Here is a 218811-nt window from a genome sequence, read left to right as displayed (position 1 = left end):
GTTGTCTTCCATCTTTTGCAGACTGCTGACTGGTATTGGATACAGTAATGATGTTTGTTAGGGAGTGCTGGCTGACATCCCCTGGGCAGCCATCTTGGTTACCCCCCAGATTTCCTACAGACAGAAATAATAAAGTTACTGGGAAGAATTGTAAGACCTAGACTGAAGAAGACAAAGAGCCGAGTAATGAGTGTAATATAGTCATTCACTGTGAATTGTTTGGAATTGACGAGGGAGTAAACGTGTAAAACTGTGAAGCAAAACGAAAGGACGACGCCATCTCTAATCTCCTCTGGTAAAGTGAAAGCTGAAAGCTCATTGGTTTCTATGAGCAAAAGGAATCTCCACTGAGCAGCCTGGTTGGTGGAGCAGCTGCCGACAGCAACCAATCACTGTTAGACTTTCATTTTCTCATTGCAGCATCTGTGATTGGTTGCCAAGGCCACCATTTTTGTTGTGGTCTGGTATATATTATACATATTTATGATATCATCCAATCAAAATTGTACAATCAAGCAATTTAATCGCTGTATAGAAAAATGTTGTTAATTAACCCCTCCTTTACCGAGTTTCTCTGCATCTCACAGATGTATTCTGTACACCGCTGCCGCACTCACAGATGACATTTCCTATTTTGCTCTGTGTTCAGTCATATACTTGTATTATTGTATCTGTAAAGGAGGGGATATTACTAATAACACACAGCACCGGAGTGTGTATGTGTGTACGGGGTATTAGAGGGACGCACCGAGCGTGATCAATAAGGGCCGGACTATCAGGCAGTGTCCTGGGGGTAGGACGATATTCACACTTTGTAAAGTTAAAACCTGCAGATTTTCTGCACAAAAATTAGATTTTTACTTGCTATCCTGCGCATGCACTAGAAGACACGGGCAGATGTGTGCATTTTAGTGGTTTGACATGATGTAAGGTGTCCATTATATTTGTTACGGTTGCCGAGGGGCGGCGAGGCTCCGGGGGTGGACCCACTGGACAACATGGATATGGCGGCACAGCAATGGAGGCTCAGGCGTGTCGGCACCAGGGTAGTGGCTCTGATATAGTGGCAGAGCGGTGATGGCTCTGGCGAGGCGACACAAGGGTAGTGGCTCTGATGTGGCGGCACAGCGATGATGGCTCAGGTGTGTCGGCACAAGGGTGGAGGCTCTGATGTGGCGGCACAGTGATGATGGCTCAGGTATGTCGGCACAAGGGTGGAGGCTCTGATGTGGCGGCACAGCGGTGATGGCTTGGGCGTGTCGGCACAAGGGTAGAGGCTCTGATGTGGCGGCACAGTGATGATGACTCAGGTGTGTCGGCACAAGGGTGGAGACTCTGATGTGGCGGCACAGCGGTGATGGCTCGGGCGTGTCGGCACAAGGGTAGAGGCTCTGATGTGGCGTCACAGCGATGATGGCTCAGGTGTGTCGGCACAAGGGTGGAGACTCTGAAGTGGCGGCACAGCGGTGATGGCTCAGGTGTGTTGGCACAAGGGTGGAGGCTCTGATGTGGCGGCACAACGGTGATGGCTCTGGTGTGTTGGCAGAAGGGTAGAGGCTCTGATGTGGCAGCACAGAGGTGATGGCTCAGACGTGTCGCAACAAGGGTAGAGGTTCTGATGTGGCGGCACAGAGGTGATGGCTCAGGCGTGTCGACATAAGAGGAGATGCTCTGATGTGGCGGCACAGTGGTTATGGCTCACGCGTGTTCAGCACAAGGGTAGAGGCTCTGATGTGGCGGCACAGCGATGATGGCTCAGGTGTGTCGGCACAAGGGTAGAGGCTCTGATGTGGCGGCACAGCGGTGATAGCTCTGGCGTGTCGACATAAGGGTAGATGCTCTGATGTGACGGCACAGCGGTTATGGCTCACGCGTGTTCGGCACAAGGGTAGAGGCTCTGATGTGGCGGCACAGTGATGATGGCTCAGGTGTGTCGGCACAAGGGTGGAGGCTCTGATGTGGCGGCACAGCGATGATGGCTCAGGCGTGTCGGCACAAGGGTAGAGGCTCTGATGTGGTGGCACAGCGGTGATGGCTCTGGTGTGCTGGCAGAAGGGTAGTGGCTCTGATGTGGCGGCACAGCGGTGATCGCTCAAGTGTGTCGGCTCAAGAGTAGAGGCTCTGATATGGCGGCACAGCGGTGATGGCTCAGGTGTGTCGGCACAAGGGTAGAGGCTCTGAAGTAGTGGCACAGCGATGACGGCTCTGGCGTATCAGTACAAGGGTAGAGGCTCTGATGTGGCGGCACAGCGGTGATGGCTCAGGCGTGTCGGCACCAGGGTAGTGGTTCTGATGTGGCGGCACAGCAGTGACGGCTCTGGCATATCAGCACAAGGGTAGAGGCTCTGATGTGGCGGCACAGCGGTGACAGCTCTGGCATATCAGCACAAGTGTAGAGGCTCTGATGTGGCGGCACAGCGGTGACGGCTCTGGCATATCAGCACAAGGGTAGAGGCTCTGATATGGCGGCACAGAGGTGATGGCTCAGGCGTGTCGACATAAGGGTAGATGCTCTGATGTGGCGGCACAGTGGTTATGGCTCACGCGTGTTCGGCACAAGGGTAGTGGCTCTGATGTGGCGGCACAGTGATGATGGCTCAGGTGTGTCGGCACAAGGGTGGAGGCTCTAATGTGCAGCACAGCGGTTATGGCTCAGGCGTGTCGGCACAAGGGTAGAGGCTCTGATGTGGCGGCACAGCGGTGATGGCTCAGGCATATCGGCATAAGAGTAGAGGCCCTGATGTGGCGGCACAGCAGTGATGGCTCAGGCGTGTCGGCACAAGGGTAGAGGCTCTGATGTGGCGGCACAGCGGTGATGGCTCAGGCGTGTCGGCACAAGGGTAGAGGTTCTGATGCGGTGGCACAGCGGTGACGGCTCTAGTGTGTCGGCACAAGAGTAGAGGCTCTGATGTGGCGGCACAGCGGTGATGGCTTAGGTGTGTCGGCACAAGGGTAGAGGCTCTGATGTGGCGGCACAGCGGTGATGGCTCAGACATGTCGGCACAAGAGTAGAGGCCCTGATGTGGCGGCATAGTGATGATGGCTCAGGTATGTCGGCACAAGGGTAGAGGCTCTGATGTGGCGGCACAGCAGTGATGGCTCAGGCGTGTCGGCACAAGGGTAGAGGCTCTGATGTGGCGGCACAGCGGTGATGGCTCAGGTGTGTCGGCACATGGGTAGAGGCTCTGATGTGGTGGCACAGTGGTGATGGCTCAGGCATGTCGGCACAAGAGTAGAGGCCCTGATGTGGCGGCACAGTGATGACGGCTCAGGTATGTCGACACAAGGGTAGAGGCTCTGATGTGGCGGCACAGCAGTGATGGCTCAGGCGTGTCGGCACAGAGGTGGTAGAGAGCAGGCTCTAGGACGAGAACGAGGTTAGATGCATGAGACTGGTTCAAGGACTTGACACAGTAACGTACAGGGACCCGAGAACTAGCAATGCACTATAGACATCGTTGCTCAGGCGCCTCCTGTTAGGGGAGGAAGACTTAAATACCTTAAGGGTAACAGGTGACCTCTGAAATTGCTTCCGGGTAATGGGATGCCAGCCTTATAAGAAAGGGGGCATGGCCGCACGCGCAGCCTAAGGGGATACACTGAAGGCCTGCAAGTGGCCAGGAAGTAGGGAGAGGCTGCGGCAGACGCCGGGGCAGGAGAAGGGAGCGTGGAAGCGCTGGGCAGAACACGACAGCGGCGACGCCGGCGAGGCCTGGAAGCGGGAGTGTGCCAGGATGCCATGTTGAGACCGGGCACAGAGCACATGGGGCCAGGAGACAGGTGAGGAGAAGGGCACCCCCTCTGGCGATTTGGAGTGTGTGAGTGACCTGGGCAGGATCCACAGAGTGAAGGGCCGGTTTCACCGCTTGCGCCACACAGTGTAGTGCCGGTTTCACCGCTTGCGCCACACAGTGTAGTGCCAACTTCAGCGCATGCGCCACACAGTGTAGTGCCAGTTACAGCGCATGCGCAGTGCACTAATGACACTTTAGCCTAATTCAAAATAAAGCATGAGATTTCAGAGGCTTGAGAAGACGTTCCTGATCTGTTATTTTATCACATAATTCCACGCACCCACCATTGTCTTTCGGTCCTGGTGCAAGCGTAGTGAAGCAAGTGCAAAACAATCTGGGAGCTTCAGACACTTCTCCATTTCCAGGGCATGCTCAGTACACTGATGCAGCCTGGGCAAGTGCACCCTGCTTCTATGCGCATGCACCAGAACTACAAGACAATGGAAAATGTGTGGTTTTAGAAGCTTGAGATGATGTACCCCGTCCATTTATTCTTACATAATCCAACATAGATGCTGTTACCGTCTATTTCCAGCGCACGCACATTGGTGCAGGCCCTACTGGCTTTGGTTGCAATCTAGTACATGCGCAGAGGACCGGTGACACCTGGTCACATTTGCTGCTCCACTGCACATGCACCACAATTACAAATCAATGCAGGGAATTTCAAAAACTTGAGAGGACAAGGCCTATACTATAGCCCCACGCATGCGCCATTGTCTTTTGGATGTAATACATGTACAACAAACTTGGATCTTCTTTGGACACTTCTCAGTGCACTCTGCTTCTCTGTGCATGCATTGCTACCTGCCTGAAATGCAACAGCCTTCAGCGTATGTGTAATGGTGCGCATGCGCTGCAACTACAGGTCAGTGGCAAGTCCATGGGATTTTAAAGGTTTGCAAAGCTGTATCCTTTTGTAACATTGTAATATAATGGCACTGTAGCCTGTGTACGAGCTTGGATCCTTCTCAGACACTGTTTCCATCGCATGATCAGTGCACTGATGTAGTTTTAGAGCGCTCTAACACATCCGGCTTTTCGCCGGTTTGACGGATGCGGCGCACGCCAGTACAGTATGATACAGTACAGTGGCAGCGCCGCAACTTCCGGGTCACATGCTCCGATCACATGACTGTAGCTAGTTGTGCGACCATTGTACTGTATACACTGTATGGGAGCGCGCCGGATCCAACAAAGTGAAGAAAAGCCGGATGTGTGAAAGTGGCCTAAGCAAGAGCACTCTGCTTCACTACACATGAACCAGAACTAGAAGGCATTGGCAATTGTGCAACTTCTCAAAGCTGGAGATGATGTAACCTGTCCATTATATTGTAACATAGTCAGTATAGCCACCATTGCCTTCTAATTCCGGCACATGCGCAGTGCAGTAGGACCTGCAGGTCTGTGTTGTAAGCTAACAGTTTTCAGCGCATGCGCAGAACTCTGATGATACCTCTTTCAATACACATGACCCAAAAGTACAAAACAATGTATGATATTTTAGAGGCTTTAGATGACAAACGCAGACAGTTACATTATAGTATTATCCCGGTCATGCGCCATTGTCTTTGGGTTTTGTAGCATGCGCAGTTAAGCAGGTGTAAAACAAGCTGGGATCCTCTTCAAGTTTCCAGTTTTTGCTGATGGAAACTTCATTTTGTTACCTAGTGCACTGATGTAGCCTGGGTAACTGCATTTTGCTAATTTGCGCATACGCCACAACTAGAAGACAATGGCACATGGATGGGATTTCAAAGGCTTGAAAAATGTGTTCTGTTTGTGACAATGTAATATAATCTTGTATATACGCCATTGTCTTTTGGTTCTGGCACAAGCTCTTATGTGCACTGATGGAGCCTGAACAAGTGTATTTGGCTTCATTGCGCATGCGCCAAAACTAGAACACAATGAAGGTGTGATGCTAGAATCTTCAGATGATGTTCCATCTATTAAACTGTTACATAACCCTACATGTGCATCATTGCTTAATTCCAGTGCTCATAAGCATGACTGTTGTGAATAAGTTTTCCAGTTTGGGGCTCCCTCTTGTGGTCAGTGCTGGCGGTGCAGTTGATTTGTGGAATGAAATCCACACACCTGTGGAGGACTGGCAATCAGGGTCAGATTGGGACCATATAACTGAGTAGTTTTCTCTTGTTACTTGCTGGTGCTCAATGGTCTTCTGTGTGTTAAGGACATTCTGTAACCAGCTCTCCTCACAGCCAGAGCTCCTCTCAGATTAGTGTTTTTAGATCCCAGTAACATCTGAGTGCTGATACAGTGGGGGAGAGGTTGTGTGACCTCAGGATTTTTCCATATCAGTAGTGCTGCGGTTTTTATGGCTGCAGACAGTGCTCCTTCCTATCCTTTCCTATAAAGATAGTTTGGGCCTCATCTTTGCTGAATCTGTCTTTTCTAGCTTTGTATTGTGTTTTTCTATATCACTGTATCCTTTACATGTGGGGGGCTATCTATCTTTGGGGACTGCTCCGAGGCAGATTAGCTTTCTTATGTCTCTATCTGTGAGAATATTTAGTTCTCCGCCTGTGTCGAGATGACTAGGTCATCGTAGGCTCATCCCACGGCTACTTCTAGTTGTGTGTCAGGATTAGGTCTGCAGTCCGTTAAGGTTCCAGCCACTCTGTTACCATTTGGGATTCCGGATTTTTTGATCCTCCTCAGTCCCTGAATCATAACACATGACCTACTTACTTACGTTGCAACCTGACACGTTTTGGCGCATGCACAGTATACTTGTCTCACAGAGTTTTGCACAAACATCGCCAACTGTCATGGCGGCATCGGGCTCTGTTCACATTGCAGATTCTGACACCCCACCCGATGGTTTCTCTGGTGCCTGAGATCAACACAGGCAGACTCAGGCGCCGATCTGCTGTGTGCTGATTCATAAGCAGGCTAGCACGAGTTAATCTCTGCAAGTCTGCTTGTTCGGCTCCTGTGATCACATGTCGTGGGGATGCCAATCACATCTGCTCCCCTCCCATTTATGTTGGATGATGTCTTTTACCCATGCCAGCTATAGGTTATCCTGTGTTGGTTTGTGAGTTTTGGTGTCCCAGACATTTTGGTGAAAATGTTGCATTTAATTGGTGTGGTTGTGAAGTTCATCCCTGTTGTCTTATTGTTTCTTTCCTGTTCTTGTTTTCCTCTCAATATCTTATACCTCTGTGTGTGTTGAATAATAAAGTTTTAGCTTTCCCTTGTCTATTTCTGTGGTTTTCAAAACACGTCTGTCCAGTCCCTCCCTGGAGAGAGGGGGAATGAGATCAGGACTGGTCAGGAGCAGGGTCAGGAAGGAGACTCAGGCCTCTCCACCATAAAGAGTATCCCTGAGATTAGGGATAGCATAGGGTGACCTAGCTTGAGGGTCAGCTTAGGAGACCTGGTTCCCCCACTATCCCATAATAATCGTGACAATACTGGTGAAACCAGGGTGAGTATATACCTGCGTCACTACGCATGCGCTGGAGATAGACGACAGCAACACATGCAAAGGATATCAAAGGCATGAGAAGACATACCCTGTCTGTATTAATGTAATCCTGCGCATGCGCCATTGTGTTTTGCTTCAAACTCAGGAAAGCAAGGTATATGTGATACACGATACATGGCTGCTGTGAAGTGAAGGGCACGTAATGGCACCGGTACCCCCCTTGCCATATGATCGCCTCTCTAAAATTTCGGTCTTAGTCAGGGAATAATTTATTTTTCGTACTTCACAGTACAAATCTCTATGTGTGGCTGGTGAGAAGGAAGGAAACCTCACAGGAATCCACTGTATACACTAAGGAAGCCGCCTCTTTATTTTTCTTCGCTTATGGCCGGCGGAGGTGACATTCTGATACCGGACGTGTCACGGGAAGGTCAGACCGCGCAGAATGTGCCCAAACAGCAAAAATAAATGAAATCACTGCATGTTATACGACCGCTATACTGCTACCACAGCGGCCGTCATCAGCCCGGTCCAGAGGCCACGTGGATGTTATCAACGCACAACTCTGCAAACTTGGCATTCTAGTCTGAAAAACCCATGATCAGTGATGGCAGCCATGGGAAAATGGTGCAGAGTATATAAAAATAGAAATAATAGATTGTTTTTATCAGTTAAATAAATGAAAATCACATCCATGTGCGTTAAAACTAGTGTAAGTATCGGAAATTTAAAAGTGGGTGAGGAACAGACAAACTCTGCTGCCAAGGTGAGGCTGTGGAAGACAGTTTCATGTCAAAGGTGATACGGCCATGGCAAAACGGAGCCCAGCAGCAAGACACAGGTAGTTATACTGCATCAGCAGGTGATTCCCAGCAAAGAGTTCAAAGCAGACTTCAGTGTTTCAAGACGCGCTGTATAAGCTCTTTTGAAGAAGCAACAAGAAATGGGCAACATTGAGAACCGTAGACGCAGTGGTCAGACAAGGATGCTTACTGCAGAAGGCCTGGGGTCCGTTCTCAAAGATGTTTGGAACAAGATCCTGCCGAGCTCCTCCATAACCTGTGTATAAGTTGCGAGAAGTGATGGATGAGACGGGTGGTCACTGAATACTGAGGAGACGGGCGGTCACCGAATACTGAGAACGGAGGAGACGGGCGGTCACTGAATACTGAGGATGGAGGAGACGGGCGGTCACTGAATACTGAGGATGGAGGAGACGGGCGGTCACCGAATACTGAGGACGGAGGAGTTGGGCGGTCACTGGATACGGAGGACGGAGGAGACGGGTGGTCACTGAATACTGAGGACGGAGGAGTTGGGCGGTCACTGGATACGGAGGACGGAGGAGACGGGTGGTCACTGGATACTGAGGACGAAGGAGACGGGCGGTCACTGAATACTGAGGACGGAGGAGACGGGTGGTCACTGAATACTGAGGACGGAGGAGACAAGCGATCATTGAATACTGAGGACGGAGGAGACGGGCGGTCACTGAATACTGAGGACGGAGGAGACGGGCGGTCACTGAATACTGAGGACGGAGGAGACGGGCAGTCACTGAATACTGAGGACGTAGGAGACGGGTGGTCACTGAATACTGAGGACGGAAGAGATGGGCGGTCACTGAATACTGAGGACGGAGGAGACGAGCGATCACTGAATACTGAGGACGGAGGAGACAAGCGATCATTGAATACTGAGGACGGAGGAGACGGGCGGTCACTGAATACTGAGGACGGAGGAGACGGGCGGTCACTGAATACTGAGGACAGAGGAGACGGGCTGTCACTGAATACTGAGGACGGAGGAGACGGGCTGTCACTGAATACTGAGGACGGAGGAGACGGGCGGTCACTGAATACTGAGGACGGAGGAGACGGGCGGTCACTGAATACTGAGGACGGAGGAGACGGGCGGTCACTGAATACTGAGAACGGAGGAGACGGGCGGTCACTGGATACTGAGGACGGAGGAGACGGGCGGTCACTGAATACTGAGGACGGAGGAGACGGGCGGTCACTGAATACTGAGAACGGAGGAGACGGGCGGTCACTGAAGACTGAGGACGGAGGAGACGGGCGGTCACTGAATACTGAGAACGGAGGAGACGGGCGGTCACTGAAGACTGAGAATGGAGGAGACGGGCGGTCACTGAATACTGAGAATGGAGGAGACGGGCGGTCACTGGATACTGAGGACGGAGGAGACGGGCGGTCACTCCTCGGACCCTTTTGTGGATATTTCGCACCCCTCCCCCGTCCTCTGCTGAGTGTGATTCTTCACTTCTACCGTGTTTCCCCGAAAGTAAGGCCCTGTCTTACATTAATTTTACCCCCAAAAGTCCCACCCTGCCTTACTTTCGGGGGAGGCCTTACATTGGAAAAAAAAATGACAATTTTTTACAATTTTTGTACAGTACGGCATCCCCTGCAGCCTCCCCATTGTTTCACAGTCCGGCATCCACCCCATCCTCCCCCCTGCAGCCTCCCCATACAGTGGTTCTGCCCCCCACTCTGCCACCACACACACTGACACATACGGTACCGGTACAGCCCCACACGGCACCCACACACATCGTACCGGTACCGTACACACACACACACACACTGACACATACAGCCCCATACGGCACCCATACACATACCGTACACATACCGTACACACGCACACACACACACAGAGAGTTTTGGAACTTACCGTTACTTTCCTTCTGTTTCGATCTCCTCTGCGGTGCCGGGCTGACGATTCGGATGCCGGGGACGCTGGACCAATCGGAGCGAGCCTGCAGGTGGTGACGTCGCGGCTGATTCGGCCAATCAGCTGCGAGCCGGCTGACTGGCCAATCACAGCTCGAGCTGATGGCCAGCAGGGAGCCTGTGACGAACAGGCTGATCGGCCAATCAGCATCGAGCAGGAAGGGCGTTGACCCGGGACGCGCCGCAGGCCGGCGAGATTGCGGGGGCCATTCACCGGAGGCGGACCATGGGTGGCACCCATAGGCGGCCTTACATTCCCCGGGCCCCCCGCTACCCTGCCTTACAATCGGGGGGTGCCCTACATTGGCGGACCCCCCCGAAACCCCCTTCCTGCCTTACTTTCGGGGGGTCCTACTTTCGGGGAAACACGGTAACAAATTGGATTTTCAGATTCAGAACATTTTGTTTTTCTTCTATTTATTATCAAAGCTACAAAAAAAAAAATCCATATAAATTAACCCTTCCCTCTCCTCAGGGGTCTCATTATCCGCTCTGCGTGGGGCCGTCCTGCCAGTCCCAGATGTGTAAGGAGCCGTCATTAGCGGCAGACAGCAGCGTCCTCTCTTTCCACGGATGCCAGGAGTGGACGGTGACCCTGGGGACGCTGCCGTCCTCACACTCCCCCATCGCGGAGTGACCCCGGTGGGTGAACAGCGCATCGACCTCCTTCACGGCGGCGTCCCATTGTCTTGTATCGTAGATCTGGACCGTACCATCAAAGCCTGCATGGGGGGGGGGGGGGGAATAAAGAGTTAATGTAATGGACAGATCCCTACAGTGAGAGCAGGGTATATAGCTGGGGGGGGTCGCGCCTCTTACGCCGCTAATACCGGACATTATACCTGAGATGGAGATGCAATCTTCCAGTCGCGGAGCCCAGCAGACACACGTCAGATCCTCGGGGGCGGGGCCATCGGATGATTTGGCTTTGCCACATTTCAGCGGAGCCCCCATATCCCGAGCATCTGTGATGGCGATGTGGCCCTCAGAGGACAGGCTGGCAATCTTGGCACTGGGGTCTTGGTGGTCGGGCTGCACAGCGGAGACCCATCGTCCAGCCCCGGGCACATTCGGGGCCACGGGTCCCTCGCTGGCGATCCCTGGTTGCCGGATGTCGGCGATTATCTGCCGGCCGCTCAGACAGCACAGGTGGAAAGTGCTGGGATCCAGGAAGGACAGTGACCCGATCGCCTCGCTGCAAGAGACAGCTGGGGGGAGGGAAGAAGCTGGTATTAAAATGGATCTGTCGCTCTAGTCACAACCAAAGCTGCTTGTCTCCTAACACTCTGCGATGCTGATCAGTGTGGGTGATACCCCTTTGATCCGCTTCACCTATTTCCCACAATGCAACACATCAAAAAATGTGACGGCAGGAAGCAGCTCTGCAGTCCGAGAGCTAACAGAAAGGCAGCAGAATCCTGATTGTAGCTCTGCAGCCTGAGAGCTAACAGAAAGGCAGCAGAATCCTGATTGTAGCTCTGCAGCCCGAGAGCTAACACAAAGACAGCAGAATCCTGACTGCAGCTCAAGCCCGAGAGCTAACACAAAGACAGCAGAATCCTGACTGCAGCTCAAGCCCGAGAGCTAACAGAAAGGTAGCAGAATCCTGAGTGCAGCTCTGCAGCCTGAGAGCTAACAAAAAGGCAGCAGAATCCTGATTGTAGCTCTGCAGTCCGAGAGCTAACACAAAGACAGCAGAATCCTGATTGTAGCTCTGCAGCCCGAGAGCTAACACAAAGACAGCAGAATCCTGATTGTAGCTCTGCAGTCCGAGAGCTAACAGAAAGGTAGCAGAATCCTGATTGTAGCTCTGCAGTCCGAGAGCTAACAGAAAGGCAGCAGAATCCTGATTGTAGCTCTGCAGCCTGAGAGCTAACAAAAAGGCAGCAGAATCCTGAGTGCAGCTCTGCAGCCCGAGAGCTAACACAAAGACAGCAGAATCCTGAGTGCAGCTCAAGCCCGAGAGCTAACAGAAAGGTAGCAGAATCCTGAGTGCAGCTCTGCAGCCTGAGAGCTAACAAAAAGGCAGCAGAATCCTGATTGTAGCTCTGCAGCCTGAGAGCTAACAAAAAGGCAGCAGAATCCTGAGTGCAGCTCTGCAGCCTGAGAGCTAACAAAAAGGCAGCAGAATCCTGAGTGCAGCTCTGCAGCCCGAGAGCTAACACAAAGACAGCAGAATCCTGAGTGCAGCTCAAGCCCGAGAGCTAACAGAAAGGTAGCAGAATCCTGAGTGCAGCTCTGCAGCCTGAGAGCTAACAAAAAGGCAGCAGAATCCTGAGTGCAGCTCTGGAAGTGATTAGGAAATCTTGATCCCTTTTGAATCAATACCATACTCTAGTCACAACTAAAGCTGCGTTTGCCTTTCTGCCATCCCAACAGTTCCCCACAGTGGTCAAGAATGAATTGGAAACAAGCAGCATTATGAATGCAGCTCTGGAGGTGTCAGTTCTCATATGGTTGGCAATCTTAGAATAGTCAGTTCGATGTAAGCCCATGACGGGCACCTTCAGGAGCGGCAGCTTTGCTTTTCTATACTGCATTTACGTACAAAGCTGGAACCCATTTTTAGTTTTCTCTGACAACCTTTATAGGGCAGATGATCAGTGCTGCCCCCGGCTGTGTCCGCTGCGTGGGGAAGGAGCAGAGATCATGCCTGGCACTAAATTACCCACAATACAGCACAGTAGGGGGCAGCATCCAGCAGCCATCCTCTGTCATCCGCCATCCCTCCAACTGTCATCCCTCCTCCGTCATGTGTCATCCCTCCTCCGTCATCCCTCCTCCGTCATCCCTCCTCCGTCATGCGTCATCCCTCCTCCGTCATCCCTCCTCCGTCATGCGTCATCCCTCCTCCGTCATCCCTCCTCCGTCATGCGTCATCCCTCCTCCGTCACACGTCATCCCTCCTCCGTCATCCCTCCTCCGTCACGCGTCATCCCTCCTCCGTCATCCCTCCTCCGTCATGCGTCATCCCTCCTCCGTCATCCCTCCTCCGTCATGCGTCATCCCTCCTCCGTCACACGTCATCCCTCCTCCGTCACGCGTCATCCCTCCTCCGTCACGCGTCATCCCTCCTCCGTCACGCGTCATCCCTCCTCCGTCACGCGTCATCCCTCCTCCGTCATCCCTCCTCCGTCACGCGTCATCCCTCCTCCGTCATCCCTCCTCCGTCACGCGTCATCCCTCCTCCGTCATCCCTCCTCCGTCACGCGTCATCCCTCCTCCGTCATCCCTCCTCCGTCACGCGTCATCCCTCCTCCGTCACGCGTCATCCCTCCTCCGTCATCCCTCCTCCGTCACGCGTCATCCCTCCTCCGTCACGCGTCATCCCTCCTCCGTCACGCGTCATCCCTCCTCCGTCACGCGTCATCCCTCCTCCGTCATCCCTCCTCCGTCACGCGTCATCCCTCCTCCGTCACGCGTCATCCCTCCTCCGTCACGCGTCATCCCTCCTCCGTCATCCCTCCTCCGTCATGCGTCATCCCTCCTCCGTCATCCCTCCTCCGTCATCCGTCATCCCTCCTCCGTCATGCGTCATCCCTCCTCCGTCATCCCTCCTCCGTCATGCGTCATCCCTCCTCCGTCATCCCTCCTCCGTCACGCGTCATCCCTCCTCCGTCATCCCTCCTCCGTCACGCGTCATCCCTCCTCCGTCATCCCTCCTCCGTCACGCGTCATCCCTCCTCCGTCATCCCTCCTCCGTCACGCGTCATCCCTCCTCCGTCATCCCTCCTCCGTCACGCGTCATCCCTCCTCCGTCATCCCTCCTCCGTCACGCGTCATCCCTCCTCCGTCACGCGTCATCCCTCCTCCGTCACGCGTCATCCCTCCTCCGTCATCCCTCCTCCGTCACGCGTCATCCCTCCTCCGTCACGCGTCATCCCTCCTCCGTCACGCGTCATCCCTCCACCGTCATCCCTCCTCCGTCACGCGACATCCCTCCTCCGTCATCCCTCCTCCGTCATCCCTCCTCCGTCATCCCTCCTCCGTCACGCGTCATCCCTCCACCGTCATCCCTCCTCCGTCACGCGACATCCCTCCTCCGTCACGCGACATCCCTCCTCCGTCACGCGACATCCCTCCTCCGTCACGCGACATCCCTCCTCCGTCATCCCTCCTCCGTCATGCGTCATCCCTCCTCCGTCACGCGCCATCCCTCCTCCGTCACGCGCCATCCCTCCTCCGTCACGCGCCATCCCTCCTCCGTCACGCGCCATCCCTCCTCCGTCACGCGCCATCCCTCCTCCGTCACGCGCCATCCCTCCTCCGTCACGCGTCATCCCTCCTCCGTCATGCGTCATCCCTCCTCCGTCATGCGTCATCCCTCCTCCGTCCTCCCTCCTCCGTCATGCGTCCTCCCTCCTCCGTCATGCGTCCTCCCTCCTCCGTCATGCGTCCTCCCTCCTCCGTCATGCGTCCTCCCTCCTCCGTCATGCGTCCTCCCTCCTCCGTCATGCGTCCTCCCTCCTCCGTCATGCGTCCTCCCTCCTCCGTCATGCGTCCTCCCTCCTCCGTCATGCGTCCTCCCTCCTCCGTCATGCGTCATCCCTCCTCCGTCCCTCCCCCTATGTACACGGCTACGTCCTACCACTCACCCAGTGTGTAGAGGCGCGCGGCTGTCTCTATCTCCGTGATGTGAACGCCATTGACCCGAGACCCGTGCAGCACGCAGGGTGGTCCGGCACCCGACACGGCAAGCTTAGTCCATGTTTCTTTACTGGGATCGGAAAGAATGGAAATCGTCGGCTGAATGACATCTGTAAGGCAAATAACAGCACGTAAGAGCGGAAAACAGCAGCTACCAGAGAATAGTAGCTGTTCACAATGTTATATTAAAAGGGAATGTAGCTCATAAAAAGGGAAACATCACAAATGAGAAGATAAGAAAATACAGAAAGAGGAATATTACCTTTATCCTCCGCTCCTATCTGCCAGATCTGGACACGAGACGGAGAAGGACCAGAGGAGGCGAGAAGACTGAAAGACACACCCGAAGAGGTCACCGGCACAGCCCAACACAGATACGTATGGACATATATGTGCGGCATACAGAAAAACAACTGCTATAATACTGCCCCTATGTACAAGAATATAACTACTATAATACTGCCCCCTATATACAAGAATATAACTACTATAATACTGCCCCTATGTACAAGAATATAACTACTATAATACTGCTCCTATGTACAAGAATATAACTACTATAATACTGCTCCTATGTACAAGAATATAACTACTATAATACTGCTCCTATGTACAAGAATATAACTACTATAATACTGCTCCTATGTACAAGAATATAACTACTATAATACTGCCCCCTATGTACAAGAATATAACTACTATAATACTGCCCCCTATATACAAGAATATAACTACTATAATACTGCCCCTATGTACAAGAATATAACTACTATAATACTGCCCCTATGTACAAGAATATAACTACTATAATACTGCTCCTATGTACAAGAATATAACTACTATAATACTGCCCCCTATATACAAGAATATAACTACTATAATACTGCTCCTATGTACAAGAATATAACTACTATAATACTGCCCCCTATGTACAAGAATATAACTACTATAATACTGCCCCCTATAAACAAGAATATAACTACTATAATACTGCCCCCTATATACAAGAATATAACTACTATAATACTGCCCCTATGTACAAGAATATAACTACTATAATACTGCCCCCTATGTACAAGAATATAACTACTATAATACTGCCCCCTATGTACAAGAATATAACTACTATAATACTGCCCCCTATATACAAGAATATAACTACTATAATACTGCCCCTATGTACAAGAATATAACTAATATAATACTGCCCCTATGTACAAGAATATAACTACTATAATACTGCCCCCTATATACAAGAATATAACTACTATAATACTGCCCCTATGTACAAGAATATAACTACTATAATACTGCCCCTATGTACAAGAATATAACTACTATAATACTGCTCCCTATGTACAAGAATATAACTACTATAATACTGCCCCTATGTACAAGAATATAACTACTATAATACTGCTCCCTATGTACAAGAATATAACTACTATAATACTGCCCCTATGTACAAGAATATAACTACTATAATACTGCCCCTATGTACAAGAATATAACTACTATAATACTGCCCCTATGTACAAGAATATAACTACTATATACTGCCCCTATGTACAAGAATATAACTACTATAATACTGCCCCTATGTACAAGAATATAACTACTATAATACTGCCCCCTATGTACAAGAATATAACTACTATAATACTGCCCCTATGTACAAGAATATAACTACTATATACTGCCCCTTATGTACAAGAATATCACTACTATAATACTGCTCCTATATACAAGAATATAACTACTATAATACTGCCCCTATGTACAAGAATATAACTACTATAATACTGCTCCTATATACAAGAATATAACTACTATAATACTGCCCCTATGTACAAGAATATAACTACTATAATACTGCCCCTATGTACAAGAATATAACCACTATAATACTGCCCCTATGTACAAGAATATAACTACTATAATACTGCCCCTATGTACAAGAATATAACTACTATATACTGCCCCTTATGTACAAGAATATAACTACTATAATACTGCCCCTATGTACAAGAATATAACTACTATATACTGCCCCCTATATACAAGAATATAACTACTATAATACTGCCCCTATGTACAAGAATATAACTACTATAATACTGCCCCCTATGTACAAGAATATAACTACTATAATACTGCCCCCTATGTACAAGAATATAACTACTATAATACTGCCCCTATGTACAAGAATATAACTACTATAATACTGCTCCTATATACAAGAATATAACTACTATAATAGTGCCCCTATGTACAAGAATATAACTACTATAATGCTGCCCCTATGTACAAGAATATAACTACTATAATACTGCCCCTATGTACAAGAATATAACTACTATAATACTGCCCCCTATGTACAAGAATATAACTACTATAATACTGCCCCCTATGTACAAGAATATAACTACTATAATACTGCTCCCTATATACAAGAATATATCTACTATAATACTGCCCCTATATACAAGAATATAACTACTATAATACTGCCCCCTATGTACAAGAATATAACTACTATAATACTGCCCCTATGTACAAGAATATAACTACTATAATACTGCCCCCTATGTACAAGAATATAACTACTATAATACTGCCCCCTATGTACAAGAATATAACTACTATAATACTGCCCCCTATGTACAAGAATATAACTACTATAATACTGCCCCTATGTACAAGAATATAACTACTATATACTGCCCCTTATGTACAAGAATATAACTACTATATACTGCCCCCTATATACAAGAATATAACTACTATAATACTGCTCCTATATACAAGAATATAACTACTATAATACTGCCCCTATGTACAAGAATATAACTACTATAATACTGCCCCTATGTACAAGAATATAACTACTATAATACTGCCCCCTATGTACAAGAATATAACTACTATAATACTGCCTCCTATGTACAAGAATATAACTACTATAATACTGCCCTCTATGTACAAGAATATAACTACTATAATACTGCCCCCTATGTACAAGAATATAACTACTATAATACTGCCCTCTATGTACAAGAATATAACTACTATAATACTGTCCTCTATGTACAAGAATATAACTACTATAATACTGCCCTCTATGTACAAGAATATAACTACTATAATACTGTCCTCTATGTACAAGAATATAACTACTATAATACTGCCCTCTATGTACAAGAATATAACTACTATAATACTGCCCTCTATGTACAAGAATATAACTACTATAATACTGCCCCTATGTACAAGAATATAACTACTATAATACTGCCCCCTATATACAAGAATATAACTACTATAATACTGGCCCCTATATACAAGAATATAACTACTATAATACTGCTCCTATATACAAGAATATAACTGCTATAATAGTGCCCCTATGTACAAGAATATAACTACTATAATACTGCCCTCTATGTACAAGAATATAACTACTATAATACTGCCCTCTATGTACAAGAATATAACTACTATAATACTGCCCCTATGTACAAGAATATAACTACTATAATACTGCCCCCTATATACAAGAATATAACTACTATAATACTGGCCCCTATATACAAGAATATAACTACTATAATACTGCTCCTATATACAAGAATATAACTGCTATAATAGTGCCCCTATATACAAGAATATAACTACTATAATACTGCTCCTATATACAAGAATATAACTACTATAATAGTGCCCCTATATACAAGAATATAACTACTATAATACTGCTCCTATATACAAGAATATAACTACTATAATACTGCCCCTATGTACAAGAATATAACTACTATAATACTGCCCCCTATATACAAGAATATAACTACTATAATACTGCTCCTATATACAAGAATATAACTGCTATAATACTGCCCCTATGTACAAGAATATAACTGCTATAATACTGCTTCTATTAGTACATATTGGAGTCATTTAGTCATTGATAGCTACTATTTATTTCCTCTGATTTTCCGCTCGAGGTGTTATTACTCTGCAGTGAGCAGAGATCCAGGACTGCACATAACAGGAAGGGAAATCACTGCTGGTTCCTGTGCAGATTCTCAGATACTGGGAGAGTCCAGGCCACACCCGCACAGTGAACAATAGAGGAGCACCTGACAGTGATGATACCTGCGGAGTGCAGGAGACTCAGGAAAGGCAAAACTGCAGGAAGCAATCTACACGAGACATGACAGGAGAGCAATAAGTACGAATAGTGAGTGCAGCTCTGGAGTATAATACAGGATCAGTAATGTATGTACACAGTGACTGCACCAGCAGAATAGAGAGTGCAGCTCTGGAGTATAATACAGGAGGTAACCCAGGATCAGTAATGTAATGTATGTACACAGTGACTGCACCAGCAGAATAGTGAGTGCAGCTCTGGGGTATAATACAGGAGGTAACTCAGGATCAGTAATGTAATGTATGTACACAGTGACTGCACCAGCAGAATAGTGAGTGCAGCTCTGGAGTATAATACAGGAGGTAACTCAGGATCAGTAATGTAATGTATGTACACAGTGACCAGCAGAATAGTGAGTGCAGCTCTGGGGTATAATACAGGAGGTAACTCAGGATCAGTAATGTAATGTATGTACACAGTGACTGCACCAGCAGAATAGTGAGTGCAGCTCTGGAGTATAATACAGGAGGTAACTCAGGATCAGTAATGTAATGTATGTACACAGTGACCAGCAGAATAGTGAGTGCAGCTCTGGAGTATAATACAGGAGGTAACTCAGGATCAGTAATGTATGTACACAGTGACTGCACCAGCAGAATAGTGAGTGCAGCTCTGGAGTATAATATAGGAGGTAACTCAGGATCAGTAATGTAATGTATGTACACAGTGACTGCACCAGCAGAATAGTGAGTGCAGCTCTGGAGTATAATACAGGAGGTAACTCAGCATCAGTAATGTATGTACACAGTGACTGCACCAGCAGAATAGAGAGTGCAGCTCTGGAGTATAATACAGGAGGTAACTCAGGATCAGTAATGTATGTACACAGTGACTGCACCAGCAGAATAGTGAGTGCAGCTCTGGAGTATAATACAGGCTGTAACTCCGGATCAGTAATGTAATGTATGTATACAGTGACTGCACCAGCAGAATAGTGAGTGCAGCTCTGGAGTATAATACAGGAGGTAACTCAGGATCAGTAATGTAATGTATGTACACAGGGACTGCACCAGCAGAATAGTGAGTGCAGCTCTGGAGTATAATACAGGAGGTAACTCAGGATCAGTAATGTAATGTATGTACACAGTGACTGCACCAGCAGAATAGTGAGTGCAGCTCTGGAGTATAATACAGGAGGTAACTCAGGATCAGTAATGTAATGTATGTACACAGTGACTGCACCAGCAGAATAGTGAGTGCAGCTCTGGAGTATAATACAGGAGGTAACATAGGATCAGTAATGTAGTGTATGTACACAGTGACTGCACCAGCAGAATAGTGAGTGCAGCTCTGGAGTATAATACAGGAGGTAACTCAGGATCAGTAATGTAATGTATGTACACAGGGACTGCACCAGCAGAATAGTGAGTGCAGCTCTGGAGTATAATACAGGAGGTAACTCAGGATCAGTAATGTAATGTATGTACACAGTGACTGCACCAGCAGAATAGTGAGTGCAGCTCTGGAGTATAATACAGGAGGTAACTCAGGATCAGTAATGTAATGTATGTACACAGTGACTGCACCAGCAGAATATTGAGTGCAGCTCTGGAGTATAATACAGGAGGTAACTCAGGATCAGTAATGTAATGTATGTACACAGTGACTGCACCAGCAGAATAGTGAGTGCAGCTCTGGAGTATAATACAGGAGGTAACTCAGGATCAGTAATGTAATGTATGTACACAGTGACTGCACCAGCAGAATAGTGAGTGCAGCTCTGGAGTATAATACAGGAGGTAACTCAGGATCAGTAATGTAATGTATGTACACAGGGACTGCACCAGCAGAATAGTGAGTGCAGCTCTGAAGTATAATACAGGAGGTAACTCAGGATCAGTAATGTAATGTATGTACACAGTGACTGCACCAGCAGAATAGTGAGTGCAGCTCTGGAGTATAATACAGGAGGTAACTCAGGATCAGTAATGTATGTACACAGTGACTGCACCAGCAGAATAGTGAGTGCAGCTCTGGAGTATAATACAGGAGGTAACTCAGGATCAGTAATGTAATGTGGCCTATCTGGGGCGTCTCGTACCTTGTTCCCGGGAAGCGTTTCAGGCTGTAGACCGGATGCTGGGAGAATCCTCCGTACTCCACCTTCAGATCCCTCTCTGGACACAGGCCCTGTGCGGGGAGAGGAAGGGGCAAGCGAATTCCTGAGCAATGTTTACATACCCCGCCCGGGAGACAGCAGAGAACAATAGCGGAGGGGAAGTTTAGCAGGGCAGAGCCGCGAGCTCTGAATGTGACAGGCAGGAGGCTTTCCCAGGATCCTGAATGGTAAATTATCAATATGGGGAGGGGGGGGAGGGGAGGCAGCCTCTCGGACATCACCAACAGGAGCCCCTAACAGCCCCCAGGGACGGGTCCATCAAGGCACTGACACATTCACTCTGCCCTAATGCTTGGAGTATTTGCCATGCAGGAGTCTGGGAGAGCTGGGTGATGTGCCATGCAGGAGTCTGGGAGAGCTGGGTGATGTGCCATGCAGGAGCCTGGGAGAGCTGGGTGATGTGCCATGCAGGAGTCTGGGAGAGCTGGGTGATGTGCCATGCAGGAGCCTGGGAGAGCTGGGTGATGTGCCATGCAGGAGTCTGGGAGAGCTGGGTGATGTGCCATGCAGGAGTCTGGGAGAGCTGGGTGATGTGCCATGCAGGAGCCTGGGAGAGCTGGGTGATGTGCCATGCAGGAGCCTGGGAGAGCTGGGTGATGGGCCATGCAGGAGCCTGGGAGAGCTGGGTGATGGGCCACGCAGGAGCCTGGGAGAGCTGGGTGATGGGCCACGCAGGAGTCTGGGAGAGCTGGGTGATGGGCCACGCAGGAGTCTGGGAGAGCTGAGTGATGTGCCACGCAGGAGCCTGGGAGAGCTGGGTGATGTGCCACGCAGGAGCCTGGGAGAGCTGGGTGATGTGCCATGCAGGAGTCTGGGAGAGCTGAGTGATGTGCCATGCAGGAGTCTGGGAGAGCCGGGTGATGTGCCATGCAGGAGTCTGGGAAAGCTGGGTGATGTGCCATGCAGGATTCTGGGAGAGCTGGATGATGTGCCATGCAGGATTCTGGGAAAGCTGGGTGATGTGCCATGCAGGAGTCTGGGAAAGCTGGGTGATGTGCCATGCAGGATTCTGGGAGAGCTGGGTGACGGGCCATGCAGGATTCTGGGAGAGCTGGGTGATGTGCCATGCTGGATTCTGGGAGAGCTGGGTGACGGGCCATGCAGGATTCTGGGAGAGCTGGGTGACGGGCCATGCAGGAGTCTGGGAGAGCCGGGTGCAATCCCATGTGCTGCTGTAGGGAGGGTCAATGCTAGTGTCAGTACATGAGAATGTGTAGGAGACTGATACCGCCACCTGGTGGTGAAAAGTCAGACTGCAGGCTGAAGTTTAGGAACAAAGTTAACCCTTTTGCACTGCAGCCATTTTTTTTTTTTATCTCCAGAGCCTTATAATAAAAAAAAAATATATATAAAAAATAAAAATTAACCCCCTGTGGTCACCTGGTTCTGCTGCTCGTGGAGCTTCTGCGGGAAGAGCAGCTGCAGGATCTCGTGTCTCCGGCCCCCGGTGAACCCCGCGATGCAGAAACCTGCAGGACACGACCGTCAATAACGCACAGAGGACCCCGGGTACGAGCGGCTTAAAGGGGAACTCCGGCCTCCACCAAACCCTGCACTGACCGCCGCTGATGAGACACCACAAGTCCCAGCACACCCTGAAGATCAGTACCAGGATGATGGGAGCTGTGGTTTCCCAGCAGGTGGCGCGTCACAGGTCACATATGTGTAAGTCACCCCCATAATTACCGCCCAAACATCAGACAAGCCCCCCCAAGAAAGACCGCAACAGCGGAGAACGCACTCTTATCACCCGACCAATCCAAGACTCGCGTCGCCTCCTGCAGCTCAAAGTCATGAAGATCCTTATATCTGAGAAGAAAGAGGAAGAACAATCACTGAGATCCCCCACAACATGACCAACAGATCCCCCATAACAGAGCGTCACCCACAGATCCCGCCATAACAGAGCGTCACCCGCAGATCCCCCACAACATGACCAACAGATCCCCCATAAGAGTCACCCACAGATCCCCCATAACAGAGCGTCACCCACAGATCCCCCATAACATGATCCACAGATCCCCCATAACAGAGAGTCACCCACAGATCCCCCATAACAGAGCATCACCCGCAGATCCCCCATAACAGAGCGTCACCCGCAGATCCCCCATAACAGAGCGTCATCCACAGATCCCCCATAACAGAGCGTCACCCACAGATCCCCCATAACATGATCCACAGATCCCACATAACAGAGCGTCCTCCACAGATCCCCCATAACAGAGCGTCCTCCACAGATCCCCCATAACAGAGCGTCACCCACAGATCCCCCATAACAGAGCGTCACCCACAGATCCCCCATAACAGAGCGTCACCCACAGATCCCCCATAACAGAGCGTCACCCACAGATCCCCCATAACAGAGCATCATCCACAGATCCCCCATAACAGAGCGTCACCCGCAGATCCCCCCATAACAGAGCGTCACCCACAGATCCCCCATAACAGAGCGTCACCCACAGATCCCCCATAACAGAGCGTCACCCACAGATCCCCCATAACAGAGAGTCACCCACAGATCCATCATAACAGAGAGTCACCCACAGATCCCCCATAACAGAGAGTCACCCACAGATCCCCCATAACAGAGAGTCAGCCACAGATCCCCCATAACATGATCCACAGATCCCCCATAACAGAGCGTCCTCCACAGATCCCCCATAACAGAGCGTCATCCACAGATCCCCCATAACAGAGCGTCACCCACAGATCCCCCATAACATGATCCACAGATCCCCCATAACAGAGAGTCACCCACAGATCCCCCATAACAGAGCATCACCCGCAGATCCCCCATAACAGAGCGTCACCCGCAGATCCCCCATAACAGAGCGTCATCCACAGATCCCCCCCATAACAGAGCGTCATCCACAGATCCCCCCCATAACAGAGCGTCACCCACAGATCCCCCATAACAGAGCGTCACCCACAGATCCCCCCATAACAGAGCGTCATCCACAGATCCCCCCATAACAGAGCGTCATCCACAGATCCCCCATAACAGAGAGTCACCCACAGATCCCCCCATAACAGAGCGTCATCCACAGATCCCCCCATAACAGAGCGTCATCCACAGATCCCCCCATAACAGAGCGTCACCCACAGATCCCCCCATAACACAGCGTCATCCACAGATCCCCCCATAACAGAGCGTCATCCACAGATCCCCCCATAACAGAGCGTCATCCACAGATCCCCCCATAACAGAGCGTCATCCCCAGATCCCCCCATAACAGAGCGTCACCCACAGATCCCGATAACACTGGGTCCCTCACAGATCCCCATAACACTGGATCACCAGCAGATCCCCTGCACTCACAGTTTTATAGATTCCACTATCCAGTCCTCAGGATCCATTGGTGAATGGTTGAGGTTAAATTCTCCAACTTCTTCTGGTCAGACGGTCACGTGACACGTTGAAGACACGTGACAGTATAGCGTCTTTATACACCATGCTGAACATTACAGCTCTCTGCCCAAAACAAACATGGCCACTACGCTCCCGCCTCCTTACTGCTCATAGCCAGGAAGCCTTATTGTTTACTGGCGGCTCATCTGTAATGGTAACAGAATTAACTGTTTTTCCGTCTTTTAATAGATACCATGTTTATTCATTTGAATATCAGTTATTACTAATCTGTGATGTTATTTTCAGTTGGAAATGTGCCCGAGTCAAACATGGCCGCTCGGCCGCTTTGTTCTCTTTTTGCGCATGCGCGGCCTGCTAATGCTGAAAAGGCAGTTTATTTTCGGTGCGTCACTGCAGTTAGCAGCGTACTGCACATGCGCACAGAGCATCGTCTTTGATCTCTTGAAATGTGAGGTGGTGGCGGGGCTGGGTTATCACTGGTGGTTTATATTGGGGTGCTGTAGAACTACAAGTCTCAGAGGTGCAGAATTTGAGTTTTTTGGTGTTAGATCAATATCAGGGCAATGATGGTTCATAAGTGAAGAGTGGGCACTAGGACGATTTCCATTGATGTCGCCATTTTTATTTTTGCTGCTCTCCCTCTTCAGGAGCCATAATATTTATATTTTCTCCTTCTAATACTTTTTTTTTTCTCTATTGATTTTGGTTAAATAATTTAATGTTGTCATAGACGGAATTTGTTTTCAGTAATGTTAAATTTTTTTTTTTTTTTTTACCAGTTTGTATTCGATTCTTATTGGTAGGTGGTAAATTTCAAAAATGACATTTGTGTTTTTTATTATTATTATTATTATTATTATTATTATTATTATTATTATTAATAATAAAAAAGACAAATGTCGTTTTTGAAACGTAGCACCTACCAATAAGAATTGAATACAAACTGGTAAAAAAAAATAATTTTTATATATATATATATATATATATATATATATATATATATATATATATATATATATAATAAAAAATTATTTTTTTTTTACCAGTTTTGTATTCAATTCTTATTGGTAGGTGCTACATGAATAAAGACTGGTAAAAATGAAAAAGGTCAGAATTTTAGTTTTTTTTTTTCTGGTTTCTAGCAATTAAAATGCAATAGAAACTGATAAAAATCATTTGGTAGTGCTGCAAAAATATTCCATCTGTGAATGACACCTAACTCATAAATTAATCAGTGTTAAAAAAAATTATAGATTTTTTTTTTTATTTTTTTCAGCAATGCCAAATTGAAAAAAAAAAAAAAGAACATTCGGCATTGTGGGGAAATTTTTTTTATTTATATAAAAAAAAATATTTTTTTTTTGCCCCCCACAATGCCGAATGTTTATTATTTTTTTTTTTTTTTCAATTTGGCATTGCTGAAAAAAATAAAAAAAAAAATCTATAATTTTTTTTAACACTGATTAATTTATGAGTTAGGTGTCATTCACAGATGGAATATTTTTGCAGCACTACCAAATGATTTTTATCAGTTTCTATTGCATTTTAATTGCTAGGAACCAAAAAAAACCCCTAAAATTCTGACCTTTTTCATTTTTCTTTACCAGTTTTTATTCATGTAGCACCTACCAATAAGAATTGAATACAAACTGGTAAAAAAAAAAATTATATATATATATATATATATATATATATATATATATATATATATATATATATATATATATATATAAATTTTTTTTTTTACCAGTTTGTATTCAATTCTTATTGGTAGGTGCTAAGTTTCAAAAACGACATTTGTCTTTTTTAATAATAATAATAATAATAATAATAATAATAAAAAATACATGTCATTTTTGAAATGTACCACCTACCAATAAGAATTGAATAAATTGGTAAAATAAAAATTATAAACACTGATTAATTTATGGCTTAAATGTCATTCCCAGATGGATTTTATATTTTTGCAGCACTACCAATTGATTTTTTTTTTTTAATCAGTGTTTATTGCACTGTTATTGCTAGGTGCCACAAAAGCTAAAATTCTGACTTTTTCATCTTTCTCGTAGCTTATGGGTTAAATAATGTCATGTATTCACAGATGGAATTTATATGTCTGCAGCAATGCGGAGTATCCTTACTTATTGTTTAGTTGAGGAAGGGGTAGGAGGATTCAATATTATTTTTTTATTTTTGAGCCCTGACCCTGCGTCCACTTTATCTTCCTCTATGTATTACATTACTTTTACTACATTACATTTCCACCTTCTTCCTAAGAATCCATGATACTTGTGCTGCGCTCTGGTGGTATCCATAATTTTTTTTCCTGGACCCACAGAAGTGTATTGTGTTTTTTTTTTTTTTTTTTTTTTTTTTTTTTATTTGCTCCACCAATCAATACTGGCTATCTCTGCGATTTTCCGTTGATCGTGCGATCTGTGAAAAACCAGACATTAACAGCCCCGTAGATTCACAGGCTCGAGCGCGCTCTATGAAAAACCTGGCTGACACTTGCACGTCTGGACAAGGCCTAATGCTGGGCTTCACCGGGGCCCCAAGATGGCGGCCATGGGGTCTTCTGTAAAAGATACTTTAATGAAGGCTTGGAGCAATCACCACAACATGCCACGTAGATGATGGCAGTTACAGCCACTGCCGGGATAAGGCCACGTTCACATGAAGCCTCCCTGATGCGGCTTTTGTGATTTACTAAAAATGCGGTAAAAAAAATCTGTTCACTGCATTTTCAATGCGAAAAGGGACCCCCCCCCCCAAAAAAAAACCCAAAACAAAACGCAACCCCATACACCCATGACACATTTTTGGTGCACTATCTGCCTCCTCCATACAAGAGCTGTACACATGGCTCCTATAGAATCCATAGGGCTGCGTTATATGATGGGTAATACACCAGAGGGCGCTGATGAGCTGCAGCCTCACAGGTGGCTCCGGCCTCCTCGGGGTCGTTATGTGGCTCCATTCAGCTCAGCTGGATCCTATCCTAATTCTGGGGCGGCACAGCAGCTGGCGCCGCCTCTCTGCACTCTGTTTTATAAGGGTAAGAGTTTGCATCCATCCTGGTGATGGACATCGCTTTTCTAGCTCGATTTCAAGGCCACTTTATTTTTCACGCTTTGAGGCAGAGGTCACACGGCTAGTAATCACTCGTTACAACAGATTCTGCAGAGATCCACTGGCAAAAAAATTGTGGCAAGATATATATATATATTAGCGCTATAAATTCCACAGCGCTTTACATACATTGGCAACACTGTCCCCATTGGGGCTCACAAGCTAGAGTCCCTATCTGTATGTCTTTGTAGTCTGGGAGGAAACCGGAGACCCCAGAGGAAACCCACGCAAACAAGGAGAGAACATACAATCTCCTTGCAGATCGTGTCCATGGTGGGATTTGAACCCAGGACCCCAGCGCCGCGAGACTGCAGTGCTGACCACTGAGCCGCCGCGAGACTGCAGTGCTGACCACTGAGCCGCCGCGAGACTGCAGTGCTGACCACTGAGCCGCCGCGAGACTGCAGTGCTGACCACTGAGCCGCCGCGAGACTGCAGTGCTGACCACTGAGCCGCCGCGAGACTGCAGTGCTGACCACTGAGCCGCCGCGAGACTGCAGTGCTGACCACTGAGCCGCCGCGAGACTGCAGTGCTGACCACTGAGCCGCCGCGAGACTGCAGTGCTGACCACTGAGCCACCGCGAGACTGCAGTGCTGACCACTGAGCCGCCGCGAGACTGCAGTGCTGACCACTGAGCCGCCGCGAGACTGCAGTGCTGACCACTGAGCCACCGTGCCGCCCATATATATAATTTTTTTTTTTTTTTTTTTTTTTTTTTTTTTTTTAGTTCTTTTGTGCATTTTGAAAACAATTGACTTCTGCAAAATCTTTCTTTTAACATTGGAGTCTATGGACTAAAGGATCCAGCACTTGATCGCTGCTTCGTCATCCGGGTTTTATCTTTCACTTGTAAAGAATCCGTTTTTTGCTCACTGGAAGGTAAATAACAATCCGGTAGCGGAGCTGTTTGCCATAGACTTCCATACAAAAAAACGGATCCTGCAAAAATATATTTTTTTTTTTTCTTTCAAGACAGATAAAAAGGTTTTTTTTTTGCCAATGCATAGCTTAAGGTCGTGTGCACATATTGCAGATTCATCGTGATTTTGTTGTACTATTTCAGTGTAGATTTATCACAAAATCTGAAGCGAATCCTGATACTAGAAAAGTGAATGAGAATCCTGAAGACTTTTTTTTTTTTTTCTTTAGTGCATGTTTTTTTTTTTTCCTTTTTTGGGCTAAAAAAAACGCAGGAAAAAAACAGGAGCTGCTGCAGTGTTTTTTTTTTTTGTTTTTTTTTTCTTCTGCAAAATCTGCAAGGAAATAAGTAATGTGTGCACAGCGCTTCTGAATTCTCTCACTTTGCTGGGACAGGGATGGACGTGTTGATTTGGGCAATAAACTGCAAGAAAATTATGAGAAAAAAACCTCACTGTGCGCACATCGCCTTTTAATGTTTTATTTTTGCAAATTTGTGATGAAGCATCAGTGTTTCCAGAATTGCAGCGTCTTGGCAGCCACGCTGCTCTCAGGTGACAGGTCTTGTGGCTTTTTATTAATTAAATTCATTTTATTATATTTTTTTTTTTTTTCATGTAATGTAGCCATATGAGGACTTGTGTTTTTTTTTTTTTTTTTTGTTTGTTTGTTTTTTTAATAGATGAGTTGTAGTTCTGTCAATGTGCAGAAAGTTTGCATTTTATACCACTGCTCTGATTAGTTTTTTTTTTTCTGTTTTTCTACGGTGCAGATCTGACTAAGGCTGCTTTCACACATCCGTTTTTTTTTTTTTTTTTTTTTTGCAGTGCGGCTCAAAAACCTATGTAACGGATGCGGCGAAAAAAACTGATCCGTTGCATAAGTTTTTCCATGCGGCCCGTCCGTTTTTTTTGCCGGATCCGGCTTGATACTGAGCATGCGCAGTTGAAAAAACAGCATCCGGCGTCCATAGGCTTGCATTGGAAATCGCTTTGCATCGCACCGGATCCGGCGCGATGCGTTTTTTTTCGCCGCACAAAAAAACATGCCAGGCAACGTTCCATCCGGCCGCCGCATGGGCTAAATATGCCGCATTCGGCAAAAAACAGAAGCAATGCAAGGCCATGCGGCACAATACGGCGCTAGTGCCAGTCTATGCGGAAAAAACACAACCGGCGGCAAAAAAAGTTGCGTTTTTTCTGCAAAGCGCCATATTGTGCCGCTCAGCAAAAACCAGATGTGTGAAAGCAGCCTAAGGAATAGGGTTATCCACAGGCAATACATGTGCTGCTTTGGAAACTTTTTTTTTATTTTTTTTTATTTTTTATATGCTATTCTTAATGATTCTTTTGGAAGTAATATTTTATGGCAATATTTATAGCTGAAGTAGTTATGAACTTGGTAATATCAGTCAATTGCAACCTTTTCTGTTTTAATTTTTTTTTTTGTCATATTTTTTAACTTTTAGTTTTTTTTTTCCTTAAAGCACCACTCCAGTGTTTTTTTTTTTTTGTTTTTTTTTGTTTTTTGTTAGTAAGCACCACTGGAGTGGCACCTTAAGGGCGCTTTTCCACCTGCGAGTTCCTGACTGCACTCGCACCAGTGTTAATCAATGAGGCAGTTTCATCATAGCATGCTGTGACTTGCACCGAGTCTCGGCTCACGTGTGTGTAAAATCGCACTGCACTGGCATGTTATGTGCGGTGCATGCAGAGACAGACAGCGGAGGAGATGGGGAGAAAGTGATCCCTCCATCTTCTCCGCTCCTGTGATAAGATCGCAGGATCACATCACACTCGCATGACCCTCGGCTGACGCCGCAGCACAGGCTCATTAGCAGATCACTTCCCATGCTGTCGCCTCACGAGCTCTGCGCAAGTGGAAAAGCGCCTTAAGGCCGGTGTCACACTTGCGAGTGTAAAATCGGAGCGATTCTCATGCTGGAAAGTAGCACGAGCTCTGTCAGTGTGGATCCGTGTGCAATGCAACACAAATGCGATTCTGTGATTTTTCTCATGATTGTAGTCCATGTGATCCGTTTTTATTCTCAGCAGCTATGTCATCTGCCATACAGCTCTGCTACATGGCCGCTGACAGCAGACACAGACAGCCATGTAGCAGAGCTGAATGGCCGCTGACAGCAGCCACAGACAGCCATGTAGCAGAGCTGAATGGCCGCTGACAGCAGCCACAGACAGAGCCATGTAGCAGAGCTGAATGGCCGCTGACCGAGCCATGTAGCAGAGCTGAATGGCCGCTGACCGAGCCATGTAGCAGAGCTGAATGGCCGCTGACCGAGCCATGTAGCAGAGCTGAATGGCCGCTGACAGCAGCCACAGACAGAGCCATGTAGCAGAGCTGAATGGCCGCTGACAGCAGCCACAGACAGAGCCATGTAGCAGAGCTGAATAGCCGCTGACAGCAGCCACAGACAGAGCCATGTAGCAGAGCTGAATGGCCGCTGACAGCAGCCACAGACAGAGCCATGTAGCAGAGCTGAATGGCCGCTGACCGAGCCATGTAGCAGAGCTGAATGGCCGCTGACCGAGCCATGTAGCAGAGCTGAATGGCCGCTGACCGAGCCATGTAGCAGAGCTGAATGGCCGCTGACCGAGCCATGTAGCAGAGCTGAATGGCCGCTGACCGAGCCATGTAGCAGAGCTGAATGGCCGCTGACCGAGCCATGTAGCAGAGCTGAATGGCCGCTGACCGAGCCATGTAGCAGAGCTGAATGGCCGCTGACCGAGCCATGTAGCAGAGCTGAATGGCCGCTGACCGAGCCATGTAGCAGAGCTGAATGGCCGCTGACCGAGCCATGTAGCAGAGCTGAATGGCCGCTGACCGAGCCATGTAGCAGAGCTGAATGGCCGCTGACCGAGCCATGTAGCAGAGCTGAATGGCCGCTGACCGAGCCATGTAGCAGAGCTGAATGGCCGCTGACCGAGCCATGTAGCAGAGCTGAATGGCCGCTGACCGAGCCATGTAGCAGAGCTGAATGGCCGCTGACCGAGCCATGTAGCAGAGCTGAATGGCCGCTGACCGAGCCATGTAGCAGAGCTGAATGGCCGCTGACCGAGCCATGTAGCAGAGCTGAATGGCCGCTGACCGAGCCATGTAGCAGAGCTGAATGGCCGCTGACCGAGCCATGTAGCAGAGCTGAATGGCCGCTGACCGAGCCATGTAGCAGAGCTGAATGGCCGCTGACCGAGCCATGTAGCAGAGCTGAATGGCCGCTGACCGAGCCATGTAGCAGAGCTGAATGGCCGCTGACCGAGCCATGTAGCAGAGCTGAATGGCCGCTGACCGAGCCATGTAGCAGAGCTGAATGGCCGCTGACCGAGCCATGTAGCAGAGCTGAATGGCCGCTGACCGAGCCATGTAGCAGAGCTGAATGGCCGCTGACCGAGCCATGTAGCAGAGCTGAATGGCCGCTGACCGAGCCATGTAGCAGAGCTGAATGGCCGCTGACCGAGCCATGTAGCAGAGCTGAATGGCCGCTGACCGAGCCATGTAGCAGAGCTGAATGGCCGCTGACCGAGCCATGTAGCAGAGCTGAATGGCCGCTGACCGAGCCATGTAGCAGAGCTGAATGGCCGCTGACCGAGCCATGTAGCAGAGCTGAATGGCCGCTGACCGAGCCATGTAGCAGAGCTGAATGGCCGCTGACCGAGCCATGTAGCAGAGCTGAATGGCCGCTGACCGAGCCATGTAGCAGAGCTGAATGGCCGCTGACCGAGCCATGTAGCAGAGCTGAATGGCCGCTGACCGAGCCATGTAGCAGAGCTGAATGGCCGCTGACCGAGCCATGTAGCAGAGCTGAATGGCCGCTGACCGAGCCATGTAGCAGAGCTGAATGGCCGCTGACAGCAGACACAGACAGAGCCATGGTGCAGAGCCGTGCGATCAGAATGAACTCGGATGAACGTCACCCGACTTCATTGTCATCCCGCGGCTCTGTCTGTGTCGTGGCCTGATTTTCGGTCACCGGTGAAGGTCTCACCGGTGACCGCAAATCCCCTGAGTGAGCGCAGTGATCTGCGCTATCAGCGGTGCCGTCACTGAGGTTACCCGCGGTCGCAGCAGAAGTCCTCCCGCTGAGATCTGTGGCCGCGGGTAACCTGAGTGACAGCTCTGCTGATAGCGCAACTCACTCCAGTCGCTGCAGGGAGCTCGCAGAGAGCGGTCGTGGTCTGTGACCGCTCTCTGTCAGCTTCTGATGTAGCAGAGCTGACAGCGTCGAGGGACCTCTGTGGATTACGTCGGACATGTAAGGGTATTTGGGTACTTGAATAAAGTGGTGAAAGAGGGTGGGTTTTTTTTTTGTCATTTATTTCAAATAAAGGATTTTTGGGTGTGTGTGTTTATTTTCTTTATCTTACAGGTTAATCATGGAAGGTATCTCGGGCAGACGCCTGCCATGATTATCCTAGGACTTAGTGGCAGCTATGGGCTGCTGCTGCTGCTCCTTATTACACCGTTTGCCACCGCACCAGGGCAATTCGTAATGAGCCAGGTACAGTCCCGGGACTGTCGCATCTAATGGATGCGGCAATTCTAGGTGGCTGCTGGCAGATATTTTTAGGGCGGGGGGGCTCCCCATAACGTGGAGCTCCCCATGCTGACAATATAAGCCTCCTACCGTATGGCTTTACCCTGGCTGGAATGAAAATTGGGGGGACCACACACAGGTTTTTTTTAATTTATTTAATTTACTGCACAATATAGACCCGCCCACCGGTGGCTGTGATTGGTTGCAGTGAGACAGCTGTCACTCAACGTGGGGGCGTGTCTGACTGCAACCAATCATAGGCGCTGGTGGGCGGGTAAAGCAGTGAATACGAGATGGAATAATGAGCTGCCGGCTTTTTCAAAAGAGGAAAAGCCGCTGGAGCAGTATGAATGCCGTGCAGCGCCGCGCCGGTGATCGGCGAGTATGAGAGAGAGGGGAGACTGACCGACAGACAGAGAGAGAGAGACAAACCGACCGACAGAGAGACAGACCTCAGTCATTTCCAGTGTTTTCTGCAACATGTGATAAATATATTTATATAAACGCATGTCGCTAGGATGGTGTGTTTGCCGTCCATGTGACATCCATTTTTTTTCACACACCCATAGACTTGCATTGGAGTGCCTCGCATGAGAAACTCTACAAAACGCAGCATGCTGCAAATCCCCCCCCCCCCAAACACCCCCAAACACCCCCTCTCCGTCTAATTTGGACTGAGAAAAAAATAGCAGATGGGAGCTGCTTCATTGCTTAACATTGGTCCGAGTGCAATGCGAGATTTTTTCGCATTGCACTCGTGCGAGTTAATGGCAAGTGTGACTCCAGCCTTAATGAGAGCCTCCTACCCCATCTTATACTGACCTTCCACCATCTTTGCCTCCTGTTGCCCGGCTCCGGTCACACTGCAGTGAATTGTCATCTGCCAGCAACTCCAGTGTTTCATGACGAGGTCACTCACAACTCTATACAAGTCTATGAGAGCCTCGCTCCATCCACTCCTAGACTTGCATTGAGCTATTGTGATGTGACTTCTGACTTCCCGCACAGTGAGGAGTTAGGCTATGTGCGCACGTTGCGTAATTGCATGTGTGGCGCCCTGGACAAGCCAGGGGCCACATAGCACAACACACACACACCCCACACTCCCGGCAGGCACACCAAAGCCAAAACACAAAACCCTTGTTGCCTTCCTCCAAGGGCTGATGATCACACCAGGGGGTGGGCCAGGCGGTTGGTACCGCCCACCGAGGAGTTCACAGTCCTGGAGGCGGGAAAACCAGGCAGATAGAGTTTGGAGAGGAGTGAGGACAGTTGAGAAGTGAAAGTGAGAGGGGAGAAAAGTGACAGCTGAGCAGCCTGAAGTTGGTCCGGGTGTGTGGCCCGGACGGATCAGCAAGGTTGGCAGACGGTGGTGACCGTCTGCAGGAGTGGCCTATCCGAGTTACCGTAAGGACCGTGGACAGGCGGTGGCCCGGCGGTACCGGACCGGTACACAAAGGGGAGCCAGCACCATCTGGCAGGGGCTTTTCGGACCCCGACAAGGCTAGGAGTCGCCGTGAATTTGCCGAATCCGTTAGTGAAGGGGACCTCCTGGGTTTCCAAACAGTCAAGTCCCGACAGAAGGCAACCGTCCAACCGAGGGAGAGAGACACCGCCACCGCCAAGGCAACCGTTTCTCAGGGCCAGCGCCTGTGGGCAAAAGGGGCTCCTCCGGCCCATATCCAAGCCGGGGGAGCGGGTTACTGGTGGGAACCCATTGGAACCGTACTGACATCTTAGGTGCAGGGAAAGGCAGTTGCCACCAACCTGCCGGGAGCAACAACACCGCAGCCGTCTGTGGGACCCATCCATCCAGCCGTGTGTTTTACCGAGAACTGTGTCCTCATCATTGGGCTGAGTGAGTACCACCGTGCCGTGCGGGCACAGGCGCTGCCCCCGCGACCCTGCACCTTCCCAGGCCCCGTAACCTGCCTGCCACCCATCCCTACCCCATCACCGGGCCCCGGGACAACCAACCCCCTACCCACGGAGGGGAGAACTAACAACAAAGCTGCTCCCAGTCACCGCTCCCGGGATCCCCGTCCAGAGCAGCGGTGGTGTCACCACAACCGTGGGTGGCGTCACGGACAATAAATCCCCACAATCAATCCAAATCCCCTTTTCACTCACGGGCGAGGAGCGCCGCTCGAGTCCCCGGGATCCGGCCCACCGCTCGAGCCACCACCGAGCCGCAGCAGCAGCGGCGGCCGGACCCGAGCAGTGGGAGAGCGCAGCGTCCCCTCCTCCGCCCGCGACACATGCGTCCTGCGTCCCCTGCACAGTCTATGAAGACTATGCAGGAGCCGTGCGCACGTGGCGTATTAGAGCGCAGCGCTCCGGCTGCTGCCCGAAGTGCGCGTTCTAAGAAGTGGCATGTCACTTCTTTCCTGCGCTTTGCCTGCATCCCTCGCTCGGTCTATGGCAGGAGCTGCAGTCAGAGCGCATGAAATCGGATTTTTTTTTTTTCCATTACGGACTGTTTCTGCAGCGATTTGAAGCGCACGTGTGCTCTTTAAATCGCTGCAGAAATTTCTGCAGGGCCAGTACGCAACGTGCGCACATAGCCTTACTGTCACAAGATGGCGCCGCGGGACTGACATGGCATCAGTAAATGGGGAAGCTGCCAGAAGGTGTGAATATGGCTGGGCAGGCTGAGGCTCTGCTCACACATGGTTTGCATATATATATTTTTTTTTCTGAAACGTGAAGGAAAATGGAGGCAAAAAACTCCCCAAACACAATAATGTGTCCACAGCCTTAAAGGGGTGGGCTGAAGACAAAGTAGTTTTTATCCCTTTAATTTACACTATGGCTGCAGTAAAGGGACATGTGACTGTTCACACCACGTAAAGGCTAATGCTATAACCCTGCTGGCTTTCCCGCAATCTTCACTCTCGCCTCTTCTGTGATTGACTGCTCTGGCTTCATAGAGAACCTGCAAGTGGAAAGATGGATGTAAATGACTTTCCGCCATGATGCCCGAGCGCCAGTGTGAGCACCCGGCGTGCACTTATACAGCGTCTGTCACCGCTCAGCTGCCATGCTTGGAGCCCTGCACTGATTGTCACCGCTCACTGTATATTGAGAGGTGGCTGTAACTGCGCCCCCCGCACTGACTGACAGCCGCCTCTGCAGTGTATCAGTACAGAGCCAGCTGTCAGTCACAATTCGCACTCTGCACTTTCAGGATTCTCCGGTTCTCAGCCCGAGCGGTTCTGTGCCCACAAATGTGATTTGCAGACTTTCAGCCACATTCCAACTAGACTTGTGCAGCCTCGTGTATCACTATATTTTAACATACAGTCAAGCGTTGGGGGTCTGCTTGAAATGGAAAACCCCTTTAAGGGCCCTGTTGTTGCTGCCTCTGACAGTACTTACTTTTGTAAACGTTTGTATCCGTTCTAATTGCAGACATCATCCAGTCATCTGCTTTTGTTTTTGATTCTTCTTCTTTTCCCTTCCGCCCATGACAGCACCACCTGAGAGAGAGGATCTGCCCACGTCAGGACAGGAAACCCACTGAATAAAAAGGCAGTACCTCTCCTCCACATCAGTTTGGTTTCCTGCCCTGGTATGGACAACTCAATGCTGTCCCAGGTCCGACCCGGTGTGGAAGCCTAGTACTCACCAGAAGCCGGTGTTCGGGCCTGGATGCACCCTCCCACGGTCTTGGGCCTTTGCGGTGGTGAGGCGCGGGCCTGGAGCTGGAGCTCGTCCTAGCGTCGCTCCGGAACTGTGCGCACTTGTCGCTGCTGTGCAGAGTGAAGACCGGAAGTGACGCGGGGATCCTGGTGATGTGCACAGAGCGACCAGGAAATGACTGGGGGATGCATGTACACACGGATCTAAGATGGCAGCGCCCATGGAAACCGGAGCTTATTCTTTAAAAGCCGTGGCCGATGAGCGGGACACGTGAGTCTTCCTTCTACCATTCCAATATGGCAGGAGATTCACCCCGCAGCAAGGAGCAGCGCAAGGAGTCACCGCAACGTTGCTCACGACGGGGCTCGTCTGAGCAGTCCAAGACCACCGGTTCCAGTCCGGGGAGCTGTCGGTCGGTTGGTTCCAGGAGGAACAGGTCGGGTTCCGCCTCCAGATCCGATATTGACCCAGGAGTCAAGGGTGGTGAGTGAGCCGCGTGGTCAGACATGATTACTAAGGCCCTATTCCATGTTCCCATTTCTTGTTAGGTGCAGCCGAAGAAATGTACCGTCAAGCAGCGTCATAAAGAATGTGCAATATGCCACTCTACTCTGTCACCTCACTACACCAAAGTCCTCTGTGTGGACTGTATTCAGCAGACCCTGATCAAAGAAAGCCCTGGTTTTTCCTCGGAATTAAGGAACATTATCAGAGCAGGACTCCTTAAAATCCTTCAAAGGGGGCAAGAGACACAGTCTCATAACCTAAAACCATCCACTCCTGATACCTCGGCGGGTTCTGCACACGACTCTAGGTCGTCAGTCTCCTCGGACTCCTCCTCGTCCAACTCAGACTCCTCCTCTTCTACGGACGAATGAGATAGACCCTGTTTCCCTACTGCTGATGTGGGCCCCTTAGTAAAGGCGGTGAGATCAACTATGAGAATGGTGGACCCCAAGGGACCTGAATCGACACAAGATGTTATGTTCGGGGGATTGGATTAAAAAAAGTAAAGGTTTTCCAATTCCCCAGAAAGTACAAGGTCTGATTGATGATCAGTGGGGAAAGGTGGATAGGAGGATGAATCTTTCCTCATCCCTTAAAAGGAAATACCCAGTGGATGGAGATGCATCAACGTCTTTGGATAGAACCCCAAAGATTGATGTCGCCATTGCTAAGGCCTCACGCTCCACTACGTTGCCGTTTGAAGATATGAGATCCCTTAAGGACCAGCTGGACAGAAAAGTGGATGATTTTCTCAGAGGGACTTGGAAGTCGGCAGTGGGTGGATTACGACCTGAAGTGACAAGCGGCTGCGTGGCCCGGTCACTGATGGTATGGCTTCAACAATTGGAAGACCAGTTGAAATCTGACACACCGGGAAGGATATCATCTCACTACTGCCATTGATTCAGGGCGCTGAAGCCTTTATGGCGGATGCATCTGTGGATTGTTTGAGACTCTTCGCAAGATCTGCAGCACTATCCAATTTCGCAAGGAGGGCTCTCTGGCTGAAGAATTAGAAGGGAGATGTCCAGTCCAAAGGATGGTTGTGCCATGTGAGGGTACATATCTCTTTGGATCCAGCCTGGATGACCTCCTCACTAAGGTGTCAGACAAGAAGAAAGGGTTTCTGGTTTTCCCTGTGACATCCTCTCGAAGCCGGCCCTTTCGGAAACTTCAGTTTTTCAGTAAAAAGCCCGATTAAAACACAGGACCATTGGAAAGAACGGAGAAAGGGTAACTCAGGTTTTCTCTTTGGCAAACACTCGGATAATAAGCGCAAACCAGCACAATGATGACAGGCATCAGGTTGGGGGGGAAGGCTGTCCCACTTCCTGAAAGCCTGGAAAACAATTGCATCCAACAAATGGCTCCTTCAGATAGTGGCGGAAGGTTTAAAGTTGGAGTTCAATTCGCCCTTTCGGGGGTCTCTAAGTATAACATCTTTATGGTCAACAGTGAGGCAGCAGGCCTTGGAATCAGAAGTGATGACTCTTCTCTCAAAGAAGGTCATTCAAGAAGTCCCCAAAGGATAGGAGGGGGAAGGCTTTTACTCCCCTTTGTTCCTTATTCAGAAACTAGATTCTTCCTTCCACACGATCATAAATTTAAAGAAATTGAATTGCCATCTGGTGCAGCGAGCCTTCAAAATGAAGTCCATAAAGTCGACTATCCGGCTCTTATATCCAGAGTGTTTTATGGTAGTTCTTGACCTAAAGGACGCCTACTATCCCATCCCTATTTACCCGACTCGCCGGCAGTTTCTAAGATTCGCACTGCCCATGTCAGGGAAATTAAGACACTTCCAGTTCACACCTCTGCCATTCGGGCTTTCTATGGCTCCGAAAATCTTCACTAAGGTAATTTCAGAGGTCATGGCGCATGTCAGGGAACAGGGCGTTTTTTAATAATCCCGTACCTAGACGACTTCCTAATAGTGGGTCAGTCGGAGAAGCAATGTACAGATCAGGTGGCCAGAGTCATCTGAATCCTGGAGAGCCTGGGATGGGTTGTGAATTGGGAGAAGTCCAGACTTCAACCTCTCCAGTGTCAAGTCTTCCTAGGTCTGATCCTGGATTCAACCAGTCAGTTGTGCCACCTACCCAAGGAAAAAATCACCAGGATACTGTCTTTAATCTCTTGAGTAAGGAGTCACCCATGTATGACCTTGCGACAAGCTATGTCCCTAGTCGGCACTCTAACTTCTTGCATTTCGGGAGTATGGTGGGCCCAACTACTCTACATTCAAGAGTCCTTTAGATGGAAGTCCTGAGGTTTCAAAGACAGTTCGGAAGCTGTTTGTAACTGAAAATTACCCCGTCAGAAGACACTTTGCACTCCCTCGGCTGGTGGCAGGACGTTTCCCATCTGCACACAGGGGTTCCTTGGCTGTCCCAAGTCACAGACACAATAGTCACAGATGCCAGTCGTTGGGGATGGAGGGCCCACATGCGACAACAGGTGGTCCAGGGGCCCTGGGACGATCAGATAATCACCCAGTCCTCAAACTACAGAGAACATTTGGCTGTATTAAAAGCACTAGAAGTGTTCTTACTGTGACGCCCTGGAGTAGTCAGGTTGTCCCAGGTAGTGACACACACACACACACCACCCTCCCGGAGTAGGTGACAGCAGCCAACCAAGAAACCCTTGTCACCACCCACCAGTTTTGATGTTCACACCAGGGGGGGGAGGGGGGGGGGGGCGAAACCAGGTTGTTGGCTCCTCCCACCGAGGAGTTCACAGGCCTGGAGGCGGGAAAGACACAAGTTCAGACAGAAGTTCTAGGGCAGTGTGAGGAGTAACCTTGACGGTGAAGGAGGGAGGACAAGTTCAGGGGCAGACCTGTGACCAGACCTGCCAACAAACTACTCCGGTGGCTGGGTTGGAGCCCAGTCACCTTTTGGCAAGGAGGTAGATGTTGGTGGCCGCCTGCAGGAGCTAGGATTACAGCCGGTGGGACCGGGGTCGGGCGATGGCCTGCCGGTACCGAACCGGGGAACCGATTGGAAACCGGAGCACCAGGAGGGTTACTCAGACCCAGTACAAAGCCCTGAACCGACAGGGCCGAGTCAAATCAACTGATTGAGGACTGGACTTAAGGACCTATCCCACACAAGACCTGTTAGAAGACAACAGCCCAACCATACAGGGTAAAGCCACCGCCAAGGCATCCCCTAATCCCCGCTAATCCCCTGAGTGACTGAAGTTAGCAGCCCTCTCTCATACTCACCGTTCCCCGATCCCCGGCGCGGCGCTGCACGGCATTCACACTGTTGCGGCGCTGCACGGCATTCACACTGCTGCGGCGGCTTTTACTATTTTGAAAAAGCCGGCCGCTCATTAAACAATCTCGTATTCCCTGCTTTCCCCGCCCACCGGCACCTATGATTGGTTGCAGTGAGACACGCCCCCACACTGAGTGACAGGTGTCTCACTGCACCCAATCACAGCAGCCGGTGGGCGTGTCTATGCTGTGCAGTGAAATAAATAATTACTGAAGTTACCCGGTGGCCGCCACTGGATCCAGGTAACCTCAGTGACAGCTCAGCTGATCGCGCTACTCACCTAATTTGTTGCGTGGAGGTGACAGGAGCGGCGGTGTCTTCTGCAGCTCCGGTCACCTCCATGCAGCAGAGCTGGATGTGACGCTGGAGGTCCGTGGATTACGCCGGACATAGAGGGCTTTTTGGGGCTTATTAAATTGGTGATGAGGGAATTTGTTAGTGTTTTATTTCTAATAAAGGATTTTTTTCGGGTGTGTGTGTTTATTACTGTCACTTACAGATTAATCATGGAAGGTATCTCGGGGAGACGCCTGACATGATTAATCTAGGATTTAGTGGCAGCTATGGGCTGCCATTAACTCATTACCCCGATTTGCCAACGCACCAGGGCATATCGGGAAGAGCCGGGTACAGTCCCAGAACTGTCGCATCTAATGTATGCGGCAATTCTGGACGTCTGCTGGCTGATATTGTTAGGCTGGGGGGCTCCCCATAACGTGGGGCTCCCCATCCTGAGAATACCAGCCTTCAGCCGTATGGCTTTATCTGGCTGGTATTAAAATTGGGGGGACCGCATGCTGGTTTTTTTTAATTATTTCACTGCACCGTATAGACCCGCCCACCGGCTGCTGTGATTGGGGGCAGTGAGACACCTGTCACTCAGCGTGGGGGCGTGTCTCACTGCAACCAATCCTAGGCGCCTGTGGGCGGGGAAAGCAGGGAATACGAGATTGTTTAATGAGCGGCCGGCTTTTTCAAAATAGTAAAAGCCACCGCAGCAGTGTGAATGCCGTGCAGCGCCGGGGATCTGTGAGTATGAGAGAGGAGGGGAAAATGACCGACAGACTGTGAGAGAGGGACAGAGATAGTGACGGACCGACAGAGAGAGAATAGGGACCGAGAGGGAGAGACTGACTGACAGAGAATAGTGATTGACAGACATTGGGAGACATCACTCGTTTCCTGATTTTTAGGAAACATGCGAGAAATGTATTTAGAAAATCGGATGTCACTAGGATGGTGTGAGTGCCGTCCCGTGACATCCGATTATTTACACGCTCCCATAGACTTGCATTGGAGAGACTCGCAGTAGAAACTCTCAAAAAACCAGCATGCTGCAGTCCGATTTGGACTGAGAAAAAAAATCGCAAATGCGAGCTGAATCATTCACTAACATGTGTCCGATTCCAGTGCGAGATTTTCTCACATCGCTCTACTGTGAGAAACTCGCAAGTGAGAAGCCGGCCTAAGGTTTTACTTCTTGTCGCACTTACCGTACCTCGGCCAGACGGGTGGGGGATCTCCAGGCATTGTCCATAGTACAGCCTTACACCCAAATCATGGAGGATAGGGTAGTGTTGAGGATTGATCCCTTCTATCTCCCGAAAGTAGCTAAAACCTTTCATCTCTCACAAGAAATCGTGCTCCCTTCCCTTTGTGATCCCCCTCAGAACGAGAAAGAGGCTAGGTTACACACATTAGATGACAAGGCATTAAGGCACACTCCACTAGAGCGATATCTGCATCATGGGCAGAAGCCTCTATTGACCAGATCTGCCGGGCGGCTACTTGGTCGTCTCCTTGTACCTTCTTTCGCCACTTTAGGCTGGACTTATCCTCCACAACTGACCTTTCTTTTGGGAGACTGGTCCTACAGGCGGTGGTCCCTCCTTAAGGTGGCAGTTCTCTATAAATCTCTCGGGTGGTGCTGTCATGGACTGAAGGGAAAAATCTTACTTACCGGTAATGGCATTTTTAGAAGCCCATGACAGCACCCTTAGTGTATTCCCCCCTCCCCCCCCCCCCCCCCGATTCACTGGTTGTGGGCACCCTTTGGGGAATGTTAGATTTAATGGTGTATTCTTTTGGTGGTGGTTAACACTTTGTTTTTATTGGTCCTCTCTGGCTCTGTAATCCTACTGATGCGGAGGAGAGGTACCGCCTTTTTATTCAGTGGGTTTCCTGTCCTGTGCTCTCTCAGGTGGTGCTGTCATGGGCTTCTGAAAATCCCATTACCGGTAAGTATTTAAGATTTTTAAAGGCCCCATAAAATAATATATATTTAAATTAATATATAAAAGATGAAATTCTCCTTCTCAGAAAGTAAATGGAAAATGAAAAAAATAACATTTGTGTATTGATGAATTACCAGAAAAAAATCATATGAAAATATTTATCCTGTACAAAGAACACTGAAATGGGGAAACATATCTATCAATTTTTTTTTTTGTCACTTTAATTTCCTCTCAAGAAATAGATATAAACGCTGTGTATCCCCCCCAGGATGATGTCAATAAAAGTCAGTTCAATGTACAAAAAATATAAAGGCTCCACACAGCTCCATGGATGGAAAAAGTTATCAGTCTTCAAAAATGGCATGACAAACTAATATTTTTTTTTTTTTTTTAAAATACAAATTTCCGATATTTATTTATATATTTTATATAAAAATATCATTGTTTATTATTATTAATGTCACATTTGCACATAAAAATAAAATAAGAATATATAATTTATTTTTATTTTGTAAATGTCCTATTTGCAAATGTATTTATTAATATAAATATTTTTATGTTCAAACGACCTAATTATGTGCAAATGTATTAATAGTACATTTGCACATAATATTTATTAGGACATTTGCACAGATTTATATATATATTATTTTCTTTGTCGCTCTATTGGGAGACCCAGACAATTGGGTGTATAGGCTATGCCTCCGGAGGCCGCACAAAGTATTACACTTAAAAGTGTTAAGCCCCTCCCCTTCTGCCTATACACCCCCCGTGCTCCCACGGGCTCCTCAGTTTTTTGCTTTGTGCGAAGGAGGTCAGACACGCACAGCACAGCTCCACAAATTAGTCAGCAGCAGCTGCTGACTATGTCGGTTGGAAGAAAAGTGGGCCCATATAGGGCCCCCAGCATGCTCCCTTCTCACCCCACTCTTGTCGGCGGTGTTGTTAAGGTTGAGGTATCCATTGCGGGTACGGAGGCTGGAGCCCACATGCTGCTTTCCTTCCCCATCCCCCTCAGGGCTCTGGGTGAAGTGGGATCCTATCGGTCTCCAGGCACTGAGACCGTGCTTCATCCACAACTCCTGTGGAGACTGCTGGATAGGAGCCGGGTACGGTTCAGGGACATGGCCCTGCTACGTGAAGGTACTCTGTATCCCTGTGGGGACCGCGCACGGCAACACCTCAGCTTTGCTGGGTGTGCTAGTGCACCGGGGGACCGGGTTAAACTGTGCCATTACACACTCAGCGTCGCTGAGTGTGTTTATATGTAGGGGCTACCGCGCTAACCGCCGCTGCCATGGGAAACTGCGGCACGGCTGGGACTTGTAGTTCGCCGGCGTTGGCCGCGCTTTTACGGTGGCCACGCTTATACTCGAGTCCCCGGCTTGGCTTGCGGCCTAGTTTCCCTTTCTCCCGCCCTCAGCCCTGACAGGCAGGGGAAGGGCGGGACGCTGCACGGAAGAGCAGCACTGAGGGCTGGAATATGATTTCCATACTCCACCCCCCTCACTGTGCACAGTGTGAGCACCTCGGCTACGCCACGGCTCCCTCCTCTCGTCAGGACGCCGCAGCCATTTCCTGTCAGCTCCTACGACGCTGCAGAGAGGGACAAACACTGAGAGACCCAGACACGGTCTCTGGTGGCCTCATAACCGCTTTAGGCGGATGGTAAGCAGCACCTGTGGTGCTAGCCTCATGGTGCTGTAGTGTACTGATACATTATTTGTTTTTAGTATATATTTTACACTGTATGAGCACAGTTCATTCTGGCTATATACCCTAGTGTGTTACTCAGGGAAAACAATAGCATGGCGCCCACAAAAGGCAGGGGTGCCAAAAACACAGGCTTATTATGCTGCCTGCGGCGCTTGTACGACCCAGCTGCCGGCAGGTTCCATTAACCCTCATTGTGTGCATGTTCGGCCCCGGTGACATTTCTTTAGCCAGGGCCTCTGCTAAGAGGGGCCCAGGGGGAGCCACCTGTTGACACTGTCCTAGTGACGGGGACGGAGTTTGCAAAACTCTCTGAGACTATGGCTAAGATACTAGAAGCCTTGCAGTCCAGGCCGGTATCTCAGCAAAGGGACTCTGTTGAATCATTGTTCCCTGGCCCCCCTCAGTTGGACCAACAATGTCCTCCCGGGGTATCTCATACATCCCAGGCTGAGGGTTCTGACTTAAACCCCAGCCCCAGACCGACTAAGCGGGCTCGCTTAGAATTTCCCTCGACATCATCATATTGTTCAGGGTCTCAGCGGGGGGAATCTCTGGTGATAATGCGGAGACAGCTGATCAGGATTCTGATCCTGAGGGCGCTCTCAATCTTAATACTCCAGACGGGGACGCCATACTGAATGTTCTTATTGCGTCCATCGATCAAATGCTGGATATTTCTCCCTCAGCTCCTCCGGCGGAGGAGTCAGCTTCTCTTACACAGAGTATGTTTCTAGACCACTCTGATTTCAGAGAGGCAGTCCAGAATCATCATGCTTGTCCAGATAAGCGTTTTTTCTAAGCGCCTTAAGGATACACGTTATCCTTTTCCCCCTGACGTGGTTAAAGGTTGGACTCAGTGTCCCAAAGTGGATCCTCCAATCTCCAGACTGGCGGCTAGATCCATTCTTGCAGTGGACGAGGGGGCCTCGCTCAAGGATGCCACTGACAGGCAGATGGAGCTCTGGTTGAAATCCATCTATGAAGCTATCGGAGCTTCTTTTGCCCCAGCATTCGCAGCTGTATGGGCGCTACAAGCTATCTCAGCAGGTCAAGCACAAATTGAAGCAGCCACATGCACGGCCGCGCCACAAGTGGCATCCATTACCACCCAGAACTCGGCAATTGCGTCTTACGCTATTATTGCTGTCCTGGACTCTGCGAGCCGTACGGCGGTCGCGGCCGCCAATTCGGTGGTACTCCGCAGGGCCTTGTGGCTACGGGAATGGAAGGCAGATTCTGCTTCCAAAAAGCGCTTAACCAGTTTGCCAATTTCTGGCGACAGGCTGTTTGGCGAGCGTCTGGATGAAATCATCACACAATCCAAGGGAAAGGATACATCCTTACCCCAGTCCAAACAGGACATACTCCAACGGAGGAGAGGGCAGTCGAGGTTTCGGTCCTTTCAGGGCGCGGGCAGGTCCCAATTCTCCTCGTCCAAAAGGTCTCAGAAAGTACAAAGGAGCTCTGATGCATGGCGGTCTAAGTCACGTCCTTAAAAGGCCACCGGAGGCGCCGCTAACAAAGCGGCTTCCTCATGACTTTCGACCTCCTCTAGTAGCATCCGCGGTCGGTGGCAGGCTTTCCCGCTTTTGCGACACCTGGCTGCCACAAATAAAAGACCGCTGGGTGAGAGACATTCTGTCTCACGGTTACAAGATAGAGTTCACCTCTCGTCCCCCGACTCGATTCTTCAGGTCATCCCCGCCTCACTAGCGAGCCGAGGCTCTTCTGCAGGCGCTGCGCACTCTGAAGGCAGAAGGAGTGGTGATCCCGGTTCCTCTTCAGCAACTGAGCCACGGTTTTTTCTCCAACTTGTTTGTGGTCCCAAAGGAGGACGGGTCTTTCCGCCCGGTCCTGGACCTGAAACTGCTCAACAAACATGTAAAAACCAGACGGTTCAGGATGGAATCCCCCTCTCCGTCATCGCCTCAATGTCCCAAGGAGATTTCCTTGCGTCGATCGATATCAAAGATGCTTATCTCCACGTACCGATTGCTCCAGAGCACCAGCGCTTCTTGCGCTTCGCCATAGGAAATGAACACCTGCAGTTCGTGGCACTGCCGTTCGGCCTGGCAACAGCCCCACGGGTTTTTACCAAGGTTATGGCTACTGTAGTAGCGGTCCTCCACTCTCAGGGTCACTCGGTGATCCCGTACTTGGATACTGATCAAGGCACCCTCTCAAGAGGCATGCCAACGCAGCCTCGACGCTTCCCTGGAGACTCTCCAGGGTGTCGGGTGGATCATCAATTTTACAAAGTCAAATCTGACACCGGCCCAATCGCTGACATACCTTGGCATGGAGTTTCATACCCTCTCAGCGATAGTGAAGCTTCCGCTGATCAAGCAGTAGTCACTACAGAAAGGGGTACAATCTCTCCTTCAAGGCCAGTCACACTCCTTGAGGCGCCTCATGCACTTCCTGGGGAAGATGGTGGCAGCAATGGAGGCAGTCCCTTTCGCGCAGTTTCACCTGCGTCCCCTTCAATGGGACATCCTACGCAAATGGGACAGGAAGCCGACGTCCCTCGACAGGACCGTCTCCCTCTCTCAGGCGACCAAAGCTTCCCTTCGGTGGTGGCTCCTTCCCACTTCATTATCGAAGGGGATATCCTTCCTACCCCCATCCTGGGAAGTAGTCACGACAGACGCGAGTCTGTCAGGGTGGGGAGCGGTTTTTCTCCACCACAGGGCTCAGGGTACGTGGACCCAGCAAGAGTCCTCGCTTCAGATCAACGTGCTGGACATACGGGCAGTGTATCTTGCCCAGAAAGCGTTCCAGCAGTGGCTGGAGGGCAAGCAGATCCGAATTCAGTTGGACAATTCCACAGCGGTGGCATACTTCAACCACCAAGGCGACACACGCAGCCGGCAAGCCTTCCAGGAAGTCCGGCGGATTTTGATGTGGGTGGAAGCCACGGCATCCACCATATCCGCAGTTCACATCCCAGGCGTGGAAAACTGGGAAGCAGATTATTTCAGTTGCCAGGGCATGGACGCAGGGGAATGGTCCCTTCACCCGGACGTGTTTCAGGAGATCTGTTGCTGCTGGGGGGTGCCGGACGTCGACCTCATGGCGTCCCGGCACAACAACAAGGTACCAATGTTCATGGCACGGTCTCAAGATCCCAGAGCTCTGGCGGCAGACGCCTTAGTTCAGGATTGGTCGCAGTTTCAGCTCCCTTATGTGTTTCCTCCGCTGGCACTGTTGCCCAGAGTGTTACGCAAGATCAGGACCGACTGCCGCCGCGCCATCCTCGTCGCTCCAGACTGGCCAAGGTGGTCGTGGTACCCGGATCTGTGGCATCTCACGGTCGGCCGACCGTGGACACTACCAGACCAAACAGACTTGCTATCTCGAGGGCCGTTTTTTCCATCTGAATTCTGCGGCCCTCAACCTGACTGTGTGGCCATTGAGTCCTGGACCCTAGCGTCTTCAGGGTTATCTCAAGACGTCTTTGCCACTATGAGACAGGCTAGGAAACCAACGTCCGCCAAGATCTACCACAGGACGTGGACAATTTTCCTGTCATGGTGCTCTGCTCAGGGTTTTTTCTCCCTGGCCTTTTGCCTTGCCCACTTTTCTGTCCTTCTTTCAATCTGGACTGGAAAAGGGTTTGTCGCTCGGCTCCCTTAAGGGACAAGTCTCAGTGCTCTGTGTTTTTCCAGAAGCGCCTAGCCAGGCTTCCACAGGTACGCACGTTCCTGCAGGGGGTTTGTCACATCGTTCCACCTTACAAGAGGCTGTTAGAACCCTGGGATCTAAACAGGGTTCTGATGGTTCTTCAGAAACCACCATTCGAGCCAATGAGAGATATTTCCCTCTCACAACTTTCGCATAAAGTGGTTTTTTCTAGTAGCAGTCACTTCTCTTCGGAGAGTGTCTGAGCTAGCAGCATTGTCGTGCAAAGCCCCTTTCCTGGTGTTTCACCAGGACAAGGTGGTTCTACGTCCGGTTCCGGATTTTCTCCCTAAGGTGGTATCCTCCTTTCATCTCAATCAGGATATCTCCTTACCTTCTTTTTATCCTCATCCAGTTCACCAATGTGAAAAGGATTTGCCCTTGTTAGATTTGGTGAGAGCACTCAGACTCTACATTTCTCGTACGGCGCCCTTGCGCCGCTCGGCTGCACTCTTTGTCCTTGTCGCTGGCCAGCGAAAAGGGTCACAGGTTTCCAAATCAACCCTGGCTCGGTGGATCAAGGAGCCAATTATCGAAGCTTACCGTTCGGCTGGGCTTCCGGTTCCATCAGGGCTGAGGGCCCATTCTACCAGAGCCGTGGGCGCGTCCTGGGCTTTGAGGCACCAGGCTGCGGCTCAGCAGGTGTGTCAGGCGGCTACCTGGTCGAGCCTGCACACTTTCACAAAACACTATCAGGTGCATACCTATGCTTCGGCGGATGCCAGCCTAGGTAGACGAGTCCTTCAGGCGGCGGTTGCCCACCTGTAGGAAAGGGCCGTTTTACGGCTCTCTTACGAGGTATTATTTTACCCACCCAGGGACTGCTTTTGGACGTCCCAATTGTCTGGGTCTCCCAATAGAGCGACAAAGAAGAAGGGAATTTTGTTTACTTACCGTAAATTCCTTTTCTTCTAGCTCTAATTGGGAGACCCAGCACCCGCCCCTGTTTTTTTGTGTACACATGTTGTTCATGTTGAATGGTTTCAGTTCTCCGATATTCCTTCGGATTGAAGTTACTTTAAACCAGTTTATAATTCTTTTTCCTCCTTCTTGCTTTTGCACCAAAACTGAGGAGCCCGTGGGAGCACGGGGGGTGTATAGGCAGAAGGGGAGGGGCTTAACACTTTTGAGTGTAATACTTTGTGCGGCCTCCGGAGGCATAGCCTATACACCCAATTGTCTGGGTCTCCCAATTAGAGCTAGAAGAAAAGGAATTTACGGTAAGTAAACAAAATTCCCTTCTTTTTCCTTTCTCGCCTTTTTCATTGGGGGACACAGACCGTGGGTTATATGTTTCCAGGGGAGGCTTGACACTAAATTTAAAAAAGAGTTAGCTCCTCCTCCCACAGCATATAACCCCAGCTAGGCGGGAACTTGCTCAGTTCTTTTTAGTGTCAGCAGGGAGGCTGACACGTCTGGCCTGAGCCCCAGGCCAGCTCATGTTCTTTGCTTATTTTTTTCTTTGTGATTTTATTCTATTTTTGACTATGGGGCAATACCAGGGTGCCCTGCCACCCCCGTTCCCCCCCCCCCCCCGTGTATAGGCAGAGGAAACCTGGCGTGCAAAAGCCGTCAGTCTTCCCTCGCGCCCAAGTGGTCGGGTCTGCGTACCCCCTCCAGGCTCCCTGGAAGCACCTCACAGATGTAGCTCCAGAGGGCTAGGCAGAGCCGAGGACCTGCTTCAGCCTTGAGCCGAAGATGCGTCCCCGAGATCCCCGCATCCCAGGACCGACGCGTCTTCAGACGGAGCAAGAGCAGGTAGGGAGACGACGTGTATCCGTCCCCTGCATCCAAACCGCCGCCTGAGCAGGCGCCGGTGGGGCGATGCAGGCCGTGATCTCGGGGAAGCGGCATTAATTTAGCTCCCGGTGTCGGCCTGCATGTTTAGCAACGCCCCCTCCACTGCTCTAGAAGCCGCTCCCTCTAGTGGGCCGTCTCTCCCCTCCATGCTGCCAGAGAACACTGGACGCCATTACACGTGGGGAGCAGACATGGGTGACATCGCCTCCTTGGCTCTGCGATTCTGCAGCACTATATACCGCTCTGTTCAGTGGTATATCGCTGTCTTCCTAGCGGTGTGTGCCTGCTGGCTGGTGGTGTATATCAGCTTTCAGCGGTATATACTAGCTGTGCTTGCAGGTATATACTGACTGTTTGGCAGTGTGTGCCACTTTACTATTGGTATATACCAGCTCTTTATAGCAGTCCCTTTCTAATACTGCTACTAGCTCCTCACCCACAATAGTGTAATACTGCTAAAGGCTCACAGTATAATTGTACGTTTGTTGCTGACATGCGTAAAAACCGCAAGGGTGATAAAGCTTCCCAGGCGTCCTCTATGGACCTGTACTATGCTTGTACCACCTGTGGAAGCTCGTTTCCCAATGGTCGAAGCTATCCACTCTGCCGAGGCTGCGATGCCCCTACTACAATGTCACAACAGGCATTGCCGGACCAGGGGGTCGTGCAATCTGGGGTTCGGCCCCGGCCGCCATACAGGCAGCACCCCCGTCTGATGAGGCTATCCCTGCATGGGCTCTTCTGATGTCTAAAAGGTTAGATGACCTGGCCGCTCAGATATCTCAGCCTCCCACAGCCTCCCCCCGGCTCAGCTCCCTCAGAGGAGCCTGCCTTCGTCTGGTGTATCATCCCCAGTACGTAAAAAGGCTGTCTCCAAAAGGCGCCATTGCGACCGCTCCGCCTCTTCTGACTCACACGATGGTCAGTCTGACTCGGGCTCCGTGACCTTTAGTAGTCACGATTCCCGAGACTCTGACTCTGATTCAGATGTCCCTTCTGAGTCTAGGCATATGGAAGACACTCTGATAGCGGCTGTCAATCACTCTGTCGATTTTCTGATCAGCCCTCGGAACCGACATCTCAGTCGGCAATCAAGCGAGCCAAGAAGCCTCCTAAGTCCTTTGCCCAGGATCCGATTTTTCATCAAATCGTATCTAAACGGTGGGATAACCCTGATAGGTGGTTTAATAAAAAATCCTCCTTCATTCGCTTATCCCTTTCCCCCGGAAATGGTTAAGCCCTGGTCGGTACCCCCCGTTGTGGATCCACCAGTATCCAGACTGGCTAAACACATGGTTATGTCTGTTTCAGACAACGCGTCTCTTAAGGACTCGTCCGACCGCGCAGTTGATGCTGCGGTCAAATCTGTTTTCCAGGCTTCGGGCTCCTCTCTGCGCCCCCTGTTTGCCATGACATGGGTGGCAAGAGCTATGAGCGTGTGGAGTAGGAATCTGCGCAAGTTGCTTCGCCCTTGCAATATTCCTCCGGAGGCTCTTGAGATTCTTGATTTGTTCTCTCTCGCCTCTAATTATCTTCTTCACGGCTCTCTAGATGCAGCCAGCTGGTCAGCCCTAACTGCAGCCAATGCTGTCTTTGCCCGCAGGGTTCTGTGGCTAAAAATATGGAATGCGGACAGTGCCTCCAAGAAGTCCCTGTCCACACTTCCCTTCCAGGGTCTTCGTCTGTTTGGTGAATCCCTGGATAAGCTCATATTTGAGGCGATGGGTGGTAAAAGTACCATTCTACCACAAAAGCGGCCTGTAGCCAGAAATTTCAAAAAATCTTCTTGGCGCAGGCAGTCCTTTCGGCCTGCCCCCCAAAAGCCATCGGCCCAAGGACCGTGCCAACGCTCAGATCGAGAATTCGGTCCCTCAAGAGGCTCGTCTTGGCGTTCACACTCCAAGCAGCCTAAATCCAAAGGACCTCGCTCTGTACAGGCCCCCTCAGCATGACGCCAGGTATCCCGCAGATCCGCCTCCTGTGGGAGGGCGGCTTCTGCTTTTTCGGGATATCTGGCTGGGCCACACTCATGATGCGTGGGTTCGAGAAATCGTCACCTCAGGTTACAAGATCGATTTCCATTCCCTGCCGGCCAACAGGTTTCTGCGTTCTCGTCTCCCAAGGTCTGAAATGCAAAACCAGGCCTTATTTCAGGCCATAGCTTCTTTACAAAAAGCAAACGTTATCATTCCAGTGCCCCTGGAACAGCGCGGCAAAGGTTTCTACTCAAACCTTTTTGTCGTTCCCAAAAAAGATGGCTCTGTCCGCCCTATCTTGGACCTCAAACGGCTGAACAAATTCGTATGGATTCGAACTTTCCGAATGGAATCATTGAGAGCTGTACTAGGCGCCATGGAACCGGGAGAATTCCTAGCTTCCATAGACGTTCAAGATGCTTACTTACACATTCCCATATGTGTCTCTCATCAACGGTTCCTTCGCTTTGCCGTAGGACACCGTCATTTCCAATTCAGGGCCCTCCCCTTTGTGCTGGCCACTGCGCCTTGGGTCTTCACAAAGGTCATGGCGGCTGTCATGTCCATTTTACACCCCAGAGGAATCCTGGTCGTTCCCTATTTGGACGACCTTCTTGTCAAAGGGAGCTCTCCTCACGTTTGCTCAGAAAGCGTGCAGATTTGCCTAGACATGCTGTCAAGGCTAGGGTGGCTTATCAACTTCAACAAGTCATCCCTCATTCCTCATCAGCGCATCACCTTTTTAGGTATGCTGATAGACATGGCTCAGTCCTGGGTTTTCCTTCCAGAGGACAAGAGGTCTTCCCTGCTCCGGGCTGCCCAATCCCTCCGCTCTCGCCGTCACACATCTTTTCGGAACGGAATGAGTGTTAAGCAAGATGGTGGCGGTCATAGAAGCCGTGTCTTTTGCCCAATTCCATCTGCGCCCTCTACAACTGGATCTTCTATCCTCCTGGGACAAGAATCCCACATCAATGTTCTGCAGATCACAGCCATATTTCTGGCCCTTCAGAATCTTCAACCCGTATTACTGGGCCTCCCTGTTCGGATCCAGTCAGACAATGCCACGGCTGTGGCTTACGTCAACAGTCAGGGAGGAACTCGCAGCGATGAAGGAGGTATCCAGAATTCTTCTTTGGGCAGAGAAGCACATCCCCCATCATTTCAGCTGTCCATATCCCAGGGGTAGACAACTGGCCGCAGACTTTCTCAGCAGGCAGGGTCTAGCGGCAGGAGAATGGTCTCTCCACGACGAAGTATTCCATCAGATCACGCTACGTTGGGGACTCCCGGATGTGGACCTCATGGCGTCTCGAATGAATGCCAAGATACGTCCCTTCATATCTCGGTCGAGAGACCCGCTGGCGCTCTGCTCCGACGCTCTAGTCTTTCCATGGTCGCAGTTCCGCCTACCCCACATCTTCCCTCCGTTTCTTCTCATTCCGCGAGTAATCAAGAAAATCAAAGCGGAGGGAATTCAGGTGATCCTCGTGGCCCCGGACTGGCCCAGGAGAACCTGGTACCCAGAGCTCCTCCAACTTCTCAGCGACACTCCCTGGCGTCTTCCCGACCGCCCGGATCTTCTGTCACAAGGGCCAATATTCTACCAGAATACAGCACAGCTGCATTTGACGGCGTGGCACTTGAATCCCTGATTCTAGCCAGATCGGGTTTTTCTTCCAGGGTAGTTCATACCATGCTTAATGCTCGGAAGCCTTCCTCCGCCAGCATTTACCACAGGACCTGGAAGACCTATCTTTCCTGGTGTGACCGTCATAACCTGTCACCCCTGACCTTTTCAATCCCTAATGTTCTTACCTTTCCGCAAGACGGTCTGGACTCGGGTCTTGCTCTCAGTACCCTTTAAAGGACAAGTTTCTGCCTTGTCGATATTTTTTTTTTTTCCCCAGAAGCAGCTGGCTTCTCGCCCTTAGGTCCGTACCTTTCTTCAAGCGGTAGCGCATTTGGTCCCTCCTTATCGCCACCCCTTAGATCCCTGGGATCTGAATCTGGTTCTCGGAGCTCTTCAGCTTCCTCCTTTCGAACCTCTGAGAGAAATCTCTCTCCAGCGACTGTCTTGGAAAGTTGCCTTTTTGGTTGCTATCACCTCTATCAGGCGAGTGTCCGAACTGGCAGCTCTTTCCCGTCGTTCACCTTACTTGATATTCCATCATGATAAGGTGGTCCTTCGGCCTTCACCCCCCCGCCTTCCTTCCGAAGGTCGTATCCTCTTTCCACCTGAACGAGGACATTGTGTTGCCGTCATTCTGCCCGGCCCCGGTCCACTCCTTTTGAGAAAGCCCTTCACAATCTCGATCTTGTCAGGGCTCTGCGGATCTACATCTCCAGAACAGCGCCGTTGCGCAAGTCCGATGCCCTTTTCGTCCTCCCAGTAGGACACAAGAAGGGCGACCCGGCGTCTAAATCCACGATTTCTCGATGGATCAGGACCGCCATCTGTGAGGCATACAAAGCACGAGGTGCCGTTCCCCCTCAATCTGTGCGGGCCCACTCTACATGAGCTGTGGGTGCCTCCTGGGCTATCCGCCATCAGGCTTCGGCGGCCCAACTTTGCAAGGCCGCTACCTGCTCCAGTGTGCACACGTTCACAAAATTCTACAGAGTGCATACGCATGCATCCGCGGATGCTGCTCTTGGAATACAAGTCCTTCAGGCGGCAGTGGCCCATTTATAAGTGGCCACTGCTCGGTTCTGACAGTGTTTTCATGAGTTCACTGCAGTTGTTATTCAGCTCTTAGTCTGATGTTATACACTGTTAATAGTTCAGTTCCCACCCAGGGACTGCTTTGAGACGTCCCACGGTCTGTGTCCCCCAATGAAAAGGCGAGAAAGGAAAGGACATTTTTGTGTACTCACCGTAAAATGTCTTCTTGGAGCCTTTCATTGGGGGACACAGCTCCCACCCTTGTGGTTTTGGTTATCCTTTTCCTACTGCTTTACACCAAACTGAGCAAGTTCCCGCCTAGCTGGGGTTATATGCTGTGGGAGGAGGAGCTAACTCTTTTTTAAATTTAGTGTCAAGCTTTCCCTGGAGACAACATATAACCCACTGTCTGTGTCCCCCAATGAAAGGCTCCAAGAAAGACATTTTACGGTGAGTACACAAAAATGTCCTTTTTCCGCAAATGTCCAATTATTGTAATATATTTTTATGTGCAAATGTCCTAGTATTAATAAGACATTTGCACATAATAATAAATAATAATAAATTTGCACATAATAGGACATTTGCACAATAAAATAAAAATGTATAATTATATATTTTTATTTTATTGTGCAAATGTCCTATTATGTGCAAATTTATTTTTTATGTGCAAATGTCCTATTAATACTAGGACATTTGCACATAAAAATAAATTACAATAATTGGACATTAGCGGAAAAAAAATATAGTAAATAGTGATTTATTTTTATGTGCAAATGTATTCTTGTTATTATGAATAACAATAATAATACTAATTTGGCCATAATAATTAGGTCGTTTGAGCATAATATTTAATATAATTTTTATGTGCAAATGTCCTATTTTAATAATTATATTAGTATTTATATTAATATATAATAGGACATTTGCACGTAAAAATAAATATATTTATGTTCAAATGACCTAATAATAATTATGTGCAAATGTATTATTATTAACAAGAATACATTTGCACATAATATAATTGACATTTGACACATAAAAATATATTAAAATAATGGACATTTGCACATAAAAATAAATTACTATTATATTTTTTTTCCGCAAATGTCCAATTATTGTAATATATTTTTATGTGCAAATGTCCTAGTATTAATAGGACATTTGCACGTAATCATAATATAAGACATTTCCACATATGTGCAAATGTAGTATTATTTATTACATTTGCACATAATTATTAGGACATTTGTCTTATTACATTTGCACATAAATGTAATATATATATATATATACAGTACAGACCAAACGTTTGGGCACACCTTCTCATTCAAAGAGTTATCTTTATTTTCGTGACTCTTAAAATTGTAGATTCACATTGAAGGCATTAAAATGCGTGGAATGAAATACTTAACAAAAAAGTGTGAAACAGCTGAAAATATGTCTTATATTCTAGGTTCTTCAGAGTAGCCACCTTTTGCTGTGATAACTGCTTTGCACACTCTTGGCATTCTCTTGATGAGCTTCAGGAGGTAGTCACCGGAAATGGTTTTCCAACAGTTTTGAGGGAGTTCCCAGAGATGCTTAGCACTTGTTGGCCCTTTTGCCTTCACTCTGCGGTCCAGCTCACCCCAAACCATCTCGATTGGGTTCAGGTCTGGTGACAGTGGAGGCCAGGTCATCTGGCGTAGCACCCCATCACTCTCCTTCTTAGTCACATTGCCCTTACACAGCCTGGAGGTGTGTTTGGGGTCATTGTCCTGTTGAAAAATAAATGAGGGTCCAACTAAACGCAATCTTGATGGAATAGCACGCCGCTACAAGTTGCTGTGGTAGCCATGCTGGTTCAGTTTGCTTTCAATTTTGAATAAATCCCCAACAGTGTCACCAGCAAAGCACCCGCACACCGTCACACCTCCTCCATGCTTCACGGTGGGAACCAGCCATGTAGAGTCCATCCGTTCACCTTTTCTACAAAGACACGGTGGTTGGATCCAAAGTTCTCAAATTTGGACTCATCAGACCAAAGCACAGATTTGCACTGGTGTAATGTCCATTCCTTGCGTTCTTTAGCCCAAGCACGTCTCTTCTGCTTGTTGCCTGTCCTTAGCAGTGGTTTCCTAGCAGCTATTTTACCATGAAGGCTGCTGCACAAAGTCTCCTCTTAACAGTTGTTCTAGAGATGTGTCTGCTGCTAGAACTCTGTGTGGCATTAATCTGGTCTCTAATCTGAGCTGCTGGTGACTCGGATAAACTTATCCTCCACAGCAGAGGTGACTCTTGGTCTTCCTTTCCTGGGGCAGTCCTCATGTGAGCCAGTTTCTTTGAAGCATTTGGTTTTTGCCACTGCACTTGGGGACACTTTCAAAGTTTTCCCAATTTTTTGGACTGACTGACCTTCATTTCTTATAGTAATAATGGCTGCTCGTTTTTCTTTACTTAGCTGCTTTTTTCTTGCCATAATACAAATTGTAACAGTCTATTCAGTAGGACTATCAGCTGTGTATCCACCAGACTTCTGCACAACACAAGTGATGGTCCCAACCCCATTTATAAGGCAAAGGCAAGAAATCCCACTTATTAAACCTGACAGGGCGCACCTGTGAAGTGAAGATCATTTCTGGTGACTACCTCCTGAAGCTCATCAAGAGAATGCCAAGAGTGTGCAAAGCAGTAATCAAAGCAAAAGGTGGTGACTGTGAAGAACCTAGAATATAAGACAGATTTTCAGTTGTTTCACACTTTTTTGTTAAATATTTCATTCCACATGTGTTAATTCATAGTTTTGATGCCTACAATGTGAATCTGCAATTGTCATAGTCATGAAAATAAAGAAAACTCTTTGAATGAGAAGGTGTGTCCAAACTTTTGGTCTGTACTGTATATATCTCTACCTATCCCAGTAGGTAATAACAAAACAAAAAAACGTGGGATTTTAGTGTCATAATTGTTTTAACAAAAACTTGAAATTCTTCCTATTTCTTTCTGATGTACATCCACTTGTGCACTTCAATTTGTTATAGTGGCGACCACTAATGGGAAAACTTTCCAAAATCAGCACTGTCCAATCCGGCTTGCAAAAAAATTCTTCCAAAAATTCTTGAAAGGAGACTTTGTGGAAACAGTTTCCGTTAGAAAACTTTTTTGACACCCCCCACCTTCCAAAAAGTGTCAATACACACACGCGCGCTTGTGTAAGGAAGCCTCCATTGTCATTGTTATATCTGGGCAGAGAATAGAGCTGGAGTGACGGAGGCTTCTCGAGCTCATTTATCTATCAGTACAAACCCTGATTTCTCAGTAATGGACAGGGCTGTGGAGTCGGTAAACCAAACCTTCGACTCCTACATATTGCTTATAGTTAGGTGAAAAATTTATTGTAATACATGAACATGTGTATGTGACCATCAGACATTTAATAATTTTTATGATTATTTTTATGATACAATAATCATGATATTTAGAACATAAAATATATTTATTGGAATACAACTTTAGAATACAAACTGTAATAAATTGTAAATATGTAATATACAGTATATATATATTTTTACATATTGTGTTACATAATTACAATTTTTTTTTTTGTTCTAAAGTTGTATCCAATGCCACTTACATAGTGTATTACATAGTTTACATAGTGTTATATATATATATATATATATATATATATATATATATATATATATATATATATATATATATATATATATATATATATATATATAAATAAAAATATATATATATTGTGTGATCTATATATAAAGGAATTGCCTCATGCACAGTCAGTTTTGATGAACGGTTGAATTTTTCTATTTCTTTGAGAGCAAGTGAAAAATGTTACTGAAATCTGGCCAATCTGCTGCTATAGGAGACGGAGTGAAATCTTTTTCCTTGTGGCAACGCTTTGCCTGCTCCATGTCATCCAAATACTTGTCAAAGTTAAACTCCTCATCTCATGAGGATGAAGATACGGCAGCAGTAGCACTGTCAGACCCCAAGTCCTCTTGCGACTGGCAGACCTGTAGCCGCTCATCCTAACTGCTACCTCAGTCAGAGCTTCTTTTTCTTTAGTAAGCTGTTGATCATCAAGCAGTATACGATGACTTGGGTCCACATAAATAGCTGCCAGAAGAATTTTGTTTTCCAATAGCTGCGTCTCTCTCCGTTTCATTGAAGCAGAAAAGCCATCTGCGATTTAAACCTCCTCTTTGGGACAGGCAAAATAGTAAGTTGTTCCACTCCTTTATGAAAATGCCAGGAGTTAAATCCTCAGCTTGTAATTTTTTAGTCACGGTAAATGGGGGATTAAGCAATTCCTTCAATTCAGCCACCTGTGTCCATTCACCTTCATTTAATGTTACTTGAGGATTCACCATATCTATAAGAAACAGTTTTAGTTCAATCGCTCAATCCATTAAATAAGTGCTGCCTCACCGAGTGGCTTGATCAACAATTGCCCCTTTCCCAGCACGTCTCTTCAAGATGGAATCAATTTTAGGGGCTCTGGCGGCAATAACCAATTTCCTCACTTTTACAATCAGATTTCCAGCATGTCCCTCTTGCAGACTATCTCTTATTGCCAGCTGCAGCGTGTGCACAACACACGCATGTGATGAATAGGAGAGAGATGTGAAGCAGCTTCAACAAGATCATCTAATCCTAAAGTATCCTTCTGCTGTTCTTCTGTTGTAATATCTGTTTGTTCCTCAGTTACATGAGCAGCGCTGTGGCTCCATCTCACACATACTGAATCCTAAATGTTCTTCTAGCTGTTGTTCTCTCATTCATCAGTGTAATTGTACTTATCATGTGTGAAGCATTGTCCGTTACAATGGCAAGAACCTGTTCTTTTTTGCGTTCCTAATCTTGCAGAACTTTTTCCACTAAGGCCTGGAGAAACTAACCGGTGTGATGAGCTTTAGTATCGGTTACTGCCAGTGACTTGGTAACAATTTCTTTCTTGTTACAAACATATCGAACATTGATGGCAAAATAATTCAGTGAAATGCAGTGACTCCGACACCCAGCAAAGGCAATGGGTGATAGGACATTCAGACACATCGTGGTGTGAGGCTCTGCACAGAGAATGAGCAGTCAGTTTCTGGCCTTTCTAATCTGCTTTTGCTATTGAAAGCATTATTTATGAGCTCAGAAACCTTTCATTTGATGCGTTTTTTTTTAAAAATCTGATCTGCTTTTGCAGCTGAAAAACGTATCCTCAAAAAACGCTGTGTGTGAATGTAGCCTTAGATCCGTAATAGAACAGTCATTTATAGGACATTTCATGACTTTCCCAAATTCCTATGAAAAGGTATTCAGCACATTCTGCATTGCACGATGTCCCCAATTTATTATGTTTTAGGAGTCGGAGCATTTTATACCGACTCCACCAAAATAAGCTCCGACTCCACGACTCTGACTCCACAGCCCTGTGTGCATGAGTACTGATTTTTTCTTTTTTTTCCTTTGTGTCATGGGGGGGGGGGTCTACTTTCCAAAATGGAGTCACATGTGGGGGAGCTCCACTGTTTCGGCACCTCAGAGGCTCTCCAAACACAACATGGCGCGGCTAACGATTCCAGCTACACTTCTGTTCAAAAAGTGAAATGACGCTCCTTCCCTTCCGAGCCCTGCCGTGCGCCCAAACAGTGGTTTTCCGCCACACATGAGGTATCTGCGTACTCTGAAGAAATTGCCCAACAAATGTTGGGGTCCACATAATCCTGCTGCCCTTGTGAATATGCAATATTTGATGCTAAATTAACATTTTGGGTATTGTCGTGTAGACCTCCTTAAAATCACTCCACATGTAATAAGGTCCCTAAAGAAGAAGAAAAAAAAAGTGGCTTTGTAAAAATGAGAAATTGCTCAAACTTTGAACCCCCATAACTTGCTTTATAATTTATTTATTTTTCTTCATCGTTCCTTATGGGAGACCCAGACCATGGGTGTATAGCTTCTGCCTCCGGAGGACACACAAAGTACTACACTCAAACGTGTAGCTCCTCCCTCCTAGCATATACACCCCCTGGTAGCCAGTCCTAGCCAGTTTCAATGCTTTGTGTTCAAGAGGTCACACACACACATGCATTCTCTGATTTTTGATTTTTTGGATTTCAAAGATTTGGAAGAAAAGCGGGTCCAGTCTGGACTCCCGGCATGTCCCTTCTCACCCCACTGTGTCGGCGGTGCTGTTAAGGATGATTTTCCAAGGCTGGAGCCTTCACATGCCGCGCTCCTTCACCATCCCCTGGGGCTCTGGCTTGAAGTGGGAGCCATCACGGTTCTCACTGCTTTGCAGGAGACCGGTCTCCATCCGCAGCCCTTTCAGGATCCTGCCGGACGGAGCGATCATCCCCCAGGGACCTGGCACCTGCGTCTCACAAGCTAAGTACTGAGACATTTTTACCACAGAAAGTGGTCTTTCCAGGGGTCCCTTGTACTTTATTTATTGGGGAGAGTGTGTTTTATGACTGTGTTAACATTTCCGTCCGGTTCTCCAGTTTTCACTGGAGAACCGCGCCGATGGTGCCTGCACGCTGGCCGCATGTTTAAATCTAGGCCCCGGCTTCGCCTGAGGCCTAGTTTCGGTTTTCACTGCCCCTGCATGTCAGTCATGCAGAGGGACAGTACGGCTCCGCCCAGCGGCTGTTCAGCACAGGGAACGGACACTCCTCACTGAGGAAGGATTCCCTCCCCTGTATACCTCATTTGCCCGCTCTCAGAGTAGGCCCCGCCCCCCCCTCGCTCCGGTCGCCATTTTATCAGCGTTCTCAATGTCTGCATAGGCACAGAGATACCACATTGTGACAAATGGGGGCCTGGGCTGGGGGACTGGAGGGCACAGAAATGTATGTTAAACGGTCTGGCAAGCCACAACCTCCGGTTGTGCAGCTGCTTATATTCTCTGTTTATATACTCTGCTGGGGGTCATTCTGGACAGAGCCCCCACTTCTGCAGCATGTCTCACATCAGAGCAAGGCTGCAAGGCTGTTCTTAATATGCACTGCATGTAGACTCGTACGGCCTGTACCGAGCACATAAACACAGTGGTCCCTCAGCCTGGAGGCTCATCAGTGGTCCCTCCAGCTGCTCCGGCTCCGGTGGCTGAACCCCCGGTTTGGGTAGAATCCGCTCTTTCCAGGGGACAGCTGTCCCGGACTCTGCTGAGCATGCATTAGCCCCCTTCTCAGGGCGCTTCTGCTGCTACGGCTCGCTCAGCAAAGCTCACAGAGGACTCTTCTTCTGGTCTCAGACCCCGTCCTCCTAAAATGGAGACGCAGGGTCTCCTGCCCTTCACTGGACGAGGAGGGTGTCTTTACTAGGGGCTCGGACGCTACTTCATGTACCATTGATCTGTCCGAAGGTGATGCAGATGCTAATGATTTGATTGCGTCCATTATATTTGTACTGGACCTCAATCCGCCTGTATCAGGGGAGCATCCCCCTCTGGCAGAAAGGCATCAATATACCTTAAAGAGAACAAGGAGTGTGTTCCTTAACCACTCCAGTTTTCAGCCCACTGTGACCAAGCCCAGAGCCTGTCCTGTCAGACGCTCCCAAATCGTGGTTCTTATGACTGTTTCCCCCTTCCACCAGAGGTGGTCAAGGAGTGAGCTCATTCACCAAGGGTGGTCCCTCCGGTGTCTAGACTTTCAGCCCGGATAGTTGTATCAGTGGCTGACGGCACCTCTCTAAGGATCCCACTGTACATTAATTCTGTACTGGACCTCAATCCGCCAGAGTTTACCTTGCCTAAGAGAACAAGGAGTGTGTTCCTTATCCACTCCAGTTTTCAGGCCACTGTGACCAAGCCCAGGGTCTGCTCTGACAAACGTTTCCCAAAGCGTGGTTCTGATGACAGTTTTCCCTTTCCACCAGTGGTGGTCAAGGAGTGGGCTCATTCACCAAAGGTGGCTCAGCCCGGACCATTGTATCAGTGGTTGATGGCTCCTCACTTAAGGTTTTGTTGTCCGCCAGGCTGTCCTTCTGGCCAAATCCGTATGGAGGCGGCAGGGGCCTCGTTTCCTCAGCTTTTGCAGCAGTGCGGGCTTTCAAAGCCATCTCTGCTTCTCTAGAGGAGATGCATTCCCTCACAGGGACTCTATGCCCGAAATGGTTGCCTTAACTTCCAGACTTCAGTCTTTTCATCCTATGCCATGTCTGCCATGCTGGAGACTCTCACCGCACTGCGGTGGCCTCGGCTAATTTCCTCGCTATCCGCAGGCTCCTGTGGCTTCGGAAGTGGAAGGCAGATGCTTCTAAAGAAGTTCCTTGCTGGGCTCCCTTTTGTTGGGACCAGACTATTCGGGAACAACTGGATGAAATTATTAAGGAAGCTCTTGGCGGGAAGCGTTCTTCCATGCCACAAACCTAAACCAGCAAACCTGTCCAGGGCAGGAATCAGTCGAGGTTTCGTTCTTTTCGTTCCTCCATCTGATCGTTCTCTAAGCCCTCGGCCTCGTCCACTAGCTCAGCCAAGGATCGTAACCCAAATGGCGAACGAAGCCGCGTCTTCAGAAGACCGCAGGAGATGCTGCCACTAAGTCAGCCTCCTCCTGGCTATCTGGCCATCTGGCCACGCCAGCTACGTCCTTGGTCGGTGGCAGGCTCTCCCACTTTGGCGACGTATGGTTTTAACACGTCTCCGATCAGTGGGTGCGGGATACCATCTCCCACGGCTACAGGATAGAATTCTATCCAGCCCGCCAAACAGATTTTTTCTGTCACTCCCCCCTGCTCCAAGGTCGCCGCCTTCTCACAGGCTGTGGCATTCTTGCAGGCCAATGGAGTAATGGTACCGGTTCCCGACTGGGAACGGTTCTGAGATTTCTGCTTAAATCTATTCCTAGTCCCCGAAGAGGGCGGTGCCTTCCGACCTGGATCTCAAGCTTCTCAAGCATGTTCAGGTGCGGCATTGTCCCATGGAGTCTCTGCGATCAATCAATGACCCAAGGAGATTCCCTAGCATCCATCGACATCAGAGATGCCTATCTGCATGTGCCAATCGCAGTTTCACACCAGCGTTGGCTACGTTTTGCAATCGGAATGGTCCAATTCGTGGCTCTTCCCTTGGGGTTAGCCACGGCCCCTCGAGTATTCTCAAGGTCGGGGCAGCTGTGATTGCGGTCCTGCACCTCTAGGCGTTGGCAGTGATCCTTTTGCCCTGGACGGCCTTCTAGTCTGGGCTTCATCCAGTGCAGACTGTTAGCGGAGTGCCTCGCTCACTCTCGCCACTCTAACCAATTCGGGTGGCTTGTCATTCTGTCAAAGTCCACTCTGACTTCGACCCAGAAGTTCACGTACCCAGGGACGCAATTTGAGACTCTGTCGGCACTTGTGAAGCTGCCCTTAGTCAAACAGCAGTCCCTCCGCTGGCGGTCGACGTCGTTCCATCAGGCACCTAATACAGGTGCTGGATCAGATGGTGGCGTCAATGGAAGCGATTCCCTTGCCCAGTTCCACCTGCGTCCTCTGCGGCTGGATATTTTCCGCTGTTGGAACAAGCGGACTTCCTCCTTCCACGGGGTGGTGGCTTCGCCACAGACCAGGGGCTCGTTTCAGTGGTGGCTTCGGCCCCTCTGTCTCAGGGACGCTCCTTCCTGGCCCCGTCCCGGGTGATCCTCACCAGGATGCTAGTCTATCCGGCTGGGGAGCAGTATATCTCCACCATGGAGCGCAGGGCACTTAGACTCTGTCCGAATCAGCCCTCTGGATCAATGTGCTGGAAATCAGAGCTGTGTTTCTAGCTCTCTAAGCCTTTCACCATCTGTTGGCGGCCAGGCACATTCGAGTCCAGTCAGACAACGCGACAGCGTTTGCCTACATAAACTTCCAGGGCGGGACACTCAGCCGCCTGGCAATGTTGGAGGCTCAACGCATTCTTCAGTGGACGAAGGACTCCTAGTCCACCATATTCGCAGCCCACATCCCAGACGTGGAAAACTGTGAGGCAGATTATCTCAGCCGTCAAACCGTGGCTCCACGATCCTCAGGTTTTTGCGGCAGACGCACTGGTTCAAGTTTGGTCCCAGCTTCGTCTGTCTTACGTGTTTCACCCTCTAGCTCTTGCCCAGAGTCCTGCGCAAGATCAGAAAGGAGGGCCGTCGGGTCATTCTCATACTCCAGACTGACCCAGGCAAGCTTGGTACCCTGACCTGCTCCATCTGTCCGTAGAGGTGCCATGGCATCTCCCGGACTGTCCAGACCTTCTCTCACGAGGTCCGTCTTTCCGCCAGAATCCTGCGGCTCTCAGATTGACGGCGTGGCTTTTGAGTTCTGGATCTTGACGACTTCTGGTATCCCTCCTGAAGTCATCTCCACTATGACTCGAGCTCCGAAGTATCCTTTGGCCTTTTTTGGCCTTGCCGACCCTCCTGTCCCTTCTACAGTCCGGTCTGCAGCTAGGACTATCCCTCAATTCCCTTAAGGGACAGGTCTCGGCTCTGTCAGTGTTGTGCCAGCGACGTATCGCCCGGCTGGCTCAGGTGCGCTCCTTCATGCAGGGCGCATCTCACATCATTCCGCCTTACCGGCGGCCTTTGGAGCCCTGGGACCTTAATCCGGTCCTCACGGCTTCCGGAAACCCCCCTTTGAGCCTCTTAGGGAGGTTTCTTTGTTTCGTCTTTCACAGAAAGTGGTATTTCTAGTGGCCATAATTTCCCTCAAGAGAGTCTCTGTTTTGGCTGCACTCTCTTCGGAGTCACCCCCTTTTTTGTTTTTTCATCAAGACAAGGTGGTTCTCCGTCCGACTCCGGACTTTCTCCCTAAGGTGGTTGCTGCTTCCACCTTAACCGGGGCATTTTCCCTGCCTTCCTTTTGTCCGGCTCCTGTTCATCGCTTTGAAAAGGCGTTGCATACTCTGGATCTGGTGCGGGCGCTCCGGATCTATGTGTCTCGCACCGCTGTTCTTAGGCGGTGCACCTCTCTTTTGTGCTGACCACTGGTCAGCGTAAGGGTCTCTCGGCATCTAAGCCGACCCTGGCTCGTTGGATTAGGTCGGCCATTTCCGATACCTACCAGTGTACTCAAGTGCCTCCCCCGCCGGGGATCAAGGCACACTTGACCAGAGCTGTCGGTGCCTCTTAGGCTTTCAGGCCCAGGCTACGGCTCAGCAGGTCTGTCAGACTGCCACTTGGATTAGTCTGCATACCTTTTCGAAGCACTACCAAGTGCATGCTCATGCTTCGGCAGATGCGAGCTTGGGCAGACGCATCCTTCAGGCGGCTGTCGCCCATTTGTGAAGTTAGGTTTCGCCTACTTCTCAGTTTTTCTGTTTATTCCCACCAATGGACTGATTTGGAACGTCCCATGGTCTGGGTCTCCCATAAGGAACGATGAAGAAAAAGAGAATTTTGTTACTTACCGTAAATTCTTTTTCTTATAGTTCCGACATGGGAGACCCAGCACCCTCCCTATTGCCTGTTGGCAGGTTTCTTGTTCCGTGTGTTTTTCACCGGCTGTTGTTGTTGTAGACAGAGGTTCTGGTTGTTCCGGATTTTGCTCTGTCTCTACTTGTGGGTGGATGTCCTCCTTCAGCTTTTGCACTAAACTGGCTAGGACTGGCTACCAGGGGGTGTATATGCTAGGAGGGAGGAGCTACACGTTTGAGTGTAGTACTTTGTGTGTCCTCCGGAGGCAGAAGCTATACACCCATGGTCTGGGTCTCCCATGTCGGAACTATAAGAAAAAGAATTTACGGTAAGTAACAAAATTCTCTATTTTTCGTAGACATGTGGGAAATGTTATTAATTATTTTGTGTCATGTCTCGCTGGTTTAAGAGCATAAAAACTCAAGCTTTGAAACTTGCATAATTTTCACAATTTTTGCCAAATTTCCAAATTTTTTTCACAAATGCAAAAAATATTGTCCTAAATGTACCACTAACGTGACTCCCAATATGTGACGAAAAAACAATCTCAGAATCACCGGGATCCATTGAAGGGTTCCATTGTTATAACCTCATAAAGTGACACTGGTCAAAATGGTAAAATATGGCCGGGTCAAGTGCGTCAGAATGGGTGTGGCTACAGAATGGGCGTGGATTTTCAAATGGGCGGGGATTAGAGAACCTGTTAAAAATTGTAATCCCACCCCTGGGTAGATCGGTGTTCTCTTTGGGGTTTCTGAAAACCAGCTCCTCTTCCTTTATCGAGGGGAGATCGGAAGCTAATTGAGCGTAATCGCTCCTATCAGAAGAGGGTGAAACATGCCCTCTCCGTTTAGGCCCCAAAGGAGACTTTCTACTTTAGAGCCGACAGTGATTTAGTGCTTTTTCCGTCTGGCTGCCTCTGAGTCTGAGGATTGTTGCCTAGCGTGTACGCTCTCTTTTCTAGTAAGTGTTTTCTCGCACCCCAGAGCTGGACTCGCAGCTGCACTGCTCAGTGCTGCCCACTGCCTCAGGAATATCTATACAATGCAGATCTGTGGGTCTGATTTTCACGGACTGTCACAGAAGAGAGACTTTATTTATATATTTTTTTTTCTCGATGTATCAGAAAAACTGATTTTTGGACCTCACTGTGATCCAAAAAAATCAGTCCGTTTTTCTCGTATGTGGAGAAATCGGACATCTGAACGAGCCCTTAATGGACGGAGACCAGCTGCTATAATGTCTCCCATGCACAGAACTGACAGACGGGATGGATTATTGCTCCGTTATCACTGCAGCAACATGGAGGAGTAGTGTATATGTGAATTCAGCTCTGGGGTGAGATAAGACTATAAAGCATCGTCAGACTAGAAGATATTCTAGAGCAGCACTGCGAAATCCAGCTCCGGGGTGAAATGAAATGGTTACTAGTAAACTGCAGCGTGGGGGACATTAAGCAGTGTGTAATCCAGCCATGGGGTGAGATGACACTCTTACTAAAAAGCAGCAGCATGGAGGAGATTATACAGGAGTACTGAGCAGTGTAGCTGCAAATCCAGCTCTGAGGTGAGATGACACACTCACTAGAAAGCAGCAGCATGGAGGAGATTATACAGGAGTACTGAACAGTGTAGCTGCAAGTTCAGCTCTGGGGTGAGATGAAATGGTTACTAGAAACCTTGAGCATGGAGGACATGAAGCAGTGTCCAATCCAGCCATAGGGTGAGATGACACACTCACTAGAAAGCAGCAGCAGCATGGAGGAGGTTATACAGCAGTGTTGAGCAGTGTAGCTGCGAGTCCAGGTCTGAGGTGAGATGAGACACTCACTAGAATATCAGCCTGTGTGTGTCTGCCCCTCGCTGGTCTCTTCTGTATACTCTTCAGTAGACGGCGGTAATGTGTCCCCTCAGTGAGCCGGCGCTGCATTTTGTCTGGGGCAGTTTCTTGCAGTGAATGATGCATTAGTAGGGGCGTCATTATTATTTTTTTTTTTTTTTTTTTTCCCCCCAGTGTGTTTTATTTTATAATTGAATTGGATGTGTTTCCTTTGCAGAGATAGAAGATGAGCGGGCGAGCCAGATCCCGGGCCCGCGGCCGAGCTCGGGGGCAGGAGCAGCCCCCACAGAGACCACCTGGACAGGTTTTGTACCCCACACTCATTAACCCTTGTCGCATTTTTGCTAATGGAGGGGCTTCAGCTTTTTTTGCCCCCCCCCAAGTGTAGAGACATTCTTCTTTTTCAATTAAAACGGATTATTCCGTCTTATCGTGTCGAGGCACAAATATCAGAGAATGGTGGTCTTTGCACCAGTCATGTGCTGTCCTCCATGTAAGGCTGAATGTCAGCCCCCCGGCTGTGGGAATGGACATCGTGCTCCATGACCCCTGATTGTCAGCCCTGGGGGTGAATGATGGGCGCAGTACATCTCCCACAATGCATTGCAGCAGTGAGACATGAGGGTAGAAGTGTGGACCAATGTTTAGGAAAATTGTTATATCATATTGATTTATTTATTTTAATTATATTGGGTTTTTCTCCTGAATGCACAGCAGCCGCCTCCGCAAGCCCCCCCGCCGGCCGTCAGAGCACAGCGCCCCCCACAGGAGCGAGCACCACCGGAGCCTTCACTTGTCGGAAGAGGGCGCCAGAGAGGACCGCCAGCAGCGGAGAGATCATCACCCGAGGGTGACTGTCTATAATGTGCCAGTTTCATAGTTTTTAAGGTTGAAGGGAGACTCTAAGTCCATCTAGTTCAACCCGTAGCCTAACATGTTGATCCAGAGGAAGGCAAAAAAACCCCAATGTGTCAAATAAGCTCCAATGGGGAAAAAATGTCCTTCCTTCGTCCACATCCGGCAATCAGACTAGTTCCCTGGATCAATACCCTGTCATAAAATCTAATATACATAACTGGTAAACTGACTGAGGAAATCTGACCACCAGAGCTTGTCCGGGGGTCTTAGGGATGTGGCTTAAGGGAAAGAGTGTTACAAAACCTTAAAAAAAAAATATATATATGTAATATATATATATTTATTTTACTGTCCACCTACTTTTGGACCACCCTGTGTATGTAATTATATATGTGTGTGTGTGTGTGTGTGTATGTAATTGTGTGTGTGTGTGTGTGTGTGTGTGTGTGTGTATGTGTGTATGTATGTATGTATGTATGTATGTGTGTGTGTATATATATATATACACACATACATACATACATACATACATACACACACACACACACACACACACACACACACACACACAATTACATACACACACACACACACACACACATATATAATTACATACACAGGGTGGTCCAAAAGTAGGTGGACAGTAAAATAAATATATATATATATTCTATATATATTTTTTTTTTTTTACTGTACCTACATTTTTGTATTGGGAAAAAGATGGGAGGGTGTGAATTCAAACTTTTAGTTATATTTATATATATTTAAATTTTTTAATTCAAACTGTTGAGGATGAGACTACAATGGGTCTCTTAAGGTCTGACTGCCGTGTTCAGATTATAAGGTCATGTGTGCACTTTGAGAATAAAATAACGGACTACGAGTCAGATATGAATCTGCTCCATGAGAGACGCCAGAGAATTCCGTCTCAGTTTATTGTTCAGAAAACGTTATAGTTATAGATAAGAAAAGGGTGTAGACAAAATATAGTCCAATCATATCGCAGGTTGGGCTTATTTTATTCTCAAAGTGCACACATGACCTTATAATCTGAACACGGCAGTCAGACCTTAAGAGACCCATTGTAGCCTCATCCTCAACAGTTTGAATTAAAAAATTTAAATATATATAAATTAATATAACTAAAAGTTTGAATTCACACCCTCCCATCTTTTTCCCAATAGAAAAATGTAGGTACAGTGTAAAAAAAAAAATATATATTTTTTTAAATGAAGATTTGAGTGAAAAGCGTGTGTTTAAAAAAAAAAAATATATATATATATATATATATATATATATATATATATATATATATATATATATATATATATATATATATATATATATATATATATATATAATTACATACACTTTTTATCTTAAAGGCTTGAACTAAAATTATTATTTTTTTTTTTTAATATATATTATTTAAAATATATATTAACTAGAAGTTAGAATTTACACCCTCCCATCTTTTTCCTAATACAAAAATGAAGGTTGTGTGTAAAGAGAAAAAAAAAAAAAAATTTGTATGCATATTAGTTGGCTCTGATGTGCAGTTGGGGGTGAGGCATATTGTTTCCCCCGATTTGGGATGGGCCCTTTTATATCTAATAGTCTAACAAACCCCTTTTTTTTTTTTTTTTTTTTTTTTTTTTTTTTTCTTCTTTGCTCGTTCAGTTCTTCAGATCTCCGCTGGAGTTGCAGAAATGGCCATCGGGGAGCGGGGCGGCCGCAGGCGCGACTTCCATGACCTCGGGGTGAACACCCGGCAGACCATAGAGCATGTGAAAGCATCGAAAGTTGGTAATGTACCGCCCTGAGAGGGGCTCCGCTTGCCGGGCCGAGCCGCTCGAGGTCCGGGCTCGGGTTGTCGGTAGCACGAGCGCCTCCGGACCGGGGGCCATGTCGCTCTGTTAAGGGGAGGCAGTGGGGTGGTGGTGGTGTGGGACGAGGTTCGCAGCCGGGGCCGCGTTGTCGTTGGACGGGTCGTGACGCCACCCACGGGTCGTTGTGAGGGGATGCACCACTGCTGCGGCTGGAGTGAAGGGGGCTCCCGGGATCGGTGTTGAAGGCGCAGCCTATATGTTAGCCCCTCCGTGGGTAGGAGCGGTGTGTCCCGGGGCCCGGTGGGACGGGCGATGATGTTGTCGGGGTGCAAGGTGCCGTACTGCGGTGTGGTGTTGTGCAGCGGATGGCACTGGTGTACTCCCTATTAATTCAAACTCAGAGTCACTGGTAAACCAAAGTTCGGGTATGGTCGGGTCCCGCAGCCGGCTGCTTGTGTCCCCTGTGGAGTTGATGGTGGCCCCTTTCCCTTGCACCTCTTGTTGTGGTTTTTCGGCTTCCCTGCCTGGACAGTGGTAGCCCGCTCCCCGGCGTTTAGCTGCCGGAGGAGCCCTCTGTTGCCCGCAGGCGCTGGCCCGTCGGGTGTTTGGCCCTTGGCGGTGGCTCTCACCCGGTATCTGTGGGCTGTTGCCTTCTTTCGGGACTTTGGGTGTGGATGAACCCGTGAGGTCCAGACAGCAATCAGTTAATTTGCCTTTACTCAGTGGCTTCTAAGCTAGGACGGGGTCTGAGTACCCAGTTTCTGGTGCTCCGGTACATGATTGACTCCCCGGTTCAGGGCCGGCGGGCTCCAACCCTGGCCCGGTCCCTACGGTTCTGCCGGTTACTGTACTGGTACTCCTGCAGACGGCCACCACCGTCTGCCTGCCTGACGTTACGGGGATCCCAGGCTCCAACCCGGGTCCCTGACAGCTTTACTCCTCTACACCTCCTGTCACTGTCACTATACATCTTCATTTGTTTGTATTTCCTGCCTCAGGACAGTAGTCTCCTCGGTGGGCGTGTCTTTCTGCCTGACTCCGCCCACCTGGTGTGCCCTACTGGCCCTGAGGGAGGCATCAGGTCTCCCTTCTGGGTGACGGGTGTGTCCTCACAGGGGATGGGGGTGTGTGTGTGTAATGTGGTGGGTGTTGTTACCTGTGACCCCTGGGGTCCAGGGCGTCACAGTAATAATAAGGATCCTTTGTAAATCCTCTTCCTTTTGCTTATTTGTGGAAGTCTGGATGGCCGTGTGTCCGCCTCTGCAACTCCTGAGCTTGACAAAAAGTTTTCTACGACTAAAAAAAAATATAATTCCTGAGTATTGCCTCTTAAAAGGATAAACAGTGCCGCTCTGGTCACCGACCTCTGCCGGGTGACTGGAGCCTTTCTATAGGAAGGTCTGTGCCTCCTGTCTTCTGCCTATTCCGGTTCTGTGTTCGGCCTGGTAGAGTTTCCCGTGTCGGCGTTCCAGAGCTCGGCCAGTAAACGCCCGCTAATATTAATGGTGGAGATCCCCTCACGATGACCCTTGTGAGCCGCTGTATGAAGTGTGTAAGAAAACAAGTGTATCCGCGGAGAAATGATAACATCTCGCCACTACCATTACTATCCGCAGGCAGCACTGGAGCCAAAATTCAGCTTTTGACCAACCACATCAGGCTGGTGTCCCGGCCCCAGTGGGCGCTGTACCAGTATCACATCGACTTCAACCCTTCCATGGAGTCCAAGCGTTTGCGGCATGCCCTCCTGTATCAGCACGAAGAAACCATTGGGAAGGCGCGGGCCTTTGATGGAACGGTGTTGTTTTTACCAAAAAGACTGAATAAGGTAAAGTCATACCAAGGACAGAGGGTTATTGGTGGAGAGGAGGAACCAGTTGGATCCTCTTGTGTCTACAAAGTGGCATTACTGTCTGGGTCGCGGGGCTCTGGGCCGTGCCTGGCTTCCCCGGGGCTGTCTGTGGGCCGTGCCTGGCTTCCCCGGGGCTGTCTGTGGGCCGCGCCTGGCTTCCCCGGGGCTGTCTGTGGGCCGCGCCTGGCTTCCCCGGGGCTGTCTGTGGGCCGCGCCTGGCTTCCCCGGGGCTGTCTGTGGGCCGCGCCTGGCTTCCCCGGGGCTGTCTGTGGGCCGCGCCTGGCTTCCCCGGGGCTGTCTGTGGGCCGCGCCTGGCTTCCCCGGGGCTGTCTGTGGGCCGCGCCTGGCTTCCCCGGGGCTGTCTGTGGGCCGCGCCTGGCTTCCCCGGGGCTGTCTGTGGGCCGCGCCTGGCTTCCCCGGGGCTCTGCACACCCTGTAGTAGCAATTTGATTTTTTTCGTACTTTTTTGTTTTTTGAAGGTCACCGAGGTGTTCAGCCAAACTCGCAATGGAGAGAACGTGCGACTAACCATCACCTTGACCAACGAGCTTCCACCGACGTCCCCGACCTGCTTCCATTTCTACAACATCATTTTCCGGAGGTCGGCAGCTGCCGCTTTTTACATTATTGGTACCATCTGATGTTTAGGAGAACGTCCTGAATGCCGGCTGACTATGGTGGTGATCAGATCACCATGTCCTCCTCTCCTACCCCGTCAGACGCCTCGGCTGTAAGATTACTGGCTTTAACAGGGTTAATCCCAGAATATTAAGTTATGCCCCTTCCCCATGCAGTGGGCACCCTCACAATCCTGAATCTGGGCTGTGCAGAGCCCAACTTGGATGCAGCGGAGGTGGAGGTGTGCATCTGGACCTTCTCCCCAGCCGGCAGGACCCCAGCTATCAGTAATGGGATAGCCTAATGTTTTAGGAGAAGCCTTTAAACATACAGGTAATTCTATAGTCTACAGTCGGGGTCCTGCTGTAACGTACCAGTGAATTATTTTTGAGACCCACTGGCCACAGCGGGAAAATTGGGAGCCGCCGGCTGCTACAGTGTAGGGACCGTCCTGTAGCCGTGACGCTGCGGCAGGTACAGAGGAGCGCAGGCTCCAGGTCTCGGCTGGTGTCAGATCTTCGAGGAGGCGATTGTCAGCCCCAGAGCTGTCTCTTGCTTTCCGAGGTCGCCTCATCTTCCACTGTTTTCCCACATCCGCTCTATCACTGCTGGTGTCATGGACGTCCGGCGCCTCCAGAGCTGACCAGCGCTTGTTTTCTCCCCCACCCTCTAGAATTCTGAGGATAATGGACATGAAGCAGATAGGACGCAACTATTACAACCCGAAGGATGCAACGGAAGTCAGAGCTCACCGGTAACGTGCTAAGCAAAACTGTGTATACATGTACCAGGATATAAGTTGGGATAAGTAATGTACAACAGGGAGTGCAGCTCTGGAGTATAATACAGGAGGTAACTCAGGATCAGTAATGTAATGTATGTACACAGTGACTGCACCAGCAGAATAGTGAGTGCAGCTCTGGAGTATAATACAGGAGGTAACTCAGGATCAGTAATGTAATGTATGTACACAGTGACTGCACCAGCAGAATAGTGAGTGCAGCTCTGGAGAATAATACAGGAGGTAACTCAGGATCAGTAATGTAATGTATGTACACAGTGACTGCACCAGCAGAATAGTGAGTGCAGCTCTGGGGTATAATACAGGAGGTAACTCAGGATCAGTAATGTAATGTATGTACACAGTGACTGCACCAGCAGAATAGTGAGTGCAGCTCTGGAGTATAATACAGGATGTAACTGAGGATCAGTAATGTAATGTATGTACACAGTGACTGCACCAGCAGAATAGTGAGTGCTGCTCTGGAGTATAATACAGGAGGTAACTCAGGATCAGTAATGTAATGTATGTACACAGTGACTGCACCAGCAGAATAGTGAGTGCAGCTCTGGAGTATAATACAGGATGTAACTCAGGATCAGTAATGTAATGTATGTACACAGTGACTGCACCAGCAGAATAGTGAGTGCAGCTCTGGGGTATAATACAGGAGGTAACTCAGGATCAGTAATGTATGTACACAGTGACTGCACCAGCAGAATAGTGAGCGCAGCTCTGGAGTATAATACAGGAGGTAACTCAGGATCAGTAATGTAATGTATGTACACAGTGACTGCACCAGCAGAATAGTGAGTGCAGCTATGGAGTATAATACAGGAGGTAACTCAGGATCAGTAATGTAATGTATGTACACAGTGACTGCACCAGCAGAATAGTGAGTGCAGCTCTGGAGTATAATACAGGATGTAACTGAGGATCAGTAATGTAATGTATGTACACAGTGACTGCACCAGCAGAATAGTGAGTGCTGCTCTGGAGTATAATACAGGAGGTAACTCAGGATCAGTAATGTAATGTATGTACACAGTGACTGCACCAGCAGAATAGTGAGTGCAGCTCTGGAGTATAATACAGGAGGTAACTGAGGATCAGTAATGTATGTACACAGTGACTGCACCAGCAGAATAGCGAGTGCAGCTCTGGGGTGTAAGTCAGGATAATGTATGTAGACACAGAATAATTCTGCGTTGTGTAAGTACCATGCCGTTGCTTTCTGGATTTGTTCGGCTCTTGTATTTCTCATGTTTCGGGGTTTCTCCCCTCCGTCCTGCCTCCATCAGACTCTCCATCTGGCCGGGCTTTTCCACCTCCATCATCCAGTATGAATCCAGCATCATGCTGAGCATTGATGTCAGCCACAAAGTCCTCCGGAACGAGACTGTGCACGACATAATGAGCAGCATCTATTCCTCGTGTGGCCCTCAGAGGTTCCAGGACGCCACCACCAAAGAGCTGGTCGGGCAGATCGTGCTCACCAAGTAAGAGCCGCAGCGCCACCTCGTGACCCGCGGATTTCTTGGCCAAGGCATAAAGTCACTTTTATAGAATAAGAACTTTTTGTTCCTGATTTTACAGTAATAAGAAAATATGCTTATGTATTTTTTAATTTATTTTTTTTTTGTGCAAGTTTGCCCCCAACTAGTGTGTGTCCCCCAAAAATAAACCCTAGCGCATTTTTTAGGGGCAAAAAATGTCTTATTTTCAGGGAAACGCGTAATTTTTTTTTTCTTTGTCGCTCCATTGGGAGACCCAGACAATTGGGTGTATAGCTTCTGCCTCCGGAGGCCACACAAAGTATTACACTTAAAAGTGTAAAGCCCCTCCCCTTCTGCCTATACACCCCCCGTGCATCACGGGCTCCTCAGTTTTTATGCTTTGTGCGAAGGAGGCAGACATCCACGCATAGTTCCACATCTTAGTCAGCAGCAGCTGCTGACTAGGTCGGATGGAAGAAAAGAGGGCCCATAACAGGGCCCCCAGCATGCTCCCTTCTCACCCCACTCTGGTCGGCGGTGTTGTTAAGGTTGAGGTACCCATTGCGGGTACATAGGCAGGAGCCACATGCTGTTTTCCTTCCCCATCCCTTTCAGGGCTCTGGGTGAAGTGGGATCCTAATCGGTCTCCAGGCACTGGGACCGTGCTCCCTCCGCAGCCCCTGGGGATTCTGCTGGACTGGAGCTGAGTATCGTCAGGGACAAGGCCCTGCAACTGTGAGGTACTCTGTGTCCCCGTGGGGACCGCGTATGGATCGCTTGTGTCACACACACTGCAGCACTGCCGGGGGTGTTAGTGCGCCGGGGACTACCGCGCCGGCCGTGCTTATTTGCCGGCCGCGCTTATAACTTTAGTCCCCGGCTTTTGCGGCCTAGTTTCGCTTATTCCCGCCCACAGGCCTGCCAGTCAGGGGAAGGGCGGGACGCTGCACAGGACGGCAGTGCTGAGGGCTGGAGCATACCTAGTATCCTCCTCCCCCCTCACTCAGCACAGTGGGGCACTAGATTCCCGCACTTTTCAAGGGCACGCCCACGGCCCCCTCCTCTCCACAGAACGCCGGCAGCCATTCCTGTCAGCACTTCAGACCGGAGAGGACAACAGGGAGGCTCAGGCAGGGAATCTGATGATCACACAACCGCTTTGAGCGGTCGGTAAGCAGCACCTGTGGTGCTGGCCCCACTGAGTGCCGAAGTGTATATATATATATATATGCTTATATGCTATACATTACACTGTATGGTCGCACTGTTGATTTTTGGCTATATATCCTCCTGGATTGTATCAGAGGAGACAACAGCATGTCGTCCGCAAAAAGCAAGGGTGCCAAAGCACAGGCTTACTTTGCAACCTGTACCTCATGTGCGGCTATCCTACCGGCAGGTTCCACTGACCCGCATTGTGTGCAATGCTCGGCCCCTGTGGCTCTTACTCAGCCGGAGCCTCTGCCACTGGTGGCCCAGGTGGAGCCACCTGCTACCACTGTCCAGGTGACAGGGACGGAGTTTGCAGTATTTGCTGACAAACTGTCTGAGACTATGGATAAATGGTCTGCTAAGAATCCTGAGATCGCTCTCAACCTAGATACACCTGAAGGTGACGCCATAGTGAATGATCTTATAGCGACCATCAATCAGGTATTGGATATTTCTCCCCCAGCTCCTACAATGGAGGAGTCAGCTTCTCAGGAGAAATTCCGTTTCAGGTTTCCCAAGCGTACAATGAGTACGTTTCTGGATCACTCTGACTTCAGAGAGGCAATCCAGAAACACCGGGCTTGTCCAGACAAGCGTTTTTCCAAGCGCCTTAAGGACACACGTTATCCCTTCTCCCCTGATGTTGTCAAGGGCTGGGCTCAGTGTCCTAAGGTGGATCCTCCAATCTCCAGACTGGCGGCTAGATCCATAGTTGCAGTGGAAGATGGGGCTTCACTCAAAGATGCCACTGACAGACAGATGGAACTATGGTTGAAATCCATCTATGAAGCTATCGGCGCGTCTTGTGCTCCAGCATTCGCAGCCGTATGGGCACTCCAAGCTATCTCAGCTTGTCATGCGCAGATTAATACGGTCACACGTTCATCTGCTCCGCAAGTGATGCCCTTAACCACTCAGGCGTCGGCGTTTGCGTCCTACGCCATTAATGCTGTCCTGGACTCTGCGAGCCGTACGGCGGTAGCATCCGCCAATTCGGTAGCAATACGCAGGGCCATGTGGCTACGTGAATGGAAGGCAGACTCTGCTTCCAAAAAGTTCTTAACCTGTTTGCCATTTTCTGGCGGCCGCCTGTTTGGCGAGAAATTGGATGAAATCATTAAACAATCCAAGGGAAAGGACTCATCCTTACCCCAGGCCAAACCAAACAGACCTCAACCACGAAAGGTACAATCGAGGTTTCGGTCCTTTCGGACCGCGGGCAGGTCTCAATTCTCCTCGTCCAAAGGGCCTCAGAAGGATCAGAGGAACTCCGATCATGGCGGTCTAAGGCACGCCCTAAAAAGACCGCCGGAGGAACCGCTCCCAAAGCGGCCTCCTCATGAATTTCAGTCTCCTCACACCGCATCCTCGGTCGGTGGCAGGCTCTCCCGCTTTTGCGACACCTGGCTGCCACAGGTAAAAGACCGATGGGTGAGAGACATTCTGTCTCACGGTTACAGGATAGAGTTCAGCTCTCGTCCTCCGACTCGATTCTTCAGAACATCTCCGCCCCCCGAGAGAGCCGATGCTCTTCTGCAGGCGGTGTGCACGCTGAAGGCGGAAGGAGTGGTGATCCCTGTTCCTCTTCAGCAGCAGGGTCACGGTTTTTACTCCAACTTGTTCGTGGTGCCGAAAAAAGACGGATCCTTCCGTCCTGTTCTGGACCTCAAACTGCTCAACAAACATGTAAAAACCAGGCGGTTCCGGATGGAATCGCTCCGCTCCGTCATCGCCTCAATGTCCCAAGGAGATTTCCTAGCATCAATCGACATCAAAGATGCTTATCTCCACGTACCGATTGCACCAGAGCATCAGCGCTTCCTGCGTTTCGCCATAGGGAACGAACACCTTCAGTTCGTGGCACTGCCTTTCGGCCTGGCGACAGCCCCACGGGTTTTCACCAAGGTCATGGCAACAGTGGTAGCAGTCCTACACTCTCAAGGACACTCGGTGATCCCTTACTTAGACGATCTGCTTGTCAAGGCCCCCTCTCGGGTGGCATGCCAACACAGCCTGAACATTGCTCTGGAGACTCTCCAGAGCTTCGAGTGGATCATCAATTTTCCAAAGTCAAATCTGACACCGGCCCAATCACTGACATATCTTGGCATGGAGTTTCATACCCTCTCAGCGATAGTGAAACTTCCGCTGGACAAACAGCGTTCACTACAGACAGGGGTGCACTCTCTCCTTCAAGGCCAGTCACACCCCCTGAGGCGCCTCATGCACTTCCTAGGGAAGATGGTAGCAGCAATGGAGGCAGTCCCTTTTGCGCAGTTTCATCTGCGTCCTCTTCAATGGGACATTCTCCGCAAATGGGACAGGAAGTCGACGTCCCTCGACAGGAACGTCTCCCTTTCGCGGGCAGCCAAAGCTTCCCTTCAGTGGTGGCTTCTCCCCACTTCTCTGTCGAAGGGGAAATCCTTCCTACCCCCATCCTGGGCGGTGGTCACGACGGACGCGAGCCTGTCAGGGTGGGGAGCGGTTTTTCTCCACCACAGGGCTCAGGGTACTTGGACTCAGACAGAGTCCTCCCTTCAGATCAATGTTCTGGAGATAAGGGCAGTGTATCTCGCCCTAAAGGCGTTCCAGCCGTGGCTGGAAGGCAAGCAGATCCGAATTCAGTCGGACAACTCCACAGCGGTGGCATACATCAACCATCAAGGCGGCACACGCAGTCGGCAAGCCTTCCAGGAAGTCCGGCGGATTCTGCTGTGGGTGGAAGCCACAGCCTCCACCATATCCGCAGTTCACATCCCGGGCGTAGAAAACTGGGAAGCAGACTTTCTTTTTCGCTCCTAATTGGGAGACCCAGACAATTGTTTTGACAATTGGGTGTATAGCTATTGCCTCCGGAGGCCACACAAAGCATTACACTAAAAAGTGTAAGGCCCCTCCCCTTCTGGCTATACACCCCCAGTGGGATCACTGGCTCACCAGTTTTGTGCTTTGTGCGAAGGAGGCAACACATCCACGCATAGCTCCACTGTTTAGTCAGCAGCAGCTGCTGACTATGTCGGATGGAAGAAAAGAGGGCCCATACTAGGGCCCCCAGCATGCTCCCTTCTCACCCCACTTCATGTCGGAGGTGTTTGTTAAGGTTGAGGTACCCATTGCGGGTACGGCGGCTGGAGCCCACATGCTGCTTCCTTCCCCATCCCTTTTTACAGGGCTCTGGGTGAAGTGGGATTCTATCGGTCTCCAGGCACTGAGGCCGTGCTCCATCCACAGCCCCTGGTATCTGCTGGACATGGAGCGGAGTATCTTCAGGGACATGGCCCTGCTACATGGAGGTACTCTGTGTCCCTGTGGGGACCGCGCAGACACACGGCAGCACTGCTGGGTGTGTTAGTGCGCCAGGGACAGCGGCGCTGTCCGCACTAGTGCCATCGCACACCACAGCGTTGCTGGGTGTGTTAGTGTATTGGGTGACTACCGCGCTAACCGCCGCTGCCATTTTTATTTAAGGCGCCGCTGGGATTTGTGGTGCGCCGGGGACTTCCGCGCCGGCCAGCACTGATATGCCGGCCGCGCTTATTAACTCGAGTCCCCGGCTTCTGGGCCTAGTCTCCCTTCGTTACCGCCCACAGGCCTGACAGTCAGGGTAGGGGCGTGACGCTGCATAGCACAGCAGCGCTGAGAGCTGGAGTATGTTTTGCATACTCCACCCCTCTCACTGTGTGCACTGTGAAACCGGATTCCCGCACTTTCTCAGGCACGCCCACGGCTTCCTTCTCTACAAGGACGCCGGCAGCCATTAGTGTCAGTTTCTGTACGATACAGAGACAAGTGTGGAAGACCCTGGCATTCTGATAGTCACACAATCGCTGCAACAGGCGTTAAGCAGCACCTGTGGTGCTAACCCCACTAGTGCAGAAGTGCACTTATAGATATGCTTGTACTATATACATTGCACTGTTTGGTCGCACGTTGTATATACCCTCCTGGATTGTGCGGAGGAGTTATCAGCATATTCTCTGTGTAAAACAAAGGTGCAGAACCACATGTTTTCCATGCAGCCGGTACAGCATGTACGGCTATACGGCCGGCAGGTTACATAGACCCCCATTATATCCAACTCAGCCGGAGTCTCTGCTAATGGCCAGAGGATGAGGACGGTGTCTGCAGTATTTACTGACAGATTTTCTGGGACTATGGCTATGATACTAGAAGCCTAGCAGTCCGGACATGTCTCTCACAACATGGGCACTGTTGAATCATTGATCCATGGCCCCCCTCAGTGTGAACAACTAACAGCTCCGGGAATGTCACACGCATCCCAGAGTCACGGCTCTGCACAGACGTCAGTCCCAGACAGCCTAAGCGGGCTCACTATGAGCGGCCCTCGGTTTCATCAGGGTCCTAGCAGAAGGACTCTCTGTGTAATGAGGCGGAAGTAGCGGCTCAGGATTCTGATCCTGAGACCGCTCTCAATCTGGATACACCTAATGGTGACGCCATAGTGAATAATCTTATAGCGTCCATCAATAGAATGTTGGTTATTTCTCACCCAGCTCCTCCAGTGGAGGAGTCAGCTTCACGTATTTTTCTGGACCACTCTGCCTTCAGAGAGGCAGTCCAGGAACACCACACTTATCCAGATATGCGCTTCTCCAAACGGCTTAGGATACACGTTATCCCTGCCCCCTGACGTGGTCAAGGACTGGACCCAGTGTCCCAAGCGGCATCCTCCAATCTCCAGGCTTGTAGCTAGATCCATAGTTGCAGTGGGAGATGGAGCTGCACTTAAAGATGCCACTGACAGACAGATGGATCTCTGGTCTAAATCCATCTATGAGGCTGTCGGCGCACCGTTGGCTCCAGCATTCTCACCCTTGGGGCACTCCAAGCTATTTCAGCTTGTCTTACACAGATTGACACGGTTACACGTACATCTGTGCCGCAGGTGGCATCCTTAACCTCTCAAATGTCTGCATTTGTTTCTTACGCGATTCAGGTTGCCCTAGACTCTGCGAACCGTGCGGCAGTAGCCTCCGCTACTCCGTGTTTTTAAGCAGAGCCTGGTCTGCTCGTTAAGTGAATGGAAGGCAGATTCTGCTTCCAAAAAAGGGTGCTTAACCAGCTGCCTTTTTCTGCTGACCGACTGTTTGGTGAGCGTTTGGATGTAACCATTAAACAGTCCAGGGGTAAGGATTCATCCTTTCCTCAGCCCGGACACAACAAACCCCAACAGAGCAGGAGGCAGTCGGGGTTTTCGGTCTTTTCGAGGCTCGGGCAGGCCCCATTTTTCCTCGTCCAATGTGGACTCAAAAGGATCAGAGGAGCTCAGATTCTTGGCGGGCTCAGTCACGCCCAAAAAAGAGACAGTCTGAAAACCCGCTTCCAAGGCGGCTTCCTCATGACTTGCGGCCTCCTCTCTCCGCATCCTCGGTCGGTAGCAGGCTCTCCCGCCTTGGCGACATTTAGCTGCCATAGGTCAATGACCGTTGGGTGTGAGACATTCTGTCTCACGGGTACAGGATAGAGCTCACTTCTCGTCCTCCAACTCGATTCTTCAGAACTTCTCCACCTCCCGGCCGAGCCGCTGCTCTTCTGCAAACAGGGTGCACTCTATAGGCAGAAAGAGTGATGACCCCCGTTCCTCTTCAGGAACAAGGTCACGGTTTTTACCCCAAATTATTTGCGGTGCCTATAAGAACGGGCCGTTCCGTCCCGTTCTGGATCTAATACTGCTCAGCAAGCTCGTGGACACCAGGCGGTTCCGGATGAAATCCCTCCGCCATGTCATCGCCTCAATGTCCCAAGGAGATTTCCTAGCATCATTAGGCATCAAGGATGCTTATCCACACGTGCCGATTGATCCAGAGCACTAGCGTTTCTACGCTCCGTTATAGGAGACGAACACCTTCTGTTCGTAGCTCTACCTTCCGGCTAGCGACAGTCCCACTGGTCTTCGACAAGGTCAGGGCAGCAGTAGTCACAGTCCTGCACTCTCAGGGTCACTCTGTGATCCCATATTTAGACGATCTACTTGTCAAGGCACTCTCTTAGGAAACATGCCGACACTGCCCGAACGTTGCGCTGGAGACTCTCTAGAGTTTTGGGTGGATCATCAACTTTTTAAAGTCAGATCCGACCCCGACCCTATCGCTAACATATCTAGGCATGGAGTTTCATACTCTCTCAGCGATAGTGAAGCTTCCGCTAGACAAACAGCATTCACTACGGGCTGCAATCTCTTCTTTAAGAACCAGTCGCACACATTAAGACGCCTCATGCACTTCCTACGTAAGATGGTAGCAATGGAGGCAGTTCTTTTCGCGCAGTTTCATCTGCGTCCACTACAATGTGACATTCTCCGCCAATGGGACGGGGAGTCGACCTCCCTCAACAGAGTCGTCTTTCTTTCTCAGGCGGCCAAGGAATCTCTACGGTGGTGGCTTCTTCCCACCTCATGGTCAAAAAGAAGGTCCTTCCTATCCCCATCCTGGGCGATAGTTACGACAGACGCGAGTCTATCAGGGTGGGGAGCAGTTTTTCTCCACCACAGCGCTCAGGGTACGTGGACTCAGCAAGAGTCCACCCTTCAGATCAATGTTCTTGAACACAGAGCAGTGTATCTTGCCCTACAAACCTTCCAACAGCAGCTGGAAAGCAAGCAAATCCGACTTCAGTCGGACATCTCCACAGCGGTGGCATACATCAACCACCAAGGAAGAACGCGCAACCGGCAAGCCTTCCAGGAAGTCCGGCAGGTTCTGATGTGGGTGGAAGACACGGCATCCACCATATCCACAGTTCACATCCCAGGCGTGGAAAACTAGGAAGCTGACTTCCTAAGTCGCCGGGGTGTGGCCGAAAAGGTATGGTCTCTTCACCCGGACGGGTTTCAGGAGATCTGGCGCCGCTGACAGAGGCCGGACGTCGATCTAATGGCGTCACGGCACAACAACAATGTGCCAGCTTCATGGCACGGTTTCACAATCATCGAGCTCTGGCGGCAGACGCCTTAGTTCAGCATTGGTCGCAGTTCCAGCTACCTTATGTGCCACCTCTGGCATTGTTGCCCAGAGTGCTGCATTAGATCAGGACCGACTGCGGCCGCGCCATCCTCGTCGCTACAGATTGGCCGAGGATGTTGTGGTTCCCGGTTCTGTGGTGCCTCACGGTAGGCTAACCGGGGGCACTACCAGACCAATCAGACTGGCTGTCTCAAGGGCCATTCTTCCATTTGAATTCTACGGCCCTCAACCTGATGGTGTGGCTTGAGTCCTGGAACCTAGTGTCGTCAGGATTACCTCAGGACGTGGTTGCCACCATGAGACAGGCTAGCATACCAACGTCCGCCAAGATTGACCACAGGACGTGGAAGATATTCTTATCTCGGTGCTCGGCGCAGGGTGTTTCTCCCTGGCCGGTTGCATCGTCTATGTTTCCTTCCTTCCTGCAATCTAGGTTGGAAAAAGGGTTGTCGCTCAGTTCCCTTTAGGGACAAGTCTCAGCGCTATCTGTATTTTTTCAGAAACGACTTCCTCAGGTACGCACGTTCCTACGGGGAGTTTGTCTTCTCAGCACTCCGTACAGGCGGCCGTTAGAGCCCTGGGATCTGAACAAGGTTCTAATTGCTCTCCAGATGCCGCCTTTCGAGCCTTTGAAAGAGGTCTCCCTTCCCGCTTTTCTCGGGAAGTGGCCTTCTAGTAACGGTCTCGTCTCTTAGGAGAGTTTCCGAGCTAGCAACGCTCTCATACAAATCTCCCTTCCTGGTCCTTCACCAGGACAGGGTAGTTCTGCGTCCGATTCCGGAATTTCTCCCTAAGGTGGTATCCCACTTTCATATCAATCAGGATATCACCTCACCTTCTTTGTGTCCTCGTCCAGTCCATCAATTTCGGAAGGATTTGCATCTGTTGGTTCTGGTGACAGCACTCAGGTTCTACTTCCCGCATGGCGCTCCTGCGCCACCCGGATGCACTCTTTGTCCTTGTCGCTGGTCGGCGTAAACAGTCGCAAGCTTCTGAATCCACCCTGGCTCGGGGGATCGAGGAACCAATTCTTGAAACCTACAGTTCTACTGGGCTTCTGGTTCTCTCAAGGCTGAAGGCCCATTCTACCAGAGCCGTGGGTGCATCCTGGGCATTACGGCACCAGGCTACGGCTCAGCAGGTGTGTCAGGCACCTACCTGATTGAGTCTGCATACTTTTACCAAGCATTTTCAGGTGCATACCTACGCTTCGGCAGACGCCAGCCTAGGTAGATAAGTCCTTCAGGCGGCGATTGCCCACCTGTAGGAAAGGGCTGTTTGACGGCCCTATCACGAGGTATTCTTTTACCCACCCAGGGACTGCTTTTGGACGTCCCAATTGTCTGGGTCTCCCAATTAGGAGCGAAAAAGAAGAAGGGAATTTTGTTTACTTACCGTAAATTCCTTTTCTTCTAGCTCCAATTGGGAGACCCAGCACCCGCCCTGTTTTCTCGGGGTTTTTCTGTTTTTTCGGGTACACATGTTGTTCATGTGGTATGGTTCAGTTCTCCGATGTTTCCTCGGATTGAATTGGTCTTTAAACCAGTTATTGGCTTTCCTCCTTCTTGCTTTGGCACTAAAACTGGTGAGCCAGTGATCCCACTGGGGGTGTATAGCCAGAAGGGGAGGGGCCTTACACTTTTAAGTGTAATACTTTGTGTGGCCTCCGGAGGCAATAGCTATACACCCAATTGTCTGGGTCTCCCAATTGGAGCTAGAAGAAAAGGAATTTACGGTAAGTAAACAAAATTCCCTTCTTTCCTTCCCCATCCCTTAATGGGCTCTGGGTGAAGTGGGGCCCGGATCGGTCTCCAGGCACTGGGACCGTGCTCCCTCCGCAGCCCCTGGGAATCTGCTGGATAGGAGCCGGGTATCGTCAGGGACAAGGCCCTGCTACTGTGAGGTACTCTGTGTCCCCGTGGGGACAGCGCATGGAGCGCTGGTGCCACACACATTGCAGCACTGCTGGGTGTGTTAGTGCGCCGGGGACTATTGCGCATGGAGCGCTTGTGCCATACACTTTCCAGCACCGCTGGGTGTGTTAGTGCGCCGGGCATGGAGCGCTTGTGCCAGACACTTTCCAGCACTGCTGGGTGTGTTAGTGCGCCGGACATGGAGCGCTTGTGCCAGACACTTTCCAGCACTGCTGGAGGTGTTAGTGCGCCGGGGGACTACCGCGCGGCCGCGCTTATAACTTTAGTCCCCGGCTTCTGCGGCCTAGTGTCGTTTATTCCCGCCCACAGGCCTGCCAGTCAGGGGAGGGGCGGGACGCTGCACGGATCGTCAGCAGAGGGCTGGAGCATACATTAGTATACTCCTCCCTCCTCACTCAGTACAGTGGGGCACTAGGTTCCCGCACTTTTCTTGGGCACGCCCACGGTCTCCTCCTCCTCACAGAACGCCGGCAGCCATTCCTGTCAGCGATTCAGACGCTGGAGAGGAGAGACAACACAGGGAGACCCAGGCAGGGAATTTGGTGACCACACAACTGCTTTGAGCGGTCAGTAAGCAGCACCTGTGGTGCTGGCCCCACTGAGTACCGAAGTGTGTATATATATATATATATATATATATATATATATATATATAGGCTTATAGGCTATACATTGCACTGTACGGTCGCTCTGTTGATTCTTGGCTATATACCCTCCTGGTTGTTCTCAGAGGAGACAACATGTCATCTGCAAAAAGCAAGGGTGCCACAACACAGGCGTATTTTGCAACCTGTACCTCATGTACAGCTGTACTACCGGCAGGTTCCACTGACCCTCATTGTGTGCAATGCTCGGCCCCTGTAGCACTTACTCAGCCGGAGCCTCTGCTACAGGTGGCCCAGGTGGATCCACCTGCTACCACTGTCCAGGTGACAGGGACGGAGTTTGCAGCCTTTGCTGACAAACTGTCTGAGACTATGGATAAATGGTCTGCTAAAATACTGGAAGCTTTGCAGTCCAGACCGGTGATTCAGGCCCCGGGCTCTATCCAATCCTTGACCCCTGGTCCCCCTCAATTGGAACGGCAAAGTGCCCCGGGGGTAAACCATAGGTCCCAGGGTGAGGTCTCTGACACGGACTGCAGTCCCAGGCCGCCCAAGCGGGGTCGCTGGGAAATTCCCTCCACTTCATCACACTGTTCAGGGTCCCAGCAGGGGGACTCTCTGGAGGATGAAGCGGAGGTATCAGATCAGGATTCTGATCCTGAAGCCGCTCTCAACCTAGATACACCTGAAGGTGACGCCGTAGTGAATGACCTTATAGCGACCATCAATCAGGTGTTGGATATTTCTCCCCCAGCTGCTCCAATTGAGGAGTCTGCTTCTCAGGAGAAATTCCGTTTCAGGTTTCCAAAGCGTACATTAAATATGTTTCTGGATCACTCTGACTTCAGAGAGGCAATCCAGAAAAACCGAGACTGTCCAGACAAGCGTTTTTCCAAGCGCCTTAAGGACACACGTTATCCCTTCCCCCCCGAGGTTGTCAAGGGCTGGACTCAGTGTCCTAAGGTGGATCCTCCAATCTCCAGGCTTGCGGCTAGATCCATAGTTGCAGTGGAAGATGGGGCTTCACTCAAAGATGCCACTGACAGACAGATGGAACTATGGTTGAAATCCATCTATGAAGCTATAGGCGCGTCTTTTGCTCCAGCATTCGCTGCCGTATGGGCACTCCAAGCTATCTCAGCTTGTCAGGCGCAGATTCATGCAGTAACACGTACATCTGTCCCGCAAGTGGTGTCCTTAACCAATCAGGCGTCGGCGTTTGCGTCCTACGCCATTAATGCTATCCTAGACTCTGCGAGCCGTACGGCGGTGGCATCCGCCAACTCGGTGGTACTCCGCAGGGCCATGTGGCTACGTGAATGGAAGGCAGACTCTGCTTCCAAAAAGTTCTTAACCGGTTTGCCATTGTCTGGCGACCGCTTGTTTGGTGAGCGATTGGATGAAATCATTAAACAATCCAAGGGAAAGGATTCATCCTTACCCCAGTCCAAACCAAACAGACCTCAACCACGGAAAGTACAATCGAGGTTTCGGTCCTTTCGGACCGCGGGCAGATCTCAATTTTCCTCGTCCAAAAGGCCTCAGAAAGATCAGAGGAACTCCGATGCATGGCGGTCTAAGTCACGTCCTAAAAAGACCGCCGGAGGCACCGCTCCCAAAGCGGCCTCCTCATGACTTTCGGCCTCCTCAAACCGCATCCTCGGTCGATGGCAGGCTCTCCCGCTTTTGCGACGCCTGGCTGCCACAAGTAAAAGACCGATGGGTGAGAGACATTCTATCTCACGGTTACAGGATAGAGTTCAACTCTCGTCCTCCGACTCGTTTCTTCAGAACATCTCCACCCCCCGACAGAGCCGAGGCTCTTACGCAGGCGGTGGGCACCCTGAAGGCGGAAGGAGTGGTGATCCCGGTTCCTCTTCAGCAACGGGGTCACGGTTTTTACTCCAACTTGTTCGTGGTGCCAAAAAAGGACGGATCCTTCCGTCCCGTTCTGGACCTAAAGCTGCTCAACAAGCATGTGAAAACCAGGCGGTTCCGGATGTAATCGCTCCGCTCCGTCATCGCCTCAATGTCCCAAGGAGATTTCCTGGCATCAATAGGCATCAAAGATGCTTATCTCCACGTACCGATTGCGCCAGAGCATCAGCGCTTCCTGCGTTTCGCCATAGGGGACGAACACCTTCATTTCGTAGCACTACCTTTTGGCCTGGCGACAGCCCCACGGGTCTTCACCAAGGTCATGGCAACAGTGGTGGCAATCCTACACTCTCAGGGACACTCGGTGATCCCTTACTTAGACGATCTGCTGGTCAAGGCACCCTCTCAAGTGGCATGCCAACACAGCCTGAACATTGCTCTGGAGACTCTCCAGAGCTTCGAGTGGATCATCAATTTTCCAAAGTCAAATCTGACACCGGCCCAATCACTGACATATCTTGGCATGGAGTTTCATACTCTCTCAGCGATAGTGAAGCTTCCACTGAACAAACAGCGTTCACTACAGACAGGGGTGCAGTCTCTCCTTCATGGTCAGTCACACCCCCTGAGGCGCCTCATGCACTTCCTAGGGAAGATGGTGGCAGCAATGGAGGCAGTTCCTTTTGCGCAGTTTCATCTGCGCCCACTTCAATGGGACATTGTCCGCAAATGGGACAGGAAGTCGACGTCCCTCGACAGGAACGTCTCCCTTTCTCGGGCAGCCAAAGCTTCCCTTCAGTGGTGGCTTCTTCCCACTTCTCTGTCGAAGGGGAAATCCTTCTTGCCCCCATCCTGGGCTGTGGTCACGACGGACGCGAGCCTGTCAGGGTGGGGAGCGGTCTTTCTCCACCACAGGGCTCAGGGGACTTGGACTCAGACAGAGTCCTCCCTTCAGATCAATGTTCTGGAGATAAGGGCAGTGTATCTTGCCCTAAAGGCGTTCCAGCCGTGGCTGGAAGGCAAACAGATCCGAATTCAGTCGGACAACTCCACAGCGGTGGCATACATCAACCACCAAGGCGGGACACGCAGTCGGCAAGCCTTCCAGGAAGTTCGGCGGATTCTGCTGTGGGTGGAAGCCACAGCCTCCACCATATCCGCAGTTCACATCCCGGGCGTAGAAAACTGGGAAGCAGACTTTCTCAGTCGCCAGGGCATGGACGCAGGGGAATGGTCCCTTCACCCGGACGTGTTTCAGGAGATCTGTCGCCGCTGGGGCATGCCGGACGTCGACCTAATGGCGTCCCGGCACAACAACAAGGTCCCGACGTTCATGGCACGGTCTCAAGATCACAGAGCTCTGGCGGCAGACGCCTTAGTTCAGGATTGGTCGCAGTTTCAACTCCCTTATGTGTTCCCTCCTCTGGCACTGTTGCCCAGAGTGTTACGCAAGATCAGGGCCGACTGCCGCCGCGCCATCCTCGTCGCTCCAGACTGGCCGAGGAGGTCGTGGTACCCGGATCTGTGGCATCTCACGGTCGGCCAACCGTGGGCACTACCAGACCGACCAGACTTGCTGTCTCAAGGGCCGTTTTTCTATCTGAATTCTGCGGCCCTGAACCTGACTGTGTGGCCATTGAGTCCTGGATCCTAGCGTCTTCAGGATTATCTCAAGAGGTCATTGCCACTATGAGACAGGCTAGGAAACCAACGTCCGCCAAGATCTACCACAGGACGTGAAAAATATTCCTGTCGTGGTGCTCTGCTCAGGGTGTTTCTCCCTGGCCGTTTACCTTGCCCACTTTTCTGTCCTTCCTTCAATCCGGATTAGAAAAGGGTTTGTCACTAGGCTCCCTTAAGGGACAAGTCTCTGCGCTCTCTGTCTTTTTTCAGAAGCGCCTAGCCAGACTTCCACAGGTACGCACATTCCTGCAGGGGGTTTTTCACATCGTACCTCCTTACAAGCGTCCGTTAGAACCCTGGGATCTGAACAGGGTGCTGATGGTTCTTCAGAAACCACCGTTCGAGCCAATGAGGGATATTTCTCTCTCACGCCTTTCGCAGAAGGTGGTTTTCCTAGTAGCAGTCACTTCGCTTCGGAGAGTGTCTGAGCTAGCAGCGCTGTCATGCAAAGCCCCCTTCCTGGTGTTTCACCAGGACAAGGTGGTTCTGCGTCCGGTTCCGGACTTTCTCCCTAAGGTGGTATCCCCCTTTCATCTCAATCAGGATATCTCCTTACCCTCTTTTTGTCCTCATCCAGTTCACCAATGTGAAAAGGATTTGCACTTGTTAGATCTGGTGAGAGCACTCAGATTCTACATTTCTCGTACGGCGCCCCTGCGCCACTCGGATGCACTCTTTGTCCTTGTCGCTGGCCAGCGTAAAGGGACACAAGCTTCCAAATCAACCCTGGCTCGGTGGATCAAGGAACCAATTCTCGAGGCTTATCGTTCCTCCGGGCTTCCGGTTCCCTCAGGGCTGAAGGCCCATTCTACCAGGGCTGTGGGAGCGTCCTGGGCTTTGTGGTACCAGGCTACGGCTCAGCAGGTGTGTCAGGCGGCTACCTGGTCGAGCCTGCACACTTTCACGAAACACTATCAGGTGCATACCTATGCTTCGGCAGATGCCAGCCTAGGTAGGCGAGTCCTTCAGGCGGCGGTTGCCCACCTGTAGGACGGAGCCGGTTGCGGCTCTATTATGAGGTATTATTTACCCACCCAGGGACTGCTTTTGGACGTCCCAATTGTCTGGGTCTCCCAATGGAGCGACAAAGAAGAAGGGAATTTTGTTTACTTACCGTAAATTCCTTTTCTTCTAGCTCCAATTGGGAGACCCAGCACCCGCCCCTGTTTTTTGTGTACACATGTTGTTCATGTTGAATGGTTTCAGTTCTCCGATATTCCTTCGGATTGAATTTACTTTAAACCAATTATAATTTTTTCCTCCTTCTTGCTCTTGCACCAAAACTGAGGAGCCCGTGAGCACGGGGGGTGTATAGGCAGAAGGGGAGGGGCTTTACACTTTTAGTGTAATACTTTGTGTGGCCTCCGGAGGCATAGCTATACACCCAATTGTCTGGGTCTCCCAATTGGAGCTAGAAGAAAAGGAATTTACGGTAAGTAAACAAAATTCCCTTCTTTCCTTCCACATCCCATTTAGGGCTCTGGGTGAAGTGGGATCCTAATCGGTCTCCAGGCACTGAGACCGTGCTCCATCCACAGCCCCTGGGGACTCTGCTGGATAATGGAGCCGAGTATCGTCAGGGACATGGCCCTGCTACTTTGAGGTACTCTGTGTCCCCGTGGGGACCGCGCACAGAAACACTCCAGCATTGCTGGGTGTGTTAGTGCGCCGGGGACCGCGGCGCTGACCGCAATTGTGCCATCACACGCTGCAGCGTGGCTTGGTGTGTAGTGTATTGGGGACTACCGCGCTGACCGCCGCTGCCATTGTTATACATCGGCGCGGCTGGGACTGTTAGTGCGCCGGGGACATCCGCGCCGACCGCACTTATACGGCGGCCGCGCTTATAACTCTAGTCCCCGGCTTTTGCGGCCTAGTCTCATTCTCTTCCCGCCCCCAGGCCTGCCAGTCAGGGGAAGGGCGGGACGCTGTACAGAATGTCAGCACTGAGGGCTGGAGCATGCTTTGCATACTCCACCCCCCTCACTGTGCACAGTGGGGCACCAGTTTCCCGCACTTTCTAGGGCACACCCATGGCCCCCTCCTCTCCTCAGGACGCCGGCAGCCATTCCTGTCAGCTCTTCTGACGCTGGAGAGGGGAGACAAGCTCTGGGAGACCCAGGCAGGGATTCTGGTGGCCACACAACCGCTTTGAGCGGCCGGTAAGCAGCACCTCTGGTGCTGGCCCCACTTGTGCAGAAGTGTACTTATAGATTATATGATTATAGGCTATACTTTACACTGTATAGTGCACGGTTGATTTTTGGCTATATACCCTCCTGGGTTGCTCAGGGGAGACAACAGCATGGCGCCCACAAGAAGCAGGGGTGCCAAAACACAGGCTTACTATGCTGCCTGCGCCGCATGTACGGCTTCACTACCGGCAGGTTCCACTGACCCTCATTGTGTGCACTGCTCGGCCTCTGTGGCACTTACTCAGCCGGAGCCTCTGCTAAGGGTGGCCCAGGGGGAACCACCTGCTAACACTGTCCAGGTGACAGGGACGGAGTTTACAGTTTTTACTGAAAGGCTGTCTGAGACTATGGCTAAGATACTAGAAGCTTTGCAGTCCAGACCGGTATCTCAGACCATGGGCACTGTGGAATCATTGCCCCCTGGTTCCCCTCAGTTGGAACAACCATGTCCTCCCGGGGTGTCTCATAGATCCCAGGGTGAGGTCTCTGACACGGACCGCAGTCCCAGACCGCCTAAGCGAGCTCGCTGGGAAATTCCCTCGACATCATCACAATGTTCAGGGTCTCAGCGAGAGGACTCTCTGTATGATGAAGCGGAGGTAGCTGATCAGGATTCTGATCCTGAGGCTGCTCTCAACCTTGATACTCCTGATGGGGACGCCATAGTGAATGATCTTATCGCGTCCATCAATCAAATGTTGGATATTTCTCCCTCAGCTCCTCCAGTGGAGGAGTCAGCTTCTCAGCAGGAGAAATTCCGTTTCAGGTTTCCCAAGCGTACAACGAGTATGTTTCTGGACCACTCTGACTTCAGAGAGGCAGTCCAGAAACACCGAGCTTGTCCAGATAAGCGTTTTTCTAAGCGCCTTAAGGATACACGTTATCCCTTCCCCCCTGACGTGGTCAAGGGCTGGACTCAGTGTCCCAAGGTGGATCCTCCAATCTCCAGACTGGCGGCTAGATCCATAGTGGCAGTTGAAGATGGGGCTTCACTCAAGGATGCCACTGACAGACAGATGGAGCTCTGGTTGAAATCCATCTATGAAGCTATCGGCGCGTCTTTTGCTCCAGCATTCGCAGCCGTATGGGCACTCCAAGCTATCTCAGCGGGTCAAGCGCAAATTGACGCACTCACACGTACGTCTGCGCCGCAAGTGGCTTCCATAACATCTCAAACGTCGGCATTTGCGTCCTACGCTATTAATGCTGTCCTGGACTCTGCGAGCCGTACGGCGGTTGCAGCCGACAATTCGGTTGCAATACGCAGGGCCTTGTGGCTACGGGAATGGAAGGCAGATTCGGCTTCCAAAAAGTGCTTAACCGGTTTGCCATTTTCTGGCGACCGTTTGTTTGGTGAGAGATTGGATGAAATCATCAAGCAATCCAAGGGAAAGGAAACATCCTTGCCCCAGGCCAAACCAAACTTAACCCAACAGAGGAGGGGACAGTCGAGGTTTCGGTCCTTTCGGGGTGCGGGCAGGTCCCAATTCTCCTCGTCCAAAAGGCCTCAGAAGGATCAGAGGAACTCCGATTCATGGCGGTCTAAGTCACGCCCTAAAAAGACCGCCGGAGGTGCCGCTACCAAGGCGGCTTCCTCATGACTTACGGCCGCTTCACACCGCATCCTCGGTCGGTGGCAGGCTCTCCCGCTTTTGCGACACCTGGCTGCCACAGGTAAAAGACCGTTGGGTGAGAGACATTCTGTCTCACGGTTACAGGATAGAGTTCGGCTCTCATCCTCCGACTCGATTCTTCAGGACATCTCCGCCTCCCGAGCGAGCCGATGCTCTTCTGCAGGCGCTGGGCACTCTGAAGGCAGAAGGAGTGGTGGTCCCTGTTCCTCTTCAGCAACAGGGTCACGGTTTTTACTCCAACTTGTTCGTGGTTCCAAAGAAGGACGGGTCTTTCCGTCCTGTCCTGGACCTAAAACTGCTCAACAAACACGTAAAGACCAGGCGGTTCCGGATGGAATCCCTCCGCTCCGTCATCGCCTCAATGTCTCAAGGAGATTTCCTTGCATCGATCGATATCAAAGAGGCTTATCTCCACGTTCCGATTGCTCCAGAGCATCAGCGCTTTCTGCGCTTCGCCATAGGGGACGAACACCTTCAGTTCGTGGCACTGCCGTTCGGCCTGGCGACAGCCCCACGGGTTTTCACCAAGGTCATGGCTACAGTAGTCGCGGTCCTCCACTCTCAGGGACACTCAGTGATCCCTTACTTAGACGATCTGCTGGTCAAGGCTCCCTCTCAAGAGGCATGCCAGCACAGCCTCACCGCTACTCTGGAGACTCTCCAGAGTTTCGGGTGGATCATCAATTTTCCAAAGTCAAATCTGACACCGGCCCAATCGCTGACATATCTTGGCATGGAGTTTCATACCCTCTCAGCGATAGTGAAGCTTCCGCTGAACAAGCAGCGTTCACTACAGACGGGGGTGCAATCTCTCCTTCAAGGTCAGTCACACCCCTTGAGGCGCCTCATGCACTTCCTGGGGAAGATGGTGGCAGCAATGGAGGCAGTCCCTTTCGCGCAGTTTCACCTGCGTCCTCTTCAATGGGACATCCTACGCAAATGGGACAGGAAGCCGACGTCCCTCGACAGGAACGTCTCCCTCTCTCAGGCAACCAAAGCTTCCCTTCGGTGGTGGCTTCTTCCCACTTCATTATCGAAGGGGAAATCCTTCCTACCCCCATCCTGGGCGGTGGTCACGACGGACGCGAGTCTGTCAGGGTGGGGAGCAGTCTTTCTCCACCACAGGGCTCAGGGTACGTGGACCCAGCAAGAGTCCTCACTTCAGATCAATGTTCTGGAGATCAGGGCAGTGTATCTTGCCCTGAAAGCGTTCCAGCAGTGGCTGGAAGGCAAGCAGATCCAAATTCAGTCGGACAACTCCACAGCGGTGGCTTACATCAACCACCAAGGAGGAACACGCAGTCGGCAAGCCTTCCAGGAAGTCCGGCGGATTTTGATGTGGGTGGAAGCCACGGCCTCCACCATCTCCGCAGTTCACATCCCAGGCGTGGAAAACTGGGAAGCAGATTTTCTCAGTCGCCAGGGCATGGACGCAGGGGAATGGTCCCTTCACCCGGACGTGTTTCAGGAGATCTGTTGCCGCTGGGGGGTGCCGGACGTCGACCTAATGGCGTCCCGGCACAACAACAAGGTCACGGCATTCATGGCACGTTCTCACGATCACAGAGCTCTGGCGGCAGACGCCTTAGTTCAGGATTGGTCGCAGTTTCAACTCCCTTATGTGTTTCCTCCGCTGGCACTGTTGCCCAGAGTGTTACGCAAGATCAGGGCCGACTGCCGCCGCGCCATCCTCGTCGCTCCAGACTGGCCGAGGAGGTCGTGGTACCCGGATCTGTGGCATCTCACGGTCGGCCAACCGTGGGCACTACCAGACCGACCAGACTTGCTGTCTCAATGGCCGTTTTTCCATCTGAATTCTGCGGCCCTCAACCTGACTGTGTGGCCATTGAGTCCTGGATCTTAGCGTCTTCAGGATTATCTCAAGAGGTCATTGCCACTATGAGACAGGCTAGGCAACCAACGTCCGCCAAGATTTACCACAGGACGTGGAAAATATTCCTGTCGTGGTGCTCTGCTCGGGGTTTTTCTCCCTGGCCATTTACCTTGCCCACTTTCCTGTCCTGTCCTTCAGTCCGGATTGGAAAAGGGTTTGTCACCCGGCTCCCTTAAGGGACAAGTCTCTGCGCTCTCTGTGTTTTTTCAGAAGCGCCTGGCCAGACTTCCACAGGTACGCACGTTTCTGCAGGGGGTTTGTCACATCGTTCCTCCTTACAAACGTCCGTTGGAACCCTGGGATCTGAACAGGGTGCTGATGGTTCTTCAGAAACCACCGTTCGAGCCAATGAGGGATATTTCTCTCGCACGCCTTTCGCAGAAAGTGGTTTTCCTAGTAGCAGTCACTTCACTTCGGAGAGTGTCTGAGTTGGCAGCTCTGTCATGCAAAGCCCCCTTCCTGGTGTTTCACCAGGACAAGGTGGTTCTGCGTCCGGTTCCGGAATTTCTCCCTAAGGTGGTATCCCCCTTTCATCTCAATCAGGATATCTCCTTACCCTCTTTTTGTCCTCATCCAGTTCACCAATGTGAAAAGGATTTGCACTTGTTAGATCTGGTGAGAGCACTCAGATTCTACATTTCTCGTACGGCGCCCCTGCGCCACTCGGATGCACTCTTTGTCCTTGTCGCTGGCCAGCGTAAAGGGACACAAGCTTCCAAATCAACCCTGGCTCGGTGGATCAAGGAACCAATTCTCGAAGCTTACCGTTCTGCTGGGCTTCCGGTTCCCTCAGGGCTGAAGGCCCATTCTACCAGAGCCGTGGGAGCGTCCTGGGCCTGGCGACACCAGGCTACGGCTCAGCAGGTGTGTCAGGCGGCTACCTGGTCGAGCCTGCACACTTTCACGAAACACTATCGGGTGCATACCTATGCTTCGGCAGATGCCAGCCTAAGTAGGCGAGTACTTCAGGCGGCGGTTGCCCACCTGTAGGACGGAGCCGTTACGGCTCTATTATGAGGTATTATTTACCCACCCAGGGACTGCTTTTGGACGTCCCAATTGTCTGGGTCTCCCAATGGAGCGACAAAGAAGAAGGGAATTTTGTTTACTTACCGTAAATTCCTTTTCTTCTAGCTCCAATTGGGAGACCCAGCACCCGCCCCTGTTTTTTTGTGTACACATGTTGTTCATGTTGAATGGTTTCAGTTCTCCGATATTCCTTCGGATTGAATTTACTTTAAACCAGTTTATAATTTTTTTCCTCCTTCTTGCTTTTACACCAAAACTGAGGAGCCCGTGGGAGCACGGGGGGTGTATAGGCAGAAGGGGAGGGGCTTTACACTTTTAGTGTAATACTTTGTGTGGCCTCCGGAGGCATAGCTATACACCCAATTGTCTGGGTCTCCCAATTGGAGCTAGAAGAAAAGGAATTTACGGTAAGTAAACAAAATTCCCTTCTTTTCTTCCGAGAGCCGTAACTTTTTTTATTTTTCCATCAATCTTGCCATATGAGGGCTTGTTTTTTGCGGGACGAGTTGTACTTTTAAATGAAACCATAGGTTTTACCATATATTGTACTGGAAAACAGCAAAAAAATTCCAAGTGTGGAAAAACTGCAAAAAAAAGTGTGATGGCACAATAGTTTTTGGGATCTTTTATTCACGGTGTTCACTATATGGTAAAACTGATGTATCTATGTGATGCCTCAGGTTGGTGCGAGTTTGTAGACACCAAACATGTATAGGTTTACTTGTATCTAAGGGGTTAAAAAAAATTCACAAGCTTGTCCAATAAAAGTGGCGCACGTTTTGCGCCATTTTCCGAAACACGTAGCGTTCTTATTTTTTGGGATCTATGGCTCAGTGATGGCTTATTTTTTGCGTCTCGAGCTGACGTTTATAATGGTACCATTTTTGTGCAGATGCTACGTTTTGATCGCCTGTTATTGCATTTTGCGTAAAACTTGTGGCGACCAAAAAACGTAATTTTGGCGTTTGGAATTTTTTGCCACTACGCCGTTTACCAATCAGATTAATTGATTTTATATTTTGATTGGGCATTTCTGAACGCGGCGATACCAAATATGTGTATATTTATTTATTTTTTAACCCTTTAATTTTCAATGGGGGGAAAGGGGAGTGATTTGAACTTTTTAGGTTTTTTTTATTTTTTAAAAATTTTTTTTTTTTCTTTTTACTAGTCCCCCTAGGGGGTATAGCGATCAGCAATCCGATCGCTATTATCTATCTGCTGATCACAGCTATACAGCTGTAAACAGCAGATTCAGTCACTTTGTTTTTCCCTCTGCTTTCGGCCGAGGGAAAACGAAAGTGAAACATCATAGCTGCAGGCGTCATCACATGACCCTGTGCTACGATGGCAACCACCGATAGTCACGTGATAACGCACGTGACTTCCGGTGGGGGCGGCGGTAAGTAAAAAACATGGCCGCGCGCATTTAGATCTTGCTGCCAGACTTTGGCAGCAAGATTTAAGGGGTTAATGGCCGCGGGTGGAAGCTATTCCACCCGCGGCTAGCAGGCACACATGTCAGCTGTTGAAAACAGCTGATATGTGTGCTGACCGCCGCCGCCTGGCCGCGGCAGGGGGCGGGGCTTAACGGGACACGATCCTTGACGGATAGATCCGTCCAAGGTCGTGAAGGGGTAAGGGCTCATCAGTGTTGGCTCTGGTCGCTGCTGGTGCTGGCTGTATAACACTGTCATCTGGTTTATGTCTCTCTGATTGGCCTCCTCTCTCCTATCCACATTCCCCCCCCCTCCCCATAAGATGGCGGCAGGTTTTTGGTTTTTTTTTTGTTTTTTGTTTTGCAGAGTCTCCCTATTTTTTTTTTTTTTCTTTCTATCTATAGTAAATATCACTGTCTCTCTTGCTTCATTGGGGGACACAGGAAAGCATTTTTTTTATTATATAGAGATAGATATATACTGTATGTATGTGTATATGTGTATGTATGTATGTGTGTATATGTGTTCATGTGTGTGTATATATATATATATTTCTCCATCGTTTCATTGGGGGACACAGGACCATGGGTTATGCTGCTGTCACTAGGAGGCTGACACTAAGTAAACAGAAAAAGTTAGCTCCTCCTCAGCAGCATACACCCTGAGCCGGAGGCGGACTCAATCAGTTTTTAGCTTAGTGTCGTAGGAGGCTGATGTGGGCCGTCTCGGCCTCCCTCAGCCATTTGTTTTTTGCGCCTTTTTTCCCTATTTTCGGCGCCGCTCATCGCTCTCATACCTGTCGTCTTCTTGTTTTCTGCAGGTATTTTCTTCATCATCCTCCGCAGCCCTGTGGGTACCACTCCCCAGGGTCGCAGGGGTTTCAGACTTTGGGCCCTCTCCCCCGTCCATCCCCATGGTACCACTCCTGGGGGTGTTCGTGTGGGCAGGTTGTCGTGGGCACCCCTGATTCGCCCTGCGGTATCACCCCAAAGGGCGTACAGGGGGCATACAGCAGGGATGGGACCTCAGCAGCGCGTCTGAAATCTGATGGGGCCCGCATCGCTGCCTTCTCCTGAGGGGGGGCTCCTTCCCCCATCATGATGCCCACTTCCCTGCCTCAGCACGCTGCTCCCCCGGAGCCAGCAGTCTCCCTGGACGGGGGCACGGCACACAGGCAGGGGCAGGGCGCCCTGCCTGCACCGCATCCATTTCTGGACCAACGCCACCGAGATCAGGTAGGACCGACCTTCTCCTACCTTCTTCCCAGGCGGCTGCAAAATTGAGGCCCCGGTCTCGGCCTAGTCTGCGCCCCGGCCACATCTCAGCAGTCGGCGGCGCGCGCCGGCTCAAGCCCACAGCTCTCTCTGGGCGCTCCGGTCATCGCCGCTGCCCCACCACTGTTTGCAGGTAGGACCGCCGGTCTCTACCTCCCCGCGAGCCGGCAGCCCCAAAATTTAGGCCCCGGCTCGGGCCTTGTCTCCAGTGTCCCAGGCCCGCCCTCCACTACAGTGCGATTGGTCGCCGGCCGTCCGTCTCCGCCCTCCGCTCTGCCACAGGCATCACAGGGGGGGCGGTGGCTGTGTGTTTTCCCGCTCTCCAGACTTCATCTTATCAAAAAAAAAAAAAAGTAGAAAAGAAATAGAACTCCCGGTGTGCGGCTTGCTGAGGCTGCAGCAACCGGTTATAACAGTTAAAACAAGCCCTCAAAAGAGCCACAATCATATGAGGATTGTGTTTTTATAGTGTTTTCATGTGCATGTGTGTATGTGTATGTATATATATGTATATATATGTATATATATATATATATATATATATATATATATATATATATATATGTGTATATATATATATGTATGTGTATATATATGTATATGGGTATATATATATATAGATTGATTTGTACAGGCAACTAGTTGGCTATAGATACAGACTTATAGAAGGGAACGGTGGTTTTTTCACTGCCAAGATATCTTCCCAGAATAATACCTCAATTGTGAATTCACCCAAATCTTTCAGATTTAGTGATCACAGCCACCGCAGCCCCTGACACAGCAGGTCCCGGCATCCCGCCCCGGCCGGCTGGTTAGCGCCCCGGGCTCAAACCTTAAATCCCCTCGCTGATGTCTTCGGATTGGTGCGCATACGCTGCGTCCCTGGCTGACGCTCTGTCATACCTACACAGGACTGGCGCAATCCCCTCGGGGAGTTTTCACCTTCATCCCCAGGTCCAGACGGCTGCTCCTCCGTAGCCTTTCGACCTCTCAGGTGATGGCCCAAGCGTACCGCCTCTGCTGGATTCCAAGCGGGCGCATGATGTTCGGCACATGAGAATAGCCTGGTAGAAACGGTGAGTCAAGCCATAAAGGTGCGAACAGCCCTTTTTTCTTTCCGGGCACGCACAGGGGGAGGTGAGTCCCGTACCAGGGGCCCCCTTTTTTCCCCCGCTCAACGCGGACCCGCTAGGTCTCATCTTCTGCAGGCCCCCAGGTTTTTCACCTTAATTCCCAGGTCCAGTCTGCCTCTCCTCCGGTAGCCTTTCGACCTCTCGGGTGATGGCCCAGGCGTTCCACCTCTGCTGGACTCCAAGCAGGAGGACCCGGATGTTTGGCGCATAACGATTAGCCTGGTTGAAATGATGAATCAAGCCTTAAAGGTACGGTCAGCCCTTTTCTCTCAGTGCACTCGCCGGGGGAGGTGAGTCCCGTACCAGGGACTTTATCCACTACTCGAAGCGGACCTGCCAGGTCTCGCCTTCGGCGCCTCCCCCTGGTTTTTCCTTCATTCCCAGGTACAAGCTACCGCTCCACCGGAAGCCTTCCGACATCTCTGGTGATGACCCAGGCGTACCACCTCTGCTGGATTCCGAGCAGGCGCCCGATATTCGGCGCAGGGCGAATAGACTGGAGGAAATGGTGAGTCAGACCATAAGCGCACAGATAGTCCTCTTCTCCTCTCTGAGCACACAGGTTTCCTTTAGGACTTTTCCGGCAATCCCGTGATGTATTCAGTGGACATCCAGTAGTTCGCCGATTTGCTGCATCATCACAGACAACAACCAGACATGACGTTTACCAGCGGTAAGTCTTGTATTGTCATTATCCCTTCTCCAAAGGGGCTCCGGAGAAAAGGGGCATGCCCCCCTGTGATCGGCCCGCCAGGGTTCCGCCTGGCTTATCATCCCTAACGTGACGTCTCTCAGGGACTCCACGGACACCGTTCCATCTCTGTCCAGCGGACTACGTTCCATCTCTGCCGATTCAGGACTGGTTGACATCTTCGGTAAGTACCTTATCATCACAGCCCTGGCGTCTGCCAGCTGCACGGCCTGAGCCTATAGCAGCAGTGTGACCACCCGTCGAGACCTCTGACTCAGGATCTGAAACGCGGAGGAGGCATCTAAGGAGTCGCTGACTTCCCTTACGCCCTTAGGTGGCCGTCCCGTCGGAGATAGGCTAATCCAGTGGATCCCCTAGGCTACGTGAGGGTGGAATACTCCTTCCCCTAGGCTACGTGAGGGAAGAGCACAGCTCTTCCCAGCATCAGCCCAGACGCTCGGGATCGTCGCCTCACCGCTCGATCCAAGTCTGTTCGAGCCGCAAACGTCAGGGCGCCGCTATCTCTCAGCAGTCCCTCCGCCTTGCATCGCTGCGGACCATTCCAGCTTTGTTTAAGAAGCGCTTGCAGGGATCAGGGCGGCTGTCCCTGCACAGCCTACTCGACAGGGCCGCTAAGTTCACTCCACCCAGAAACGACCTGGTGGTTTAGACTTCCCCCTAGTCTTGGGGTTTAGACAGTCACTGTTACTCCTCCGCTACTAGGGTAGCTGAGCTACCGCTTGGAGTCCTATCAGACCCCGGCCCGGTAGATCATTCCTTTAGGCACGGTATTCGAGCCCGTCCGAGGGAAGTTACTCTTCACGCAGGAGTAGTTTTCTTCCCCGCACCGAGTCGGGTTCGGTATGCGAGTCCTTGGCTGTTGGTGGAGGTGATAGCAGCGGTACACTTACCAATTTTTCATCTTTGGCCTTCCACGGGATCCCACTGAAGAACGAACACAGGTAGCTTCCGTTTGCCCTGGGAACCCCCCAACCCCTTCCTAGTGGACCAGTCTTCATAACCGTCCCTCGGGAGGGTCCTCTCTCCTTCTTCTCTGGAGGATAGTATCTACCGTCACCAGTCTCCTGTGCTAGGGTACGCTATCCCACCATCCCACAACACGGTCCCGAGGGTCACCACTAGAGGTTGCCCCCCCCTTTTCAACATTCCGGAAGCCAGAGCCATCCGGTTAGCTGGTTACGATTTTCTTCACTGGGACGAGGTTACCCGGTCAGGTTCCAGTCGAACCATGCCACAGCGGTGGCGTGCATCATACACTGGGGAAGCGCAAGGAGTGTCATGTCAAGGGAAGAGGTTAAGAGGATCTTGCTCTGGGCCGGATCTCGTCGCTCTCTAATCTCGGCAGTACAAATCCCTACCATGGACGTTTGGACGGCCGTTTTTTTCCCGGCAGGAAGAGCCTCGCCTAGGCAAATGGCTTTTCAACAGGGTCGTCACCAGCCAGATCTACGACGAAGGGAAACCTACAGTCGTGGTCCTATGGACCTCCCGATCCAACTTTAAGTCAACGGGGCATCAAGGGTGTCCTCCTTCTCTGCACTAGGTGTCGACGTCCCCACCCGGCCGGGAGGCCAGTTCAATCTCTTGGGCATCTTCCCACGGCTTCCCATGATCTCGAGGGTTCTCAAGTTGGACCAAGGCAGAGGGTGGCTCTGGAGTGGCCCAGGCGACCATAGTTAACAAAACTCACTCAACTCCTCGCAGATACTCCGTGGCGCCTTCCAGAACGTCCAGTTCTTCTGAGTCGGGGCCCTCTCTTCCACGAGGTCTCAAAGGTCCTAGGTTTGCGGCCTTAATAGCGGATCCCAGGTACTTGCTTGCACAGGCCGGTTGGCAAGAAGGATGCAAACAATGATGGAGACCGGGAAGATGGTTTATTACCACACGTGAAGAGCTCTTCCGGGATGTGAGGAGCGCATCTTCTCTTCTCTCTCTCTCTCTCCCTCCCTTCCGGCACTGCTACCATGCTTGCAGTCAGATCTGGATGTGGTTTTTTCTAGCGCGTCCCGCTAGGGGCCGAGTGTCGACGCGGTCATTTCAATTTCAGAGACTTATCACTTCTTGTCACACGATCAGGTTTTTCACGCAGAGAAGCGTTCGTCTGGCTCGGCAGCATCACCGTCCACTAGAAACGCGGGACCTGGCTCCCGGTTTGGACCTTGCCGAGTGCTTTCTACTCCCACCTGTTTGGATGGGTGGGCTCCTCGTGGCCGTCTCTTCTGCAAGGGGCATCAGGGCGGACAGCCCTCTCTTGCTGCTTTTTCCCCCCTTTTTCCGGGTCCTCCAGCAGGACAAGGGGGGTGCTCCGGCCACAACTCCCCCTTTTCGATCCAAGGCAACTGCCTTCCTTCCAGATAAGGAGATTGAGTTTCGAAATCGGTCCTAGTCTCTTCTCTCAGCCTAAAAAGGGGGCCTAGTTTGTTCCTGAGCTGGTTCGTGCCCTCAGTCGTTTATGTCTTCAGGACCGGACTTTCGGTTTACGCCGGCAGTCAGTTCCTCTTTTCACTCGCTCCCCGGAGTCGCATGCCAGCGCCCAGGTCCAAGATGGCCACATGGATTCATTCCGTGATGTTGTGAAGCCTATTGCATAGTGGACGGACCTCTACCGCATTCTACGGTCCAAGGGGAGCCTCTTGGAGGATTGGACTTCAGACGTTGGTCGTCCATGTCCACCGGGCCTCCACCTGGTCTACTCGGCATACCTTTACTAGTTCCTATCAGGTTCACACACATGCTTTGGCAGAGGCCAGTCTTGCTGTTATCTTTGCGGGCGGCAGAAGCACACCTGTACCAAGGTAGGTCTTTGTAGGTCTGGGTCAAGCCCGACAGGAGGAAGCGGTTTCCTACCGATCTCCGGTGATGGTTCTCTTCCCACCCAGGGACTGCTTTTGGACATCCCATGGTCCTGTGTCCCCCAATGAAACGATGGAGAAAGATAGATTTTTGTGTACTCACCGTAAAATCTCTTTCTCTGAGTCTTCATTGGGGGACACAGCACCCACCCTGTTTGTGTTTTTTGGTTGCATATTACCTGCCTGTTGCCTCAGTGGCCATATTCCCTGCCACTGGTCGCATGAATAATTGCTTATAGTTTTTACCTAGTTTGATCTAGAGTTGTTTGGTTCTCCTCCTACTGCTTGTGCACTAAACTGATTGAGTCCGCCTCCGGCTCAGGGTGTATGCTGCTGAGGAGGAGCTAACTTTTTCTGTTTACTTAGTGTCAGCCTCCTAGTGACAGCAGCATAACCCATGGTCCTGTGTCCCCCAATGAAGACTCAGAGAAAGAGATTTTACGGTGAGTACACAAAAATCTATATATATATATATATATATATATATATATATATATATATATATATATATATATATATATATATATATATATATATATATATATATATATATATATATATATATATATATATATATATATATAGTATGTGTGTGTATGTATGTGTATATATTATTATTATTATTATATTATTTTATTTTATTTTTCTTTTTGCAGGTACAACAATAAAACCTACCGTATAGATGAAATCGCCTGGAACATGAGTCCGTCGTCCACCTTCAAGAAGGCCGATGGAACAGAAATCAGCTTTGTGGACTACTACAAGAATGTAAGATCTGGGGGGTTGCAGAAAACCGGGAGACTCGAGTGCGAAACCTCCGGGGTTGTCCTGGACCTGGCGTGGGTCCTGGCACCGTTCATCTGTTTTTAGCTCCTTTTGTACAAAGCCGCACCGACACGTCTCAGAGCGCCATGTAGTGGTTGTACTCGGTACTTCAGCTCAGATCACGTCTACTTTAATAGGAGCCGAGCTGCAGTACTGACAACGGCCACCGCAGTGTTTGGCGCTTTGCTGGCGGGAACCGAATAGCTGCACTATGGAGCTGCCAGATATCGGACTCGCCGTGGATCTCATGTTGATGACCCGGAGAATACCCTTTTTTTTTTTTTTAATTTTAATTTTCTTCGGCGCTCCATTGGGAGACCCAGACGATTGGTGTATAGCACTGCCCTCCGGAGGCCACACAAAGCATTACACTAAAAAGTGTAAGGCCCCTCCCCTTCTGGCTATACACCCCCAGTGGGATCACTGGCTCACCAGTTTTCTGCTTTGTGCGAAGGAGGTCAGACATCCACGCATAGCTCCACTGTTTAGTCAGCAGCAGCTGCTGACTATGTCGGATGGAAGAAAAGAGGGCCCATACTAGGGCCCCCAGCATGCTCCCTTCTCACCCCACTTTATGTCGGCGGTGTTTGTTAAGGTTGAGGTACCCATTACGGGTACGGAGGCTGGAGCCCACATGCTGTTTTCCTTCCCCATCCCCCTGAGGGGCTCTGAGGAAGTGGGATCTTACCGGCCCCCAAGCCCTGAGGCCGGGCTCCATCCACAGACCCATGGAACCTGCTGGATACGGAGCTGGGTACCGTTCAGGGACAAGGCCCTGCGACATTAAGGTACTCTGTGTCCCCGTATGTACAGGCCGCGCACACTCCAGGCTTGCTGGGTGTGCTAGTGCGCCGGGGACAGTAGCGCTGAGCGCTGGGGTTACAGTCACTACAGTGTTTCTGAGTGACTTTATGTGTTGGGGACTGCCGCGCCGGCCGCCCCCTAGAGCGGCGGCGCGGCTGCGACTTGTAGTGCGCCGGGGACTTAGCGCCGACCGTGCTTTTACGACGGCGGCGCTTATAAATTTAGTCCCCGGCTTCTGCGGCCTAGCTCCGCTTCGTTCCCCGCCCCCACCCTGTCAATCAGGGCAAGGGAGAGACGCTGTACGATTCATCAGCGCCGAGGGCTGGAGTCTTATTTATATGCTCCAGCCCTCTCACTGAGCACAGTGGGACGCAGGTTTCCCCGCTCTTTGTCTGCACACGCCCAGGGCCCGCCCCTCTCCATAGGACGCCGGCAGCCATTCCTACATGCAGTCTGGCTGGAGAACGGACACAGGCTCTGGGAGACCCAGACAAGGGATTTCTGGCGACCACACACCCGCGTTAAGCGGGCGGTAAGCAGCACTTAAGTGCTGGCCCCACTAGTGCCACAGTGTTATATTTGTGTACTTTTTTCTCTATACCATATATATATGTATATATATTTTGCACTGTAAGGTCGCTTCTTGGCTGTATACCCCAATTGCTCTGAGGAGACGACAACATGTCATCTGCAAAACGCAAGGGTGCCAAGACACAGGCTGTGAGCGCTGCTTGCGCCGCTTGTGGGGCTCATCTACCGGCAGGTTACAATGACCCCCATTGTGTGCAATGTTCGGTCCCTGTGCCACTTCGTCAGCCGGAGTCTATGGTGGTAGTGGCCCAGGCAGAGTCGCCGGTGAACCCTGTCCCGGTGACGGGGACAGAGTTTGCAGTTTTTGCTGACAGGATGTCTGTCACTATGACAAAAATCCTAGAGACCTTGCAGGCCAGGCCAGTTACTCAGTCCATGGACACTGCTGCGGCAATGTTCCCCGGTCCCCCTCAGTTGGAGTTAATCCGTGCTTCGAGGGGGTCCCAGGCATCTCAGCCTGACGGCTCTGATTCAGATGACAGTCCCAGGCAGCCTAAGCGTGCTTGCTGGGAGAGACCCTCCACGTCATCACGCGGTTCAGGGTCTCAGCGAGAAGAGTCTCTACATGATGAGACAGAGGAGGGGGATCAGGAGTCTAATCCTGAAACCGCTCTCAATCTGGATACCCCTGATGGTGACGCCATGGTAAATGACCTTATAGCGGCCATCAATAGTCTATTGGAAATTTCTCCCCCTGCCCCTTCTGCAGAGGAGGCAGCTGCACAGCAGGAGAAGTTCCATTTCAGGTATCCCAAGCCTAAACTGAGTACTTTTCTGGACCACGCTGACTTCAGAGAATCAGTCCAGAAACACCATGCTTACCCAGATAAGCGTTTCTCCAAACGTCTTAAGGATACACGTTATCCCTTTCCCCCTGACGTGGTCAAACGCTGGACCCAGTGTCCAAAGGTGGACCCCCCAATCTCCAGGCTTGCGGCTAGATCCATAGTTGCAGTGGAAGATGGGGCTTCACTTAAAGATGCCAATGACAGACAGATGGACCTTTGGTTGAAATCTGTCTATGAAGCTATCGGCGCGTCGTTTGCTCCAGCATTCGCGGCCGTGTGGGCACTCCAAGCTATTTCAGCTGGCCTGGCACAGGTGGACTCTATCATATGTCCAGCAGTGCCGCGAGTAGCGTCCCTAACCTCGCAAATGTCTGCGTTTGCGACTTACGCTATCAACGCTGTCCTGGACTCTACAAGCCGTACCTCAATTGCGTCTGCCAACTCTGTTGTCTTGCGCAGAGCCTTGTGGTTAAAGGAATGGAAAGCGGATTCTGCTTCCAAAAAATGTTTAACCAGCTTGCCACTATCTGTAGATAGACTGTTTGGTGAACAATTGGCTGAAATCATTAAGCAATCCAGGGTAAGGACTCCTCCTTACCCCAGCCCAGATCAAGCAAACCTCAACAGAGGAAGTGGCAGTCGAGGTTTCGGTCCTTTCGAGGCTCCAGCAAGACCCAGTTCTCCTCGTCCAAAGGGACTCAGAAGGAGCAAAGGAGCTCAGATTCCTGGCGGGCTCATTCACGCCCCAAGAAAGCAACCGGAGGAACCGCTTCCAAGGCGGCTGCCTCATGACTTTCGGCCTCTTCCCTCCGCATCCTCGGTCGGTGGCAGGCTCTCCCGCTTTTGCGACATTTGGCTGCCACAGGTCAAAGACCGGTGGGTAACAGACATTTTGTCTCACGGGTACAGGATAGAATTCAGTTCTCGTCCTCCGCCTCGGTTCTTCAGAACCTCCCCACATCCCGACCGAGCAGATGCCCTTCTGCAAGCGGTGTGCTCACTAAAAGCAGAAGGAGTGGTGATCCCTGTTCCTCTGCAGGAACAAGGGCAAGGTTTTTACTCCAATCTCTTCGTGGTTCCAAAAAAGGACGGCTCGTTCCGTCCTGTTCTGGACCTAAAGCTGCTCAACAGGCATGTGAACCCCAGGCGGTTCCGGATGGAATCCCTCCGCTCCGTCATTGCCTCAATGTCTCAAGGAGATTTCCTAGCATCAATAGACATCAAAGATGCTTATCTCCACGTGCCGATTGCTACAGAGCACCAACGTTTTCTACGTTTCGTGATAGGAGACGACCATCTCCAGTTCGTAGCTCTGCCATTTGGTCTGGCGACAGCCCCACGGGTTTTCACCAAGGTCATGGCGGCAGTGGTAGCAGTCTTGCATTCTCAGGGACATTCGGTGATCCCTTACTTAGACGATCTACTTGTCAAAGCACCCTCTCAAGAGGCATGCCAACACAGCCTGAATGTTGCGCTGGAGACTCTCCAGACTTTCGGGTGGATCATCAACTTTTCAAAGTCAAACCTGGCACCGACTCAATCACTAACGTATCTTGGCATGGAGTTTCATACTCTCTCAGCGATAGTGAAGCTTCCGCTGGACAAGCAGCGGTCACTACAGACAGGGGTGCAGTCTCTCCTGCAGGGTCAGTCGCACCCCTTAAGGCGCCTCATGCACTTCCTAGGGAAGATGGTGGCAGCAATGGAGGCAGTCCCGTTCGCGCAGTTTCATCTGCGCCCACTTCAATGGGACATTCTCCGCCAATGGGACGGGAAGACAACTTCCCTAGACAGGAAAGTCTCCCTTTCTCAGACGGCCAAGGACTCTCTGCAATGGTGGCTTCTTCCCACCTCATTATCACAGGGAAGATCATTCCTGCCCCCATCCTGGGCAGTGGTCACGACAGACGTGAGTCTGTCAGGGTGGGGAGCAGTTTTTCTCCACCACAGGGCTCAAGGGACGTGGACTCCGCAGGAGTCCACACTTCAGATCAATGTTCTGGAAATCAGGGCAGTGTATCTTGCCCTATTGGCCTTCCAGCAGTGGCTGGAAGGAAAGCAAATCCGAATTCAGTCGGACAACTCCACAGCGGTGGCATACATCAACCACCAAGGAGGGACACGCAGTCGGCAAGCCTTCCAGGAAGTCCGGCGGATTCTGTTGTGGGTGGAGGACAGAGCATCCTCCATATCAGCAGTTCACATCCCGCGCGTAGAAAACTGGGAAGCAGACTTCCTCAGTCGCCAGGGCATGGACGCAGGGGAATGGTCCCTTCACCCGGACGTGTTTCAGGAAATCTGCCGCCGCTGGGGGGTGCCGGACGTCGACCTAATGGCGTCTCGGCACAACAACAAGGTCCCGACCTTCATAGCGCGGTCTCGCGATCAAAGAGCTCTGGCGGCAGACGCCTTAGTGCAAGATTGGTCGCAGTTCCGGCTCCCTTATGTGTTTCCACCTCTGGCACTCCTGCCCAGAGTGTTACGCAAGATCAGATCCGATTGCGGCCGCGTCATACTCGTCGCCCCAGACTGGCCGAGGAGGTCGTGGTACCCGGATCTGTGGCATCTCACGGTCGGCCAACCGTGGGCACTACCAGACCGTCCAGACTTACTGTCCCAAGGGCCGTTTTTCCATCGGAATTCTGCGGCCCTGAACCTGACTGTGTGGCCATTGAGTCCTGGATCCTAGCGTCTTCAGGATTACCCCAAGGGGTCGTGGCCACCATGAGACAGGCTAGGAAGTCCACTTCTGCTAAGATCTACCACAGAACGTGGAAGATTTTCTTATCCTGGTGCTCTGCACAAGGAGTATCCCCCTGGCCATTCGCGTTACCTGTCTTTCTTTCCTTCCTGCAATCTGGGTTGGAAAAGGGCTTGTCGCTCGGCTCCCTTAAAGGGCAAGTCTCGGCACTATCCGTGTTTTTTCAGAAGCGTCTAGCGCGACTTTCTAAGGTGCGCACGTTCTTGCAGGGGGTGTGTCATATCGTACCTCCGTACAGGAGGCCGTTAGATCCGTGGGATCTAAACAAGGTCCTTGTTGCTCTCCAGAAGCCGCCTTTCGAGCCCCTGAGGGATGTGTCACTTTCTCGACTCTCACAGAAAGTGGCTTTTCTGGTAGCGGTCACGTCTCTTCGGAGAGTGTCTGAACTAGCAGCGCTGTCATGCAAAGCTCCTTTCCTGGTGTTCCACCAGGACAAGGTGGTGCTGCGCCCCATTCAGGAGTTTCTCCCTAAGGTGGTATCCTCTTTTCACCTTAATCAGGATATCTCCTTGCCTTCCTTTTATCCGCATGCAGTTCATCGGTATGAAAAGGATCTACATTTGTTGGATCTGGTGAGAGCACTCAGAATCTACATTTCCCGCACGGCGCCCCTGCGCCGCTCGGATGCACTCTTTGTCCTTGTCGCTGGTAAGCGCAAAGGGTCGCAGGCTTCCAAGGCCACCCTGGCCCGATGGATCAAAGAACCAATTCTTGAAGCCTACCGTTCTGCTGGGCTTCCGGTTCCATCAGGGCTGAAGGCCCATTCTACCAGAGCCGTGGGTGCGTCCTGGGCATTACGACACCAGGCTACGGCTCAACAGGTGTGCCAGGCAGCTACCTGGTCGAGTCTGCACACTTTCACCAAACCTTATCAGGTGCATACCTATGCTTCGGCGGACGCCAGCCTAGGTAGAAGAGTCCTGCAGGCGGCAGTTGCCTCCCCGTAGGGGAGGGCTGTCATCGCAGCTCTTACATGAGGTATTGTTTACCCACCCAGGGACAGCTTTTGGACGTCCCAATCGTCTGGGTCTCCCAATGGAGCGCCGAAGAAGAAGGGAATTTTGTTACTTACCGTAAATTCCTTTTCTTCTAGCTCCTATTGGGAGACCCAGCACCCGCCCTGTTGTCCTTCGGGATTTTTGGTTGTTTTTCGGGTACACATGTTGTTCATGTTGAACGGTTTTCAGTTCTCCGACGTTACTTCGGAGTGAATTTGTTTAAACCAGTTATTGGCTTTCCTCCTTCTTGCTTTTGCACTAAAACTGGTGAGCCAGTGATCCCACTGGGGGTGTATAGCCAGAAGGGGAGGGGCCTTACACTTTTTAGTGTAATGCTTTGTGTGGCCTCCGGAGGGCAGTGCTATACACCAATCGTCTGGGTCTCCCAATAGGAGCTAGAAGAAAAGGAATTTACGGTAAGTAACAAAATTCCCTTCTTTTATTTAAAATTGTATGTATCAGTGATGTTATTTGCTGGTGATGAGGGTCTCAGTTATTCTTGATTTTTCTATTTATTTTGCATCGCCCTCAGCAATACAATGAACAAGTGAAAGACATGAGCCAGCCGCTAATCGTCAACATCCCTCGGAAGCCAAAGCCGGGATCAACAAACGGGGCCATCGTACTGGTGCCCGAGTTATGTAACCTAACAGGTGAGTGCGTACCGCAACCGGATATTTAGCAGAGCTTGCTGACAATGCCACAGTTAACTCCATAAACGTCATGTTGCAAAATCTCTTCAAGGCTGGATTCCCGCGTCCAAGGTCCTCGGTCCGTGTACTGACTCCAATGTCCGGACCAACCAGAAGTCTCCTGATTTGAGCTCAGCCGCCCGTAAACGTATGAGATTGAGTTTAGGTCAGGAGAATGCGTTTTTCCCAATCGCATTGGGGGACACCAGAAACCATGGGTGTCTGCTGCTTGACACTAGGAGGCAACACTATGCAATATAGTGTGGATACACCTGCCAACTGGAGCCAAGCTGATCAGTTTTAGCTGAGTGTCCGCAGGAGGTAGACACGGATCTGCTCTCAGACCAGTTTTCACCAAAACTTGTTGCGTGTTCTTAATCTTTTGCGTTTCAGATACAGCTTGTGATTTGGGCAACCTGGTGCAACCAGAGAACAGTGCGGTCTGATCCACATCGTACCCTCTCTGGTCTCTTTGGCACATGAGAAGAGTCTTGGGACGGTCCTCGTCATCTATAGCCTGCCCGGTTGTCCACCACACGGCTCTGGGTCAAAGATGGATCTATACCCTCTGAGGACCTTGGATCTGTCTCCCACTCTGGAGAAGGAATCTGGATAGCATACCTTCTTCCCTATCTGTCCTGGACCGGGTTTCCCTTCCCTCCAAGCGGCAATCCAGTGCGTAGTTTTTCTTTCCGACCTATCTGCAGCTCCGTTTGAGAATTGCTTGGAAGAAACTGCAGATCCGGCGTGCTCTCTGGTTGGGCGTGCTCTCTGGTTGGGCGTGCTCTCTGGTTGGGCGTGCTCTCTGGTTGGGCGTGCTCTCTGGTTGGGCGTGCTCTCTGGTTGGGCGTGCTCTCTGGTTGGGCGTGCTCTCTGGTTGGGCGTGCTCTCTGGTTGGGCGTGCTCTCTGGTTGGGCGTGCTCTCTGGTTGGGCGTGCTCTCTGGTTGGGCGTGCTCTCTGGTTGGGCGTGCTCTCTGGTTGGGCGTGCTCTCTGGTCGGGCGTGCTCTCTGGTCGGGCGTGCTCTCTGGTCGGGCGTGCTCTCTGGTCGGGCGTGCTCTCTGGTCGGGCGTGCTCTCTGGTCGGGCGTGCTCTCTGGTCGGGCGTGCTCTCTGGTCGGGCGTGCGCTCTGGTCGGGCGTGCGCTCTGGTCGGGCGTGCGCTCTGGTCGGTCCTCAAAAAAATGTATTCCCTGGCTTCACCAAGGCTTACCCCTCTTTTGACCAACCTCCGTGTTTCTTGCGGCCAGCCAATCACAGCTGCAAGGGCTCATTACCCACGCGTTGTGCCAGTGTCCTCCCCCCTTTTCTCATCGATGGAGTCCTCGTCTCATGCCGGGAATTATCTGGACCAGAGGTCGCTCGGATCTCCTGCATCTTAGCTCAAGTTCCAGGGAACTGCAGTTCTGTGCAGATCAAGACCCCATCAGAGAGTTTCCTCTGCTTCAGGGGCTGGGGTAGACTGTCCTTGCATCATGCAGTCTTTTCTAGCACTCGTCCATAGGGTCCTCTCCCTATTTCCCTTGGGCTAATTGCTGGGAAACTCTCTCTCGTATTCCTCATTTTGTACTGTACCTTACTTTCTAATAAAAAAAACTGCCTTCAGGTCTAATCTCTGCCCAAATTACAGTACCTCTACAATGCACGCTCCTCAGGAATCCCCAGCTGCCCAGGATATGAGTGCGCCTTCTCCTCCCGAGTGGGCCACTGGTCTGTCTCGGTCCATTTTTTACCTTACCAAGGTTTTGGTCATAGAACTTGCCTACCCTGTCAAGCATGTCTGGTGTTTAGGCCGCTCACTGGGACCGGTCTGATTCATCCGTTAATGCTTTCCATCAAAGCAGACAACATAACAGAAGTGGACACTCACCAGTACTTTTTCCGGGACTCCGTCTCCTTCCACATCCCCCAGGTTGGCATCAGTCTCATGCTTTTCATCACTGGATCCTCAGGCCGCGCAAGGTCTAATCCAGACTCCGACCTCAGCTCTGACCAGGCCACCAAGCTTCAAGATATGGTGGACAATCTCATCCTGGTGGTCAGTCAGACTTTCCATGTCAAGGAGAAAGATTTGCTGCTGCCGGAGTCGTTTGTTTTCTTCAAGAAGGCAATAACCCCCTCAGGTGTCTTCCAATTACCAGAAGTTTGAGGAAATGTTATCAAGAAGAATGGAGGCATCCGAAAATGCGTTTTCAGAGACGTCTGCATATAGATATCCTGAACCCTTTTTACTCCCGAAACCGTCAGGTCTGGACAGTGTTCCCAGACGTTGATCCTCCGGTGTCTCGCTTAGCCACCAATATGATCCTCCTGCTTCCAGATGGTGACTTTCTCAAGGACGTGAATGATGGGCACATTTAATCCCTAGAAAAATCTGCCTTTAAGGCCACCAGCACCTCTATCTGCTTGGTTTGTGCCTCTGTCTGGGTCTCAAAATCGGAGAAACTGGTGGACCAGATGTCCCACACTGGGGAATACCTTCTATCCGCATCTCTCGAGGCAGCAGCCTGCTCTGCAATGGCGTCCAACAACATAGTGACCACTCGCAAAGTTCTATTGCTCAAGATCTGGAACGCAGATGTGGCTTTGAAGAAGTCTCTCTCCGCTCTTCCCTCTCAGGGCCTATGTGTGTTTTGGAGCAAAGCTGGATCAGATTTTCTCCAATGCCATTGGCAGATAGAGTAACTTTCTTTATCGTTCCTTTGGGAGACCCAGACCTTGGGTGTTTAGCTTCTGCCTCCGGAGGACACAAAGTACTACACCTAAAAGTGTAGCTCCTCCCTGAGCTTATACACCCCCTGGTGAGCCAGTCACAGCCAGTTTATCGCTTTGTGTTCAGGAGGCATACATCCACACATGCATTCTCATGATTTTCTTTTTTTGGAAAGAGATTGAAGAAGTGCGGGTCCACGTCTGGACCCCCGGCATGTCCCTTCTCACCCCACTGTGTCGGTGGTGTTGTAAGGTTGATTTCCAAGGCTGGAGCCTTACATGCCGTGCTCCTTCACCATCCCTCCTGGGTTCTGGATTGAAGTGGAAGACAGCGCGGCCTCCATGCCTGGCAGGAGTCCGGTCTCCATCCACAGCCCCTTGAGGATTCTGCTGGACCGGAGCACTCATCCCCAGGGACCTGGCCCTGCGTCTCAGCAGCTAAGTACCTGAGACGTTCATGTGTTGGGGGTCCATGTCCTTTATTGTATGGGGAGAGTGTGCTGAATGTATTTGTATTTATTTTGGCATTTCCGGCGGGTTCTCTAGCTTTCGCCCGAGCTTTCGAACCACGCTGATGGTGCCTGCGCGTCGGCCTCGCCGCTCAAATTTAGGCCCCGGCTTTGCCGGAGGCCTAGTTTCTGTTAACTACCCTCGCATGTCACTCATGCAGAGGGACAGGCACGGCTCCTCCCGGCGGCCGTCCTGCACAGGGGAGGGACACTCCCCACTGCTTGTGCGTGTCTCCTCCCCTGCAGGTCTCTATGGCCCTCCAGATCCCGCTCTCCTACAGGAACGCCCCCAAGTCCCGCCCCCTTTCTTCGCTCCGGCGGCCATTTTCTTAGGCCCAGCTCAGAGTGAACTCTGCCTTTCTGCACTCTGCATCCCTGCTGAGGTGCTGTGCATTGGGGGTCCGGGCTTCAGGATCTGGAGGGCACACAACACCGCTTCCAGCGGTCTGGTAAGCCACAGCCGGTCTCTGGTTGTGGACCTCTGTATATTCTCCCTGGAGTTCATTCTCTTGCAGAGCCCCCACTCCAGCAGCATGTCTCACGTGAGGAGCAAGGCTCCAAAGCCTTATTCTGTATGCACTGCATGTAAGCTCCTGCTGCCTGAGCCGAGCACCTATCCACATTGTGATGTCTGCTCTAACTTGGCGGTGCCACAGCCTGGAGTCTCACCCCCAGTGGTCTCTCCGGCTGCTTCTGCACCTGTGGCTGAACTCCCGGCCTGGGTAGAGTCCTTCTCTAGGTCTATATCCCAGTCATTTGCTGAGTCCATGGGACTTCTGTCCAGGACTTTGATGAATATGCATCAGCTCCCTCACAGGGTGCCTCTAATGCTCTTGCTAAGGGTCCTTTAGGATCCCTACCCTCTGACCTCCGTCCATCGGAGCTCACAGAGGATTCATCATCAGGTCCCAGACCCCGTCCTCCTAAGAGAAGGCGCAGGGTTTCCTCTCCCTCCTCATCCCGCGGCTCTGATTCAAGAGCTGACTCGCATGATGAGGAGGATGCCTTTCCAGGGGGTTCGGAGGCTAACTCCATGTACCCCATTGATCTTTCCGAGGGTGACTCAGATCTTAGTGACTTGATTGCATCCATTAATTCTGTACTGGATCTCAATCCGCCAGTATCAGAGGAGCAACCCTCTCTGGCAGAAAAGCACCAGTTTACCTCGCCTAAGAGAGTAAAGAGTGTGTTCTTTAACCACTCCAGTTTTCAGACCGCTGTGACCAAACCCAGGGCCTGTCCTGACAAACTCTTCCCAAAGCGTGGTTCTGATGACCGTTTTCCCTTTCCACCTGAGGTGGTCAAGGAGTGGTCTCACTCCCCAAAGGTAGACCCCCCGGTGTCTAGGCTCTCAGCCCGGACCGTTGTGTCGGTGGCTGACGGCACCTCACTTAAGGATTCCACTGACCGTCAGATTGACCTTCTGGCCAAATCTGTGTATGAAGCGGCGGGGGCCGCGTTTTCCCTAACTTTTGCAGCAGTGTGGGCTCTCAAAGCCATCTCTGCTTCTCTAGAGGAGATGCATTCCCTCACCAGGGAATCTATGCCCGAGATGGTTGCCTTAACTTCTCAAGCTTCAGCCTTTTCATCTTATGCCATGTCTGCCATGCTAGAGGCTTCTCACCGCACTGCGGTGGCTTCGGCTAATTCCCTCGTTAAACGCAGGATCTTGTGGCTTCGTGAGTGGAAGGCAGATGCTTCTTCAAAGAAGTACCTTGCTGGACTCCCCTTTTGCTGGTTCCCGGCTGTTCGGTGAACAGCTGGATGAAATTATTAAAGAAGCTACTGGCGGGAAGAGTACTTCCATGCCACAAACCAAGACCAGGAAACCTGTCCAGGGCAGGAATCAGTCGAGGTTTTGTTCCTTTTGTTCCTCTAACTGGTCGTCCTCTAAGCCCTCCGCCTCGTCCACTAACTCAGCTAAGGATAAGGATGTGTCGTTGCTTACCAATTAATCAGATAGTCAGCAAAGCAAAGGTACTAAACAATTGTGGTCACAATTAAAATGTAACTTTTAATATCTAAGTTAAAAATTTTTCTTATACCATACAACATAAACGGTTGTAAAACCAACCAAAAAATTGGAGCTAATGTTTAGGCTCCTATCATTACCCAGTTAAGGACACTGTATATCCGGTAGTAATAACCCTACCGGAATAACACCCGTTGAGACAAAGGAAAAAGTTGTCCCATATATGATGTATATGTTAGTGATCCACAGCACGAATATACATTCAGCAGGAGTAATCCCACCAAAATAACAATAATTGAGACCAGAGTGTTACTGTCTCATAAATAGTATGTACAATCTATAATCCACAGCGATAAATAACCATAATAAGGTCTCACTGTAAAGAATGAAGCAAAAAAATTTTTTTTAGTTGTCCAGTAACAGGGGGGGGGGGGCACCAATCAGCCTCACAATACCCCTTAGCTGGCAACAATCTGACCTGATATTTTCTTAGACCTCCCGACGCGTTTCTTAATTTATCTTAATCCTCAGGGGATTGTGGTCAAGAAATTACAGCTGCAAAGATAAACAGTATAATCAGACTAAAACAATGCAAGGATTCACTAAAGAGTTCACAGAGCATTCTCAAATGGATCTCCTACCTACCTTCATTAAGAAGACGGACATCCAACATACTGTGTCCGGGCTGGCATAAAGCACTAGGCTTTCAAACTTGCCGCCCTTAAATATCCTGTGGGCGGAATGCCCCACTTATCATAATTACCACCCCCAGACCAAGAGCAGCGTCCCCCCTACCAAGACTGATCGGCCGTAGGCCAATGATCAGAAAGGTGTGACGCCCACCAAGGTGTCTAACCACAACAAGTGGTGGACGTCACACAAGCCTCGCCCTTAGGGACCAATCAGCGCCACAGACGGAGAACCGTCCCCCAGTGACGTCCCTGCATATGGCGATCATGTGATCCATGACATCATGCCGGCACCGCCCATCTCATTCTTGCTCGTAGTGCCATGTGACCGGAACTACACAGAATTATCAGGCGCACATAGCGGTCATGTGATCCGCTCATGTGACAACAAGCCGGCGTCACCCAACCTGTCTTTTACCACAGCGCCACGTGACCGGAACCGCGCGGAATTACCCGGCACACATCCGGGCGCATGACAACATGCCGGCACCGCCAGTCTCATTACTCGTAGTGCCATGTGACCGGAACTACACAGAATTACCCGGCGCACATAGCGGTCACGTGATCCGCTCATGTGACAACAAGCCGGCGTCACCCAACCTGTCTTTTACCACAGCGCCACGCGACCGGAAGTGCGCGGAATTACCCGGCGCACATCCGGGCGCATGACACAGCAACGAACCAGGACGTCACCAGGGCACCGCCCATCTCCGAATCACATGACCGGTCACCAGGACCGCTGTCAGTGTACATAGAACGCCCATAGCTATAATAGAACCGGAGCCGCATATACAGTTTACGTCCCCCTAAACACTATCTGGGCTAAAAGCTTGTCACATAAGAATCACTATAATGAGAAAGTGCTATGATGTTTAAAAGGGCATGGCATGTAAAGTGAGCTTGGCAGGGGGGTTGGATTGACGTTTGTGATGTAGGGAGGAATTGAGAATACTAAAGCTGTCCTAAATAACACAAGGACACACAATTGGATTAAGGCAGGCACCCACAATAACTCAGCTAAGGACCAGAAATCCAACTGGCGCCCAAAAGCGCGTCCACAGAAGACCGCAGGAGGTTCTGCCACTAAGGCAGCCTCCTCGTGACTCTCTGCCCGGTCCAGCAACGTCCTTAGTCGGTGGTAGGCTCTCCCACTTTGGCGACGCGTGGTTTCAACACGTCTCCGATCAGTGGGTAAGAGATATCATATCTCACGGCTACAGGATAGAATTCTCTTCCAGCCCGCCAAACAGATTTTTTCTTCGGCGCTCTATTGGGAGACCCAGACGATTGGGTGTATAGCACTGCCTCCGGAGGCCACACAAAGCAATTACACTAAAAAGTGTAAGGCCCCTCCCCTTCTGGCTATACACCCCCAGTGGGATCACTGGCTCACCAGTTTTCTGCTTTGTGCGAAGGAGGTCAGACATCCACGCATAGCTCCACTGTTTGTAGTCAGCAGTAGCTGCTGGCTATATCGGATGGAAGAAAAGAGGGCCCATATGGGGCCCCCAGCATGCTCCCTTCTCACCCGTGGTGGTGCTTGTAAGGTTGAGGTACCTATTGCTGGTACAGAGGCTGGAGCCCACATGCTGTTTTCCTTCCACATCCCCTGGAGGGCTCTGTGGAAGTGGGATCTTGCCGGCCCCCAAGCCCTGGGGCCGGGCTCCATCCACAGACCCAGAGAACCTGCTGGATTTGGAGCGGGAGTGCCGTTCAGGGACAAGGCCCTGCAACTTTCAGGTACTCTGTGTCCCCGGCAGGCACGGACACTCTCAAGGCTTGCTGAGCGTTATAGTGCGCCGGGGACAGTAGCGCTGGGCGCTGGGGTTAGGTCACTGCAGCTTTGCTGAGTGACATTACTTGTTGGGAACTACTGCGCCGACCGCTCCTGGAGCGGCGGCGCAGCTGCGACTTGTGGTGCGCCGGGGACTTTGCGCCGACCGCGCTTTTACGGCGGCGGCGCTTCTAACTTTAGCCCCCGGCTTCTGCGGCCTAGCGCCGCTTCGTTCCCGCCCCCACCCTGTCAATCAGGGTAGGGGAGAGACGCTGCTCAATCGGCAGCGCCGAGGGCTGGAGCTTTATTTACATGCTCCAGCCCTCTCACTAGGCACAGTGGGAAGCAGGCTTCCCGCTCTTCGTCTGTATACGCCCAGGGCCCGCCCCCCCTCTCCACAAGGACGCCGGCAGCCATTACACATGCGATCTGGCTGGGGAGAGGCAGCAGGCTCTGGGAGACCCAGACTAAAGGGATTTCGGCGACCACACACCCGCTCCTAAGCGGGCGGTAAGCAGCACATTAGTGCTGGCCCCACTAGTGCCTCAGTGTTATATTAGTGTACTTTTTTCTTGGTACCATATATATATATATAGTTGCACTGTAAGGTCGCTTCTTGGCTGGACACCCTGTACTGCTCTGAGGAGGCAGCAACATGTCATCCGCAAAACGCAAGGGTGCCAAGGCACGGGCTGTGTGCATTGCTTGTACAGCATGTGGGGCTAATCTACCAGCAGGCTCCAACGACTCTCATTGTGTGCAATGTTCAGTCCCAGTGGCACTTCGTCAGCCAGAGCCTATGGTGGTAGTGGCCCAGGCAGAGACGCCTGTGAACCCTGCCCCGGTGACGGGGACAGACTTTGCAGTTTTTGCCGATAAAATGTCTGTGACTATGACAAAAATCCTGGAGACCTTGCAGTCCAGGCCAGTTACTCAGATCATGGACACTGCTGTGCCTATGTTCCCCGGTCCCCCTCAGTTGGAACTAATCCGTACTTCAAGGGGGTCTCAAGCATCACAGGCTGAAGTCTCTGACTCAGATGACAGTCCCAGCCAGCCTAAGCGAGCTCGCTGGGAAAGACCCTCGACGTCTTCACACTGCTCAGGGTCTCAGCGAGCAGAGTCTCTCTGTGATGAGACTGAGGACGGTGATCAGGATTCTAATCCTGAGGCCCCTCTCAATCTGGATGCCCCTGATGGTGACGCCATGGTTAATGACCTTATATCGGCAATTAATAGGCTGTTGGATATTTCTCCCCCAGCTCCTTCAGCAGAGGAGGCAGCTGCACAGCAGGAGAAGTTCCATTTCCTGTATCCCAAGCGTAAATTAAGTGCTTTTTTGGACCACTCTGACTTCAGAGAATCAATCCAGAAACACGACGCTCACCCAGACAAGCGTTTCTCTAAACGTTCTAAGGATACCCGTTATCCTTTTCCCTCTGAGGTGGCCAAACGCTGGACCCAGTGTCCAAAGGTTGATCCCCCAATTTCCAAGCTTGCGGCTAGATCCATAGTCGCAGTAGAGGATGGCGCTTCACTTAAAGATGCCAACGACAGACAGATGGACCTTTGGTTGAAATCTGTCTATGAAGCTATCGGCGCGTCGTTTGCTCCAGCATTCGCGGCCGTGTGGGCACTCCAAGCTATTTCAGCTGGTTTAGCACAGGTGGATGCTGTCATACATCCAGCAGTACCGCAGGTGGCGTCCCTAACTTCGCAAATGTCTGCGTTTGCGACCTATGCTATCAATGCTGTCCTAGAATCTACGAGCCGTACCGCTATGGCGTCCGCCAATTCTGTGGTTTTGCGCAGAGCCTTGTGGTTAAAGGACTGGAAAGCAGATGCTGGTTCCAAAAAATGCTTAACCAGTTTGCCATTATCTAGAGACAGACTGTTTGGTGAGCCATTGGCTGAAATCATAAAACAGTCCAAGGGTAAGGACTCTTCCTTACCACAGCCCAGGGCAAGTAAACCTCAACAGAAAAAGTGGCAGTCGAGGTTTCGCTCCTTTCGAGGCTCGGGCAAGGCCCAATTCTCCTCGTCCAAAAGGACTCAGAAAGAACAAGGGAGCTCAGATTCCTGGCGGGCTCACTCACGCCCCAGGAAAGCAAATGGAGGAACCGCTTCCAAAGCGGCTACCTCATGACTTTCGGCCTCCTCCCTCCGCATCCTCGGTCGGTGGCAGGCTCTCCCGCTTTTGCGACATTTGGCTGTCACAGGTCAAAGACCGGTGGGTAACAGACATTTTGTCTCGCGGGTACAGAATCGAGTTCAGTTCTCGGCCTCCACTTCGGTTCTTCAGAACCTCCCCACACCCCAACCGAGCAGATGCCCTGCTGCAGGCGGTGGACTCTCTAAGAGCAGAAGGAGTCGTGATCCCTGTCCCCCCTCAGGAACGGGGGCGAGTATTTTACTCCAATCTCTTTGTGGTTCCAAAAAAGGACGGCTCATTCCGTCCTGTTCTGGACCTAAAGCTGCTCAACAAGCATGTGAACGCCAGGCGGTTCCGGATGGAATCCCTCCGCTCAGTCATTGCCTCAATGTCTCAAGGAGATTTCCTAGCATCAATAGACATCAAAGATGCTTATCTCCACGTGCCGATTGCTACAGAGCACCAACGCTTTCTACGCTTCGTGATAGGAGACGACCATCTTCAGTTCGTAGCTCTGCCATTTGGTCTGGCGACAGCCCCTCGGGTGTTCACCAAGATCATGGCGGCAGTGGTAGCAGTCTTGCACTCTCACGGACACTCTGTGATCCCTTACTTGGACGATCTACTGGTCAAGGCACCCTCTCAAGAGGCATGCCAACTCAGCCTGAATGTTGCACTGGAGACTCTCCAGGCGTTCGGGTGGATCATCAACTTCCCAAAGTCAAATCTGTCACCGACCCAATCACTAACGTATCTTGGCATGGAGTTTTCATACTCTCTCAGCGATAGTGAAGCTTCCGCTGGACAAGCAGCGGTCTCTACAGACTGGGGTGCAGGCTCTCCTTCAAAGTCAGTCGCACTCCTTAAGACGCCTCATGCACTTCCTCGGGAAGATGGTGGCGGCAATAGAGGCGGTTCCGTTTGCGCAGTTTCATCTGCGTCCACTTCAATGGGACATTCTCCGCCAATGGGACGGGAAGTCAACATCCCTGGACAGGAAAGTCTCCCTTTCCCAGACGGCCAAGGACTCTCTGCAGTGGTGGCTTCTTCCCACCTCATTATCACAGGGAAGATCCTTCCTACCACCGTCCTGGGCGGTGGTAACGACAGACGCGAGTCTGTCAGGGTGGGGAGCAGTGTTTCTCCACCACAGGGCTCAGGGTACGTGGACTCAGCAGGAGTCCACCCTTCAGATCAATGTTCTGGAAATCAGAGCAGTGTATCTTGCCCTACTAGCCTTCCAACAGTGGCTGGAAGGGAAGCAGATCCGAATTCAATCGGACAACTCCACAGCGGTGGCATACATCAATCACCAAGGGGGGACACGCAGTCGGCAAGCCTTCCAGGAAGTCCGGCGGATTATGATGTGGGTGGAAGCCACGGCCTCCACCATATCCGCGGTTCACATCCCCGGCGTAGAAAACTGGGAAGCAGACTTCCTCAGTCGCCAGGGCATGGACGCAGGGGAATGGTCCCTTCACCCGGACGTGTTTCAGGAAATCTGTCGCCGATGGGGAAGGCCGGACGTCGACCTAATGGCGTCCCGGCACAACAACAAGGTCCCAACCTTCATGGCACGGTCTCGCGATCAAAGAGCTCTAGCAGCAGACGCCCTAGTGCAAGATTGGTCGCAGTTCCGGCTCCCTTATGTGTTTCCACCTCTGGCACTCTTGCCCAGAGTGTTACGCAAGATCAGATCCGACTGCAGCCGCGTCATACTCGTCGCTCCAGACTGGCCGAGGAGGGCGTGGTATCCGGATCTGTGGCATCTCACGGTCGGCCAACCGTGGGCACTACCAGACCGACCAGACTTACTGTCCCAAGGGCCTTTTTTCCATCGGAATTCTGCGGCCCTGAACCTGACTGTGTGGCCATTGAGTCCTGGATCCTAGCGTCTTCAGGCTTACCCCAAGGGGTCGTTGCCACCATGAGACAGGCTAGGAAACCCACGTCTGCTAAGATCTACCACAGAACGTGGAGGATATTCTTATCCTGGTGCTCTGCTCAGGGAATGTCTCCCTGGCCATTTGCATTGCCTACCTTTCTTTCTTTCCTGCAATCTGGGTTAGAAAAAGGTTTATCGCTCGGCTCCCTTAAAGGACAAGTCTCGGCGCTATCCGTCTTTTTTCAGAAGCGTCTAGCACGACTTTCTAAGGTGCGCACGTTCCTACAGGGGGTTTGCCATATCGTTCCCCCGTACAAGCGGCCGTTAGATCCATGGGATCTGAACAGGGTACTAGTTGCCCTCCAGAAGCCGCCCTTCGAGCCTCTGAGGGAGGTTTCACTTTCTAGACTATCACAGAAAGTGGCTTTTCTGGTAGCGATCACATCTCTTCGGAGAGTGTCTGAGCTAGCAGCGCTGTCTTCCAAGGCTCCCTTCCTGGTCTTCCACCAGGACAAGGTAGTGCTGCGCCCCGTTCAGGAGTTTCTCCCGAAGGTGGTATCCTCTTTTCATCTTAATCAGGATATCTCTTTGCCTTCGTTTTGTCCTCATGCAGTTCATCAGTATGAGAAGGATTTACATTTGTTAGATCTGGTGAGAGCACTCAGAATCTACATTTCCCGCACGGCGCCCCTGCGCCGTTCGGATGCACTCTTTGTCCTTGTCGCTGGTAAGCGCAAAGGGTCGCAGGCTTCTAAGGCCACCCTGGCTCGATGGATCAAAGAACCAATTCTCGAAGCCTACCGTTCTGCTGGGCTTCCGGTTCCATCAGGGCTGAAGGCCCATTCTACCAGAGCCGTGGGTGCGTCCTGGGCATTGCGACACCAGGCTACGGCTCAACAGGTGTGCCAGGCAGCTACCTGGTCGAGTCTGCACACTTTCACCAAACATTATCAGGTGCATACCTATGCTTCGGCGGACGCCAGCCTAGGTAGAAGAGTCCTGCAGGCGGCAGTTGCCTCCCCGTAGGGGAGGGCTGTCTTGCAGCTCTAACTTGAGGTATTTCTTTACCCACCCAGGGACAGCTTTTGGACGTCCCAATCGTCTGGGTCTCCCAATAGAGCGCCGAAGAAGAAGGGAATTTTGTTACTTACCGTAAATTCCTTTTCTTCTAGCTCTTATTGGGAGACCCAGCACCCGCCCTGTTGTCCTTCGGGATTTTTGGTTTGTTTGCGGGTACACATGTTGTTCATGTTGAACGGTTTTCAGTTCTCCGATGTTACTCGGAGTGAATTTGTTTAAACCAGTTATTGGCTTTCCTCCTTCTTGCTTTTGCACTAAAACTGGTGAGCCAGTGATCCCACTGGGGGTGTATAGCCAGAAGGGGAGGGGCCTTACACTTTTTAGTGTAATTGCTTTGTGTGGCCTCCGGAGGCAGTGCTATACACCCAATCGTCTGGGTCTCCCAATAAGAGCTAGAAGAAAAGGAATTTACGGTAAGTAACAAAATTCCCTTCTTCTCTCAACTCCCCCCTGCTCCAAGGCCGCCGCCTTCTCGCAGGCCGTGGCATCCTTGCAGGCAAACTGAGTAATTGTCCCAGTTCCCGCTCGGGAACGGTTCAGAGGTTTTTACTCAAACCTCTTCCTAGTTCCCAAAAAGGACGGTACCTTCCGGCCCATCCTGGATCTCAAGCTTCTCAACAAGCATGTTCGGGTGCGGCATTTTCGCATGGAGTCTCTGCGATCAGTCATTGCCTCAATGACCCAAGGGGATTTCCTGGCGTCCATCGACATCAGAGATGCCTATCTACATGTGCCAATTGCAGTTTCACACCAGCGTTGGTTACGTTTTGCAATAGGAGAAGATCATTTCCAATTCGTGGCTCTCCCCTTCAGGTTAGCCACGGCCCCTTGGGTATTCACCAAGGTCATGGCAGCAGTGATTGCGGTTCTGCACCTCCAGGGGTTGGCAGTGCTCCCTTACCTGGACAACCTTCTAGTCAACATTAAGGAATAACGTTTGGAACTCCATTCTATGTCTGAACTGGGTGCAAAAAACCTAAAAAACATCACTATGGGGAGATAAGGTATGCACACCAGTGACTATGGAAGGGGAATACATGGAATAGCAGAAACTGCTGTGTGAATACTGACATGAAAAATTCAATAGCTATTTGTAAGAATGAAATGTGAAAAAATGGAACCTGCATTACTGCCATGAATATATGAATAAAGAGAAATTTAGCTACTGAATTGATCAATGCAGAAGAGCCCCAACACTACGCCAAAGTATTTCTCTACGTTGGGGTCCCTAGCTTGTGTGTGTCCTCTCATGCAGTTAAAAAACTTACCGTGTATGGGACGCTGAGACCCAGGCTATATATACGATGTGGATTGGCAATAGGTGTGTATGGGGAGGGTTCACAAACGAAAAACTACTAACATTAAGGAATAACGTTTGGAACTCCATTCTATGTCTGAACTGGGTGCAAAAAACCTAAAAAACATCACTATGGGGAGATAAGGTATGCACACCAGTGACTATGGAAGGGGAATACATGGAATAGCAGAAACTGCTGTGTGAATACTGACATGAAAAATTCAGTCATAGTGATGTTTTTTAGGTTTTTTGCACCCAGTTCAGACATAGAATGGAGTTCCAAACGTTATTCCTTAATGTTAGTAGTTTTTCGTTTGTGAACCCTCCCCATACACACCTATTGCCAATCCACATCGTATATATAGCCTGGGTCTCAGCGTCCCATACACGGTAAGTTTTTTAACTGCATGAGAGGACACACACAAGCTAGGGACCCCAACGTAGAGAAATACTTTGGCGTAGTGTTGGGGCTCTTCTGCATTGATCAATTCAGTAGCTAAATTTCTCTTTATTCATATATTCATGGCAGTAATGCAGGTTCCATTTTTTCACATTTCATTCTTACAAATAGCTATTGAATTTTTCATGTCAGTATTCACACAGCAGTTTCTGCTATTCCATGTATTCCCCTTCCATAGTCACTGGTGTGCATACCTTATCTCCCCATAACCTTCTAGTCAAGGCTCCATCCAGCGCAGACTGTCAGCGGAGTGTCTCGCTCACTCTCGCCACTCTAGCCCAATTCGGGTGGCTTGTCAATCTTCCCAAATCCACTCTGACTCCGACCCAGAGGCTCACGTGCCTAGGGATGCAGTTCGAGACTTTGCCGGCACTTGTGAAGTTGCCCTTAAACAAACAGCAGTCTCTCCAGCTGGCGGTGCGCTCTCTGCTGAGGCCCCGCCGTTCTTCCCTCAGGCGTCTGATGCAGGTGCTGGGTCAAATGGTGGCGTCCATGGAGGCTGTTCCCTTTGCCCAGTTCCATCTGCGCCCCCTGCAGCTGGACATTCTCCGTTGTTGGGACAAGCGGCCTTCCTCCTTACACATGTTAGTGGCTCTGTCGCCACGGACCAGGAGCTCTCTTCAGTGGTGGCTTCGGCACCTCTCCCTGTCCCAAGGGCGCTCCTTCCTGGCCCCGTCCTGGGTGATTCTCACCACGGATGCCTGTCTATCCGGCTGGGGAGCGGTATGTCTCCACCACAGAGCGCAGGGCACTTGGACTCCGTCCGAGTCAGCCCTTTCAATCAATGTGCTGGAAACCAGAGCTGTGCTTCTAGCTCTCCTAGCTTTTCACCACCTGTTGGCGGGCAGGCACATTCGAGTCCAGTCAGACAACGCGACAGCGATTGCCTACATCAATCATCAAGGTGGGACACGCAGCCGCCTGGCAATGATGGAGGTACAACGCATTCTTCAATGGGCGGAGGACTCCAGGTCCACCATATCCGCAGTCCACATCCCAGGCGTGGACAACTGGGAGGCAGATTATCTCAGCCGTCAAAGCGTGGACGGTGGCGAGTGGTCCCTGCACCCGGCAGTATCTCAGTCAATCTGCCGCAAATGGGGCACTCCGGACGTGGACCTAATGGCATCCCGTCACAACAACAAAGTTCCTGTTTCGTCTGTCTTACGTGTTTCCCCCTCTAACTCTTTTACCCAGAGTCCTGCGCAAGATCAGAATGGAGGGCCGTTGAGTCATCCTCATTGCACCGGACTGGCCCAGGCGAGCTTGGTATCCGGACCTGCTCCAACTGTCCGTAGAGATGCCGTGGCATCTCCCGGACCATCCAGACCTACTCTCGCAAGGTCCGTTTTTCCGCCCGAATTCTGCGGCCCTCAAATTGACGGCGTGGCTCTTCAGTCCTGGATTTTGACGACTTCTGGTATTCCTCCTGAAGTCATCTCCACTATGACTCGGGCCCGTAAGTCTTCCTCCGCTAAGATCTATCACAGGACTTGGAAAATTTTCCTGTCCTGGTGTCGCTCTACCGGCCATGCTCCTTGGCCATTTTCCTTGCCGACCCTTCTGTCTTTTCTACAGTCCGGTCTGCAGCTAGGACTGTCCCTCAACTCTGTCAAGGGACAAGTTTCAGCTCTGTCAGTTCTGTTCCAGCGGCGTCTCGCTCGACTGGCTCAGGTCCGCACCTTCATGCAAGGCGCGTCTCACATCATTCCGCCTTATCGGCGGCCCTTGGATCCCTGGGACCTTAACTTGGTCCTCACGGTCTTGCAGAAACCCCCTTTTGAGCCTCTTAGGGAGGTTTCTTAGGCCACTTTCTGAGAAAGACGGTACATTCTGCTTGCCATAACTTCTCTCAGGAGAGTCTCTGATTTGGCTGCGCTCTCCTCGGAGTCACCTTTTTTAGTTTTTCATTAAGACAAGGTGGTTCTCCGTCCGACTCCGGACTTTCTTCCTAAGGTGGTCTCTCCCTTCCACCTTAACCAGGACATTACCTTACCTTCCTTCTGTCCGGCCCCTGTTCATCGCTTTGAAAAAGCGCTGCATACTCTAGATCTGGTGCGTGCTCTCCGGATCTATGTGTCACGCACCGCTGCGCTTAGGCGGTGCACCTCTCTTTTTGTGCTAACCACAGGTCGGCGTAAGAGCCCCCCTGCTTCTAAGCCGACCTTAGCCCGTTGGATTAGATCGACCATTTCGGACACCTACCAGAGTACTCAGGTGCCTTCCCCGCCGGGGATCAAGGCACACTCGACCAGAGCTGTCGGTGCCTCTTGGGCTTTTAGGCACCAGGCTACGGCTCAAAACGTTTGTCAGGCTGCCACTTGGACTAGCCTGCATACCTTCTCGAAGCACTACCAAGTGTATGCTCATGCTTCGGCAGATGCGAGCTTGGGCAGACGCATTCTTCAGGCGGCTGTCGCCCATTTGTGAAGTTAGGTTCTGCCTACTTCTCAGTTTTCTGTTTATTTCCCACCCAGGGACTGCTTTGGAACGTCCCAAGGTCTGGGTCTCCCAAAGGAACGATAAAGAAAAAGAGAATTTTGTTTACTTACCGTAAATTCTTTTTCTTATAGTTCCGTATTGGGAGACCCAGCACCCTCCCTGTTGCCTGTTGGCAATTTCTTGTTCCGCGTGTTATCACCGGCTGTTGTCGTGGACAGAGTCTCCGGTTGTTCCGGCTCTTGCTCTGTTCTACTTGTGGGTGGCTATTCTCCTTCAGCTTTTGCACTAAACTGGCTGGGACTGGCTCACCAGGGGGTGTATAAGCTCAGAGGGAGGAGCTACACTTTTAGGTGTAGTACTTTGTGTGTCCTCCGGAGGCAGAAGCTAAACACCCAAGGTCTGGGTCTCCCAATACGGAACTATAAGAAAAAGAATTTACGGTAAGTAAACAAAATTCTCTCTTTTCTGCTCGTGCAAGGCCAAGCAAAAATCTTCCAAATCTTTTTCTCTCCCTTCCCTTCTGTCCTTTTTGCAGTCGAGCCTCAACCCTGGCCTGTCCCTTAGATCCCTCAAGGGACAGGTTTCAGCTCTATCCATTCTGTTATAGAGGAACATAGCCTCCTGCTCTCTCAGGTCAAGACGTTCATGCAAGGAATAGCCATTTCTGTCCCACCATATCTGCCTCCGGCGGACCCTTGTTATCTCGATCTGATTTTGAATGTTGTTCGGGGTCCCCCCCCCGTGATGGTGGAATATGGGGGGTTGTGTATCATGTTGTGTATTTTCGTCGTGGTTCACTGTCCATTCTCTGTATTGCTTGTGTGTACATTGTATTGTCTGTCCGTAATTCCCCTCCCCTGTAGTTTCTGTCCCGAAGTCTGGGGGAGGAGGACCTGGGATCCACCTAAATTCTCTGCTTACCTGAAGAATTAGTCAGGCTGGGAAGGACGAGAGAAGGATTGATCCTCTGAGGGAGAAGCGGAGGCTGCGGCCAGCACCCAAGAGAGACTGAGAAACCCTGATTTCCCTGGAGAAGGACTGCTGGAGGAGTGTGACTGATCCCCGGGACATTTATGCTATTACTGGACTATATTCATGTTTATGGACTATTTTTACCTTTTGTGTGGTGGATTTTTTGATAGACATTCTGGATCGCATGAAATATTTTTTGGATTGCTCACTCCTCTCTCTCTCTTTGTGATATCGGAGAAGGACCCCGTGACACCCACTTTTGAGCCCATTCGAGACGTTGCTCTTTCTCTCTTCTCCTGGAAGCTTGCCTTTCTGGTGGACATCACCTCTATCAGGCACATCTTAGAGCAGTTCTCCTTTTCTTTGTCGCTCTATTGGGAGACCCAGACAATTGGGTGTATAGCTACTGCCTCCGGAGGCCACACAAAGTATTACACTTAAAAGTGTAAGGCCCCTCCCCTTCTGCCTATACAACCCCCGTGGGATCACGGGCTCCTCAGTTTTCATGCTTTGTGCGAAGGAGGTCAGACATCCACGCATAGCTCCACTGTTTTAGTCAGCAGCAGCTGCTGACTATGTCGGATGGAAGAAAAGTGGGCCCATATAGGGCCCCCAGCATGCTCCCTTCTCACCCCACTCTTGTCGGCGGTGTTTGTTAAGGTTGAGGTATCCATTGCGGGTACGGAGGCTGGAGCCCACATGCTGCTTTCCTTCCCCATCCCCCTCAGGGCTCTGGGTGAAGTGGGATCTTACCGGTCTCCAGGCACTGAGACCGTGCTCCATCCACAGACCCGGAGAACCTGCTGGATATGGAGCTGAGTATCGTCAGGGACAGGGCCCTGCTACATTAAGGTACTCTGTGTCCCCGGACAAATCGCGCACACACACACCAGCATGCTGGGTGTGTTAGTGCGCCGGGGACAACAGCGCGGAGCGCTTGTGCTATTACTCACTGCAGCTTAGCTGAGTGAGTTTATGTATTAGGAACTGCCGCGCCGGCCGCTGCTGGCTGTTTTTACACTGTGGCGCGGCTGGGACTTGTGGTGCGCCGGGGACTTCCGCGCTGGCCGTGCTTATACGACGGCCGCGCGTATAAATCGAGTCCCCGGCTTTTGCGGCCTAGTTTCGTTTTGTTCCCGCCCCCAGGCCTGCCAGTCAGGGGAAGGGCGGGACGCTGTTCAGAACGTCAGCGCCGAGGGCTGGAGTCTGCTTAGCATACTCCAGCCCCCTCACTGGGCACAGTGAGACGCCAGTTTCCCGCACTTTGTCTGGGGCATGCCCACGGCCCGCCCCTCTCCACAGGACGCCGGCAGCCATTCCTGTTTGCAGTTTGAGCTGGAGAAGGGAGACAAGCTCTTGGAGACCCAGACACAGGATTCGGGCGACCACACACCCGCTTTTGAGCGGGCGGTAAGCAGCACCTGAGGTGCTGACCCCACTAGTGCCGAAGTGTTCATTTGTACTTTATGCTTGTATGTTATACATTGCACTGTACGGTCGCTATTCTTGGCTATATACCCTCCTAGATGGCTAGACAACAGCATGTCGTCCGCAAAAAGCAAGGGTGCCAAGGCACAGGCTTTCTATGCTGCTTGTACCGCATGTGAGGCTGTTCTACCGGCAGGTTCCACTGACCCCCATTGGGTGCAATGCTCCCCTGTAGCACTTGCTCAGCCGGGGTCTCTGCTAGAGGTGGCCCAAGGAGAACCACCTGTGAACACTGTCCAGGTGACAGGGACGGAGTTTGCAGTTTTTGCTGATAGATTGTCTCTGACTATGACTAAAATCCTAGAGACTTTGCAGTCCAGACCGGTAACTCAGACCATGGGCACTGTTGATTCAATGCTCCCTGGCCCCCCTCATTTGGAACAAATCCGTGCTCCGGGGGGGTCCCATGCATCCCAGGGTGAAGGCTCTGACACGGACGACAGTCCCAGACAGCCTAAGCGAGCTCGCTGGGAGCGGCCCTCGACTTCATCACACTGGTCAGGGTCCCAGCAGGAGGACTCTCTGTATGATGAGGCAGAGGTAGCTGATCAGGATTCTGATCCTGAGACCGCTCTCAATCTGGATACCCCTGATGGTGACGCCATAGTGAATGATCTTATAGCGTCCATCAATGGAATGTTGGATATTTCTCCCTCAGCTCCTCCAGTGGAGGAGTCAGCTTCACAGCAGGAGAAATTCCATTTCAGGTATCCCAAGCGTAAATTGAGTACTTTTCTGGACCACTCTGACTTCAGAGAAGCAGTTCACAAACACCACGCTTATCCAGATAAGCGTTTCTCCAAACGTCTTAAGGATACACGTTATCCCTTTCCCCCTGACGTGGTCAAGTGCTGGACCCAGTGTCCAAAGGTGGATCCTCCAATCTCCAGGCTTGCGACTAGATCCATAGTTGCAGTGGACGATGGGGCTTCACTTAAAGATGCCACTGACAGATAGATGGCGCTCTGGTTGAAATCCATCTATGAAGCTATCGGCGCGTCGTTTGCTCCAGCATTCGCAGCCGTATGGGCACTCCAAGCTATTTCAGCTGGTCTTGCGCAGATTGACACTGTCACACGTACATCTGTTCCGCAAGTAGCGTCCTTAACCTCTCAAATGTCTGCATTTGCGTCTTACGCTATTAATGCTGTCCTGGACTCTACGAGCCGTACGGCAGTGGCGTCCGCCAACTCCGTGGTTTTACGCAGAGCCTTGTGGTTAAGGGAAGGGAAGGCAGATTCTGCTTCCAAATAAGTGCTTAACCAGTTTGCCATTTTCTGGTGACAGACTGTTTGGTGAGAGATTGGATGAAATCATTAAACAGTCCAAGGGTAAGGATTCTTCCTTACCCCAGCCCAAACCTAACAAACCCCAACAGAGGAGGGGACAGTCGAGGTTTCGGTCCTTTCGAGGCTCGGGCAGGTCCCAATTCTCCTCGTCCAAAAGGACTCAAAAGGATCGGAGGAGCTCAGATTCTTGGCGGGCTCAGTCACGCCCAAAGAAGGCAGCCGGAGGAACCGCTACCAAGGCGGCTTCCTCATGACTTTCGGCCTCCTCTCTCCGCATCCTCGGTCGGTGGCAGGCTCTCCCGCTTTGGCGACATTTGGCTGCCACAGGTCAAAGACCGTTGGGTGAGAGACATTCTGTCTCACGGGTACAGGATAGAGTTCAGTTCTCGTCCTCCGACTCGATTCTTCAGAACTTCTCCACCTCCCGACCGAGCCGGTGCCCTTCTGCAGGCGGGTGCTCTCTAAAGGCAGAAGGAGTGGTGATCCCTGTTCCTCTTCAGGAGCAAGGTCACGGTTTTTACTCCAATTTGTTGTGGTGCCAAAAAAGGACGGGTCTTTCCGTCCTGTTCTGGACCTAAAACTGCTCAACAAGCATGTGAAAACCAGGCGGTTCCGGATGGAATCCCTCCGCTCCGTCATCGCCTCAATGTCTCAAGGAGATTTCCTAGCATCAATAGACATCATGGATGCTTATCTCCACGTGCCGATTGCTCCAGAGCACCAGCGTTTTTCTACGCTTCGTTATAGGAGACGAACACCTTCAGTTCGTAGCCCTGCCTTTCGGTCTGGCGACAGCCCCACGGGTCTTCACCAAGGTCATGGCAGCAGTAGTAGCAGTCCTGCACTCTCAGGGTCACTCTGTGATCCCTTACTTGGACGATCTACTTGTCAAGGCACCCTCTCAAGAGGCATGCCAACACAGCCTGAACGTTGCACTGGAGACTCTCCAGAGTTTCGGGTGGATCATCCACTTTTCAAAGTCAAATCTGACCCCGACCCAATCGCTAACATATCTTGGCATGGAGTTTCATACTCTCTCAGCGATAGTGATGCTTCCGCTGAACAAACAGCGTTCACTACAGACAGGGGTGCAATCTCTCCTTCAGGGCCAGTCGCACCCCTTGAGACGCCTCATGCACTTCCTAGGGAAGATGGTAGCAGCAATGGACGCAGTCCCTTTCGCGCAGTTTCATCTGCGTCCACTACAATGGGACATTCTCCGCCAATGGGACGGGAAGTCGACGTCCCTACACAGGAACGTCTCCCTTTCTCAGGCGGCCAAGGATTCTCTTCAGTAGTGGCTTCTTCCAACCTCATTGTCAAAAGGAAAGCCTTTCCTACCCCCATCCTGGGCGGTGGTCACAACGGACGCGAGTCTGTCAGGGTGGGGAGCAGTTTTTCTCCACCACAGGGCTCAAGGTACGTGGACTCAGCAGGAGTCCACCCTTCAGATCAATGTTCTGGAAATCAGGGCAGTGTATCTTGCCCTACAAGCCTTCCAGCAGTGGCTGGAAGGCAAGCAATTCCGAATTTCCACCATATCCGCAGTTCACATCCCGGGCGTAGAAAACTGGGAAGCAGATTTTCTCAGTCGCCAGGGCATGGACGCAGGGAAATGGTCTCTTCACCCGGACGTGTTTCAGGAGATCTGTTGCCGCTGGGAGATGCCGGACGTCGACCTAATGGCGTCCCGGCACAACAACAAGGTCCCAACATTCATGGCACGGTCTCAAGATCACAGAGCTCTGGCGGCAGACGCCTTAGTTCAGGATTGGTCGCAGTTTCAACTCCCTTATGTGTTTCCTCCTCTGGCACTGTTGCCCAGAGTGTTACGCAAGATCAGGTCCGACTGCCGCCGCGCCATCCTCGTCGCTCCAGACGGGCCAACGAGGTCGTGGTACCCGGATCTGTGGCATCTCGCGGTAGGCCAACCGTGGGCTCTACCAGACCGACCAGACTTGCTGTCTCAAGGGCCGTTTTTCCATCTGAATTCTGCGGCCCTCAACCTGACGGTGTGGCCATTGAGTCCTGGATCCTAGCATCTGCAGGGTTATCTCAAGAGGTCATTACCACTGTGAGACAGGCCAGAAAACCCACATCTGCCAAGATCTACCACAGAACGTGGAAGATATTCTTATCTTAGTGCTCTGCTCAGGGAGTTTCTCCCTGGCCATTTGCCTTGCCTACTTTCTTTCCTTCCTGCAATCCGGTTTGGAAAAAGGTTTGTCGCTCGGCTCCCTTAAGGGACAAATCTCAGCGCTCTGTATTTTCTCAGAAGCGCCTAGCAACACTTCCTCAGGTACGCACGTTCCTGCAGGGGGTTTGCCGATTAGTCCCTCCTTACAAACGACTGTTAGAACCCTGTGATTTGAACAGAGTGCTGATGGTTCTTCAGAAACCACCATTCGAGCCTATGAGAGTTTTTTCCCTCTCACGCCTTTCGCAGAAAGTGGTTTTCCTTGTGGCAGTCACTTCACTTCGGAGAGTGTCTGTCCGGGCAGCATTGTCGTGCAAGGCCCCCTTCCCGGTGTCTCACCAGGTCAAGGGGTTCTGCGTCCGGTTCCGGAATTTATCTCTAAGGTGGTTTCCCCCCTTTCATCTCAATCAGGGTATCCCCGTACCCTCTGTTTGTCCTCATCCAGTTCACCAATGTGAAAAGGATTTGCACTTGATTAGATCTGGTGAGAACACTCAGACTCTACATCTATCGTACGGCGCCCCTGCGCCGCTCGGATGCATTCTTGTCCTTGTCGCTAGCCAGTGTAAAGGGTCGCAGGCTTCCAAATCAAGCCCGGCTCGGTGGATCAAGGAACCAATTCTCGAGCTTATCGTTCTGCGGGGCTTACGGTTCCCTCAGGGCTGAAGGCCCATTCTACCAGAGCTGTGGGTGCGTCCTGGGCTTTGAGGCACCAGGCTACGGCTCAGCATGTGTGTCAGGCGGCTACCTGGTCCAGCCTCCACACTTTCACGAAACACTATCAGGTGCATGCCTATGCTTCGGCGGATGCCAGCATAGGCAGACGAGTCCTTCAGGCGGCAGTTGCCCACTTGTAGGAAGGGGCCGTTTTACGGCTCTACTACGAGGTATTATTTACCCACCCAGGGATTGCTTTTGGACATCCCAATTGTCTGGGTCTCCCAATAGAGCGACAAAGAAAAAGGGAATTTTGTTTACTTACCGTAAATTCCTTTTCTTCTAGCTCTAATTGGGAGACCCAGCACCCGCCCCTGTTTTTTTGTATATACATGTTGTTCATGTTGAATGGTTTCAGTTCTCCGATATTCCTTCGGATTGAATTTGCTTTAAACCAGTTTATTGGCTTTCCTCCTTCTTGCTTTTGCACTAAAACTGAGGAGCCCGTGATCCCACGGGGGGTGTATAGGCAGAAGGGGAGGGGCCTTACACTTTTAAGTGTAATACTTTGTGTGGCCTCCGGAGGCAGTAGCTATACACCCAATTGTCTGGGTCTCCCAATTAGAGCTAGAAGAAAAGGAATTTACGGTAAGTAAACAAAATTCCCTTCTTTTACAGTAATGTTTCATCAGGACAAGGTGTTTCTTCAACGGTTTCCTTCCTTTCTTCCCCAGGTAGGCTCCTTCACTTTGAGGACATCATTTTTCAATCCTTTTGTCCATCCCCTCTCCTCCTTGGGAAAAGTCACTTGACAAGTTGGATTTAGTTGGAGCTTTACGGCTGAATCTTTCAAGAACCTCGCCTTTCAGATATTCGGACTCCTTGTTTCTGGAAGGTCATCGTAGAGGTCTTCCCGCTTCAAAGACCACTGGTGCATGCTGGACTCTCTCTGCCATTTTTGGCAGTGTATCGGGCAAAGAACAGGTGGCATCCTCCGGGAATGAAGCCTCACTCCACCCATGCAGTGGGAACTTTCTGGGCTGTACAGCATCAAACTTCAGTGTCACAGCTTTGGTCGTCTGTTCATACCGACTCAAAATTCTACAGAGTACATACACATTGCCTGCTTCGGTAGGAACGTTCTGCAAACTGCAGTAGCTCCGGTCTAGTCCCGATTTCTGGTTTTATATCTTTTTGTTCCTTATCCCACCCTCTTGACTGCTTTTTGAACTGCCTATAGTTTTCCTGTGTCCCCTTTTAATGACGTGAATGAGAAAAGAGGATTTTGGGTACTCGCCGTAAAATCCCTTTCTCAGAGCCTTCATTGTGGGACACAGCTCCCGCCCTTGTATACTGTTTTTGTATCCAGCTATGTTTTCAGCTTATTATTCTGGTTTTACTGCTTCTCCTACTTCTCTCTCGCTGACTGAGCTCTGTGTCAGTTGGTGGGTGCGCTTGCTGAAGAGCTTTTTTTTTTTTTTTCCCTAATGTCACACCCTTTTGATTGGCAGCAGCATACACCCATGGCTGTCCCGTGCTCTCCCCATGGCTGTCCCGCGCTCTCCCCATGGCTGTCCCGCGCTCTCCCCATGGCTGTTTCGCGCTCTCCCCATGGCTGTTTCGCGCTCTCCCCATGGCTGTCCCGCGCTCTCCCCATGGCTGTCCCGCGCTCTCCCCATGGCTGTCCCGCGCTCTCCCCATGGCTGTCCCGCGCTCTCCCCATGGCTGTCCCGCGCTCTCCCCATGGCTGTCCCGCGCTCTCCCCATGGCTGTCCCGCGCTCTCCCCAATGAAGGCTTTGAGAATGTGATTTAAAGGGGAGTATCCAAAATCCTTTTACCACACAGTGAATGCCATAAAACTTCTCCACCCCCACCCCCCCAAAAATGACAAAATTGCTTTTTTTTTCACTCTAGTTTTTCAGTATATTGTACAGTAACCTTTAAGTCACTCAAAACTGCAACTTTGAGATGAGGAATTAAAAACAAAAAGTTATGGCTCTTGAAAGACGGCAAAGGGGAAAAAAAAGGGCAAAAACTAAGTTCCTTGGTCTTTCAAAGGATTAAGTTTTTCAATTGCTACCGATCATTTCGCTGTGGTTTGCACACTTCTGAGCGACTCTGCTTTGAGCTTCTTCTTGTAGTGCCGCACTGTGAAATGGTTATGTTTTAACCATTTTGTTACTGATGTGACCTATTTTTTTGCAAATTGCAACTGCAGCGACTCTTGAGCATCCACGCTGTAACTGCAGGAAAACAAAGGCTTGGGCCGCCCATTCTAGTATTTTATACATTTAATCCACAGCGGTTGAGCAAAGTTTTTAAAAACAATGGACAGGAGGGTCTTAATGAACATTTTGATCCATCTATAAGCCCAATTTCACGTCATGATGATCCTCTCAAAGTGGGTACATGCCGCTGCATGATGGCAACTGATGCAGTGTCGGCACCGTGCCGGCAGGGAATTCCACCCAACAGGCACATTGCAGCACCCATACTGTCAGGCAAAGCCCCCTGGATCTTCACCACCCCACCCCACCGACACCACACTAGGTACCAAGAGAGCTGACCTCAAAGACACTTACCATCCATGAGGTGTAAGGCAACAAACTACATCTAGGGTCCTGCCTATTTTGTTCTCAGTCTCCTGCTAAATCAAATACATCTGGACCAAATGGCAGCGTGCCGGTTCCAAGGACAACAAAAATGAAGGGGACCGGTTATGCAGTTGACCCAGAAGTGTGTGTGTGTGTGTGTCTAGCAGCCATTCGGGTAACTTGCCCTGAATCCCACTCTGGAGTACATCCGTAGAGCCATGTCTGAGCATGTGCGGTGCCGGTGCGTTCATCAGTCTGAGACTGCCGGATATAGTCAGCCAAGCACGTGGTAGTCTCCACCAGATTCGGAGACAGGCCCATTCTGCCCTGATTAGGGGTTAAAGTAGTAGGACCCCCAAGCTTTTAACATGTTTAGTTGGGATCTGCCACAAACAATAGCTTGGAGGTTTCCAGGATTTAAAAAGTGTTGAGATGGAAACATCTGTTACCAGAAAGGTGCTTGTAATGAGATGGCGTGCACCACCAGGAGGCCGCCATCCATATTCTCATCTTATTGCCTCCTATTTTATAACGCAGGTCTGACCGACAGAATGAGAAGCGACTTCAACGTCATGAAGGATCTGGCCGTTCACACCCGCTTACCTCCAGACCAGAGGGAGCAGCAATTGGGAAAGTTCCTGAACACCATACACAAGTAAGTAGCCGGGTGGCTGGTAAGAGCCGTCCACCTCCAATCTCATCTATAGGGCAAGGGGAGTTTGGTTAGATTCCACAGGTATAGAGCAGGGTTGAATTTTCTTTGATTTCCCATTGAAGCTGTCAGTATGGTTGGCACATGACCGATCAGTCAGCGCATGCATCAGTATACTGCAGTTAGTGGTGGAGGAGTTTCTTTGATCTTGACCCTGCCAGATTGCTCAGAGCAATAGATCAGAGACTTTCCTTTAATATATTGCTCACTGCACAACCGCAATTGCAAGGAAGACCATACCAGATAAGAAAATGAGTTACCCGACCACAGTTTCGTTACCTGCCCTAGCATATTTCACTGTTGCTTCTTCAGGTGGTGTGGTTCACCTGAGGATGCAATGGCGAAACGTGCTGGGGTGGGTAAGCACCAAACTGTACTCTGGTATCTCTCGTGATCTCTAAAACTGCTCGTTAGATCTGGGAGTAGTAGAAGTAAAGGCCACGTCTCCATTCTTGATGGCACACAACGGGTCTCTGTTCTCAAGATCGATATGGTCCCTAGAACAGGACCTGAACTTGAGACCTATATAGTGGGATACAGATGTGATAAACCCTAATTAGAGCTCCATCACATCTCTTTCTTTATCGTTCCTTTGGGAGACCCAGACCTTGGGTGTTTAGCTTCTGCCTCCGGAGGACACACAAAGTACTACACCTAAAAGTGTAGCTCCTCCCTCTGAGCTTATACACCCCCTGGTGAGCCAGTCACAGCCAGTTTATCGCTTTGTGTTCAGGAGGCATACATCCACACATGCATTCTCATATGATTTTTTCTTTTTTTGGAAAGAGATTGAAGAAGTGCGGGTCCACGTCTGGACCCCCGGCATGTCCCTTCTCACCCCACTGTGTCGGTGGTGTTGTAAGGTTGATTTCCAAGGCTGGAGCCTTACATGCCGTGCTCCTTCACCATCCCTCCTGGGCTCTGGATTGAAGTGGGAGCCAGCGCGGTCTCCATGCCTGGCAGGAGACCGGTCTCCATCCACAGCCCTTTAGGACTCTGCTGGACCGGAGCACTCATCCCAAGGGACCTGGCCCTGCGTCTCAGCAGCTAAGTACCTGAGACGTTCATATGTTGGGGGTCCCTGTTCTTTATTGTATGGGGAGAGTGTGCTTACTGTATTTATTTTGGCATTTCCGGCGGGTTCTCTAGCTTTCGCCCGAGAACCGCGCCGATGGTGCCTGCGCGTCGTCCTCGCCGCTCAAATTTAGGCCCCGGCTTTGCCGGAGGCCTAGTTTCTGTTAACTGCCCTCGCATGTCACTCATGCAGAGGGGACAGGCACGGCTCCTCCCGGCGGCCGTCCTGCACTGGGGAGGGACACTCCCCACTGCTTGTGCGTGTCTCCTCCCCTGCAGGTCTCTATGGCCCTCCAGATCCCGCTTTCCTACAGGGACGCCCCCGTCCCGCCCCCTCTCTTCGCTCCGGCGGCCATTTTCTTGGACAGGGTTTACTCTGCGCTGGGCCATCCTGCACTCTGCATCCCTGCTGAGGTGCTGTGTATTTGGGGTCCGGGCTTCGGGATCTGGAGGGCACACAACACCGCTTCCACCGGTCTGGTAAGCCACAGCCGGTCTCTGGTTGTGGACCTCTGTATATACTCCCTGGGGTTCATTCTCTTTGTAGAAGCTGTCCCCACTCCAGCAGCATGTCTCACACGAGGAGCAAGGCTCCAAAGCTTTATACTGTATGCGCTGCATGTAAGCTCCTGCTGCCTGAACCGAGCACCTATCCACATTGTGATGTCTGCTCTAACTTAGCGGTGCCACAGCCTGGAGTCTCACCCCCAGTGGTCTCTCCGGCTGCTTCTGCACCTGTGGCTGAACCCCCGGCCTGGGTAGAGTCCTTCTCTAGGTCTATATCCCAGTCTTTCTTTATCGTTCCTTTGGGAGACCCAGACCATGGGTGTTTAGCTTCTGCCTCCGGAGGACACACAAAGTACTACACCTAAAAGTGTAGCTCCTCCCTCTGAGCTTATACACCCCCTGGTAGCCAGTCCTAGCCAGTTTATCGCTTTGTGTTCAGGAGGACATACATCCACACATGCATTCTCATATGATTTGTTTGACTTTTGGAAAGAGTTTGAAGAAAAGCGGGTCCATGTCTGGACTCCCGGCATGTCCCTTCTCACCCCACTGTGTCGGCGGTGTTGTTAAGGTGGATTTACAAGGCTGAAGCCTTACATGCCGCGCTCCTTCACCATCCCTTCTGGGCTCTGGCTTGAAGTGGGAGCCAGCACGGTCTCCATGCCTGGCAGGAGTCTGGTCTCCATCCACAGCCCCTTGAGGATTCTGTTGGACCGGAGCACTCATCCCCAGGGACATGGCCCTGCGTCTCAGCAGCTAAGTACCTGAGACGTTTATGTTGGGGGTCCCGGTTCTTTATTGTATGGGGAGAGTATGCTGTATGTGATTGTTTTTAACTTTTCCGGCGGGTTCTCCAGCTTTTGCCAGAGAACCGCGTTGATGGTGCCTGCTTGTCGGCCTCGCCGCTTAAATTTAGGCCCCGGCTTCGCCTGAGGCCTAGTTTCGTTTTCCTGCCCTCGCATGTCACTCCTGCAGAGGGACAGGTTCGGCTCCTCCCGGCGGCCGTTCTACACAGGGGAGGGACACTCCCCACTGCTGGGGCGTCCCTCCTTCCCTGCAGGTCTCTCTAGCCCTCCAGTTCCCGCTCTTTTATAGGAACGCCCCTAGTCCCCATTTCTCAGGCAGAGTTCACTCTGCTCTGGGACATCCTGGATTCTGCATCTCTGCTGAGGTGCTGCGCACTGGGGGACCGGGCTTCGGGATCTGGAGGGCACACAACACCGCGCTCAGCGGTCTGGTAAGCCACAGCCGGTCTCCGGTTGTGGACCTCTGTATATTCTCCCTGGGGTTCATTCTCTGCAAAGCCCCCACTCCACCAGCAGCATGTCTCACAGAAGGAGCAAGGCTCCAAAGCTTTATTCTGCATGCACTGCATGTAAGCTACCTGAGCCGAGCATTTATCCACACTGTGATGGTTGCTCTAACTTGGCGGTGCCACAGCCTGGAGTCTCGCCCCCAGTGGTCTCTCAGGCTGCTGCTGCTGCTGCACCTGTGACTGAACCCCCGGCCTGGGTAGAGTCCTTTTCTAGGTCCATATCCCAGTCATTTGCTGAGTCCATGGGACTTTTGTCCAGGACTTTGATGAATATGCATCAGCCCCCCTCACAGGGTGCCTCTAATACCTTTTGACAGAGCACTCCTATCCTCTGACCTCCGTCCATCAGAGCTCACGGAGGATTCATCATCTGATCCCAGACCCCGTCCTTCTAAGAGAAGGCGCAGGATTTCCTCCCCCTCCCCATCCCACGGCTCTGTCTCAAGAGCTGACTCTCAAGATGAGGAGGATGCCCTCACTGGGGGCTCGGAGGCTATGTATCCCATCGATTTCTCTGAGGGTGACTCAGATCTTAGTGATTTGATTGCTTCTATTAATTCTGTGCTGGATCTCAATCCGCCAGTATCAGAGGAGCAACTCTCTTTGGCAGAAAAACATCAGTTTACCTCGCCTAAGAGAGTGAAGAGTGTGTTCTTTAACCACTCCAGTTTTCAGACCGCTGTGACCAAACCCAGGGCCTGCCCTGACAAACGCTTCCTTAGTGTGGTTCTGATGACCGGTTTCCCTTTCCACCTGAGGTGGTCAAGGAGTGGGCTCACTCCCCAAAGGTAGACCCTCCGCTGTCTAGGCTCTCAGCCCGGACCGTTGTGTCGGTGGCTGACGGCACCTCACTTAAGGATTCCACTGACCGTCAGATTGACCTTCTGGCCAAATCTGTGTATGAAGCTGCGGGGGCCGCGTTTTCCCCGACCTTTTGCAGCAGTGTGGGCTCTCAAAGCCATCTCTGCTTCTCTAGAGGAGATGCTGTCAAGGGAGGAATTTGCATTGAAGACTGCTAATGGAGTCCTCATTTGGGATATCCAGAGACGGCGCCGTATTGCCGTATATCAGTGCCAATATATATATATATCCATGTATATAAGACAAAGAACACAGACATGCTCTCTTTTCAGCCAGCATCACCAACTGACTCATGTATTCTATTGTTCCAGCATTAAACACATCATTTTTCCCAGAAAGATATTTACAAAAACGTTTCCATTTGCTCACACATACTGATAAAGAATAATTAGGGGGGAGTGCATATGGGCAGCATTGGGAGAATGCATGAGATCATACATCATCCCAAATAATACACTTTGAAGGCAGTAAGCTACGATGAGTTTCTGTAGAAATAGTACATGGGAGTATGGGATCACCCGCCTCATCCCACAAATACTACATTCCTTCTCCTGTGAATTTTACTGATAAGGCTACCAATTAACTTAATGAATATCTCCTTTGTTCATTTATACTTTGGCTAACTTTTTCAATATACAGCTTAGACTTATATCATGGGTCCATGCGATGGCTACATAGACAGACAATTTTGCATCTACATCTACATTTTGATTTAGTTATATACACAGATATTCTTATTACGTTTAAACAAACATACTACAGCTCAGGTGACCTCCACAGTCCCCCCTTAATAAAATATCTGTGAATATTATCAACCTTAAATTTAAAATTTTCCCCATTTAGATATATTTTATTATTTGGGATTTATTTGTGACCTACTGCCCTTGGGACTTTAATTATATCTATATATGCGGGCTTTCTATGGGATTGTTGTTTAATTTAACACTACAGGCTTTAGCTCCCCCTTAAGTACTTATTTTTATTTATTAAACATAACTCTATGATTTATAGGGGCTATTAGAATTGGCATTATTACTCTCATTAGGGCACATTATCCTGATTAAGAAAAAATTGAATCTAAACCTTATTTAAAAATTAGCACATAATTAAAAAAACACAAAAGGACATTTGGAAATTGTCCAAGGTTCTTCTTTACGGATATGAAACAAAAAGGAGGATGCTTAATCAGTGCTAGTCCACTTAGGGCCACTTTGTGAACCTGGATAATCTGCTCTTGACAAAAAAAAACAACAAAACATGATGAGGCTTCATGTGAACAGTTTGTGGCCCAGACTTGGAAAAACCTTCTGGGATAACGGGTAGAATAGCAGCCGCTTTCTGCTTCGGTTGTGTCGGGTCCATTGGTTTCTGAGATGTGACGCCAACTCGCGTGTCACTGCCAGTGCTCAGCAGACTAGGCCGGAGAGACATCAGCCTGATGGGATAGGCTCTTCCAAAACTTTTCCCGAGATGAAAGAATCCATAGCTAGCATTTTATATTAAGGAAAATCACTGAAATTAGTAGGAGACAAAATCTTTTGTAAATGGTTAGATTACATTAACCAAACCACATTTTTGGGTCTATGAAATGGCTGAATTAAGTATTTTAGGTTACTCAATTCGTACCCTCAACAGTCCCCCCTTGACTTACTTCTGCCATTTCCAAATACTAAGGGTACTGTGTTCCCTTAGGAAAAGAGGAAGAAAGATCTGTTGGGAAATCCTGCCTGACTGAACGTTGAGGCATGGGTGGAGAGGGGAATGGGATTTCTTCACCGGTTTGAGACCAAGGACCCCTAGGCGAGTCCTCACCCTTTGTAGTTGGACTTTCCCATGTCTCAAGGTTCTCTAAGTCCTCTCTTCTAACTGTTTTGGCAATGATGGTTTGGGACTGTACAGGTTTTTTGTAAAGGATAAATATAAGCAGGACGCTCAGTGCAGCTCCGGTGGATCGACCCTTCTGCAATGCAGGGCGTGAATCCATGCTGTCCTGCCGTTGAGCTTTATCGAAATTTCTGTGTCCTGTTAGGTTTAATCAGTCTCCTGACCGAAAACCATATACTACTAACTCTGATTTAGGATCTGGAATTAGAAAATACACTTGTTTATTTCTCTAATTAGTCAATCATATGAAAATTATACATGGTTTGCGCTAGACCAAAGAAAAACATTTTACATTGGAACCTGTTTATTACTAAAGAGAAACACAACACACACTAAAGAGAAATACAACACGCATTGATTTACAACTTATCAGTTTGGGTTTTTTTTGTTTTTTTTACATACCACTTGCATTATGTGGATTTTCAGCAATGACGTCGTTTTCTGCACTGGAATGCCTCTGACCAGACCTGGAAAGAAATCTACACAACACGCACAGACTTGCATACAACGTGCTCATGATATACATCTATAATCAGTTTACAGTCTCTAAGAATGGGTAGAGCAGGTGCAGGGTGTTTCTACGGACTCTTTACAGTTCTTCCTCATTGTTTTAAAAACGTGCTCCACAAGACCGGGTGAGTTTATCTACCTGGGTACTGAACCCTGGCGTCACCAAAGCGCACACTGATATCCAACTTTCACAGATGTTAGTCCATGTTACTTGGGCCATCATTAAGAAGAGATCTCATGGCAGAGAAAGCTTACCACCCTTCATCCACAGACCTTCCTCAATCAGCCGGCTCCCTGCGTCTCGCACTCCACTCCTTGTTGATTCGCTTTTTCCTGTAGGGATTTAAGAACACAAGGAGTGACAGAAGTCACTGACGTGACCGGTGTCACCGAGGCATGGTCTTTATGCATGGTAAAGGACTCCTCAACTCTAGGCCCGTTCACTGCTTCTTGGTCAGCTTCACCTGTGTGGGGATCTCCATCCGATTCCATCAGCTCAGATCTAGACTTTCTTTTCGGCGTACCTAGCTTATTTGACAACAGGAAAGATCTACATCCTACATACATTTTGACTATCTTACCTACCTCTGCTCCACCCATCTAGAGAGGCACTTACGTCACTTCCTTCCGTACCGATAGGAGGGGAGGGAGTGGCCTAAATTTAGACTACCTCATGTTGTGCAAATTGTAGCATATCCAGTGCAGAATCGACCACCATCTGGTTTCATCTATAAAAACAAAAACTAAAAGAAATATAGATTAGATCATTCCTATAACAGACATATATTCCTACATTCCTAATAATCCAATAAACATGACATAACTGTTGCAAAAGAAAGGCCAGCTTTAAAGCCTGCTTTAAAGCCTATCCAATATATCTGCTGCTGGAAAAATGCAATTGATATCTACTTCCTCCCTTTTTATATACTACTGTGGCAAAATATATAGATCTATAACAGTAAACAATATGATTAACCAATAAATAAATATAACTTATACTCTACTGGGAAATTTTGAAACCTTACAACAGGGTTCATAGATATTCTGTATCTACAAAAGAAAAGGAAAGTAATCAATATTGGCATTTTGTATGCAAAAATAATAGAAAACAAAAACATAACCATAAAAACAAAAAAACCTAATTTGTATATTTTAAAAAATATACTTTTCCCTGCAAAATTAATTCAATTATTTAAATAGCAGCAGAATACTATTGACAATCTCCTATGAAATTTTGAACTCTAAGGATTAAACAAAATCCACTCCACCAGCCGGAAAAAGCACTTGTTAGTACATAAAACAGAAACCGCTTTGTAAATCTGCTGAAACTACTTTTTTTTTTTTTTTTACAACTTATAATAACTAGCAGCGTACTGTATACCCTCCCACACATCCCTGCAGGAGTGCGAGAGCATCATTAAAATTGATAGCTTGGGACTGGAAATCACTGCAACAAAAGCAAGCAGTCCGGGGCTCCCCCCTGTGTCATTAGAGAAGGTTGGGGCAGACTCCTGGGTGCAGCCGGACTGTGGGCAGTATCTTGGGAAATCTCCTGGGACTGATTTAAAGGGATACTATGATACTCTGGGAAAAGGCACACCTGGCTTCAGGTAGATCATTACTGGATCTACAGGGAACACCTTTATTATAAATTTATGTGTTGCAAGTTTTGGTTACGGTTTTGAGGGTACCTGGCCAAACACTGAGATTTGGGGGCATGACACTTTCTTTGATAGTGACCGGGCTGACCACAACGCCAACAATTCTGTTGCTGGCTTTGTTGATTGGGAGCTACGTATACGGGGTTTGGACCCTGTTGGGGCATTGGCTGTGGCGGGGGCTGCACCGGCGCATTTGTATATACCAATTGATCTTGAGCCCATCTTTTTAAAGCAACACAATACTGTTGTCCACTTTGGAAAGTGGTGTCATCAGTGCCTGGGGGTATTGTGAGATGGGGCTCCATTAAGGGCCAAAAACTGTCTCCTGCTTTTACTTTGGTGAGATTATCTAGGTCTTTCCGCGCAGCTGAGTATAACTGATGGACCTATAGCATCTTCCTATAAAATCGCATAGGGTTAATGCTGGGATCTGGCAGGCAGGGGATTAATGCCGCTGACTGGGTGGGGTTGAAAGGGACATATTTAAATGAGGGCTGTTCCTCGTCAGGTTCGGGGTAAGGCTCACTATGTGTCCTAAGGGAAAAAGGGGGATCCAAGGGGAGGGGATTGGTAATTGGGGAGTGTGACGGCAGACTGGCCGGTAAGGGGAGAGACGGAATTGCAGGTATGGGAGGGAAAAGGGGTATGGGTGTGGAAAGGGTTAAGGGATGCTGTCTAGTGACTGCAGCATCTGTGAATATCTCCGGGACGGGGAATAGAATGGGGATCAGGTTGTGGGGCAGCAACAAAACAACCTGTCGGAGGACCCTCAGATCTGTCCTCAGACTCGGGTAACATATAGAAAAACACAACATCTCCTCGCTCATCCTCTTCTTTGACTTCAATATATCTTTCTGATAGCAATGCCTGCGATATTCTGCCAAACAATTCTGCATCATTCAACAATCTCCTGTCTTTTAACTTGCCCTTTTTTGCTTTCAATGCTGTTGCCCATAGTGACGGTTGTAACCGACCTCCTTTTGGTAATTCTAACATTTTAAAAATCTCCAAGGCCTGGCGTACAGCTTTCTTCCCTTCTCTCTCTGCAACTAGCTCTAACACATTCTGTGAACCTTCAGGCCTCTCAACTTTCTGTTTCCTCTGTCTGAACATTTTTGCTATGTTGGTGGTGTCTGGATTACACTAATATGACTATGTGGTGTACGTTAGAGTCCGGCCGGCACCTAAGGCTACACCTCTATACTAGCTGGCAACTCCTCAGCTATATAGTAATAAGGGTATCCCGCGTCACGGAGGAGGGGTACAAAATGTATTCCCTCCGGACTTGATCAGCTGCACCAATATTTTTTATTGTCCTAACTCACTATCTTCGGTCACGTGAAAATCTTCCGTGTCACGGAGGAGGTCGTACAAGAATGCATATGCACATACAAACAAGTCCCGGCCTCCGGACTTGGTCAGCTGTACCAATATTTAAACGTCCTAACTCACTATCTTCGGTCTCGGGAACCCCCCCGCGTCTTTAATTACAGACCGGGTCAGTCTAACTAGCTATATCCAGCCACCACCATCTTTCCTGCCCTAACAACCGTCCTCTGGATCCCTTGTGACACTCGATCCACACCTCAGGGCTGGGATCGTGCTCTGAGCTCCAGCGGGCACTACCCCTGAGTCACAATCAGGTACCTTTTAACACCGATAAGGACACACAGCCCGTCACTCCCTCCTCTCCAAGAACAACCACAACGGCAGTGAATACACAGTATGTAACACTTACCGAGGGTTGTAGGGGATCAGCCTGGTTGGAGCGGAGGGAGGTCTCAGTCCATGACATCCAAACGATTGGTATTTGCAGGTCGGTAATGCGTCCTTGAAGGAGCTCCACGTTGGTGCGCCAAACTGTCAAGGGAGGAATTTGCATTGAAGACTGCTAATGGAGTCCTCATTTGGGATATCCAGAGACGGCGCCGTATTGCCGTATATCAGTGCCAATATATATATATATCCATGTATATAAGACAAAGAACACAGACATGCTCTCTTTTCAGCCAGCATCACCAACTGACTCATGTATTCTATTGTTCCAGCATTAAACACATCATTTTTCCCTGAAAGATATTTACAAAAACGTTTCCATTTGCTCACACATACTGATAAAGAATAATTAGGGGGGAGTGCATATGGGCAGCATTGGGAGAATGCATGAGATCATACATCATCCCAAATAATACACTTTGAAGGCAGTAAGCTACGATGAGTTTCTGTAGAAATAGTACATGGGAGTATGGGATCACCCGCCTCATCCCACAAATACTACATTCCTTCTCCTGTGAATTTTACTGATAAGGCTACCAATTAACTTAATGAATATCTCCTTTGTTCATTTATACTTTGGCTAACTTTTTCAATATACAGCTTAGACTTATATCATGGGTCCATGCGATGGCTACATAGACAGACAGACAATTTTGCATCTACATCTACATTTTGATTTAGTTATATACACAGATATTCTTATTACGTTTAAACAAACATACTACAGCTCAGGTGACCTCCACAATGCATTCCCTCACCAATGAATCTATGCCTGAGATGGTTGCCTTAACTTCTCAGGCTTCAGCCTTTTCATCCTATGCCATGTCTGCCATGCTGGAGGCTTCTCACCGCACTGCGGTGGCTTCAGCTAATTCTCTTGTTATCCGCAGGATTTTGTGGCTTCGAGAGTGGAAGGCCAATGCTTCTTCCAAGAAGTTTCTTGCTGGGCTCCCTTTTGCTGGTTCACGGCTGTTTGGTGAACAGCTGGATGAAATCATTAAGGAAGCTACTGGTGGGAAGAGTACTTCCATGCCACAAACCAAGACCAGGAAACCCGCCCAGGGTAGGAATCAGTCGAGGTTTCGGTCCTTTCGTTCCTCCAACTGGTTATCCTCTAAGCCTTCCGCCTCGTCCGCTAACTCAGCCAAGGATCAGAAATCCAACTGGTGCCCAAAAGCGCGTTCGCAGAAGACCGCAGGAGGTTCTGCCACTAAGGCAGCTTCCTCATGACTCTCTGCCCGCTCCAGCCACGTCCTTAGTCGGTGGCAGGCTCTCCCACTTTGGCGACGCTTGGTTAAAGCAAGTCTCCGATCAGTGGGTGAGAGACATCATATCTCACGGCTACAGGATAGAATTCTCTTCCAGCCCTCCAAACAGATTTTTTCTCTCAACTCCCCCTGCTCCAAGGCCGCCGCCTTCTCGCAGGCCGTGGCGTCCTTGCAGGCAAACTGAGTGATTGTCCCAGTTCCCGCTCAGGAACGGTTCAGAGGTTTTTACTCAAATCTCTTCCTAGTTCCAAAAAAGGACTGTACGTTCCGGCCCATCCTGGATCTCAAGCTTCTCAACAAGCATGTCCGGGTGCGACATTTTCGCATGGAATCTCTGCGATCAGTCATTGCCTCTATGTCCCAAGGGGAGTTCCTGGCGTCCATCGACATCAGAGATGCCTATCTACATGTGCCAATCGCAGTGTCACATCAGCATTGGTTACGTTTTGCGATAGGAGAGGATCATTTCCAATTCGTGGCTCTCCCCTTCAGGTTAGCCACGGCCCCTCGGGTATTCACCAAGGTCATGGCGGCAGTGATTGCGGTCCTGCACCTCCAGGGGTTGGCAGTGCTCCCTTACCTGGACGACCTTCTGGTCAAGGGTCCATCCAGTGCAGACTGTCAGCGGAGTGTCTCGCTCACTCTCGCCACCCTAGCCCAATTCGGGTGGATTGTCAATCTTCCCAAATCCACTCTGACTCTGACCCAGAGGCTCACGTACCTAGGGATGCAGTTCGAGACTTTGCCGGCACTTGTGAAGTTGCCCTTAATCAAACAGTCTCTCCGGCTAGCGGTGTGCTCTTTCCTGAGGCCCCGCCGTTATTCCCTCAGGCGCCTGATGCAGGTGCTGGGTCAAATGGTGGCTTCCATGGAGGCGGTTCCCTTTGCCCAGTTCCATCTGCGTCCTCTGCAGCTGGACATCCTCCGCTGTTGGGACAAGCGGCCTTCCTCCTAACAGAGGTTAGTGGCTCTGTCGCCACGGACCAGGAGCTCTCTTCAGTGGTGGCTTCGACCCCTCTCCCTGTCCCAAGGGCGCTCCTTCCTGGCTCCGTCCTGGGTGATTCTCACCACGGATGCCAGCCTATCCGGCTGGGGAGCGGTACATCTCCACCACAGAGCTCAGGGCACTTGGACTCCGTCCGAGTCAGCCCTTTCAATCAATGTGCTGGAAACCAGAGCTGTGCTTCTAGCTCTCCTAGCCTTTCACCACCTGTTGGCGGGCAGGCACATTCGAGTCCAGTCAGACAACGCGACAGCGGTTGCCTACATCAATCACCAAGGCGGGACACGCAGCCGCCTGGCAATGTTGGAGGTCCAACGCATTCTTCAATGGGCGGAGGACTCCAGGTCCACCATATCCGCAGTCCACATCCCTGGCGTAGAAAACTGGGAGGCAGATTATCTCAGCCGTCAATCCGTGGACGGTGGCGAGTGGTCCCTGCACCCGGCAGTGTTTCAGTCAATCTGCCGCAAGTGGGGCACTCCGGACGTGGACCTAATGGCATCCCGTCATAACAACAAGGTTCCGGTTTACGTGGCTCGCTCCCACGATCCTCAGGCCTTCGCCGCGGACGCTCTGGTTTAAGACTGGTCCCAGTTTCGTCTGTCCTACGTGTTTCCCCCTCTAGCTCTCTTGCCCAGAGTCCTGCGCAAGATCAGAATGGAGGGCCGTCGAGTCATCCTCATTGCACCGGACTGGCCCAGGCGAGCTTGGTATCCGGACCTGCTCCAACTGTCCGTGGAGCTGCCGTGGCATCTTCCAGACCGTCCAGACCTGCTCTCGCAAGGTCCGTTTTTCCGCCCGAATTCTGCGGCACTCAAATTGACGGCGTGGCTCTACAGTCCTGGATTTTGACGGCTTCTGGTGTTCCTCCTGAAGTCATCTCCACTATGACTCGGGCCCGCAAGTCTTCCTCCGTCAAGATCTATCACAGGACTTGGAAAATTTTCCTGTCCTGGTGTCGCTCTTCCGGCCATTCTCCTTGACCATTCTCGTTGCCGACCCTTCTGTCTTTTTTACAGTCCGGTCTGCAGCTAGGACTGTCCCTCAACTCTCTCAAGGGACAAGTCTCAGCTCTATCAGTGCTGTTCCAGCGGCGTCTCGCCCGGCTGGCTCAGATCCGCACCTTCATGCAAGGTGCGTCTCACATCATTCCGCCTTATCGGCGGCCCTTGGATCCCTGGGACCTTAACTTGGTCCTCACGGTATTGCAGAAACCCCACTTTGACCCTCTTAGGGAGGTTTCTTTGTATCGTCTTTCTCAAAAGGTGGCCTTTCTAGTTGCCACAACTTCTCTCAGGAGAGTCTCTGATTTGGCTGCGCTCTCCTCGGAGTCACCTTTTTTGTTTTTTCACCAAGACAATGTAGTTCTCCGTCCGACCCCGGACTTTCTTCCTAAGGTGGTCTCTCCCTTCCACCTTAACCAGGATATTTCCTTGCCTTCCTTCTGTTCGGCCCCTGTTCATCGCTTTGAGAAAGTGCTGCATACTCTAGATCTGGTGCGTGCTCTCCGGATTTATGTGGCTCGCACCGCTGCGCTTAGGCGGTGCACCTCTCTTTTTGTGCTAACCACAGGGCGGCGCAAGGGTCTCTCTGCTTCTAAGCCGACCTTGGCCCGTTGGATTAGATCGACCATTTCGGACGCCTACCAGAGTACTCAGGTGCCTCCCCCGCCGGGGATTAAAGCACACTCGACCAGAGCTGTCGGTGCCTCTTGGGCTTTTAGGCACCAGGCTACGGCTCAACAAGTCTGTCAGGCTGCCACTTGGACTAGCCTGCATACCTTTTCGAAGCACTACCAAGTGCATGCTCATGCTTCGGCAGATGCGAGCTTGGGCAGACGCATCCTTCAGGCGGCTGTCGCCCACTTGTGAAGTTAGGCTCCGCCTACTTCTTAGTTTTTTTCTGTTTATTCCCACCCAGGGACAGCTTTGGAACGTCCCATGGTCTGGGTCTCCCATAGGAACGATAAAGAAAAAGAGAATTTTGTTTACTTACCGTAAATTCTTTTTCTTATAGTTCCATATTGGGAGACCCAGCACCCTCCCTGTTGCCTGTTGGCAATTTTCTTGTTCCGTGTGTTATCACCGGCTGTTGTCGTGGACAGAGTCTCCAGTTGTTCCGGTTCTTACTCGGTTCTACTTGTGGGTGGCTATTCTCCTTCAGCTTTTGCACTAAACTGGCTAGGACTGGCTACCAGGGGGTGTATAAGCTCAGAGGGAGGAGCTACACTTTTAGGTGTAGTACTTTGTGTGTGTGTCCTCCGGAGGCAGAAGCTAAACACCCATGGTCTGGGTCTCCCAATACGGAACTATAAGAAAAAGAATTTACGGTAAGTAACAAAATTCTCTTTTTTGCTGAGTCCATGGGACTTCTGTCCAGGACTTTGATGAATATGCATCAGCCCCCTTCACAGGGTGCCTCTAATGCTCTTGCTAAGGGTCCTTTTAGGGTCCCTATCATCTGACCTCAGTCCACCGGAGCTCACAGAGGATTCATCATCAGGGCCCAGACACCGTCCTCCTAAGAGGAGGCGCAGGGTTTCCTCTCCCTCCTCATCCCGCGGCTCTGATTCAAGAGCTGACTCGCAGGATGAGGAGGATGCCTTTCCAGGGGGTTCGGAGGCTAACTCCATGTACCCCATTGATCTTTCCGAGGGTGACTCAGATCTTAGTGACTTGATTGCTTCCATTAATTCTGTACTGGATCTCAATCCGCCAGTATCAGAGGAGCAACCCTCTCTGGCAGAAAAGCACCAGTTTACCTCGCCTAAGAGAGTAAAGAGTGTGTTCTTTAACCACTCCAGTTTTCAGACCGCTGTGACCAAACCCAGGGCCTGTCCTGACAAACGCTTCCCAAAGCGTGGTTCTGATGACCGTTTTCCCTTTCCACCTGAGGTGGTCAAGGAGTGGGCTCACTCGACAAAGGTAGACCCTCCGGTGTCTAGGCTCTCAGCCCGGACCGTTGTGTCGGTGGCTGATGGCACCTCCGTTAAGGATTCCACTGACCGTCAGATTGACCTTCTGGCCAAATCCGTGTATGAAGCGGCGGGGGCCGCGTTTTCCCCAACTTTTGCAGCAGTGTGGGCTCTCAAAGCCATCTCTGCTTCTCTAGAGGAGATGCATTCCCTCACCAGGGAATCTATGCCCGAGATGGTTGCCTTAACTTCTCAAGCTTCAGCTTTTTCATCTTATGCCATGTCTGCCATGCTAGAGGCTTCTCACCGCACTGCGGTGGCTTCGGCTAATTTCCCTCGTTATCCGCAGGATCTTGTGGCTTCGAGAGTGGAAGGCAGATGCTTCTTCAAAGAAGTACCTTGCTGGGCTCCCTTTTGCTGGTTCACGGCTGTTCGGTGAACAGCTGGATGAAATTATTAAGGAAGCTACTGGCGGGAAGAGTACTTCCATGCCACAAACCAAGACCAGGAAACCCGCCCAGGGTAGGAATCAGTCGAGGTTTCGCTCCTTTCGTTCCTCCAACTGGTCGTCCTCTAAGCCCTCCGCCTCGTCCGCTAACTCAGCTAAGGACCAGAAATCCAACTGGCGCCCAAAAGCGCGTCCACAGAAGACCGCAGGAGGTTCTGCCACTAAGGCAGCCTCCTCGTGACTCTCTGCCTGCTCCAGCAATGTCCTTAGTCGGTGGCAGGCTCTCCCACTTTGCCGACGCTTGGTTTCAACAAGTCTCCGATCAGTTGGTGAGACGGCTACAGGATAGAATTCTCTTCCAGCCCGCCAAACAGATTTTTTCTCTCAACTCCCCCCTGCTCCAAGGCCGCCGCCTTCTCGCAACCCAACGGAGTAATTGTACCAGTTCCCGCCCGGGAACGGTTCAGAGGTTTTTACTCAAACCTCTGTGAGACTGTGACCGGGGTTATCTATGACGGCCGGTATGTCTCGCCCCGGTTGTGCTCACTCCATGATAGAAAGTAAATCCACTATAGGGTTAATGCTGTTTCCCTACAGGCTGAAGGAAGGGTTAAATAGAATCAGGAACAAGGGCAGGTGTGCCGGGTGTGGGGGAAGTGACCAGAACTTCCTGAGCCCTCTGCTGGAGAGGCACATGTATTTTGTTATGGACTTTTTGTTTGGACATTAAAACCGTGTGCTGTGAACCTTGATGCCTGGATCCCGTGTCTTCTGCTGCGCAGCCGACAGTGCTACCTCACATATGGTGGAGAATGCGGGCATGACAGCCGGTGAGGTGTAGCATCCATCCCTGGTGACCCAGCTGCGCATGTCCTGGATTCGAGCGGCTATACTACAGCCCAAACCCGGCGACGCCATGGAGGACATACTAAAGCATTTGGCTCAGGCTAATGCACAGCAGCAACAGGCTAATGCACAGCAGCAACAGGCTAATGCACAGCAGCAACAGACCAATGCACACCTGCTCCAATCCTTGCAAGTGCAGGAAAAAAAATTCCAAGAACAGATGGATCAGGCCAATGCACGTCAGCAGCAAGCCTTGCAATTGCAGGAAAAAAGGCACCAAGAACAGATGGTTCTCCTGGCCAAGTCGATCCGTGCCGGACCGGCAGCAACAACCCCGGGACCGGGTGACGACGGCAGCGTCCGGAAAGCGGTGAGACAAGCGTTGCAAAAGATGACCCCGGGTGATGATGTGGAAGCGTTCCTGGCGGTGTTTGAGCGGGTGGCCGAGCGGGAAAAGCTGCCGACCCCGCAGTGGGCTGAGGTATTGTCGCCCTATCTGACGGGGGAACCCCAAAAAGCGTACCTGGACCTCTGTGCCGAGGACGCCATTGACTATGTGACCCTGAAAGCCGAAATACTGGCTCGGTTGGGGGTGAATACCTATGTACGGGCTCAGCGGGTAAATCAGTGGTTCTATGAGGAAGCCAAACCCGTACGCTCCCAGGCCTATGACTTGTTGCATCTTGTAAAAAAGTGGTTGCAGCCTGACACTCTGAGCCCGGCGCAAATGGTGGAAAGGGTAGTAGTGGATCGTTTTGTGCGCACTTTACCCGTCACCGTTCAACGGTGGGTCGGACAGGGTGACCCGAGTACCCTGGACCAATTAGTGTCCCTGGTAGAGCGGCATGTGGCTACGCAGGACTTGATACGGGACACTGAGACTTTGCGTACCGCCCGTCGGTCCGGCCCCTCCAAGCCTAGGGCCAAGGACCCACCGCTGACAACGGTACAGGAGTCCCCTACCGTCCCGTCTGAGGCCGCGGCCGCCATTCCTGAGGTCCGGAAGGTTCTGTACCCTAAACGACAACCCGTCAAGGGGGTTTCCGTCCCCATTAGATGTTGGCGGTGCCAGCGGGTGGGACATATGGAAGCCCAGTGTCCACTCACCACGGAGCCCATGGATTGTGGGGTTACCCGGCGGGGTTCAATGTATGCTCAGGTGGTGTGTACCGCTGACCTGGTCTCCCCAGAGACGGAGCCCCACTTGTGCCAAATACAGGTGAATGGATGTCCGGTTACAGGATTGTTGGATTCCGGAAGCTTAGTGACCCTTGTGCGATCCACCTTGAGAGCTAAAGTAAAGGCCACAGGACGCACCGTGGGGGTGGTTTGCATACATGGGGACCGCCGCGACTATCCCACGGGGATTGTCACCATCACAGCACCTTGCGGTCAGGTGCAACATGAGGTGGGACTTCTTAACACTCTTCCTTATGACGTGATCCTAGGAAGGGATCTGCCCTATTTTTGGACTTTATGGAGGGGACCCCCTAAGTCCCCTCAGATATTGGTCGGTCCGGGACCTGAGCCCTACAATCCTGAATCCGGGACACCTGCCGTAGGGGTCACCATGATAGGGACAGAGTGTGAACCCGATAGGTCGCCCCTAGAGGTATTGGCAGGAGAGGCTGAGACGGTCGAGCCCATCCCGGAGTTGGAGGCGTCCCCGGATACGTTTGGGACAGCCCAACTCCAGGACCCTACGTTAATACATGCCCGGAGTCGGGTGACAGTAGTTGACGGGGTGGCACAGCTGCCCGGTGCCCAGGTAAGGTACCCCCATTTCGCTCTTAAGCAGGATTTACTCTACCGGGTAGATGAAATACGGGGCGTAGGGGTAGAACAGTTGGTGGTGCCCCAGCCGCATCGCCGGCGGGTCCTCGACTTGGCTCATAAACACCTGATGAGTGGCCACCTAGGGGTCAAGAAAACGCAGGAGCGAATATTGCAAAGGTTCTATTGGCCCGGGGTCTTTGGGGAGGTAAAACGGTTCTGCGAAACCTGCCCGGAGTGTCAGCTTACTGCACCCCTGACCCATTTTCGCAGTCCGTTGGTACCGTTACCCATTATAGAAGTCCCTTTTGAACGGATAGGGATGGATCTGGTGGGGCCCCTCGTAAAGTCCGCTCGAGGGCACCAACACATCCTAGTGATCGTTGACTATGCCACCCGGTATCCCGAGGCGATACCTCTCAGACATACTGCAGCAAAGCTTATAGCTCGGGAGTTGTTTGCTGTGTTCTGCCGGGTGGGATTGCCCAAGGAGATCCTTACGGATCAGGGGACCCCATTCATGTCTAAAGTGACCAAAGAGCTATGCCGGCTACTCCAGATCAAGCAGTTGCGTACGTCTGTGTATCATCCTCAAACGGACGGTTTAGTCGAGCGTTTCAATAAAACCCTGAAAACCATGCTAAGAAGGGTGATTTCAAAAGACGGGAAAGACTGGGATATGATGCTTCCCTATCTGATGTTTGCCATACGAGAGGTGCCACAGGCATCCACGGGGTTTTCGCCTTTTGAATTGTTATACGGGCGACATCCCCGGGGATTGTTGGACCTGGCAAAGGAAACATGGGAACAAGAGCCCACCCCCCATAAAAGTGTGATTGAACACATTTTGGGTATGCAGAACCGCATAAGCGCGGTCATGCCAATTGTGAAGGAGCATTTACAGGAGGCTCAGGCCGCGCAAAGCGGCCGCTACAATAGACAAGCCACCGTGCGGACCTTTAAACCCGGGGATCGGGTGTTGGTATTGATCCCCACGGCGGAGAGTAAATTCCTGGCTCAGTGGCAAGGCCCCTACGAGATAAAGGAAAGAGTAGGGGTGGTTAACTATAAAGTATTGCAGCCCGGTAGGCGGAAACCTGAACAAATATACCATGTCAACCTATTAAAACCTTGGCAGGAACGGGAAAGCCTGATGGCTGTTTTTTCCCCACCTCCCTCCTCTTCGGGTCGTTCACATCCGGCTCCAGCGACCTCCGGAGAGGACGAACCGGAAGTAAGGATTGGAGAAGCCCTCACCAAGCAACAGAGGCGAGAGGCCAGACGGTTGGTTCAGCAGAACCCCGATGTCTTCTCCGAGCTGCCCGGTAGGACCAGTCTGATACGACATGATATTGTCACCGAGCCCCACCTGAAGGTACGCCTGAAGTCATACCGGGTACCGGAGGCTCGACGACAAGCCATATCGGAGGAAGTAAAGACAATGTTACGCCTGGGGGTCATCGAAAAATCCCGGAGTGAATGGGCTAGTCCGATTGTCCTAATACCAAAACCCGATGGCTCCTTAAGGTTCTGCAATGACTTTAGGAGATTGAACGAAATATCCAAGTTCGATCTCTACCCCATGCCCCGGGTGGATGAGCTGATTGATAGGCTGGGACAGGCGCGATATTTTACCACGCTCGACCTGACCAAAGGGTACTGGCAGGTGCCACTAACGGAGTCCGCCAAGGAGAAAACCGCTTTTGTTACGCCTGAGGGTCTCTTCCACTATGTTGTCTTGCCTTTTGGGTTACATGGCGCTCCGGCCACGTTCCAGAGGTTGATGGACTTAGTGCTGGAACCCCACCAGGCGTATGCATCAGCGTACCTGGATGACATCATTATTTACAGCTCCGATTGGCAGACCCACTTGGAACAGGTACAAGCGGTGGTGGACGCGCTTCGAACAGCCGGATTGACAGCCAATCCCAAGAAATGTGCATTGGGACTCACGGAAGCCCGCTACTTGGGCTACGTGATAGGCCAAGGAGTGATTAAGCCCCAAATTAACAAGGTTGAGGCGATCCAGAAGTGGCCTAGACCCCTGACCACGAAGCAGGTTAGGGCCTTCCTGGGTATCGTGGGGTACTACAGGAGGTTTGTAAAGGATTTTGCGGGACTATCAGCCCCCTTGACGGACCTTCTCAAAGGCAAGAAGGCCGTCATGGTGCGCTGGACTCCGCAGGCCGAGGACTCCTTCCGGGCCCTGAAGGAGGTCCTGTGCGGACAGCCCGTTCTGGTCAACCCTGATTTCCGGAAGGAGTTCATAGTACAGACTGACGCCTCGGAGATCGGCCTGGGGGCAGTGCTGTCTCAGGTGGTTCAGGGGGAGGAACACCCCGTCACCTTCTTAAGTAGGAAGCTCACCCCTCCCGAGCGGAATTATAGCGTAGTGGAGAAGGAGTGCCTGGCGATCAAGTGGGCCTTGGAGTCCCTACGCTATTACCTGCTGGGACGGCAGTTTCGCTTGGTGACGGATCACTCTCCACTGGTCTGGATGAGGTCCGCCAAGGAACGGAATGCCCGGGTTACCCGGTGGTTCCTTTCTCTGCAAAACTTCCGGTTTACGGTTGAACACCGGGCCGGTAGGTTGCAGGGCAACGCCGATGCCTTGTCCCGCGGCCCGTGTTTGATGGCGGGAGTTCAACCCCGCACGCTTGAACTGAGGGGGGGGGTATGTGAGACTGTGACCGGGGTTATCTATGACGGCCGGTATGTCTCGCCCCGGTTGTGCTCACTCCATGATAGAAAGTAAATCCACTATAGGGTTAATGCTGTTTCCCTACAGGCTGAAGGAAGGGTTAAATAGAATCAGGAACAAGGGCAGGTGTGCCGGGTGTGGGGGAAGTGACCAGAACTTCCTGAGCCCTCTGCTGGAGAGGCACATGTATTTTGTTATGGACTTTTTGTTTGGACATTAAAACCGTGTGCTGTGAACCTTGATGCCTGGATCCCGTGTCTTCTGCTGCGCAGCCGACAGTGCTACCTCACACCTCTTCCTAGTTCCCAAAAAGGACGGTACCTTCCGGCCCATCCTGGATCTCAAGCTTCTCAACAAGCATGTTCGGGTGCGGCATTTTCGCATGGAGTCTCTGCGATCAGTCATTGCCTCAATGACCCAAGTGGATTTCCTGGCGTCCATCGACATCAGAGATGCCTATCTACATGTGCCAATTGCAGTTCCACACCAGCGTTGGCTACGTTTTGCAATAGGAGAAGATCATTTCCAATTCGTGGCTCTCCCCTTCGGGTTAGCCACGGCCCCTCGGGTATTCACCAAGGTCATGGCAGTAGTGATTGCGGTTCTGCACCTCCAGGGGTTGGCAGTGCTCCCTTACCTGGACAACCTTCTAGTCAAGGCTCCATCCAGCGCAGACTGTCAGCGGAGTGTCTCGCTCACTCTCGCCACTCTAGCCCAATTCGGGTGGATTGTCAGTCTTCCCAAATCCACTCTGACTCCGACCCAGAGTCTCACGTACCTAGGGATGCAGTTCGAGACTTTGCCGGCACTTGTTAAGTTGCCCTTAAACAAACAGCTGTCACTCCAGCTGGCGGTGCGCTCTCTCTTGAGGCCCCGCCGTTATACCCTCAGGCGTCTGATGCAGGTGCTGGGTCAAATGGTGGCATCCATGGAAGCTGTTCCCTTTGCCCAGTTCCATCTGCGCCCCCTGCAGCTGGACATTCTCCGCTGTTGGGACAAGCGGCCTTCCTCCTTACACAGGTTAGTGGCTCTGTCGCCACGGACCAGGAGCTCTCTTCAGTGGTGGCTTCGGCCCCTCTCCCTGTCCCAAGGGCGCTCCTTCCTGGCCCCGTCCTGGGTGATTCTCACCACGGATGCCAGTCTATCCGGCTTGGGAGCTTTATGTCTCCACCACAGAGCTCAGGGCACTTGGACTCCGTCCGAGTCAGCCCTTTCAATCAATGTGCTGGAAAACAGAGCTGTGCTTCTAGCTCTCCTAGCCTTTCACCACCTATTGGCGGGCAGGCACATTCGAGTCCAGTCAGACAACGCGACAGCGGTTGCCTACATCAATCATCAAGGCGGGACACGCAGCCACCTGGCAATGATGGAGGTACAACGCATTCTTCAATGGGCGGAGGACTCCAGGTCCACCATATCCGCAGTCCACATCCCAGGCGTGGACAACTGGGAGGCAGATTATCTCAGCCGTCAAAGCGTGGACAGCGGCGAGTGGTCCCTGCACCCGGCAGTATTTCAGTTGATCTGCCGCAAATAAGGCACTCCAGACGTGGACCTAATGGCATCCCGTCACAACAACAAAGTTCCTGTTTACGTGGCTCGCTCCCACGATCTTCAGGCCTTCGCCGCGGACGCTCTGGTTCAGGACTGGTCCCAGTTTAATCTGTCCTACGTGTTTCCCCCTCTAGCTCTCTTGCCCAGAGTCCTGCGCAAGATCAGAATGGAGGGCCGTCGAGTCATCCTCATTGCACCGGACTGGCCCAGGCGAGCTTGGTATCGGCTCAGGTGGTACCACCGGTTTTCCACTGCACAGATGGCAGGGACAGAGTTTGCACGTTTGACTGAGCAACTCTCTGAGTCATTCCATGGCCCAGTCTATGAACAGAGGGGCTGCTAAGCTGGAAGCTTTGCAGTCCAGAACGGTAACACAGGGCCAGGGAGCTGTGAGTTCATCGCCCCCAGGCCCCTCTGGGTCGGTATAACAAGGGGCTCCTGGGGTAACACCCAGATCCCACGGTGAGAACTCCGACACGGACCGCGGCCTCACACAGGCTAACCGGGCTCGCTGGGAACCTTCCACGACTTCACTGTCGGAGTTAAGGATGAAGCGGAGGTCGCAGCTCAGGGCTCTGAACCTAACGTTGCGCTCAATCTGGATACACCTGAAGGGGACGCCATAGTAAACGACCTTATGGCGTCCGGCAACCAGGTGCTAGACCTCCCTTCCCCATCTTCTCCTATGGAGGAGTCGGCTTCACAGCGGGAGAAACACCAGTTTAGGTTTCCCAAATGTACACGGAGTGCATTTTTTTTCGATCACTCTAACTTCAGAGAGGCTGTCCAGAAGCACAGAACTTTCCGGACAAGCGCTTTACTAAACGCCTTAATGACACACGTTACCCTTTTCCCCCCTGACGTAGTTAAGGGTTGGGCTCAGTGTCACAGGGTGGATCCTCCAGTCTCCAGACTGGCGGCTAGATCCGTAGTATTAGTGGCAGATGGTTCATCTCTCATGGATGCCACTGACAGGCAAATAAAGCTTATGATGAAATCCATCTTTGAAGCCATAGGCGCTTCTTTTGCTCCGGCCTTCGCAGCCGTGAGGGCTCTCCAAGCTATCTCAGCTTCTCTGGCTGAGATTAATGCGGTCGCACGTTTCTCTGCCCCGCAGGCTGTGTCCTTGGCTTCTCAAGCGTCCCAGCCCTCCTCGTCCAACAGGCCACAGAAGAGCCAGAGACCGGAGGCACCGTCTCCAAGGCGGCCTCCTCCTGACTTTCAGGCGCCCCAAACCGCATCCTCGGTCGGTGGCAGGCTCTCCCGCTTTTGCGACGCCTGGGGCCACATGTCCAAGACCGATGGGTGAGAGGCATTCTGTCTCACGGTTTCAGGATAAGAGTTCAGCTCTCGTCCTCCGACTCGTTTTTGTTCAGAATATCTCCGCCCCCCCGAACGGACCGTTGCGCTTTTCAGGCGGTGGACACTCTGACAACAGAAGGAGTGGTGATCCCCGTTCCCCTCAGGAACGCGGTCGCGGTTTTTACTCCAATCTGTTCGTGGTGCCAAAAAAGGACGGCTCATTCCGTTCCGTTTTGGACCTCAAATTGCTCAACAAACATGTGACAACCAGGCGGTTTCGCATGGCATCCCTCCGATCTGTCATCGCTTCAATGTCCCAAGGAGACTTCCTAGCATCAATCGACATCACTGATGCCTATCTCCATGGCAGATCGCTCAAGGGCATCATCGCTTCCTGCGTTTCGCCATCAGGGACGAACACCTTCAGTTGGTGGCACTGTCTTTCGGCCTGGCGACAGACTCACGGGTCTTCACCAAGGTCATGGCATCCGTTGTAGCGATCCTACACTCTCAGGGCCACTCGGTGATCCCTTACCCAGACGTTCTCCTAGTCAAGGCACCCTCTTGGGTGGCTTGTTAACACAGTCTGACCGTTGCTCTGGAGACTCTCCAGAGGTTTCGGGTGGATCATCAATTTTCCAAAGTCAAAATTGTCTCCGACCCAGTCACTGACGTACCTCAGGATGGAGTTTCATACTCTCTCAGCGATGGCCAAGCTGCCGCTGGACAAACAGCGGTCGCTGCAGACATGGGTGCAATCCCTTCTTCGGGCCCAGTCGCACCCCTTGAGGCGCCTCATGCACTTCCTGGGGAAGATGGTGGCAGCAATGGAGGCAGTTCCATTTGCGCAATTTCATTTGCGTCCTCTCCAATAGGACATTCTCAGCAAAGGGAACAAGAGACCGACGTCCTTAGACAGGAACGTCTCTCTGTCTCTGGAAGCCAAGACCTCACTTCAGTGGTGGCTTCTCCCCACTTCTGTCAAAAGGAAAATCCTTTCTGCCCCCATCCTGGGCTGTGGTCACGACGGACGCGAGCCTGTCAGGATGGGAAACGGTTTCTCTCCACCACAAGGCTCAGGGAACCTGGACTCTGACAGAGTCCTCCCTTCAGATCAATGTTCTGGAGATAAGGGCAGTGTATCTAGCCCTCAAGGCGTTCCATCGGTGGCTCGAGGGCAGGCAGATCCGCATACAGCGGACAACGCCACGGCGGTTGTGTACATCAACCACCAGGGCGGCACTCGCAGTCGTCCAGCCTTCCAAGAAGCCCGGCGGATACTGCTGTGGGCGGAGACCACAGCCTCCACCATCTCCGCGGTTCACATTCCGGGCGTAGAAAACTGGGAAGCAGACTTCCTCAGTCGCCAGGGCATGGACGCGGGGGAATGGTCTCTCCACCCGGACGTGTTTCAAGAGATCGGTTGCCGCTGGGGAACGCCGGACGTCGATCTCATGGCGTCTCGGCACAACAACAAGGTCCCGGCATTCATGGCACGGTCTCAGGACCACAGAGCTCTGGCAGCGGACGCCTTAGTTCAGGATTGGTCGCAGTTTCAACTGCCTTATGTATTTCCTCCTCGGGCAATGCTGCCCAGAGTGTTGCGCAACATCAGGTCCGACCGCCGCCGCGCCATTCTTGTCGCTCCAGATTGGCCGAGGCGGTCGTGGTACCCCGATCTGTGGCATCTCACGGTGGGGCAACCGTGGGCGCTCCCAGACCGACCAGACTTGCTATCTCAAGGGCCTTTTTTCCATCTGAATTCTGCGGCCCTCAACCTGACTGTGTGGCCACTGTGAGACAGGCCAGGAAACCAACGTCAGCCAAGATCTGTCACAGAACTTGGAGGATCTTCTTAGCCTGGTGCTCTGAGAGGGGGTTTACCCCCTGGCCGTTTGCCTTACCCAGTTTTCTTTCCTTCCTTCATTCGGGATTGGACAAGGGTTGTCTCTCGGCTCTCTCTAAGGTCAAGTCTCGGCGCTTTCCGTGTTTTTTCAAAAGCGTCTAGCCAGGCTTCCGCAGGTCCGCACGTTCCTGCAGGGAGTTTGCCACATAGTCCCACCTTACAAGCGTCCGCTGGAACCCTGGGATCTCAACATGGTTCTACAGGCTCTTCAAAAACCACCTTTTGAGCCGCTGCGGGATGTTTCTTTATCACGTCTTTCGCAGAAGGTGGCATTTCTAGTGGCGGTTACTTCACTCCGTAGAGTGTCTGAGCTAGCAGCGCTGTCATGTAAAGGCCTTTTCTTTGTCGCTCCATTGGGAGACCCAGACAATTGGGGTGTATAGCTATGCCTCCGGAGGCCACACAAAGTATTACACTAAAAGTGTAAAGCCCCTCCCCTTCTGCCTATACACCCCCCGTGCTCACGGGCTCCTCAGTTTTTTATGCTTTGTGCGAAGGAGGCAGACATCCACGCATAAGCTCCACAACTTAGTCAGCAGCAGCTGCTGACTATGTCGGATGGAAGAAAAGAGGGCCCATAACAGGGCCCCCAGCATGCTCCCTTCTCACCCCACTTTGTCGGCGGTGTTGTTAAGGTTGAGGTACCCATTGCGGGTACACAGGCAGGAGCCACATGCTGTTTTCCTTCCCCATCCCTTAATGGGCTCTGGGTGAAGTGGGATCCGGATCGGTCTCCAGGCACTGGGACCGTGCTCCCTCCGCAGCCCCTGGGAATCTGCAGGATAGGAGCTGGGTATCGTCAGGGACAAGGCCCTGCTACTATGAGGTACTGTGTCCCCGTGGGGACCACGCATGGGGCGCTGGTGCCATACACATTACAGCACTGCTGGGTGTGTTAGTGCGCCGGGGACTACCGCGCATGGAGCGCTTGTGCCATACACATTGCAGCACTGCTGGGTGTGTTAGTGCGCCGGGGACTACCGCGCGGCCGCGCTTATTGCCGGCCGCGCTTATAACTTTAGTCCCCGGCTTCTGCGGCCTAGTGTCGTATATTCCCGCCCACATGCCTGCCAGTCAGGGGAAGGGCGGGACGCTGCACAGATCGTCAGCGCTGAGGGCTGGAGCATACATTAGTATCCTCCTCCCTCCTCACTCAGTACACTGGGGCACTAGATTCCCGCACTTTTCTTGGGCACGCCCACGGTCCCCTCCTCCCCACAGAACGCCGGCAGCCATTCCTGTCAGCGATTCAGACGCTGGAGAGGAGAGACAACACAGGGAGACCCAGGCAGGGAATCTGGTGATCACACAACCGCTCTGAGCGGTCGGTAAGCAGCACCTGTGGTGCTGGCCCCACTGAGTACCGAAGTGTGTATATATATATATATATATATACATTTGCACTGTACGGTCGCTCTGTTGATTTTTGGCTATATACCCTCCTGGTTGTTCTCAGAGGAGACAACATGTCATCCGCAAAAAGCAAGGGTGCCAAAGCACAGGCGTACTTTGCAACCTGTACCTCATGTACAGCTGTACTACCGGCAGGTTCCACTGACCCTCATTGTGTGCAATGCTCGGCCCCTGTGGCACTTACTCAGCCGGAGCCTCTGCCACCTGCTACCACTGTCCAGGTGACAGGGACGGAGTTTGCAGCCTTTGCTGACAAACTGTCTGAGAGTATGGATAAATGGTCTGCTAAAATACTGGAAGCCTTGCAGTCCAGACCGGTGATTCAGGCCCCGGGCTCTATCCAATCCTTGACCCCTGGTCCCCCTCAATTGGAACAGCAAAGTGCCCCTGGGGTAACCCATAGGTCCCAGGGTGAGGTCTCTGACACGGACCGCAGTCCCAGGCCGCCCAAGCGGGGTCGCTGGGAAATTCCCTCCACTTCATCACACTGTTCAGGGTCCCAGCAGGGGGACTCTCTGGAGGATGAAGCGGAGGTATCAGATCAGGATTCTGATCCTGAAGCCGCTCTCAACCTAGATACACCTGAAGGTGACGCAGTAGTGAATGACCTTATAGCGACCATCAATCAGGTGTTGGATATTTCTCCCCCAGCTCCTCCAATTGAGGAGTCTGCTTCTCAGGAGAAATTCCGTTTCAGGTTTCCAAAGCGTACATTTAAATATGTTTCTGGATCACTCTGACTTCAGAGAGGCAATCCAGAAAAACCGAGACTGTCCAGACAAGCGTTTTTCCAAGCGCCTTAAGGATACACGTTATCCCTTCCCCCCCGAGGTTGTGAAGGGCTGGACTCAGTGTCCTAAGGTGGATCCTCCAATCTCCAGACTGGCGGCTAGATCCATAGTTGCAGTGGAAGATGGGGCTTCACTCAAAGATGCCACTGACAGACAGATGGAACTATGGTTGAAATCCATCTATGAAGCTATCGGCGCGTCTTTTGCTCCAGCATTCGCAGCCGTATGGGCACTCCAAGCTATCTCAGCTTGTCAGGCGCAGATTAATGCAGTAACACGTACATCTGCCCCGCAAGTGGTGTCCTTAACCACTCAGGCGTCGGCGTTTGCGTCCTACGCCATTAATGCTATGCTGGACTCGGCGAGCCGTACGGCGGTGGCATCCGCCAATTCGGTGGTACTCCGCAGGGCCATGTGGCTACGTGAATGGAAGGCAGACTCTGCTTCCAAAAAGTTCTTAACCGGTTTGCCATTGTCTGGCGACCGCTTGTTTGGTGAGCGATTGGATGAAATCATTAAACAATCCAAGGGAAAGGATTCATCCTTACCCCAGTCCAAACCAAACAGACCTCAACCACGGAAGGTACAATCGAGGTTTCGGTCCTTTCGGACCGCGGGCAGGTCTCAATTTTCCTCGTCCAAAAGGCCTCAGAAAGATCAGAGGAACTCCGATGCATGGCGGTCTAAGTCACGTCCTAAAAAGACCGCCGGAGGAACCGCTCCCAAAGCGACCTCCTCATGACTTTCGGCCTCCTCAAACCGCATCCTCGGTCGGTGGCAGGCTCTCCCGCTTTTGCGACGCCTGGCTGCCACAAGTAAAAGACCGATGGGTGAGAGACATTCTATCTCAAGGTTACAGGATAGAGTTCAGCTCTCGTCCTCCGACTCGTTTCTTCAGAACATCTCCGCCCCCCGACAGAGCTGAGGCTCTTCTGCAGGCGGTGGGCACCCTGAAGGCGGAAGGAGTGGTGATCCCTGTTCCTCTTCAGCAACGGGGTCACGGTTTTTACTCCAACTTGTTCGTGGTGCCAAAAAAGGACGGATCCTTCCGTCCCGTTCTGGACCTAAAACTGCTCAACAAGCATGTGAAAACCAGGCGGTTCCGGATGGAATCGCTCCGCTCCGTCATCGCCTCAATGTCCCAAGGAGATTTCCTGGCATCAATAGACATCAAAGATGCTTATCTCCACGTACCGATTGCACCAGAGCATCAGCGCTTCCTGCGTTTCGCCATAGGGGACGAACACCTTCAGTTCGTGGCACTGCCTTTTGGCCTGGCGACAGCCCCACGGGTCTTCACCAAGGTCATGGCAACAGTGGTGGCAATCCTACACTCTCAGGGACACTCGGTGATCCCTTACTTAGACGATCTCCTTGTCAAGGCACCCTCTCAAGGGGCATGCCAACACAGCCTGAACATTGCTCTGGAAACTCTCCAGAGGTTCGGGTGGATCATCAATTTTCCAAAGTCAAATCTGACACCGGCCCAATCACTGACATATCTTGGCATGGAGTTTCATACTCTCTCAGCGATAGTGAAGCTTCCACTGAACAAACAGCGTTCACTACAGACAGGGGTGCAATCTCTCCTTCAAGGTCAGTCACACCCCTTGAGGCGCCTCATGCACTTCCTAGGGAAGATGGTGGCAGCAATGGAGGCAGTTCCTTTTGCGCAGTTTCATCTGCGCCCACTTCAATGGGACATTCTCCGCAAATGGGACAGGAAGTCGACGTCCCTCGACAGGAACGTCTCCCTTTCTCGGGCAGCCAAAGCTTCCCTTCAGTGGTGGCTCCTCCCCACTTCTCTGTCGAAGGGGAAATCCTTCCTGCCCCCATCCTGGGCGGTGGTCACGACGGACGCGAGCCTGTCAGGGTGGGGAGCGGTCTTTCTCCACCACAGGGCTCAGGGGACTTGGACTCAGACAGAGTCCTCCCTTCAGATCAATGTTCTGGAGATAAGGGCAGTGTATCTTGCCCTAAAGGCGTTCCAGCCGTGGCTGGAAGGCAAACAGATCCGAATTCAGTCGGACAACTCCACAGCGGTGGCATACATCAACCACCAAGGCGGGACACGCAGTCGGCAAGCCTTCCAGGAAGTTCGGCGGATTCTGCTGTGGGTGGAAGCCACAGCCTCCACCATATCCGCAGTTCACATCCCGGGCGTCGAAAACTGGGAAGCAGACTTTCTCAGTCGCCAGGGCATGGACGCAGGGGAATGGTCCCTTCACCCGGACGTGTTTCAGGAGATCTGTTGCCGCTGGGGCATGCCGGACGTCGACCTAATGGCGTCCCGGCACAACAACAAGGTCCCGACATTCATGGCACGGTCTCAAGATCACAGAGCTCTGGCGGCAGACGCCTTAGTTCAGGATTGGTCGCAGTTTCAACTCCCTTATGTGTTTCCTCCTCTGGCACTGTTGCCCAGAGTGTTACGCAAGATCAGGGCCGACTGCCGCCGCGCCATCCTCGTCGCTCCAGACTGGCCGAGGAGGTCGTGGTACCCGGATCTGTGGCATCTCACGGTCGGCCAACCGTGGGCACTACCAGACCGACCAGACTTGCTGTCTCAAGGGCCGTTTTTCCATCTGAATTCTGCGGCCCTCAACCTGACTGTGTGGCCATTGAGTCCTGGATCTTAGCGTCTTCAGGATTATCTCAAGAGGTCATTGCCACTATGAGACAGGCTAGGAAACCAACGTCCGCCAAGATCTACCACAGGACGTGGAAAATATTCCTGTCGTGGTGCTCTGCTCAGGGTTTTTCTCCCTGGCCGTTTACCTTGCCCACTTTTCTGTCTTTCCTTCAATCCGGATTGGAAAAGGGTTTGTCGCTCGGCTCCCTTAAGGGACAAGTCTCTGCGCTCTCTGTCTTTTTTCAGAAGCGCCTAGCCAGACTTCCACAGGTACGCACGTTCCTGCAGGGGGTTTGTCACATCGTCCCTCCTTACAAGCGTCCGTTAGAACCCTGGGATCTGAACAGGGTGCTGATGGCTCTTCAGAAACCACCGTTCGAGCCAATGAGGGATATCTCTCTCTCACGCCTTTCGCAGAAGGTGGTTTTCCTAGTAGCAGTCACATCACTTCGGAGAGTGTCTGAGCTAGCAGCGCTGTCATGCAAAGCCCCTTTCCTGGTGTTTCACCAGGACAAGGTGGTTCTGCGTCCGGTTCCGGAATTTCTCCCTAAGGTGGTATCCCCCTTTCATCTCAATCAGGATATCTCCTTACCCTCTTTTTGTCCTCATCCAGTTCACCAATGTGAAAAGGATTTGCACTTGTTAGATCTGGTGAGAGCGCTCAGATTCTACATTTCTCGTACGGCGCCCCTGCGCCGCTCGGATGCACTCTTTGTCCTTGTCGCTGGCCAGCGTAAAGGGACACAAGCTTCCAAATCGACCCTGGCTCGGTGGATCAAGGAACCAATTCTCGAGGCTTATCGTTCCTCGGGGCTTCCGGTTCCCTCAGGGCTGAAGGCCCATTCTACCAGGGCCGTGGGAGCGTCCTGGGCTTTGCGGCACCAGGCTACGGCTCAGCAGGTGTGTCAGGCAGCTACCTGGTCGAGCCTGCACACTTTCACGAAAACACTATCAGGTGCATACCTATGCTTCGGCAGATGCCAGCCTAGGTAGGCGAGTCCTTCAGGCGGCGGTTGCCCACCTGTAGGACGGAGCCGTTTACGGCTCTATTATGAGGTATTATTTACCCACCCAGGGACTGCTTTTGGACGTCCCAATTGTCTGGGTCTCCCAATGGAGCGACAAAGAAGAAGGGAATTTTGTTTACTTACCGTAAATTCCTTTTCTTCTAGCTCCAATTGTGAGACCCAGCACCCGCCCCTGTTTTTTGTGTACACATGTTGTTCATGTTGAATGGTTTCAGTTCTCTGATATTCCTTCTGATTGAATTTACTTTAAACCAATTTATAATTTTTTCCTCCTTCTTGCTTTTTCACCAAAACTGAGGAGCCCGTGAGCACGGGGGGTGTATAGGCAGAAGGGGAGGGGCTTTACACTTTTAGTGTAATACTTTGTGTGGCCTCCGGAGGCATAGCTATACACCCCAATTGTCTGGGTCTCCCAATTGGAGCTAGAAGAAAAGGAATTTACGGTAAGTAAACAAAATTCCCTTCTTCCTGGTATTTCACCAGGATAAGGTGGTTCTGCGTCCGGTCCCGGACTTTCTCCCTAAGGTGGTGTCCACTTTTCATCTCAATCAGGATATCTCCTTACCTTCATTTTGCCCTCATCCAATTCACCAATGTGAAAAGGATTTGCATTTGTTAGATCTAGTGAGAGCACTCCGGATCTACGTGTCTCGCACGGCGCCACTGCGCCGCTCTGATGCGCTCTTTGTCCTTGTCGCTGGCCAGCGTAAGGGGTCGCAGGCTTCCAAGTCAACCTTGGCTCGGTGGATCAAGGAACAGATTTTTGAAGCCTACCGTTCTTCTGGGCTTCCGATTCCTTCAGGGCGGAAAGCCCATTCTACCAGAGCCGTGGGTGCGTCCTGGGCATTGCGGCACCAGGCTACGGCTCAGCAGGTGTGTCAGGCGGCCAGGTGACCCGGTCGCTCTCAGCCCTTAGCCACATTGAGGCCTATTTTAGACTCATGGTAAGGTTTTAATATTAGAGAGTGTAGGTACTATCCCAACTGGGTACACCTTGGCGTTGGTGGGATAGCTTTATGCTTTTTTTGATCAAAAACAGTGTTTACTAAGTACCCTATGTTTATATGCACTATGCTTTTATTTAGTTACAGCAGGGTATTTTTTCACAATTTTTTCCTTGGTTTCTCTTTGTCTCATGGCCAGTGTGAACATGGTCTCACAAGTACCATGTATACCATCTCATACTCCGGCTCACTTTTTTGTTTTTATGTGGCTACCTGGTAGAGTCTGCACACTTTCACGAAAACACTATCAGGTGCATGCCTATGCTTCGGCAGATGCCAGCCTAGGTAGGCGAGTCCTTCAGGCGGCGGTTGCCCACCTGTAAGAGGGGGCCGTTGTTTCGGCTCTTTTTATCGAGGTATTCTTTTACCCACCCAGGGACTGCTTTTGGACGTCCCAATTGTCTGGGTCTCCCAATGGAGCGACAAAGAAGAAGGGAATTTTGTTTACTTACCGTAAATTCCTTTTCTTCTAGCTCCTATTGGGAGACCCAGCACCCGCCCCTGTTCCCTTCGGGCTGTTTGTTCTTTTGTGTACACATGTTGTTCATGTTGAATTGTTCTTTTGGTTCATGGTTTCAGTTCTCCGAACATCCTTCGGATTGAATTTACCTTAGACCAATTTATAAGTTTCCTCCTTCCTGCTTTGGCACCAAAACTGATGGGCCCGTGATGCACGGGAGGGTGTATAGGCAGAGGGGAGGGGTTTACACTTTTTAAAGTGTAATACTTTGTGTGGCCTCCGGAGGCAGTAGCTATACACCCAATTGTCTGGGTCTCCCAATAGGAGCTAGAAGAAAAGGAATTTACGGTAAGTAAACAAAATTCCCTTTTTCTTATAGTTCCGACATGGGAGACCCAGCACACTCCCTGTTGTCTGTTGGCAGTTTCTTGTTCCGTGTGTTTTCACCGGCTGTTGTTGTAGACAGAGGTTCCGGTTATTCCGGGTTTTACTCTATCTCTACTTATGGGTGGATGTCCTCCTTCAGCTTTTGCACTGAACTGGTTAGATTTGTCATCCAGGGGGTGTATATGCTCGGAGGGAGGAGCTACACTTTTAGTGTAGTACTTTGTGTGTCCTCCGGAGGCAGAAGCTATACACCCATGGTCTGGGTCTCCCATGTCGGAACTATAAGAAAAAGAATTTACGGTAAGTAACAAAATTCTCTTTTTTTCCCTTTTTGTCTTTAGGGACCAGAGCGTACAGAAAGAGCTACGTGACTGGGGGCTGAACTTTGATACCAGACTCCTGCAGTTCGAAGGCAGAGTTGCACCGGCAGAGAAAATCCAGCAAAAGGACAAATTTGTGAGTGCATGGGTTATTTAGAATGAACATACACAACCCCTTCCTGACATTGAACGTATTGATACGTCCTATAATGCGGTGTGATCCCACAAATGGCCGTACCGGTATGTCCTGACGATCGTGCCCGCTTGATCGCCGCCGGGAGCTTAGCTTACGATGATATCTGGCTTTCACAGCCAGGGCCGGTCCTCTAGCTGCTTCTGTCTGTTCAACCCCCTAAATGCTGTGATCAATAGTGATCGCAGTATTTAGGCAACTGGGAGAATGAAAACCATATTCTATTCATAAATACGTATATTTATGTACGAACAAAAATAAACAAAGTACACATATTTTGGGTAAGTGAAAACCTCCCGTAAAAAGTCTCCATACATCTCCGTTAGCGAATAACTAAAAAAAGCTGTATCTGTCAGAATACTCCAATGCCAAAACAATTTTTTTTTTCTATAAAATTTGTTTTTTTAGTGTAAAAGTGGCTAAATATAAAAAAATATATAAATTATTTCACTGTATTCAGACTAACTGAGAATAAAGCTTTTATCACTTTTGATATGTGAACGGCATCCAAAAAAAAAATATCCTGAATTTCTGTTTCTTCGTGATTGTGCCTCACAAAAAGTGGAATAGAAAGTGATCAAAAATATTGTGGCCCTAAATAGTACCAATAAATACTCCCAACTCATCCAACAAAAAAAACAAACAAGCCCTTGTTTGGCTGTCGGCAGAAAAATAAAGCTATAGCCTTCAAAATTCAGTGATACAAAAAACTTTATTTTTTGTTTAAGATAAAAAAAAAAGTGGTTTTAGTGTGGTTGTAGCCAAACTTATATAAAACTGGTATTGCTATAATCGTACTGACCTGAGGAATAAAGCCGCCTAATCACTGATACCGTAAAAAATAAAGCCAATTGTTTAACTGTTATTGATTTTATTCTGTCTATTAAAGGTCATAGTAAGGCACGGCTCCTATTTATCTTGCTCTCTAAGCTGAGCGCTTACACCAGGGTTTACGTGTAAATATCACAAGGCAGAGGGAGTCACTTTGAACTCCCATCTGTGTTCCATGTTTTTACGCATCTTTTTAGGCTTACAGAAAAGTGCAGTCAACTGTTTTGTGAACCTTTTTGAAAAGGTGGACACTGATGAATAGAGGTCAAACTGAGTCCAGAGTAATTCTGCTGCCTCATTATAGTGTATGGATCTGTCAGGGGGTCTCATCTGAATCACAAATTTTGGAGATGGAAACCCTGATGTAAGCGCTCATCATAGAGCACAGATGGCGTCCACATGTTTCTCATTTGTTTTAGTGAGGAGAGCACGCTTAATTTACGGGGTGCAGGTTTCCAGAAGCTTGAGCTGGGCACAATGGACGGGCACTACAATGTACTGGGCATTACAATGAGCTATTTGCAATTTTTACTTTTGCAACATTCACGGTTTTCACCCAATCGATTTTTTTCCAGAGACAAAATTGTCACTGCACCCGTGGATGAATTCCCGGAGAGGTGTAATTTCCAAAATGTGATCACTTGAGGTTTCTTCTGTTCTGGCACTTAGGGGTTCTGCAAATGGAGTCCGCAAACTCAAAAGACAAATAGTGCTCCTTCCTGCAGTACTGTACAGTCACTGTTCTGTTTTTTGTTTTTTTTTGTTTTCACAGCCCAATGTTATAAAATTCCCTGACTCCCCTGAGGGTTAAAATGGCTCACTTCACCCATGAATTAATTCCTTGAAAAGTGTAGTTTACAAAATGGGGTCACTTGGGGGGGGGGTGTCTTCTGTTTTTGGCATGTCAGGGGATCTTTAAATGGGACATGGTATACACTATCTGTTCCAACCATAATGGCATTCCTTCCGTTTAGTGCGCCCGAACAGTAGTTTTCCACCACACATTGGGTTTCTGTGAACTCATGAGAAATTGCACAACAAATTGTGTTGCGCATTTTGTCTTGTTACCCTTGTAAAAAATGAAAGTTTTGGGGGAGAACATGATTTTCTATTTTCACGACTCACTGTAGTAAAATTCTGTGAAGCACCTGGGGTTTCATGATGATCACCACACAGCTAGATAAATTCCTTGAGGGGTGTATGTTCCAAAATGGGGTCACTTGTGGGGAATATTTCTGCTGTTTAGGCACATCAGGGGAAATGCAAACACAACATGGCGTTTGCTATTTCTCCCACCCATTTTTGCTCTCCAAGATTCAAATCGTGCTTGTTCCCTTCCGAGCCCTGCTGTGTGCCCAAACAGTAGCTTACCTCCAAATATCGGATATTTTTGTACTCATTAGAAATGGATAGTACAGTTTTGTTGTGCAATTTTTCCTTGCCCCAGGGGACAAAGGTGCTCACTAAACATCTAGATAAATTCCTTGATGTCTAGTTTCCAAATTGGGGTTACTTGTGGGGGAGCTCCATTTCTTAGGCACATCAGGGGCTCTCCAAACACGACATGGCATCCTCTAATTATTCAAGCCAATTTTGCAGTCAAATGGCGCTCCTTCCCTTCCGAGCCTTACCGTGTGCTCAAACAGTAGATTTCCACCACATATGAGGTATCTGTGCACTTAGGAGAAATTGCACTAAAATTGTATGGTGCTTTTTCTCTTGTTACCCTTGTGAAAATGCAAAATGTTATGGTGGCTAAAATAACGTTTTGGGGTTTTTTTTGGGGGGCGGATTTATTTTTTTTTTTTTTTTTTTACCCACCACATTGCTTTGGTTCCTGTGAAGCACCTAAAGGGTTATTTAAACTCCTTGGATGTGATTTTGAAAAGCTTTAGGGGTTCAGATTTTAGAATGGTGTCACTTTTGGGTATTTTCTGTCACCTAGGCCACTCAAACTCACTTCAAATGTGATGTCCCTAAAAAAAAAAAAGTTTTCTAAATTTTTGTTGAAGAAATGAGAAGGCTGACCTTTCCCCATCCCCCCCCCCCTAAGGTTACGCGCGCACGTTGCGTTCTGGTTGTACAAATATTATGCAGCGTTTGTCACTGTATGTGCATTTCAAAATGCATCCAAAACGCTGTGGATACGTGCTCTCCGACAGTGAAAAGCATCCAAAACGCACAAAAGAAGTGACGTTGGTTTTTAGAACGCATCGATTTTGTAAAAAAATTGGCTTTCAAAACGCAACGTGCACAGGGAATTTGCTTGATTGTCATAGACTTTGCTGGGGACGCACAACGCATGCGTCTACGCTGCAGTTTAAAATGCTGCGTTAACGCATGAAAAAACGCAACGTGCGCACACAGCCTAACACTTCAAAACTGTTTGGATCTCCGCACAGAGGGACTGGAGGGAAGGCCCATGCCTCCCTCCCCCTGCTCGCCCGCCCTCCATAGCCTGCCGAGTTAGGAGGGAAGACTCAGATGGTACGAGGATGATGTTGAGGGTCCCTTTCCCAGTCACCCGTCCGATGTCGCGGGACGACTGACAAGTCTTCCTTATACCTCCTCCAGGTCATGTCACCTCTGGACGAGTTGCTGTTGGGGCCTTAAGGACAGGTACCCTCCCCTGTTCCGGGTCATAGGGGGGCTGCAAATAAAAAAAAAATTATCCATCAATGCCCCCTTTTTTCTGTCCTTCTCGCTGGTCTATTCTAGCCCCTAGCTCGCTCCCCCCCTTTTTTTTTTATTTATTTTTTTTTGTTTTCCCCTTTCGCACTGCCCTGATTACCCTGTGGCCTTCACCTATAACTTTTGCCCCTAGCTGCACCGCGCCTTAATACTCCAGCCAGTATACACCCATTAAAACACCGGCCTATCATGCACGGTCTCCCCTCCCTCTTGGGTGGCCCCACCCACCACAGCATCCAATCCCCACAGGCCTTAAGTTTAAATTTAAAATCCACTGTGCAGGAATACTGCGTGATCTTTTTTGGCTCCACCCTCTTTTCTTGGCGCCCTCACCGCTCAGACAGCGCCATTTTTAAGGTCTGCTGTGCAGGATCACCGGACCCTGCTCCCTGCCTCGGCTCTGTTCTACAGCGTCATGCAGCGGCCTACCCCAGCACAGCAGACACCTGAGCCCGTGCACCTGTTTGCACAGCAGCGGCAGAAAGTCACTCATCAGCAGCACCTCAGGACAGCTGAACCTAGGTAAGCACTGCCACCTGGAGGCAGCTCCTTCCCCCTACACCATATTCCTCTGGCATCCTCCTTCTTTTCAGTGTCTTTTAATAATGTCCTAATCTCATACGTTGCATGCATCTCTTGTCTCAAAAAGTTTCCCTCAGGCCAGTCCTCATTCCCTGTCCAGCCTGCAGCCCCCCCACCATGACTACAACAGAGACCCCCCCCACCATCACCTGTAACAAGGATGCGTCGTCCCCCAACCCCCCACTCATACCTGAGTGGGCAGCTGTTCTGTCCCAGTCTGTAGATAACCAAGATATCCCAGACCCTGGTTTTGGTTTTAGAACGACTATCCATCTCTACCTCTGGAGCTTCTTTTACTGCTCAGAGTGAGTCGGACCCTGTGGTGCACCCACCCCGACATGGCAGATCACACAAGAGGTCCAGGAAGCGGACTCGCTCCAGTTCATCTTCCAGATCTCATACCCCCTCCCCGTCCTCCCAGGATTGCATTTTCTCTCCCTCATCAGACATTACAGCAGTTTCACTTGGACCGGGACCCTGATTCTCACTCCAATTTGGATTTTGAGCAGATGTCCAAGCTCAGCGGAATGATGGACAGTCTGATTATAGCTAACAATCATAGACTTGAGGTAAAAAAATGAGTATCCGACCCCTCCTAGTCTGTCTGTCCCCGTTTAAGAGGACAAAGAAATCTCTGAAGGTTTTTGCAAACCACGAAGAATTTGATGAGACTTTTTCTGGAACAGTAGGAACTTTCGGAGCAGTGTTTCCAAAAACGCAGACACGCACAGGTTCTTTGACCACCTGCGGAGAGACTCTGGCGCAAAGGGATACAGTCCCCTTTGGTTGAACCTAACACCCCCCATCCTCTCTCTGAAGATGCCTCTCTTAAAGACCCATCTGACAGAACCATAGTCCCTAGCAAAAACAGCCTTTGATGCCTCGATCGGCGCTCTGCCCAGCCTTTGCCTTCACCTGGGTCTCAAAGGCTGTTTCCACCTGGGAAAAGCTGCTTCATCTGGGCATCCTTTCAATTGCACCTCCCTCCGAGTTAGCGGATCCCGCAGGTCAGATTGCTCATGTAGGAAAGTATATGGTCATGGCTTCCCTCAATGCCACCGACACCGCGGCCATGGCAGCAGGCGACATCGCCACGATTCACAGGACTAAAAGCATGGAATGCTGACTCTGCCTCCAAAACGTCCTTTATAAGTCTGCCCTTCCAGGGCACCAGACTCTTCGGAGACAAGCTAGGCAAGATCATCTCCGATGCGACAGGGGGTAAAAGTCCCTCCCTCAGCGGAAAACCTCCCGCATCCCTCTGAAAAGGTGGTCCTTTCACTTAACACAGTAACAACCGTCGGGACAGGTCCTCGACACGGCGGGAGAGCCATCTTTCAAACCAGTGCCCTCTTGGCATCCCCGGGGTCAACAGAACAAGCCTTTCCATTTCAGATCCAACAGGTTCTCTTCCGCATGACTGGGATCTCACACCTGGAATTCTATCCCAGTGTCGGCGGTCGCCTGCGCCTGTTCAGAAGCGCCTGGGTTTACTTAATCGATAATGCTTGGGTCTGAGACATTGTCTCTTACGGATACAAAATAGAATTTTCTTCATTCCTCGCCAACGCTTTTTTGAATCTCGTCCTCGCAAGGACTATTCTCTCATCCAGGGTCTCTTTGCAGCCATTCAGTCCCTCCTCTGCTTGGGGGTTGTCACTCCCGTTCCCCAGCAGAAGCGCTATTTGGGTTTTTATGCAAATCTGTTTGTGGTCCCGAAGGACGGGTCTGTCCGCCTCATCTTAGACCTGAAACTGCTGAACTGGCGTGTTCATCTCCATCACTTCCGCATGTCACTCTGCTCGGTCATAGCCTCCATGGAAGCGGGGCAGTTTCTCTGCTCAGTAGACATCCAGGATGCCTATCTGATCATTCCCATTTTCCCATCACATCAAAGTTTCTTATGCCTTGCGGTTCACGATCACCACTTTCAGTTCACAGCTCTGCTGTTTGGGATTTCCACAGTGCCCAGGGTTTTTTACAAAAGTAATGACCACATTAATGGCTATTCGTCGGATCCGGGGCATCCTCGCCATTCCTTATCTGGACAAGCTTTTGATCAAGGCTCCCTCCTCCGCAGGATCCTGTGAAAGCCTCCAGATCACTCTGGGATACCATTGCTCGCCTCGGCTGGATAGTCAATTCTCTGATCCTGGCCCAATGCATCGCCTTCCTTGGAATGACGTTAAACACCGCATGTGAAAAATTTTTCCTACCCAAGGAAAACCACTCTGCTCTTTTCAAGACAATTCAGACCCTCAAACGCCCCTCCTCCTTGCTCTCTCTGGTTCTGTATGAGCATCCTAGGCAAGATGGTGGCAGCGATGGAAGTTGTCTTTTTGCTCAGTTCCACACTCACCCTCTTCGAGGATTTCTCCTATCTGTGGGACAGGTCACTTCCTTCGCTGGGCCACCTAGTTCTGCTCCCCCCACAGATCAAGAAGTCTGGACTGGTGGAGACGTCTCCCCCAACCCCCCACCCTTGCCCTTCAGGGAAGATCATTCTTGCCTTTATGCTGGGAAATCATGACAAGTGAATGCAGTCTCCTCAGCTGGGGGATTCCGGTATCTCACAGTTCAAGGTCAGTGGACTGCTCTAGACTCGACTCTTCCAATAAATATTCTGGAACTCAGGGTGGTTAGCCTAGTCTTCTCACACTGGCGGGTTCTTATCGGTCGTCCACTTCGGATTCAGTCCAACAATGCAACACCTGTGGCCTACATCAACCAACAGGGAGGAACACCAAGTCAAGGAAGTGACCCAGATTCTTCTCTGGGTCGAACAACACGTTCCAGCATTCTCCGTGGTCCACGTTCCGTGAGTGGACAATTGGGCTGCCAACTTTCACAGCCTAGAGGGTCTTGCCGCGGGAGAGTGGTCCCTCAATCCCACCATCTTCCAAAAGATTTGCCTCCTGTGGATGACCCCCGCCATAGACCTCTTAGCATCCAGATGGAACTGCAAGAGTCCCTTGTTCTTGACCAGGTCTCGACACCCCATGGCAGTCGGAACCGACGCCCAGGCAATTCCCTGGTCCCAATTCTCCCTCCCATATGTTTCAGACCCTCCCTCTGCTTCCGCTCATTCCTAGACTCCCAGATAAAGATCATCAAGTCTTAGGGAGTACTTGTAACTCCCGTAGCTCTGAATTGGCCCCGCCATCCTTGATACGCGAAACTGGTTCACTTTCTTGCCGACTTCAAATGGAGACTGCCAGATAATCCAGATCTTCTCTCTCAGGGTCTGTTCTTTCACCGGAATTCTCAGTTGGTCAATTTAACGACATGGCCATTGAAGTCGCAGTTTTGAAATCTTTGGGTTTCTCCAACCAGGTCATTCAAACAATGATCAAGGCATGGAAACTTTCCTCATTCAGCATCTAACATCACATGTGGAAGGCCTTCTTCCGATACTGTGAATCTAATCAGACCGCACCCATAACGTTCTCCTTGACTTTTCTGCTATCAATTTTGCAGTCTGGCTTTGATGATGATTTAGCTCTCAGTTCCCTCAAGGGTCAAGTGTCAGCGCTTTCCATTCTCTTCCAAAAGAAACTTGCTTCTCGTATCTAAATTAGGACCTTCCTACAGGGGACTGCTTGCTCTCTACCACCCCTATCATCCTCTAGTGGAGCCTTAGGACCTTAACCTCATCCTATTCGTCCTTCAGAATTCTCCCTTTAAGCCCCTCCTAGATGTATCCATCTTTCCTCTCCTGGAAAGTCGCTCTCCTGGTGGCCATAACTTCAATCAGGTGAGTATCTGAGCTTGCAGCTCTCTCCTGCCGCTCCCCTTATCTCATATTAACCAGGATAAGGTAGTGTTACGCTCAGTCCCTTTCTTTCTTCCTAAGGTGGATCCTTCGTTTCACCTTAACAAAGACATTGTTCTTTCTTCAGTCTGCCCGTCCCCTTCCCACCCTCACAACATTTTGCTTCACAAGCTGGATCTGGTGAGAGATTTTCGCAGTACATTATTGGACAGCTCCCTTCAGATGCTCAGACTTTCATCGTGTTCGTGCTCTCATCCGGTCATCTTAGGGGTCTTCCTGCCTCCAAATCTACCATCGCTCGATGGATCCACTCTGCCATCTTTAGAAGCCTACCGGATAAGCGGCAGAGCACGTCCACTCAGGTTTACGGCCAACTCCACTAGGACAGTGTCACCAGGACCCAGCGTCGCAGCTCTGCAAGGCAGAGATCTGGTCTTCCATTCTCATATTTTCAAAGTTCTAAAAGGTTCACACCTATGCTTCTTTTGATGTGAGCTTTGGTAGTTGGGTGTTGCAGGCGGCAGTGGTTTGAGGTCAGACTTTAGTGTTATTCAGGACCCACCCATGGGACTCCTTCAGGACGTCCCATGGTCTCCTGTGCCCCCCAATGAAGTAATAAAGAAAAGTAGATTTTGGGTACTTACTGTAAAATCTTTCTTAGAGCCTTAATTGGGGGACACAGCACTCTCCGTTGTGTTGGTTATGTGATACTGTTACCTGTTTTGTTCTACTGTTGACTGTTTGTTACACTCTTACTGTTAGTACCTGTTATTTTCTCCTACTGCTTTCTTACTAACTGAGGATCAATTGCCAGTTGATGGGTGTATACTGCTGGTTAGGAGCTAACCTTTTTTTTGCATAGTGTCAGCTTCCTAGTAGCAGCAGCATACACCCATGGTCTCCTGTGTCCCCCAATGAATTCTCCAAGAAAGATTTTGCGGTGAGTACCCAAAATCGACTTTTCTCTAGTCGCCCTCCATGACAGCATCACAGGAGTTAACTCCACGCCCTGATAGGGACAGGGAACACAGAGGTTAATAGAATAACCACTGCCCTACTCCCATCTCCAGTGTTGTTTCCGGCCCCTACTTGGGCACGAAGAGTACCTTTTGGTGCTCTATGGCCAGTGATTAGCGTACTATGGGAAAAAATTATATGCCACTGCACAGCTGAGGTCGGAGCTTGACGCTTCCCTCCTCCATCACTTCTCCAGTCTCCCCTGGATTCGGGGCCTGCCTGTTCTCCCTGCGCCTCACATGAGGTAAAGTGGAGCTTGGCCGACATTGCGGGGGCCTCCCTGAGCTCCCCGGAGCCTCCTCATCGCTAGTGTGTGGTCGTGATGGCACACAGGAAGTGACGTCACCGTACGCGCCACAATGACGTACTTCCGGAAGCATGCTTTCCACCCTGGAACGCACGCAGTGTTCTCAGCCCCGCTGCAGCACCAATGGGTTCACCTCTCACCAGGAGACCTACCCGAACCGTCTGAGAAGGAGTTGCCCACATGAGATTATGGTGCTGGGGCCTCGCACTTCTATATAAGTGCCTGGCCTGAAGACCTCCTAAGGTAGGACTGCATAATGAAGGGTGATCTTCCCCCGCTCTGTATCTGCGCAGCCTAGTGCTGAGACCCCCCCAACAATCTCATCAAACCAGTGGGTTCTAAACACAATCAGGGACGGACTAAAGATAGAGCTCACCTCCTTTCCGCCAAACAGACTTTAACCCACACTTCCACTCATGTCAGACCTTCGAGACCTGCTAAACTCAGGGGTTATGTCACCAATTCCAGAAGCAGAAATTGGACATTACATTGGTCATTACTCTCTACTGTTCCTAGTAAAAAAGCCCAATGGCTCTTTCAGAATTATCATAAATTTTGAAACCCCTGAACAAGTGTAGCTTACAAGGGGTTCAAGATGGAATCGGTCAGGTCCATAATCCCTCTGATCGGACCAGGATTCGTAATGGCAACAGGCGACCTTAGGGCTGCATATTACACGTCCCAATCCTACAGGAAGTTCTTTCGGTTTGCGGTATACCACGAACACCACATACTGCACTACCAGTACAATACTCTTCCATTCCGCATCTCTTCAGCACCTCGAGTATTTACCAAGCTAACGGCGGAAGTGGTAGCGTTCCTCAGCTAAATATCTGCATAGTACCCTACCTCGACGACTTCCTGATAATTGCTCCCTCAGCCTCGACGCTTGAACAGCATGTACAGATCACCATAGAGTTCCTGGAGAACCTGGGATGGATGATAAACCCACAAAAATCAGACCTCACTCTATCTACAAGCAAAGATATTCCTCAGCATCCTACTGGATTCAAACAGGCAAACATCCATTTTGCACGAGAACAGACAGATCGAGATCAAATCCAGGATTTTGATTCTCCACAGTCAGAGATTGGTAACCTTGAGATCAGCCATGTCGGTCTTAGGATCCTTGACATCCTGCATTCCAGCAGTAGCTTGGGCTCCATTCCATACAAGGACCCTCTAGACGCCCATCCTAGCAGCTTGGGACTTATCACCCAGATCTCTAAACAGGAAGATCCTCCTATCTGGTCCAGTAAAGCTGGGTTTACACACTGCAACATCGCAAAGGACATCGCTGTAACGTCACCGGTTTTGTGACGTAACAGCGACCTCCCTAAGTCTCTGCTAAGTCGCTGGTGAGCTGTCAAACAGGCAAACCTGGCCAACAACTCAACAGCGATCCGGACCTGCAGAGCGACCTAGCTGGTTGTTGGGGACGTTGATAAGCAGCCTTTTGAAAGGGAAGTTGCTAACAAAGTCTCTGCAAAGTCTTCACACACTGAAACTTCATGCTGCACAGCGGGAAACAAAGGACCTAGGAATGGTCCTGAACGATTTGTAACGATTACAACTTCACAGCAGGGGCCGGGTCGCTGATAAGTTTCACACACTGCAACATCGCAAACAACATCGCTATTGCGTCACAAAACCGGTGACGTTACAGCGATGTCGTTTGAGATGTTGCAGTGTGTAAACCCAGCTTAAGATCTTCTCTCCCATGGTGTATGTCCCGAAAGAACCTCCAAAGAGGGAGCTGTTGGAATCAGAACCCTCTAGTAACAATAACGACAGACCCCAGCCAGCGTGTTTTGCGGGGGCTGTGGTTGCTTAGATGTTCTTCCAGTGACTCTGGATACAGGAGATCAGTCTCTGGTCCTCCAACTTCAGAAAAGCAGTAGATGATGCACTCAGGGCAGCATCTTCACTGATCCAGGGACAACATGTGAAGATATACCCAGACAACATGACGACAGTGGCCCATCTTTGTCACCAAGGAAGTACTCGTCATACAACCCTAAAAGTGTTGTCCACAATAATACTGAGCTAGGCAGAGAAGCACCTTCTATCTCTCTCCGCATTCAATCAGAAGGGCTCTGTGAACATCCAAGTGGACTTGATGTTCACTCAAGCGAATGGACTCTAAGTTCAAAGGTGTTCAAGACCTTAGTGGAAAGATGCGGCGATCTGGAAGTAGACCTCTTCGCAAGTCTGCAGAACACAAACACAGCTTCTTCTCACTAAACTCAAAAGATTGGTACCTGGCTGTGGATGCTCTTGCTCATACATGGGACTTCAAGCTTGCCTATGCTTTTCCACCATTTCCGATGTTGGAAAAGACGCTACAGAAAATTCAGGCAGAGAGGGTCACTACAATCATGGTCACCCCAATGGGGCCAAAGGAGAAGCTGGTTTGGGAACATAACCAGTCTAGCCTGCAAAGGACCTATACTACGACCTTAAATATACAACCTTCTTCATCAAGGTCCATTGTTCCATCAAGAGCTTCACAAACCCAACCTAGCAACATCGCCTCTGAAACCACAATCCTAAAAGCCACAGGCCTATCCGACAAGGTGACCGAGAATCTACATAACAGCCTGAAACTGGTAATGTTTTATGTATAGGAAATCTGGAAGAAGGTCTCCTCCTGGTATGTACCTGAACTTACCTGATCCATTCCATCCTAATGTGGCACAGATCCTGGACTTTCTTCAAAATGGCCTAGACAAGGGCCTAAGATCTGGAACCCTCAAGCTCTAAGCTCAGACTTTGATCAAGATCTAGCAAGCCACCGGTGGATTAGGAGGTTTATAACTTCACCAGGGAGGTTGCGTCCCAGACAAATCAATCTGGTCCCTCCCTGGAACTTAAAGATAGTACTTAATGGCTTAACACAAGCACCCTTTGAGCTGATCACGTCAATGGATCTGAGAATTGTCGTGGAAAACTGCGTTCCTGGTAGCAATATACATCAGCCAGACAAGTGGGTGAATTACAGGCCCCAACTACTAGAGAGCGATATCGAAGAATCCTGGAAAACAAAATTGTCTTCCGTCAACACCAGTCATTTCTTCCTAAAGTAGTATCTGAATTCCACAGATCTCAAGATGTAATGCTACCATCCTTCTGTCAGAATCCATTGATCCAAAGAGAAGAGGAATTTCATTCCTTGGACGTATGCAGATCAGTTGTGAACTATTTCCAGAGGCCCAAAGATGTAAGGAAGGACCATAATCTTTTTGTCCAGATCATGGGGCGAAATCAAGGTAGAAAAACAGCTAGGAACACAATTGCCAGGTGGATTAAACAAGCAATCAGGGAAGCCTACAGAAATCAAGGTCTATCGCTTCTGGAAGATCTCAAGGCTCATCCTACCAGATCAGTGTCCGTCTCTTGGGCCAAGAAGGCTGACTCCTCCATCGAGCAGATATGCAGAGCCGCCAACCGGTTGTCAGTCTATACCTTCACAAAACACCTATAGACTGAACTTACTGTTCAATAAGGACCTAGCCTTCAGCTGGAAGGTCCTTCCGGCTGTCGTTCTAACCCCCATCCCTCCCCCCTCAAATATGTCCGCTGGTACTTCTCTTGTGGTGCTGTCTTAAAGGGTAACTAGAGAAAATAGAATTAGTTCTTACCTGTAATTCGGTTTCTAGGAACCCTACACAATAGCCCGGATATTCCTTCCCTGACTATTGTAAAATTTATGACTGAAATTAAAGTTTTAGACCATTCTTTGCCGGTGTGGTTACTTCGAAAAAACACTGGAGATGGGAGGAGGGGAGGGGTAATTCAACCTGTGTTTCCTGTCCCTGTTAGGGCATGGAGTTAACTCCTGTGGTGCTGTCGTGGAGGGATCCTAGAAACCGAATTACCGATAACTACTAATTCTATTTTTTTAAAAAATTGTGCTGATTTAAAGTAATTGTTTTATTTGACACAACACTCAGATTTAAGAGCGTAAAAATCCAAAGTTTGAAAATTTTCTCCAAATTTCCCATCTTTTTAAAAAAATAAGGCAGAAAATATCGGCCTATCTTTACCACTAACGTGAAGTACAATATGCCACGAAAAAAACTAACTCTGAATCACTGGGATCCATTGACTGATCCAAAATTATATCCTAAAGTGACGCTGGTCAGAATTAAAAAAAAAAAAAAAAAAAATCGCCGGGTCAGGAAGGTGAAAACGCGCGATGCTCTGTGCTGAAGTGGGGCCCCCTGGCCTTCAGTGGCCTCCCCTAGTCGTATTTTGCACTTGAGCCTCCGCTTGTATCCTTTTTCCCATTTCCTCCCTGAGTAGTTTCCACCTTTTGGAACATTTTGCTGCTTTTTTTTTTTTTTTTTTTTTTTTAAGGAGCCCCGCAGAGAATGCCATAGTCGGATCTCTTCCACTAATTTGCGCGTCTCTAATCCAGATAGGCCATTGGTTGTCACACTACTTTGCACAGACCTGACACGCAATGGGACACATTCAGTGAGCGGAGAAGCCGGTGACGGCCTTCCGGAGGTTCTGTAGTAAGGTGCGATGAGTAACGTGTGGCTTTCGGTTGTTTGCAGGTAGACTATAATCCACAGTTTGCAGACTGGTCACGAGAGATGAGAGGCCCCGTCCTGATCGGCACACGGGATCTGAATAACTGGCTGCTCTTTTACACCCGGAGAAATTACGACTCGGCGAATGCCCTCCTGCAGAACCTGTTCAAGATCACACAGCAAATGCGCATCCGAATGAACCGGGCCATAATGTGAGATGTCGGGGCCCAGCCGAGGGGCCTCACACTTTGCATATATTTCACCATATATTTGTTTGCATTTTTTAAATTTTTTTTTTTGGTTTGTTTTAAGGGTTGAAGTAGAGGACACGGTGGGAGGATATTTACAGGCCTTCCAGCAGAACGTTACGGACCGCACAGAGATGGTGGGTAGATACAGGACTGGTGGTAGAAATAACCCGCGAGAGGCAGATGAGTCCTCTCCAACATGTCGCTCTCATCCCTCTCTCCGCTCTCCAGGTCGTCTGTATCCTGTCCAGCATTAACAAGATGAAGTACGATGCCATTAAGAAGTACCTGTGCGTGGACCGTCCAATCCCCAGTCAGTGCGTCGTTGCCAAGACCTTGAGCAAACCCCAGACCGTCCTCTCCGTCTGCACAAAAATTGCCTTACAGATGAACTGCAAATTAGGTGGAGAACTGTGGAGCGTGGAGATACCGGTACTTGTATTCTTACATCTAGACTGTTGGTTAGTTGCAACTTAAACTTGAGAAGTTGAGTCCATTGCCGGTGCCTTGCTTTTAGGTTTCTCCCCCTCTTCTCAACACGCTCAATCAATAAATGGTTTCACCTAACATTCTTGTACCTGTGCAGTAATCCGGAGGGTGTGCCTTTTTTAAAAGTCATCCAGGTTTGATCCCATGAAGAGAGGATTAGGGAGGGCCATACCCATAAAACAGGCACTGGCAGCCCTGCCTGTGAGGGAGGCTCCGCCCATGAGGAGCAGAAACACTTCACCCATAAGGGGCAGTGTGGCAGGGAGTGTGGCTCATGCATAGTAAATCCTAATGAAAGTGGATTTCTTTTTTTATGTCTTTCAGCTGGAAAAGACGATGATCATTGGCATTGATTGCTACCATGACACCCTGCAAGGGAAGAAATCTATTGCTGGCTTTATTGCAAGCATGAATAAACATATGACCCGGTAATGTATCAGATACGGTTGGTTTACAGTTACTGTGCCCAAACAGTATTTGGTCACTCCATGGAGCTCACCTCCGGATTATAGAGAGACTTGGTGCGGTATCCCCCTCCAACCCTAAACCCACCTCACACACACACACATTTACCTCTCTAGCGTAGGGTACAATCTGGCCCAACAATAAATAGGTTGGTGCCACCAAGGAAAAATCAGCAGAAGTAGAATATATACCGTATTTTTCGGATTATAAGACGCACTTTTCCTTCCAAAACTTTGGGAGGAAAATAAGGGGTGCGTGTTAAAATCCGAATGTTGCTTAACGGGGTGTTGTGCAGAGGGGTCAAAGGAGGCAGGGAGATGCTCCGAGCAATGCACTCTGCTGCCGGTGCTGCTGGTCTGTGCGATGCTGTTCTGTGCATTGGGCAGCGCCGTTCTGTTCTGTGCACGGCTGCTCCATTCTGCTCGGCTGCACTGTGCACGGCTGCTCCATTCTGCTCGGCTGCACTGTGCACGGCTGCTCCATTCTGCTCGGCTGCACTGTACACGACTGCTCTGTTCTGCTCGGCTCCTCCGTTCTGCTCAGCTCCTCTGTTCTGCTTGGCGCTCGGCTGCTCTGTTCTGCTCGGCTCCTTTGTTCTGCTCGGCTCCTCCGTTCTGCTTGGTGCTCGGCTGCTCTGTTCTGCTCGGCTGCTCTGTTCTGCTCGGCTGCTCTGTTCTGCTCGGCTCCTCCGTTCTGCTCGGCTCCTCCGTTCTGCTTGGCGCTCGGCTCCTCTGTTCTGCTCGGCTCGGCACTTGACTACTCCATCACCGGCCCCGCACAGAGCAGAGTGGCGTCGCCGGCCCGGCACAGAGCAGCACCCGCAGTGAGTATCTGGGCCCCCCTCTATACTACTCGCAGTACTCCATTACCGCCCCTGCCTCCTGTGACCCCCGCTCCGCTGCTGCCCCCTCTCCCTAGTAAGACACCACCAGATTGTAAAACTGGCCCCATATTTTTTTGTTGTTTGCGGGTGCCAGGCGTCCGCCATTTAAAGCCGGAGGTGGGAGGGAGAGCAGAGACGTGATTGCAGGAAATCCTGCTAGTGGAATGCACCGCTGCCCATGGTATGCAAGATCAGCCGTGTAGAAGGCCCTGTTCGCGTATGCGCACCCGCCCACCACAGGCAGAAGAATGAAGAATGCTGGAAGCTGAGTGCGGGTCATGTGCGTGCGCAGACCGGCTGCACTAGCGATCGTGACCGCGCACGCACATGCACACGCCCAGTTTTCACAAAAGCCTGGAGATTAGGCCGAAACGTTAATTTTTGTTTAAAACCTTTGCACGAATAAAGTGGAGTAAAAGAAATACACAATCTCCTTTCTTTGGTTGCATATTGTGTGCCCGAGCGCATATATTCTGCTAAATTTTACCTCTTACTCCCTGCAAAGTCCCCATCTTTTCCTAAACTACATAAACTCTCCTCTCCTGCTGCCACCATCAGTTCTGTGCCTGCGCTTACTGTGTGGCATAGGGATATTTCCAAAATTGTCATTTATAATTACCCACTGGAAAGCTGGAAATTTTGCCCCCAAAAACACTAGTGCCAAGCTAATGGTAATAGTTGACTTCTTTGTGTCACCCCTCACCCCCCCCCCCCCCCACACACACACACTCAAGAATGGTGCCTCCACACAGGCATGGACAAAGGGAATACCCCTATAAAAGTAAAAATGCTCCTTTTTGAAGGTTAAAATGCCAGATGTGCTCCCTTCACGTAATAATGTCCCCACACACAAATTGCCCATTTATCTTCCATAAGGTAGAGGAGAAAACTAAGGGATCTGCCACCTTGGATCTAATCCTTGTTAGCATGGAGGAAATAGTTGAGCAGGTAAAGGTGGATGGGATCCACCCAAGGAGGCAGCAATCGTGCTATCATAGAATTTTGAATAACTACAGGATTTCAAGGTTGGATTTCAGAAAGGCAGATTATAAGGGACTCTGAATCCATTGGCCAGATGTCCTTAATGTTCAGGAGGGATGGAAAATTCTGAAAAATGAGGTTCTCTAAGCACGGTTAACCAAAAGAGGGAAGAATATGGAGCATTTAGGGAGACCAGGATGGATGAGTACAGAACTTAAACACTTGCTAAAAAGGATGAAAGAAAAGAAATGTTTATCAAATGGAAAGACGGGGGGGCGGCCATATCTATAAAAAAAAAAATCATAATGCTGGGCATGCATCGATTTGCTAAAGCTAATTAATTCAGGTCTCCATGTTCGAAAAATCAGAAATTTCTGAGCCACAGGAGAAGTCCCAGAAGACTGGAGAAGAGAAAGTGTTGTCCCTATCTTCAAAAACGGGAAGATGGATCCAGGGAACTATAGGCCTGTGAGCCTGACTTCCATACCAGGAAAGATCTATGAACAAAATGATTAACATGTATGCAAGCCCCGGGATGAGAATGATGTGATTAAACAAGAGCCAGCATGGGTTTTTATCTAAAAAGTCATGTCAGACTGACTTAATTTCCTACTATGATGGAATCAGGGAAATGTGGTAGATATAGTATATCTTGACTTCAGCAAAGCATTTGTTAAAGTATCTCATACAATCCTTATTGAAAATATGAGCAAGTATGGAATTGACAAGGCCATTGTTATGTAGATTCATAACTTGATCAGTGATTGTACCCAAAGAGTTGTCTTAAATGGATACATATCTAGGTGGAAGACTATTTCAAGTGGAGAACCCCAGGGCTCTGTGGTGGTCATTTTTTTTTTTTTTTTCCCCAATAATTTAGATAAAGGAATCCAGAGTAAACTGATTTAAGTTTGCTGATGACACAAAGCTAGGAGGGATAGCTAATCGAGAACAGAAGTAGAGGATTCAAAAAGATCTAAACAATCTGGTACAGTGGGTGGCAACTAGCAGAATGGAGAAATGCAAAGTCCTACATCTGGGCAAGAAAAAATGGGAAAAAAAAAGTGTGAGGATTAGGGCTAAGCAACAGCACGTGTGAAAAAGACTTGGGTATACCAATGTATCAGACTGCACAGGAGTCACCAGGGTGATGCAGCAGCAAAAAAGGCAAACACAGGTTTGGAATGAACTAACAGAAGCATAGTTTAGATCAAGCATAGAGTTTAGATCATATTACCCTCTACTCTTCTTTGGTCAGACCTCATCTACGAGGGGCTGCTGAGAAGTCTTTGGCTTTGTAATCTTTTGTTTCTATGGTAACGAATGTTAAATCACATGAAAGCCTTATGTGTCTAATATATGTTTTCAAAATGTTGTGTTTGTTGCTTCTGGCAACAGTATTCTACGCACGCGGGAAAACAACATGGCGGAGTTTAATGCGATATTCACACAACTGAGTGCAGAGGAGGAATAAAATTCTTGTTTCTGCAAGGAAAGTCCATGAAGGATATTCATGGTGATATTTCGCAGACATTGGGGGATCAATGCCCTTCTTAACTGCAAAATATGAACTTGGTCGCCAAATGTAAAACGGGCCACTTGAGACCCAATGATGAGGAACGTCCTGGACAACCAAGAGGGGTTGTTGTTCCGGAGATCGTCGATGCTGCGCACAACTTCATACTGGAGAATCCACGGATTTCAGCTAAAGCAATAGCAGACATCATGGGGATTTCCCGTGATCGAGTTTGTCATTATCCATGAACATTTAGGCATGAGGAATTGATCTGCAAAGTGGTCCCCAAGTGTTTGACAACCGATCAGAGAAGCAGCAAGTGACAACTTCCCGATCCATTTGTCAGTGTTTCTGGACTGATAAGAACTTCCTGGAGCGACCGGTCACTATGGATGAGACCTGGATTTATTTTTATGACCCTGAAAACAAGGAGCAGTCAAGAGTGGAGGCACAGTGGTTCTCCTTGCAAAAATCAGCCACTAAGGTGATGACGTCTGTGTTCTGGGATAAGGAGGGAGTGCTGCTAGTGGACTACCTTCAAAAGGGTTCCACGATCAATGCAAGTTACCTTATTGGAGTTGCCAATTGAAGGCAGCTCTGAAGGCCAAAAAGCACAGAAAGCTGTCCAAAGGAATTTTGTTCCTGCAAAACAACGCCTCCGCTCACACTGCACAAGCGACCATAGCAAAACTGGCAGAGCCGGGCTTCCAGCTGGTGACCACCCACCTTATTCACTAGATCTAGCTCCTTCTGACTATAATCTGTTTCCAAACCTGAAGAAACACCTCAAGGAACCAAATTTCACCCCATTTCTGATGCCATGGCTGCTACAGATGCCTGGTTTCAGGCACAACGAAAATCCTTCTTTTTGCAAGGCTTACAAAACTTGGAATACCGATGTAAGTGTGTTGTCATCAGTGGAGAGTATGTGGAATAAGTAGAAAGTTGTATCCTATCTTGTTTGTTTCTGGATAAAGCAAAAGACTTATCAGCAGCCCCTCGTACAATACTGTGTCTAGTTCTGGGCTCCATATTTTAAAAACAGATCAACAAAGTGGAGCAAGTTCAGAGAAGAGCAACCAGAATGGTGACCAGTCTGCAAACCATGTCCTATGAGGAACGGTTACAGGATCTGGGAATGTTTAACTTGCATAAAGGAAGACTGAGAGGAGACTTAATAGCGGTCTACAAATATCTCAAGAACTGCCACACTGCAGAGGGATCAGCCTGGTTCTCACTTGCATATGGAAACACGAGAAGCAATTGGATGTAACTGAGAAGACAGATTAGATATTAGAAAAAAAACTATTTGACAGGTGGATCAATGAGTGGAACAGGCTGCCACGAGAGGTGGCGAGTTCCCGTTCAATGGAAGTCTTCAGAAAAAACACTGGACAGACAGTTTGATTTGGTGAATCCTCCTTTGAGCCGGGGGCTGGACACCAAGACCCTGGAAGAACCTTCCAACTCAACCATTCTATGATTCTACCTATTTTGGTAAGTGACCTTGAAAATGCTGCTTGAGTGCACCCCTCCAAATACTGCCAATGTTGTACCGCACCCCCTAGAAAAAATAAAGCTGTTACTCAACTAAATTCATCATCCGTTGATCCAGAGCCCTCGTGCACTCTTTAGCCCCACACCTAAGAGTGGTCCAGTGCTGGTGTCATTACACTGGCACGCTGATGTCTTGTTGGCCGACAGTGGTCGGACAGGTAGCCTGTGGCCTCCTACTAAATCTCAGGATCAAACCGTATCGGTGTCACTTTGACGCTGATATTGATCCAGTTTGCATTCGCCAGATATCCGGACAATGAAGATGATTATGATGATGATGATGTCTGGGGTTTGTTCTCCAGATCTTTGTCACTGGTAGCGCCACTGCTGTGACCGCCCCTTCTTAAATTGCATCCGTAAAACTCATAATATTATTTATTATTAGTATTAACAGTAATTATTATTATATTAACAACAATAAAAATAATACAAATTTAAATAAAAACAATAAAATATAATAAAATTTACTATTGTATTAGTATTTAAGACTAATATGATACAAGCAAAATATAATATAGAAATTGTAAAATGATAAAATATAAAAATACTGTAAATGTTTTTAGTGTTAATAAATATTCTTTGAAGAAATTATTTCTTTTAATAGAATATATTTTTATAATGCACAAGATCAGAAAATAGTGCAAACTAAGATCCACCGCTTACAAAATGCATGTTTTCAGTCTGCAGTTCAGGAATCGTAACCCGTGACGTTTCTCTTTTTTAGCTGGTTTTCCCGATGCATCGTCCAGGATCGGGGACAAGAGATTGTCGATGGCCTGAAAGTCTGTATGCAAGGTAAACGGGGTCACGTGACTGCAATTGTGCGATATGCACGTTCCCAGCCAGAATCCGACAAGTGAGCGAAGCCTTGCGCTGTACAAGTGTATGGAACAGTCAAGGTCGGGAATTTTGGGAAAACCACAAATAGGGTTTTTCAGGGTCACAGAGTCGGAGTCCAAATCAATCTGTGCAGATGTACAGTATGTATGAGGAAAAATTACCACACAGAGACGTGTGTTTATTCGTGAGAAGCTCAATGGTCTTCTGATCCGTATATTATAAAATACACAGTTATTCAGTTCAACATTGTCCCTGATTGGTCGGGGAGAGCCAACAATATCCATATAGTACGTCATCAGCCTGTTTCTGGCTTCCTAATACCAGTTTGAACCAGCTACTGAATACTTTTTTGTTAACACGTTGCTGAGCAAGAACGAGGAGTCAACCTCCCACATCTCACATCCCACATCTCACATGGTGAGATCTAACTGATTACAGATTCTCTCCCTATGTTATACATATCTTTGTTCATTGTTCATTTTGGCTTCATTATCTTTAACACCTTACTGTGCGCACATCTTAGAATCATATTATAACGCTTCTGTGCAATTGTCATATAAACACACAGATAATTATGCAACGACATCTATACTTTGATTATTTACACACACAGATAATCTTCTTACATCTGGACAAACGGTCTATAGGCCAGGCCTACCCTCACAGAACTAGTGTGGAGAAAGGCCGCGCTCACTAGTTGGGTTTTGGACAGGAACCCCCTCCCCACCTCGCATGCTGTTGGTCAGATGTATGGGTCCTTGTAGTGTTCTAAATCCTATAAAGAGAAGATTTGCCTTCCCCTTCCTCCCTCCCCCCATTCTGAAGAAATGTCCTCATCCTAGGCCCCCCTGATATATATGTCCTCCTCCTGGTTTATGTCCCCTCCCAGTATATATGTCCACATCCTGGGCCCCTCCTGGTATATATATAACTCTGTCCTGTCTCTAACACAAGATAAAACCCCAAAATGTTGTACTCTTTCGTCCCGACTCCCATGTTGCAAGGTGTACTCCTCTGTAGCCAGTGTGCAGTGGCCCTGGCTGGCAGCTAAAATCTGCCTCCATGCTATGCAAACTCATGATGCCACAGTCATGCTCCTTCAGTAACGGGAATGATGTCAGCTGCCGGACACTGTTCGGCTGGCAGCTTGTATTGTAGGGCAGGTACCAGACGGGTCTCTTTGCTGAAATGCATTTTGGCTGAATGTGCACCCCTGGACGCACTTCCAGCTAAAGGAGGCACTGGGGTCGGGGGGCCCATTCGCCGTTGCAAACCCTGTGACTATGATCGTACTACCCCTGATCTTGTCCCTGACACACAAGGGCAATCTTATAGCAGGAGTGCAGATGCATTGAAGCTCATCTGTGAGCGGAGCTAGCGCGGTGTGCTCCTGTTCCAACGATTAAGAGGAACTGCAGCGCCCACAGCATATGCCCTCCCAAGCTGTATAAGACCCCCTACACTGAGGTTTGTGACACCCCCCCCCCCCCACTTCCCCTGCTAAGCTCTATGGGTCGCCCTGAGCTGTAGGTGCCCCCCCCCAAGCTGTATGGGCCCTACTAAGCTGTAGCTGCCCCCTTGTAATGGGTGTGCCCCCGCAGAGCTGTAGGTGCCCCCTCGTAATGGGTGTGCCCCCCCCATTACTGTAGGTTCCCCCTCGTAATGGGTGTACACCCCAGAGCTGTAGGTGTCCACTCGTAATGGGTATGCCCCCCAGTCTCTCCTGTGATGTATAAACTGTAGCCCCCAGCATCTCCTGTGATGTATATACTGTAGGCCCTAGCCACCTGTGATGGATATACTGGATATACTGTAGCCCCCAGCCTCTCCTGTGATGTATATATTGTAGCCCCCAGCCTCTCCTGTGATGGATATACTGTAGCCCCCAGCCTCTCCTGTGATGGATATACTGTAGCCCCCAGCCTCTCCTGGGATGGATATACTGTAGCCCCCAGCCTCTTCTGGGATGGATATACTGTAGCCCCCAGCCTCTCCTGGGATGGATATACTGTAGCCCCCAGCCTCTCCTGGGATGGATATACTGTAGCCCCCAGGCTCCCCTGGGATGGATATACTGTAGCCCCCAGCCTCTCCTGGGATGGATATACTGTAGCCCCCAGGCTCCCCTGGGATGGATATACTGTAGCCCCCAGCCTCTCCTGGGATGGATATACTGTAGCCCCCAGCCTCTCCTGGGATGTTTATATTGTAGCCCCCAGCCTCTCCTGGGATGGATATACTGTAGCCCCCAAGCTCCCCTGGGATGGATATACTGTAGCCCCCAGCCTCTCCTGGGATGGATATACTGTAGCTCCCAGCCTCTCCTGTGATGGATATACTGTAGCCCCCAGCCTCTCCTGGGATGGATATACTGTAGCCCCCAGCCTCTCCTGGGATGGATATACTGTAGCCCCCAGCCTCTCCTGGGATGGATATACTGTAGCCCCCAGCCTCTCCTGGGATGGATATACTGTAGCCCTCAGCCCCTCCTGTGATGGATATACTGTAGCCCCCAGCCTCTCCTGGGATGTATATACAGCAGTGTCAGTGTGCACTGTGCGTGGCCATGTCTGTTTAGTGACGGCCATCACGCAGCTCGTCCTGCACAGCCACATGCCCGGTAGTTGCTGGACGGAGACCAGTGGGAGAGAGGGGAGTGAGGCTGTTGCCCGCTTCCCCATTTTTAATATTGTCTGTGCGTGTATGATGTGTAACTGTGTGTCAGTGCATGTGACTGTGTATATTTGTTTGTTTCTATGTATTTTCTTTATCGTTCCTTATGGGAGACCCAAACCATGGGTGTATAGCTTCTGCCTCCGGAGGACACACAAAGAACTACACTCAAACGTGTAGCTCCTCCCTCCCAGCCTATACACCCCCTGGTAGCCAGTCCTAGCCAGTTTTTGCTTTGTGTGTCAGGAGGATCACACACACACATGCATCCTCTTTTGATTTTTCATTTTTTCTAAAGATTTGGAAGAAAAGCGGGTCCACTGGACTCCCGGCATGTCCCTTCTCACCCCCCTGGCGGCGGTGCTGTTAAGGTTGACTTCAGGGCAGGAGCCCTTCATGCCGTGCTCCTTCACCATCCCTTAGTGGCTCTGGCTTGAAGTTAGAGCCAACACGGTTCTCACTGCCTTGCAGGAGACCGGCCTCCATCCGCAGCCCTTGTGCAGGACCCTGCTGGAAGGAGCACTGGACCCCCACCCCACCAGGGACTGGGCCCTGCGTCTCAAAGCTAAGTATAGAGACGTTATTCAGAGGGTCCTTCTGCAATGTGGGGCACTTTTATTGGGGGGACAGTGATTTACTTTGATAATGCTATAATAGCGACCTGATAAGTCACAACCTTTGGTTGTGCACTTTTATACACTCTCAGGGCATTCTGAAGGAGTTAATTCTTTATTATAGAACCCCCTCCTCAGCAGCATATCTCACACTAGGAGTAAGGCTCCAAGGCTGTACACTACATGCTCTGCATGTAAGCTCATATTGCCTGAACCGGCACAGACCACACACTGTAATGGTCTCATGTGGTGGTGCCTCAGCCTGGAGTCTCCCCAGGCTGAACCCCTGTCTTGGGTAGCATCTTTTTCCAATGCTATTTCCCAGTCCTTTGCAGACTCCATTGGACAGTTGTCTCGGACGCTGCTAAGCATGCATCAGCCCCCTTCTCAGGGTGCCTCTGATGCTCCAGCTCGCTCTGCAGAGCTCAGTCTGTTTCATCTAATCCCTGACCCCGTCCTCCTAAACGGATACGCAGGGACTCCTCTCCTTCCTCATCCCACGGCTCTGCCTCACGGGCCGAGTCACAAGGCGAGGAGGATACCCTTACTGTGGGCTCAGACACTTCGTCTCTGTACCCCATTGATACCGATGGTGATGCAGATGTTAGCGATTTGATGCGTCCATTAACTCCGTTCTGGACCTTAACCCTCCAGTGTCAGAAGAACAGGCCTCTTGGGTAGGAAAACATCAGTTTATCTCACCTAAGAGAGCAGGCCACTGTGACTAAACCCAGGGCCTGTCCTGACAAACGCTTTCTTAAGCGTACTTCTGACCTACTGGGGGCTCGGACGCTCTCCATGTACCCTATTGATCTGTCCGAAAGTGACGCAGATGCTAATGATTTGATTGCGTCCATTATATTTATACTGGACCTCAATCCGTCTGTATCAGGGGAGCACCCCTCTTTGGCAGAAAAGCATCAGTATACCTTGCCTAAGAGAACAAGGAGTGTGTTCCTTATCCACTCCAGCATTCAGGTCACTGTGACCAAGCCCAGAGCCTGTCCTGACAGACGCTTCCCAGAGCGTGGTTCTGATGACTGTTTCCCCCTTCCACCAATGGTGGTCAAGGAGTGGGCTCATTCACCAAGGGTGGACCCTCCGGGGTCTAGATTTTCAGCCCGGACAGTTGTCGGCTCCTCTCTGAGGATCCCACTGTCCGCCAGGTTGTCCTTCTGGCCAAATCTATATATGAGGCGGCAGGGGCCCCGTTCTCCCCATCTTTGCAGCAGTGCGAGCTCTCAAGCCATCTCTGCTTCTTGGGAGGAGATGCATTCCCTCACCAGGGCCTTTTTGCCCGAATTGGTTGCCTTAACTTCCAGGCTTCAGTCTTTTCATCTATAGCTGGAGACTGTCACCGCACTGCGGTGGCCTCGGCCACTTCCCTCGCTATCCGCAGGTTCCTGTGGCTTCGAGAGTGGAAGGCAGATGCTTTTTAAAAGGTTTCCTTGCTGCACTCCCTTTTGCTGGGACCAGTCTATTCGGTGAACAACTGGATGAAATTATTAAGGAAGCTTTTGGCAGGAAGAGTACTTCCATGCCACAACCCAGGAAACCTTCCAGGGCAGGAACCAGTCGAGGTTTCGTTCCTTTCGTTTCCTCTAACTGGTCGTCCTCTAAGCCCTCGGCCTCGTCCACTATCTCAGCCAAGGTCCGTAATCCAACTGGCGCATGAAGCCGTGTCCTAAGTCGGCAGGAGCTGCTGCCACCAGGGCAGCCTCCTCTTGATTATCTGGCCACGACAGTAACGTCCTTGGTCGGTGGCAGGCTCTCCCTCTTGGGCGACGTGTGGTTGCAACACGTCTTCGATCAGTGGGTGTGGATTTCCCTCTCCCACGGCTACAAAACAGATTTTTTCTGACAACTCCCCCCTGCTCCAAGGCAGCCGCCTTCTCACAGGCCGTGGCATTCTTGCAGGCCAATGGAGTAATTGTACCAGTTCCCGACTGGGAACGGTTCTGAGATTTCTACTCAAATCTCTTCCTAGTCCCCGAAAAGGACGGTGCTTCCGACCTGGATCTCAAGCTTCTCAACAAGCATGTTCAGGTGCGGCAATTTTGCAGAAATCTCTGCGATCAGTCAATGACCCAAGGAGATTTCTTAGCATCCATCGACATCAGAGATGTATCTCTGCATGTGCCATTCGCAGTTTCCCACCAGCGTTGGCTACGTTTTGTAATCGGAGAGGAACATTTCCAATCGTGGCTCTCCCCTTGGGCTAGCCACGGCCCTTTGTGTATTCACCAATTGCGGTGCTGCTCCTCCAGGGGTTGGTAGTGATTCCTTCCTGGACGCCCTTCTAGTCAGGGCTTCATCCAGTGCAGACTGTCAGCGGAGTGTCTCGCTCACTCTCGCCACGCTTGCAAGTCCACTCTGATCCCGACCCAGGAACTTGCGTACCTAGGGATGCAATTCGAGACTCTGCTGGCGCTTGTGAAGCTGCCCTTAGTCATACAACAGTCTCTTCATCTGGCGGTTCGCTCTCTGCTGAGGCTCCGCCGTCATTCCATCAGGCACCTCATGCAGGTGCTGGGTCAGATGATGGCGTCAATAGAAGCGGTTCCCCTTGCCAGTTCCATCTGCGTCCCCTGCAGCTGGACATTTTCCGCTGTTGGGGCAAGGGACTTCTTCCTTGCACAGACTGGTGGCTCTGTCGCCACAGACCAGGAGCTCTCCTTAAGTGGTGGCTTCGGCCCCTCTCTCTGTACCAGGGACGCTCCTTTCTGGCCCCGTCCTGGGTGATTCCGACCACGGGCCAGTCTATCCGGCTGGGGAGCAGTTTCTCCACCAGCCTACGGCCACACCACCCTGAACACGCCTGATCTCGTCTGATCTCAGAAGCTAAGCAGGGTCGGGCCTGGTTAGTACTATGTGCTAGAAATCAGGGCTGTAGTCCTTGGACTTGCAGCCGCCTAGCAATTTTGGAAGTTCAACATATCCTTCAGTGGACGGAGGACTCCGAGTCCACCATATCCGCAGTCCACATCCCAGGCGCAGAAAACTGGGAGGCACATTATCCCAGCCGTCTAACCGTGGGCAGCGGCGGGTGAGCCCTGCATCCGGCAGTGTTCCGGTCAATTTAGCAGGCGGGGCACTCCGGAAGTGGATCTATGGCATCCCGGCACAACAACAAGGTCCCGGTTTACGTGGCGCGCTCCCACGATCCTCAGGCCTTGGCATGCGCTGGTTCCAGATTGGTCCCAGTTCCGTCTGGCCTACGTGTTTCCCCCTCTAGCTCTCTTGCCCAGAGTCCTGCGCAAGATCAAAATGGAGGGCCGTCGGGTCGTACTTATCGCCCCAGGCCCAGGCGAGCTTGGTTTCCAGACCTGCTCCGTCTGTTCGTAGAGGTGCTGTGGCATCTCCCGGACCGGCCAGACGTTCTCTCAGAGGGTCCGTTTTCCACAACAACTCTGCGGCTCTCAGATTGACGGCGTGGCTCTTGAGCCCTGAATCCTTACGGCTTCAGGCATTCCTTCCGAGGTCATCTTCACTATGACTCAGGCTCGGAAGTCTTCCTCGGCCAGGATTTACCTCAGGACTTGGAGATTTTTCCTGTCCTGGTGTCGTTCTTCCGGCCATGCTCCTTGGCCATTTTTTCCTTGCCGACCATCCTGTCCTTTCTACAGTCCGGCCTGCAGCTAGGTCTGTCCCTCATTCCCTCAAGGGACAGGTCTCGGCTCGGTCAGCACTGTTCCAGCGGCATATCGCCCGACTGGCCCAGGTGCGCTCCTTCATGCAGGGCGCATCTTACATCATTCCGCCTTACCGGCGGTCTCTGGATCCCTGAGACCTTACTCGGGTCCTCATGGCCTTACAGAAACCCCCCTTTGAGTCTCTTAGGGAGGTTTCGTTGTTTAGTCTTTCACAGAAAGTGGTCTTTCTGGTGGCCATAATTTATCTCAAGAGAGTCTTTTATTTGACTGTGCTCTCTTCGGAGTCACCCTTTTTGGTTTTTTTCGCCAAGACAAGGTGGTTCTCCGCCTTCTCCCTAAGGTGGTGTCCCCTTTCCACCTTAACCAGGACATTTCATTGTCTTCCCTTTGTTCGGCCCCTGTGCATCGCTTTGAGAAAGCGTTGCATGCTTTAGATTTGGTGCGGACGCTCCGGATCTATGTGTCACGCACCGCTGTTTCTTAGGCGGTGCACCTCTCTTGTGTGCTGACCATACGTCAGCGCAAGGGTCTCTCGGCTTCTCAACCAACCCTAGCTCATTGAATAGGTCGGCCTTATCCGATGCCTACCAATGTTCTCAGATGCCTCCCCCGCTGGGGATTAAGGCGCACTCGACCAGAGCCGTTGGTGCCTCTTGGGCTACGGCTCAGCAGGTCTGTCAGGCTGCCACGTGGTCTAGTCTGCACTTTTTTTCGAAGCACTACCAAGTGCATGCTCATGCTTCGGCAGATGCGAGCTTGGGCGGACGCATCCTTCGGACGGCTGTCGCCCATTTGTGAAGTTAGGTTTCGCCTACTTCTCAGTGTCTGTTTATTTCCCACCCATGGACTGCTTTGAGACGTCCCATGGTTTGGGTCTCCCATAAGGAACGATAAAGAAAAAGAGAATTTTGTTTACTTACCGTAAATTCTTTTTCTTATAGTTCCGACATGGGAGACCCAGCACCCTCCCTGTTGCCTGTTGGCAGTTTTCTTGTTCCGTGTGTTTTCACCGGCTGTTGTTGTAGACAGAGTCTCCGGTTATTCCGGGTTTTACTCTATCTCTACTTGTGGGTGGATGTCCTCCTTCAGCTTTTGCACTAAACTGGCTAGGACTGGCTACCAGGGGGTGTATAGGCTGGGAGGGAGGAGCTACACGTTTGAGTGTAGTTCTTTGTGTGTCCTCCAGAGGCAGAAGCTATACACCCATGGTTTGGGTCTCCCATGTCGGAACTATAAGAAAAAGAATTTAGGGTAAGTAAACAAAATTCTCTTTTTTGTGAATTTGTCTACAAATGTGTATTTGTGTGACTGTATGTGTATGTGCGTGTGCCTGGGGCCCACTGACACTTTTGCCCAGGACTCGCAAAATCCTGGAGCCGGCCCTGACCATAGAGCGGATATTGATGACCTGTAAAAGAATTGGTCAATGTCAATTCCTGAACGAGCTCTTTGGAATTGTTGCAATGCATTATAAGGATTTTCCATGCACCCAATGGGCTCATTATTTATTGGTCTTTTTCTTTCTGTCTCTTTTTCCGCCATGTATCCCTCCAGCGGCGCTGCACGCCTACTCCAAGCAGGTCGGTGAGCTGCCGCACCGCCTCATCATCTACAGAGACGGCGTGGGCGACGGGCAGCTGAAGACCCTGGTGAACTACGAGATCCCACAGTTCATAGACTGCATCAAGTCTGCCCGGGAGAACTACAAGTATGGAGGCCACTCACACCCTTAAAGGGGCTATACAATCCTGTCAACTCTAACCCCCTTAACAATCGTCAATACACCTACCTCTAAACGGTGGTCGTTCAGGGGCCTTATCCACTCATCGTGGTTTTAAAACGCCGATCGGGAATAAGCGAAGAACGTCTCTGCCCCCATCGTCCGAAAATCCCACAGGTGACACCTGAGGAGATTGTGCTCCTTTTAATTGCAGTATAACATAATGTTCTCTGTTTTCAGCCCCAGACTAACCGTGGTGGTGGTGAAGAAAAGAATAAATGCCAGATTCTTTGCCGAAATGGGCGGCCGGCTCCAGAACCCACCGCCGGGAACAATAGTTGATACTGAAGTCACCAGACCCGAATGGTTCGTACCAATGTGCCCAGTATATGTATGGCGGTAGGGCTGGTAATGTTTGATGTGATTCCCAGGAGACCTCCACCCTGACTGCAGAACCTGCGGCAGTAGGATGAGCCGCAATACCAGACACTACCACAGACAGAAAGTGGCACTGTCTTCTAATTTCAGTCAACCCCTTTAACACAGATTAAGGAAATGTAGACTCTAGGAGGCTAAAACCCAGTGTGCTCAGTGTCTTATCTGCTTCTGCGCAGGTATGACTTCTTCATCATCAGCCAGTCTGTGAGACAAGGTACCGTCTCCCCGACACATTACAACGTGGTGTACGACACCGGAGGCCTGAAGCCCGACCACATGCAGCGCCTGACCTACAAGCTGTGCCACCAGTACTATAACTGGCCTGTATGTGCTTACTGGGGGGCTACTGGAGGAGGGTCTTTGGGTGTCCTGTCTGTTCAGTGTTGTTTGTTTTTTTTTTTTCTCTATTAGGGTGTCATCAGAGTTCCAGCGCCGTGTCAGTACGCCCACAAGCTGGCCTTCCTGGTCGGGCAAAGCATCCACAGAGAGCCGCACAATTCCCTGTCCGGACTCCTCTACTACCTGTAGAACGTGTGCGGGCCGAGGACTGCTCACCTGTCTGTTTGGTTTGATATGACTTTATTGGCAAAGTTGGAAAAGCCATAAGTGGCGGCCACAAAGCTGGAGCCGTCGTATTTAGTTATTTATGTTCGCATCAGTTAATAAAATACAAGCATTGATGACTGGTTTATGTGGACAATGTTTAATAAAATAGATACTTTCTGACTCTTCTACCATCCGGTGTCTTAGACCACAGATTTTTCTGTTAATTTTGCAGGGGAGCGGGTTGTGCCAAGAAAACCTTCCCTCCCTCGCTTCACAGAAAGGGATTGTGCCGCCCCAGCAGTGGATCGAACCGCTCAGATCCGGAATAGTGTCTGTTCATGGCTCGAGGGTCTCCGGACCCGGGGGCTTAGGGGCCACACTCTAAAGTAAAAGGGGATATTTACAGGGGAGTGAAAGTTCGTGACGCCACCCGTGGTGTGTGGTAATTGGGAGTACTGCCGCTGCTGTTGGGAGTACCCGGGGTGATGGAGTGGGGCAGCAAGGTGTCGTTACCCTCCACGGCTAGGGGTAGGCTCCGTGACTCTGGATGATGCTATTGGGTGCCGTGAAGGGGCAATCACTCAGGTACTCACTCAGCCAATAAGCAGACGTGACAACCGGGTATACAAAGTCTCTAGGTGCCGCTGCCTCTCAAAGGGGAGCTCGTCCGGGTCCCGTCCCCTGCAGTGCTGCCTGCTGATCCGTGACTTGCCTCCTGGCACAACGTTTAAATTCACCGTGGTGGCCTGGTAGTCAGGAACTTGCCAGGCCCCGCTCCCCACTGTGGCGAAGTGTGGGAGCCTGCTCTCAGCGCTCACGCTTGGGATTTTAGTGGGCTGCTTGTATGGAAGGCCCTATCCCCCTTGTTGCGCTAGTGCCCTGATGCTGGAGCTAGTGGGAACCGACCATAGAGGCTCCGTTCTCCGCAGGTTAATTGCCGGGTTGCCTGAAGCTTCTCCCCGACCTAGGGTCCGTATACCCCGCCGTGCTTTCGGTCCCGGACCGGTGATAGGACCAGGCTGCTGACCGTTCTCTTTGACAGGTCCAGGCACCTAGCCTCAATCCCCCGCAATCGGGGGTCCAACTCCTCTAGGTCCAGACCACCGTCTGCAACCTAGTCAGCTTCTCCTGGGAGCCACTACTCCCAGCCTCCTCCACTCTACTTCTCCACTTCACTCGCACTACTCTTCACTCCTCACCTCCCCTTCCTGACCCCTAGGTGGGTGACCCTATTCCGCTTAAGCCGCCCACTGGTATGTCTGGTGGGTGCGCTGTTGGAGGCAACACCGCAAGATGGGGACCCAGAACCATGAGGGATGTGAATACTGCACTAAAGGAGAGAGAGCGTGCAGTACCCTGTGATGACCTGATAGTCCAGGGGCATCACAGGATCATCCATCTATAATGTTCGGAAGAGGCAGGATGCTCCAGAAAAACCTTTCCCCACACTTACTCCTCCTCCACCAGGGGCACCGCCTGTGCTTCAAACTGCTCACATTCTCCTCTGGTCTTTTCATCAGAACGATTCCTCACTTTCTCCACTGGTATTTTCATTAGGATGGCCATTTTTGTTTTGCAGCCAGCGCTGGCCCTTCTTTTTTTTTTTCTATCTGACCACCTGACCACCTCTGTGGCGATGCAGGCTGTGAGCTCCCCGGCTGGCGACCTCCATGAGCCCGCCGGCCGCCTTCTGTGCGCATGCTGTCCTGCGCGGCCGGAAGTGTTGCCAGGGGGTGGAACTTCCTAGTCACGAGCTGACGGCACTTCCGGGCGGGACAGGGGACAACGTGCTGGACACACGAACGCTTGCGGCGGCCTGTCCTGGACCTGGTGCGGGAGGCAGGAAACTATTTCGGACACTGGAGGGCAAGCTTTTTACATAAAAGGCTGCTCTGAAGACCTCTGAACCACGGTAAGGTGACTGTGCTGCCATGTCTTCCCCTGCATCTGCAGAGCCCAGTTATCCCCCTAAGTTTGGGTGAGGTGGGTCCCTTATGCTTGATTTGCAGGCTGTTACTGATGGCTCCCTTGTCCTATGTTTTGTAGGGAGACAAGGCTGCTCCTAAGAAGTCTGGAAAATCCAACAAATGCCCAGTTTGTACAAACAAGCTCCCTATGGTCTGGGATAAAAAGCACTGCCAGAGTTGCACAGATCGGATTGTTAGGGCTGAACAGCCTTCCCTAGTGGATGAGTTGAGGTCCATGGTGAAGCAGGAGATTCAAGCCTCACTAGCCTCCCTCCCTTCATCTGTCCTTCCTCCCCTAAAAAGAGGAAGCTGCAAAAAGCCCCATCAGACTGAGCAGGATCTGGATTCAGATTTTGATGAGGCTTTACCCTCTGGGCGGGCTGTAGGGTGATCATTCCTGTTCTCCTCTGAAGATTTGGGAGATCTCGTTGGGGCAGTTCGGAGCACTATGGGTTTAGAAGAGGAGCAAGTCCTTCCTTCGGTCTAAGATGAAATGTTTGCGGGCCTGAAGTCGACATAACTAGTCTTCTTTCCAGTCCATGCCAACATCTTCAATCTTAATTCTCAGGAATGGGAATTTCCTGAAAAACTATTCCGGAGTGATCTCAGATGCAGATTTCCCCTAGAGGAAAATGAGATGCATTGGGACGTCCCAAGGGTGGATGTGCAGGTAGCACGTGTGACTAAGAAGACGGCGCTCCCCTTTGAGGATACTTCCCAACCTAGGGACCAGATGGACCACAAGATTGAAAGCTTTATGAAACTATCTTGGGAAGCGTTCTCTTCTACCATTCAGACAAATATTGCCTCCACTTGTGTCTCCAGGTCCCTGCTTAGATGGCTTGACCAGTTAGAATCGCATATTTCGCAAAGTATCCCTAGGGAGGATCTGCTAGATTCCCTTCCTTTACTCAGGAAGGCTTCCAGTTTTCTGGTGGATGCGTCTGCAGAATCAGTCCGCCTGGCGGCCAGGACTTCGGTGTTGTCCAATTCCGCCAGACAGGCGTTGTGGCTGAAAGTGTTAAGTTGGGGACTCAACTTCCAAAATGAAGCTCTGCGGTCTCCTCTTTAAAGGGGACTTGGTTGTTGGCCCAGCACTGGATGACATTTTGGATAAGGCGTCCGATCAGAAGACTCTTTCGAAGCAAAAACCCCACAGGAAACGGCACTTTGGTCCCTCTGTGCCTCAGGCCTCCCAGCCCAAGGGGAACGGGAAAGCGGGTCGGTGGAGCTATCCTAAGGGTAGAGGGAAAAATATCCTCATCCCTTCCCAGCAGCAGCATTAGCAGCATGACAAACAGTGACTCGATTCTGGTGGGGGGCGACTGCCAGTGGGTACTGAATGTCATATCAGAGGGTCTCCTAATAGAATCTAATAGAATCAGGCCTAATAGAATCAGGTCCACCGGGCCTCCAAGTCACTGCCCTGTCCTCACAGGGTGCCTAGGATTTCCTGTTCTCAAAGCTACAGGGGTTACTACATTTCAATGTCATTTCTCCAGTTCCAAGTCAGGAAGAGTGGGTAGGCCACTACTCCTGCCTCTTCTTAGTCAGAGAGCCATCTGGAGACGCTCGTATAATCAATCTGAAACGCTCAACCGTCAGGTTCGATACTGTCGTTTCAAGATGGAGTCGATAAAATAGGCAATTTCATTGATAGGGCTGCACCACCAGATGGCTACGATCGACTTGAAAGATGCCTACTTCCATGTGCCCATTCATCCTCACCACAGGAAGTACCTGAAATTTGCCATTCTATACAAGAGGGAAGTCCTTCACTTTCACTTCAATGTACTTCCCTTCGGCTCTCCTCTGTCCCAAGGGTTTTCTCAAAAATCATGGCAGAGGTTGTTGGCTTCCTAAAGGTTCAAGGCATCTGTCTGGTGCCTTATTTGGACGACTTCCTTCTCATTGCTTCCTCCGCTCAGACCCTCAGAAACCATGTGGAGAGGTCTCTGAGCATCCCTTCTGTCCTTAGGCTGGATCCCCAATCTCCAAAAGTCTCAGCTGGAACCCTCTTCCACACGACAGTTTCTCGGGGTTCTGTTAGACACTGACAAGCAGGCATCCTTTCGCCCAGAGGACCACAGGTTGACCTTTCTCTCCAAGATATCTGCTCTACATCAGCAAACATCTCCCACCCTTCGAGGGGCTATGTCTGTTCTGGGATCAATGACATCCTGCATTCCATCAGTCATGTGGGCACAAGCTCACTCTCGGTGTCTTCAGGATCATATTCTGTGACATTGGGACAGACTACCTGCTTCCCTGAACAAGAGTTCACCTGTCCGTGAGTGTCACCTCCTCTGTCCTCTGCATGTTGAATCCCAGCAACCTGCTTGTGGGGGTTGCATGGACCTTGACACCTCTTGTTACTCTAAAAACAGATGCTAGCCAGAGGGGGTGGGGGGGCTGTGGTTGCCAACACCCCATTTCAAGGTGTCTGGAGTCGCTACATCAGCTCCCGGTCCTCTAACTACCGGCAACTGAGGGCAGTCGAGGAGGCCCTCCTGGCAGATCAAGATCTCGTCAGGGTATCTCGTGTTTTAGTCTATTCCAACAATGTCACCATGGTGGCGCATCTCCACCGTCAGGGCAGTACAAGATGCGGCGCCCTCAAGTCCGTGTCCTCCCGGATTTTCCTCTGGGCAGAGAAGGTCCTGCTGTCCCTCTCCATGGTCCACCTAAAAGGGGCCTTGAATCTTCAAGCGGACTTCCTAAGTTGTCAAGATGCTCACCCAGCAGAGTGGAACCTAGACCAAGCAGTGTCCTGCTCACTGGTGGCGAGGTGGGGAACTCCGGAGATCGACCTGTTTGCGTCAAATGGCAGTCAAATGGTCACAACATTCTTCTCCCTGAATCCACGGGACGACGCGATGGGGTGGACACCTTCTGCCGCACCTGGTCCTTCCGTCTAGCCTAAGCTTTCCCGCTTATCCCTCTTCTGGAAAGAACCCTGTGAAAGATCAGGGAGGATGGAGTCCCAGCTATCCTAGTAACTCCTCTGTGGCCAAAGAGGAGTTGGTACAACTTGATCATGGCTCTCAAAGTTTCCTGAGTCCAGACCCGAGCTTACTATCCCAGGGTCTGCTATTCTACCCGGATCCTCAAAGGCTTAAGTTAGCTGCCTGGCTTCTGAGGCCCAGGTGCTAAGGGCCCGGGGCCATTCTGAAAAAGTTGTGGTTACTTTCCAAAAGAACCGTAAACCAGTTACTAACAGTATCTACAATAAAATCTGGATGAGATTCTCCTCCTGGTGTGGTTCTCGTAGTCCTGACCCACTCCAGCGTAACATATCGCAAATACTAGACTTCCTCCAGAATAAATTGGACTTGCGCCTTAAGCCCAGCACATTGAAGGTGCAGGTTCCGTCTTCGATACAGATCTGGCAAGTCACTGCTGGATCTGCCGATTTATGGTGTCAGCTAGTAGAATTTGTCCTTGACGGAGAGTCCTCACGCCTTCCTGGGACCTCAATGTGGTCCTGACTGGGCTTTCTTGGTCTCCTTTGAACCTCTGTCATCTTGTAGTATGCGGTCTCTCTCTCACAAGGCTGCATTTCTTGTTGCAATTACTTCAGCTCGGAGAGTCAGGGAGCTTCAAGCCTTATCCATCCGGAAACCATACTTGACCATCAGAGATGACAGATTGTTTTTCACCTGGACCCGTCATTCCTTTCCAAGGTTGTCTCTGATTTCCATCGCTCCCAATCCTTTGTTCTTCCTTCCTTCCTTCTGTCAGCATCCTCAGACTCCAAGGGAGGAAGTATTCCATTCTTGGGATGTTCGCAGGACGGTGTTACACTATCTAGACCTGACGGCGTCTTGACGTATTGATCACAACCTATTCATCCAACCCTACGGACGGAATGGGGCAAAAAGGTGGATAAAAGCACTATAGCCAACTGGATCTTAAAAGCCATTAAAGAAGCCAATCTCAACCAGCACATGTCACCACCGACTGGGTTTACTGCACATTCCATCAGGTCTTCCTCGGTCTCCTGGGCTGAATGGGCAGGGGCTTCTCCTGAGCAGATCTGCAAGGTGGCTACCTGGTCTTTACTACATACTTTCACGAAGCATTATCGCCTGGACCTGGATTCCAACCGGGATTTGGCTTTTGGCAGGGAAGTCCTGCAGGCTGTAGTCCCACCCTAGGTATTCATTTGTTGGTATTCCTCCTATGGTGTCGTGGAAGGTGACTAGAGAAATAAGAATTATTCTTGCCATTAATTCAGTTTCTAGGAACCTTCCACGACAGCACTTAATTCCCTCCCTATTCCTCGATATTCCTGGAATGTGTTAGCTGCTACTCATGTGTTATGGGTTCTTTGTAAGACACTGGCTAATGGGAGGGTCGTTTTAACTTCTCTTGTGCTTCCTGTCCCGATTAGGACGTGGAAAGGCAACCTCCTATGGTTTCATGGAAGGTTCCTAGAAACGGAATTAATGGTAGGAATAATTCCTATTTTTGTTTGTTTCAGGACACAATGCTATTTATGGTAGTGGTAAATTTAGGCCAATACAATTTTTGTTTTTATGAAAATTTTGAAAAATTCCACGAGTTTTGAACTTTGTTTGTTTTTCACACTCTTAAAACAGCAACAGCGCTAAACACTGAGCAGTGAGTGATCCCGCGTCGGCGCCGCCTCTATGACTGGAAACTGAACACTGCTGGAAGGAATAAAGTTAGTTTCTTCCCAGCAGCGGGCTCTAAGTGCAGCAGGGAGGCAGGTTCAGAACACTATTAACCTGAAGAATAACCATTGCAGGTTAGTAGCATATTTTCACATTATTGGTTCCCTTTAAGAAATTAGATGTAAGTGCTCAGCGTAGAGCGCAGGATAAATGTGAGCCGAGCCTTATTGCAATCTCTGGTAGGCAGAATCGACAAATCAATCAAGAAATGTTTTTGTTTGTTTTTCTATGGCATTCGTCGTGCAGAATAAGTGATTAGATGGCTGTTAGACTCTGCTCTTGCCGTGGTCTAACAAGCCACCATACATGGCAGACCAGGATGTTATTATTTGACCACTGATTGTGCCATCACAACCCTAGGGTCTCCATGATCGCATCATGGGGGTGCCAATCAGGTGAGAACCCACTCAACCTTCTTGATTATACAGCACAGACTGTGCTGTCAAGCCATGCTTCTGGCAGCAATTGTTCGAGCACAGCTCCTGTGCCTGTAAAATCGCCAGAATGTACCGGAACGTCCATTTGCAGGAATGCTCTTTGAAATAGGACATACTTGTACGTCCAGTGTCAGGAAGGAGTTAAGAGTGAAGTATGTAATCAGCCCTGAACAAGGAACAGTCATGTAAACTTTCCTTCATGGTATGCTCAGGACCAGGAATTGTCCACACACCAGGTGTGATTTTCTTTACTGATTTATCTTGTTATGAAAAAATTCTTTCTAATTTATGAATTTGAAGATTTTTTTTCCCAGAGATTGGAGCATTTTACAGAGTCAACATGCCATGATGTTATGCATCCATTCCCATAAGACTCCATGAAATTCTCAATCTGTAGACACTCCAGTCTGGAGCCTGGTAGAACACCCCACCCTACCTGTGGAAGAAGCATCCTGATCCAAGGAGCAGCAGGACTATAAAACAAAGGTTTTAGCGAAAAATATTTGCATTGGCCTTATGGACAATATTTGCCTTGTGTCAAGTCAGCAAAGTGGCTTCCAAATGAGCTCAGCAGTTTATGGCTCTTCTATTTGGGTTGGCAATAGCCCTCTGGGTCTTCAGGAAGGTCATGGTCTCTGTGATGGTCCTTTTTCACTGTTGTGGTGTCCTAGCCATTCCTTACTTTGATCATGGTCAACACTCTATCCAAAGTGTCCATTCTGGGGATCCTTGAGACCTCACTGGACACAGTATCTTTCTTTGGCTGGATTGCCAACTATAAAGTCTCCTCTTTCCCCGTCGCATCACCCAACCTTTCTCAAACCAGAATCTTCCTCCTATCAGAAACTCTTCTCTCCCTTTATCAGAATGTCTGGTCTTTTCGGACAACCATCCAGTTTTTTTCACTGCATGCAAAGGCTTAGATCAATAGTTTTCTCCAGGTCGGTTATTCCATACGTGTAGTTAGACACTTGCTTAATGACCTATTCTAACATTGCTGCAAAAGTCCATGAAAGCCTGGATTGCACTGTTCTCCTACTTGTGGTTACTCTTCCCCAAGCTGTTCATCGGCTGCTCCTTCCTACCACTGGCCCTGTTGATGGATGGATGCCTCACTGACTTCAAAAGAGTTTTTAGAACTGGTTCCCGATTCTCATTGCAGATCAATTTTCTGTAACTTCAGGTCATCCAATTATTAACTTTGGACCCAGCTCCTTAAAGGTCACTTTTTTGGTTTTTGGCCAGACAACAGAGCCTATTTTAAACCATGAAGGAGTTACCACATCAAGAATGAGCAGAATTATGAGGTTAGGAGAAGAACACTTTCTATTGCTTTCACCATCCAACATCCTAGGAATATGGACCATTTGGATTATTCACTTTTCTTATCCGAGGAAATCTCAAACTAGGAGAATATGCTTTTCAATCCAAGTTATTCCGAGAGAGGGACTCCAGATGTGGATGTCATGGTTTTCAGACTTGACTATTAATTTCCCTCCTGGAAATTTCCACACGTTTTCCCACCTCTCCTGCTCCATCCCCTTATCTTCCAGAAGGTCGGGATCAGGACCTCTTAAAATTCTTATTATTTCAGAGTGGCTCAGTCAAACCTAATCCCCTAGTTAAAAGGACCGTGGAGCCTCTGTTTAGGAGTCTCGACACAGAAAATAGCCAGATATCCCTCCAGGAAGGACCTAGCCAAGGAGTGGCTCTTTTTAGATCAGTGATTGTTTTTTCGGTTTACTAGGCATTGCTCCCACCTAGCCAGAATCCTACTCCACACTGATGAGGGGCAATAGCCCGAAACAGCTGTCTGTGGATGGATACCTGGCCTTGGTATTTCCCTTGTCATATCTTTTTAAACTCGTCAAAGAGTTGATGTTGACTAAAAGGGCCACTTAATATGGTGGTTATGGTGGTCTCCTAAAAAGAGCCACTCCTTAGCCAGATATCTCTCCGGGAAGGACCTAGCCATTTTCTGTGTCGAGACTCCTAACAGAGACTCCACGGACCTTTTTTGATTTGCATACTTCCCAGGGGGAAATGTACCTAGGATTTCACTGTGTTGAGTGCCTTCACTGGCTGCGAGAAGTGTTTTCTCTGGCTGGTCTCCGGAGCCGAGATCAGTGATTTGTTTTTTGTCTTATTCCCCTAGTCAGTCACTCTACTAGCCATTGCTCTCGGTTGATCTTTTTCCACTTGTTGGATCTACCAGAAAGCTCAGAGGATTCTTTTTGTCTGATGGGAAGAAAATTTTTCCAGCCAATGCAATTTTCCTTTTCTCACTAAGGAAGCTTTGTGACTGTAGCTTATCACTCAACTCAATATTGGGTTCATCCCATACTCATCCCTTCTTGAAGATTCTGTATGGGCAAAGGGAGGTGTGCAGCTTGAAGGGAAAACGTTGACAATATTTAGGGCAAAGCAACTGTAATTTCCAAGCTGCCAGACGATATGTGGCCTGATCAGTTTGATATTTATCAGGGTACAAACATCTCCACTTTTCTGATGTATTAACCATTTTTAACAGGTGTGGCTCGTCGTATAGACGCCGGTTGGCGTCATAAAGGCTTCTCGTAACTGGACGTGTTGACCTTACATGACTCTCTTGACAACTTGACCAGCAAATGTTTTGTGGTCATCCATGTCTCTCTCTACGAACACTAGTGGAAATCTGTATGACAAATGCAGGATATTTTCTATACATAGGTTCTAGAAATCACAATGGAAGAGGCCATTTGTCCTTATTCGACATTTGTGAACTTTTTTTTTTTTTGTTTGAGATTAGACTGGATGTAAAGTGGAGAATCATCTAATTTGGTCCCGATGTGGGGTAAACCATCCTCCCTCTTTCACAAAAACCATAAATGAATTGCAGGTTGGTGAATATTGTCCTGTATGTGATTGTGTAGCTGCGGTCATTCAGATGTCCTCAGCTCGCCTCCCCAGCTGACCTGACATAACCTGAACCAGGGGCTGGAATGAAATGACTTTCTATCTTTGTCTCTGTGGTCAGGCCCTGTATGAGCTGACTGTTATTAGTATGATGATTATTCTCGAAGGTCTCTTGAGACAGAGGAAGATGTCCTCCTTCCCTGCACCAATGTTATTTCACTAGAGCGGGCGCACTGCTGTATATTTCATGACTGATCATGGATGTTAAGTGGTTATTGCGTGTGCCAAGAAGCCCGTCTACTGGTGCATGGCATAAGACAACCCCCCTTAAGGTAGGCCTCCACCATGAAAATTAGTGCTCATGAGATGTCTCACCATTGCCACCAACTGTCACGACAATCGTACAAAGGTTAATGTGATGTGACGGATGCTTTCATAACTAGGCAAGTTATAGGGCATTTTCATAGTGACCATATGTGATGCTTCTGAACTAGTCAGGGTGTTACAGGGTACTGCACTCTTTTTTATCTTTTGGTGCAGGACTCAACCCCTCATGGTTCTGGGATCCTAACTTTTGGCATTGCTCAATCAGCATGCAAATCCTAACCACACCTCACACCACACCCTGTCAGGCACACCAGTGGGTGGTCTAGCTGGAACAGGGCCACCCGCCTAAGGGTCAGGCAGACTGGTGGGAGGGGCTGAGTTCAGCAGTAGCTCCCGAAAAGTGAGGAGCTTGGAGTAGCAGCTCCCTGAAGTTCAGTGGTAGCCCTCAGAGAGTGAGGAGCTGCAGGGAGTTGGAGCTCCCTGGGAGACATTGGCTGAGTCGTAGAAGGTGGTCTGGGACTGAAGGAGTTGGAGACCTGGTCGCAGGGTATTGGAGAAAGGTGCCAGGCTTAGTTTAGGGAAATGGTCAGCACCGGAGTGCCTAGTAACCGAACCGGTACTGAGCACGGCTGGGTACTGGACCCTAGATCAGGGAGTAGCTTCACGCAACCTGATAACTAACCTGTGGAGGATAGTCTCTTTATGAACTTTCCCCAAGAGCTCAGAGATGGGGATAGGGCTTTCCAGCTTATACGGCCCACTGAAATTCCAAGTGTTAGCCATCAAGAGCACAGCTTCCCTACTTAACAGTGGGGAGCGGGACACTAACAGCTTCAAGTAGAGGGGTCACTGGGAACATCTAAAATACAGTGCATGGAGGCAAGGTACCGATCACTAGCAATACCAAAGGGAGCAGATTCCCGGACTGGCTCCCCTGAAGCGGCACCCAGAGACTTGGTTTACTTCTGTGTCAGAGTCTGCTTTGCGGTTGCAGCACTACCAACACTGTCTGAGTGAGTACATGGTCCTCCCCTGCTTCCAATCTGCACCACGCTCCCCTACACCTCCATCATCCAGAGTCCCGGGGCCTCCGCTACCCGTACTACCATCGGCAGTGGCGGTACTCTCCTTACTGCGAACCACGGGTGGCGTCACAAACTATTATTCTCTGTAAATACCCCTCTTTCATTTGAAGTGGCCGCGAGCCCCTGGGTCTAGAGACCCTCAAGTCACAGCAGACCCCAGATCAAAGCGGTTCAACTGCTGCAGGGGCGGAACACATATAGTATATACACATCTGATTCCATTACATGGGGGTATATGTATATCTATGGGTGTATAAATACACACTTGGATGTGATTACTGCCAAGTTCTGCAATAACCACAATCTAGCTCGCACCACCATTCCTTCATACATAGTACACCCATTACTGGTAATGTTTGGCCTCACGAAGATTCGGGAATGCGCCTTAGAGAGCAAGGGGAGCAAAGCTATTACATATTTATATGTTTAATCCAACATTTAGGCAGTGCTTATAAAAATATACAAAAGATAATAGAAGGGGGGAAAGAAAATACAGTATATACAGTCACATAAAAATAAAAGGGATAAATAAAAGAAAAATATAAAAACTGGGGTGATAGGCCTGGCGCAGATCTTATGAAGAGAAGCACTCCGTTTAGTAAATGGAGTATAGTCCTTACAGCAAGCTGTATCGCCCAGTACTGAACAATGGCCGTAATCTACCTCCCATGGTGCCCGGTAAATTGATGCAACTCATTTATCAAAAATTATTACATTCCTAATCTTAAGAATATCTGGTCCCCTGGAGGTCTCAGGGGGTCGTTGACACCATATTTCCTATCTCAATTTCTGCTTTCTAGAACTATGACTATTGTGCACATATCTCATGCAAGCCAAATACTACTGAAGATCCTACAAAGTCGAGAAGCGATCGGAGTGTGCAGGCAGAACGTGGGGGACTAGTAAAATCATTAAAAAAAAATGTAAAAAAAATAAATTTACAAAATATGAAAAAAAAAAAGCAAAAGAACTAAATAAAACAATAAAAAAATGCACCTATTTTGGAAAAATTGCCGGGGGTGAAGGGGTTAAACAACTTACTTTGATGCCTAAAACTTTGTGCATCAGGTTTTGCCACCATGGACCTTTTTGTAGGAAGTAAACGGCAGCCGGGAAAGTTTTCAGAGAGTTAATTGAGGTCTGTGAGTTTGGATTTTGGAGCTGAATTTCTGCTGTCAGCGCCCGGCCGCCCTATGGAGGTGAACAATGGCGGATGTACGATGACGGCCGATCGGCGGCTTGGAACCTTTATCAAACCAAATAAACAGATACTGAGCCGCTCCGAAGCCGCGGATTAGGAGGGATTACCAGAGGGGAGAGGCGCACAAAATGCGTGACCGGCAGCCATACTCGTCCCCGCAAGTCTCAGCACGGCTGCCTCAGGAATGCTCCCTGTTTTAACCCTGTACCAGTCAGGGGTACCCAAACTAGGGGATACCCAAACTAAACCAGCTGTATTGCTTATTTCACTGCAGCCTGTGAGGCCGCTCCTATTGGAAATTAATAGCTTTGGTGGATTTTTGGCAATAAATCATTTTTGCTTTTGGATTTCATTACCAAAATAGTAGTTTGTTTTTATAGTCTACTGTGGCGCCCCTGACCTGGTCAGGCACCACTGAGTACTGCACCCATGCTGGGGACAGTACAATACAGGTAATCCAGATGGCTGACCGGGGTGTGGAACACAGGCGCATAGTGATCAGGTCTCACACATGTACCCATGAGAGGACCCCTGGGGATCCCAGGAGGGGGCAAAGCCTACACCTCCACTGGAATAGTGGTAGGGGGTTAAAAAGCCTCCATCTCCTCTCAAGGGGTGTGGTAGAGAATCTGGTTGCTAGGTGGCGTAGGCAAGAACAGGAGAGGAGGAGCAGTGAGTCAGTTAGAGCACAACTCCAGAGGGCTCAGTGAGGAGCAGACCTGTGGGGCTGATGCTGTCTAACAGCGCCCGCGCAGTGGCTACAGACGGGGGAGAACGGTCAACTAGAAGTGCTGCCTGAAAGCCAGCTTCAGCTAGAGAGTGCACGGAGTGGGAAGTAAGGAGACTTCTAGAGAGCACCAGGCCCAACCGGGCGGCAGATCCCGAAGCGAGGATAGATTCACCTTTCCCTGCTAAACCTGCCGGTGTGGGGCTCTTACAGCCCACACCACAACAACCAAAAGCCGCAGCCACGTAACCGCAAGTAGGGCCCATAGGTCACAGGAGGCAAGAGGCTGGAGTGGCCTGGCCCGGGGAACAAGCACACGGCAAAACAACAAGGGGAGAGAGGCTTGGAGCATCTTCCCTGGGTGACCCCCATAGGGACTCAAAGTCGGGGTCACCCCAAACCACCAAGGGCTAAGGAAGGCGAGTTTGTAGTCACCCTCATACAGTCAGCCGGAAGGATACCTGGTTCCCACCTGGTTCATCCCAGCTACGCCCGGGTTACTCACCCTGCCACCTGAAGTGAGTAAAAACCCTGAAAGACACTCTGCCTGTGTGTGGTCATTCTGCGACTTGTGGTACTACAGCTTTACAAAGGGCCCTGGGGCTTGCCTCACTCTCAGGAGGCTACTACACCCGACTGCACCCACCATCAGCCCCAGGCGTCCTCTAACCTGCAGTGGCGGTCCCCTCTGACCGCAAATCTGAGAGTGGCGTCACGATCAAAACTGAAGATTCCCTACCTGTGACCAGCACCAGCTACGTGGAGTCCCTGAAGGTATGCACTGATACAACACCGGCGGGGCTTCACATCTGGCGTCACGAACAGGATAAGGACTAGACCTGTTCAGACAGGTGACCATGTGCCTAGGCGGTCCGCTTGAAAAATTGGAAGCGCCGCCATATTGCCACCATGAAAAGCGCGCTGAAAAACAACAGCAGCCCGCGCTGGAAGAAGTTACCGCCCACGAAGAGGTGTGGCTACCCAGAGATCCCCTGGGGAGTTCTGACCTTGCCAGCTATGAGAGTGGAAGCGTCGAGAGACGGCGGGAAAGAAAGGGAGCCAGAAGCCTGCTGCTGGGAGAGGAGCTGCTGAAAGAGGCAGAGCAGAAACTGGACAGCTTGTTACAGGAGGCAGCGAAGAGTCCACTGCTGGGAGACCGTGCAGAAGACGGCGCAGAAGAAATGGCGTCTGACCGCAGGAACCCAGAACCAGGCTCCGCTGCCTGGTGGTACCGAGAGCTGGCCCAGTTTTGCAACCGGCTGGAGACCCGGGTCGTGGAGCAGATTCGGGAGGAACGGATGGAACTGCAGGAGATGACCGCGGCGGTTCGGGCCTATGAAGGGAGAGCTGCATGCCGGGTGTCAGGCGGGACGGCGACGACGCAGACCCCAGTGCTACCAACAACGGGTGAGTCGAATGATGCCCCGGCCCGCGCAAGTGCCCCGACCCCTGCTGCCACGTCCGCGGTCCCTGAAGAGGCGTCCGGTGCGGCGACGCTGAAGCAGGCCGCAGCCACGCCAGGTGCGGCCCGCCAAGCCCCGGCCGCCGCAGCGATGCCCTGCTCGGCCCGCCAAGCCCCGGCCGCCGCAGCGATGCCCTGCCCGGCCCGCACAGACCAGGCCGCCGCCATACAGGGCGCGGCCCGCCAAGACCAGGCCGCCGCCATGATAGGCGCGGCCCGCCAAGACCAGGCCGCCGCCATACAGGGCGCGGCCCGCCAAGACCAGGCCGCCGCCATGATAGGCGCGGCCCGCCAAGACCAGGCCGCCGCCATGCCAGGCGCGGCCCGCCAAGGAAAGACTACCTCAGCATTTACCCCGGCCTGTAAGGCCAGAGCTGACACTGCTCCCCAGTCCCCGGAGGTCTCTGATAGGAAGCCCACGCTGGAGGAAGAATACTGGCAGATGAGGGCTGACATGGAGGCCAAGTTTCCCCAGTGGTTGGTGGATCTGTACCTGCGCCCCCCATGCACCCCTGAGGAGATTCAGGTAACCCCTGCAGCTACACCAGAGAGTCCCCCGCCTGGGCCAGCAGGAGAAAGTCCATCCCCAGTCCTGCCATCAGAGGAGTGCCAGGAAGAACTAAGGGGGAGAGGAGGCCAGGAGGCAGAAGGGCTAACTCCGACGCCAGCCGCAGCAGACTCCTACTCAGAGCCGGAGATGCTGCCCTACTCCCGCTGGGACGAGGAGGACCTGACCCCCTCTGCAGAAGAAGAGCTGCCTAAGAGCTTCACCTGGGAGCCCACAAGCATGGATCCAGCCCGCAAGACACGGCGCAGAAGAACACAGTTTGCTCCAGCACCACAGTCTCCTGAACAGAGAGCAGTCACCGCCAGAGACCTAAAGGAGAAGCGTTTGTTGAGAGAGTCCAAAGCCCAGGCTAGAGGACCCCTGTGTTATGGCATAGTGGAAGACTTTAATCTGAGAAGTGGTTATGGCTTCATTGTAGCACCAGGAATAAAAGAAGGGATATTTGTAAACCGCAGAGATGTGAACGCTCATCTGCCAAGAGGACACCCTTGCAGAAATCTGAAAATGGGAGATTCGGTACAGTTTACCATGCACCAAGGTGAAAGGGGATTGTATGCTCTGGACGTAGCGCTATGTCCCAACAAACCTTACAGCCATCCCATGCCACAAGAAAGACAAGAAAGACAAGAAAGACAAGAAAGACAAGAAAGACAAGAAAGACAAGACAGAGATAAAGAAACAGATACAGAGAAGGAAACAGATGAAGACCAAGAACGGAAAGATAAAGATCCTACAGAAGAAGACAGAGACAAAGAGCAAGAAAGTCACAGGTGCCAGTGCCCAACGTGCCCTCGCCCTAGTGAAAAAGAGGAGTAAGTAAAGAAAGAAGTAAAGAAGTTTTGACCAGTTAAAGTTTGAAAAGTTTTGTTTTGCAACGTTCAAGTTCAAGTAATGTGCCCACAAAAACTATTGTGAGAAAACCATAAACCTTAAGGCTATGAACTTGCTATAGCCACAAACTCTCGCAGTGTAAATAGTTACACCAGTGGCACCACCACCAGGGCCAGCCTGTTTAGGGGCTTGGCTCGTCTGCAACCAGGGGGGCCCGTCCGTAGAAAAGGGCCTTGGCTCACCTGCGACCAGAGAGCACGCCTGTTTATGGGGCCTTGGCTCACCACCACAAAGAGGGTACCTGGCCAGCACCAACTGTGGAGGCCGCCTCTGCATCCTGCCAGAAGAGGCTGACGGCGCGGATCCACCAGGCCAGGTATACCCTGAAACCACCAGCCCATGAAAGCCGCCTCTACATCCTGCCAGAAGTGGCTGAAGCCGCGGCCAACGGGAGAGGAAGATTGGAGGAAAGGTCTGGGGAAACGGATGGCCCAGACCTGGTTACCAACAGGACCGGTGACCTGCCTCCTGAGAGGGTTTTGGGTGGGTTAACGGACTTGTGGGTGGAGGGTGGTGATGTCTGATACCTGGTGGTTTTAAAAATGTTTTACATGTTTTAATGTTTTATGCATTTTAAAATGTTGTCTTGCAGCCCGAGGACGTGCTGGTGATAACTAAGGGGGAATGTGGCGCCCCTGACCTGGTCAGGCACCACTGAGTACTGCACCCATGCTGGGGACAGTACAATACAGGTAATCCAGATGGCTGACCGGGGTGTGGAACACAGGCGCATAGTGATCAGGTCTCACACATGTACCCA

The 218811-nt window shown here is 50.5% G+C and overlaps 2 protein-coding genes and 1 pseudogene across 6 annotated transcripts; 2 read left to right on the top strand and 1 right to left on the bottom strand.

Moving 5' to 3' along the window:
• Window positions 1–10423: 10423 nt before the first annotated feature.
• WDR73 (WD repeat domain 73) lies at window positions 10424–24470 on the bottom strand. Its single transcript, XM_075337638.1, has 8 exons — window positions 24303–24470; window positions 22725–22792; window positions 22364–22452; window positions 20906–20994; window positions 14917–14984; window positions 14603–14764; window positions 10850–11215; window positions 10424–10729 (listed from the first exon to the last, which is right to left on the bottom strand). Exons 1-8 carry the CDS (start codon window positions 24338–24340, stop codon window positions 10491–10493), a joined length of 1119 nt encoding a protein of 372 aa, XP_075193753.1. The 5' UTR covers window positions 24341–24470; the 3' UTR covers window positions 10424–10490.
• On the top strand, window positions 24468–201941 carry LOC142292332 (piwi-like protein 1). Of its 5 annotated transcripts, none has more exons than XM_075337635.1 (21): window positions 24468–24546; window positions 67891–67977; window positions 68388–68523; window positions 70212–70337; window positions 71977–72188; window positions 72692–72813; window positions 73504–73584; window positions 74913–75110; window positions 104221–104332; window positions 110864–110984; window positions 137728–137845; window positions 171262–171376; window positions 185196–185383; window positions 185484–185556; window positions 185651–185851; window positions 186233–186336; window positions 192035–192105; window positions 200645–200798; window positions 201051–201176; window positions 201425–201572; window positions 201660–201941. In XM_075337635.1, exons 2-21 carry the CDS (start codon window positions 67900–67902, stop codon window positions 201774–201776), a joined length of 2601 nt encoding a protein of 866 aa, XP_075193750.1. In that variant the 5' UTR covers window positions 24468–24546; window positions 67891–67899; the 3' UTR covers window positions 201777–201941. The 5 variants fall into 5 exon arrangements, with proteins under 5 accessions (XP_075193750.1, XP_075193751.1, XP_075193748.1 ...); XM_075337636.1 differs by lacking the exon at window positions 24468–24546 and adding an exon at window positions 24753–24801 and having other exon boundaries at window positions 68391–68523; XM_075337633.1 differs by lacking the exon at window positions 24468–24546 and adding an exon at window positions 24753–24801.
• LOC142292439 (5S ribosomal RNA) lies at window positions 198228–198333 on the top strand (annotated as a pseudogene).
• Window positions 201942–218811: the final 16870 nt, after the last annotated feature.

This window comes from Anomaloglossus baeobatrachus, chromosome 2, assembly GCF_048569485.1.
Source record: "Anomaloglossus baeobatrachus isolate aAnoBae1 chromosome 2, aAnoBae1.hap1, whole genome shotgun sequence".
NCBI classification, from domain to species: Eukaryota; Metazoa; Chordata; class Amphibia; order Anura; family Aromobatidae; genus Anomaloglossus; species Anomaloglossus baeobatrachus.
Note: the sequence above shows the minus strand (reverse complement) of the source record. Positions and strands in the feature narration are given on the sequence as shown.

What these genes read in the sequence shown, in the direction of transcription:
- WDR73 (XM_075337638.1), bottom strand. Translation starts at nt 24,340, where the DNA reads ATGGATCCTGAGGACTGGATAGTGGAATCTATAAAACT. An exon ending in GGATTGGTCGGGTGATAAGA is followed by an intron (nt 22,453 to 22,724) that starts GTGCGTTCTCCG and finishes CGTGTCCTGCAG; the next exon opens with GTTTCTGCATCGCGGGGTTC. An exon ending in AAACGCTTCCCGGGAACAAG is followed by an intron (nt 14,985 to 20,905) that starts GTACGAGACGCC and finishes TGTGTCTTTCAG; the next exon opens with TCTTCTCGCCTCCTCTGGTC.
- LOC142292332 (XM_075337635.1), top strand. Translation starts at nt 67,900, where the DNA reads ATGAGCGGGCGAGCCAGATCCCGGGCCCGCGGCCGAGCTCGGGGGCAG. An exon ending in TTGTGGACTACTACAAGAAT is followed by an intron (nt 104,333 to 110,863) that starts GTAAGATCTGGG and finishes CATCGCCCTCAG; the next exon opens with CAATACAATGAACAAGTGAA. An exon ending in TCCAGCAAAAGGACAAATTT is followed by an intron (nt 171,377 to 185,195) that starts GTGAGTGCATGG and finishes GGTTGTTTGCAG; the next exon opens with GTAGACTATAATCCACAGTT.